At 42.2% G+C, this 243,793-nt stretch overlaps 13 protein-coding genes and 1 long non-coding RNA gene across 35 annotated transcripts in view; 4 read left to right on the top strand and 10 right to left on the bottom strand.

Moving 5' to 3' along the window:
- LOC105014768 (rab GTPase-activating protein 1) overlaps positions 1-3,702 on the bottom strand; it is an 88,278-nt gene extending 84,576 nt beyond the window's left edge. For both annotated transcript variants that reach the window (XM_010877335.4, XM_010877334.4), the window contains exon 1: positions 3,537-3,702. The gene's annotated coding sequence lies outside the window, so the exon portion shown is untranslated. The remainder of the gene's footprint in view (positions 1-3,536) is intronic.
- Positions 3,703-10,811: 7,109 nt separating this feature from the next.
- Positions 10,812-34,780, bottom strand: rc3h2 (ring finger and CCCH-type domains 2). Of its 3 annotated transcripts, none has more exons than XM_013137012.4 (19): positions 34,573-34,780; positions 29,605-29,927; positions 29,209-29,326; positions 27,746-27,979; positions 26,511-26,686; positions 22,210-22,410; positions 21,890-22,022; positions 21,365-21,483; positions 20,960-21,072; positions 20,477-20,767; positions 18,401-18,621; positions 17,848-18,245; positions 17,497-17,634; positions 16,774-16,932; positions 16,196-16,412; positions 15,268-15,352; positions 14,312-14,510; positions 14,008-14,132; positions 10,812-13,707 (listed from the first exon to the last, which is right to left on the bottom strand). In XM_013137012.4, exons 2-19 carry the CDS (start codon positions 29,833-29,835, stop codon positions 13,587-13,589), a joined length of 3,279 nt encoding a protein of 1,092 aa, XP_012992466.3. In that variant the 5' UTR covers positions 29,836-29,927; positions 34,573-34,780; the 3' UTR covers positions 10,812-13,586. The 3 variants fall into 3 exon arrangements, with proteins under 3 accessions (XP_012992466.3, XP_012992464.3, XP_012992465.3); XM_013137010.4 differs by having other exon boundaries at positions 20,477-20,773; XM_013137011.4 differs by lacking the exon at positions 34,573-34,780 and adding an exon at positions 32,212-32,622 and having other exon boundaries at positions 20,477-20,773.
- Positions 34,781-37,083: 2,303 nt separating this feature from the next.
- LOC105014765 (zinc finger and BTB domain-containing protein 26) lies at positions 37,084-40,908 on the bottom strand. Of its 3 annotated transcripts, none has more exons than XM_010877331.3 (3): positions 40,716-40,908; positions 39,055-40,149; positions 37,084-38,864 (listed from the first exon to the last, which is right to left on the bottom strand). In XM_010877331.3, exons 2-3 carry the CDS (start codon positions 40,126-40,128, stop codon positions 38,673-38,675), a joined length of 1,266 nt encoding a protein of 421 aa, XP_010875633.1. In that variant the 5' UTR covers positions 40,129-40,149; positions 40,716-40,908; the 3' UTR covers positions 37,084-38,672. The 3 variants fall into 3 exon arrangements, with proteins under 3 accessions (XP_010875633.1, XP_010875632.1, XP_012992456.1); XM_010877330.3 differs by having other exon boundaries at positions 40,711-40,908; XM_013137002.3 differs by lacking the exon at positions 40,716-40,908 and having other exon boundaries at positions 39,055-40,704.
- An 8,630-nt stretch (positions 40,909-49,538) lies between these two features.
- si:ch211-243g18.2 (uncharacterized protein LOC559906 homolog) lies at positions 49,539-60,516 on the bottom strand. Of its 3 annotated transcripts, none has more exons than XM_020053183.2 (11): positions 60,470-60,516; positions 58,786-59,041; positions 58,491-58,616; positions 57,402-57,484; positions 56,319-56,475; positions 54,661-54,828; positions 54,164-54,313; positions 52,958-53,080; positions 52,345-52,439; positions 50,973-51,001; positions 49,539-50,115 (listed from the first exon to the last, which is right to left on the bottom strand). In XM_020053183.2, the coding sequence occupies exons 2-11, from the start codon at positions 59,038-59,040 to the stop codon at positions 49,991-49,993; spliced, it is 1,311 nt and encodes a 436-aa protein (XP_019908742.1). In that variant the 5' UTR covers position 59,041; positions 60,470-60,516; the 3' UTR covers positions 49,539-49,990. The 3 variants fall into 3 exon arrangements, with proteins under 3 accessions (XP_019908742.1, XP_010875629.1, XP_019908741.1); XM_010877327.3 differs by having other exon boundaries at positions 54,164-54,289; positions 58,786-59,083; positions 60,470-60,514; XM_020053182.2 differs by having other exon boundaries at positions 58,786-59,083; positions 60,470-60,514.
- Positions 60,517-99,496: 38,980 nt separating this feature from the next.
- Positions 99,497-128,792, top strand: morn5 (MORN repeat containing 5). Of its 4 annotated transcripts, XM_020053589.3 has the most exons (6): positions 118,609-118,966; positions 119,229-119,376; positions 119,994-120,105; positions 120,379-120,510; positions 127,337-127,428; positions 128,147-128,790. In XM_020053589.3, the coding sequence occupies exons 1-5, from the start codon at positions 118,920-118,922 to the stop codon at positions 127,414-127,416; spliced, it is 519 nt and encodes a 172-aa protein (XP_019909148.1). In that variant the 5' UTR covers positions 118,609-118,919; the 3' UTR covers positions 127,417-127,428; positions 128,147-128,790. The 4 variants fall into 4 exon arrangements, with proteins under 4 accessions (XP_019909149.1, XP_019909150.1, XP_019909148.1 ...); XM_020053590.3 differs by lacking the exon at positions 118,609-118,966 and adding an exon at positions 99,497-99,547 and having other exon boundaries at positions 127,337-128,792; XM_020053591.3 differs by lacking the exon at positions 118,609-118,966 and adding an exon at positions 117,519-117,977 and having other exon boundaries at positions 127,337-128,788.
- On the bottom strand, positions 111,356-118,560 carry ndufa8 (NADH:ubiquinone oxidoreductase subunit A8). Its single transcript, XM_010877683.4, has 4 exons — positions 118,387-118,560; positions 117,339-117,502; positions 115,879-116,044; positions 111,356-111,933 (listed from the first exon to the last, which is right to left on the bottom strand). Exons 1-4 carry the CDS (start codon positions 118,435-118,437, stop codon positions 111,796-111,798), a joined length of 519 nt encoding a protein of 172 aa, XP_010875985.1. The 5' UTR covers positions 118,438-118,560; the 3' UTR covers positions 111,356-111,795.
- A 49-nt stretch (positions 128,793-128,841) lies between the features above and the next one.
- lhx6 (LIM homeobox 6) lies at positions 128,842-145,748 on the bottom strand. Of its 5 annotated transcripts, none has more exons than XM_020053588.3 (9): positions 145,284-145,748; positions 144,459-144,530; positions 143,987-144,169; positions 142,521-142,642; positions 133,437-133,654; positions 132,194-132,294; positions 131,824-131,919; positions 131,455-131,609; positions 128,842-130,431 (listed from the first exon to the last, which is right to left on the bottom strand). In XM_020053588.3, exons 1-9 carry the CDS (start codon positions 145,413-145,415, stop codon positions 130,305-130,307), a joined length of 1,206 nt encoding a protein of 401 aa, XP_019909147.1. In that variant the 5' UTR covers positions 145,416-145,748; the 3' UTR covers positions 128,842-130,304. The 5 variants fall into 5 exon arrangements, with proteins under 5 accessions (XP_019909147.1, XP_010875981.1, XP_010875983.1 ...); XM_010877679.4 differs by having other exon boundaries at positions 128,843-130,431; positions 133,437-133,657; XM_010877681.4 differs by having other exon boundaries at positions 128,847-130,431; positions 131,455-131,629; positions 133,437-133,657.
- Positions 145,749-147,363: 1,615 nt separating this feature from the next.
- rbm18 (RNA binding motif protein 18) lies at positions 147,364-163,920 on the bottom strand. 2 transcript variants are annotated; one of them, XM_010877678.4, is made up of 6 exons: positions 163,732-163,920; positions 162,903-163,283; positions 156,385-156,511; positions 152,085-152,165; positions 149,178-149,266; positions 147,364-148,601 (listed from the first exon to the last, which is right to left on the bottom strand). In XM_010877678.4, the coding sequence occupies exons 2-6, from the start codon at positions 163,274-163,276 to the stop codon at positions 148,442-148,444; spliced, it is 831 nt and encodes a 276-aa protein (XP_010875980.1). In that variant the 5' UTR covers positions 163,277-163,283; positions 163,732-163,920; the 3' UTR covers positions 147,364-148,441. The 2 variants fall into 2 exon arrangements, with proteins under 2 accessions (XP_010875980.1, XP_010875979.1); XM_010877677.4 differs by having other exon boundaries at positions 152,079-152,165.
- Positions 163,921-163,975: 55 nt separating this feature from the next.
- Positions 163,976-179,245, top strand: mrrf (mitochondrial ribosome recycling factor). 2 transcript variants are annotated; one of them, XM_010877675.5, is made up of 7 exons: positions 163,976-164,051; positions 166,294-166,473; positions 166,865-167,020; positions 173,518-173,636; positions 176,967-177,058; positions 178,103-178,262; positions 178,413-179,245. In XM_010877675.5, the coding sequence occupies exons 2-7, from the start codon at positions 166,296-166,298 to the stop codon at positions 178,488-178,490; spliced, it is 783 nt and encodes a 260-aa protein (XP_010875977.1). In that variant the 5' UTR covers positions 163,976-164,051; positions 166,294-166,295; the 3' UTR covers positions 178,491-179,245. The 2 variants fall into 2 exon arrangements, with proteins under 2 accessions (XP_010875977.1, XP_010875978.1); XM_010877676.5 differs by lacking the exon at positions 163,976-164,051 and adding an exon at positions 165,340-165,424.
- Positions 179,246-189,188: 9,943 nt separating this feature from the next.
- On the top strand, positions 189,189-204,945 carry anxa3b (annexin A3b). Its single transcript, NM_001304041.1, is given in 14 exon segments — positions 189,189-189,280; positions 189,623-189,651; positions 189,828-189,875; positions 189,956-190,043; positions 190,172-190,266; positions 190,410-190,523; positions 195,326-195,416; positions 195,570-195,649; positions 195,788-195,844; positions 196,064-196,157; positions 196,247-196,342; positions 196,766-196,824; positions 197,112-197,234; positions 204,732-204,945. Coding segments are annotated over 13 exon segments (1,020 nt in total). The 5' UTR covers positions 189,189-189,280; positions 189,623-189,636; the 3' UTR covers positions 204,792-204,945.
- A 153-nt stretch (positions 204,946-205,098) lies between these two features.
- Positions 205,099-213,640, bottom strand: LOC105014950 (progestin and adipoQ receptor family member 3). Of its 4 annotated transcripts, none has more exons than XM_034297180.1 (7): positions 213,529-213,640; positions 211,123-211,371; positions 210,751-210,913; positions 210,509-210,664; positions 209,840-210,037; positions 206,975-207,065; positions 205,099-206,800 (listed from the first exon to the last, which is right to left on the bottom strand). In XM_034297180.1, the coding sequence occupies exons 2-7, from the start codon at positions 211,326-211,328 to the stop codon at positions 206,655-206,657; spliced, it is 960 nt and encodes a 319-aa protein (XP_034153071.1). In that variant the 5' UTR covers positions 211,329-211,371; positions 213,529-213,640; the 3' UTR covers positions 205,099-206,654. The 4 variants fall into 4 exon arrangements, with proteins under 4 accessions (XP_034153071.1, XP_019908897.1, XP_034153070.1 ...); XM_020053338.3 differs by lacking the exon at positions 213,529-213,640 and adding an exon at positions 211,899-212,024; XM_034297179.1 differs by lacking the exon at positions 213,529-213,640 and having other exon boundaries at positions 211,123-212,012.
- Positions 208,028-210,833, top strand: LOC109616610. The gene is made up of 3 exons (XR_002197812.3): positions 208,028-208,151; positions 210,511-210,634; positions 210,743-210,833. It is a non-coding gene; the product is annotated as an uncharacterized LOC109616610 (long non-coding RNA).
- Positions 213,641-217,708: 4,068 nt separating the features above from the next.
- On the bottom strand, positions 217,709-224,754 carry LOC105014949 (progestin and adipoQ receptor family member 3-like). 3 transcript variants are annotated; one of them, XM_029124892.2, is made up of 7 exons: positions 224,399-224,754; positions 223,371-223,605; positions 221,943-222,105; positions 221,628-221,783; positions 221,129-221,326; positions 220,886-220,976; positions 217,709-219,107 (listed from the first exon to the last, which is right to left on the bottom strand). In XM_029124892.2, exons 2-7 carry the CDS (start codon positions 223,562-223,564, stop codon positions 218,962-218,964), a joined length of 948 nt encoding a protein of 315 aa, XP_028980725.1. In that variant the 5' UTR covers positions 223,565-223,605; positions 224,399-224,754; the 3' UTR covers positions 217,709-218,961. The 3 variants fall into 3 exon arrangements, with proteins under 3 accessions (XP_028980725.1, XP_028980726.1, XP_034153072.1); XM_029124893.2 differs by lacking the exon at positions 224,399-224,754 and adding an exon at positions 222,281-222,396 and having other exon boundaries at positions 223,371-223,454; XM_034297181.1 differs by lacking the exon at positions 224,399-224,754 and having other exon boundaries at positions 221,943-222,396; positions 223,371-223,454.
- A 518-nt stretch (positions 224,755-225,272) lies between these two features.
- On the bottom strand, positions 225,273-243,456 carry antxr2b (ANTXR cell adhesion molecule 2b). The gene is made up of 18 exons (XM_029124889.2): positions 243,182-243,456; positions 242,789-242,910; positions 242,428-242,499; positions 241,792-241,863; positions 241,532-241,613; positions 241,197-241,301; positions 240,997-241,065; positions 240,415-240,495; positions 237,134-237,194; positions 236,932-237,027; positions 236,364-236,433; positions 234,125-234,203; positions 233,767-233,862; positions 233,350-233,409; positions 233,145-233,240; positions 232,737-232,916; positions 230,957-231,037; positions 225,273-226,505 (listed from the first exon to the last, which is right to left on the bottom strand). Exons 2-18 carry the CDS (start codon positions 242,905-242,907, stop codon positions 226,467-226,469), a joined length of 1,458 nt encoding a protein of 485 aa, XP_028980722.2. The 5' UTR covers positions 242,908-242,910; positions 243,182-243,456; the 3' UTR covers positions 225,273-226,466.
- Positions 243,457-243,793: the final 337 nt, after the last annotated feature.

Here is a 243,793-nt window from a genome sequence, read left to right on the forward strand (position 1 = left end):
TCTCTGTGCAGGAGAGCAGCTCTGATTACTATCTGACTTCCGGGTAAGTGGGGGATTTGAAGGACTGGGATGTGTGTTTGCCCGCTGTTAAACTGCTGTCAGTAAAACTAAGAGGCCCGGGCCTAAATGCCAGGATGGTGGAGGAGGGGGGCGGATTTGGCGGGTGACTGGTGAGAGCTGATTGCAGCGGTTTCTATTTGTCTTTTGAGCCGTTGAGGATCCTTTGGAAATTGAGCAACATTTGATCTGGCATGCCAGGACAAACAGGTACAGTGGCCTAACCGCCACAAACCGACCACCCTGTTACATTAGAAGCAATGAAAACACTGCCTTCCCTGTGAACACAAAGTAGCTCAGTGACAGAGGTGAGTCATTAGGTTGTAGACACACACACACACACGAAACAACAAAGTCACGTGCCTGATGTGGCCTGCGGACGAGAACATACGCAACCTGCTGGCTGGAAAAAGAAAAGTGACAACCACAAAAGGTTGCACTGAAATGGCCAGAGAAGAAGACGCTGTTCCATGCTGCCATATCACACCCAGCTCAGCTTCCACTGCCTTATAATAGCTGCCTTGTCAAGCCCCCTCCCACCCCGTCTCTTGTTCTTTCTTCATCATTTGCACTCTCTATCTGCCCCAGGACATTCCAACCAAATGAAGAACGGGCACCAGGCTGGACAAATAAGAAAGGCTACTGTCTGTCTGTCTCTCCCTGTCTGTCTGTCAGTCTCTCTGTGTCTGTCTGGCTCATTCTGTGTGTCTGTCTCTCTATCTGCCTGTCTCTCCCTCATCCAGGAAGAAAGCATGGTGATGCTGGTTGCTGAGGTAATGCAACCAGAACCAGTTTCTGACTAGCTCTAGTTGGTGGTTGTCATGTCAGCATGGTGTCACCTTGACAACTTATCCATTTGGAGGGACCAGCATGACCATTTGTATATGACAAAAGTGTGCTATGCTTGTTCTAGACGATCGTCTACGGTCATCTCAGTGGTCATCAGTCAGTGTGTGTGTGTGTGTGTGGGGAGTTGGGCTTGGACATCCTCACTATTCCTAGGTTCCTAGGGTTCAACTTGCTAATCAGAAACCTCTAAGCAGTAGTCAGCTGTGTCCTTGGTTCTTTCCGTCTCTCTGTCTCTCCCTCCCTCTGCGGTTTGGCCAGCTGAGCTCTCCTCTCCTCTCAGTGTTTTTCATCACTCAAGGGAGAGGAAGACAGTGACTGTGAGCACTCAGGCTTGCAACACATCCGCTAACTTTAACCACGTGCACAGCAGTGATTGGAAAGACTGATGATGGAGAGAGAGAGAGAGAGAGAGAGAGAGAGAGAGAGAGAGATAGATAGATAGATAGATAGATAGATAGATAGATAGATAGAGAGAGAGAGAGAGAGAGAAAAGAAAGGAGTGAAGGAGACGGAGTGCAACCGGCAAGTCCCAATGCACGAAACAGAGAAGGCCGAAGGAAGGAACGAAGAAGAGAAAGCAACAGTCACTGAGTCACTTGGTGCGGATGGTGATAACCATCTCATTCAGAGCAGAACTCAGCCACAGCCACAAGCTGACAGTGGCTCGGAGAGCTTACACAGTTCCCAATCACAACAAAACTAAATCAGTATGTGGAAGTTAAGGGCTAATGACCATGACATACAGCCTATACAGGCCTGCCCCACAGTGTCACAATGACACCCCGTTACTGCACCCGTGAAAGGCCAGGTGGGGTGCTACACTCGAGATACAGTAACAGGACACACTAGCCGTGCATCTACTCTGCATAGATAACGCAACAGGTGTCTTGCATCTACATAGAAGATGCACTGCAGAACACCTGACTGGTTTGCAGGTTCACAAGGTTATCTACGAAGACCACCTGTGAGGGGGCAGGCGCCAGGCAATGTCCTGTAATAATCTAACTCATATCTATGCCATTGCTGTTAGAGGTGCATCAATTACATTTATTAAATAAATCAGAGGGCCTTTTTATATCAAATTGCATGTACAGGTACCCAGCCTAAAACCCGAAATAGCGAGTAATGACATTTTGACACAGCAACCTTACAGATGTCACTGCCTGCAAAACTGCCTAGACTGTAGCGTCAAAATACAATTACATAAAGTTATTATACACCATTCAAGTTGCGTAGGGAGAGAGTTCTACAATGGAAAATTACAGACATTTTGGCGAAGTCAAAACTCCCCTGCACAAAGTCAACAATCAGTCGAGGAAACATAATAGACCAATAGATAACTGTTGTTCAGAAAACCTCTACAGTCTGAGTAAATCCACATGTATTTATTCAAATAGTTATGTATGAGTTGGACGGTGTGTGTAATATCAAACAGTTTTGTCAACAGCATCGAGTAAATAAACACACCTCACCTGGCCTGCGTTACCATGACTACGTCTTCTAATCACTAAGGGACTGTGCTCCTTTCAAATAACTGGGACCAGCTGAAATGAGGCTCATGCTAAATATTATTTTGAAAAGTACTAGTTGGTAGGCCTAATATACCAATCCGGCTAAATTCCAAGGCGTTATCTAAACATTAATTAGCTAACGTACCCTGGCTGTCACTGTCAACTAGCAGGCTAAATGTCCAAGATGTCCCTGACTGTCAACTACACGTAACGAGGCTATCATCAGAGCGAGCAGTGCCAAGCAAACTACTGTATAGTACGTTAATCTCGATCAGGCAAAGCCCGTGGTCGGTAGTCGAGTACAACAATATAAAATTGGAGTAAATTGGATAGTAAGTCATCTGCCAGTGCGGACTACTTACTGTGCACATTAAATTATGTAATAATATTATGCCCAGCAACAACCACGCTATCAATCCGATGCACTTGCTAATACAACGGTATTTGTATCTCTGACTGCAAACAAATTAATGACCACACCATTGAGTGTATTTCTGCAAACAAATCAACGACCACACCGCTGAGTGCAAGAAACAGTAACGTTAACTGACCCGGTACATGAAGCATATTGATGTACGCCGTTGCCGACAAAACCAACCATCATCATCATCATCACCACCACCACCACACTGGGAGTTCTGAGCAGATGAACACACTCGCTAGCCTGGCTAACGTTAGCTAGCTATAGAAGTACTAGTAGCTGCTTTCTCCAGCCAACTTCATGGCGCGTGAGTTTCTGCAGCATTTTGTTTACTGTCATTACATTAGCTAGTTTGATGAACGTTCTAGTAAAACATTAACGTTATCATATTATCAAATGAGTAACTAGCTTACTTTGCTGAATAACTACTGTTTATACATAAAATATTCCACAAAACTGCTCGGCCTTTTGGAGCAAGACGAGCCATGAAGGTTGACGTTGCTTCTGCTGCCCGTTTCACTGTGCTTGTTAGCTTGCTCGCTAATAACCTAGCAAGTTAGCGAACGACGTTACTGTAGCTAACACAGATCAATTACTGTATAGCTTCAGATCTATAGAGGCTAACATTGGCCTGTTCAGGGTAGACACTCAACGTGTGTATTGAATACAGCTATGGATAGAAGTGTCGAAGATCTTACCTGTTTCCAGAAGTGAGATTTATTCCAAAGACGATTGACATAACATTGCACTGGTCTAGATAGCTAACTAGCTACATCTGCAACAGCATTCGGCTGTAAACACAACCTGAAAAACCCCACTGCAACGGCGTATGCGCAGTACGAGACCCCTCCTTTGCTTGTCAGGAAAAGCACTGCCTTTTCCGTATCTAACCATCGGGCGGTGACAGAGCCTAGCATTTACAGCCTCAACAAATTGAGGTTCGTACCCATTCCTGTCATTGTGACTTACAATATACACTACCGTTCTAAAGGTTTGGGGTCCATGTTTTCTATGAAAACATAGGAAATATTTGAATAGGAAATGTAGTCACTAACAGGGTTATAATGATTTTTTTTTATTGAAAATATAATTGTGTCCTTCAAACTATGTTTTTATCGAAGGATACTCCAGACCTTTGGATTCTGCTTGTAAATTTGTTGAAGTAATCTAAAGAAATCTCACCCCATGCTTCCTGAAGCACCTCCCACCATTGCATTGACTTGATGGGCACAAGCTGCTCCCACACAAGCTGATCAATAGGTTTGAGATCCAGTGACTGTACTGGTCACTTCATTATAGACAGAATACCAGCTGACTGCTTCTTCCCTAAATAGTTCTTGCATAGTTTGGAGCTGTGCTTTGGGTCATTCTCCTGTTGTAGGGGGAAACTTGCTCCTATCAAGCGCCGTCCACAGGGTATGGCATGGAGTTGTAAAATGGAGTGATAGCCTTCCTTCTACAAGATCCCTTTTAACGTTATCTAAGTTTGAAGTTTTTCGGATCATGCTGACCAAATGAAAAGATGCTGAAGAAGTGCTTGATGCCATACCACAACCAAAGCACCCCCAGAGCATGATATTGCCCCCGCCATGCTTGACAGATGGCGTCAAGTACTCCTCCACCATCTTTAAATTATTTCATTCTTTTTTTTTACTGGCCAGTCTGAGATATGTCTTTTTCTTTGCAACTCTGCCTAGAAGGCCAGAATACCGGAGTCGCCTCTTCATTGTTAATGTTGAGACTGGGGTTTTATTTAATGAAGCTGCCAGTTGAGAACATCTGATGCATCTGTTTCTGAAACTAGATGCTCTAATGTATTTTGTCCTTTTACTCTGTTGTGCTCCGGGGCCACTCCTCTTTCTATTCTGGCTAGAGCCAGTTTGTGCTGTTTTGTGAAGGGAGTAGTATACAGCGTTGTACAAGATCTTCAGTTTCTTAGGAGTTTCGCTGCAATTTCTTGCATGGAATAGCCTTCATTTCTTACACAAATAGACTGATGAGTTTCAGAAGAAAGTTCTTTGTTTCTGGCCATTTTTAACTTGTAATCAAACCCACAATTCCTGATGCTACAGATACTAAAATTATAAACTTGTATTAGCAAAAAAAAAGTCTCATTGGGACACAGGACTGATGGTTTGTCTCTGTACGCCTATGTGGATATTACTTGACAAATCAGCCATTTCCAGCTACAATGGTCATTTACAACATTAACAATGTCTAGAGTGTATTTCTGATCAATTTGATGTTATTTTAATGTACAAATAAAAAGCTTTTCTTTCAAAAACAAGGAAATTTCTAAGTGACCCTCAACTTTTGAACAGTAGTGTATGTATATATATATATATGACCTAAAATACACATAATATGTATACATTATCCATCCATCCATCCATCATCTTCCGCTTATCCGGGGCCGGGTCGCGGGGGCAGCAGTCTAAGCAGGGATGCCCAGACTTCCCTCTCCCCAGACACTTCCTCCAGCTCTTCCGGGGGGACACAGAGGCGTTCCCAGGCCAGCCGGGAGACATAGTCCCTCCAGCGTGTCATAGGTCTTCCCCGGGGTCTCCTCCCGGTGAGACGGGACCGGAACACCTTCCCAGGAAGGCGTTCTGGAGGCATCCGAAACAGATGCCCAAGCCACCTCAGCTGACCCCTCTCGATGTGGAGGAGCAGTGGCTCTGCTCTGAGCTCCTCCCGGGTGACCGAGCTTCTCACCCTATCTCTAAGGGATCGCCCAGCCACCCTGCGGAGAAAGCTCATTTCTGCCGCCTGTATCCGGGATATTGTCCTTTCGGTCATGACCCAAAGCTCATGACCATAGGTGAGAGTAGGAACGTAGATTGACCGGTAAATCGAGAGCTTCGCCTTGCGGCTCAGCTCTTTCTTCACCACAACAAACCGATACATCGACCGCATTACTGCAGAAGCTGCACCGATCCGTCTGTCAATCTCCCGTTCCATCCTTCCCTCACTCGTGAACAAGACCCCTAGATACTTAAACTCCTCCACTTGAGGCAGGCACTCTCCACCAACCTGAAGTGGGCAAGCCACCCTTTTCCGACTGAGGACCATGGCCTCGGATTTGGAGGTACTGATTTTCATCCCCACCGCTTCACACTCGGCTGCAAACCGTCCCAGTGCATGCTGAAGGTCCTGGTTTGAAGGGGCCAACATGACAACATCATCCGCAAAGAGCAGAGACGAAATCGTGTGGTCCCCAAACCTGACACCCTCCGGCCCCTGGCTGCGCCTAGAAATTCTGTCCATAAAAATTACGAACAGAACCGGCGACAAAGGGCAGCCCTGCCGGAGTCCAACATGCACTGGGAACAAGTCTGACTTACTGCCAGCAATGCGGACCAAGCTCCTGCTTCGGTCGTACAGGGACCTGACAGCCCTTTAGCTGGACCCAGGACCCCATATTCCCGAAGCACTCTCCACAGGATGCCACGAGGGACACAGTCGAATGCCTTCTCCAAATCCACAAAACACATGTGGATTGGTTGGGCAAACTCCCATGAACCCTCCAACACCCCGTAGAGGGTATAGAGCTGGTCCAGTGTTCCAAGGCCCGGATGAAAACCACACTGTTCCTCCTGAATCCGAGGTTCTACTATCGACCTTATTCTCCTCTCCAGAACCCTGGCATAGACTTTCCCGGGGAGGCTGAGTAGTTTGATCCCCCTATAGTTGGAACACACCCTCCGGTCCCCCTTCTTAAAAGGAGGGACCACCACCCCGGTCTGCCATCCCAGAGGCACTGTCCCCGACCGCCACGCGATGTTGCACAGGCGTGTCAACCAAGACAGCCCCACATCATCCAGAGACTTGAGGTACTCAGGGCGGATCTCATCCACCCCCGGTGCCTTGCCACCGAGGAGTTTCTTGACCACCTCTGTGACTTCAGCCCGGGTGATGGACGAGTCCACCTCTGAGCCCTCATCCTCTGCTTCCTCAATGGACAGCGGGATTGAGGAGATCCTCGAAGTACTCCTTCCACCGCACAACGACATCCCCAGTTGAGGTCAACAGCTGCCCACCTCTACTGTAAACAGCATTGGTAGGGCACTGTTTCCCTCTCCTGAGGCGCCGGACGGTTTGCCAGAATCTCTTCAAGGCCAGCCGATAGTCCTTCTCCATGGCCTCACCGAACTCCTCCCAGGCCCGAGTTTTTGCCTCCACAACCACTCAGGCTGCAGTCCGCTTGGCCTGTCAGTACCCGTCAGCTGCCTCAGGAGTCCCACAAGCCAACCAGGCCTGATAGGACTCCTTCTTCAGCTTGATGGCATCCCTTACTTCCGGTGTCCACCACCGGGTTCGGGGATTGCCGCCTCGACAGGCACCGGAGACCTTACGGCCACAGCTCCGAGCGGCCGCTTCGACAATGCCGGTGGAGAACATGGTCCACTCGGACTCAATATCTCCAGCCTCCCTCGGGATCCAGTCAAAGCTCTGCCGGAGGTGGGAGTTAAAGATCTCTCTGACAGGAGACTCGGCCAGACGTTCCCAGCAGACCCTTACAGTACGCTTGGGCCTGCCGAGTCTGTCCAACTTCCTCCCCCGCCATCGGATCCAACTCACCACCAGGTGGTGATCAGTTGACAGCTCCGCCCCTCTCTTCACCCGAGTGTCCAAGACATGTGGCCGCAGGTCAGATGAGACGACATAAAAGTCGATCATCAACCTGCAGCCTAGGGTGTCCTTGTGCCACGTGCACTGATGGACACACTTATGCTTGAACATGGTGTTCGTTATGGACAAACTGTGACTAGCACAGAAGTCCAATAACTGAACACCACTCGGGTTCAGATCAGGGGGGCCGTTCCTCCCAATCACACCCCTCCAGGTGTCACTGTCGTTGCCCACATGGGTGTTGAAGTCCCCCAGTAGAACGAGCACTTTCCAGCACCCCTCCCAGAGACTCCAAGAAGGTCGGGTACTCTGCACTGCCGTTCGGCCCGTAGGCACAAACAACAGTGAGAGACCTATCCCCGACCCGTAGGCGCAGGGAAACAACCCTCTCGTTCACCGGGTAAACTTCAACACATGGCGGCAGAGCTGGGGAGCTATAAGCAAACCCACACCAGCCCGCCGCCTCTCACCATGGGCAACTCCAGAGTGGTGAAGAGTCCACCCTCTCTCAAGGAGTGTGGTTCCAGATCCCAAGCCGTGCATAGAGGTGATCCCGACTACCTCTAATTGGAACCTCTCAACCTCACGCACGATCTCAGGCTCCTTCCCCGCCAGCGAGGTGACGTTCCACGTTATGTATAAAAAAATAAACCCATTCTGCATAGGATTATGTCATACTTTGTACATTATGTCACCCTGTTCTAAAGATGGAGTGAAGATCAGAAAAGTTGGAGGATAAGGAACTTATGTAAAAGTACTGTGTTTACCAGTTAAGGGAAGTTTCTAATTAAGACCTAAATCAACAGGTAATGGGAGTTCAGAACTAACCAGGTCATTTAGGTCTTGATTAGGAACGTCCCATGACTAGTGAACAGTCGAGTACTTTTACTTCATAGTTTTTACACCTCTGGAACCTCAGAAGGTTTCCTGTGGCCTGGTAACCTTGAGGAAACATTGTCAGAATCAAAATTCAGATTTAGCAACACCATAAAGGACATGAAGTGCACATCAATTCAATCTGTGCCAATTAAGGGGTGTTTCTTTTTTCCTGGACGTATGACGTATACATTTATATTCTAGTGCTAAAAACTCTGGAATCTCTAGAGATTTGTGTTTACTCCAATAGAGTAGTCTTTAAAGAATGCATAAACCAGGCAGTATGCCAAAAAACATTGCTATTATTGACAACTGACCAGACGGGCACTATTGAACTGGACAAATTTGTACGCTCACGTTACTCACCCTGTTTGACCTAAAGTCTTAAAAAATCTATACGAATGTTAATTTCTTCTCAAGGAACATATTTGCCATTGAGATATCATTAACTCTGCCTTGAGTGATTTTCTGCCCTTTTGAATTTGTGAAAATCCAATTGTACCAAATGACCAATCTTCATGTAACTTGATATAAGGTCAGTGTGGTTACATTTGACACACATGCCCTGGGTTATGAATATAGCTAATGAACTATGGTTTATTTGACCACATGGTGGCTCCATTTGAACAACTACCAATGGGGAATATGGCGCATCTATGGACATAAGGTGCATACAGTTGTGGGTCTCTCAAAAAGAGGTGTAGTAAGAACAATAGTTGCTGAATGCTGAACTTGTTCAATGCTGCTTGCAGCTTTATTGTGATTTTTATTTATTTAGCATTATCAAACAGGAACCAGGAAGTAAGAATCTGTTTGTGTAGTTTGTCTTGTGTATCCAATGCAAACAATTATATAAAACCTGTTCTATGTATATGATCTATTCCAAAGGTAACACAGGATTCAACTTATTAACTAAGTGTCAAGCCCTTAGGTGAATGGGGAGCTATTTCAGAGCTCAAATAACATGTTGCAATATCTGGGTCTTCCTGGGAAGAGGTTTGAGAATAAATGGAGACTACATAAAAATAATCACTATAAACTGAATAGTCAACAGCCCACCAACAGATAGAGCCACAGAGCCCTCCTTATTTTCTCAGGTAAATTGACCAATGAATTCTGAACCTTTCAGCTTGGGGATTCAATCTAGCAAACCTTCAGTTTCCGGTAAAATGTTCTAACCACTAAGCTATCAACTGCCCCTTGATCATCTGAAATGTTGTTTAGGCAGCTAAAACAGGACACAGTCACATTATTTCTTTGTTTTTCATTTATTGTAGCATGCAATGTTTTACTGAAAACTTCCTCTGATTACAGCTCTGCCTGATTCATCCAAATCGTACCAAAGTATTCTGCTTGGCCAAGCTGTCAGTGCATGAGCAAACAGGAAAAAAAGATAATCAACAAATCACATACAGTACGTACATAAGACCAAACCCAATCTTAACTTGTTATACCATTATTAAGCAAAAGGGAAACCTTTCACAAAGTTATATTTCAAATGAAATAAATGGAATACATATTATTCATGTGCCATATGTGGACATGTTAATGATGTTTCAAGAGTTCTCTCATTTTGAAACATTTATTTGTCCCTATATCAATATTTATTTAAATATCAGATTACATATTTTTGTATAAATGAGCTGTCAATCCATCTAACGATGGTGCCAACCGTATACAATAATGATGGATATGTATACCATCTTTTATTTCATTTACATTTCAATCGAACAATAGATTTGCAAAGAAAATGTCTAATACAGACATAAATATTCAAACATCAGTTCCGTCATAGTTGTACAATTGACAAACAGGCAAATGTTTTCCCCTTACATTAGACCATTTTTGGCAAACTTTTTTTTACTATTGTGCAAATTGTCAAAATTCAAATGTAAAAGCAGACTTCACTTATCCAGAGAAAATTACTACAACACAACCAATAACGGTAGTAAGTAAAAATAATAACAATAACTATAAATTCATCATCAATAATAAAGCATTTCGGAAGCAGAATACATTAAAATGCTGCAGGCAGACTACAATACTTGGCGTGGCCACACAGTGGGCATGTGCAGAACACTTACAGCGCTGGGTGTGTTGTATCACAACTACAGAATCATTCCTCCTTCGCCAAAACAACAAGAGGGACTAGCATGCATGACATGGGGACGTAGGGTTAACACTAGCTGGATAGTGGGCGGTGAGAACCTCTGGCAGTGATGGGGCGGTAAGTGCAGTGCGAACAGATCATTACGCCAGTGTTTCATTAGACGGGCACCGGAACACACAGGAGATTCTGCCTGTCTGTTTATCTATCTATCTGTCTGTCTGTCTGTCTGTCTGCCTGTCTATCTATCTATCTATCTATCTATCTATCTATCTATCTATCTGTCTATCTATCTATCTGTCTGTCTGTCTGTCTGTCTGTCTGTCTGCCTGCCTATCTGTCTGTCTGTCTGTCTGTCTGTCTGTCTGTCTGTCTGTCTGTCTGTCTGTCTGTCTGTCTGTCCGTCCGTCTGTCTGCCTGTCTATCGATCAATCTGTCTGTCTGTCTGTCTGTCTATCTACATAACTCCAAATACTGTTCTATGGTACCCAACCCCTTCCCCACCAGGATTATAATACAAATTGTAATTGAATCAAAACATAAAGAAGACAAACATTATAGCAAAATTATGAATCCCTCCTTAAACACTTATGTGGTGAAAAGATACGTTAAATAAGACTATTCATGTAAATATTAGCTCTCTTCACTCATAAAATTCAGCGCGAACAATGCAATCAGATCAGTAGCTTAGCAACAGAACTCCTCCCTGAGGGCTGTCGAGACTGGGTTGTCAATAGCTTCTATAGCCACGAAGTCATGAACCCACCCAATTTTCAATGTGTCTACTTCTAATTGTCTTTTAACCTAACCTTTACCATGCTGTTGACCTCATGCCTAGCCCTAACCGTAAGGTTTCCAATTTTATTTGCAGTGGACACGCTTCCTCCTCACATTTTGTTTACAGTTGGAATTACAGGAAGACAGGTGACAAGGAGACATAGTGATGAAGGTTAGAGAATCCGGATGTACAGGTGGGAGGTGCAGGTGTGCATGGATCTGGGGTGTTACCACTGGGCCACCACTCACCACGGGTTTACCGTTTTGACTTGATGGCTATAGACATTTGAGAGAGCAGCCTTGAAACAAAACACTGGCCTTCAACTTGACCAAGTCCTAACCTTTAATGGACTCCCCATCCTCTGCATTGTCTGCTTTAGGATTGTTTGAGCCCCCTCAACCAAAATGATTTACTGTGCACAATATAGCACTAGGAAAACCTCTTTACTCCGAGTCATTAAGCAAGAACAAGGATAGAAAAATAATAAGTTAGGTAAGCAATTAATGCATAAGAGCTGACCATTGATGGTCAGTGTCAGATAGGGAATATACTGTATGATTGTATAGGGCCATCCTTAAGGGTTAAGTTGAACTGGTCAAGTTGTCTCTCTAGGCCCATCCGCCTCCATTCAGTCCATAAAAAAATAAGCCCTATTATAAATAGGAGAGTTTTCCTAAGTGCTAGAAGTTAACACATAGCATCACCCGAATCTCTTCACCCCCACAGGCAGGAGAAGACAGCTAACAGAACGCTCAGTGCACAAAACTGCAGTAAAATAACACTGACCATTGTGGGCCAATGTATGACCATCAATAGCGATCATGAAACTAAGATGGACCATACTGGTTTGACAGTTGACCAGCAGGAAAAACCCTGCTCAAACCACGAACATAGAGACAAAAAAAACTGGAGAATTGGTTTCATTTCTTAAAAAAAAAAATGAAAACCACAACAACAAAAAAGAGATCCTGATACAAAATATTTTGACAAACAACTTCACAGAAGTTAGCAATGCTTCAAAGAAAACTAAAATGAAACACATTTGTAAAAAAGTCAGAAGAGAAACAAAACAAAGAGTGAAGGATCACAAGACTTATCTGGTGTTTTGCTGACCCTCTGTTAAAGTAAACAGTGCTTCTGAATTGTCGATAACAGCTTTATGTTGACAACAGCTTCTTCTAAATGACTAACTGTGCAAAAGCAATATGTTTATTTAAGAAATAAGTCATTAGTTTGATGCACAGATCCGAAAAGAGCTGAAACAACCAGCGAAACATTGTCAGTATATCTGCACAGATAAATGCCAGTAGGACGTACCATTTCATATACCGCAGATCAATACGACTCAATCATCAAATGCAGTTGCAGAGACTATAGCTACAAATGACGGTGCAAAAACCACTGAATATTAAAATAGGATTGTTGATAGACACAACGTCTTGATATTTGTCGCACGTCTTGATATCTGTTCATGGATTTACCCCATTGCTAAGCCTAAATACTAGGGTATATTTTACAAACATCTAAAAAAGAAAGGCCACATTGTGCATGCTTGGGTGTGCGATGACATCGTTATGTAGCTGATCTAACGTCTCATACCTCATCTGTGAAATGCTTGAGACCAGCGATGACACTGCACACTGGACAAGATGGCAAATCGTTGGGAGTAATGTTGAAAGGCTGCTACAGTGTTCACGTTTTAACCTCTTTTACGACCTGCAAGACGGTTCAATTAGCAGTATCCGATTCATCCCACGGGATTTTCAGCATGCAACTATCATTCCTATGACTACAGAATCCAGATACATAGTATTGTACCTTGGTTGTTATCAGCTCAATGTCAACAGATGCTGATAGCCTTCGCCCCCAACAGCACTGAGCACCTTCGTTATCTTGTAAACATTGTAGAACAAACAGGAGACTATTGGCTGCCGTCAGAAGCGTTTTAAACACCGTAATCACCTTCCTGTCGGACAGCGGAGAGCGATCAGCGCACACAGCAGATTTATGATCAAAACCCAGAGCACACAAAAAAACCAGGGGACATTTTATTTCGAAAGGCCCTGCCAAGGTGACGAAAGAGGAAATACGATGGAGGCTATTGGCGTGTGCACGTGTGTGTGTGTGTGTGTGTTTAAACCAAAAGTCTCTCTTTGTCAGAATGGAAACGACACTACATGTGCCCTGTGTCCTGACTGGTGAAATTCGGAGGGTGAGACCTGAACCATGGCTGGTGAGGCCTTGTACAACCCTACGGTTTTAGGGGTGATGGCAGGTTTAGAAGCTGTGCAGCGCTTGGGTCAAGAACCCTAATCAGGACCCCAGGGGGCGTGGCGGCGGGGTGTCCCTGCCCTCTCAGCTTCCGTTGAGCAGCATCTCAGGACCCGTATCCCCCAGTCTGGCAGGCCCGGCCCTCATCATCAATTTCCCCACACTGAGGCCTCCCGAGACAAGACCTCCAGGGGAAAGAGACTTCCTGGAACACCAATATAGAGAATGCACTCCTATCAGTAAACAAGGAATAGAACAGAACTCTTTTTTTTAGTCCTTGTCAGAAACAGAGGAGCTGTAGTTAGGGAACGGTTTATTCTTTAATGCTGAGTTTTTCCCACAATTATGTGACCAAGTAATGATTTTGCTAGCCCTCCCCCCAAAAACATTCTGGGTTAAATACATTTAATTAAACTAATGTTCTTGAAGTAAAGGAGGTATCAAATAGATATAAAGTTGTTGAAAGACATCTTCTAGAGAGAGGTAAGCTGTCGATCCAGCTCACCTAAAGGCCATCTTCTTCATAAGGTGAGCCTCCATCTTATCTGCTGACAGCTTGTCTGTCTGGCTCCTCTGGGGTTCGCTGCAAGGAGGTGTGAGCAGGTGAGGGTCCCTTAGCTCAAGGGACTCCTAAAACATGCAAAGCAGAAGTCAGTAAGCAACGTGACAGCCCAACGAAGATGATATTAGCCGAGCCTGTGCTGCACTCTGATACCACACTGCAATCCCTTAAGAGGACAGAGAAACGATCAGTCGTCATATAAATCACCCAACCACCCAGAAAAAGGACTGGCAGAGCAGAGACACACCTCAGACTGTTGACTGCTGTCCTGCATGTCAGTGTCCTCCATGTCCAGCACAGACAGCTCCAGCTCAATGTCTCTGTCCGGCTCGCTCTCCGTGGCATCCCTGACGTATTCCGCCTGCAGAAGGTCCACAGCGCCGGCCTTCTCTCCTCCGCTGAAGGACCGCCGACGAGCGGCTAGCTCGCACACGCCCAACTGGTCGCTGTGTGACAGAGAAATGGCGGGAATTTGAAACCACCAATTGTACGGGCTGTTTTAGCTAAGACATGCACCATAAAGCAAATGCACTGTAATAGTCATGCATACTGTCAGACAGAAAACAAGTTAATAGCTAGTGTGGTGACAGCAAATAGAGACTTGTTGAGTGCAGAGGACGCAATTCCATGCTCCAATCGAAGATCTGAAGACTCTGAGGGGCTTTATTCTAGAGAACAGAACGTGAGCAGGCAGCAAACTGTGAGCCGCTCTATTTTTAGTCAGAGGAGAGATTAAACAACCCGAGTGCAGCACAATAAGCGGAGGAGAAGATGAGGAGAGAGAAGAGGATGGAAAACAACACCTCCTACACAGTCATGAGGAGCAAGCGAACGCTCAGCTCTGAACATGCAGGAAGCCCTCGAAGTAAAATCAACAGGGAAACAACATGAAAGAAAACAGGACCATGCCTCTGTTCAGAGTGAATAGAGACAGGGAAACATGAGCTTGGTTTTCACGGGTATGACAACATATTTTCGTTTAACTGTTGTAATTGCATTGCTGAGTAGTTCATAACAGCAATAAGGAACTTGTGTTTTTTCTTGTTGGCACATGGCTAATTTACCACAGCTTGTACCAGTATCCAGGAATGCTGTGTTATGCCCGGACACAGCCCTTAGTCGTAGTATATTGGCCATATGCCACATCTGCTCATGCCTTATTGCTTAAGTGCAGTGCAGCATCGTATAGAATTTATTCAGTACCTTTCTAGGAAACTAGAATGGCTGGAAGAGTCGGACCCACGGGAGCTCCACCTGTAGTCACTGTGGCCGATGTGAGGACTGTAATCTGGAATTCAAATGACCACAGAGTTTGAAAACGACCTTACATCTCTCTTTAAACATGAACTGAGCATCTGAGCAAATTATGCAATGCTTTATTTCTGAGTTAAACCAGATATAGCAACCTTTAATTACCAGTGTATTGCCATTCTTTTCAAACCTACGCTGAAGTGAATAGATAGGAGTGTTGTCTGAAGTGAACCAAGCTCCACTGAGCCTGCAGAGAGACTGGAACTAGTCAGGGCCTGAGATGAAAGACAGCTTTCATTCATATTCAAACTTTAATCCTTCCACATTTTAAGAGGATTCTGCTGGGTGCTAGCTTAGAATACATCCACAGCTAACTATCAACATTCATGGAGAAACAAAATAACTAGGTGTTACAAATTATTTGTGGAATATTTCCCTTTTTTTTCCTTTATACCTACTGCTGCCATTGCACCTCTGCTATGGTTCCAGAAAATTTGATTGATAACATTTACATATGTTTCAGGTTTTACCAAAGTTCTCCCACATCCCATATGATTCATTTGCAATTATAGCCTTGCTTCAATGCAACAAATCCACAGCATGAGTGTTTCAAACACCATACTGCACGCTCAACCAGGATGTTTTTTCATGCACATACGTGCTGAAGGACAATTCATTACTCGACCAACAACCACATATATGTGCTTGCATGTGCTCGAGCGCAAAGTGGCTAACCAGCACAACATCCACCCATCAGTCCCAGACGCTGTAGATCCAATTTGCATTCGCTGGCACAGTAGGTATGTTGCGACCAGTACAGGACAAGATAATTAAATAATGGGTAACCTTTGAACTTGTGCCTCCTCTGTCTTCTTCTTACCTCTGAAGTTGATTGCTGTTGTGCTGTTGCTTCCCTGGCAGGCTGTGGCCTGGACCGGGTCGGTGGTATGGTACCCTGTACGGGAAGCACGAGAGATGGCTCCCCATTTAGAGATGATGGGACCCTCTCCAAACGGTATGATGGGGTCCTCATCTTTCAACCGACGGTAGGGCTCAAAAGTGTGTAACCACCGCTTCCTTTCACTGCTGTCTACTTCCTGAAAAAGACCACATTTCACACAGTATAGGTGTTTGGAATGAATCACCAATGTATGGCAGTCACCACTTAGTCATATAAACAATATATTCGGTATATTATAATAATGGCGATAATAATGTTTTTATGTAACTTCATTATGAAGTTAGTCTCAAAGACGCTTTCAAAATAAGATTGTCAGTGTCATGTCTTCTGCAGCTCACAGGGAATCATGCTTTTACATTCACCAAGACAATATCAGCTGCCATTAAGAACCCTCTAGAGGGCACACAATGAATTGTCTTTCCCAATACACACCGGAATCCACTTTGTGGTGGTTCTAGGGGTGTGAGCGTTTTTGGCGTGTGTGGTTCTATACTTACTGAGTGTTCAGAGCAGGAGTGAGTCGCCAGGTCGTGGTGCTCCGGTTCAAAGGGGCTGATGCAGGTACTCATGTTACCACAGGACCAGGGAGAGTAGTGGACCAGACTCTCCTCGCCGCGGTACTTACAGTTCATACACTGCCCTCCACCGCTGTCATGCTGATTGAGAGGGCCGAAACGAGAGAGGGATAGATGGGGGTGGGGGGGGGGGCAATGGAAACGAGAGAGGGATAGATGGGGTGGGGGGGGGGGCAATGGAAACGAGAGAGGGATAGATGGGGTGGGGGGGGGCAATGGAAACGAGAGAGGGATAGATGGGGTGGGGGGGGGGCAATGGAAATGAGAGAGGGTTGGGAAAGAAGGCAGAGAAGGAGAGACAGTCACAAAATGAAGTGAACGACGGATAACGTATTGGACGGAGCGATACGGCGTCCTCGTTTTGCTCCCTCTCGGATGACTAACAAACACACACCGCGACAGACTACCTGCAGTGCTATGGTGGATTTATCTCAGTTGCCCAGCAACAGCAACAATTCCACTCTAAACTAGCTCTGTATTCGATAAAGGTTTTGGACCAAAATCAACACACGTTAAAAAAACATGGACTCGATTAGCATTTGCTTAAGTCCTTGATTTCATGAGGCAAACTTATGGGTGAAGAGTATTTCTATGTCTCTTTCTCTCTCCCTGTTTCTCTTCATCTCTTGTTCTATGCCTACGTACCTCTGCACCAAAGTCTACGGTGAAGACGGGGGAGGACTGTGAAGGCCTGTTCACGTTGCCGTGGTGATGGTGGGCCCACTGCTCCTGCTTCCGCCTGAACAGCTCCTCGTATCCAAGAGGAACACGCCCGTAAGAGTCCTAGAGAAAGACAGAGAAAGGCAGAGAGAGAAATGGGGTCAGGGTTGTGTGAGTGCTCACCCGACAATAATGGGTGCCCTTGAGAATGTGAGGGAACGGAAGATGAACCCGAGGCTTAGTCGTAGGAGGAAGATGGCTGTGAGAAGGAGTTAAGCCGCGCGACAGGCAGGAGAAAGGAAGCGTGTGTGCGGAGGAGGTGGCCGCGCCCCGTACCCTGTGGAGCGCCGCTCTGTGCTCCCCCACGGAGTAGTACGCGCTGTCCAGGGAGGCGTATCTCTCCCTGACGGGAGGCTGGTACACGGAGGAGTGGAGCACCTCTGGAGGAAGGGAGTTGCTCCTGGCGTCCTCGCGGTGGTACAGCTGGGGCCTCCACATGCGGCGGCTGTCGTACAGGGGGGCGTAGCCGCCGTGGCCCGGAGCCAGGGGCCCGTACTGGGGGGCTGGGAGGGGGCCGTAGGGAGAGGGACCACCACGCTCCCGCGGCGGGGGGAACGACGGGTGCTGCTCAGAGTAGGGCTGGGCCATGGAGGGAGGCAGGGAGGACTCCGGGACGTGGCTTGAGCGCAGGAAACGTGCCGCGCAGGGTTTGTGGTGATGCATGTAGTAGTTGCCTGAAGGAACAGGGAGGGAAAACGCTTTGTGTATTTTCGGAAGCCCGGTTCCGGTTCTAATGAACAATACTGGTGGGTGATGCTCGAGGAAAGCGTTAGCAAACACCAGGCCGGACTGAAAAAGTAACCGGAGACAATGGAGTGTTTGTACTCACTGGCTGTCTGGTAGGGCGGTGCGTCGTAGGGAGGACGCTGGTCCTGGTAGAACTGCTCAGTGGACTGAGCCTGGTGGGGAGGGTTCTGGTGGGGGGATCCTCTCGGTAGGAAGTGGCCCTGCTTGGGATTACCACAGCCGGCTTCAAGTCTAGACCCCGGACCATGGGGAGACGAAGCTGAGGAGTGATTGACAGGTGTCTTCGGAGGAGAAATGGTCCTTCTGTTAGACAGAGGAAGGACAACAGGATAGGAGGAAGGACAACAGGATAGGAGGAAGGACAACAGGATAGGAGGAAGGACAACAGGATAGGAGGAAGGACAACAGGATAGGAGGAAGGACAACAGGATAGGAGGAAGGACAACAGGATAGGAGGAAGGACAACAGGATAGGAGGAAGGACAACAGGATAGGAGGAAGGACAACAGGATAGGAGGAAGGACAACAGGATAGGAGGAAGGACAACAGGATAGGAGGAAGGACAACAGGATAGGAGGAAGGACAAGAGAGGCAGAGAGAGGGAGGGAGGGTAGAAGTATATCAGACTACAGATTGACAGCAATCTGGACAACGGATTAAAGGCTGCTTAAAACCCACTCACTTACGGCTTAGAAGCTCAACACTCATTTAGTCATGATTCATTTGAATGAATTAGAACATTGCAGTGCAGCGATGTGAAAGTAGCTGAAACCACAGTCAACAGGAATCTGGCGCTAATTCTACTGTAACACCAGTCAACAGGGGAATCTGGGGCTAATTCTACTGTAACACCAGTCAACAGGGGAATCTGGCTGTAATTCTACTGTAACACCAGTCAACAGGAATCTGGCTCTAATTGTACTGTAACACCAGTCAACAGGAATCTGGCTCTAATTGTACTGTAACACCAGTCAACAGGAATCTGGCTCTAATTGTACTGTAACACCAGTCAACAGGGAATCTGGGCTCTAATTGTACTGTAACACCAGTCAACAGGGGAATCTGGGGCTAATTCTACTGTAACACCAGTCAACAGGGGAATCTGGCTCTAATTCTACTGTAACACCAGTCAACAGGGGAATCTGGCTGTAATTCTACTGTAACACCAGTCAACAGGGGAATCTGGCTCTAATTGTACTGTAACACCAGTCAACAGGGGAATCTGGCTCTAATTCTACTGTAACACCAGTCAACAGGGGAATCTGGCTGTAATTCTACTGTAACACCAGTCAACAGGGGAATCTGGCTCTAATTGTACTGTAACACCAGTAAACAGGGGAATCTGGCGCTAATTCTACTGTAACACCAGTCAACAGGGGAATCTGGCTCTAATTCTACTGTAACACCAGTCAACAGGGGAATCTGGCTGTAATTGTACTGTAACACCAGTCAACAGGGGAATCTGGCTCTAATTCTACTGTAACACCAGTCAACAGGGGAATCTGGGGCTAATTCTACTGTAACACCAGTCAACAGGGGAATCTGGGGCTAATTCTACTGTAACACCAGTCAACAGGGGAATCTGGCTCTAATTGTACTGTAACACCAGTCAACAGGGGAATCTGGCTCTAATTCTACTGTAACACCAGTCAATAGGGGAATCTGGCTGTAATTCTACTGTAACACCAGTCAACAGGGGAATCTGGCTCTAATTCTACTGTAACACCAGTCAACAGGGGAATCTGGCTGTAATTGTACTGTAACACCAGTCAACAGGGGAATCTGGCTGTAATTGTACTGTAACACCAGTCAACAGGGGAATCTGGCTCTAATTGTACTGTAACACCAGTCAACAGGGGAATCTGGCTGTAATTGTACTGTAACACCAGTCAACAGGGGAATCTGGCTGTAATTCTACTGTAACACCAGTCAACAGGGGAATCTGGCTGTAATTGTACTGTAACACCAGTCAACAGGGGAATCTGGCTGTATTTGTACTGTAACACCAGTCAACAGGGGAATCTGGCTCTAATTGTACTGTAACACCAGTCAACAGGGGAATCTGGCTGTAATTGTACTGTAACACCAGTCAACAGGGGAATCTGGCTCTAATTGTACTGTAACACCAGTGGAGCTCGAGTATTTTCGCAGTCTCTTACTGTTCCATGGAACCAGACGAGGAGCGTCCCGAACCCGGGGGTCCGTTGACTCCGTTAGGAGCACACCTCTCCCTCTTCATCTCCTCCATCATGTCCCCGCCCCTGGGGATGAGCTGAGGGTGCGCGGCCCCTTCAGTCAGTGACCCCGACCTGCCCTCGTCTAAGCCCTTCAGCCCGCCAGCGCAAGCCTCCTCTCCCGAGTCGACCCCCGCGGCACTCAGCCCGCCGCCCGAACCTGCCTGGGCCAGGGCGAAGGGCCGGCACAAGCCACCTATCTTCTTGTTTCGCATTCTGTACCTTGAAAAGAGGGGGGTGGAGCAATAGAGAGACAGAATGAAAGAGAGAGTGAAAGAGAACAGGAAAAAAGGGGGAGGAAGAGAGACAGAGAGAGAGAGACAAAAAAAGGCAGTGTTGTTCGTTTGAACGTTTGTTCACAGGAAGAAACAAACCGAGGTATGCAAATGATTAGGGTGGCGATCTCACTTCTCCAGCTCGTCCTGTGTGTGAGCGAAGGTGCAGTTGGATCCCCGGGGACAGCCGCCCTGCTGCCGGAGATCTCGGCACATGCTGGTCTTATATTTACTGTTGGGCTGCGGCTGTACAGACAGAACAGACACTGTGTTACCGACAACAGTAAACCCCAGGGCTAGATCAAAGGGGACGTTTGTGTCATTGTCGGGTGTTTTCATTTCAGATGCTGTTTGGCCTAGTTTCTGATAATCCTGCAGCAAACAGAAACTAAACTATTATTTTGTGTTAGTATCTGTGTTATTACGGTAAAAAGGGGTGTGTCTGTGTGTGTATATGTGTGTGTGCATGCGTGTGTGGGGTGTGTATATACTTGTGTGTGTGTGTGCATGTGTGTGCGCCGGTGATCCACTCCAGTACCTGTGGGGTCTCGTGGCTCTTCTTGCTGAAGTTCTGTATGAACTCCACCAGACCGTGAACCACCACCTTCACAGCCAGCATCACGCTCTCCAGCTCCCCCCACGATGGGGACGCAGCATCTAACGCAGAACGGGACACGCAGTTCAAACACAGTCCCCATCAAAATGTTTCTTAAAGACAGAACGTAGTGTCTGCAGCATAACCCGCAGAACCCCTCCGCCCCCCGAAACGCATAAAACAGATACACTTTACGTACACACCTGTCTCAGCCTTGTCTATCCATCTCTTAACAAGTCTATGGAGTCACAGTGTCGTGTTCGCAGGCAGGTTTTCCACCCACTAAGTGAACATTTATGAATAATTCATTACCATAATTCTTCACGGATCTACACTTGTTTTCAGTCTAAACCTCAAGTGAGCTGCCCAAGGAAGTTTCTAGTACCTCCGGGCCCTGAGTTGAAAAGTGTGGTTTTATTTTTACAGTGTAAATGCCTTCTGGGTGTTGCTGATCTGTGCTCTAGCTACCTGGGTTGTGGTCAATGTTAGCCAGTAGCTCCAAGTGCGGTCTGAGGCTGTTCAGGTTTGCTGGATCTCCCGTTCTCTGTAGGACTATGGTCAGCTCTTGGACGCTTTTAGCAAAGGATTCTGGAGACTGGAGCTGGGCAAGCGACAACCAAGCCACAGGGGAGGGGTTGAATGATAACATTGGAAATCGATTAAATGTCATTTAAAAGGGACGTAATGGCCTTACGATGTCAGGTATGCTAGTAGCAACAGTAATAGGCTGTGATAGAGTGGTTTACAGGATGTTAGAATACATTGATCCTTACAGTAAGTGACTGTACCTTGTCGATGATCGACTGCATGTGCGATTTGTGAATGAGGTCTCCATAGAGTAGGGAGGACCACTGTTCAGGTGAGATACGGAGACCTGCCTCCATGGCGATGTGGACGATCTGGCCATCATGCTCACGGCGCAGCGCCTCATACGTCCGGAACTCCTCCTTCAGCTGCATCAGCGAAGAATCCTCATCGCGCTTTGTCACCTGGAGGTGAGGGAGGGGGAGGGTTGGGGGAGAAGTGAAACACCAGCCCAAAAGTCATTGCATCTCTCCGATGTAACTGGTGTTTCTTTGGGTTTTATTGCCCTGTGTCCTCAGACTCGAAACTCAAAACTCAGATCAGGTGTGAGAAACCGAGTTCCCCTCTCAGAATCTGCCCTATGAGTAATCATCACAGGACACCGGGCAGGTGCATAATGTTTAGTGAAGTGTGTGAGGAGAATGACTTGGTGAGGGTCTACACTGCTTGTGTGCTTGTAAATGTAGTAATGAAACTACTTTTTTAAGGAAATGAACTGCTGTATGTTAATACATTTTCTAGTGTTTGTGTGTATGTATCTCTTAGGACCTTTCAGCTACAACTGTCCACAGTCTATTTTTTTTTACCTCAGTCTCTCATCTCCAATGTCAACTGTTTGACTTTGACTCAGTGACTCAGCAACTGGGGCAAATATAGAAGAGCGTTGCACCCTGGGTATATGATTGTCATTCCTGCCCTTCCAACCAGGCTTACATGATGGATGACCAAAAGTATCTGAAACTGATTGTGAAGCTCAATAAAGGTCCATACATAACCCGTTTCCAAAAATGTTGGGACGCTGCGTAAAATATAAATAAAAACAGAATGCAAATCATTTTAATCCTATATTAAATAAACAATTGTACCAAGACAGCATATTAAATGTTGTAACTGACACATTTTATTGTTTCTTGAAAGATAGATGCCCACTTTGAATTTGTGCCAGCAACAAATTTCAAAAAAGTTGCAGATGCAACAAAAGACAAAAAAACAAAAAACTAAAACTAAACTAATTATGCCAATTGGCAACAGGTCAGTAACATGACTGGGTATTAAAAGATCATTCCAGAGAGGATGGGTCTGTCAGAAATTAGGATGGGCAAGGGTTCACCACTCTGTGAAAGACTGTGCGGGCAAATAGTGCAACAATTTTAGAATAACGTTTCTCATTGTAAAAATGCTAAGAGTTTGGGGATCTCATTATCTACGGTACAAAATATCATTAAAAAATTCATTAAATCTGCAAAAATCTGTATGGAATGGACAAGGCCAAAAACCAACACTGGATGGCTGTGGTCTTTGGGCCCTCAGACACGGTTCTTAAATTCTTTGAAACTGGCATCAAATTGTTGCTGGCATCAAATTGAAAATGGGGATGTATTAAAAAACATTTCTCAGTTTTAACATGGGATATGTTGTCTTTGAACTATTTTCAATGAAATATTGGAATAAAAGATTTGCACATCATTGCATTCTGTTCATTTGCATTTAACACAGCATCTCAACTTTTTTGGAAATGGGGTTGTAGATTATTTAAAGGGATAGTTATTTATCATATTTTTCTCAAAGTTCACTTACAAAGAGATATTCCAGAAGGCAATTTTTTTCAAACAATCCATTATTCAGCTTTGTCCCAGTCTGTAATTAGCTTTATTAGCATCATCCAAATTAATTAATGGAAACAGCAAAGCTGCATTGCACGCGGAAAACTACTCCAAAACACTTTCAGTAATCTGTTGCGGTAGCATCAAATTTTAAAACTGTACACTGACAAAACAGCTGGCGGAATTGTCTGAATTCAAACTGGCACTAGTGAACTATTTCCTATAGCCACCATATACAGCCTCTGTTCTTCGGCAGTGATGTCATCGAGGTGAGCGTGAACTTTAACCTCAACAAGCTATAGACCAATTTGGAGTGGACATCACTAAAGTTTGGTGGTGGCAAAAAACTGTGGGAACAAACGTAAGGAAACGGGCAAGATCCTTGGACTAAAGGAAAACAGTTTCTTGTTGTGCTGGTGGATGTCAGAATGCAAAAAAAGATGGCCTTCATTTTTATAGAATTCTGTTGTCAAAGCTAAATGCAGACGTCTACGGTTGCAAGCCTTTACACCGGCAGACTGGACTGATGAAGTCATCCGGAATGTCTCTGCAGTGTTCATTTCATACCAGGAAAGGTTTTGCCTACTGTTTATCACACACGTTAAAATAATAACGATAAATTAGTAACAGCAGCAACTACAAAGCTGGCATTCTCAGTAGGCTATTTCACAATGTTAAACACCATTGACCAACGTTAGCTAGCATGTAACGAACCAAATTGCAGACAGTTTAGCTTACTTCACTCAGTATTTATGTAAGCATTTAATGAATGAATGGGATATACGGTAATATAATATCTGTGATATAACATTTACTTAACAGAATAACTGAAGAAGGCGTCCAGATGATCCACATTCCTATATGTTGTAAAGAGGTTACTACCATTTTCTGACACCAGTTCGGCTCTGGCCACAAAATACGTCCATCACTGTTTACGAACACAAAAGGGGTCTATGTGATGACAGGTTGCTTCACCTAGCTTTTTAAAGTTGTTGCTAGTTTATACTTATTGCTATTATTGCTATATTTTTGCTTTATATATTTCTTAATACATAGATATCGTGTGCCACTTCACAAGAAATGTTATTGTTCAGGATGACGCAATGTTATTCCATGCATTTGATAAATAAACTTGGAAATTTGAACTTCTGGATTTCCTTTGTTTGTATCGATGTCGACTTCTGCCTGATCGTTTGCCTGCTCATGGATCTTGAGTTAATTCAATTCCATCCGCTCTGCAATTGGGACCATACCTCGGCCTCTTCCGAAGCGTATTGCGGCTGGGCAAGTGTTGCGGATAAACGTATTCACCACCGACCCCCTTTAGCTGCTGTACATGCTTCTATTCGGTCAATTCATCATTTGTGTATTATAGGTAAAACAAGTAAGGCTTTATCCCCCGAATAATTTTCTTCCTGCTCGTATTCAGAGTCAGACATAATATATATATTTTTTTCTAGTCAAAATAGTTTGACTGCCTGAGGTGAATATCAAAGACGAAATAGGTAACTTCCATTTTAGGTAGCGAATACTAACTTTTGTTTACTGTGTATACACTTACTCTTCCCGAACAAAGTACCCGTTTATTTGAAATGAGAATTATATTGCGAAAATTACAACTTTATTTTGAGGAATATAACATCGTCATAGTCTTTGAGTTAAACAACACCACTTGTCTTGGTTTGGAGGGTTTTAGAGTAGTTTTTCGCTTGCAATGCAGCTTTTCGATAGGGGTACAGTATGTACGGTTTCCAGTCATGAATTTGTATGATGCTAATAACGCCAATTACTGACTGGGACAAAGCTGAATAATGGATTGTTTTCAAAAATGACTATATGTGCCTGAAGGACAAACTTGGGGTAAGGGTCTGTTACCGAAATATGATTTTTGGATTGTGAGTAAGAAATGCTAATATTGGTACTGTACTTCATTGCTAGAAACCATTCTACTAATATTATATTTGTTGTACATCATGTTCAATGCATCTATTAGGACCTTTTTTCAGCTTCACAATCAATTTCTGATCATTTTAGACAATTTTGAAATTAGGTGAATTTGGATGTGCAAAAAAACTGTAACATCAGTGTCTGGACTTGAGTGGATTCTCTGCCACCAATGCTAAAACACTAACATTTGGAAACAGTGCCAAGTAAATTAACCAAAGAATAAATTCATAGTCTATAGTCTGCCTGACGGTTAAGTAACAAGTTACCGTTTTCAGAGGATCTAACAGAAGCAGTTTTCAGAGGATCTAAACAATCACTTTCAGTTGTACAATGTGGGAAATGTTTCCAAAATGGGCAATATAAAGCAAAAGATCCAAGTAGAATTTTTTTTTGAGACACTGAGGAACACCATCTGTGTGTAAGGTAAGCGTTATTCAGGCCTTTTTTCACAGCTAGGCCACATTGTGAGAGCCAGCAGCAGAAATGATGGACAGTGTCTCTTACATAAGTCTTACATTAATCATGAAGGGGTTTGGTGTTGCATATTGATAACTATAGCAGATTGGTAAGATAAAGGGATGATTTTATAGCTCTATGGTAAAAACAGATGACTAAGGTTTTTCTCTAACACAGCCTAATTAAAGCAACATTTGCACGCAAGTCAGTGGAGCATGTTATCGATGTCAATGAACAATCTGTGTGTGTGTGTGTGTGTGTAGATCTGTCTTACACACCTTAAAGCAGGAGGCCCTGTAAAGCAGCTGGACCACATGTCCTATGGAGGTCTTAGAGGCTTGTGGAAACCTAGCCTCCAGCTTCTGAACCACAAACAGGACCAGCACCTTCCTGGACAGAGCTGAGCCATCCTCCAGGGCCAGCAACACCAGCTTCAGAGCATCTTCCTGCATGGCTGCATCAGACAATGCAGACTATTGGCATTATTTATATACATATCATATATTATTATATATATACCACAAGTTGCAACATAAAACTGAAAAGTGTTTGAAACATGTCTTCCACTGCGTCTTCATTTGGTAACTTCAGTGAACTCAGTTGCGTCAAACGGACAATTGGAATGGCACTATCGCACCATTCACTCATGTTTGCCTACAGCCTGGGGAGACTGGATATCAAAAGTGAAAGTAATCTTCTGAGTTCCGGCAGTTAGGCTAAAATTAACCTCCACAGTATCAAACTAAATGCTAGGCTAGACACAAGGCTAACCCTAACACTTTCCCTAACCCTTACATTTATTCTAAACCACATCCTAACCTTGAACTTGGAAAGCATATTTTTTTTTATGTGATAGTTTGTTGATAGAATGTACATCCGTAGAGCATCTACAAATTGTAATCTCTATTATCCAAATAAAGTTTAACTAGAACAAGTTTTACAGTAACTGATAAATCGAAATGTCAAAGTCAACAGTCATACATAATATCTAATAAATCAACAGGAAGATCGGGTGAGATTACAACACCAAAGTCTATACTTTTGATCTATAATGCTTTTAATATGTTCAACCGGCAGTTCCACTGGTGTCCTCAGACTCGAAACTCAAAACTCAGATCAGGTGTGAGAAACCGAGTTCCCCTCTCAGAATCTGCCCTATGAGTAATCATCACAGGACACCATGAAGGTCAACAGCCCGCAGCAAATTTTATGGATAAAAGACAGTTCATCATGTGATTTCAGTGAAGCTCACTAGATAAGAGACTGGTTAAATTCCCAGTATGAAAAAGGTTGAAAATGTAACCATTAACTACTACAACAGGAACGAAACAAAGAGTGAAGGCAGAGTGAAGGAACCCAACATCTGTTAAAGTGAACACCGATTATACTGTATGTAGGTCTAACTTTAAGCTGCTCTGGATAACTACGATGGCCAAATGACTTGCAAATGGGATTGACAGGTGTGTATTTTCATGGTCATAAACATGCGTGGTACTGTCTCGTGAGAACTCACCAGGCCCCAGGAACTGGCATCCGCGTGCCCTGACGGCCGCCCAAAGGTTAGCAGAGAGCTGCTGTGGGTTCTGGTGCTGGAGGATGAGCTCGGTGACGGTGCGTTCCCCTAGCGACCTGCCTGCCCGCACCGCCCGTACTCGACCCTCCTCTTCCACCAGCTGACAGTTGACCAGCGTCACCAGCTTCCTCTGCATGGGTCGACTGAGCGCGCTCGGACTGAGGGTCACCACACCTGCATGGCGCGGAGAGACGAGTTCAAAGGTCGACTCCCTCGTGCACTATTTAACTAGCCTGGCTATTGAGCTGTTTTGCTGCCGGGCCAGCTCCTATTTGAAGCCCAAACAGAAGTGGAACGGTGCTAGTAAGTGCTACCACTGCGTGAGATCCCAACCAGACTCTATTATTGGTTACTGGTGGTCTAGAGTGATCTACATGTCTAAGCCACTTCCTCTGCTGCATATGTACTGTTGCAACATGGGTTTGTGTCCAGCCCACTGCTCTTACTGCAAAACAAACTCTCTCCTCCATCTTTCACCCCTTTTCTGTATCATAATCTGAAATACGTTTTTATAATGATGTTGAACTGTATTTCCGTATTCTTGAGAAGAAAATTGCGCTAGTTAGCCGGACAGAACGATAACAACAGTCTCTTAAAACCCTTTATAACAGCGAGCCTATCAAAGAGCAGGGTGGCCACCGTTCAGTGAGCCGAGTGAATTACACCCTATAAACAGACCACTTCAGCACAGCCGTCGGCTTTTAAAAGCACTGATGGGAGAGAAGTGACTAGGCTCAAGGTTTACTAGGCTAAAGGTTTACTGCCTGTCACACACTCAGCACTTTATTGGTCTTGAAAGAAGGATTACCCAGTTCCAAAAAAATCTTTGTTCAGTAATTATCTCCTGTTATCTGTTATAATTAAATATATTCATAATTGAATATGGTTATGAACAAGTAATAAAGTGGTAATATTCTTAGTTTCACAACTTTACATTTTGTCAATTAACCCTTCTTTGTCTCTTTTTTAATCTAATGATGTAGTCTAAGTCAGTGAGTCCTGTAGCAACTGGAACTTGTTTTGACACCTGAGTACAGTACTTCTACTGTGGCTTCAGGCTTTTTCTTTGGAGCCAAGTTTCGTATCAACTTACAGAGGGCACAGGTTTCCTGGTTGAAGCCTGTGTTCCGCTGCTTCTACTTGCCCTGACGCAAACATTCCCGGTGCATTAAACTCACACTCTGTGAATAACAGGAAATGCTGTCTTCCTCAAACCTAACCTAATAAACGTGCACGCTTACAAACACACAGAAACACAAATACACGCATACCCTGCTCTGACAACACAGTATCACCACAGCAAGGGAGACACTGTCACAAACAAGATAGCGCTTCCCTTGACAGCACACACACACACACTCACACAGGGAGGCGTTTTCTAACACAGCTCTGTGCTCCGGTACCTTTTCCTCCACTGATGGGTTTGAGATAGAGAGCCAGCTCCTCCACACACACCTTGCACACTTCATAATGCTCCACCTCCACGGCACAGCTCAGAGACACAGGGTGGGTCTCCACAACCTGACAACACACAGCAAACACATCACCAGACCAAGTAGCACAAGTAGAAGAAGTGAGAAGTAAGAAGAAGAAGTAAGAAGAAGAAGAGCAGCAGATTGTGGCTAGAGTGTCGGCCGGCAATGAAAACGTGTCAAAACATATCCAGATAGAAATGTATTTGCTGTGCTGCTGCAAGTTGCTCTGGATAACAGTCTGCCAAAATGACCAAAATGTACCGTAAATAAGAGAAAGACAATGAGAACAACGACGAGGACAGGAGCAAACAGTGCCGTACCCACCTGAGTTCCCACCAGCTGTAGCAGAGCGCAGTTGACAGGCAGCATGTCGATGTCAGTGTGGATGGGCGTCTGGTCGAAGGGGCAGGCCTTACGGTGCAGCTTGTGCAGGCAGGTCTTACAAACGGTGTGAGAGCAGCCCAGACTGATGGGCTTGTGGCAGTTGCCATCAAACTCATTGTAGCAGATGGGACAGGAGAGGAACTCGGTCCACTGGGCCGCCTGCACTGGCATTTTGCCACCCGTCCTGCCTGCTGTCACCTCTGGAGGGCGTTGTCTCGCTCAGGGGGATCGCATGCCGCTGCGCCCTGGCTTCTCACTGACAACTGGTGGAGAAGAAGGGGAAGCGGGTTAGAATGAATATCAGCAGCGGCACACTGGTCATCGCCATACACACCACTGACTGTCCATTGACTAAGGGAAACTGGACTATTTTAGTTTCTTTCTAAATACTGGACTAAAAGTATTTCCTCGCCTTCCATAAAAATAACAGTGCGAATTGCAGAGACTCAGTGTCTGTAGCTGTCATAGAACAGCATTGCTCTATATACTTGCCTTTTGACGGCTAAAGACAGTGAAGCTGTTTCACTATCAGAAGATAAAGAAAGTGATTTTTTGTCTGTCTTTCACTTTGTCTCACTCTCTATGCCTCTGCCTGCAACCACCCCTCTGCCCACAACCATCTGTCTGTAAGAAAGGTGGTTCACAAACTTGTGGGGCTACAGACAGACTAGTGGTTAGAGGAACCGAAAGATTGCTGATTCAATTCCGTGTTAAACTGTTTTTGTGCCCTTGACCAAGTCACTTGACTACTCCTTTGGGTTGCTCTGAACATCTGCCAAACTACAAAATGTAGTGTTAACTCCCTGGTCAAATAAATCAGCTTTAATTCAATAAGTTAACATAATCTAAGAGAACACCAAAGAACTGGGATATAAACCCCGTTTGTCACATTCCCATAACCCAACCTGGTCTCAGAAGGATTACGCAGACTATTTTACGTACATTTTAGCCAGGGGATTTCGTAAGATATATTATGTTCAGTAAAATAACTTTAGAGTCGGAAAGGAGAAAAAAAAAAGACAAATATTATTTGAACCAGCAACCTTCTGCGTCCTAGACAGGTGCACTTCCCACTGCTCCAGTGAGGAACCTGTAACCAGTAAAGGCGAGTGGCGGTGTCACAACATAAACATATTTGAAGTGATTTTATTTGTAATCCTAACCTAAATCATAACCATAACCCCAGTGCTGTGATACCTAACCGTAACCCAAACCCAAACCTCAACCCCAGTGCTGTGATGCCTAACGTTAACCTAACTTTAACGATAAAATGCTTTTATAACGTATTCTAGCGACCTTGGTGTTGATGTTACTCATCCTAAATCTACATATCCAGTGTGGGGCAATTGGTAGGGTGACTACTTTCATCCAAATGTCGTGGGTTTGAAACACAGGTCAAACATTTTGTAAAAAATGCATCATTATTTATACGTTTTCATAGCGTTCATAAATATCATATGTTTCTCTGGTGTTCGTAAGATATGTTACGTTTTAATAATTTCTTTATGTATGATACGTTCTGTTGGCACACTGTAATGTAAACTAACGTACGTAACGTCACATATCATAGGAAATCGGGTACCATGGATTTTCTTAAAATAGTCTACGTAGTGTCCTGAGACCACGTTACATAACCGCACCCTTTCTGCCTTTCCTTTGGCTTCAGACCCCGAATGTGCCCTCATGGTTAAATCAGTCATATTGTTATGCTAATTAAGGAGTGAAAGATTTGCACAGGCCTTTTCTCCTCCATGTTTCTTTTTATTTCTGTCTTTCATCTTCCTTTCTTACTAATAGCGAAACCCATGATAGTAACGCAACCGGCAAATAGAGAAAAGCATGCTCGTGCAGGTAGGCTATCAGTCAGATGGATCAGGATTCCGCCATTTATAATGTCTACTTCTATATAGTTTCCACCAACTGTATAAATTCCCAAACTCTAAGTCGATACAAAAACTACGTCGCTGCTAAATGACAAAAATGTTGGTTAGGTTTTTAAATGTAAAGAGTAGCCTGGAATATTTTTTATTTGAACACAAATCCTTCCCTACCCGCCCGTTTCATAATTTTGTACCCCGCCCCCCCCCCCCTCAACTAATAAACATCACCCCTCATTGGATGGCGTTGGATACCAGGCAATCCTGTTCGAAGAATGCCCTGCAGTTCGCAATCAATCATCATTCTGTGGGAGTGTGTGTGTGTGTGTGTGTGTGTGTGTGTGTGTGTGTGTGAGGGAGAGACAGAGATAATGGAGCCAAGCGTGCGTGCTTGGCTCCATCATATGCCTAGAAATTCCAGAATGTAAGAAAAACAGTAACTAACTTAACTGAAAAATCTTAAACGTTACATTCATTTCATTTTACGCGTGCCCAAAATCTCCTAAAATAGAATTTATTTGATCAAGACATTCAAATCTCTGAGACGAAAGAACCAGATGGACAGTGTTTCCTGTGTCCTCGCATCGGTCGCTTTAACGTGCACCAATTGAATCAAGTGTACACGTTTTAATTATGGATTTAACTATTTGTTTTAAGTTAGATTACGCACCATCCAAGTGGCCCCGAGCTTTCCATGTCCATATTGCATCTCCCGCGTGGACAGCTCCGTGCTGATCTAGCGTATACCACTTCCGCGAATCCGCTGATTATATTAACGCCTCAAGATTAATGCAACAGTTGAGCAGATTCACTGTCTCGCGGACTAAACCGAAAATGCACGTGACAATACGTGTAAGGGCTATCCGAGGAAAGTTCGATGTGTTGCCTGGGCGGTCAGTGCCAATTGAACTAGTCGTTTCTGCGTCACATTGAAACCACCTGTTCCCGACTGTAAACTGCAGCGACATCCTGTTGTTCGGGATGCCCCCAGATAGGTTTACCCCTCCTACAGTGTCATACAATCCAGATTAATAGTAGACCGGGAAATGGCTTAGTTAGTGCAACATCTTGTGACAACACGATGTGGGTGAAAAAACAGGAAATCTGCCTTCCCTCAAGCCCCACCCACACATACAACACACAGAAAAACATGGTCTGCCAGAAGAAGATACAATGAAACACTTCTGGTTCTATACATTTGGTCCCTCACATTTGTCTCACATAAGCCCTAGCTGGCCCTTTTGCAGTCCCACATGTTCCTCAAAACAGCAAGTGCTGCAGAATCCAGAGGACTGCCTGGCATTCTAAATTTGATGGACAGGCCCTCATGTTAGCCAGCCCGTTGTCCCCCACCCCCCACTGCTCTACCCCCCTCTACCCGGGCATGGACAGAACCTGAACCCTTGGAATGCTAGTAGCAGGCAGTAAAGATGTGTGTGACTTTAAAGTTGCCCCTGACTGACTGGTCCTTAGGATTTCATTAGCCCCAACACTTGGAACAACTTGTTCTAGACTTTAGGTTAGCTTGTTGCCAACTAGTAGGGCTGTTGGTAGGGAGGGACAAGACCTTTTCTGTGTTTGTGATAGAGTGACAATGTTTGAATGTGTGTGTGTGTGTGTGTGTTGCACTTGTATGTAATAACAACAGCTGGGCTTGTCATCTCTGGTGTCTGTCCTTATAGGCCAGACACCAGAGCAATTTGCCCATCACTCTGACACCACCGGGCCCTCAGAGTACAGTGCAGCACAGTTCAACCAGTCACAGATAACAAGGCTGAGATTTCATACTAACATTTCCATGGTGGGTAACGGAATATTGAGGATGGAAAATTGCGGGCAGAGGGGGCTTCAATAAAAATGAGTCAGTCACTTGTAGGTTTGAGTCATGAAATGGCCACAAATATATTCACTGAATTCACTCTCTACCCCTGAATAAGTACAGTGCAGTAGTTTGGTATTCTTCTGAATGATCTTTGGTCTAAACCCAGTCATAACTGAATGAATAAAATCAAGATCCTTTCCAAACTGCACAAGTGGATATTATCAGTGTGGAAAATATGAAGAGGTCATTTTTACAGCTTAGTGTGAGGGAGGGACTTCCAACTGTAAACCATATTTCATGCTTCATATATTACTTAAGGGCCACCCGAGAATACTCAAATGCAATCCGCTATTAACAACAGCAACTTTGTAATAGGAAGCCTAGTAATAACGGCCGTATTCATTCGGAATTCAGAAGCCTCCGTGCATTCATTCCGACCCAGAGGCTACGTTGGCGGTGGGTAGGTGGCACTGGCAGATATCACTAGTTAGAGATCATCTAACTCCGCAGGGAAGTAAGTGCCAGTTCTTTGAGCATTCATATTGTTACGCAACTTCATTGAACAGCCTCTTTGTGTAACGTTGTCTAATATTAACCCTTTATTTTACGTTGATGACTCAGTGAAAATTTGCCTAATTAAAAAATAGACTGAATACATTTGCAGTCTTGTCGACAATTCTAAGACAATTATTATTTGTAGGGATCCATCCATGAATGCATACATGTCAATTTCCACACATATTTAAATAGAACTACACTGAAAATTCGTCCATGACTCTTAAATTTGGCAACAAAATCCAATAACAAATTGTCTTCCTGCAGATAAGAAATGACAACAGTTGCCAACTACACTACAATAACTGCGGATAGACTCAAACACCAGGAGCGCGCCTAATGTCGTGACATTCTGCTGTATTTCCAATAGCTAGATAAAGATGCAATGGTGTATTTAGTATATTCATCATGCCAGTTAAGCATCCGTGATCAGATGCGGATGTTGACTTCATGATAACAAAAATTGACTGCACTTTCAATGCAGAGCTTATGTTAATTCCCTAAAATATAATTTTACAAATTAATAGCATTTCTGACATTATTTTACAACCACACATTCAGACATTGGCCTTTCAAAAGGTTTTAGCAGCATGCAACACTTGTAGAAATCATAATTGGCCAACGAGCTGAAAGTCGCGTATATCTGTCACTTACCTTACACAGTACAGGCGAACTACTATAATCATCTTTTTATCGTCAGAGAGAGCAAACGGAAAAATATATTCATCAGTTGCAATGGAACCGCAGCAATAAAACCAATAGACTCCGTATTGAATTGTGCGTCCGGTCGTTTCAGCACATTAAATAATTGCTATTTGCTCCAATTTCTCTATTCATTCCCTGCCTACGCGACATGTTCGCTCCCTCTCTCCGTTTGACAACTGAGGAGAACAGTCGTGTGTAGCCTATTGTATCACTCCGCTACCAATTTTTGAACTGCGTGCCGCGTGCATCCGCGTATTGATCAAAAGGACAGCGTTTCGACGTAAAACGAGCTGTACAAAATTTTACATGTTACATTTTTTATTCAAATCCTTGTTTCTAATGGTTGTGCGTATGTGGTACTATTTTCATGTTATGGGCAAGGATAAAGACGTAAAGGGGCAAAGCCGGAACAAGCCGCTTTTCGAGGCGTGGGCTGCATCGTTTTAAAGAGACAGGGGATGCGATAGAACCGTCAGACGCAATGCTCTGAGCGTGTTTTGGCCCTATAATCTCCATATAATGGCAACCCCACTATCGAATTGACCGTCTCAGAGTCTCTGCTTGCTTACGTTTTAATCTCATTTGTCTAATAGGACAATCTAATGCAAGGTAAGCCACTTAACAAAAAATGCAGAGTATCAAGAATGTTCTAGCATTAGCCTACGTAGTATACATCTGTTATTACCGAGTCATCGTAGCCTACCTATTACAACCTGATGAGCATCTTTCTCGTATGGGTTCTATGTTTTCGAACAGATTTTAGTAAGCTAATGATGCATAAATAGGAGAAACATGCTTTTGAGGATGGAGGGCGGGAAGTCCAATGCTCTTATCTCCTCCATTCCTCATTCATAATGGAAGGGTCTTAAACAGCCCATTACACACACATACATGCACCCACACAACTCTGTCTACCGTCACTCTGTGCCCCTCTCAGCGCTCCGAGGGGACCCTCAGGAGGAGAGAAGTGTTGGGTTGCACTGAGCTGAGTGTGCCTGACATTTTTGGAGCAAAGGGATAAAAGAGAGAGAGATGAGAGTGACTGGGAGAGAGCAAAAGAAGGGAATGGAGAAAGAAATAGAGAGAGTGAAAGAGAGAGCAAGGAAATCCTCTCAGACGTGCTGGAGAATCCACTCATACAGTATGCTCAGTGAGGCACACAGCTGCAGACAGGCAGTATACTGGGGAGCACAACAACCTCCTCCCTCTTTCTGTCTGTCTACCAACTTATCTATTTAATCTGTCTTTTATTCATGCAGAACACAGGCTACATACCAGCATACAAAAACACCCCCATATTACAGAGCGGTCGTTCACACATATGAATGTTGATTCATCCATTCCTACTCCCATGCCCTATGGCCAAAAGTAAGCTCTTCATTCCAAGTCAAGTGAAACGTCAGAAATAGAAAATGACAATCGTCCAACCGTTGCAAGTGCCCCCTTGTGGTCATGTGTATCAGTCTACCGGCAGAAGGCTGTCAGAAACGTGCAGACACGACTAGCACACTGCTGATTTAAACAGACAGACATTTAATCAATGAGACATGAGGACTTTCATATAAAAAGAGTCTGACAATAGAGAAAGCTACAGCTGAGATTTGTCAACCAGCTTTACAAGGATCTGGTTCATGTCATCATTTTTAGTTGACAGTGTTTACAGTCAGGTAGTACAACCAAACCAATACATAATCTTAACGACATACATCTGGAATCTTACCACGGTCATGTCATATTACTGTCTATACAAAAGCAGCATATGTCGACTGTAAAGAAACACACACAGTTGGGGCAGTTATCCCTTACACAAATACACACTTCAGGGTACACTAATGCACACATACTTCTTGGTACACTAATACGCACACAGTCTCAGGGATGTAGCTACAGTTCTTGAGTGATTCTTTACATTGCAGTCCTTAAGCATTTTGACAGTGACAGGTCTGTGGTTTTAGCTAAACACTTTGGATTTTCAATGAAACAATGAGGATGGGGATAAAGTATAGACTTTCAGCTTCAATCTGAGAGTATTTTCATCCGCATTGGATGAACTACTTAGAAATAACAGCATGTCTTCTACATTGTCCCCCAATTTAAAGTATTTTGAAAATTGCTTCACATTTGTCCCTTATTAGGCAGGTGCGTTTGTTTACTTCATTAATGCATAGACTACAGAGTTGTCAGTGTCTACCCTTGATTCTAGTCTTTGCATTTGGAGCCAGTTGCTGGAAACTGAAAACACCAGGACCCAGAAGTGTCAGTTCAAGTAAAGCTGGCCATCATGATGAAGATAATTCAGAATAAATTGACCAGAGACATAAACAAGACATTGGGCTGGCCAAAAAACAGCTGTACGTTGAGAAGAAAGAAAGCACTGGTTAGGTGAGCAATTGCAAATTACCTAATTTCCCAAGGAAGAACTCTACAGTGGAGGGCCAAAGTATGCTTGATATAATGAGAAAAAAAAAAAACATAGAACTGTCCAACAGATCAGGAACATACTCCAGGTGGTAGACTTGGATGTGTCAGCCACTATTATTGGCAGAACACTTTACCAGGCAGACTAATGTACATAGGCTGGACTACAAGGTGCAAAACACTAGTTAGCCTAAAAAAACAGACTGGCCTCAAAAATACCAAGAGCCTGCAGAGTTATACAAGTTGTGGAGGGTGGACATGACAAAGATTAACATGTACCAAAGTGATGGCAAAAGTGTGAAGAAAAAAATAACTATCATACCAACTTATCTGTGAAATGAGGGGTGGAGGGTGTTATGATTTGCGTATGTATGGCTGTCACTGGAATTTGCTTACTGGTCTTCATTGATGATGTAATGGCTAACAGTTGTAGTAGGATGAATTTTGAAGTGTATAGAAACACCATGATCAGATCCAACCAAATGCTTCAAAACTCATTGGACTGCATCTCACCTTTTAGCAGGAAAATGCCCCCATACATACTGCAAAAGCATTATTTTTCAAGGCCAAAAAGTTAAATATTCTTATTTGGGCCAGTCAATTACCCAAACTGAATCCAATTCAGCATGCGTTTCACTTCCTGAAGACAAGACTTGAAGGCAGAAATGCCCTTAAGCAAACAGTAACTGAAGATAGCTGCAGCCTAGGCTTGGCAGAGCATCAAAAGAGTATATATAGGTCATTGAATGCAAAGGCTTTGCAACCAAGTACTAAATATATCAACTTCATTTAAGATAATGTTAATTTGTCCAATTACTTTTGGTCCCCTAAAATGGGCGTGGGTTTGTAAAAAGGTTTGCAATTCCTACACAGTTCACCCAAAAATTAAAGCTGACAGTCTGCAATTTCATCTTATTATTTTTAATTATTTGTATAATTTCAAATCCAAATCCAATTACAGAGCAAAAACACAGAAATTGTGTCACTGTCCAAATATTTAGGGACTGCACTGTATCTTTGTTATCCTTCAAAACGCATATTAGAATCACTGAGAATCATGAGAAAATCTAGTGCAATATCAGGAAAGAAGAAAAACAACAAATGAACCTTCAGTTGGTAATTTGAGGAGTTTTACACTCAACACCTTTTCTACACCATAAGTAATATATGGGTTCTGTCTGGCCCATTTGTCCATGTAGAATTCATTTAGACATTGTACGTGCTAAATAGTAGCTAAAATTCATAAAAGAGGCAAACAAGTGAATATATTCTCTATATGTTAAAGAAGTCTATGGAATATATTTATACAACTTTACTGCTCCTGTTTTTGTTGTTTTAAATCTTTAGGCACTGGTATGTGCTTAATGATAATAGAGTCTTTGGCACTTTCAAGATAACTCGGAACTCTATTTAGGTCCAAAAGTAAGACCTCTAGGGTGATATCTGCATTGTTCTCCATGGAATTAAGAGTTTGACATCAGAAGCAACCCAACCCCAAAAAATACAAATCAGAGTTTGTTTTTCATCTTAGAGTTCCCAGTTCCCTTGAACACAAAATCTGAGATTCTAATTCCCAGTTGTCGTGGCATGTTCTTTTAGTAGTGCAACAGCTCCCTAATAGCACAACTCCCTCACACTACCTCCTCAAACATGTTCTGCAGGCTGCTCTTGCCATGGATGTCCTTAAGGTGGCGCCGGAGGCCTGGTTTGTGTGCAAAGTGGATTGCACAGTAGTTACACTTGTGTGGCTTGTCCCCTGTGTGGAGATTGAGGTGGTCTTGTAGCGTGGCCTTCTGGGAAAAGGTCTTATGGCAAAGTGGACACTGTATTAAAAAAGAACATATGCAATTAATCAGACAGTTACCAACGCACACTAAATATAAACAATAATACAATAGATATCAAGATAATGTACCCAGTAGTGCACCCACTCTTACTCACAGAGCTAGAAAGGAACTTGTCAGTATGCTCAAAATAGATTTCAAAGTAAAGGTGGAGGGGGGTTCCACTCACCTGAAAGGGCTTGACCCCTGTGTGAACCCTGATATGTCGGGTCAGGTTGCTCTTCTGACTGAAACACTTCCCACAGAGCATGCACAGATAGAGCTTGTGTTCTTTCAGGTGGCCCACGTAGCTGTCCAGGTGGTGGAACACTCGATCGCACTTCCTGCACAGGTAGGGCCTCTGAAGGAGGAGCTCCTGGCCGCATTCCGAAAACTCTGCCCCAGTCCTTCCTCCAACCAGTCCCATATGAAAACGAGACTCTGGTCTCAGCGACCCCCCACCAACCCCCTGCATGTGATGAGCAGCAAGCATATACATGTCCTCTCCGGAGTTCCCGTCCACTTCCTGGTCCTGGGAGCTGTCAGCCAATCCTGAGCTGCTGTGACCAGGACTTGGTGCGGGTGAAAACGTCCGGTCTATGTACTCTCTGCAAGACGTGGGCGGACGCTGCTTGCGTCTATGGGCGCCTGTCGGGTGAGGGTACTGGGTGTAGAGGTATGGGCTGTTGGTATGAACCATCTGGAAACTATCTTCTGAGTCCAAGTCCCTGTCCTTTGGGTCCTCCCCCCTGACGTCTCCCATGTCCAGACAGGCTAAGCTGGGTTGAGGTTTGATATTGCCTGGTGGTGGTGAAGGGGTCCCCTCGGTCTCTGGGCTCCTCTCCAGCTTCAGATGGGCCAGTGTGGGGTCTAGATACTGGGAGACGGCCTGGGCACACCTCTCCACCACGTGGCTCATCTGCAGGGCACTGGCCGCCGTCAGGTAGCCGACCAGCTCCCTCAGAGGGACCTCAAGGTGGCCCGTGTAGCAGGACAGCAGCAGGCGATGGCTCACTTCGGCACTGGGTACCACAGCCACCGGCAGCTCCCGGCTCCCCTCGTGCAGCAGGAACTGGTCTCGGAGGAAGGCAGAGGAGGCGGCCAGGACCACCCGGTGACCCTGGAAGCGGACTGACCCCGTCCCGAGGATGAGGGTGATGTCACAGAAACGCTGATCCTCCCGGAGACGGTTCATCTTTTGCAGGATGGAATCATCATGGGCGGGGCTGAAGAGACGGAAGTGGAGCGTGTCTGAGGAAGACATGGTGCTGGTGCGCTCCTCTCTCTGGAATTATAACGTTATAACAACATAATTGCATGCTTAATACTGTGTAATGACTTCAAAGTTTTGCATATATTTTTGTAATAAAAATTTTAAATGTGGTATTAAATGTATTATTTTATTTTAGGATATGCTAAAAATAGCAACATAAACAAAGTAATTAACAGACAACATCTCATTAGACTTGAAACTAATGGGTTAACCTTTTCAACGGTCTAATTTGCTATGTTGCCTACATTGTAATAGGCCGTGTTCGATAGGACCCAAACTACAATGGTTCATGGGAAAACCGTGGATGACTGATAATAATAATAAATAGCTGTCCTTTATGATGCAACGTAATTTGTAAATCAGTAAATAAATTGCCGGCAGTCATTTGGATCCTCTCGATGCACAGCCACACTTTTGGATGCACCAGAACCTCATTACCATGACCAAATTGGCTGGTAATCTCACAGACAATAACAAAACAATAGATTCGAAATTTATCAGGTAATAAATAACAGAGTGAAAAATAGTGTAGTGGAATGATACACCAGAAGAGATTGAACATTTCAAACTCGCCTGACAATTTGAGTATGAAGTAGCCTCCCTAGTCTAGTCCTCTTCTTTCGTATCCTAGAGGTGGGTGTCGGTCTGTATTGTCTTTAATTGTGTAGGATGACAAATGGCTATAATAATCATGTCCGTGTCTCTGAAGCATCATTAAGGGAACACCTCTGATTCAGATAAAAGAGGGGCGCTCGTGAATCACTTCCTGCTTCCTGGGCGTTCCACGCACGCACTTAATGTGCGCAGGAGCGCATTCTTTAGTGGCTCAACGCCGCTCAAAAGTGATTGTGGCCAGAGAGGAAGAGGCGAAGCGACTGAGATAATTATCTCCACTCAAATTCTGACCAGAACATTAAGCACATGACATGCCTGCAATGAGAGTTTCGACGTTAGTCAATATGACATTTAACGATGTAATAATATAAGGTCTTTAATTGGAGTGTAATTCGTAGGTTGCTACTCGTTTACGTCCATATGGGTTTTATCCCGAAAACATAACGAAGAACAACTTTACAACAACTTGTATAATGTTATCCACTGAATGTATACATATAATGGAATATGATTAAATTCCTAAAGTATCTGAGACGACTGATGGAACGTTATTGCGCTGGTTGCTGCGAAAAATGTATTTCCCGACAGGGGTCGACAGGTGCCGGTCTGCCTCCAGCAGGGACTTTCTTTCCCTAGCTTATTCCGATACAAAAAGATGACTAAGGTACCACTAAAATGACTGAAACAGGACGTTTACATTCGTATAGATAACTATCCCTTGACATGAAGCATTATTTTTTTTGTTTTTAGATACTTTCGAATTAGATACAAGTGTTTACCCTCACATTACCTCAACTGAACTGTGCTTTACCCGGAATTACTTGTCTTTATAAATCGGTTATACATCTGATACACGCCTGCCCTGCAATTTGTTATTACAGCCAGAAAAATAGGGTAGGTGAGTTGTAGACTGGTACAGTTAATTATAGTCCTCAATTAGATGATGAAAACCTTTTATGCACATTTTCATTTAATTTCTCATATAAATAACAGCAGACAATGCATTCAATGTTCAGGAATCTAGGGAATATAACATCTATTCATCATTTATTCAGAAGTTTTATAATTGTGTATTTGTAACCAAGAAAATGCATCAATGTTTATCAATTTCCTCCAAATGAAGAGCAGGGAGAGAGTAGCGAGAAGACATGTCGTCTGTGTGTTGTTTAAACTGGTCAGACTATTACTCACACTATATGTCATTGCTGTTTGCTGAAAGAGAATGTCCATGGCCATTATCCTATTATAACAAGACCCTTCGCTCAAGCCTAAGAGTCAATATCAAGCTGCTGACTTTAGAGGTCAAGTTGGTTCAAAAGAATGAGCAGTGATCAAACGGGGAGATGAAATCAGATGGAAAGCTGTTCGTGTAAATAAGGCCATGGTTGAACATTATTAACCCAACTCCCTTGCCAAAATTCAAGATTCAAGATTCAACAAGGTCTCCTGACAACCAGATAAATAGATGGTTCCTCTCACCATAAAGGGTATATTCTTGTAAATGACTTGAAGGTTATTCAGTTACCAGGTTTTTCCAGATATAAAACACTTTCAAATGTGTTATTGTAAGGCATGAGTTAAAGGATTTGTTTTGTTTTAGTTTGTTTTGGTTTTGTAGTACTTTTCACATACCGATATGGGATTCTTAAGTTGCAAAATCTTAGTGTTTGCTTTGGCAATCTTATAAAATCCTATTTTTATAAGGTAATAGGTTCCTAATTGCCGGAACTCATTATGAGGACAGACAGGCAGAGAGACAGACATGCAGAGACAGATTGACATAGATTGATGGACATAAAAAGAAAAAATCCAAAGATTAAAGAACAAACCTAACATGACTTACCAAGATCATAAGGTGTTGTTGTTGAGGTCATACTTGAGGTATGTTCCCATCATTAGTGGTATAAGAAGACCCAAACTCTAAAGGTTGAGGGAAATGCATGCAGAGACCTGATTCTTTGTGCAGTCTATGACAAGTTGAGTTGTGTAAATGATTTCTCTTTTATACACCGATTGAGCATTAGTATTATCTTGTCTTAGGCACAGGTGCACATAAGGAATACTGAGCATTTTCTATGCATTCACCACCACTTCAAAGGAAAATATAATGATTTTCATAATCAGATTTAATGTAAATGAAACAGTTTTGCATAGTTGTTCTATTATTTCAATCCAAAGTGCTGGAAAATAGAACCAGAAATATCTATCATGTTTCATGGCCTAAATAATTTTGGAGTTCACTGTAGAGCTCTCTGTTTAATATCATATGATTTGGCAGACACTTCTATCCAGAGTAGTGCATGTTGATATTGATGCAATTCTTTATATGTTTAAGATGCCTTTTGTCTCTGCCACTCAATCTTAGCCTCTTTTTTTAGACCCCTTCACTTTCTCTACAACCCTTGTGAGGTGTTGTGGGTTGTGGGTCTGCAGTGGTCAGAACCTAAAAGTGGTCCAAGGAAGGAAAAGCAGTGAACCGGTAACAGGGTCATGGGCGGCCAAGGCTCACTGATGCACATGGGGATCGAAGGTTGGCCTGTGTGGTCCGATCTAACAGACGAGATACTGTAGCTCAAATTGCTGAAAAAGTTAATGCTGGTACTGATAGAAAGGTGTCTGAACACACAGTGCATCGCAGTTTGTTGTGTATGGGGCTGTGTAGCCATTCAGGAATGGTTTGAGGAACACAACAATGAGTTCAAGGTGTTGACTTGGCATCCAAATTCCCCATATTCTGGACAGATACCACAGCACACCTTCAGAGGTCTAGTGGAGTCCATGCCTTGATGGGTCAGGGCTGTTTGGTGGCAAAAGATAAAGAATTAAGAGACCACCTTTTCCTTTCCTTTCCAAAAAAGTTGAAAAGGAAAATTTTGAGTGAGGAACAGAAGGGTTAAAATTAAGAGACCACTGCAAATTGAACGCTTCGGTTCCTCTTCATCTTTCCTTTTCAACTTTTTTGGAAAGGAAAGAAAAATGTGCAGTGGTCTCTAAATTTTTTCTGGAGCTCTATATATATATAGCTGTATATATATATATATATATATATATATATATATATATATATATATATATATATATATATATATATATATATATATATATATACAGTGGATATAAAAAGTCTACACACCCCTGTAAAAATGCCAGGCTCTTGTGAAGGTATCACTCATTACCTGGCTAATACCATCCCTATGAAGAAGCATATTGGTGGAAGCATCATGCTATGGGGAGGCTTCTTAGCAGCAGGTAGAAGGATACTGGTAAATGTCCTTGAGTAACCATGCTAAAGCCTGTACTTGAACCATGTTGAACATCTGTGGGGAGACCTGAATATTGCAGTTCACCAACGCTCCCCCTCCAATTTGAGAGGATCTGCAAGGAAGAATGTGAGAAACTGCCTAAATCCAGGTGTGCAAATCTGGTAAAGGCATGTTTTCACAGTCATTATGGGGTATTGTGTTTAGATTGATGGCAAAAAAATGTTTTCATCAATTATGAATTACAGTCAAAATAATTTTGAGAAAGTGAAGGGGTCCGAAAACTTTCTGAAGCCAATCTACATGTATTTTTTGTCAGTGTACTGTAGGCAGTCATTCCTCATGGTTAGTTCATCTATTTTTCATCCCTTTCTGCTTCTAGAATGAACTTCTTCGATTCTCTCACTTCCTTGGCTGTTCTCTGAAGAACAGCCAATACGCTTGTTTATTTTATGTTTGTTAACAGAAGTAATAAATCAAATACTTTTAAACCCCAAATCAAATGCAAGTATGGATGTACATGTTTTGTTTGCACCCACTCTGTTTAACCTCTCATCTGCAGCAGCATGCTTTGAAGATCTGCAGGTTGTCTAGGTGTCAGAGCATCACCGAAGGTTGATTAAAATACCTGAAGCCAGCAAGGTGAAAAATATGTTGTTTTTCTCTGAGCAAGACCACTAACCGTATTTACTCCCAGGATGTTGCTGTGAATGAACAATGTGTCCTCAGTCATCTTAACTGGTAATATAAGTCCGGTATAAAAAAAATGACCAATCGCAGGACTAAGACATTACATGATATCAATCCATGCGGCAAAACCAAACAATTGGATGTAATATCATATTAGGTACTGCTGGGCGATGCAAAATATGACCATCCGAACCTTCTACTGATTGGGGCTACCGGCCATGTTGTGTACCGCAATGAAAGAGCTTTGGGTTGTACCTTGCAAGCAGAGGTGTAAAAGTACTAAGTAAATATACAATGTGCACCCGTTTAGGGGCGTTCCTAATTAAGAACTAAATGACCAGGTAAAGGGAGTTCCTAACTAACCAGTGACCTTCAATGATCAATAACATTAAAAGGAAGAGTCAAGTAAAATGTATTGTCTTTACACCTCTGATTGTAAGATTTTTTTAAATGTATTATGCCTCTCCAGTATGCATGCGTTGGGTTATTAAAAGCAGAAGTTAAACTTTGGAATCAACAAGCATTTTAAATTTTTAAACAACGGGTGAGTAAAGTTAACTAAACCTTTGGCTGTATCAAAGTTCTCTGTGGCAGTTTTTTTGATGGCTAAACTCCATCGAACTTGGCAGAATCCTGACAGAGACCAGGGACAGCGCTGCTTATCAGCACCATTATAATAACAGTGATTACCAAACATGACTACACAGACATTATCATACTAAGAAACACCCTGGTCTCCTCAAACATGACTAAACAGACATGATCATACCAAGAAACACCCTGGTCTCCTCAGCAATTGGCTGTTTTAGAAAGCTGCGTTATGCATATTAGCAGTGATTGTTTACTGTGACAGTGATTAGTGTTCTTCGAGACAACCACCACCCATGAAGGGCTTAATGCCCAAAACGTAATGAGAGCCTCAGAAGAAACATACATGTGCATTGTACATGATCATACAAGCTTATGCAGTCAGACACAGGCTCACCCCACATAGCCAGACATAAACGCCCGGCACACTCACACAATGGACACTTAGGAAATACGAACTGCAAATGCCTCTGCAAACACATGCGGTATCACATATAGCCGGGGTATTCAACCCTTACCCTACAAGCTCCTGCTGAGCCCACTGGTTTTCTGTTCTACCTCATCAGTAATTGTGCCCACCTGGATTCCCATGTCCAAATAAGTCCCTGATTAGAATGTTGAAATAAAAAAATGGAGTGGAACGTGCCTCAAGTTCCAGGGTTGAGTTGGAGGGAGATATCCAATTACCCTCTCCCACCAAGTGTTTCCACACGTTTCTACTGTTTGCTTTTGTTGGATTAACTGCATGTCAATAACTAGTGCAAAGGTTACAGCATAATGTTTTTAGCAACGATTGAATATAGAATTACCCCTAAAAACAATAATAAGTCATTAGGGCCTCTCTCAACCATCAGAAATTTGTCACATGGTCCCCAGGACGTTTGTTTGTTGGGTATATTATAGATGTGTTGTTGTAACCTTACAAAAACAGGCTTGACATAAAGCCTGTTTATACCACATAAACCCATAATAGAAAACCAGCTAAATAGCGATTGGAAGCTAATTTCCTCCCTCCCAGGTACTTTTTCAACCAGCTGGACTCTATTGTTAATGGTAAAAAATGTGTTAAGAGAAGTAAAACAAAAAAATATATGCTTTTCTAATAATTCCTAGATATAGGAAAGACACTTCAACACCTTCATTCTTTATGCTAAATATTTTGAATATAATTTTTTTTCATGTGCAAATGCTTATAACATTTATTTCTGTGAAAACAATATATATAACAGTTGAATAAACACAAAGAAACATAAATACAACGAAAAGTAACAATAATTTATTGTGCTGTCAAAAAGGTAATATCTTTTGAGGTGGCTAGAAACAATTTCATGAAGACATTTGAAAGAACTGGGCATGTTGAAGACAAAAATACACAGGTGCTTTCCCACCAACTGGCAAGGTCAAGAAGCTTGGAAAAATTAACCACATAACTGTAGTGAGGGTGTAAAATGGGAGAGTGGTTGTAAGGGTTACCAATAGAAGGTTACCGGGGGACGGCTAGGGAAATGAAAGCAAGGGAACGTACCCTCATTGGTAAATAAAATATACATATTTAAATAATCGGACTCCATATTATTTGTAAACACACGCAAACCTCAATGACCATGATATTCTGGATGTTCTTAGTAAAGGTAGCTAATCTTTCTCAATAAACCAAACATTTAAAAGATAGTATGTTTCACAGCTTACGTTATCCTCACTGTTCCTCATCAGTCAAGTCCAGAAGACAAAGGATGGTGCAGCAACCTGGAACTCAGTGACGATCAGTCTGGTCACTTCGATGTATGTATGGCAATGTGCCTACATCAGTCATCATAAGCGCTCATAAGGTGTGGGTCGTTTAACACAAACCATACAGTTAAATAGTGTGTGTTCCCGGGTCTAAAAGAAAGTCAGTTATGCCCAGCGACTCAGGGAGGACTTGAAGGTCATAAGTTCCTGGTCCTAACCAAACTGCTTTGAGAATTCCAGGACTCAGGGACAGTCTGGGCGCTTAGACCTACTAATTACCAGTAGCCCTACGAGCTGGAGTATGGAGATGAACGAGGAATGCCGTAGTAATCTGTATTCCAAAGTAACACCATTTATTCCATTTAAGTAATAAAGTTACAATACAAAACATAGTTATATACCAACACGATTCAACGTCCCCCCAACCTGCCTAACGGTTTACTAATTATACCATAAGTATTCAAGACACTATAGCACGAAGGTATGCTAGGAGCTTCTGTTAAAGATAGACTCCTGAATATGACTACAACACAATTTGTCAGGAGGTCTCTTTAACGAATACAAACTCAAATAACTTTTTGGAGACATGGCTATTTATCCTAAAATCAGACATATCTAAAACACTCACCCAAATAGTCAATATCATTACTTTACTTTGGCAAACACAAACAGCACAAAGGACAGGAACTGTCCAACTCAATCAATGCAAAATAATCAAATGGATGGGGCGTTGCTTCCAGTTGTTGTCTGACATGCAACAAAGACAATCATTTCTACAATGTTCTTGTTAAGTTTGACCCATAACATGTACCGTACAATTACACATATCAGCCTATTCTGCCCTTTATGGAGAACAGGGAAAAACACTACAGATAAATGTCCACAATATCATACATTAAGTTACACTCCAGTTTGCTCAGAGTTTCACACCTCAGGAAGGTGGGGCTGATGGCCCACACCTGGTGTTCCAGATGTTTAGAGAAGCAAATGTTATGCAGGACCCCTGAATAACATCACCAAGGAGACTTGGTGGGGCCAGACGCACCTCTTCGTCAAATACCCTTCCCCTCTTCCTCAACAGACATTTCTTATTACACTTCATAACTACTTGAAAGTATTAAACAAAGGAAATTGCTTCAGTGTTGCTTACATTCTCATATATATAATTCATTTTCGTTGAGAAATGTAATATTAATCCATTGATCTTTTAAAATGTTGATTTGGTCTGTCGCAATCAAGTAGACCATGACTATTTTATGTGTTGCCTTCGCTGTCTAAGATCTAGCAGTCTTGACACAGTAACAGCGTGGGATTAGCTGGTCTGCACATTGTATTCTGGTGATATTTCATTGCAATCAATGTTATTTCAGATCAAAGCTCCGTATAATCTCCCATTAGCAGCATGTTAAGAAATCCAGTGGTAACCTGCCAATAATATGCAGGCCCTGAACCTTCCCTTCTAAATGTCTGTATGTATGTACATGGGTTATTCCTACAAAATCGAAATACAGATTTTAGACATTTAACTCCTTTTATGTATTATCATAACAAGGACATGTTAAGCTTTGCAAAAAAAATGTGTTGTCAAGCTAAGGCACTTAAATTACAATATTTCCATGAAAATGCATAAAATGTTAGTATGTCCGCCCTATAACAAACATTAAAACAACATTATTTGAGATAAACATAAATAAGTATTTAGTTCAAGTTATTTAGGATACATCATTACACCTTTATACTCATTAGATTATAAGACAATCTGTATGTTTGCTAATATTACTTAATTATGATAAAAAAAATCATCATCATAGGAGCATATTCTGTTGGTTGACTAAAACAGGGTGGACACTGAGCTAAAGTCAGTCATTACCTTAAGTGAGATCAAGCTAGCATAGCTGAGTTAACTTACTAAGAATTGAATTCTCTCTAACATAGACATTTAGAAATGATTTGAGCATTTATACTTTATACAAATACAACATGTGGCAATCGGGGCGTTTACAATAAAAGTTTAAAATATATTAAAATAAATTTTTAGGTCTATTGCAATATGCTTCTATTGCCTTATATTTTAATAAAACAAATGTTTTATTAAAATATATTAAGACTAGTATGTTTTGTATTGGGGACATAAAAGTAATCATTAGCCATATGTGTAGATGGCACCTCCCACTCACACCTTTGTGAAAAAGCCCAAAATCAGGACCAACATCCTGTTATTAAATGCATGATGTTTTTTTCTCCCAAAACAAACATTTAGCAATGACAACTTCAGTGTAATCTCAGAGACTACACAGCAATTATCTGTCCTGACAGGTCATTATGCTCATACTGTAAAGTAGACAGCGCAGGTTTATGGTTTTTGAGCAGAATGTGGTAACTCACAGTGTGTTTATGCATGTTTTGACATGTAAGACTCCTGTAAGTCCTACTGTACAGTACCTCTCGAGTGTAGTAAATATTTGTTGAGGGTCTGAGCCTTATTTATCAGGAGAAATACAATACAAAATTGCTGAGTTAATACACCAACTTTGATTTAATGACTAGCCTTTATTTTCCAACTTACAGAAGCGTATACAAAACAAACACAAAAACATGAAGAATGGGAATTCAAGTGAAAGAGATTACTAATCCTTGCTACCTAAATGTAGAAATAAATAGTTTTCTGAAAAAGCAAAAACTTTGTAGCGATCGAGACATAACTGAGGGAGTTTCCTCTGACAGCTGAGGGACTTCTCTAAAATGGAACACCTTAGAGGATATCCAATTCGCTTACACTTTATCTCAAAGTATCTCTAGAAATGTCAATGAGGTTATGCAGGATGCTCTGGAGAGAAACAGGGAAAACTAACTCTAATGGGATTGAAACAGACATTACACAGTCCATGTAAAAGGACTCACCATCAACTAACCATTTACCCAATGTGTTACAGGTAATAATAAAGATGACAATGATGAAGATGCCCCTATCACTTCTTCTTGGACATTTCCTCTTCTATCTGTTCCACCTCGCTGGACTCGTCCACCACCTTGCCATTGATCATGGTCTGTGTCACAACCTTCACTATCTTCCTGGTCCGCACATCCGGCTCTTCTGATAAGGAAATGGAAGATTTTAAAACGGCCTGGGGCAACACGGCCAACATTTTCTCACATACACCTATTGACAAACAATACGTACCCTTTCTAACTGAATTATGTGGATCTTATGAAATCCTCATGCATGAAGTCCTCCCTACATTATAAAATGTAACTGGGTTTATCTGGGTTAAATCGCTGTGATAACATTTTGGCCAGCACAATATTTGTAACTCCTGTAGTTGCTAGGGACTGATCTGTTTTGGGTGTTTTCTTTGTTTGCTAGTTTATGAAACAATCATTAGTCTGAAGCCACTGCCCTTGATTTGATTCCGGGATGGTGGAAACAGAACAGAATGATTCTGACATAATGGGACACAGATGACCTGACTTTGAACCTACAGTGTAAATACCCATTGGCTGGTTTGTTGGGTCAGACAACACTTTACCTCTCTATGAGTCACATATTAGCGACTGTACAAATGCCAGGGCTTGGATCTTACATAGCAAAACTATCCATTTAATTCTTCCTGAATATAAACATCATTCCTGAATTATAAATGGATAAAAGTATCAGCTAAATTATTAAAATTGAAATGTAAGTGTGAATTGAGGTCTCTCTCTCTGTATGAAATAAAACTCTGTATGGATTCATGAATGGTGACTCTTATCACACGTGACGGATGGAATTCCCTGATGTCACACTGATAAAACCACAGAATACTTCCAGGGAAATGGCCACAGCCACAATAAACAGATCAATGCCTTCCTGCGTACTGAGTAAATAGTTTGAATGTTTGCATAGGTTAGCCAGTGTGTATACGGACATGAGAGTGAAGCAAAGTGAGCTAAATAAACTAATATTGTACTCACTTATTGGTGGGGGGACTTCTTTAACCATCCTGCACGAATAACGGAAAAAGAATGTTAGGGTTAAGAAGTGCACAATTGTTTGGACTGAAACATGGAAACTGTCAGGGGCAAAGGATGTGACCATGTATGGTCATGATTTTACTGCTTCACCAGAACTGCTCAACCACTATGCTATGGGCTGCCGCGTTTGTCTTACACTCAGCACAGTTTTTATTATGCTAAATGAATTTCTTGTCCATAGTGTGTTCATGCAGTATTCAATAATTCAGCATCAGCAATTGATTTGGTAAAATAAATTATTCTCTAAGAAGAAGGATATGTTAGACTGAACAAAACAGATGCTGTTGTCCATTGTAAGAAAAACTTGCCTGGATAAAAAAAAAAAAAAAAAAATGCTGTTTACTTATTACTATGGCTTAACATTTATAACATCCAACAAGACCTTAAACATTCAGGTATGTTGTGGGATACAGTGGTTGGGCTGTGATGAAGGATAGAATAAGATGTATGTTGCCACAGTCAAACCACAATCAAAAGATAGTGAAGACAGTTAATGTTCAGGGATACTACCAGGATATGCACATCTTTCAAAGTGCAAGGCACTTGTGAGTTGCTAAATGCATGTAGAGGTGTAATATCGGATTGACATTTTATGTTATTGTGTGAATTAAACTGTCATGTTTACATTTCTTCAATTTCCCATAAAAGACTGACTATTCCAAAAGGCTTTATTGTACTTAACAGTACCTATAATCTGATACCTTCACAATAGAGACAATAGCCTTTTTCTGATCTTAAATTATCCCATTAAATTAATTTAATGCATTCTTTAATATAATTCTTTAAATGCATTCACACACATTGATTATGCTTTGCTACATTTTTACATTTTGGATATTTAGCAGATGCTGTCATCCCGAGCAAATTACAGTTTGTGCATTCATCTTCAGATAGTTAGGTGAAACAATACACAAACCAGGAAGTACATTCTACTCAATGAAGTGGCTATCAGCAAAGTCTGTACTAGAAGGAAGAAAAAATAAAGACAGAAAAGTAATTGCAAGCATTAGTTCACCAAACCCTGCATCCGCAAACTAGGATTTAGGTAATTAAGCATTGTAGCATTTGAACATAACCTTCACCAATTGCATATGGTGTCTTTACAGAAACGCCCTGACAGGACCTGAAATTGATATGGGCATAGCTACCCCACAAGAACTAGCCAGATGTAGTTATGATTCTATGACAGCATGAAATGGAGTATATTGTTATTAAAAGGGTATTCCTCCAACACAAATGTTGTCTTCCTCAGCCAGGTTGAGTGGTTTAAAACCCTGTTCCACACAGAAAACACCTCCTCAGAGTGACTCACATCTCCTCTCCCTCCAGCAGTCTTCTGTAGGTGGCAATCTCCATCTCCAAGTTCTGCTTGATGCGGAGCAGCTGATCGTAGTCTGTCTTGTTGCGCTGCCATACAAAATAATCAATAATATACACAACAGTACAATCAGTGGTCCCTTAAGGCAACATTTGCTCACAGGCAAAACATTCTCCTTTGTATTGGGCTAACGTACATTTCTTGCAATTTAACACTGAGCTCTAGTGAAAATGTTGACGCTTTTAAGCTAATTTCTAGCATAATTTTTTTGAACAGTGCAATGTTCATATGACACCTGAGTGAAAGTGACTAATGTAGGTCAGGGCTCAGTAATATCTCAGACGTGTAGATCACCTTACCTAGCAATCTGAAATGTTTAGCTGACATGGGCTAATTGACTGAATGTCAGCGACTGACAAAAGGTGGAAAACTGCTGACAAACTCGCAAATTTTGGATCTGCACCAAGTGTGTTCTGCCTCTCTGACTCTGATAAGTAACTTGAGGCCCTGACGCAGTAAGCTGAGACTCACATACAACACAACACCCACTTAATTAGTCCATGTGTTATAGTAAACAACGGAAAAATACAAGGGTTCATCTCCGTACCTGCATGTCGAGACGCAGCTGAGACAGGTCCTCCTCCAGCTGAGACAGGGTGGTCTGCAGGTTGTCCATCTCTGCACTGTATTTCTGACCTGTCTGTCCCAGATTACCCTCCAGAGCGGCCACCTGAGGCGGAAAAGGGCCATCAGGATTAAATCCCTGTTGTTAAACTACGGTACCCCTAACCATGCTGCACAGCCTGAGACCTACGGCACACCTTTTCAGGGGCCATGACATATCATTACGCAACACTAATCCTTCTTTGTGCACAACAACAGGAAAGGTGAATGATATTTACAGTCAACACTAATGGCAATGGGTGGGAACATGATATCTGGCTAATGCTGTGTCACTGAGGGTTACTGTATTTTAAAGGTCCCTAGTGAAAACAAAACCCAAGTTCTGTCTTGCTGTGTCACCTGTTCAAGCAGGAGCTCAAACTGTACATTGTGGAAACCAAATTTTTTAGGGGATTAAGTTCTTCAACCTCCCCTAGACAAAATGCCCAACCTGTGTGCAACAGCTTTTGAACTCTATCTTATGAAAACACTACTAATAATACCCCAGTGCAACATTGCCCCAGGTGAAAGGTTCCTACCTGTTTGTGCCAGTTTTCCAGATCTTTCTTAAGGAGACTGTGTATTACAAGAACCCCAGTGCAACAAGGCCACAGGTGAAAGGTTCATGAGCGCAGCTAGTTCTGCCAGGGCACCAGAATGGGCATTGGCTCAGCGATGCATCAGCTGATGTCCGCATCGCTCGTACCACGGTGTCAACATTTCCTAATCTATTATGGCGCTCTGTTTGAGTCGGTCAGGGTTCTCACTCTGTCTGCTACTCTGCCGGTCGTCTTAGCATGTTGTTGCTAAACCCACCCACCACCCCAGCCTCCACCTGCTGGTTCTGTTTCCTTCGGCGGGGGGATTGGTACTGCCTACCTTCATTTCCATTATAATTATTGCTATTATAATATTATAGTGTTAATGTTAGTAGTAATGTATGCACCATCATGTGATGGAGGTGATCTACTCCAAAGGAACAGAACCTAACGCCATGACATTGTATGCGTATTGTTTCTCTAATGGTTAAACAAAGACGTGGCATTTCCTGTCTGAACTACCTGTTTGTGCCAATTTTCCAGGTCTTTCTAGGTTTACTCTCTATTATAAGTTCCCCAGTGCAACACACCCCCAGGTGATTAGTACCAACCTGTTTGTGCAGACTGTCCAGCTCCACTTCCAGCGTCTGAAGGAAGCGCTGTCTCTCCACCAGCTCACCCTGAGCACCCCTCAAAGCCTCGTTCGACTCCTTCACTTCGTTCTGCACCGTCTCAAGCTGTAACACACCACACACAAGTTCCTGAACGGACCGCACCCCCACATTACTGAGAGCGTTAACCCACACACACTCATTCCTGAATGCATCTCCAGGCTATTGAAAATGGTATCGCACACATTTCTTCATGCACCTCTGTTTACTAAGAACACTGAAGGCTATGTTACTTGACATCAAACGTTGGTCAGAAGACCTGGTTCACATTTGTGTTGTGTGATAACTATGACGCGCCTAAATCGTAACTTAAGATACACGTGCAATGTCAGTGGGAGATTTGCCTGAACATTTACATCTCAAGTTGTAAATCAGCCAAAAGGAAATGTTATTTTAGTCCCGCCTGTTCACTGGCAAGGTAATGGTCATCCACTGACCTTCTTGAGGTACCACTGCTCAGCTTGTTCTTTGTTCTTCTGGACGATGCCCTCATACTGGGACCTGAGATCCGACATGACCGTGCCCAGGTCAGGTCCCCCACGGGCCGCTTCCACCTCCACATTGACGGTCTGGGAAGAAATATGGCCCTTCATAGACTCCACCTCCTGCAGAAAGACAGTCAAACAACCAATCAATTCCATAGTTGTCACAAAGTACTTTAAAGTTACCCGGCCTAGAGCGAGAGAGCTTGAAAGGGCAATACAAAGGTATCGGCAATCATCTTTGTGTTTCAGCGTATTTCTAACACACTTCCAACATGTTTCCAAATTGTTAGTGTTGGTTCACTTTTGCTGGCCCACTTTTGTAAATATATTCTCAGTTTGCATGTTAGTCCTTCAAGTGAATGTGTTCCAGTGAATTGTACCCTCAGCAGTTACAGAGAGAAGGCGAGATCCCTCTTTATTATTAATATTCTTAACATCAATATTTCATGGGTAAGGTCATGTTCCTCACTACGCCATCTCTCATCGTGCCAGGTACTGTCTAACATGTAGAACATATGGTATGGCCGCCAAGGCACCACCACTCCGCCCTGCTTTCCAAACACACCCAGGGCTGCGGGAACTAATCATTAAGTTAAAACAAACAAACCAACGAAAAACAGAAAAGGTTGACACACAAACCTTGAACACATGCTGCAGGGCTATCTTACAATCACATTATTATTTTTAAATTGCCCCCTTTTTCTCCCTACCTCAATTTCATCATATCCAGTTTTTTCAACAGCCCTGCCTAGCCGCAACAATGCATTCAGTAGAGTTGAAGATTGTGGCCTGGAAAGCAGTAAGATTAGTAAGAACCGCTGCTGAGTGTGCCTCCCCCTGTAATCCAGCCAATGCTGGTCAATTTGCACCACCAATGGGGCTTCCTAGCCACTAGTCACTAACGACATTGTCCAGGCTCAAACCCAGACTGTGGTGGTCAGACTGATGCCCGTGAACAAGCGACTTAGGCGCTAGTTCACGCCACCTAGGAGGTCCACAATCACATCATTCTACATCTCGCCAGAAACACGTACAACAAACGTTTATTCAAAACAAGACTGTTGAGGCCTATTGAGGGCAGAGCAGCCAGTGAACCAACGCCATCCTCATTGGAGCCACTGTGAAGAATTGAGAAAAAAAAGTGAAGACCTGAGTTACTCTCAGGCTTCAGGTGACTTTAGACAAAGGGACGTCCGGCATTAGGTTTCAGACTCAGATCAGGTTAAAGGCTTCCCAGGGGAGTCAAACATCCCAGGGGATGGAGAGCGATATCACCACGATGGCAGAGTGGAACAGAGGACCCTTCTCTACTACTCCTTCCTTGTTTCACCTTTCAGGCCCATTATTCTATTCAGTGGTCTTCTTGATTATCCAGCTAATGGCCAGCCCGAAGAGGGATGGTGACAGAGGACATCCTTGTCTTTCTCCACCACAAATTCCTCGTCAAGTGAGTTACAGACTAGGGAAAACTCTAGGATCCAGTATGAACCTGGCAACAACTAGTGACCTGTGGTTTTCCTGGTTTTTCTGGGGAAAACTCCTGGTTCTATTGTTTCAGAATTGTCCTTTTTTTGTATTTATTTATGTTTGATCTAGAGAGCCTGTCTCACCTCCTCATGGTTCTTCTTGAGGAAGTAAAGCTCTTCTTTCAGGCTGTCTAGGTCTCCCCTGAGGGTCACAATGATCTGCTCATGGTCCAACTTGGCCTTTTTCAGGGCCATGCAGTCCCTCTCCACAGACTGGGACATACACATCTCTGTCTCCCACCTAGGAGGGAAGGAAGAGAATCAGAACAACAACCAGAATCCAAATCACCTTTATTCTACACATACTTTAACACATATTACTGTGGAATTGTGGAAACAGATATTGAACACATGCGAGATGCGTGCCAGCCGTGCCTACTGACGTGAGTTAACCTCATGCATGGACAGACGACTCATGCCCATCGGCCAAAATGACGCACGTCCTGCCAACCGATAAACAAACTACCAGAATCTTATCGGTGGGTGCAGAGGCTGCTTCAGGGCCCACTGATCCCACAGCATCTCTACTTCCCACGGGGATGGTGAGCAAATCAGGAGATTTGAATGGTCATTACATAATACTTATGGATTAGCAGTATCTAGAGGCAGGGAGTTTCGACCACAATATAGAGAAGCCATTTGGTTAGAAATCTGAAAGCGGCCTGATGTGGTGAGCACAGTTTTATTAGTCTCTGTGGGACAAAGTGCAAAAGTAAACTGAAAACCTGCAAGGTGAGGAGAGGAACAAACACAGACTAAGCCACGGACAGGCATATGATATTATGCACATGGACATGTTCCTTATTAGTGCTGAGCAGTGCCAATCTACATGTCCTGTTGCATCTTAATTAGGGAGAACTGGCTCATAGTAATGACTGAAATTGGACGGTCTGAACAAGTCATACACGGTTTTCATGTATTTGGTACCATTGCATTAATTCCGTTTCAGCCTGTGTGTTAATGAGTTGTCCTTCCCCAAACCGCCCTGCATTGGTATAATACACACACACACACACACACACACACACACACACCCACACACACACCCAACTGGCTCAGCTTAAACATACACCTGCAAACCATCCTTGGAGCGATTACAAATCAAACTGAAATGATCTTCAGAAGCGAAAATGCAAAGATACCATGATCAGAGACAAACCCACTCACTTGATCCGGAAGTCATCAGCTGCCAGTTTAGCATTGTCAATCTCCAGCATGAGGCGAGCATTCTCCAGCGTCTTCTTCCTCACCTGAGAAAAGATCCAGAGGGATCTGTGTTCAATTCCTCTACATAGGTAGCCACTGTCTTTCAAACTAAATCTCACTGTCATCTAAGGTGCATTTCTGATTACATGCAGAAACACTAACTCTAAATGAAGCACATAATGAAAGTCTACAAACCAACACTACATTTATCGTGAATCCAAATATTTCTGGCAGAGCTACACAAACTATGTTACAACTAAAATAATATTTAAAAAACCCCAGGTATTTACATGGTGAACGCATCCTTGACAGCCATTATAGCTCTTAATCATTCAGGCAAATAATAAAATATTATTCATCTTAGGAAAGCGAATGGTATACTGTAAATCCATTGTTTTCAATCAAATCTGAAATGCTGTCTATGATTCTCTAAGCAGATATTAGTCAGGATGGAGACTGGGCCATTCAACACTTCTTCTAAAGCATTCTGGTGTGTCCTTGCGATTGTCCTTGAGAAAAACATAATTGTGCCCCAGGGTTACAATAGCTTTTCATAGGATAAAGGCAGGTTTTTCTCTATCTTTTTATATGGGCTACGCTCCTTTCATATTTTATTTATTTTAATAATGACATACCCATCACTTCCTGCCAGTGACAACTAACCCATTACATGATGCTGCCACCACAATTTCTGAAAACACAAAAGGATCCACCACATCACAAGTACTGTCGTGGTAGCATCATGTTATCGGCCTATTAAACATCAGAAGGGACTGGGGAGTTTGACAGGATCAAAAGGAATATGAAAGGACCAAACCCACTTCAGTCTTACAAAAACCTGACCCTGGGAGTTAAATTATCTTTAACCCACAGATGGATGGCTTTGTAATTGTGGTTAATTGTAAGGGTCAATTTCAAGCAATGGTAACATTTACTATTCAGGCTGTTAATCTGCGTAGCGATTCCTACACAGACACAGTGGGCCCTCGTACGTGTCACTGGTGATTGAAGGGTATCAGACAGTACAGAGGGATCATGTTGAGAACCCACCTCCTGTGCCACCTGGTGTGCCTGGGCCATCATGGTTTCAAAGTCATGACCTTTAGGGATGCGCTCAATCATTATCTGCTTGATCCTCTGCTCCAGATCTGCATTGGACTTCTCTAGTGTGCGCACCTTGGAAGAAGAAAGAGAAGAAAAAGTACATGACAAAGAATGTTTATTGAAAATTTTTTGGTAACCTCTAGTCCCTTGAACAACTGCACAACAGCAGGAAATGGCATTTAAAAACTCTTCAAATCAGGGATACGAACCAACGGCCATGCTTTTCTAAAATTTTACCAACCTTGTTCAGATAGTTGGCCAGGCGGTTGTTAAGGCTCTGCATGGCCTCCTTCTCATTTGTGTGGTTGCCCAGTTGCCCATTGAGGTTCAGGGTGACCGGCTGACCATTCAAGTCGTGGCTGACAGACGCAGAGCGGGCCAGGGGACTGGCGGCAGTGAAGGAGACAGAGGCTCTGGAGCGAGCGCGGCCACTTTCTCTCAGGGAGTGACTGGAAAAAGATGGCTGACGGCCAACAGAGAAGCTCCGCATGGACATACTGGACGACATCAGAGCGGGAGATGACTGAGAGGAAGAAGACCTAGGTGCCACATTATCAGACAGACTAGTTATCGCATTGTCATTTGCTGCAGCAGCCTGGTATTGAACTGAGAATTTGTTTGACAAATAAAGGCCCTGATCAGTGGATTTCCTGTAAAAGAAATTTGTAATTTTTTTGTGTGTGAAGGAATTGTCTGGGATCTTTTATTTCTGCTAATTAAACATGGGACAAAACACCTTGCCTCATTCACATTTGTGTTAATTATAGAAGGCACACTTTGAAAAAAATACAGACATGTCCTCCAGAAACATTTCTGGTTAGGTAGGTATGAAAATCCTCATTACAGTATGAGGACAAATATAGGCCAGATCCCTTGTGATATAAATTGTTTCATTTTACAACAAGAAAAATGTCTGGCACACAAACCTTTGGCTACGATCCCAAACATTAAAGTGGCCAACAGAACACACCCTGTGGATCATTTTTAGTATCCCACCATTTCTGTCTATTCAAAACAAGTGCATTCAAACGAAAACTAAGCCACAGGCTGATAAACGTATATGGTTGACTGCCTGTGAAGACGAGCTTTACTCAAGTACCAATTCATCCACAACATGTAAATGACCCATCTACTTTCAGATAAACTTCAAAAGGATAATGGAGAGAGTGACTTTATTCATTACCATTATATATTCCTGCTGATAATGTATTCCCCAAAAAGCTCTTCAACTTTTTGACCACATATGTTTTACTATATGTAATGAACCCATAGGAAACGTTTCAAAAGTATAACTAATGTGAGGAATGAGTAATGTGGAGACTCTTGTGTAACTCTAGTAGTGTTTATTCTTTGAATGCCTAACAGAGTAATGGGCTGTTAAATCAGGATTAGTAGTCAGTTGAAGCAGTTGAACTATGGCCAATAACCATAACAAATTTAATATTTCCTTGTTTTGTTCTTAAAAATAGAAATGTAAAGATAACATGAAATGTAAAGGAATGTAAATATTTAAAGCAACAAAAGTACCAATATATCTATATTAAAATGTTGCAATATATATATTTTAATTATATATTTGATCATTTCAAATTGTATAACCTATATGGAGAAATCTTCTAATCAAGGTTATTTGACCGAAAGCTCAACTATTAATGAAATGTTAATCAGACTGGAAGTGTGCGAAAAAAGTACTGTTTCTTTCCAGTGTTGCCCTTTTGTTTCCAGCATCTCCATTGCATTGGGTGTGCCATTCTTAAATTGTATAACATACAAATTATAATCTTTGATTATAATGTAATTTAACTATTTGAGTACTTACACATTTAATTTAGAAAGTGAAATTATGGTTATTTACAAGAACATGTATCTTAAAGCAAAATCATAAAAACATGACTAAATATTACCAATTCAATTAAAACACTTACCTGGATTCTGTTATATGCAGCGGGGGAGAGAGACCTTAAGATTGTTGATTTTACCTGAGAATTATGCTTCAGCTGCTTTTATAGAGAAAGTAGAAAGGGGGAGGGGCCACACCAGAAAGAGGCAGGGCTAGAATACCTGCAGACCTGTATAGTTGCAGCCACTCAGAGGTCTTGTCTCCTGTGTATAGGTAGGGGTAACTTAAACTTCATTCAGGAACGCGTCATCAAATATTCAACAACATGTTGAAAGAAGGAAAGCGAATTGGGAACAACTGGTGGCTATGTAAGTCTATATCAATTGTAAAACTAAAAGGTTCTATTTATGGCCACATTGATTCTGAGGAGCTTTATGCAAGGCTATGTCCATTCTATGGAGTGCTGGTTTTATCTGTTGATTTTGCTGAGTTTAAGAGGGGTGTTGTGAACAGACAGCTCATTAATTGGTCAGTTGTCATTACACTCAGAGGGTAGCAGGCATTCCTGCAGTTCTTGTCTATATACTGTAAACATAGAGGTCACACGCCTGAACGTCACACTCCCACTACCATCTAAACATACAGCCTGCAGCAGCCTAACCCACTTGTGGCAGGGATGAAAATGTAACACACAACAATGCTTGAGAGAGGGGCTCAGAGAGAAAAAGGGGAAGACAGATTGTGTGACCAAAAATACCCAAAAGGATTGTGAAGCAGGGACAATTTGGTCACCATTAAAAAGGGCTATATTTGCCTCAGAGATTAGGTTCAGGGTAAAAACTTCAAATTGGAGTTTGGGTTACAATTAGGAATAGAATTAGGAAAACATGATATCTATTTCAAAGAATTGAGGTCTGAACAAAGATAAAATTAAAAAAAAATTGTGTGTATGAGATAGATACTATGCACAGTGTCGTGCAAAAGTATTCAAACATCTGATAATTTCTCTAATTTGACTGCATTAGAAATGGTACATTGACACTCAAAATAAATGATAGCATTGTTTGGGGTGGTGATATATTGGAAAATGTCTGTAAGAAAAATAAAATACTGAAACATGTTGCTTGCATACAGTTGTGCTAAAAAGTTTGCATACCCTTGGAGAATTAATAATATATGTACCATTTGTAAAGAAAATGTGTGTGAGCAGGCAAAACACGTCTTTTATTTCTTATGGGATTCACATTCAACTGTAGGTCATAACAGAATGGCACAATCATAAAACAAAACATGGCAACAAAGAAATACATGAAATGACCCCTGTTCAAAAGTCTGCATACCCTTAGTTCTTAATACTGTGTATTACTGCCTTTAGTATCAATGACAGCGTGCAGTCTTTTGTAATAGTTATCTTTGAGACCCCGAATTCTTGCAGGTGGTGTCTCTGCTCATTCGTCTTGGCAAAATTCCTCCAGGTCATGCAAAGTCTTTGGTCATCTTGCATGAACCACACGTTTGAGATCTCCCCAGAGTGGCCCGATGATATTAAGGTCAGGAGACTGTGATGGCCACTCCAGAACCTTCTCCTTTTTCTGCTGTAACTCCTGGATTGTCAAATTGCCCTTGTGCTTAGGGTCATTGTCGAGCTGGAAAGTCCAAGAGCATCCCATGCGCAGCTTTCCTGCAAATAGTCTGCCAGTATTTTCTGATAACATGCTGCATTCATCTTGCCATACATTTTCATAAGATTCCCATGCCTGTAGATCTCACACACCCTCAAAACATCAGTGAGCCACCACCATGATTCACAGTGGGGATGGTATTCTGTTCACTATTGGCGTTGTTCACACCTTACCAAACATAGTGCTTATGGTTGTGACCATGGAGCTCTATTTTTGTCTCGTCACTCGAAATTAGTGTGCCAGAAGCTGTGGGGAGTGGCAAAAAGTCACCATCATGTTTAATTTCATCTGATATTTTCTAAGCTTTAAGTAAAGCAGTCCTTGGTTTCCAATCAAGCTCATAATCTTGGTCTCATTGGACCACAAAACCTTTTTCCACATCACAGCTGCTTTTCGGATGGTACTTTTTGAGTGACGGCTTCCTTCTTGCCACTCTACAAAACAGGCCAGTTTTACATAGAGCTATTGATATGGTTTCCTGGTGCACCATTACTCCACACCCAGCAACTCAGTGCTACTTCGTACTATTTCAAAGTGTTTGCCTCTCTGTGGCTTCTCTAACAAGTCTCCTTTAATAAATTAGTATTGAGGGACAGCCTTTTCTTTTCGTTCTAAGTGGTGTGATGCAGTTTACACTTGTTGATTATTAATCCAGCTTTGGTCACTGGCATATCAAAACACTTGGATATAATTTTTTCCTTCCTTTTCTTAATCTATGCATTTGTACTACTTTATCTCTTAGGTAGAATTTGGCTGAGGACTTCATTTAGACCCATATCTGTCTTGAGTTATTGCATTGAAGCAGGACCTTCATCACATATTGGATATCACAAAATTGTGGAGAAAAACATTATAGAACATCTAGAAATTATATAGAATAGAAAATGATACAAAATATATCCAGTATGAAAACTCAAATAAGAATTGTATTGGATGGGTCCAATCATAACAGAAAATTCTGAAGGATGTTTTGACCATGATGGTCTTACAGTGGTCTTTGTTGTAAACCATGTTTTTCGTATCCCTCAGAGACTCTGACTGGCTAATCAGGCTGTTAACACCCAACACACCTGCTCTCTAGTAAAGTCCTTCCTAATTGACTTAGTGACTTCCTGGCTGCCGCCACAACCACAACATTTCCCTCCGGCATGGATGGTATTTGTTTAGAACCGTCACTATCTTGCAGTCGTTATGCCAATGGCAAGGTCCCACTGTAAATGACAACCGGTTCATGACTTACCGGGTTGAATTAAGGTCTCAGCAGCTGTCTGACCATACTACACATTTTTATGCTTTATATATGATATACAAATGACAATTATATACAGTACTACTCATAGGATTGGACACCTTCTCATTCAAGGGTATTTCATTCATTTATTCATTTTCCACATCATAGAATACTGAACACATCAAAACTGTGTTTTTATATATACCTGACCCAAAATGTTTGTCTTAGGGCAGTTCTTGGCATTTTATGGACTGCTACAGGACAGACATAATGGACGCATGTATGCCAACTCTACCTTGTCACAGCACAACTGGCTCAAACCCATTAATGAAATAAAGTCCAATAACTAAATGTTAAAAAGGCACACCTTTTATATTTCAGGGCCACTAACTTGAAGCTGGTTGAGAGAATGCTAAGACTGGGCAAAGCTGTCATCAAGGTAAAGAGTGGCTACTTTTAAGAATCCCCAACATGAAATGCATTTTCACCTATTTAACACTTTTTTGGTAGCTATGATTCCATAAGTGTTATTTCATAGTATTGATGCCGTCACTATTATACTAGAATGTCGACGATGACTCAACCCCAGTGCGCTGGAAGCTTCCAGTTGACTCAGAAGAATGACCTTACCCGTTGGCATCGACGTATGAAATATGAAAATTGCTGTCCAAAATTTCTGGATAAAAACCGCTGTTGAAGCATCATGGGCTGTGGCTCTGAAGGAAGATGAAAACCAAAGATAATTTTACAGAAGTTAGAGATTAAGTAATAGAAATGCATGAATTTGAGAACAAAAATAGAAATGTTCTGCACTGTGAGAAGAAACATAGCACCGAAACATACTGACGAGTACATGCATGTCCTGACCAACAGTGACCTGTGACCCTAGGTCAGTGTTTTGCATTCTATCCTAATCAAGTTCAACAAGTTCAAAATGATGAAGCTGATCCAAATATTCAGCCTGTATGAACCTGTACTGAAGCCTCAATTTAACATTTGTAATAGTTATATCAATAGTTAGTGTTTTTCATAACTCTTAGTACAAAACTCCAAACTGACCACACTTGTCTTGATCACAGCTTGTCTAACATTCAAAACAAATAATTTTGCTTTCATTTGTTTTGTAAACTTCTTTCACTACAAGATCATTGATTCATTGTAAAATATAATGAGTACATTGATTAAGTCATTCAAAAACAGGGACCCAAGCAGGGGCCTACAGTACGTCCATCGTTTACGGCTGCACAAATCGATATGTTTCCCTCACACTGTCCACAGACTGGGACAGTTACTAGTTGGCCAAAGATACTGCGCCCGCTTCATCAACAAAGATGTACTTATGTTCACAGCAGATCAATTTGGAGTGTTGACACTGAGCCTGTCCAGGGGCTCTCTAATTTCGTCCTCTGTTTTGCGGTCTATCCTGCTCTGTGTTGACATTGCTAGTCCCCTCTTATGCATTTCCCAATTATGCTTACTACATGTGGAATAAATTACCAATGCAATTGCTATAGTTTGCTATAGATAGTAATCAGGTAGTAAAAAGGTATTTTAACAATAGCGAAGACTAGGGACGTTACTAGACATTAATGGATGGGGAGGCAACAGCATGTTTTGGGGGATCTCCTCATACTCCCCAAAACATATTTTCGCAATGTCTTTTTAGAGTCACAAAGGGTGTAAAATAAATCAAAACTTCTTATTTAGAAAAAAAATAAAAGGTTCATCACACTCGCCTAAATCAAGAATATGTACTTTTTGTAATCATGGCATATCTACTGTTGGAGCTATTGAAATGAAGAAGTTCTGTCAAATTTTCAAACTTCAGATTTGGAAAAATAAAATGTCTCCATTGTTCCTCACTTTACCCCGGTTCAAGAATATGTACCTTTTATTATCATGGCATATCTAATGTTGGAGGTATTGAAATAAATAAGTTTCGTCAAATTTTTTAACTTCTTATTTAGAAAAAATAAAGGGTGTGCATTGTTCCTTACCTTCCCCTGATCACGAATATGTACTTTTTTTTTTTTATAATCATGGCATTTCTACTGTTGGAGCTATTGAAATGAAGAAGTTCTGTCAAATTTCGAAACTTCAGATAGTGAAAAAATGAAAGGTGTGCATTGTTCCTCACCCTCCTATGATCAATAATATATACTTTTCATAGTTATTTTATAGGAGCTGCTGAAACTAGAAGTTTGATGATGGCTGCATTTGTACACACTTTGAACGTTCCCACAACCAGCACGGGACTGAGGTGGCTTCCTTTTCGGTTTCGGATCTGATACACAGCGGTTAGTTCTCCGTAGCTCGCTAACTTTATGATCGGTTAAAATATGGGTAAATAAAGGCTGTGCAACATCGTATACACTTTTGTAATCACAATGAGACCAATATTGGATTACATGAATACTTCGCTAAAGAGCTATTGAGATTTGAAGAGCCGAAGGTCTGTCGAATGTCCAATTTAAAACTAAAATCACCGCAGACTTTAAGTAGCAAGCTAGCTGAGACAGTAATAAGTTGAATAAACAAACAGAATTCTGATACTGTAAAGTTACGTAGCTCCACAGCTAAGTTCTGGCTGGATTAGCATTCTTGTTCATTGATTAAAAACATGGAATGTACATTTAAGTATGTTATCATACATTTCTACACTATTGCTGATGATTGTACACTATTGATGATGCACTGATGCGTTAAACAATGTTTCCCACCTCCTTTGTATCGTTCATACCTTTTCTGGACCAAATGACTGCTGCACGAAGTACCACCATGGTATGACTAGTGTAAAGTGGCTTGACTTTTCCCATCTGGTCCCAGGTAAGATGGCGGAGCAATTGAGATGTCAGATAGAACTATATGTCCCATCTATGGTTTATGTCTATGACTTGAAAGATGTAGCTACTGTAGCTTTCTTGCCTTCAGGTAAAGAAAAAAAAGACTGATAACTTTCACATGACGTATGGTCTGTCGTGCAAGTCGAATTTCATGAAATGCAACTTGTCTAAAACAATTTCCATACATGACATATTGAAGATCTAAAAAAAATGTTTTGACCTCCATACATTTCTAAAAAAAAAATGGTGGTGGGCTAGCTGAGAGGGTATATTGATTAGTAAAACGTATGGCTGCTTTCCAGGGCACTGACATGTTGAACTTGAGAGGACTTCTCCGACCATTAGAAACGTCCGATAATGGGGTGGCCGATAGTAGGGAGACGTTAGCTACTATTTACAGAAGAGAGCTCCCTTCAGATGAGCGAGTTATGTTCAAAGCATCAAACTCAACCGAACATGCTGACAAATGAACACGGTTCTATACAATTTGTAAGAAGTTTAGATGCGATGGGACGGTTGACGAAAAAAAGAAGTCACCGGGAAAATATATTGACTGATATATTGCTTTATTTAGGGAGGGCTAATTCATATTTTAGGGTGGCCAAAGCCCCCCTGGCTAAAGTGCCCCTAAAATAGGCCTAGCAACGTACTCGGTGAAGACAATCCTATCGAAAGTTACGCAATTACTTATATACTGCATTACGTATTTTTACGTAAAACGGATTATATTATATTTTGTGTAGTACTCACTGAACGTAAAATGTGCTTAAAATTTTGAAAACGCACTTTTTTGAAGATCGTTTTTTTGTATCAAGAATTTAGAAGAATTACCACACATAAGAAAGGGATAAAAACGTATAACGTATGATCAACTTTAGTTAAGAAATAGCGCCACCATGTGGCAAAGTATATGAAATCACATCCTAGTTGTACAGCTGTGTGGCATTGTTTTCTTGCGCTTTAGCAACTCATAGGACGTACATGCGAACTCAGTACTATTTGTTTGACAAGGCGCTCGTCCAGTAAGAATGTCCCACCGAATTCTTGGGTAAACAAGCAGTGTGACACGACGCAGAAAAGCTTGATATTTGTGGAGAACATTTGTGTAATAATAGAAAAAAAATGACAGAATTCAGGACAAATGGTTGTTGCAGCAGTGTTCATTTAAAACAAGTTGCATATCGACAATTCAAATGCAACGAAGGGAATTTGAGAGATCTGAAGACATCACACATTTTCTGTCTCATTGTTTATGATCTTACGGTCAGTGAATATTCCTCTGCATATTTTTTTTCTGGTTTTGCAGCCATTCCAGGATAATCCAAAGCAAATCATAACGTCTGTTACATGTAAGGCATTGGCGCCACACTGGGGCAGATCATCGAAAGTACATGCTTTTTTAAATAAAGGTTTTGATATCTAACAAAGAACAAGGGGAAACGCAGAATATACATTTATATGTAATGATATATGCACGTTTGTCTTATGATATAGATGACGACTGCAGGCTAATGCCTCGAGTGCCAAATTAAACGATGAAATGTTCTGATGCAGGATAGCGCATGAGTAAGATCTCCACATAACCAAAAGGGGGCAGTAGCAAGCTTCTTAAGAATGTGCTGCTAGGATTGTTATTGCGGATATTCAGCTGCAGAATCTCACAAATAGTTGAATGTATCAGAATCGCAAAATAACAACTCTCCTTAAAGAAAGCTTTTTTTTTTTGTGCGACCAGTATGTTGCCCCCCACACAAAAACAAACGAACCGGTTTGCACGTGTCTGTACTTACCCACAGAGTGAAAGGAGTCAGTCAACATGGATTGAAGTGACTGTTAAATCAATAAGTAAATGATTTGGCTAATCTAATGTCAGGATGCAGCTCCCCACACCACTTGACCCCTCCTGACCCCTGTCATGTGATTACACCAGCAGAGGGACACATCCCTAAAGGGACCCCTAAAGAAAAAATATACACAGTGGTTTGGGTTACAGACACATGGCTTTGGTACACAAGTTCTACATTTCACTTGGTACAGTTTATTTAATTTATATGAAAGAAAAATGAAAGGAATTACACGTCTTGATAATGAACCAGACATTTATATCATAAAAGAAAGGTGTCTCTTATTTATAACAGTACATAAAAAGGGACCAAAAAGTCAGCTTAACATCATAGCACGTTGATAGGCTGTTTGGCTGTAGTTAATTGATTGTTTCCTGTTTGCCCACACCATCTGTGCTAGGGCTCTACGCGCAGTTGTAAATCAAGGTGTTGCAAAAATGCACAGTGATGACTCAAAACAACAGGAGAAATACAAGAACCCATGAATTATACAATTATTCATTATTCAGGTGATATCCAGGGATGATTTACATCAGGAGTGCTCCAAGATGAATGGCACGGCTGGGTCTGTCAAGGAGCCAGTGTTCCTTAGTTCAGTGCACATGCACGCCCAGCTCTGCCGTGTCCTGGTCTTTGATTGACTTCCAGTCAGGCCGTTGAGGGTTGAGGTGAAGTTACAGATCAGGCTGGGCGGGTTGATTTCTGTACACGAACAAATCAAGGATAAGGATCTCTGCTCGTGAAATTGCAAGCAGATATGGACAGAACAACTCACGAGGTCAGCACCTGCACTCCCTCACGTCACTCATTCATTTCAAGCCGAGTACAGGTTGCTTTGGTGTTTAAGGAACATGTCAGACCACTTACAAATGTGTGTGCAGATTTTTATCAATTGAGTTGGTTACAGTGCCTTGTAAAATTGCACACCACCTGGAATGTTTTTACATTTCTGTGTTTCACAACATTAAATAAAAATTGATTGAATTAGGAATCGTCAACACAAATACGGTCCATAATGTTAAATTGAAAAGAAAATACTACTAATTGTTCTAAATTAATTACAAATACAACACAGGGAACAATTGATTCACCCCCTTTAGTCAATATTTGTTAGAGACAGCTTTTGCAATTACACCCATGAGCCTATTTGGATGAGTCTCAACCAGCTTTGCAAATATGAACACAAACATTTTTGCTAATTCTACTTTGCAGAATTGGATGAAAAATTAACATTCACCCCAGTCTGAGGTCCTATGGATCCTGTTTTCTTCAGGGAACTTTCTTTTTGTTCATCCTTCCCCTGATCTTGACCAGTATCCCTGTCCCTGCCAATGAGAAGCATCCCATGGCATTATGCAGCCACCACAATGGTAGGGAAGGTGTTGTCAGGATGATGTGTGGTGTTAGGCTTGTGCTAAACATAGCGCTTAGAAAAGCTATATTTTGGTCTCATCAGACCATGGAATCTTCTTTTCCTTGATTTCAGAGTCTCTTGCTGGCCTCCCTGTCTAGTAACCTTCTCTCACAGATACGCAGTCTTATAGTGTAGTTATTCTCGCCATTTCTTAATAATGGACTTTTCTCCAGGGGATATTCAATGCCTTGAAAATGTTCTTATATCCTACTCCTGATTAGTGCTTTTGAAGAACCTTATTCTGGATTTGCTTTGAATGTTACTTAGTCTTCATGATGTCGTTTTTTGTTAGGAATTGTACTGAACAACTGTGGGACCTCCCACAGACAGGTCTGTGAAATCAAGAACATGAAATCAACAGAACATGAAATCAAGCGAAATATCTTGAATTCCCCACAGGTGGACTCAATTTAACCAGTTATGTGAATTCTAAAGACAGTTGGTTTCACCACAACTCATTCAGGTGCGTCATAGCAAAGGGGGTGAATATTTAGGCAGATAATGATTTTCTATTTTTCCCACAACACATTTTCCCACAAATCTAGGCACTTCAACATACCTTTTTTCACATTTGGGTTCCATAACAATTTCAATTCAGATCTATTCATGCCATGGAGGTCTTGTGTAGAACAACACATACAGTGCCCTCTATAATTTTTGCACCCTCTGTAAAGATTAGCAAAAAATGCCTTTAAAAAGAATTGTTCATCAGCTTGACCTTACACCTTATTGAGACATTTTTTTGTCACAATTATTGGCACCCCAAGAAATTATTCTGAACCAAATCCAATAGAAGTATATTTTATTTTAATTATATAAATATATTTTATCTGCTGTCATTAGGCACTTAACTGATCATCTATGACTTCCTCTTTGTAGTATAAATATGAGATGATAAACATGCTAATCTCCCTTAGTCATCTGTCAACATGATCAAACGTGGTGAACTCTCTGGTTAAGACTGTCTGCTAAATGACTCAAATGTAATATAATGTAGGGTTAGGGAACACACAAATGAAATGAAAGAAAAAAGGTTGGTGATCTTCAGAGATTAGGCAACAGCTATAACATATAGCTTCACACCTGCAAAAGTTTTTATGAACTGATGCTGTGATGAATCTGCTTCAAGAAGAACTCCTGTCTTCTGCTCAAATGCATAGCATGAAGGATGGTTGGCAGGGTAAAGAAATCTGTAAGTATCACAGTTGGAGAATTGCAAAATGTGGTTGAATCTTGGGGTCACCAAGTATCCAGAACAACAATCGACACCACCTCCATGCCAACCAGTTATTTGGACATCTTGCCAGAATAAAGCCTCTAGTCTTATCAAGACATAAATGTTAACAACTGGAGTTTGCTACAAATTACTGGAACTTTGATTGGAACCAGGTTCTATGGTCAGATGAGAGTAGAGACTTTCTTCTGGCAAGATGTCCTGCAAGTCATAATACAAGTGTCAATTTCCTACAGAAAATCTTACAGATAAAGATAAGTAACGAGCTTGCCAGATGACGTACCATAAATTATGTTTTAAAAGTCAAACTTGACTTTCTTTGGACTGGCTTTAGGTAAACGTAAGCATAAAATGCATTTATGGGGAGCATTTCTTTCTCCATAGAATGCAGGTGGAATGGATGGCATCTGGGCAGTCTAGGACCACAGTGAAGCTTCATAACAAAGATTCAGACTTTTTCAATCATCAATAGGCTTCCTCGTCAAACCTGCCAGAAATAAAGGCATGATATTTATGCGTTAAAGTCGAAAAGTAAAACCCTGCTTCAGTCCCCTGCGAGGTTTAAGGGATCGTCTTAAAAGTGCACAAAATCTGTTTCCTGTCAGTGAAAAACGTCAACAGCTCTGAGCCATTAAAACGTTCATCCATGTAACCATTAAATGTAACTTCAGGGACAACTGCCATACCATCATCATCCTTTGGTTCCACTATACTTCAATTTACAAAAGTAATTATATTTTTTTAAGGATTTGTATTCAAATAATTGTCAATAGCTCAGACCCAATATAACTTTTATCCAAATAACCAACTGATACAGGTTCAGGGACAAAGGACCTACGGTCAATATTCTTAATAAAAAAAAATATTAAAATAAATTACAACCAGTATAACTTTTATCTACATAACCATTAAATATAGCTCAGGGACCACTGATCTACTATAAATATCCAGTAGTTTTACATTATTTTATTTTATACAAGTAAATGTCATTCTTACCAAATATTACTTTATTCCAAACTACTTGATATATGTTGTAGGACAAAGGGCCTACCTCCAGCATCCTTTAGTTAAAAACATTTTCATTTAGGATATTATTACTCATTTTGTAAGCATTTGTATTCAAGTAAATGTCAATAGGTCAGACCCCAAAATAACAATTAAAATAGGTTCTGGGACCTTGGCCCATAATTTTTTTTTTTTGTTTTTGTTTTGTAATTGTTATTAATTTGTAAATTGTTATTAACACTTGTTAACGTTTTATGTAGTTTCGATCAGAATATGTTCTAGTCAGAATTGACCACGGGATAGCTGGAGCGTATGACAACAGGCAGGTGGATCCACACACTTTCCCTGTTCTGATAATGCACTGTAACCCAGGCGGCAAATTTTCAACTGCAGTCCCTGGGCCGGTTATTAAAAATAATTAGAATAACAATACAGACAATCATAGATTAGAAAAAACATGTCAAACTCAATAAGGTTGATATTAGGGCACATCTTCCTGAAGCTATCTCTGTTGGTTATATGGATGAAAGCCTTAAAAAATACTAATAAACCAATAATATTGTTATTGTTGATTGTAAGGCACAGAACCTTGAACTCTTTATAGTTGTTTTAGGATGTCTTTATTTTATGTTAAAACTACGTTCCTTATGCACTTCTAACATGATCCCTTACCCAAATATACACCGGGAATCATAGAATAGACATTATCATGAAGTCATCTTTTGAAAACGGGACGATACACAGGAAACAATGAGTGGTACTTGCTGGCAGATTTAGAAAATGTAATATCTGTCTTTCTGTCAGGTTTTGTTGATAAGGTATTGACACTAGACACTAGCAAACACTTTTGGACAGTTTTTGCCATCATACCAAAATAATATGCTGAGTTGCAGGAATATAGAAATGCATTACACTGTCTGCAAGATCCGAAACACAAGAATTACATGGACGTTAACAAGTGCAGTGTCATATTCTAACAAAATCTCTTAGATGTAGTGTATAGTGAAAGATACAGTCAGTAGCCTACTAGGCAGTTACACTTACAGAAGATGCAGACCAACAATAGCAGAAATTATTCACTGAACATGGCAGTTTGGAAATAAAATGTGGATGTAAATATTAAATATTAAACACTATTAAACCAGTAAAAGTATCTAATTACTAACCAAACTGAAATGAAGGACACATTAATGTATTGTATAAATCATAGTATTGCAAATAAAGATTTGTATGTGTTAGGTCATGTATACATATATTTACTAAGATACAAAAGGAAAAAGTGACCATAATTAGAAGTGGTCTTGATAATCCCTTTCAAATCAAAAACATCTGTTTCCAGGCGATTACTCATTATATTTCTTATGAAAAGTTCACTGCAATGTCCATAGTTCTCAGCTGTATTTTAAATGTTTTCTATTTACATTGTGAAAGTAAAATCAACACTGGATGATCCAGATGGACAATACCACCATGGTTCTTCGGTTTAAGGTATCAGGTTGATAACTAAAACAAAGACAAAGCATATACAAGTTCTGCAAGTACAATGAGCTAATTATAAAAACAACCTGTCAGCGTAAATTCCTCTCATATACTTCTTAAGCTTTATCATAGCAGGTATGAAAAAGTAAACAACAACAAAAGAAAACAAATAATAATAATATTAAATTATAGAAGATTTTCATAACAGGACAAAGAACAAGATAAGCGCACCCACACACACACACACACACACACACACACAAACATATACACACATAGCCTTGCCATAGCCAAAAGGTTCTGGAATTCAGCATTAGTAAATGCATTTTATTTTTTGTTTAGAAATACTGTCAAGAGGATGTTGGGTGAAAAGGAGAACCCTATTTTGAACAGAGAAATACTAGACAATAATCATACACTCATGATCTAGAGATAATGTGATCTTACACTGTTTGTTTTGAGAGGCATGCTTAAATTTAATGTTGCTCAGCTTTCCTTGATTTGGCTGTACAAGTGCATCTAAAAAAAAATTGAATATTTTTTGTAATTCAAAAAGTGACACCATCATACACTCACCTAAAGGATTATTAGGAACACCTGTTCAATTTCTCATTAATGCAATTATCTAATCAACCAATCACATGGCAGTTGCTTCAATGCATTTAGGGGTGTGGTCCTGGTCAAGACAATCTCCTGAACTCCAAACTGAATGTCAGAATGGGAAAGAAAGGTGATTTAAGCAATTTTGAGCGTGGCATGGTTGTTGGTGCCAGACGGGCCGGTCTGAGTATTTCACAATCTGCTCAGTTACTGGGATTTTCACGCACAACCAATCCTAGGGTTTACAAAGAATGGTGTGAAAAGGGAAAAACATCCAATATGCGGCAGTCCTGTGGGCGAAAATGCCTTGTTGATGCTAGAGGTCAGTGGAGAATGGGCCGACTGATTCAAGCTGATAGAAGAGCAACTTTGACTGAAATAACCACTCGTTACAACCGAGGTATGCAGCAAAGCATTTGTGAAGCCACAACACGCACAACCTTGAGGCGGATGGGCTACAACAGCAGAAGACCCCACCGGGTACCACTCATCTCCACTACAAATAGGAAAAAGAGGCTACAATTTGCACGAGCTCACCAAAATTGGACAGTTGAAGACTGGAAGAATGTTGCCTGGTCTGTTGAGTCTCGATTTCTGTTGAGACATTCAGATGGTAGAGTCAGAGTTTGGCGTAAACAGAATGAGAACATGGATCCATCATGCCTTGTTACCACTGTGCAGGCTGGTGGTGGTGGTGTAATGGTGTGGGGGATGTTTTCTTGGCACACTTTAGGCCCCTTAGTGCCAATTGGGCATTGTTTAAATGCCACAGCCTACCTGAGCATTGTTTCTGACCATGTCCATCCCTTAATGAACACCATGTACCCATCCTCTGATGGCTACTTCCAGCAGGATAATGCACCATGTCACAAAGCTCGAATCATTTCAAATTGGTTTCTTGAACATGACAATGAGTTCACTGTACTGAAATGGCCCCCTCAGTCACCAGATCTCAACCAGCCTGCTAGCATAGTGGAGTCTGTCGATAGCACAGCCAGAGTAGTTAGTACAGCTTTACCTATTGCCACTGTGACTCGTTACAGGCTGAGAAAAGTTAAACAAGGTAGTGCTAACAAAAACTACCTTATTAAGATAAAGCCTTCCTCCACCTCGGTCAAAAATAAAAATAATTGTATCACTTCGCATCTCAAAATGGGACTCCTAAATATTAGATCTCCTGCTCCAAAGGCAGTTGCAGTAAATGAATTAATCTCTGATCATAAACTAGATGCTATTGGTTTATGTGAAACATGGCTAAAGCCTAATGAATTCACTGCCTTAAATGAGGCCTCTCCTCCTGGCTATACTAGTGATCATATCCCTCGTGCGTCCCGAAAAGGAGGGGGTGTCGCTAATATTTATGACAGTAAATATAAACTTACTCTCAAACATATCACAGAGTTTCATTCTTTCGAAGTTTTACTCATGAAAGTTAACCAGGCCGATAAATCATTTTACATAGCTACTATTTATAGGCCCCCCGGGCCATACACATTGTTCCTCAATGAGTTTCCAGAATTCTTGTCTAACCTTGTAGTCATGGCAGATATTCTAATTTTTGGCGATTTCAATATTCATATGGAAAACTCCAATGATCCTCTTCAAAAAGCCTTTGAAGCCATAATTGACTCAATGGGTTTCATCCAACATGTCTGAGGTCCAACACATTGCCAAAATCATACCTTAGATTTAGTCCTGTCATGAGAAATAGATATTGTAGATCTAATAATTTACCCCCAAAATTATCGGATCACTGTCTTATTACATTTACCGTTAAAACAAGAAATCCACTTGCCCCCCAAACAATGAGTTTCAAAAGCCGTACTATAAATTCTCGGACTACAAATAAATTCCTTGATATTCTTACTAGTTCGCTCATTAACGACAGAGTAAATAAATCTGTAAACGATCAAATCGAGGATCTAAACTCAATACTGCGAAATACATTAGACATAGTTGCACCACTAAAAACAAAAGAAATACGCAACAAGAAACTTGCTCCCTGGTACACCGACAATACTAGAGCACTTAAGCAAGCCTCCAGAAAATTGGAGCGAAAGTGGCGCTCTACCAAGTTGGAAGTATTTAGACTAGCCTGGATAGACAGTACAGTACAATACCGAAAATCACTCACGTCTGCTCGATCAGCTTATTTCTCCAACCTGATTGAGGCGAACAAAAACAATCCAAAATATCTCTTTGATACAGTTGCAAAGTTAACAAAAAAGCAAAGCTTAGCAAGTGAAGTGGGTCTTCACTTTAGTTGTAATGAATACATGCACTACTTTGATGAAAAGATCGTCACCATTAGAAAACAAATAACTGACTCCTTAAATAGTTATTGTCCTCAAAATCTCAGTTGTCCAAAAAATTTCCTGAACCTCCCTGACCAGGTGTCAATGGGGACACTTGAATTTTTTGATACCGTATCGCTCGACACATTTACAAAATTTGTAATGAGTTCTAAACCCACAAACTCTCAGCTAGACCCGATTCCTACAAAATTATTTAAGGAGTTATTTCCTGTGCTAGGTCAGCCAATGCTGAACATAATAAATTGCTCCCTTTCCTCCAGATGCGTACCAAACTCACTAAAAATTGCGGAAATTAAGCCTCTTCTAAAAAAATCTAATCTAGATCCCGACATATTAAACAATTATCGAACCTCCCGTTCCTCTCAAAAATCTTAGAAAAATTTGTTTCCCAACAACTGAATGCCTTCCTAAAGACAAAAAACATTTATGAAATATTCCAGTCCGGTTTTAGATCCCATCATAGTACTGAGACTGCACTCGTGAAGGTAACAAATGACCTTCTAATGGCCTCAGACAAAGGTCCCGCATCCGTCCTGTTGCTTCTTGATCTTAGTGCTGCTTTTGACACTATTGATCACTCCCTTCTCTTAGAGAGACTGGAAACCAATATTGGGCTACGTGGACATGTTCTAGCCTGGTTTAAATCTTATTTATCTGAAAGATATCAGTTTGTTAGTGTGGATGGCATATCCTCTGACAAGTCAAAGGTATGCTTTGGAGTTCCTCAAGGCTCGGTTCTGGGCCCATTATTGTTCTCACTATACATGCTCCCTCTGGGCGATGTAATCCAAAATCATAATATTAACTTTCACTGTTATGCTGATGACACACAGTTATATATTTCAATGAAGCATGGAGAAGCCCCTAAATTAGCTATTTTGGAAGCATGCGTTTCAGATATTAGGAAGTGGATGACAGAGAATTTCTTGCTCTTAAACTCAAATAAAACAGAAATGCTCCTTTTAGGACCCAAAAAACAAAGAGCGTTGCTAGCAGATCTCACTGTGAACCTCGACGGCTGCATGGTCGTATCCCAAAAAACTGTAAAAAACCTTGGCATTACCCTTGACCCTGACCTCTCCTTTGAAGAACATATAAAATATGTCTCAAGAGTTGCTTATTTTCATCTTCGAAACATCGCAAAAATTAGAAACTTTCTATCAAAAACTGATGCAGAAAAATTAATCCATGCTTTCGTTACTTCTAGATTAGATTACTGCAATGCTCTTCTCTCTGGTTATCCAGACAAATTAATAAATAAACTTCAATTAGTGCTGCACACGGCTGCTAGAATCCTTACTAGAACAACATTTTTTTAACACATTACTCCTGTCCTGGCATCCTTACATTGGCTGCCTGTTAGGGTTAGGGCTGATTTTAAGGTTTTACTCTTAACCTATAAATCAATACATGGACTTGCTCCTACTTACCTGGCTGAAATGATCCAGCCATACATACCTACACGTAACCTTAGATCGCAAGATGCAGGCCTTTTAATTGTACCTAGAATTTCTAAACAAACAGTTGGCGACAGGGCCTTTTCTCATAGAGCTCCACTCCTGTGGAATGATCTGCCAATTAAGGTTAGAAATGCAAACTCAGTGCAAACTTTCAAGTGTCTACTAAAAACTCATCTCTACAGCACGGTTTATAATTAGGTGTAGCCTGGCCCGGGGGCGTGAAGGTGACCAGTAGGCTTGATACTGTCCACCCTTGCTGTCTTGCCAGGTGGGCTCTCGTCGCCACTGGGGTGCCCTCTCTCCAATGCCTTTCGGGGGAAGAGTCACTGGCTTGTTGTTGGCTCTCTGTTGCGCACTTGTGCAATTGGGCTGTAGTACGCTAGCAATACTCTGCCCTCATTCAGGGGGGGTTGCGGTTGGTGGGTGTCCCTTTGGTTGATGCCTGGCAATGTGGTTGGATTGATTTCCTGCCTGTTGGGCCCGGTCCGGGGCCTCCCCCGGGTAGGGCCACAGTGTCACCAGACCCCCCCGTCTCAGTTCCAAGGTGTTACGCTGCTATATTATTGTGCTGGGGGATATGAGGGATGTACTACTAACTTTTCTCAGTTTCCTCCAGTTTTACATTTAAGAAGGAGATGAGGTCCTGGTCCACACCTGCGGATTACCTGGTTTGGGGGGCCCGTTGCTGTCCCTGTCCTTGTCCACCTGGTCATACTTCTGACCTAGTCTAAAATCAAATAGACTCTGGATTTAGCCCAGAGAAATGTATTTATTATTCCAATTGGACTCTTAATATCTCACCCGGCACAGCCAGAAGAGGACTGGTCACCCCTCTGAGCCTGGGTCCTCTCTAGGTTTCTTCCTAAAATTCGACCTTAGGGAGTTTTTCCTAGCCACTGAAATTCAACACTACTGTTGTTTGCTCCTTGGGGTTTAAGGCCGGGTGTCTCTGTAAAGCACTTTGTGACAACTGCTGTTGTAAAAAGGGCTTTATAAATACATTTGATTGATTGATTGATTGATTGAACCCAATAGAGCATCTTTGGAATGTGGTGGAATGGGAGCTTGGTGCCCTGGATGTGCATCCCACACATCTCCATCAACTGCAAGATGCTATCCTATCAATATGGGCCAACATTTCTAAAGAATGCTTTCAGCACCTTGTTGAATCAATGCCACGTAGAATTAAGGCAGTTCTGAAGACGAAAGGGGGCCAAACACAGTATTAGTATGGTGTTCCTAATAATCCTTTAGGTGAGTGTATATTGTAGATTCATTACACATAAAGTGAAACATTTCAAGCCTTTTTTGTTTTAATCTTGATGAGTACAGCTTACAGCTCATCGAAATCAGAAATCCAATATCTCCAAATATTAGAACAAAAAAATGTATGTTTATGCACTCAATACTTGGTCTGGGCTCCTTTTGCACGAATGACTGCATCAATACGGCGTGGCATGGAGGCAATCAGCCTATGGCACTGCTGAGGTGTTATGGAAGCCTAGGTTGCTTTGATAGCGGCCTTCAGCTCATCTCTACTGTTGAGTCTGGTATATCTCATTTTCCTCTTGACAATACCCCATAGATTCTCTATGGAGTTCAGGTCAGGTGAGGCTGGCCAATCAAGCACAGTAATACCATGGCCAGCCAACCAGTTTCCAGTCGTCTTGGAACTGTGGGCAGGTGTCAAGTCCTTTTGGAAAAGGAAATCAGCATCTCCATAAAGCTTGTCAGAAGATGGAAGCATGAAGTGCTATAAAATCTCTTAGTAGATGGCTGCATTGACTCTGGACTTGATAAAACACAGCGGACCAACACCAGCAGATGACATGGCACCCCAAACCATCACTGAGTGTGGAAACTTCACACTGGACCTCAAGCAACTTGGATTCTGTGCCACTCCACTCTTCCTGCAGACTCTGGGACATTGATTTCCAAATGAAATGCAAAATATACTTTCATCTGAAAAGAGGACTTTGGACCACTGAGCAACAGTCCAGTTCTTTTTCTCCTTCGCCCAGGTAAGACGCTTCTGACGTTGTCTCTGGTTCAGGAGTGGCTTGACACTAGCAACATTTAAAGCCCATTTCCTGGACACGTCTGTGCCTGGTGGCTCACCCTCAGTCCACTCCTTGTGAAGCTCCCCCAAGTTCTTGAACCGGATTTGCTTGACAATCCTCGCAGGGCTGCAGTCATCCCTGTTGCTTGTGCACCTTTTCCTACCACACATTTCCCTTCCAGTCAACTTTCCATGAAAATGCTTTGATACAGCGCACTGTGAACAGGCAGCCCTTTTAGCAATGGCCTTCTGTGACTTACCCTCCTCATGAAGGGTGTCAATGAGTGTCTTCTGGACAACTGTCAAGTCAGCAGTCTTCCCCATGTGGACAGGTAAAGATAAACCTGCGCAGAGCACATGCCCCTTTGCTGTATAGTGCTCTTTCCAGTTGACATGTGCCCGTTTGCCTTGGTGACATGCATGCTCAACGGGCATGGACGTCACCGACCGCCATCCGTCGTACATCTTTTTTACGCGCGTCACTCACTCCGATGTGCATGCGTCATGCATCTTTTTTACGTGCGTCACTCACTTTGATGGGCATGCGTCGTATATCTTTTTTACACGCGTCACTCACTTTGATGGGCATGCGTCGTACATTCTTTTTTACGCGCGTCACTCACTTTGATGGGCATGCGTCGTACATTCTTTTTACGTGCGTCACTCACTTTGACGGGCATGCGTCATACATCTTTTTTACGTGCGTCACTCACTTCGATGGGCATGCGTCGTACATCTTTTTTACGCACGTCACTCACTCTGATGGGCATGCGTCATACATCTTTTTTACGCGCGTCACTCACTTTGATGGGCATGCGTCATACATATTTTTTACGTGTGTCACTCACTTTGATGGGCATGTGTCATACATCTTTTTTACGCGCGTCACTCACTTTGATGGGCATGCGTCGTACATTCTTTTTACGTGCGTCACTCACTTTGATGGGCATGCGTCATACATATTTTTTACGCGCGTCACTCACTTTGATGGGCATGCGTCATACATCTTTTTTACGTGCGTCACTCACTCCGATGGGCATGCGTCGTACATCTTTTTTACAGGCGTCACTCACTCCGATGGGCATGCGTCGTACATCTTTTTTACGCGCGTCACTCACTCCGATGGGCATGCGTCATATAATTTTTCCTGTGTGTCACTCACTCCACCCATCGTCCATCCGTGTGAGCTGACAACTCCACCCACTTTTTCAGATTCAGCACATGCCCCTCGGAAGGTCTGTGCCTGGTACTGATGATTGTGGTGGTGTGTACTGAACCAGACTGAGAGCTTGAAGGCTCAGGAAACCTTTGCAGGTGTTTTGATTAAATTAGCTGATTAGAGCTCTTCTCACGTCAACATTTCTGTATTATAATTTTTTTTATTCTAATAATTTGAGGTACTGGATTTTTGATTTCCATGTGCTGTAAGCTGTAATCATCAAGACTGAAACAAAAAAGGCTTGAAATATTTAACTTTTTGTGTAATGAATCTAGAATATATATCACTTTTTGAATTGGATTATGGAAAAAAATGAACTTTTACACAAGTTTCTGAGATGCACTTGCACATGAACTGTTGGCAGCATACACATTTTCCTATATTGCTGTTGAATGCAATATGTTTATTTCATGTTACTTCCTTTTTTCCTGTACTGAAAGTACTTAAAGGACATTAGCTTCAGGGTCAAAAGTCTTAGCAGTAAAGTACATGACCTAAGATCTGCTCAAAAGCTGAAATAATACAATCATCACAGCGATTATGTTGATGGTGGAAATCCATGTGGTGTGTGTATTTTATATGTTAAATGAAAATGACGAAATGTACATACTTGCACCAAACATTGTGTAGGAAATAAAACAGTGAAATAGGATAGTTTCTGGAAATGTAAGTTATTATTATTTTTACTAATATTACTAATACTAGTAATATTATTAATTATTATGATTTATTATGTATGTATGTACAGGCTAGTATGTGAATGACAATTTAAATATGTAATGTTCAAGCTCATAGGGGAAATTCCTGAATAAAAGATTAATATCCATACAAATAACAAAGATATTGTCTTTATTTTAGAGGGAACTGCATGGAAGTAAATTCCTCCTATTGCTTTCAAAACAGTATTTGCCAGTAATATTCTGTAGAACATTAGAATGGCAGTGAGAGGCAGGGGGACGCCTGCAGCTCAGCTCGCATCTTCAACTACTGAGAAAAAAGGTAAGACGCCTTTTTTCCCTCACACGTTCGTTCACCGTAAATGTCAGCGCTTTAAAGTTGTTGATCAATATGCAAAACAGCAACGATGAATATGCACGAGCCGAGGGGTCCGGTAATTGCACGTCAGGGTGGCAGCATGGTAATTTAGCGGCTCGGGGATCCTGCAATCAGTCTTCTATTCATTAAGTCGGGAGCCATTTCATCTGCGGCCACTCGAGTCTGCCAATCACTCCTGCAGACACATGACATTACAAAAGGGAAATGAAAAGGTTTCAATTACCAGCAAGGCTCGCGCGTGGTGTAACAACTCTAAACACTATATTTAGGCCGCATTATGTTGCTGAATGGCTGTTACCGCATTGTGAAAGGAGAAGGGGAGACAAACTTAATGAAACAACATCATCTCATGCATTTATATAGACACCTTGATCTTAATGTTTCGTGTATGGCTGCAACCAAAACTGCTCATGCTTATGACGTGCATTATCCAGCACAACAATCGACTTGTGTTACAAAGGAAATACGAAGAAAAAAAGAAAGAGTAAGGCTATTGTCTCAGGAGTGAGAGGCACCTTCGACCCTTGTTGTTGAGGTTGCCAGAGCACAAGAGGAGTGAGTATAAGACCAGCAACTCTCCTTACAACTAGTATTACCTTCCGTCTATACTTTCAGTCAGCTCTGGCCTGAATACCTCTTTCTGACCATAAGACATTTGAGGGAAGCGTCTGGCTGACATTCAGACAGTCTGGTGAAGGAAAGGAGAGGGCAGTGAGGCCAGTCATTCGGCTAACCCCCCTCCCCTCTCCCTGCCAATAGTAACCTCAGAGTGGGCTGCGGCTGGGCCGGGCTGTGGACCACAACCCCAGACCTGGGCATGGATCCACGGGCAGGAAGCCCTCTCCCTAAATGGTTCCCTATTCACTAGATTGGGTACTACTTTAGACCAGAGCCCTGATGGGGAACAGTGTAGGGCAGGAGTTCCCATCCTTTTCCCAGGGACCCCTTATACACACAAGAAAAATACGTCACTACAACATCAGTTTGATTTTCTTTGAGGGACCTAATCATTTTTTGTTGGTTTTGAATCTTATTTCATACAAATCTATACGATGCATGACATCTTTTAGGCAGGTCATTCAGTAGTAATTATTATTATAAAATCATAATAATTAAAATAATCACAGACCTGATTTCCCTGAATGTTATTCCGCTATTAAATGTTGTTTATTATGATCATTTATATGAACACTAACAGTAACAATTTTACAGAAAGGGAGTAGACCTCCCACACACCAGTTTACTTGTGTATCTAAGAAGGTTGTTTCACACTACGAGAGTTTCAATGAACCAGGCTTCAGGCCAGTTTGCTTCGGAGATACATTTGTGGAGAAAACATTTCTGACAGATACTCCCTTCGACTACTGAGGTCGATGACGATGTCACGCTCAATATCTCGCTCAATATCTCACACAATGTTTGTCTCAATATCTCGCTCTATATCTCACACAATGTTTATCTCAATGTCTCGCTCAATATCTCGCTCAATATCTCACACAATGTTTGTCTCAATATCTCGCTCTATATCTCACACAATGTTTGTCTCAATGTCTCGCTCAATATCTCGCTCAATATCTCACACAATGTTTGTCTCAATGTCTCGCTCAATATCTCGCTCAATATCTCACACAATGTTTGTCTCAATGTCTCGCTCAATATCTCGCTCAATATCTCGCTCAATATCTCACACAATGTTTGTCTCAATGTCTCGCTCAATATCTCGCTCAATATCTCACACAATGTTTGTCTCAATGTCTCGCTCAAAGTCTGTTGTGGAATGAGCGTTGGCATGGGAAGTCTGGTTCCATAGATCCTCCCATGAACAGAATCAGAAAAAAATTACAATTAGGAACAAAAACACTGGCACAGAAATAATTCTACTATTACCAGCAACAGGACTTGTTCATCAGAGAGCGCCATGTTTGTCACCAGGTAAACAACATTGTCAGTGAGTTTCATACATCTTCTGGTTCAGTTTTAGAAAGGCATAGCTCAGCAGCTGAATATCTTAAAGGCAAACCATACATATTTTCATTTGTTTCTGTGCGTTGTCTTCCTGTGGCATTGCACATATTTACCCTTAATAAATTGCAGATTTACAGTACTGTGCAAAAGTCTTAGTCACCTGAAAGTCAAACTCTTTTTTTTGATAGTGTTTATTTTTAAAACCCAATAATAAGAATACTGTACGTGTCTTTATTGCGACCATGTGAAAATGCAGGGAGGTACCCCCCCCCAGAACCCTTGATGTTTGGATACGGATCCTGTCTACGCCCTGGTGGCTACGTGTGGCGGAGGGAGGCAGTGAAGGCCGTGTACCACAGGCCGTGTATGACCTGCAGGCGTGTGCTGGGTAGTCTGGGCCACAGCCCCACGTCAGAGGGGAAACACCTTCTGCTCCATCTGCCTGCTGAACCGGGAGAGATAAAGGGAGTTAGAGAGACAAAAAGAGGATAGAGAGAGCTGGTGTGGAATGGAGGGAAAGAGGGCGATCTCTGGATCGGGGTGTGGGGGGGTTGGGTGTCTGCCTGGATTTTCTGTTTCTGCAAACCCTGCAGCGGGTCAGGAAGGGAGTTCCCTCCCAGGGGCTGGCGGTAGGAGAGGAAGACAGGAGCGTGAGCGCCTGTCCACGGGACATGCTGTGGATCCTCCATTGTTCCCTCTGCTCTGACACCCAGCCCCACGTTTCCTCCGTCATAAATCTGCCCTAGAGAGCGCCCCTGGAAGTGTCCCCCGTCTGCCCCCACCCCTCCCCCATTGTCTCCGAAGAGGAAACCTGCAGCGGAGGATCAAGCCGGGATGGACGCGTCTTCAGACGCATTAAAGGGCAAGGGGTAGCAGGGGGACAGCTGGGGAGAAAAGACAGGACAGAAGTGACTTATGGAAATATGTACTATAGGTTATGGATTTATGTCACCTAGCATCACATGGTTGGACAGTTACTCATCCAGTAGAACTGAGTGCTTTTCAATGGAAACTGCTCTAATCACAGAGATACAATGCTCTGTCCTCCAGCGAAGCTGGCTCTAGTGTTCTTTTGTATTCAGACACGAGAGCTACTTAAATATAACATTCACGTTACTCTTGAAGTCCGAAGTGTCCAAGAGAAAGTACTGCACTGCTCATTCAGTCAATATACAGTACCTAGTTAAATTAATGATATATCTATAACAGTAGTTCGATTTTTCCCCAAAAAATATTTTTAGAATGTTCCTGATTCGTTTTTCCGTTCTGTTTAATTATTTAATTTAATTATTCATAGGCAAACAACAGAATTTGATGTTGATCAATAATCAAATCCAATTAAGATATTTATTTTATGTCTGGAAGAAAACATTTTAACAGTTTTTCTGGCAATTTAATTGTGCTTCTAGCAAAGAGGAATATTCAGGACTTTAAATCCTCTCTGCTATATCATATGAAGATTTGTTTTTTATAGATATAAATGATGTACTTTCTCATGATATACCTTTGCCAGGTAAGCCTACTTTGTATTTCTGAGATGATTTGTGGTTTCAAGTTCAACGTTTTTCTCAACCCCCAAGATGATCATCATTAGTATAGAGAGTATAAAGAGTTTTTAAGCTTGCACAAAACAGGCAGACAGTGGCAACATGCTGAAAAATTAATTGCCAGATATTGTGTTAGATTTTGCTTTTGAAGCCAACAATGTCTAAAGTGGGGAAGGCCATGTCAATGTAATTGGGAGCCTGCAGTGTCTGATAGTTGTGAGGTAAATACAGTACAGTATGTAAGTATGTATATTTACAGGATGTGAAATAAGTGTGTATATATGACTTTAACTGTTACATTACCAGGTATGTGGTAAGAACACAATCTTATTTACAGCAACGACTTGGTTCCATTTAAGGTCAACTGTCTTGCTCTGGATAGAATTATGTTTTTTCACCTTGGTGGCTTTGGGATAAGAACCAGCTGGTAATAAATAGCTGTGAGCTAACAATAGTTTGCAATAGACCTGTCAGGGGAACTTTGATCTCAACTAACCCAAGCTACTTTGCCTCATAAATGCGTACACGTCTGATTTGCATCCAATTTGTTGCTAAACAGCATACCAATTAAATTTCCCCCATAATCCACTCTAACCCAACAAGCTCTTCTCCTGCATTTCTCAACAAGCGATTGGTGGGGCACTATATGAGAGGGAGAATGGATTTTGGATTTGGTCCGTTTTTAGAACACAGTGAATAAGGAGAGTGGTGCCGAGGTGAATTTGATAGGACATTGGAGCATTGTGACATGTTTCCTGCATGTTATCTCCCTTTGCGGTAGTCCTTACCCAGCCCACCAGCTGCACCCCTCCACCTAAACCAGCCAGGGTACAGGGCTATGGTCTAATCATCGCTTCCCTCTGGAAGCCATCAACGTGGGCTGGACCCCTCAATCATCCTCTAAATCATGCCCTTGTTCCCCACTGCTGTGCCTCAACCATTGGCCTCCAAGATAGAGCTCAAAGCAAACAATATAGACATCAACAGAGAAGGCGCATGTTCGCAGTTGGAGGCTAGTAGGAAAGCTGTCTGGCTGGCAGCATGAAAAACTACAAAGACACTAAGTGTCATCGGTTAAGGTCATCAGTTTTTTTTCCGTAAATGGTGAGGACTTACATGTCTGATTAAAGCAGCCACTTCAGATTCTTTCAATTGGTGAAATGCTACCAATGTTTATCGTGTTGAGAATTGAGTTGCTATGCATTATATTTTTTGAACAGCACAATTGTGGGGCCTATAGATTGCAATACAGTGCATGTTTTTCCAATCTGGCTGTAAGTTATAACAGCTCTTTAAATGATTGAATATGCCATTTTTATGCGAGGTAATTTTGGGTGCTAACAGCAAGGACATAGTCATCCATACTGTTAGGGTGAGGTTCCAGTTTCGACCAACAAAATACCATCAAACACTTTGGTTCCAAGATAATCAGGCTTAATTCTGTATTTTACACCCAGAGTTAAAATGTAATAGTCTGTTGTACATGTTGGGCTAGGGTTAGGGTTTGACATGACTAGATTGCTGACCTAGCAGCTTCTCTGTGTAGAAAGTTGTACTACCAATTGTAGACATTTACAAACTTTCTGGTGTCAGAGAAACATGATACAGTGTTGATGATGATAATGTGTTTTTAAGGATTGCCCAATAATCACGATATTGTATGACCGTAAGGCTGAAAATGCTGTCCGGTGCTGACTTGTGAAGTAGGCTCCTTGTGTCTGGTGTGGCGTTCTACAATAGGGGTGAGCCTTGCCTCGGACAACGTTATATGCCCTATCTTCCAGTCTCCCTCTTCTGCACAGTAGGAAGAAGAGACTAAGTCAATAAAAATAATAAAATACCCAAAATATACCAGAAAAAGTGGGTTACTGATTTGACCACTTCAAATGTGTGTTATTCTCTTAATTTAGACCCCGTCCCCATCATATTATTTGCCCCTTCATCAGCGTGACAGACCAGACTTGTAGCTGTCAAAACTCCACAATAAGAGGGTAAACAAATCATTTGAACAGACTAGAGAGGTGAATTCCCAAAATTCCAGAATGCATTCTTTGTCCGTGGTGAAACAACTATAGGGTACTCTTAACACCCTCGCTCTGTCGCGGTACCTGGACCTGAAAGAGAAAGTCTGTCTTGTGGAAACCGAGGAACCTAGGCCACGCCCACTGATGCGCCCTGACACCTACCTGTCATTCTCTCCCAGCACGGTGGGTGGCACTGGAAGAGGATCATTTCCTTTGACAGCCGCTATGTCACTAATCCAAAACAACAGCTGTGAGGTAGGAATGAGCGGGTGAGGCAGGGGAGAGAGGGTTATGAGCAGGGGGGTGAGGTGCGGGGAGGGGTGTGAAAATGAATTCCGCATGTAGTCCCACGGCCTGAGGGGAGTAGAACCTAACGCTTGTTTAAAAAAAAAAGGCAGGGAAAAAACATACAGTGTAGGTGATGTAAGTTCTGGGGGGCTGGTGAGAGAAGGACAGAAATAAGAAAAGAAACCTCTGTTGGATCTTGCCTTGCTGCCAGTGAGAGGTCCTGTTGCTCAGGGTCGAGAACCACACAAAAATATTACGTGTGTGTGTGTGTTTAGGCGTGCATGCTTGCATGTGCTGATAGAGTCTCTGCCGAGCTGAGCGCTGTGCCTGACTGGGTCGACCGACTGCGTCGCTGCTCACATTAGCATCTACCCTCAGACACAGGGGAGCGGATCAGGACAGGTGAAAATAATTACATTATGTGCACCGAGGAGAGGCTCATTACACATCTGGTTAGGTTTTAGGAAGGAAACCTTTGCGGGGTGGTCCTCCAGTACAACACGCCTGCCCTGTTGACACAACAGGCCTGTAGAAGTCCATCAAACTGCAAGGAGCGGTTATTAGCATCCTAAAGGAAGCCGAGGCATTCAGTTCTTTGTGGGCGGATTCTCTCTAAACTGTCCGTGTGAAGCCAGTGTACTGTAGCCTAAAAATCAGTCTCTGAAACAGATGACACCATAAAAATACACAGATTCAAACTTATTTTCGATAAGAGGTGATCTCCATGAGTTTAAAGGTGTTCTATTTGAGGTTATCCAAAAGTTTCATCATAGGCTCTGTGTTCCATCTACAACCCCTGCTCCCAATCATCTGTCTGAACCACCAAGTCTCTGGTTCTTCTACCTTTCACTACACCGCTGTACAGACTCAGATTCTCTGTAAGGACACCTTGGCCAAGAGACGTTAACCTGAGAGCCTGTCTGGTTTTGGTACTTGACTGTGAACAGCAGATCTTTTGGGCTGTAGAAAATATTTCCAGAAAGTATCCAACCACGTCTGTGACTTTAATCTAGAGTACCCAGTGTATTTTCGATTTCCCAAAGTTAATAGAAAAATGTATTTCCTTTTTTAAGGAGGCTGTTTCTTTTCTGTTGCTGCTCTAAAGTTGTGGAATAGCCTACCTTTATATTAGGACTTCCACTAGTAGCAACGTTTTTAAATCCCATCCTTTTTCTTCAGCATTTGAGTCTGCAAATGTGTAGGAAGTTGTTTATGTCTGTCATGTCCTATGAAAATAAGTTTTATGTATGGTTTTCCATTTGCTGTCCTAGACATTTGATTGTACAGCACTTTCGTTGACAATTGTTTTTAAATGTGCTTTATAAATACATTTGTCCTGACTTTTTCATTACGGAAGTTTGCTGACATTGATGAAGGCTGCACACTCCATGTTTGGTAATGAATGCAGTTTGACTTTGCACAGAGAATCTAGTCTGAAAGGTAATGGACAGTGGCCGAGTAAATGGGGTTGTGAGCAATTGGTCATTGAGACCTTGAAGGGCTCGTCAGCCATTACCTGACAACAGTTTGCCTGTATTACTCAGGTAACTCTTTGAAATGTTCCATGATTCTGAGGTGCCGAATTTCTGAGGGCCACTGCCACAGAAAGTCACGTGATGAGGGGAGCTTTGAAGACACTGCCATTCAGATCTGATTGTGGGGCTGAGTTGCCTGGGCAACCCACACAAAGGTAAGCAGCTAGTCTTCGCCTCATTCTTGACCGGGACGTAAGTAGCAACAGATGCCGATGTAGCGCTGACCTCAGTTGCTTCCTGGAAACGCAAATTTGTCAAAATGAGGAAAAAAGGGGGAGCAGTTAGAGTTAGGTTAACGCAGTCAGTTGATGCTCGAGCTCCCTCTCAATGTCAGACTTTATGAGCTGAGCAGGGTCACAGCAGTTCTGTTTGGTGTGGTTTCACTTGACATGTACCTAAATTTCTCCCAAGTGGCACTAAGAGCCAAAAATCCAGTCGCACTACACCAGGGCTATTCAACTATATGCTAACGTGGGCCAGATATGAAAAAGACTATTTACAGGGGCTCAAACTTTTCTACAAGGAATTACTCTTCCTAAAAACAGTATATAAAAGAGACATTTATCAAACGAAATGCTGCTGAAAGTTCATTTTAAGTTCCTTAAAGCGGAAATCGACTGTTGAAACAATAAAGAATTCTCCCCGCCCCCATCTTTTTTGGTTAAAATGTACGGGATGAAACTGGAGAAATGTAACTACTCCGATTCCCAAACAAACCCCTCCTTACTCCTCTCCACCCTCGTCCCTCCAGATTACATGTGCCTACGCCATTTGCACAAGTGTCCCAAAGCTGAGGGAGCAGACATTTTCAAGGGTGTAGAGGGTAATAATACCCTCAAGTCACCCCTTCCAGTGTGTGTGATGATGCAGCCTGCAGATGATGAAATCCCATAAGGCATCGTGTTACTTCTGAGCTTGCCCAATATCACACAAAATAATGGATACGAGTACCTAATTATATAACACATACCTTTGTTTATTTCAGATTTTGAGACTTGACACAACCTACCAAATAAAACCCCATCTTTGATGAAATGTTAAATTGTTCATCAGGTATTAATTCAAATTGGACCATGAATTGCATCATTCAACTAACGAGTGTGTCCCATCTTTATTAAACCCTTGAAATTCTGGAAAATTCTCCTTCTGAGTTGTCAGCAACACGTCACCAAGAATGTCACCTGAACAAGTCTGTAGGGTAGTGTGGCTAGACTGGGATGTACGGTGAACGTAGTGGACTGAAGCAAGGATGCAAGATTAATGTAAAGGTCCAAATGTGTGTAGCAGCTCCTGCCCTTTAGAGAGCAACAAAAAAATAATACAATCTTTTTTTTTAAGACAGCACCAAATGTATGGGCTTAGTTATGGTGAAACATACATTCTATACTTTTTTCTATAACAGACAATTTCTTTGCGGCTAATTGTTCAACTCAACCATTGATCTCTGCCGTTTACCTTGCAAATGTGCTCCTCAGTTGTTCAGTAGACAGCAAGACGGTGGTGCTGTTGCTCCTCCTCCTAGCATGAATGAATGTGAATCCCGGTAGCACATTAAACATTCTACCTGCTGTCAAAATGAATATTTATGAATTAACACCATCCCGATTTGTCACTTTTTTAGTTATATCACATTTGATGAAATTAATGAATTTCGACTTTGCTATCTTTTATATAGCTTAATTAAAAAAAAAATTGTGCACAGCATTTCTGAGTGAAAATCTTTTATGGAATTGGAAAACATATGGGACCTTATATTTTCTGTAAGGAAAAAACTACAGAAAATGTCATTTTCTGAAGTTTTTTCCTGAGTGGTTTGCCTTTTGTTTCAGGATAATGTGTTCCTAACAAACTATAGCACCTTTGTGGAATAACTAAAATTATTAAATGTTGTTTTAAAATAGCTTGCAGTCTAAAAACTCTTAAATCATTGAAATAATTTCTGCTGATTATACTGAAAAATAGATTAGATTCAACGTTATTGTCATTGAACAGTACAAGTACGGTTCAACGAAATGCAGTTAGCATCTAACCAGAAGTGCAAATAGAGGGCAGAAAAAGTATTAAGTATATGCATATTACAACAAAAGAATGCAAGCACAATGGCAATTCTAAATGTGCAAAGAGGCTAATTGAATGTACAAGGTGCATGTGCCACTGAAATGCAGGGATGGCAGCGGTGAGGTTCCTGAGGTAGACACATACCTGCAACAACTGAGAAACTTCCATTATTAGGCTTTGCAAGGCAGTGTCAGAGTAGTACAAGGGAGTAGTGCAAGAGAGTAGGAAGTAGTGCAACAAGGACCTGAGAGGCGGGGGGAGTGGTAAGTGATGGGTCACCGAGTTCACAGAATATGGAAATTATGGATTATAGGAGCATTTAGCATTTTTTTCTGACTCAAATCAGAGAAATAGTTTTTTTTTTTTTCAAGCAGTCTGTTTTTAAGTCATGTGAATAATTATTAAATCCCTTAGTGCCAGATTCATTCAATTCAAGTAACTGAATATGTCGGTCAAAAATCAGCTTTGCTATACATTTTGCATATCCCTATTGTTATTTTATGACCAGCCTAATGGACATATTTCTGTTTTGTGGTACCAGTACAACATGTAAATCTGACTCGTCTTTGAAATTGCCAGCAAACACTAATTTTATTGAGATTTTATTTAGAAAAGATCTCGCCATGTCTGGTAGAACCTAATTTCCTGGTGGTGTAATAAAAATGACACAAGACTGTAGAATGCAGTTGTCCAGGTGGCTTACATCCAGAGGTAGTTTGCGATAGGCTAGCGATAACGGCTTGCTTTGATGTGTAGCGTGTGTGTGTGTTTATGTGGGTGCACATGATTTAATGCTGTAATGCCTGAAGGAATCTACCTCCATTTTCCAATTCCGGAAGCAATCACGGTATCACAAGAACACACCGACCACAGCGTGATATCACGTTCTAAAATGCAGGAGGAGAAGGAAACACGCACCAGCGCACTCATATGAGATCAATTATTTATTTTTTTCTCACAAAACTTACAGGAGAAGGAAATGTGTGGAGCCATTAGCTCCCAGAGCTGAGGATCATACTAGAGGGATAATAGCAACTTCACAGAATAAACACATTTGGCTAATAGGTCACCAGGACTCGGCCTGGTCTCAAATGGCATCCTATTAGAAGAAACCCTGCCCTATAAAACACTCATCTAAATGAGTGCACTACACAGGGAAGGGGAACACATTTGGGAGGCAGCACTGGGTTACAGGGGTAAATGTGTGGGGTGGTTATAAGAAGGTTAAGGGGAGGTGTTACTGGCTTGCTCGCCTACACCCCCCAAGCGTGTGGCAGAACGAGACTGAAATCACCCCTAATTAACAGAGGTCAAAGAGCCTTCCCCCTAATTCCATGACCCTCGACCCTTGACGAAGGGCCTGCTACATACCATATCCCTGTCGTGGTAGGAGCACTTTCACAAACACAAAGCCACAAAACAGAAACACCATTGAGATAACGCAGTCCTGGATTACCTTGCTAACTGCCTCTTTCCTGGAGCACAGACTTGAAGTAAGGGGGGGGGGGGTAAAAAGAGGAAGCAAATGTGACCCTTGTCACATATACACAACTAAGCCAGGCCTAGCTGAACCTTCACAGACGGGCTGGTTAAACTACCACCATACGTCAGTCGTTTGAAGCGCTGAAACGTAAAGCCAGAACAGGGCAGCATAGCATGGTTTGGGTTGGAACACTAGTGTGAAAAGAATAATTCACAGCCTTCCTAGTAAGTGCTGTATAGCTCCCCTCGGTAAAGCAAAAAGGGTAAATGCGTCTTGTGGTGTCCTGATCTCAGGGTCATATGACGTAGCCTGTAGCTACAGGCATGTGGACTAGAGAAGTGGGCCTGTCCCAAAAAATCCAGTCTTCCCATCCTGTTTCTCTGTCTGTTTATTCTTCTAGCTGCTCGGCCAATCCCCGGGCCCAGAGGAGAGCCGTTCTCAGGCACAGGCCAAGTCTCCACAGAGTTAATATCAAAATAGTTTAAAAAGAATCGTTCTGATAGTTCCCAGCAAACTGAGCTGGCGAAATGCTTCCAGATTCTCTTCGAAAGGAAAGTGTAAACAAACTAGTAGCGCTGGGAGACAAAATGACATAGTGACAGAGTCTATTGAACCTGTTGTGTCCCCCTGTCCAGCATCTAGAGGGGTTCCACGCCACTGTATAGAACCACAGGTCGCCAGGTTAAACACACACACACAGGACATCATCACATTAGTCTGGTTGCAGACCTGTTTGTGCTGTCTCGCCAACTCTTAATGACCATAGGATTTGGCGAGACCCCACAAACAGACCTAGTGCCAGACACCCATTACATAGACGGCCTCAAATATTTCTCCCAGTTATATTTTTCTATATTTCAAACTTACAAGTAACAGCTATGACACCATGTAAAGAAAGGAATTCAAATGCATAATGCTTCATAGATAATTTAATTTGCATATTGGCATGTTTTTCTAGACCAATAACTTTTTTTGTTTTCGCTCTGTTCTTCAGCACATTGGTTTTGAAATAAAACAAAGACTAAGGGGTTAAAGTGCAGACTGTCATCTTTAATTTCAGATTATTTGCATTCATAAACCCATTTTATACATAGTTCCCCATTTTAGGGGCCCCAATAGTAATGGACCAAATTAACATCACTTAAAAATCTTCATATTGGTTGCAAATCCTTTGCATTCATTAATTGCCTGAAGTCTGCAACCCATAGTCATTATCAAATGCTGGGTATCTTCCCTGATGATGTTCTGCCAGGCCTGTACTAAAGTAATCTTCAGTTTCTGTTTCCTTTGGGTCATTTTTGCTTTCAGTCTTCAGCAAGTGAAACGCATATTCAATTGGATTCAGGTCGGGTGACTGACTTGGCCAGTAAAGAACATTCCCCTTTTTGGCTCTGAAAGACTCCTTGGTTGCTTTAGCAGAATGTTTGGGGTCATTGTCCTTTTGCAAGGTGAAATGATTTCCAATGAGTTTAGATACATTTAGATTTCTGAGCAGGCAAGATGTTTCTGTACATTTCAGAAATTAATCCAATTGCTGCCATCAGCAGCACTTTTCTGACTCCCTGTGGCTACTGAGATCTAAAGACAATGTCTCGCTCAATCTGTATTGCAGTAGAAAGAGTGATGACGCTGAAAGTCTGGCTCCATGTATAAACAGAATTACAAAGTAAATCCTTTTATCATTTGGAAGCACTGAAAACATCTCACTCTAGGACTTAAGAAATTTTACTATCACCAGCAACAGCACTTGTTCAACAGAGACAACTGTAGTTCCTAGGTAAACAACATCGTCAGTGATGCCTTCTGGGTCAGGGGGCTGGCCAAAGCGGGGCTTTGGCCTACCACTGGTGCAGTGAGTTTAACTTTGCTAGTGTGAACAGAAAATGTACATATTATGTAAATTATATTTCACTTGTCAAAACCATTGGTGAAATTGAAATACGCTCCAAGCCAGTTTCTGTGGCAGCTATATATGCCCAGAATGTATCTGCAGTCTACTACAAGTCATGTTTCGTAGACATTGCGGTGACGTGGCGTTTCTGGTCTAGTTAGCCGTGAGCCTTATTTTACGCTTGAAAAGCTCTGGATAATTGTGCGGCTGTAGGTAACAAATATGATATTTACATATACAAACCCAATTGAATCAGCTTTGTGACTTCATGCAGTTGGCCATCCTGCCCAAACATCTAATATGAATTTGCAGCAAAGTACACAGCAAAAATCCCCATGCAACCTCAGATTTCTATTTTCTGAACTGCAGAAGTCATGCCAGAAGAGTGTGACATAATTAAGAAGACCCAGAGCTTACAATGACAGACATAAATTGTTACTTGCAATATAACCCTTTATTATTTTGTGCTATTTCAGCCACCACCATCAACCAGAGGCGTACTGCCGACCTAACAGTTAACTACTTCGATAATTGTAACTTTGGTATAATAACTAGGCTAACTGAAGCATAATTGTACAATCAGCTGCTAATGCAGTATGTATTGAATCCATGGCTATCTAGTTTTCTTACTGGAACTTGGTTATAATAAATAATGTTACAGGGGGTTTATGTCATAACTTGCTATACATCTTCGCATCACTGCTAATCTTACAGTACATTTTGTAGGTGGCTAGCTTGTGAATTTACATCTGCTTTAAATTTGAATTGAGCCATATGGAAACCAAAGCACAGAAAGAGACTGACTTACTAGACTGCTGTCTGGTATCCATCCAGCTCTTTTGGATAAAACTTTAACCCAATGTTCATGGATTGCACATTGTTTTATTGTTTTAAATATTTGTTTTGGGGCTGATGTCCAACTGAGCATTTTGATCAATGGCAAAACGTTTAACTATCACCAAATTGATTTTAGATGCATTGTGACGTTGACTAACAACTTAATGAGGGAAGTCCACCAAATGTTGCATTGCTAGCTACCTTTGACGTATTTTGCTAGCTAATGACAACATTATTGTTATTTTCAACTAAATATTAGCCTGCTTTAACAATGTTGTGGTATTTCCATGTAATTTAATGAAAAACTGTAACTAGCCATGTTTAAAGTCATTAGCCCCCGTTCAACTTCTGGTCATCAATATGACGCCTGTAGAATGTTAATGAACAAAGCAACCGAGTAGCCTGTTGGCAATTCTAAAGTAGATCCACACCCATAGACCATAGGTGGCAAATACCACAAACAAGGGCAATACAGTAAATTGCTAGTATCTAACATTAGCCAGCTAGGTAGCCAGTCCAAAGTAGGTAAATTCCAATGATTTTTCCAAAGTATATACAGTACATTCAAATAGTTATCAATTATTTTTGTGACTCGTTTGTCCCAGACAGGGCTCTGCTCTAACTCTATGTTGGACAGACATTATGTATGCAATAAAACCCTTTGATGTGGGACAATAACACAGACACTTACAAAAATGCTCCCTTACTCAAAATCTACCAAAATTACTATTTGTTTTGACTGTGAACACACAGGATGACTACCTGGTTTGTAGGCAATTTAGTACAAGCTAGGTAGTTGAAGCAGTACTATAACATAATGTAAATAATAGTATATCATATTATAAAAAATAAATGTATAATATATTGTAAATATTAAAATAATGGCACACATGACATTATGAAGCTGTTACACAGTGATTAAAAATCAATTACACTCCAATATGCCAGTGAAAGGTATACTTAGGCCGTTCAAGAACTAGTCTAATTAAAGGTTAAGATCTTACCCCATTGAGGGGCACTTAGACAGGGATTTGTCAGAAGAGAAGTAACTGCGGTTAAAGGAGAGAAAGGTATGATTACATCAGTCAAGAGATCAAACACAGCTACAGGGTTGTGAAAAACCATAAAGTCATTCACACATCCATTTTGTACACAGGTATTTGTTGCATAAATACATTCACATTCAGAGGTGTATATGTGTGTGTGTTGGGGGATGGGGTAGCCCAGATAGGCACAGAAACTTTCCACCGTTTCTTTCCTTCTTATTTACTTTTTGTCTGTGTTGTTTTCTCAGTATTGTAATGCATCACTTGACATTACCCAAGCAGGTTTGAGCTGCAGTGCATCAGCTGAAAGCAATTTAGTGCAGAGCCCAGCTGCCAGGCGGATAAGACTTTCCTTCTTTCGTTTACTTTGAAATGCTCCGTTTTTTTTTTTTTTACATCCAAAATACACAAGGCAGCCAAATTGCTGACATGTGTGTGAGGGGCAGCAAAACTCTGCATTCTTTCATGCCCCAGTATGCAAAACTACCCATTGTTTATTTAAAGAACACAGAACACTTTAGCACTATTAAGAAACATGTCATATAGTAAACTAAAGGTTTCCTCCCAGGAAAAATCCCCATTACGTTTATTTATCTTTGCAAAAAGTTATTTTAGTTTTGACTCACAAACTGCCTGGCAGTTCACAATTAAGCAATGGTGTTGTAATTGGGTTGTGTACAGGCTGTACGATGGGACACTAACAGGGAAGCCAAACTTGGAAGTGCAGTGATTATTTGTCTGTGTTTGTATCCCAAATGGCACCCTTTCCCCTATCTAGTGCACAACTTTTGAACATGGGTCTCTGGTTAAATGGAGTGCACTACATAGAGAATAGGATGCCATTAATGACACTGACAGCAATTCAGGCAGCCTGGAGCTATAGATGTTTGCCCAGGCCTGGACAGAATCTCTCTTGGTTGGTCTCTCTTGCTCTTTCTCCCGCTCTCTCTTTGCCTCTCTCTCATTCTCTCTGTTTTCTCTCTTAGTCTTACTTTTTGAATACTGGAGCAACAACAACACACGGTAGACTATCCTGACAGAGGAAACACTGTGACAAGGTGACTGTTTTCAACAAGGTCTCTCTTTAATTCTCCACAGACAGCTGGGCAATACAGTGGAGTATTCACAGACACGCTGCGTGGTGTGAAAATGGACATCACAATGAAAAGTATAGCAGTGTATGATACTCAATATTCACAGAGCCAAATGGGAAATGAAATGTATCCTTGTACACAGACACGTGATGGTAAATTGTACAAATCTAAAAGGGATTATACACCCGAATTACTATCCTTTTAAGATGTGACCTGTTCCATGGTAAAGCTGCGTCACTGGGGCAAGGGTTTTAAATAGCCAAAGGCTGGCAGAAATTGCCTCAGTACCGTCCAGGGTGGACATGTAGAATGTGGTGTTTCTTATCTCGCCGCACTCAGCTTGTAGTAGGTCAGGCACCTACGAGCTCAGTTGTGGTTGTAGGCCGGGGAATGCTTTTAGCTCTAGCGCGCGTGTGTTGGTGAAAAGTTCCTGAGCGAACAAGCAATGTGGTTAGAAACGACTTGGCAAGGAGTGCATTGAGAATGTAGTCTCATAGTTGAGATTTAGAAATCGTGAATTTAGGACAGGAGAACAGAATCTGCTACATTTGGGGTAATACAGGGTATTTTTTTCAAATCAAAATTTGACACATGAAACACATGCTTAATCGTGTGGCACAAGTTCCTGATGAGGAAACCACTGTGCAGGTTTCCTCAATGCCAAATTGGAATCCGGAATGACACCTGCGCAAGTCCCTTGAGACCCTGCTGTAAAATCATCTACACACTCCACCCATGAATAACTTGGAACCAGTCCACGCATTCAATTCTACAAACTTCCTGGAAAACAAGTGCTGTCATCGTGTAGAGAATGCTGCAGATAGCACCTGAGGGTGTGCAAAGGCATTTCCACTCCAGACAATAATGTTTCGGAGGGGTGAAATCCTCTCACGTCCCTGCACTTGATACAGTGTGTGGTGTTGTGTGTGTGTGTGTGTGTCTATGACTAAGCATTGCTGGACTTCCTTCTGTATCAGATTGACGATGTGTGTTATTTCCACCTACAGGCGACAGCAGCTGCCACCCCCAAGGGCCCATTGAGTAAACAGGATCCTCAGCACCCCACACTGTCCTGCTGTGGTTACCCGAATAAATATCTCAGACTCAACTTGTTAAACTTGTGGCTTGATAGTTTGGTCGAGCTGAGGGCGAGGAATCTAAAATAGACAGATTCCGTTTACATGAGTCCGGATATTTCAGCTCGGCCCATTGGGGGGGGGGGTAAGGCGGGTGCGGGACGAACAGATTCATGAGGAAATCTATCGCCTACTTGTTTTGATATCGCTCAAACGGAAGAGTATGAAAGGTGGCAGCTGAGGGAAAAAAAACTCTGGCCAACGAAGACCAAGAGAGGCGGGAGATAGAGAAAAAGGGAGGAAAAGTTGAAGTGAACACCCAGCGAGAGCGGGGGAGGCCGGGGGAGGCCGGGGGAGGCCGGGAGGGAAGTGGCCTGGGCCCGGAGTGTGTGACTGATAGCCCACCAAGGCCCCAGCAAGAGGAGACGCAGGGAAAGACTAACCCACCTTGACATGCGTACGAAACCCTAGCAGGCTGAGCCAGAAGTGAGACAGGAACCGTTGGAGGAGCAGAGCTGCGCTGCGCCGAAACGCGTCTCTTCTAACTAAATCTGTTTAGATGAACGCACCGCGGAGGAATGCCTCCATGTCCCTCCTGGAAACCGCACACACAACTGCATTAAAATGGGATGAAAATGCACGGAGACTGGGCATGAGGCAAGCGTGTTACCGAGAACATATAGGAACCATACAGAACTGCCAACTGAAGTTCTGCCACTGATGTGTGTGTGGGAGGGAGTTAATAAGGACAGACAACCGCAAGTGCCTCTAAAAACTACTTAGGAGGGTTTGCCCCGACGCGGACGAAGGAAAGTAAAGGAGGGTGGAAGGGTCCGTCAAAGGTTCCGGAAACTTCTGTTTACATCGATATAGATGAGGTAAGAGGATAGAGATGGAGCGCGGTGGAGGGTGGGGGGGGGGGGGGTGGAAGACGGATAAGCGAGTCACTTGCAGCTCTTGGCCCCTCGACTTGGCTCAGAACTTATTTTGGGGGGGGGCTTCTCCCTCATCTCCATTGAGCGAAAAAACGATGAATCACGGGGCTGAAGTTTCAACAAACAATGCCGTACATGACAGTAGAGCTCTCCCTACAGCATGGAGAAGAGGAGAGAGGGGGAAACGGATTTGGTGCTTGCACGCCACAGTGGAACAGCGCGGTAAAGCTGTAAATAGTCCTGAGGCCAGGGCCTCATCCAAAATGGCACCCTCTCCTCTAAGGCTGTTAGTCAACAGTAGAGCACCATATAGGGAATATGCTGTCATTTGGGATTCAGCCCCCGGGGCTGTATGGGCTGTGTCTCAGTAGGAGTAATGAAGGCCTTGGATGGGGCCAACACAAACACAAGCCAGAAGGACCCGCAGCATCACTCGGTGGAGCTCCCACACAACCCCTTCACATACACACACACACGTTATCAATCCATCCCCCATTTGGTTTTTAAACAGCTGGGTTGTCCCCTCACTGAGACTCAAATCAGTGTTTCAAACGACAGATACAATCAGTTTGAACTCTGTGTTCAAGAGTTCACATCTAATTACTCAAAGCAGAATTGTCATTCTAATGTTAATATTACTACATTTCTCACTGGGACAAATAAAATGCTGTTTCCAAAAATGTTGGGACTCTGTGTAAAATGGAAATAAAAACAAAATGCAAAGATGTATAACAATTAAACCCTATATTTAATAGAAAATAGTACAAAGACAACATACCAAATGTTGAAACTTAAAATGTTTATTGTTCCTTTGAATTTGATGCCAGCATCACATTTAAAAAAAAAACAGGGGCAACAAAAGACTGGAAAAGATGTGTAACACTAAAAAGTATCTGGTGGAACATCTCACAACTAAATAGGTTAAAACCTGTTGGAAATCCTTGGCCCGCCAATGTCGTGTTGTTGAATACAAAACTGTGCAATGTACACAACGGATGAGTGTACACTGGTACACATGTCACATATCTACAACAGATGAGTGTACACTGGTACACATGCCACATATCTACAATGGCTGAGTGTACACTGGTACACATGCCACATATCTACAACGGATGAGTGTACACTGGTACACATGCCACATATCTACAACGGATGAGTGTACACTGGTACACATGCCACATATCTACAACGGATGAGTGTACACTGGTACACATGCCACATATCTACAACGGATGAGTGTACACTGGTACACATGCCACATATCTACAACGGATGAGTGTACACTGGTACACATGTCACATATCTACAACGGCTGAGTGTACACATGTCACATATCTACAACGGATGAGTGTACACTGGTACACATGCCACATATCTACAATGGATGAGTGTACACTGGTACATATGCCACATATCTACAACGGATGAGTGTAAACTGGTACACATGCCACATATCTACAACGGATGAGTGTAAACTGGTACACATGCCACATATCTATAATGGCTGAGTGTACACTGGTACACATGTCACATATCTACAACGGATGAGTGTACACTGGTACATATGCCACATATCTACAACGGCTGAGTGTACACTGGTACAGATGCCACATATCTACAACGGATGGGTGTACACTGGTACACATGTCACATATCTACAACGGATGAGTGTACACTGGTACACATATCTACAACGGATGAGTGTACACTGGTACACATGCCACATATCTACAATGGCTGAGTGTACACTGGTACACATGCCACATATCTACAACGGCTGAGTGTACACTGGTACACATGCCACATATCTACAACGGATGAGTGTACACTGGTACACATGCCACATATCTACAACGGCTGAGTGTACACTGGTACACATGCCACATATCTACAATGGCTGAGTGTACACTGGTACACATGCCACATATCTACAACGGATGAGTGTACACTGGTACACATGCCACATATCTACAACGGATGAGTGTACACTGGTACACATGTCACATATCTACAACGGATGAGTGTACACTGGTACACATGCCACATATCTACAATGGCTGAGTGTACACTGGTACAGATGCCACATATCTACAACGGATGAGTGTACACTGGTACACATGTCACATATCTACAACGGATGAGTGTACACTGGTACACATGTCACATATCTACAACGGATGAGTGTACACTGGTACACATATCTACAACGGATGAGTGTACACTGGTACACATGCCACATATCTACAATGGATGAGTGTACACTGGTACACATGCCACATATCTAAAAAAAAAAAACATCCCAGAGAGGATGAGTCTTTCAGAAGTTGTCAGGTGGTGGCTCCAGCCCTGGAGCAGGACGAGGCGCCGGGACAGGTGTTCACCACTCTGTGAAAGACTGAACTGTGAATGCAGCATGTCACTGCATCCACAAATGTAAGTGAAACTGAACCACGCAAAGAAGAAACCAGATATAAACAAGATCCAGAAACGCTTCCACAATCTCTGGCACTGACCTCATTTAAGATGGAATGAGGCAAAGTGCAACTGTCTTGTGGTCAAATTACTTTTGGGAATCATGGACGCCGCATCCTCCAGGCTAAGGAAGTATACGGCATGATGGTATAGGGGTGCATTAGTGCACATGGCATGGGTGACTTGCACATCTGTAAAGGCACCATTAAGCAAGCAAGCAAGTTTATTTATACAGCACAATTCATACATTGAAAAAAAACGATTGGTAAAACATAGAATAATAGAAATAGAATAACAACTACATAATAAAACATTTAATCAAAGAGAGAAATATAAAAATACATCATAATAATAGAAGAAGAGATGAGATCATAATAATATAACATTGAATAGGAAAATAGAAATACTAATGCTAAGAAATCTAGGTTTGGAGCAAGATATGCTCCAAACCTTTTTCAGACATATTACTCCAGCATGGCTCCTTAGACTGCAGTCCAGACCTGTCACCCATTGAAAACATTTGTCTCATTATGAAACCAAAAATACGACAAAGGAGAACCCAAACTGTTGAGAAGCTGAAATCCTATATCAAGCAAGAATGGAAAAGTATTTCAATTTCCAAACTACAGCAATTGGTCTCCTCAGTTCCCAAACGCTCACAGTGTTGTTAAAAGAAGAGATGTAACAATGGTAAACATGCCACTGTCCCCACTTGTTTGAAACGTGTTGCTGGCATCAATGTCAAAATGGGCGTACATTTTTCCAAAAACAATAACATTTCTCAGGTTCAACATGTTGTCTTTAGTTTATACTATTTAAAATTAAATATAGGGATTCAATTATCTGTTTTTATTTGCGTTTTACTCAGTGTCACAAATGTTTTGGAAACAGGGTTGTAAATACAAACCCTGAAAGTTAATGAACAAGACCCTGTGGCTGTAGAAAAAATACCATATTTCTGTTTTTAATGGTAGTTCATGCCCTACTTTATAGCGTGCACCACTTTTTGAACAGCACCCTATGGGCCCTGGGCTGTAGAAGTGCAACACACAGGGAGAACACCTCAAGAGGAAAGGGATCAATTCATTTAGAGGTCATCATGCACTTCCAATTTCTGCACAGGTTGAGGAAAAATTCTGTTGATCTTGAAGGAAAAAGAAAAGTGCTGAAAAGGGAACTTCCGGTTGGCATGCTGACTTGAAGATAAAAAGAGAAAGTGAATTCTCCACAGGGTGACACATACTGTATGAGAGTCTTGGATATCTCAGTTGAGGGCTCAGAATCTGCAGGAGATTTGATAATGGGAGGTGTTGAAAGATAAAATGATAAAATCTGTTCTTGCTCCTTTCTGAGCTTCTCTTGAGCATCTGGGAAAATTACCGACTCACACTTCCAGCACATAACTCCCTGAAGCCCTGAATTAGATGGAAAATGGCCCTTGCTCTGTCAATTTTCAATTTACTAAAATCCCAGGCGGTAGCAGAGGGCCTGACTGTTTCATGTGCAAGTTTCTCTCTAACGTAGTGAGGATTCAATCAATTTCTCCACTGAATCAACCCATCATTAACTAATTTCAAATGCAAAGACAGTATTTTTTCTATTTCTAAAGGAAAACCTTTAAGATGAAAGCATCAATAACTTTTAAAGGGAAACTTCCTGTGAACAAAAGTCCCTCTTTTGGTGGTGGACAGGTACCAATATGACTCATTTGGCTTATTTCAGGGTGGAGTACATGGGTTACAGTGGGGAGAACAAGTATTTGATACACTGCCAATTTTGCAGGTTTTCCCACTTACAAAGCATGTAGAGGTCTGTAATTATTATCATAGGTACACTTCAACTGTGAGAGAAGGAATCTAAAACAAAATCCAGAAAATCACATTGTATGATTTTTTTATAATTTATTTGCATTTTATTGCATGACATCTCTGAAGAGAGCTGGGACCACAGTTTCAAAGAAAACCATTAGTAACACACTACGCCGTCATGGATTTAAAATCCTGCAGCGCACGCAAGGTCCCCCTGCTGAAGCCAGTGAATGTCCAGGCCCGTCTGAAGTTTGCCAATGAACATCTGGATGATCCAGAGGAGGAATGGAAGAATGTCATGTTGTCTGATGAGACAAAAAAATTGCTTTTTGGTCTAAACTCCACTCGCTGTGTTTGGAGGAAGAAGAAGGATGAGTACAACCCCAAGAACACCATCCCAACCGTGAAGCATGGAGGTGGAAACATCATTCTTTGGGGATGCTTTTCTGCAAAGGGGACAGGACGACTGCACCGTATTGAGGGGAGGATGGATGGAGCCATGTATCGCGAGATCTTAGCCAACAACCTCCTTCCCTCAGTAAGAGCATTGAAGATGGGTCGTGGCTGGGTCTTCCAGCATGACAACGACCCGAAACACACAGCCAGAGCAACTAAGGAGTGGCTCCGTAAGAAGCATCTCAATGTCCTGGAGTGGCCTAGCCAGTCTCCAGACCTCAACCCAATAGAAAATCTTTGGAGGGAGCTGAAAGTCCGTATTCCCCAGCAACAGCCCCGAAACCTGAAGGATCTAGAGAAGGTCTGTATGGAGGAGTGGGCCAAAATCCCTGCTGCAGTTTGTGCAAACCTGGTGAAGAACTACAGGAAACATTCAATCTTTGTTATTGCAAACAAAGGTTTCTGTACTAAATATTAAGTTGCATGACATAAGTATCAAATACTTATGTCATGCAATAAAATGCTAATTAACTACTTCAAAATCATACAATGTGATTTTCAGAATTTTTGTTTTAGATTCCTTCAATCACAGTTGAAGAGTACCTATGATAAAAATTACAGACCTCTACATGCTTTGGAAGTGGGAAAACCTGCAACATCAGCAGTGTATCAAATGCTGGTTCTCCCCACTGTAGGTCTTCATGGGTCAAACCCAAGTAGATACAATGCAACTCTACAGTGTTACATTTGGCGAGGATTCCTCTTCAACATGAGAACAGCTCTTAATGTACTTTGGCTTTTATTAGACAGTTTGGGTTGGAACATGATGACTTGGCTAGGCTGCTGCTTTCTGACATGGTTAACTTCCTGATATGGTGACATTTGGTTATATTTATTTGCTTTGTTCTGTGGTTGTTCTTTGGTCAATGAAAGTGAATCTTAATTTGTGTTTCTCGTCTTGAGCCCCAAAAACCTGGTTCTGGTGGTGCCCCTGCTAACCCTGCGCATATTGAGTTGGCGTGAAAGGGTAGTCAATCTGAGAAAACACTTCTTATTTCTTTCACCAAGATTTAGCTTCTAAGTCCTTGGTTTATAAAATCAGAAAACTGTGTAAGGCACTATATCTATATATTTTGGTCACTGTTTGACGGATGCTTCATAATGTGCCAAACTTCAACTACATACTACAGTATATTTTGTCCAAGATTCACACATCCAGCCAACAAAATCGAGAGAAAAAACTGGGCACGTAAATGTCAGATTGGGAGGATGGCATGGAATATATTCATACCAGCTCAATCATTTCCAGGCAATGTCTCAAACCACTTAACATTATTCAAATAACAACTCCATAAAGTCTTTCCGGATAATTAAAAATCAGTAACATTTCTTGACAGAAAGCATGAAAACAATGTCACAACATTTAATAACAGCTGAAAACTTGTCATAACCTATTATAATGATCATACCACCATAATGACTCATAGATAGACTTTGATAAATATATTGTTCATCGATGACACTACATAAATGTGTCAAAACCCACCAAACTTACAACACAAGGCAAACTATTCCCCCGCCTTGATTGTAAATGTATTGAGCTATAACATGTATAATATAATATATAATACGTAACAATTTCTATGATTTTACTGAGTTACAGTTTATATGAGGAAATCAGCAAAGGTCAATTAATTACTCCATCAGGTATGGAGTTCCCCTATGACTGGGAATAATGTGTATATATGCATGAAATGTTCCTGGAATATTATAACCAGTCATGACAAGTTATGACAACTGTTATTAAATGTTATGACACGATTATGATTGCGCCACAATGCGTTATGACAGTAACCGTCACAAAGTGTTACCTATAAATCTTATGTTTTATTTTTCACATGTTTAGACAAGAGTGTGTAGACCAGCAGAAAAATCATTTATCATCTGCCCCTATTAAAAATGAAATGAAAGAAAAAATATAATGTATGTAATGAGCATTAACTGAGTTTGCGTGGAGTGTAACTATATGTGAGCGTGTGTGGGTATAGTCTAGTGAGTGTGTGTGCAAATAAACAATACCAAAGGGACAGTGCGAATAGGGCGACATGTGGATAGCCATGTGACCATTTTATAATTTGACAGTTTTGTTGAACATTCATAAGGCTCGGGGGGAGAAGCTGTGCAGGATTCTGTACCTAATAGAATTGAGAGACTGGTACCACGTGTCATGCCCGTCGTGCAGGGTTATAGAAAACAGCCTATGGCTTGGGTGGCTGGGGTCATTGACTGTTGTTAGGACCTTCCTCAACCACTTCATAATGACTGGGAGCTTGGACGCAGTGAACTTGGTCGTTGCACCACCCTCTGAAACGCTTTGCGACTGCGACCCACCCCACTTCAGCTTTGTCCATGTGGATTGGGGCGTTCTCAGCCCTCTGTTTACTGTAAGCCGCGATCATATCCGTCTCTGAGTGACTTTCTTACTGAGGTTGAGGGTGACAAATATGTTGCCTATTCTCACCACCGGGGGGCGGTGCTTCAGGAAGTTCAACACCCAGTTGCAGAAGTCAAAGTTAATTGCCAAGGTCCTGAGCTTAGCGATGAACTTGGAGAATATTATGGTGTTGAATGCTGAGCTGTAATGGATGAACAGCGTTCTTCCATACTGTAGGTATTTGTTGTTTATGTGGGAGAGGGCAGTGTGCAGCGCAATGGGAATTGTGTCGCCTGTGGATATTTTGGGGCTGTATGTGTATTGGAGTAGGTCCATGATTGTGAGGCATGATCAGCCTTTCAGGATGCTGACGCTCTTGGTAGACCCTGGGATGACCAAGGCCCAACAAGAACAACTACTATGAAGTAACCTAATTTCAGCAACTTCATTCAGATGTTTTGAAAAAAGTTCCTTCTAATAAATAGTCTCAGTAAATTGGCAAAGCCCCCTAAATTTATATTGTAAGTGACATATTATCCAAATGTGAAATGTAAGCAACACCTATTTTATTTGGACCTTTCCTTTTAGTAGCAGTGTGGTACAAAGATTGAAGTTGACCAATGCGAGTTACACAGAAAGAGCAAAAGTGCCAATACCTTTGGCCACAGCTGCATTTAAAATTACGGGAAAAAGTTTAACCTTTACATTTGCAAAGGACTCGTCTTTGCACATACAGTACATCTTTACAGGCACCATATCCATGGGACAGCTTTTGAGCCAGAGACAGCAAGCTCACCTGTGCAGTCTTGTCTTTCTCCTGCTAATACCTAGTTCGCTGGAACAAACACAGACAGCAGTTGCTAAATGTTAGCTTAACAAAACCATTCATTGGAGCTTTAAAAACACTGGAGGAAAAACAACGAATGCAAAGCGTGAAACCACTGGAATGCAAACAATGATTCTATCACCTCAAAAAAGAGCTCTGTGATCCTCTACAACCCCATATTTACCTGGCATATGAGGGGTGGGATTACAGAATGCTTCTTATCGAAGTAACAGTATTATTTACAAAGTAGCTTTATACACATTCCTAATATGAATCTGTATATCCAGGCCATCTTGGAAACAAACATGAAATGGCAATACTACATGTTGATATGTGACTAAAGAGCATGACTAATTAATTAATTCAAACAACAGGCAATGCGTGAGGGGGACTTGGGGGGAAAAACAGCTTCAAGACCCAGTAAGTGTATTTCTGTGTTGGTCTAAACTGGCGTGGTGCACTGATTTCTATAATTGCCAAGGGGATCAGTGGTTTAGACGGTGGTGTGGGGTTTGTAAAATAGGTCCCTCCTGTCAACCACATGACATTAATCCTGTTAAAATGCATGAATTCTCCCTCTGCTAATCAAGTTCATGTTATGGATCATGTTTTGCATTATCCCAAAGAAATAAGCCCAGGATATTCAGACTTCAGCTGAAAGACATTGGAAGCTAAGGTAACTCTGTGGGTTTAAGACCAGATCTGGGTTGAAGTGCTATCTGAAGTCTTTCAGATACAGTAAGAATTCGCTTTAGTCCTTTTGGAGCACCATATGCTCCAAAAGGAGCTTGGACAGTTCTACTGGTTTCATTAGAATGGACAAGCTCAATTAAGTTAAGCTTAGGTATTTGCAATGATATCAAATAGTATTTGAATCCAGGTCTGGGCTTAAAAAGGGAGCAGGGCTTATTCAGACTTGACTCATAGGGATCTGGGGAGGTACTTGCAGTCTTCCTGAGCTCTTTGTACTCTACAGAATGACAATTCCCATGAATGGCAGTGAGACTGTATTAAATACGACCTGCGTGAGAGTTCAAAGTGGCCATGTAAACATTGAGATGAAGCATGAATGCAGCACTCAGTAGCACGTATGGAGGACCAAGAAATGACGTCTGCTTGACGAGCTTCGTTGTGTAGCTTATACTTTAAAAGTACTGTACGTTTTCCAGACAATGCAGAATTTTAGGTCAGACTAATTTGCATGTTTGAATTAATCAATTAGCTAAATACAAATCACAAAGTGGCTAAGATGTATTGTTTTGATGAAGTGCTGGTGGACTACAACTAACAACAAATGATGATAATCAGTTAATACACCTAACACTGAATACACCAAAGAAACAGGGCTTATTTATTGACTTTACACTAGGTTCTGACAGAAATGACCGGATGACTGAGAGATAAAAAGACTGGCAGCAACTGACAAAGTGGTGGACTGAACAATGGGGTTATTGACAGTTGGGGAACGTGAATAAGCAGGTTTAAGTGTTTTAACACCGTTGTCTCCTGTTTTCTCCAGGAGGTTGCTTTGAGAAAGCCCTTTATTGTAATTCTTTCCTCAGCCAAAATGGGCTTCCTGCATCGGGGCAGAGTCCACTGATGGTGACCCCCTCTTTTCCTGGCAGAGGCTTTGAGCCAGGCCTGCCACGAGAACCGCGGCCCTGCTGCCTTGAGACACTAGTCGCCCCCGTCTACAGTCGGACTCCTTGTCCGACTGCCAACCCCCCCCCCCCCACTATGTGCCAGTCAATCCCCACTGAAACCTTTCCTTCCCCCCTTCGCTTCATCCCTGTGCACATCGCCCAGGTCAGGACCACCGATGCCGGGCGCTTCCTGACCATGAGCCACCGGTGCAAACCAGAGACCGCACCTCAGGGGAATCATCAGGGGATTTCTACACAAGACAGGATTGGCTGTCTGACAATAAAAGGGGAGGAGGGGGGGTGTGATAGTAGAGGATAGCCATCCTAGTTATGTCTCCCAAGTTGGAGATGTCTCTCGAATTAAATTGGACAGTGAGGTTAAAGGAAGGTTGAATAAAATAAGATATTTTGAAATCTGTGGCGGTCTGCCTGTTACTTCGAGTGCGTAATCTCAATGCTAAACTGCTCAGTTGGAAGAACTAGGCTATAGGTCTCATCTGGACGGAGTGGAAACATGGGAGGAAAATTGTCTGGATTATTTATGTCTTCACAACACTGAAGATTAATGATCAAATTAAAAATAAGCAAAGCAAATAAGCCAGCTGAATATTTTCACATGAGCGGGGTGACATTGGAACGTGGGTATCTGCAGACTTTTACACGGACACCATCACGAACGTCGCCTGGCCAAGGGCTTTTTGGAAAGAGGCCACTTAACATGATTTAAAAAACACCCCTGGGCCACATAGCCACGTTTAAATCTGACAACTGTCAAATGTACAGTCCCTATTGGTCCCTGTAGAAATGAACCACATGGCATAGGAAACCGCTCCAGAGCTGTGCCTGAAGCTTTAAAGGGAACGAGAAGTCAAGCCAGAGAACCACTCGCCTCAAACCCTCTCCTCCACGTTCAGAGGGTACACGCTCACAGGTTACGCTCTACAAAGTCATTTTATTCTCATTTACAACGGTGGTCTGACAGGAATCTGACCGTGGCCTAAATTCCACCCTACTCGCCAGCGCACTATATTTGATGACAGCTTCATGGGCCCCGGTCCAAAACAGTGCTCAAGGGTGCCATTTGGGCCTACGCTTCTGATTCAAGGAGTAGTGTTCTGTTTCCCTTGATGTGATACCCTGAGTAGCCCTCAGGCACTGGGGCCAGCTGGGGCCCTCTGATGCCGTTCCAGTCCCAAACGGCTCCCTTTCTGCTGCACTAGGTTTGACCAGAGCCCGCGCTGACCGGAGGCCCGTGAAGGAAACAGAGTTGGATTTGGGACAGACACTCAGTATTCCTTGTGGAGACAGGCCCTCCCCGGTCGGCCAAGGCAGTCCTGCCTCTCTCCGTGCCAAAGAAACGTCAGGCTGAATCCACCAAAAACCTCTCAGACTCCACAACACACTGACATCAGCCCGTACAGCTGTAGAAAGCTAGGCTGGGGAGACGGAATGATATGAAACCACGGCTGACATGAATGCCCACACACACTTGTTTTTTTTATTTTTATTCAAAACGTACAGTCTCTGGGCTTCTATGATGTTGGGTTTTAAATGGGTATTACAGGTGTTGTATGTTAAAAACAATTTGACAGGAGTAAACAGACTCAGCCTCTCAAACTAATACAATGTCACTAAGATATCAAAGGGTCTGAATAATACGGTCCGCCAACAACCCAGTGTAATTTAATAAAAAAACTTAATTCCTGTCCAGGTCCATAAAACTGCCAGGGACGCATTGCTGTTAAAATACTAGTTATACGGTTTTCCTTTGTCAGTGTTAGGATGGATATTGGCATTCCATACCACAGTGAATCGGTTCCAAATGAAACCATATACCCGTACACTACATTTGCCCAGAGCTTGTGGAATATAGGGTCCTAATATGGGATGAACCCACAGCCTTCAAACTGGCCCTGTCTGTCTTACCAGGACCATCCTCCAGGTCTCATGAAGTGACCCAGAAGAACAAGAGGAAACTGGCAATGACCCTGAACCCAATAAGACCCTGAACCGACATAGTTAAAGAGGACAACACAATGAAACTGTTCCCGTTTGCGTACAAACACTACCTACTGTTTTCACCAGTTCACATTATTGGACACTGTAAGCACAACCCCCCCCAGTTACATTGATGATTTGCATGACAGCAGACAACTCAGGAGATTAGCATTTTGAAATTAAATCTTTTGTTTTTATTTCACAACAAAACCACACGTTGCTTTTCATTCAACCAATAACGTTTCAACAATATAGAGAGAAGAGAACGGCTGAACATTCAAAACGCACATTGACTGTGTGTACGCAGGCAGCTAAATACTGATCTCTGTTTTTGCCCTTTTGACCAATCAGTGAAGAGATCTGACGCTACCGGTCAAAAGAACAACGTAAGATCTGGATTTTTCAGCCTGTATAAACACAGCCAAAGACGTCCCCCTCCATCCAAAGAGGTCTGATGATGGTGTCTGTGGTGGAGGAGACAGCAGGCATTGTGGATAAGTTGTCCCTAGATGTTGACCAGGGGTCAGTTTCACATTTTCCCCAGTAATAGTTAAGGTTAGGTTTTGGGGGAGGGGAAGCTGATCCTAGGGAAACTTCATTAGCACACCGCTTTACCAGCTCCAGAAGAAGAGCCGGCTGCCGTGCTTGGCGGGTTGCAACTTGCTCTCAATGACAGGGTTTGGCTCCGGCCGGGGTCTCGAATGGTAAGGATTCTCAGGGATTGGTCTATCAGTGTCCACCTTCGTCACCTGAGGAGAAACATGCAAGGGGGTTAACCATCCAGAGGACACTCTCAGGCTGCATCAGCAGGCACCATACTGCCCTTTGTAGCGTGGCCGAATCTAGCATGGTTAACAGGGCTCCAGATTGGGCTTGAGACTATGACCAAACAGCTGCATTCTGTGACCCTTTGTCTTGGCTTTTTCGAGGTACTATTTCAATTGAGAGCACCAACATGACCTTGGCAAAGTTTGGTCTAACGGTAACGTGACCCATTGTCGCACTGATATCGAACTCTACGTGTCTTTTTTCAGCTCCATGTGTAACGGTCTGTTTGAGCCACCCACTCCCTCTCGCTCAGTTGTCAGGGAGTAACTGTCAAAACAGCATTCTGTTGCTGTGTGAAGGAGATCTTAGGCGGCTACCACCCTGCCCAATGAGAACTCTCCAAAGAAGTCATAATCATACATTTAACGCAGAAGACGAGACCCAGTCAAAGTTCTAATCAGACATCGTTCAACAACAAAATGGCCTCCCTCTCAAGAGACAATATGCGCTTGGTTGATTGGCAACATAGTGACAATACATAGAAATATACTACAGACCAAGCCACCTCATCCCTGACATTTCCTCCAAAACACAGATCTCTCTCCCAAAACTAGTGTGAGACAAAGACCATATGATAAGGGAAACATGTCAACGACTTGTTACAGATGTGCAGTTCATGAAGAATTTGTTATTTTCTGAAATGCTATGCAATGTGCAAAGACGTGGCCATCTTCCTCGCAGCTAGAAAGCAAAACAAGACACAAACTGACCATGTTGAACCTGCAACTAGTCCATGTTTTAAATCTATTAAGATTTTTTTTTTGTAATTCTAGTAGTAATAAATATTCCTTGTTTAAACCACATGTTTACAAGTCAAAAAAAAAATATCAGTCAAATAATTAGCTCTTTTCACTTAACAACTCAAGGATCCAGGTCAGTAGAAAGACAAATGCTGTGAGGCTACGTTGAAATCTAGCAGGCCAATGCACAGTGTAAGACTATGATATCTAAATCTACCCAAGAAAATTCCACTACCCTCCACAATTGCTCTGTTAGGTCTAGCCATGATTGCATTCTTAACAAAAACATCAAGAACTATGTAAGTCCCAATGCAAGTACCCTAAACATACAGTATAAATATACAATCTAATGAAGCTATATAATTAATGTTTATATTCAAATAAACTAATACACCAAATATGATGTACACTAATAAATATCTGGGGGGTTGCTACCAAATCATGTGCTGGTGCCACCAACTGAAAGACTCAGTGGAACCAGTGGAAAAAGGTATTCAGAAGCCCTGGTGACGGTTATGCCACTATGCCAGAGTTGCAGACATTCCTTTCATGTTTTTCCAATCAATAACTGATTACTTGGATGTGCAACGTTATTCACACCTTTCTTTGCTGACAGAGACAGTTCAGGAACATCCCATCCAGCCCATCAGCATGTAAAACTGATCCAGCCCATCAGCATGTAAAACTGATCCAGCCCATCAGCATGGAAAACTGATCCAGCCCATCAGCATGGAAAACTGATCCAGCCCATCAGCATGGAAAACTGATCCAGCCCATCAGCATGGAAAACTGATCCAGCCCATCAGCATGGAAAACTGATCCAGCCCATCAGCATGGAAAACAGATCCAGCCCATCAGCATGGAAAACAGATCCAGCCCATCAGCATGTAAAACTGATCCAGCCCATCAGCATGTAAAACTGATCCAGCCCATCAGCATGTAAAACTGATCCAGCCCATCAGCATGGAAAACTGATCCAGCCCATCAGCATGGAAAACTGATCCAGCCCATCAGCATGGAAAACTGATCCAGCCCATCAGCATGGAAAACTGATCCAGCCCATCAGCATGGAAAACTGATCCAGCCCATCAGCATGGAAAACTGATCCAGCCCATCAGCATGGAAAACTGATCCAGCCCATCAGCATGGAAAACTGATCCAGCCCATCAGCATGGAAAACTGATCCAGCCCATCAGCATGGAAAACTGATCCAGCCCATCAGCATGTTAAACTGATCCAGCCCATCAGCATGTTAAACTGATCCAGCCCATCAGCATGTAAAACTGATCCAGCCCATCAGCATGTAAAACTGATCCAGCCCATCAGCATGTAAAACTGATCCAGCCCATCAGCATGTAAAACTGATCCAGCCCATCAGCATGTAAAACTGATCCAGCCCATCAGCATGTAAAACTGATCCAGCCCATCAGCATGTAAAACTGATCCAGCCCATCAGCATGTTAAACTGACTGTCCAGCCGCCCTGCGCACCATCTTCTGTCCTTGTGGGGACATACAAAGAAATCCATGTCCCCTAAACCAACCGTAACAACTTAGAGACTGAATTTAAAGGGGCACAAATTTAAATAATGACACGACTTGTCTCCTCATCTTCCCTTAAGGAACGGCACTGGAACTGTACTGGCTAGTCCAGGGTGGTTTAGGGTGGGGTAATAGTACGGTGAGTGTCTGACACCAGTTTGTGGAGAGTATATATATATATATCCAAACAATGTTTATTATCTTTTTTTAAAACAATAATTACTGTTCCGGTAATGCTTGTATTTATGCTAGTTGTAGAGTAAAAATCCTACATCATGGCCAACTTACCCCAAATCCTTATCCCCTTAGGCAGAAATAGACTTTTTCCAGCAAAAAGAGCACATTATTCATGTTAATCTGTGTGAGGACTTCTGGTCATAATTTGATTTATCAAAGAAAAACAAAGACACAAACAAAAGAAACTAGAGCCCATTTACTGACACTGGCCATGGATAAAGTCTCTCTCTCACACACATCTACACTAAGATGCACGCACGCACACGCTATTTCCCCAAATACATAATGAACACTGAGGCTAAATACTGGCCACTTTCTATTTCATATCCAGTTACTTGATACTGTGATTTCCCCAGTGCTAATTGAACTGCTATATTAACCCAGCAGACTCCCATGTGGACTACTGATTAGCAGGATTATTTAGAGGTCCATTAGATTTCCTCATGTTGACCTTTCCATTTCTGGCGTATTCACTTTTCTATCCTCATTATTTTACAACATGTGCACTGTTTAGGAGCTGAAACGCAACGATTTCGATAAAACCGTGCAAAAAACCTGTATGAGATGAATAAAATGTTGGAACTTCACAAGGAGATGAGAAAGAGCAAATATTAAACTGTGTGTAAAAGAAATATACAGTGAAAGTTTTGCTTGGTTAAACAGAGAAAGCCTACACCACCGTGTGTAAGCATAATGACAATCTGCACCAACAGGCTTGAAGTGGTTTTGAAGCGAAAAGACTACCGTTGACCCTAGATTTAATACCTCTACTGAAGGACTAAAAAGAAAACTGCAGAAAAGCAGGCATTATCTACTTGGGGGCTTTCAAAAGCTAACATGTACTTCAGCTCAGGCGAATTATTTGGTTTTCATTTAGTTCTTCAAATTTTGTGTTGATATAACAGGATATTATTGCAATATTAGCGTGGTCTTAAACTTTTTAAATAATGAACCATAATTTGTTTTCAGCACTTACTCTATATCCAAGTCCAAGTCAAAAGTAATTTTATAATGGCTCTACTGTAAATGGCAATGAATATCGTATCGACAGCTTAATATCATGATAAGTGTCATTAACTCAAAGACAACATTTTATATCATATTATTAAGCTGCCAACATATTTACCGCAATATCATATGCCCTTGACATTACTTCTGGCCAAAATAGGGCATTGTTTCAGAAAATTACTGTATGTCTTTACAACAGTTATCAATAGGTGACTTCTAAAATGAATAAGGGCGCATCGCCATACTAGTTGTTCTATTAAAGAGTATTCAGAAAACTCCTATATACTTTGAAATCCACAGAAAACTACATGGGCAGGCAGTAAACCTCCAGGGGCCTCACCTTGGAAAGGTCTCCCAGGCCGGGTCTCTCCCAACCAAGCTTGTCCAGCACGCAGCTGTCAAAGGCGTGCTGCTGCTTGCGGCACTGGCGCAGCTCCGCCAGGTTTGAGTAGTCCAGGCAAGTCCAATACTCTGTGAAGGATTCGGCGCAGCTCCCCTTTATCTGCCTGGAGGACGCAAAGTGTGACAAGTTGATTGGCACGTTTGCTGTAGTGGGTTTTTACGGTGCCTATTCAGGCGGAGCCCCTTCCCCAAAACAAATGTCTTGCTACTTACTTACGCCTGTGACTCCTGTAAAGCAGCACAGGCCGCTGACGAATGTCCTCCATCTCGCTCGCGCTACATAAGGGAGTTCTAAATGTATCCCTTCCCAAAACACATCGCGAATGCGTTCACCTTGTTATAGACACATCATTTAAAGACTCTCCAGATTTGTGTACTTCTATCTAACCAGCGTCTTTGTTTATTTACGTTGCTAATGTGGCTAAGCTACCACTTCAAGGTGGGTGTAGGACTTCCAAAAGCCTAAACAAACTAGTGTAATTATAAGTTGGCCGAAAAACCGCGCACCATCACAATAATGACATGCCTCACCATTCTCAATTACCGTCTGTTTACACCTGGGACCCGAGCTGTTTATTTGGTCCTGCTTTGGAAGCGGTTGTGTTATTTGTGGACCTTCCACAGAACACGTTCGCATGTCAAGCCCTGCCCCTTTTTGGTGACAAACACCAGTCAGTGTAGAGGTGTGTGTTTGTTTGCATGTGTGTGTGCACGCACATGCGCGTGCACTTGTCCAGCATCACAAGGTGTTATTAGTGCACAGTGGCCTTCTGTAAACAAAGCCTCTCGCCATGCCCCACAGTGAGACAACCCAGACACACCACTTCCACCAGCGTCTCATATCTGTCAGACAGACAGACAAACAGCAGCCTATAGTTAGGCTTACTCTGGGAGTCTTGCTGGTCCGTTGCAGAACAGGCATGGAAAAATAAGAAATGTGTTTTGAGTTTAACCTAAATATGAACCTGTTCAGTGCAAACAGCCTGGTTGAGGATTTTGGATGAAAACTGCTCTGTTGAAAGGGCAATACCTCAAAATGGTAGAAGGAAAAAATTAGCGAGCCATTGGCGAGATAGGACTGAGGCGCGCAGCTCAAGCAGTAGACCATTACACCATGGACTTTCAGTACAGCGCTCGATTAGTGTTGTAGGCTAAATATGAACGGAGAACGAACACCGCAGACCATGTCACTAGTACCACAATCACCCGCTGGCCTACCTAACTGTTTCATCTATGACATTTAGCCTTTGATTACATAACCGGTGGGACCTAAACGTCAGCCTCAAGCTGGGATACCAGACATTCCCCCGTGGATCACGCAGGAGCCGAAGTGGAAGTTGCATGCAGGACTAATTCAGCATGAGTGGTTTCCGACTCACCTGTGTTACAACTACCCACCTGAAGAAGTTAAGGGCACACTCGTTGATTTTCTTCCCTTCATTCAGACACTTCCTCGGGTCCTTCTCCTCCCAGCGACAGAGCATGAACTCCTTGTTGGCCCTGTCACACTGAGAGCCATAATGGTGGGCAGCTGCCTTCAGCACCGCGGATGACACGCTGACCTACACAGGAGCGGGCATAGTGAGACATTCGTCCAACATGTGGCACAGCCACCTTGGCCAATATATGCTTAACATCAGGGAGCAATAAAAAACCACAATATGGAATAGCGATAATACTAGAAGGCAGTGGGTAACTTGTCAGCAACACTAAGTAGATACAACTTTCTGGGAGATACAACTGTTTATTCAATTAAACAGTTTTGTTTCATTGTAAAAACCAAAGGGGCAATAGGTAATACCAATATCATTTTTACCTTTTTAAATGAATAAGGAGATTTTCCTGATAACTCTACAGAATGTGTATATCTTTTATTTCCGTAACCCAGCTACTGTATTCACTTGCTAGTTGAAGATTTCCTGCAATTTCAGGGACATGACTGAATATCATAACAAAACACAACAATGACGTTTAGCCAGAGATTCACTTGGCTGTGCTTGAGATGAAAGACAACACACAGAGAACAATTTAAGGAAAGTACGTATCTAATTATTAGAGCAAATGAAATCGCTTATGATAATTTATCTTGTATTGCATCTACAACGTTTCTGAAGATAGAAGGCAATGTAAAGTTTGCGATCTTGTAAATTGAAAGTGCTGTGTGTGTGTGTGTGTTTGTGTTGTACCGTTCGTTTAGCTACGTTAGCTAAGTGCAAAGCTTAGTGTGCTCAGTCACCGTGTGCTTCAGATTTTAGATGTTTACTCAAGATCTCAGCAAACATTACAGTCTTGTTGTGAAGGTTAGCCAATTTAACAAGTTCACTATATAGCCTGTTGTTCTAGTTAGCTAAAATGTATTGGCAAGCAGACGCTTTTTATAGCTAGCAAGCTATCTAAGCTATCATTGCTAACTAGATTGTTTATTAATGCAATGACTAACGCTTACCTCCTCAACATTTAATTCATTCAAAGTGGGAATCTCCACCGAACCTGGCATGGTTCGGCCACCAGTAGATTAATCAAAATTAAAGAATGTAGTAATAAACTCCTCAACAAACTCAAGGTCCTCGTCTAGCTACAGGACGAGGCCAGACAAGGAAGGTCAGTGCATTGCGCATGTCTTCATGTTTGCAACGCATTTCAGTGACGCAATTTCAGTGCGACAAAAGATTCCGGCTTTGGACTTAATTATTCGACACTAAAAGTAGCTATTTAGTTATTGTGCTGACAAGCCTAGTTGTTTTCTTAGAAACTGGACAACATGCTAGACATATTGTATCATAATAAATATGAAAATGAATTAACAAAATACAATAGGACATACAAGGCCTACTGTCTTTACCACCCCTAGCCTTAGCGTTTCCATAGCGACGTTGTCAAACACTGCGTGCTGCAGGAATCAGGCAGCTGTTGTGTTAATAGCTAACTAAGCGAGACCTTTTCTTCTTCACTTTCTCAACTTTTAATAAAATAACAAACATGGAGTTCACAGGTAGCAGTTATAAGGGAACTTTCAAAAATGGGAGGTAATATTAACAACTACTAAGTCATCATACATCATTAATAGTCACCTGGCCAAATGTGTACTACAGTACAGTGAAGTTGCTAATTAAGTGCGTAACGTTGTCTAGGCTAGCTACAACAGCAGTACTATACTGTTGCTATTGTACTGTTGAGCGTTAGCTTGCACCAGTTTGGGCACATGATTAAGTTAATTGTTTTCATCTCTCCACTGGTGTATTAGATAGCTCCTCTGTAGTTCTGCACTTACTTTACTCTGTTCCTCAGGATGGAGGGAGACGGACAGTATACGTTTCCCACAGGGACGAGATATGTAGGGGGGATGAAGGATGGCATGTTCCATGGAAAAGGTGTACTTTTTTTCACCAGTGGAAGCAAATATGAAGGAACTTGGGAGAACGGTATATCCAAACAGGTATGTATGTTGGTGTGTATGTGTGTCTGTGCCCGTCATATGTGTGTATGTCTATGTGTTTCACTTTGGTTATGTTCATCACATCTGTTCCACTTTAGCAATCATTCACATTCATTGACGCAGTTATTGCGTTTCTACACCGCTCTTGCTACATGTGCTCTCTGCATGTTCCACACAGGAAAGACATTCCTTTTTGGTCAACTGCTCATTCATGCGTATCTCGGCCCTAATAGTAACCAGTTCGATTATTATCATGATTACTATGGTCCATTAGACAAGATCTAGGTCTAGCAAGCCCATTACCAAACACACCTGACTCCCAGCCGACTCAGACCTCCCTTTGTTCATGGTAAAATCTCCACCGGAACACAGATCTCTCAACAAATGCTACGCGATTAAAAGACTATTGAAGCATATTGACACACTTAGTTTGGCCTATGTTGTGGTTAAATGTAATTCCCCTATCAAAACACAATTGAAGTGGTGACAAGTTGTTCCGTCTTTTAGCCCAAATCCCCTCTTTTGGCATTACAGACAAGTTTCAAATGTATAACTGAACAAAGACAGCTTCTTGCAGGGTGTTTCATGACTGAAACTACACTCTGTTTAATCCACAGGGGAAGTATGCATTCTCTGATGGTCTTGAGTATAGGAATAAGGACTGGGATTACTGTGATGGATATGACAGACGGTTCTACACAGAGAGATGCAGTGGACTCAAACCTGCAGGTAAACCTAATTAAAGCATATTATACAGTGAAAACCTTCTTGAGTGTGAACTAATGTGTAACAGCAATGAATTGTGCTGAAAAGTAGTCATCTCCTCTTCCACACAAATCTTATACCAAGTATTAGATTCATTATCTATTCAGTCTCTATGCTATAGCAAATTACACATACTGTGTATCTCAGTCATCTTTAACACAATCTGAACAATCCTCGTTTTAACTGTTGTCATTGTTTTTGGCTGGACACTGAGGTTTTGTCTATCAATCCTGTCAGGAGTGTCTCAACTGACCAACCTGGACCCGCCACATGTCATTCCCAGTGGCTGCTATGACTGTGGGGATGGCTTCTATGACCCCAACACCAGGGTCATTACTGACTATGAGCAACACTTTCTCAGGAATGCAGGTGAGGCGAGTTTGATAGAGCTCAAGCCAAGGTTTGGAATGTTTGAGAACCGATCTAAGAATCTCGTATCACGTTATTCGTAACTCAAGCCGTAGATAATAGCTCATCGGAACTCAGAGCACATTAACCTCGACATTTCCATTGCAGAGTTTTACTTTGCAATGCTGTGTTTTTTTCTTGTGTTATTTTGCGACCTCTGAATGTGATGTAGATTATTTCCTTTAGTGTAATGTTAAGGGCACATATTAGCCCATCGTAAACCTCTGGCCACGTAGGAAACATTTTGTAAAAAAACTGGTCAAATAAAATGAATGGATTTCAGAGGTTCTCTAATTTCATAGATTATTGCATGTAGCTCAGGGCAGAGAAAGCCTTATTACCAAATTAATCCGTAGTCCTCTCAGACGTGCCTCTCCACTGCAGTCATTTCAGTTTTGTTTTCAAAGAGAAAATCTGAAACACATTTATTTCCACCCACTGAGTGCCTTCTTTGATTTGAAGGCAACAAGGTCTGTCAGGTTTTCAGATAGGAATTCCAAAAGCCGCTCCAGCTTTCAAAGTTTTGCATCACTATACAATGTCTCGGATTAGGAACCGTTATGGATCTAATCTTAGTACCTCTGTGAATGGAATGGATGACGCCGTATCGACTGGAGACGGCCCAGCTGTGATGTCATCGTCTGTCTTGGGAAATAATGGACTGTAGTGTATGCTATCACTTGGCATATGTTGAAGCCAAGGCAGGATTTTTTGGAAACAGTGAATGCATTGGCTACATACATGTACACACCAAGTGAAAGAAAAAGTGGGATATGAAAGTGGATACTCATCCTTGTCTTGGATTAGCACGCCACTAATACAAATGATCACTGACAGGCAGGGAACAGTGTGTGATTTAATAGCGGACACTGCCAGGCCAGCTCCACAGTTTGGGAACCCCCTTGGTTGAAAAACTAGTGTAACTATAGACAGCGTTATAAAGATTAGTATCCGTGTATTATTCAGGGAACCGAAGCGTGCTCATCTTCTATATATGCATATATGCAACAGACAAACAAAACTAGTTGAAGAGATGTACAGCTTAACAGATGTCCTGAACATCTGTAACGAAAAATATATTCAGATTTTCCCTGCTTCGAGTCCTTCAGATCAGTTCTGGAGATAGTAAAACTGAGTGAGAGCAGTGTTGAGGGGAAAAAGAGGAGGAGCTGCAAAAGCCAATAGACTTGTTCCAATAATGTGATTCAGATTAATTTGGTCTGTCTGCTGTTTGTACTGCGATTTGGTACGGTATTTCTTACCCAGGAAATGTGTCATTGATTTAGCAGTTTACTACAGATGGTCTTGGGTGTTACAGATACTATCAGGGATAAAATGTCAGTCTTTCGAATCCGCCGATATGTCACTTCTCATACCCCCTCCGCCCAATCCAATAACCATGTTCCAGAATTGAGAGATACGACGTGCTATGCATTTGTTTAAAATTGACAAATACTCTTCCTGCTTTTGGAGCTACTGTACTGTGAGTTGCTGCTGGTGGGTTCAAGTGTTTGTCTCAGGAACCTGACTGAAGTGACATTGGGGACGTGTGTCTTCTGTCTACCCCTAGCTGCACTTTTAGGCCGAGTCAAAATCTGAGCGTATTTAAATACCCTAAGCCATCAAAGCTGATTCACATTCCAGCGTGCACGCTACTTCGACATATATGATGTGACGCAGGTCACTCCGGATCCTCTGGATTTGTTTCCATCGCAGAGAGGTTGAAGGTACATTTGTCAAAATGGGTGTGAAGATACAATTTATTGTTGATGGCTTCCGTCCAGGAAGGTGGTAAGAAGAGCATCCCGGCACTTACTGGACACTGAGAGGAACTGCTCTCCCTGTGGAGGGGAGGTGTTTCGGGGAGGGGAGGAAGACAGCTGTGGGACGGGACAGCAAAAGGGCTTTGTGACAAATGACACCCTATTCCCTGTATAGTATAGGACTCTTGACCAGGGCCCGTACCCCCTAGTCCCTGAACACAGTAGCTCGCTACTTTTGAACACGGCTCCAATAGGGTATTATTTGGGATGCATTCAAGAACAGCATAGGGGGAGAGGCGAAGGGTGACCGGGCAGGAGCACCGGGGGAGCCCTCAGCCCAGAGAGCTGCTCTTGGGCTGGGCAGGAAGGGTCAGGGAAATGCCCAGGCTTTGGGCCAAGACTTGAGAAGAAGCACAAAAGCAGATGGAAGGAAGAAGACCGGTGGAGGAATCTCAAGCCTTCACAGCGGCAGCCCAGCCGAGGCGAGGCGGGGGTCATCTGGCTATGACCCACCCCACCCCCCCTCAAGCTGGTCCAGTCAGGGGAGTGTAGTGGTGACGCAGTTGGAAGTCAAAGGAGTGTGCCTCCTTCTATCTGCCGGCCAACCGACTGCACACGGAGCCAACTTCTGCCTGACTGAGTCACTGTCTCCACCTACTTAAAATGCTCTGCACTGGAAACAAATATATCATAAAAAAAGCATGCAGCGTTATGGCCCGGGCTTGGGGATACACAAAATAAAGCCCCGCTAGAAATCGTAAGGGACGACTTGAGAGACATTTTATATGGAAGGACCCATTGGAGGTGTCGTACAGTACATGGAATTAGAAAGAGTGGTCCTGATCCTACGAGGCCAGATTTCAACGAGACGTGTAAAGGGCTTCGGCGGCCTTGTAATCTGAAGAGTGCCGTTGCCAAAGACAAACGCCCTGTTATTATCCTGATCATGTGTAACAACGCTAGCCAGGAGAGCTACGCGGGTGAAGAAATTCAGGATCTTCACAGAGCGTCTTGCAAGGGAGGAAGCGGACAGCGCTGAGGTGGCAGTCAGTCCGGCAAGCAGCGAGTAATGGACCTACATGCTTTCAATTTTTATCCAGTTCTACTAGACGTCTCCTGAATAACTTATTTAAACAACCTTTTGATGTCAGAGCTGTCAAAACAGTCAATAGGGGAATAAAGTAAAATATGATGCTGATGTGCATTTACTTTGCACAGTTGTATTAGCACAAAAAACATTTTAGCTTGTGTTTCATGGTTGATATTTTTTTCCCCTTGGAAACGAGCAACAGCCTTAAAAGTGGAAAGGAGACCAATTGGCGTGTTGTTTGTTGTAGCTGACTGGACTAACTGTTCCTTTGAAAAGTCAGAAAGGTTCACATTCAAAAACATCCCACTGCCAAGTAAAACACCCCTGGCTTGAGCTTTTGCCAATCTATTGTGAGTCAAGTTGTGTGTCCCAATTGACACTATTCACAGTGGGATGCGTTACTTTTGACCACTTTGCCTTTTGGGACAGAGAAAAGCTGAAGCTTTTTGAAATGGATACAACCAGCATGTTCATGTTTACTATAATACCGCTGGGTCCTTAAACCATATCCTCCTCAGTTGCAATTCCACTCAGATTATTTACATTTTGTCAAATTAACCCCTGCCCTGGTCTACCCCTGGAGTTTACCAGGGAAAAATAGCTATTTTAATGGTTCATATCACCTTTGGTGAGTTTTGGATGAACATTTACTGGTTAAATGTAGCAGCAGGTTTTGTAGGAACCCTGAAGCAGTGCTGTGGTGTAGTTTAGTAGGTGCGTGGCCTTAAGATTTGTTTTTTGGTGTCACACATATAAGTGAAATAATTCCAGTTAATTTTTTCTGTTCTATGGTCATCACATGCTAAACACTGACAGTTTTGTTGCAGCACTGAGGCTAACAGTGGACTCCATTCTGCTAATGAGCCTATGCAAATGTGGAAGGAATAGTTACCACCTGATTAGTAATATAGGGTTCTAACACAGTTGTGCTCTGTAAGCTGAAAACAAGACCACAGTTGTGCTCTGTAAGAAACAAACACTTTCAAGTATTACTTCAACCTTTTCTTGTCCATGGACCCCACCAAATCAAGAGGCAATCTGGGGACCCCCATTATTTGTTTGCCTGTACAACTCGTTTTTTTTAATTGCCACCTAGGCAGGATGGTTGTATGAAAATGTATACTCATTACTTTTATTTGCTCTTGACAATAGGGTAATGTAAATTACTTTACACTGGTAAATGTATTTAAAGAATAACTCCAATCCCTATATAACTATTAATATAACTATTTCAAGGCAGTAAAATAATATTTTTTACTAATTAGTATAGCAATTGGTCACATTTTACAGTTAATCTTTGCACTGATATTCTTTTCAATATTATGTTGACAGTTTTTTTTTATTCTTCCAAAAACAAACCCCCTTTCTCTCCCTCTTTCCATCCACAAAACCATTATTATCTCAGAAACAAACCTCCCTCCCTGGTTCATTTGGCATTTCACTAGATTTAAATCCCACACACACTATTCAGGAACAAATCTCTATATATGTCTATAATAATTTTTTACTTCAGTTTTCACTCTTTCAAGGTTAAGCCAAAACATAAAATAGATAAATAAAGTTAAAAATAATAATTTATATGGAAAGGACCCACTGCAGTAGCTCCACAGACCCCCAGGAGACCCCAGGTTGAAGACCAGTACATACTAAATGTATGGGTGGCAAATGGCGTTTAGAACATCTGACCAGCAATCAAAAGGTTGCTCGATTCAATCCCAGAGCTGGCAAGGTGGAAAATATTTTATTCTCTCCCTGAGCAAGGCAGTTCACCCTAATTTCCCCTGTAAATTGCTCAGAATAAAGTTGAAAAAAAAAATAGTTTAAATGTAAGTGTTCCTCAAACACCAATTTAACAAGTGTTCCTCAAGGAACTTTTTTGAACTGGAACACAAAATGTTTTTTTCGGACAACTTAACTAGAGTGCAGAATAATGACAACTCCAGTGTAAAAAATGTGTCATTAAGGGGCTGGATGGTTGGCTAATCTATTCAAGGTGATCTGACAACCATTAGGTTCATTTAATGCTGTTAAGTGTTGCAGCTGCATTGTTGGCAGAGAACTTTTCCCTTGGAGTGTCATTTAAGGTTGGAGATCAACATGTTTTAACAAGGAACCATTATTGTTTCCCGTCTTTTATGCTACCTCCAAAAAAATTTATTTTATATTTACAGCTTTTCTATTTATTTTAAGCTGATTGAAAATTAAACCGATTGTCATTTACAAAGTTGACCTGGGCAAAGGTATAGCAAATTGCATGACAAAATTAATAAGTACAATCAAATAAATACAATCAAAAACAATATGTACACTGAAGTATGCAAGGACTTCTGTGGTAGATTTGGGGTAATTAATAAATATTGACCAATAGACCCCAGCAACCATTTTAACATTGAGCAGACTTCTGGCCTATGGGTTGAAATGTTTTATATACATATATCTGTAGTGTTCATGTGCCTGTGATGTCATGTTATATCATGATTTACGTATAATGTATGCTTAATAAAAGTTATTGTAAATTATATATATATATATTATTGATTTTGGAATTAATCCATTGTTGTTTTTATGAACCAACTATTACAAAATACAACAAACATTTTACAACCATGAGCACTAAAAAATATGTACACATATTATTTTGTGTAACAATTTGAGGATAATCTGTTCCTTAAAAATGTGTATCTTAATTATTTTTCGAATAAAGGCTATTTATAATATATTAATATATACTGTATATTATAAATATAGTATATATCCAAATGAATGTCCCCAAAGATATAGAATAGACAGTTATTATAGAATGCTTCATAGTGGGTGTTAAAAAAGATATTCACAGTGACAATTTAAAACCAAATGAAGCACATGTTAAGTGTTCAGAATTTCGATCGCATCCGAACCATGGTGGCCACCTGTGCCCTCAAATAGAATTGTGTTAACGTATCAATTTAGCAGTGACTTAAACGATCACAATCCGAGAAGGGCAAATTACAGCAAATATGAAAATGCGTGAATTCCGTCTCATTAACATGCGCGCTGGGGGAAACAGTAATTGCGGTTCTAAGACCCTGCGACCATGCAGAAACCGGTGCAGCGGTATTAATTGGTTTAAAATAGTGATGAAATGTCCTTCTTCACGGTGACCTCGGTCTGTTGCAAATGGGGAAGGCAACACAACAAAAATAATGGATAGGCAGTGTTTCGCATGCAGCTGCCGCGGTTCATGGTGCGGACCCGGGCAGGGGAGCGCTGTGATTTCAATTGCCGAAAGCGCTAGCCAGGTAGAGTGGTGACTGGCGAGAGGCGACTTGGAGTGGCTGTTAGGGCTATTGCAGGCAATTACACACAATCAGGGTACAGCTTCAGACCTGTTCCCAACAATGGGCCCTGCGCACACTGTTCCCCCGGGTGAGTGCTCAAGTGTGTGCAGCTGCGACGCTCCGATTCAGTCCCAACAGAGAATCTATATACTGTAGCCTAGACTACCTCTTGCTCTGCAATTATCTACTCATTTCATTCTAACTATGAAAAACAGTATATTATACGCTGTTTTGGTGGGCTAGTTATCCTTGTTTAAAATGTCGTCAATTTTTGGGGTGTGATTTATGGGTGGTTGAAGTACCAATGAGAAGTTATTTTCTCCTAATTGTTACCTTGATTGGACATATATGCAGGCGTGAATAGCACTTCAGTTGAATGTGTCCATTTTTAATGCTCAGTTTGATATAGAATGTGTGCTTCCTGTTCACGTTTTCTCTGCCTTCCTTAGTTAAATGTAAAAATTGTATTTATAAACTAGGCCTATTAGTTATTTCATTATTTTATTATTTTTGTTTGGTAGACAAATGGCCTGTTTTAAAGTGTTTAAAAGATAATTTGCGTCATTCGGATCTTTATTTGATTATCAGTAGGCTACATCAATGTGTTTTTCCCGCAGACGACTATGAACACGAGTGGATAATGCGCACTTGTCGCAAGAGCCGGGACGAGATCGCTGGAAATTCAACTGACCGCTAGACCACATATCAGATGAGTACTGAGCCTGAGCGCTCAAACAATGTAAATAAAGGCAGCACATGTATTGGTGTGCTGGCCTACCTTTTGTAAAATACGTCTCTAAAATATCTCACATTTTCGTGTTTATTTTAAATAGATTTACATTTGACCAAATGCATAAAAAATGTGTAGTCTACTGAAGTTCGTATAAGGTACTAAACATATGCGCTGGAAGTCTCGATAGCATTATTTGCTAATTGGTCAAACGTTTTCTTACAGAATGATAATAGAACTGTCTCACTTGCACAGCCATTTATTTTTATGGACATGTTTGTCCTTTTAATTCCTCTGTCCTGCACTCTCAGCCTACTGCTCAAATGACTGTGATGCCAGTGCAGGCCAATGTAATCAGTGTCAGATTGTTCTCTCAAGTGTTCTCAAGTACACACTGCAGGTAGCAGCCTAATGGGGTGCATCATGCAAATCAACATGAACGATTATTTCCTGTTATATAAGCGTTATGTCCACTGTTATGTAAAGTAGGAAATAGTCTTTGCTCCAGTCAAAGCTTTTAAAATATTTCTTAATATCTTTCTCCAGTGGATCCTGTAATATTGATGTAGTGTAGTGCATATTGCTATATTTTTAGGCGTGTTTCATTTTAGAGTTTTGGAATATGTTTTATTTCATTTTGCAAAGACAGACGGACATGTATTTGTAAAGGAGATGAAATGTCTGTCTCTGCGAGAACGTTGAAATGGGAACCAGAGCAGGAGATCAATCTCATGATGCGGCCTGACAGTGACTTCCTGTCCGTGATGACGCTCCCTGGGTCTCGCAGGAGGAATCAGTGGCACAGCGCTGGAGAAGAGGAGTCATTACTGCACACACTGACCCATGAAGCGCCTGCCAGCGCAGCCATCGGCCTCTGATTGTTTCCTGCCCTGCGCTGAGCACACACACACACTTTTACACACAGGCTGGCCAACATACCCTGAGACACACAAGTACACACACACACACTTTTACACACAGGCTGGCCAACATACCCTGAGACACACAAGTACACACACACACGAACAAGCATACTCGTGCATTTTCACACACACACGGGCTTGTGAAGCCTATACAACTCTCAATAGCACAGACCCATGGTAATCTAACCCAGCAGGATCTTTCTATTTACATTTCCAGTTCATCAGGAGAATCTTTTTGATTATTATTGTCTCCTGTGTGTGCGTGTTTGTGTAAACATCATCGCTTTGCAAACTGTTTGCCATGAAGGACATGATAGTGCTTTTTTGCCTCAAATATTTGTGGTCTAATTGAAATTATAAGCAAAATCAAATGTTCCATTTTGAAGTCCATTTTATTGCAGTCAGTACACAAAACATTTATGCAATGCACAGTCAATCAAATAATTTTGTTTCATTTGATTCTTTTATTTTTTAATAAAACGACCATTTTGACAATTTCCAAGAAAAAAAAGTGCTTACAGGCTATTGTCTCAATAAATACAAGAACGCTGAGGTCTTGTCTCCGTTAGTCCATCGTAAACACAGGCTCATGTTCCTCACTGACTCCACTCCACAGCCAAAACACCAAGTTACAGTTTCACACAAGCTTTCCTCTCCCCTGTCTGTCTGTCAGTCTGCCTGGCCAGCCACAGACATCTACATATATACACGTCAAAATCCCCCAGGCCACTGACACTGTACCACATCTTCATTTCACCCCGTAGCAGTGAAGCACAAAGGCTGGACAAAATGTAGAAGACAAAAACAAAACACTGAACTGACATGGATCCTGCACCGACATAAATTATAAATTACTGATGCTACACCCTTTCTGAACATGATATTACATGTAATGTGACATGTACTGTCTTTCGGCTCGTCTTTACAACTGAAGGAAGATGATCGGTTAATGCATTTTAGATCTCCCTCTGTTTCTCATCTAACCAGTTTTACTGTCAAAAATTTCACAGACGTATGTCAGTGTCAAAAGGACGTTACAATTAATCATAGATTTGGTGAAATATTAAGAATAAAAATGTATTTCAGTATTTCCACTGGTACAAATTTAACGTTACATGTGCCACTATTTTAACAATCTTCCTTACACAATTCAGTTGTTGGTTTTGTCTGTGAATATTTGTGTTTGACCATAGCTGCCTGGAGATGGTTTATAATTTGAAACAATCAACCATATTATTATGGTCATTTGGTTTGCGTTGATAAGATAAGGCACACAATTTATCCTTATCGGAGGCTGATAGCCTTTACAGAAGGCTGCACATGAACGGCATGCAGATTACCTCATGATTTCAAACAATACCAAAATGAGCAGCTGTGAATTTAAAATTAATATTGTTTATTATTTCTTTTGTTCATAGCAGATTCTGTGTCCAAACCATCAGTCTTTTATCATTCTTCATGGTATCGTCCGGCATAGAAAAGGAGCGAGGTGTCTTACCTCCATGTCCTCTGCCTGCCCCGCCCACAAGTCCAATCCCTTGCCATTTTTTTCATTTCATATTTTACCCTTCAGACATCTGACAGTGTACATGTTCCTTTTAGCCTGCTCCTATTTTCCCCCATTAGATTTCGGTCCCGTACTGCATAGGGAGCTTGTAGTCTGGATGAATGTGTCTTGACTGTATATAAGTCCCAGTAAGTAAAAGGAAGGGCTCACATCCTCTGTGATGAAAACAGTCAGACTGGCTGTAGGTAGGATATGTAATCATAATCCAGAAGAAGAGTAGAGGAGGCAGTCTCTTTCTCTCTCTCTCTCTCTCTCTCTCTCTCTCCATTCAGAGTGGTCAGGCATCTCAAACCTAAATCCTCTCATTAAGTCATCACGTTTAACCTCTGGGGTCGGGCCGGTAGACGGAGGTCGCTCGTGGGAGGTCAGGGGGCAGAAATTAGGGGGTGGCAGCAGCAGCGTCTGCTGGTTAGCGGCTGAGGGGTAGCTGGGGCAGCGACATGCCTTGATGGGGGTTCAGGCTTTGTGTCGTCAGAACGGAGAAGGGGTGGCCTGAAACAACAGAAGAGCGGGACCTGATTAATATTACAGTGTCATGAAATATTAAAACAATTTAGCAAGCTACCAAGGTGAGGAAGTAGTGGCGAACTAAAACTCCAGGCTCCCCACTGGAAACCACCGTTCAATCCCCATTTCCACCTTTCACCTCTGTGTCTCCACCCCTCAATTCTGTGTCTCCACCCTTCACCTCTGTGTCTCCACCCTTCACCTCTGTCTCTACCTCTGTCTCCACCTTTCACCTCTGTGTCTCCACCCCTCAATTCTGTGTCTTCACCCTTCACCTCTGTGTCTCCACCCCTCACCTCTGCCTTTACTTCTATCTCCACCCTTCACCTATGTGTCTTCACCTCTATCTCCACCCTTCACCTCTGTCTCCACCCTTCACCTCTGTCTCCACCCTTCACATCTGTCTCCACCCTTCACATCTGTCTCCACCCTTCACCTCTGTCTCCACCCTTCACCTCTGTCTCCACTCTTCACATCTATCTCCACCCTTCACATCTGTCTCCACCCTTCACATCTATCTCCACCCTTCACATCTATCTCCACCCTTCACATCTATCTCCACCCTTCACCTCTGTCTCCACCCTTCACATTTATCTCCACCCTTCACATCTGTCTCCACCCTTCACATCTGTCTCCACCCTTCACATCTATCTCCACCCTTCACCTCTATCTCCACCCTTCACATCTGTCTCCACCCTTCACATCTGTCTCCACCCTTCACCTCTATCTCCACCCTTCACATCTGTCTCCACCCTTCACATCTGTCTCCACTTCGCCTGTCTCCTTCAAATTCCTACTGTCAACAAACTGTAATTTTTTAAATAAAAATATGTAAGGAGAGTGAAATTATAAGTTATAAATGATATCGTAGATTTGACTATCACCAAAAAACACAAACTATGTATGGTATGCTGAGGAAGAATCTCTGCCTTTTATCTCTTTATTTTCTTCGTTGTGGTAAAGATGTAGTAAAGATGTAGTAAAAAGACTAACCAATGTAACACTCACTCTCGATGTATCCGTGCAGTGCCACCATGCGTGCTCGCTCGGGACTGCCAAACGGGGAGTAATGCAGGTCGTCCGGCAGCGAGGGGGGCATCCGGGACTGGGGGTGACCCTGCGGGGGTCCGCTGTGCTGGGGGGTATGCTTTTTGTGTCTTGCTCTGCAGTTTTGAAACCAAACCTATGAAAATGCAACGTCACCAGCCGTCATACATATGTAGCTAGATTCTCGTATCGGTGCATGTTTATTTGTTGTAGAACTGTCAGCGGGCGATTAACCCTTTAGCTTCTTTTTTTTCTTCACATAGTGGTTGAATGTATAATTGCCTTCCGGTACAAACGCTAGCAATGCTGAAGGGAAAGACGGCCACTCACCTGTATGACTCTTCGGCTCAGGCCTGTCATGTCCGCCAGTTTCTGCAAGGTCTGTGCGTCAGGGTTGTTGTCCTGCGCAAACTGAGCCTGCATCACCTGGAAAACAGGAATGTTAACAACTGTCTCCATTATCCCTCGTTTTACAGGATCTGTAGTCTATATTGCTTGTTCTGAACTGCAGAGAAAAAGTGATGAATGCAATAATACTGACGAGTTCTCAAACCCAGCCGACGTTGAAAGCAAATAAACATCTCAATTTAATATGAAAGTGAAACACCTTCCCCAGCCAATTCAAATTGGGGCAATTTATTAGAAAAAGAAATGAAGAGAGTTGAAGCACACACACACATTTCTCTCTTCCCAGACTGACCTGTAGCTGCTCTGCAGTAAAGGAGGTACGTGCTCTTTTGGCAGGCTTGGGTTGGCTGTCCTGCTCCGAGGGAACTGCCCCCTCCAGGGTTATGCCACTGCCTGAGACACCAAGACACAGAGAGACCGAAAGGATGGCAGGAAGGAGAAGGGAGGAACAAGAGGGGAAATAGAAAAGAGACAGAAAGAGGCATCAGACAAATTAATGAGCAGTTATAGCAAAGGCCAGGGTTACTACGGCTTTATGAATTAATGAGCAGTTATAGCAAAGGCCAGGGTTACTACGGCTTTATAAATTAATGAGCAGTTATAGCAAAGGCCAGGGTTACTACGGCTTTATAAATTAATGAGCAGTTATAGCAAAGGCCAGGGTTACTACGTCTTTATAAATTAATGAGCAGTTATAGCAAAGGCCAGGGTTACTACGGCTTTATAAATTAATGAGCAGTTATAGCAAAGGCCAAGGTTACTACGTCTTTATAAATTAATGAGCAGTTATAGCAAAGGCCAGGGTTACTACGGCTTTATAAATTAATGAGCAGTTATAGCAAAGGCCAAGGTTACTACGTCTTTATAAATTAATGAGCAGTTATAGCAAAGGCCAGGGTTACTATGGCTTTATAAATTAATGAGCAGTTATGGCAAAGGCCAGGGTTACTACAGCTCTATGTGTTGTGCAGCAAATTCTAACAATATAGCTTTGACTCAATATTTTATTTCTGTTTCAGTTTTCCATCGTCCAATTGGCTAAATGCAAACGCATATTGGATGGGCTTGAACCACAAACTATGGCTCAGGATCCCAGAGTCAATCCAAGGGCTATCCCAAACTGTTACCGTAACTACTCAGATTTAATCCCTAAAGATGAACACTAACCCAAACCAAACGTTTACCCTAACCTTTTGGAATTACTACCTAAACTCAACTCAATGAGCAAAATAGTTTCTTTTTCACAACTGTGTCAAACATTTGGTAAAATATTCTGTAATTCAAAAAGATCAACACAGTCTTGAATCTACTGACAGAATCACAATTCGTTCATTAAAATGTCTGGCCATGTCATGTACTGTATCCCTGCTGCAGTTAATGGAAGACGTGCCTTTGTCTTTGAAGTTTGTGTGAGCATATCTGATCAGAGAATATACACAGTAGCTTTTACAGGAGCTCTTGCTTTTCCATGAGAAGGGAGTGTTCTAGAGACTTTCCAGAGTAGTGAACAGGATCTGTAGAGCCCACTGACTCACCACTCTCAGCAGCCCGTTTGAGGTTCTCCACCATGGTGTCGTAGTGGATCCTGCACAGCACCTTCTCCTCCACCAGCCCGAACTCCTCCCCTGTGGACAGCTGCCGCTTGCAGGAGAAACAGGCGAAGCAGGCCAGGTGATAGGCATTACCCCGGGCCCGACGCACCCAATCGCTGGCGTAGATTTGGCGGCCGCAGCGGGCACACTTTGTACCAAACCTACTGTGAAAGAGTGACAGGGAAAGGGAGAGAGGGAAAGAGAGAGAGAGGGAAAGAGAGAGAAGAGGGCTGTGGCATCAATACTTTGATAGAAACAAAACAGTGCAGAAACAAGCCTGTTATTTCAACTTTATGTGCAAAACACAGCAGTGCTTATAGATTAATTGAACTAGGAAATACAATTCATTTATAATAATGCACTGACAATTTTTATTTAATTTTATTACATACATTTGATAAATAGCCCATCCATCTCCATTGATTTGTAAAATCAATTAATTGAAGTGTTGCATACATAAACTTGTTCCAGATACTTGGTCCACTGAGCCCTCCTGAGGGCACTGTCAAAGCTGAAGCAGAAACCTGGCTGGATGGAAGATAGCCTCAGACTGTCTGCGGCTGCCGGCCCAGTTCCCAGTCCAAACACATTAACACCTGCAGTCTCTCTGCTGACGCATGAAGCCCTGACTTATGTGCCGGGCCATGGAGAAGAGGTGGTTTACATGCAGTGTGTGGGCGTTGTTCCTGTTTGCGTGTGCAGTGTAGACATCACACTATTGCTTCACAAGACTTTAACTGAACAGTGAGGACAGTGACAGCTCAAATTCAAACTACCTGATTTGATACTCATGTCTGATCTTGGAAACTGTTTAAAAAAGATATAACAAGAGAATCATGCATTTCTTTTATCGAAACTTCAGTATCCTTTAAAGGGACAATTTGTTTGATTTATGCTGAACCACAAGGATAAATTACCAGAAGACATCTACAGGGAATGTTTCCGTTCATGTTTCTTTTCTACAAAATAGTGCCTGAGATATTCTCTTTTGAAGTGTTTTGCCTGTCTGTCTAACAGTTGATATTCACTTTACACAATCGCAGTACCCCACCCACCCTAAACCTACTCATTTTCCAAGTGGAATAGCTAATACTCTTCCAGTCTAATACTATTCCAGTGTAATACTATTCCAGTCTCATTCTATTCCAGTCTAATACTATTCCAGTCTCATACTATTCCAGTCTTATTCTATTCCAGTCTCATACTATTCCAGTCTAATACTATTCCAGTCTAATACTATTCCAGTCTCATACTATTCCAGTCTAATACTTTTCCAGTCTAATACTATTCCAGTCTAATACTTTTCCAGTCTAATACTATTCCAGTCTAATACTATTCCAGTCTAATACTATTCCAGTCTCGATCAGTAAAGGTAGGGGAGGAGGAGACAAGTTGTGTCAATGTTTAAAATTCATTCTTGTAAACGTTAGAGACAGGAATCTACACATGCCCCTTTAAATCAGAAAATTGGTCTGTCGTTACTGTTTAACTTGGTTTTTGATCAGTTTAAGTTAAAAGTTGAGTGGAGATTTTTTTCATTTCAAGCTCTTAATAGGTTCACTGAATTTCTTGGCATGGCGTTACAAGCTCCATTTTGCCAAAGTAAATGTTCTCTCCATGTACTGACATGATTTTGACATGAATAATATTTTTTGCCAATTTTATGTTTTACACTAATATTTCATGTTTAACACTAGTAATCTCATTGCCCAGATGTAAAAGTATCCTGTGAAGGTTTGTCACTTCTGCGCAGAATCTCCCCGCAAAAATATCCAACAAGGGGCATGTGACAAACTGAAAGACGACCAATAAAATATTATATATTTAGCCTGCCATTACATAGGTAGCCCAATTCCAATCTTTTCAGAATCTGATGTGATTGGTTACGATACCAATTAGTGGGGGAAAAATGCCCAAATGAAGCAGCCTGTGTAAATGCAGCCGATGTTATGACTGCCTGGCTAACCTGAACGAAACGTGCCATATACACCGTAACACACCAGAGATCAGGTGTTTGTTTATTTGAACTGGTTTCGTCCGGACTGTTATGACCTAGTTGGTGTCTCACGGAGAAGGGCTGCTCTAATGGCAGCCCATGCCCTGACCACATGTCAGAGGAGAGTCAAATCAACCTAAGCTGTCTCAATTAATAATGTTGTAAATATGGTGTTGCCATCTCTCAAACGCCCAGAGGAGGGAGTGGCGAAGGGACGCGCATGTGACAGGCGGAGAGGATCACCAATCACAGTGGACGGGGTAGGAAGCGTCAGACTGATTTTGGCAGCAGACAAGCCCCTCCCCCTCTCTGTGGCAGTGCCCAGAGGGAAACCGATTCCCCTCATAGCAGGTTGGTCCAAAGCTCTGCGCTATATAGGGAGTGTGATGCCGAGTGGAATGTAGCCCTTCCAAGTTCCAGGATGACGCCACAGGTTTGAGTTGCTCGGCTTCCACGTTTCACTGATTCCAGTGCTGAGAAGCACTGGGCTACATCAACGGAGAGGTCACATGACCACATAGAGATGGGCCCCAGTCGACTGGCTGGATGTCTCAGCCTCCCTGGGAAAAGATGGTGGTCGGCTCTGGCGTACTGAAAGAAACAAGCTAGAGTGTATACACACACACACCTGTCCCGCCATTGCCTCAGTTAAAGCTATATGCGTCTTCAGACCTACTGATTGACCAGGGGCCGAGAGAGATGGGACAATACAGAAATAGCCTTGCAGACTGCTCACAGGACACGCATGACCCTTTTCCATGGTTGGTTGTGTGTTTTAAAGCCCCCAAACTGTCTCTGACATCGCCGTTTTAAATCCACACTGATTTCCCTGAGCTACTCTTGAAATGCTCAGTCTGACCGCAATGCACGTTAGGAAACACGTTTTAAGAATTTTCAGTACACGGATCTGATTGGCATGTATTCTACAGGCCATCCCCTTACAAAGCTCAATTGTCATTGGTCTATATAATTATACCATTCTCGTGACATCATGCAGTTGGCAAGAAGTATCATTCCAACTAGACAGGCTGTAAGTCATGGCGTTTTTTTTAAACACCACTTAAACCAAATAGGCATTGTCGTCATTTTAACCTTTTCAGAGTTTTATTTAAACATTATAATGTGGAAATATCAATTTCAATCACATTTTGACAGCACGGGGCCTTTAAAGTGACATCTCTATTGCCATCAATACAGCGTGTTGAGCGACGATGCATTGTGGAGGACAGTTAAGAAATAAATGTTGTGAAACAGAAAACTACCTTGACAACGCAGGGTATAGAGAAAGTTGTTTGCCTTTGTGCATGTCTGTATATATCATTATCTTTTTCTTCTAAATTAGCTTGCTATTTAATTATGCCTTTGTAGCAAAAACCTGAAGTTTATTCTGGGTTTATGTCAACTCTGCAGCCTCTATTACCTTTAGAAGGAAAATCCTTTCCATAAAGCTTTTCTCTCTGCTCTCCACTATTTTTGTCTACAAACAGCTGAAAAATACTTGAAGAGGTGCAGGTTTTGCGGATTAATTTTGATATGCTATGGGAATTCTGTGATCTGTGGTTGATCGGCCCTGAGAGGCCTCTGTTTAATTTGCGGTTTTCATGCTAGCTCGGTAGTTAAGAGGCCTACACAGTTGCGCAGGCTTAAGGAGTACATTCATCTCCAAGAATATTGAGCCTGAACATATTAGGCTATGGAACGTAGGGAGATATGTTCTTAAAATGCCCATGTCGATATCTTTCTGTGGATACTTTTATGGAAGTGTTTATTATCAACATGCTCTGTTTTTCATCAAATTAAAATGATCACATTCTGAAAAACATTGTATTCGCTTACCAAAACTTTATAGTTGCCCTATTTCCTACCAGGTAAGAAAACGTAATTTCATCCTCGCCCAGTGGAGAACAGAGAGACGCTGATTATCTTGTTTGTTTACCTTCCTGACTTCTCCTGTCAGACTTGACATCTCCAGTCTTTCTTTCCTCTACCCTGGTCTGGTTTCACTCAAGCTTGCTCCTCTCCGTTGCTAAGGAGACCTCATCGTTCTGATGACGAGGCCTGTATAGGCTACATACAGCACGTCCTCCTCACCCCCCCCCCTTCCACACACACCCCCTCCACCTAACACACATACACACACACACCAACCCCCCCCCCCCCCCCCCCCCCCCCAAGACCCGCTCGGGGCTGCCCTCCTCCCGCCCCTCGCCCCCAAACGCAGCGGCGAGGACGACCACTCGGGTTACAGTGTCAGCATCCCCGGGTGCCCCTGATTAGCGGCGCTTTGCAACTTCCTGTGTGGCCCGCGGCTCACGGGCTGCTCGCAGCTCGACGGCAGGCTGGACATCCCCCCCGCCCCCCTCTTGGTTTCGGGGGGCCTGGCTGACAGAGAGGGTTAGGGTACAGCGTCTGCTCTGTCCCGGTCCTCCTCCACCTCCCAACCCTTCCCCTGCACCCCCAGGCGCAGCTAACCGACTCTGATTTCCTGCTATTACGCCCCATTACAGCGGCTGTCAGTCCGGCAGCCAGATGAGAGACTGACACAAATGAGAAATAACTCCTTGTTTTTGTCTCTGGAGCCAGAATGAGCGGAGCCCGGTCTGGTCCTCAGAACCACTGCCAGTCTAACCCTTCCTCCAGGCCTGGCAGGTAACCGGGTTAACACCAGTGAGGTTGAGTGTCAAGCTGCAGGAGAGAGAATTCATTCAAACCTCTCACTGCCCGAGCAGTGAAGTCAGTTTGGGAGACTGTGTGACAGTCTCCGACGGTTTAATACACAACACTGCTGTAAACAAAACCAAACCCGCATTCGGCCATGCTCCTGGTCCCGACCACAACCACATACCATGGCAAAACATCACTGATATCCTTCGTCGATGTGCGGCTGTCAACCGTGTCCATTTCACAATACAAATCCCCAACTTTTCCATTATAATTGCTCCCCACCGGAGGGAATAGAAGTATTTGGGGGGAACGGAGAACGTGGAGAACGTGGCCAACGGGTCCTTGTGTTAATACGGGTCACGTCTAACATTGTTATTGTGTAGCAGGATACACACAACATGTTGTAAAACATAACAACACCCTAATGATTGACAGTTGCCTGGACATAACTAGACAAACAAAGGTCTTAGTGGGGAAGTAAGCACAGTCATATTTACATTAGCAGGTTCCCATGGCGTGCACTCGCACACACATTTCTACTTGCACACCCGTAAATACACACCCAGACAGCAATGTGGACAGAGAGATCAGAACCGCAGACGTTTTCCCCAGCACTTGTTAAATCGGCAAGCCTGCTTATCAATGTGTGTGTGTTAGGTGAGCGTCCGTGTCAGTGCATTCATGTGTTTTCCAGCATGTGTTCCTGCATGGGTCTGTGTGTACGGAGTGTGACAAAAATCACGTTCAGAAACAGCCTAACCCGGGCTGCACTGGGCTCAGGGCTTTAATTGCCAGTGATTATAAACCTCAGAGCAGTGGTTCCGTATTAAGTTACAATCACCCAAACGCTTGACAGGCGGACTGACCGACACAGCTCACTCCTCAAAGCTCTGGCCAGAGCCGGTGTCCGTGCTGAAACTTCACAGCAGAAGTGCCAGTCTGAAACCCGCCAAGGTCCTCACGCAACACGAAAGCCCTGAGGCTGGGTCACCCCTCTCACCTGTCTGACATGCTCACGTGTGCACACACACCTCTCTTTCCACGAAGGCTGTCGCCTCCTGAGGGGAAGGGGCACGGAGCTGGGAGATGACACGTTCCTCACTGTTTACGGGCCTTGCCCGTCATGCTAAACTGTTTACACACACACAGGGAAGGGGATGCCACCGTGCCCACTGTATGCGGCTGAAGTGACTGTTCCCTGGTCTCAGGATCAGTGCCAAGGCTCCCTTTCAAGCTTGGAACCATTAAAGCTCTTTTCCTGTGTCCAACATAATACATTAACCAGCCAATCAAAATCTGCCTGTAGTTGTGACCCCAACACACCACCATACTCTCTGTGGCTCAAATGGAACCCTATAACCTGGGCGAGATTTTGGATCAGGAACCATAAGGCTTTGGAGAAAATGAGCATACCCTATATGGAACAGGTATATATCTGACGCACAGTTCTGTGTCCCACTACAGGAAAGATGGATTTCTATGATGTGTAATTGTTACACAGTAAAAGATATACTGGTAAAACAAGCCATATATAATGTTTAGGGATATAGTGAGGTTCTGTGGGTTACTTCAGAACCTCATAATTGGATCTGAAATAAAAATTGTGTTGGATGTCTCCGTTAAAATGGAGATTGTTTTTATTGTCCACAACTGACAAGATTTGTTATTTGTTATTTCTGGGATATTCTTTTTTTCTTAATCCTGTGTGATGCCCAATAATTGTACAAAATAAATAGTGGTCGTTCTGTCAGTTGTTATGGATTATATATCAAATAATACACTTATATAAATATATTTATTTAAATCAACATTCCATAAATTTATATGAATATGCTAATATAAATATTTCAACATATCCTATGGGTTAATGTTTATTGAATTACAGGCCTTATTATTCCGCAATTACTTATTTTTATAAAGGCCACACCCAGCTGCTAAGGAATTCCTTCTGATCATAAGAGATCAGCATACTTAGTTACGAATGACAAACTCAAATGAACACGATATCCATCTATCAAAAATAAGAAGCGATAGTCGGGTTGTGTTCTGCATTATTAGAGACCATTTCATGGGTCGTTTGGGATTTGCAATCATTCATTCAATATTTATCCCGGTCTCATAAGCATATTACCCATATGACATGGCAGTATCCCTGATGAGGATAATCTCAGCTTGATGTTGATCTGATAACTGGGCTCTGCATGCCCTGGCACAACCACATGTTTTCCTCTTCCTGTACGGCTCTGCATAAGGAACGGAACAGTGAGATGTTTTCTTTTTTTGGCTCTACACTCTATTCCAAAAGATTTTATACTTCAGATTACTGGGATTACATGATAGATTTATGGCTTTCATTCAAATGATACTGGTTTCATTGTTTAGACCAGACCAACATTTTTATGTTTAATTTGCCCTATAAAACACACAAATGTCCTACCCCCAAGAAAGATGCTAACCACTCATCCTTACAATAACCAGGGGGAGAGGTTAACATGACAATCTATAAACATGGTTGTATCCACATAAATGTAGAAGTGTTGAGAGATATATTCTATTCTTATGTAGTGTTTCCAAAATGACAAAATGCATGATTTACTATTCATTTCTATTGGGAAAAATAATTTACTTTACTCTCCCAAAATAAACAGCAAATGCATCCAACATTTCTACAGTCATAAACTTGATGTAGTCATTGCGTGATATGGGACCAAATACTAAACATGAATGCTTCATTACATTACTCTAGTTAAATGCTGTTGTTGGCTTGAAATGTAGGGGGGGGGGGAAGTATATGTATGAAATGAAGATGAAATAAAGAATGTTGGAAATCAGTCATTTAAATTGTACACTATTTGATTTCAAATACAAACCTCTGGAGTACAGAGCCACAAGAAATAACATTCCTTACATTCTTTGCAAAATATACACAAGGCACTGTATTTCAATAGTTCCACTGTGCTACTGTACAGGGACTCTGTGAAGGGCTCGGCTTTAGATGAAACATCTTGTGAAGCATCACTTCAGATTATTAGCCTAACACAGAAAATAAACCTTCAGAGGCAGCAGCTTCTAAAACACAGTATCGACTTTAAAGGGCCAGTCACTTCACATTGACTGGGAATAGAGGCGGAGGAGAAAAGTCCTGGCCAATTGAGAGTTTGTATTCCGGCTCTGTGTTGAGTGCTCTGCAATCATGATACACTGGAGACACACGTGCTGCTGCCTGAGACTTCACATCGCAACTTTAGCCGAGGAGTCTTCTCCTAATTCTGCATTGTGTGTAATAGCCTATTTATGTTTAAAAAAAGTAAAATGTATAGAATATTGGAAATAAAACAGCTTTGAAAAAGCAATAATGTGTCGTATATATTTTGTATATGCCAATCAATGTGGTCAATTATATAACTATTTTTAAACATAACAGCATTAAAAGCAATGATGGATGGTGATGTTGTGCAGGAAATGGATGAGAAAACGTAAGGGAATAGTTATAGAATTGGTGAAGATAGCACATATTAAAATGTGTAGTGATAATTTGCTATGAATTATTTCGCATGTCTTTCAGCAGGATAGGCATTCTCACGAAATAATTTCTGAGATTTGCCTTTTTTTATCAAATACGTTTTATTAACGATTATTAATATATTGATAAGCGAAGACACCAACTAGATATTAGATAACAATAAAATAACCAATAGTATCGTATATATAATCACCTTAGTATCAATATATCTCACTTTGCTTTATAAATCTTAAGCTGAGCTGACAATTCATGAAGGACAATCATAGCAATTAGTAGCCTATTAGCGGAAACAATTACACGTCTAAACCTAAACATGTTAGGCTACGTATTCATACATTAATAGTGTTGTAGCCTCGTTAATATGTTGTATTAGTTTGTTGTGATTACATAAAAAATGGCTTTTTGCAATCGTTTTGTTGATGTTAATAAATTATGTTTTTAATAAATGATGTAATAGCTGACATTTGACATGCAAAACTGAAATGCAAAAATGTATGGATATTGCTGTTATCCGTATTAATCGAATAAACATCTTCAGCGTATAGTATCAGGAATTTGAGTCCTGCAAATTACGTAGGCATATCCCTTCACGCGCCATTATAAAAAATACTCTACGGCCTGTTCTGCGAACAGAATCATATTATTGGCCAGCGGTATAGCCTTAACAATGGACTTCATAAAACGTGATTGAAGTCGTAGCCCTACCCCTATTTTGCTTCAGATTTTTAGACAACCAGAATCTCACGTGAGAGTACCTTAACGGGAAAAAGAGGAATGTTTTCTTTTGGCAGGCAGCAGCAAACCTGAATAATATTTTTTAAACAAATTCAAAAACTTACCCTACCTGAAATAATCCATTTTACAGAAGATCTCTTTGTTTTTGATGTAACAGCTGTTGTGTTGACGCAATGACGTCCGGCAAACCGAACACTCCAGACACCTCACGTGCCAAATCAAGTTATTTACCTGCAAAACATAACAGTGAAATCAAAATACTGAAATAATATATTAGGCTATTATTGAAACAATTTCAAAACATTAAAAAAAATGATGCTATTGATAGGCATTATAGTAAATTTATACAATTAATAACCTAAAAACTGCAACAAAACGTAAAAAGGGTGAATTCATGCCGAATTTGGTATCGAAAAAAAATCCATATTTTTGTTGGTATTTTGATGGAACTACAAAAATAGTATGACTTGTCTGAGAGGTCTGAATACCGGTTACATACCGGTTACATGAAATGTGAATTTATGTGGACACATGAATTATAGGCTGCATGTAAAAATGTGTTATAGTTTTTACTTGATTTTTTCCGTTTCAATTAATATTATTCGTAAATAGGTTGAGGGATGAGTCTTATTTATTTAATTAATTTGATGCTTGTCCCTACATAAAGGTTTGTAGGCAAATTAAAAATAATTATAATATTTGTTTACAAATATTCTATCTACTGTATCATTCATTTATTTCCCGTTATTAGAACAATGTGCCAAATAAATAGTTCGGATATCTTTGCGGTGACCTTACAATAGATTATTAAACAGAAAATAAAAGCATAGTATGTTTGTTTTAGTGGACATTCAAAATCAGCTATTATTACGAAAATAAAGTATTAGTTTATGCTATAGATTTTCTAAGTACCTTATTTTATAGATGGAAGCACATATGTTCAGATTTCAACGATCAACAGTCCGGAAAATCATCCAGCTATCAAGATATAAGCTGTAAGTTTAATGAATAATTCCATCGCTTCCTGATAAGATGGTTTCCACATGCCTGTTTTCCATATAAAAACGTAAGACACATTGAGGCAGATCGTGGGCTAATGATCCTCATAGTTTTGTAACACACACTTCCTCCATCTCTTTAAAACACACCCAGCCAGTCGTGTTTTTACTTCAGAGCACGCGAGTGCACAGGACGCGAATCTGGGCGTTGTTCTAGACGTTAAGTTGAGACAGATAAACCATAACATGATTTATGAACCTCGCACATGTCATTTCCTATATGTTTAGAATAGGTGATTGTGTCCAAAACAATCAACTGAGACTAATACATTATTTTAGAGCTTTATATTTTGGAATCTTATTTCCGGCATTACTATATTAATATTTAAACATAAGGGAGATAATGTAACCAGTAATATTCTGATTTTGTCTCAACAGATGAAACATAGGAGATTAACGTTTTTTTTTTGTAAACCAAAACAATGTTTACATTATTATTTTCTACAATGTAATACTTTTTGCACACAAAAACAACATGTGCTCATTTGGGTCTGTCCAATGACACGAGCACTCCCACCTTGAGAAGGTATCTGTCCAGGATCTCCAAACCGCAGCTCGCGCACACATTCTTCCCGGTGGACGGAACCGAGGAGGCAGTAGAGGTAGGCGAGCAGATGGACGGTGTAGAGGGGGGACTTGGGGAGGAGCGCGTATCCTCCCTCTCCATGTTCGATCGGTGGGATTCCCCGTCCGAATGAGACTGCACAAAAAAACATAATAAGACCATGAATACGTTTTAAGCACATTTGGGCCAAAATAATTACAATTTACATTAGCCTATGCTTTAGTCTCGCCATCAGGATCACAATATCACTGACATGGGCACATTATGGTTTATTATGTTACAATTGCAATTTAAAGAAAATATCATCAAATGGCAATAACATTAAAATACATGGCAATACATTATTTGACTTCAGATGCAATCAAAATAAACAGCATTGCGCACATTGCAAATTACGCATTATAACGTTTACGTAACTGCTCACCATAACGAGTGTATGTTTGGCTTCCACACAGCGTGAGGCACCCGGTGTATGCGGCGTTCCTGGAGAAATCACCTACAAGACAAGATTCAACAGCAAGTTGACATCAACTCGCCGCTCCACGTTCCATCAATCTCTAGCCATGAAATCCTTAAGGCATTGCAGCCCTACAGCTATATAACGCGTCCAAACAATAACTCCCAATGTGAACTGTTGTGGGCTATTTAGAGCCCTGCAACAAAAGACTGCGTTTAAATGAAGCTATTTAAATGTGGATTGATTTTTTTTTCTCTGCACTTAATCCATGCCTCTTAAACTAATCGTGTTTTCCTCGCAATCCAGGGAACCGGAGGAGAAAAAAATACCTGCAATTACAAATAGTTTGAAATGCTCACGATAAGAGGGATCCGGAGTGTCAATTTCAACTGTCAATCAGAAAAGGCAACGAGCCACCCAAAGAATTGCAAATTTGATTTTTAATGGCAGTAATTAAAATCTAATTCTTCTCTGGCGAATTGGCATGTTGAAGAGGGTGGACTGCAAATCATACTATTCATACTAGAAGCGCGTGCCTCTTCACAGCGCGAGGCGCAGCTGATCTTTGTACAGTATACAACCAAGGATGCCTACAACTTAATTTTAAGGCTCACAAAAACTGTTAAGAAAATTTGGACTGCGGACAAACTTGGAAAAGATCCGCAGATATGAATGGTGTCAACGAACAACATGCGAGTATTTTAAACATGCATGTTAGAAACAAGAAACCAATCCCCCAAAAGCATTTTAAGCTTTGGCTTTTACTATAGACCATTGCTTTCTTCACATTACCTGCTTTGCGGGAGTTCCTTCGGATAAAAACTTATTTCCCTCTGGTAGAGGAGCCAAAACCTCATTTTTCCAATACATGAAAGCACTTCTGACCTTCCCAAGCTCGACGCTTGAAAGGATTTTACTTCTCATGCAAATAGATGCGCGTCAATTGTATCCTCCGTGCCATAGATCTGTAGGGTTAATAGGCTACACTTCTGGTTTTGAACCGAGAGCGTGTTTTACTTCTACACTTCTTCGATCGACGGAACAGCCTCCCAGCACAAACGCGATTTAAAACTCAAGTTATGTTTCTATATGGCGAAACTCTTGAGTGTTGCAGACGGACGGCCAAGTAGAGGTTGCTCTTCCGAACGCCTTATTAGAACACCAAGTAAAATTCTTCCATCCACTTTTTTCCCTCTCCGTTAGGGATGGAATTGCTGACTACAGGAAGTGGATTGGTTGGCAGGTTTGCTCCAGATATGCAAGAGGGCTAGACACAACTATTGTGAAAGCAGGGTACCGTCTCTCCAAATGCAACTCGTCTGAAGTGAAAGTTTAGTTGCACCCCTGGAGGGGGAGGGTAAACTGGTATCATTGGTGCGAAGGTACATACCGATCATTGACACCAACTTTCTGACAGAGCCACTATGGAGTTTTTTTCTTTCTCACGTGGTATTTTAGTCTATGATATGGGCAATGTTAGTTCAGGTTCACTGCTTTTTTGAGGTTGAAGCTAGAAATAAATATTTTGGTATTATTGTTTGTTTGTTATTAACCCGTTCATGTTTTTTATATTGGGTCTATTATATTTTTTTACTTAAGGTCTATTTCCATTTAATAAATCAAAGGCTGTATAAAACAAATATTTAATTGACTATCTTGCATTTAAAAGTGACCAGTCTTCATATAGAAAATAGTAGCATTGTTTATCAGTTGACATAATTACAGCATATTGATGTACGCTTAATCATGAAGGTTTACCTCTGTTTTAATTATTAATTTGGATTCTTTGAATTTGTGAGACTATGTCAAGAGACAAAATATAAGTAGTTGTTTTACAGTGAAATGTATTGTTAGGCCTAAACCAAATTTATTATTGTCCTGTTAACTAAACACAACAAATGTTTCCTGCAAAAAGGTCTATTCCAAATTTATCATAAATAACTTCAAATTCTTACCCACAATAGTTATTCTAAACCTACACCCTGAAAAATAGTGAGGGAGAATCTGTAGCTAGCAAACATTGATTCTGTGGAGACCTTAAAAACAAAAGTGGGACGAAGCCGGTGGAACGTATGTAAAACCTAGGCTATTTAAAATAATAACAGCAGTGGACTGTTCTTCATTTAGGCCTACTAATAGAAATTACGGATTACCAGGTCACATTTGAGTTCCAGTTTACTTACTAAAGACGGACTAATAATTGAGTTCGCGCGCGCATAATTGAAGTTTGGACAGTTACATTGTCATCATCATCAAAGCAATGAATGCTTGAGTCTCGTTCCAAAAGGAGCACCATGAAGATCAAGAGTTTGGGATTTTTCTGAGGCCACGTCGGTCATATTAGGGTTTTGAAAAAGATACAACTATAAATGTTTAAGACAATTCTCCAGCAGATTGGTTAATAACATAACTGATTCATTCTGATAAATTATGCATTGGCTTATTATACATCTGTTCGAATTAATGAATCTCAATGGATACTTGAAATAGCTAACATGATTGCTAAATTAATAACTGACAAATTAAGGTTTCTGAGGTATTCTCTTTTTACCATTCAGGTTGCAGACAGGCTAATCATGCGCCATTCAAGGGCATCAAACGGACACCCATTCAAGCTGCCTGCAATACATTTCAAAGAGACAAGAAGCTCAACGATCTTATATCAAGTGATTAATTTCTTAAGAAAATTCAATTAGCCTTTTATGATTGGAGAATGAGGACTGGTATTACAAAAACTCTGCGCACAAAAGATGAGTGGTAAACATGCAAAGATAGATTGGCATAACTACGAATTACAGGATTATCAGCCCTGTAAAAAACAACAACATGAAGGCTACAATACAGCATAGTATGTGAATTAGGCAACAAGAAATTAGGGAACAAATGTTTTTTATTAAATGATCAAATAATTGATTATGAAAGTTGCAGTTGGGTTTACTGGGAGCCTAAATAGTTGTGTAATATTGATAAAAATATCCCACTTATCAAATTACATTTCAACAGCCAAATGTGTGATGGATATAATACCTTTTGCATATAATTTGCTCAGAAGACACAGAATGGTTACAACCACGCTGTTTTAAAGACAAGATTTTGTCACGCTTTCTCTTTGTGACTGTAGACCCAACATAATACGGTGATGTTGACCAGGGCAACAGAGCAAGTAGAACATTATTATCCAATACATTAACAAATTGGAATATTGTAATGACAAAATATAACAGGAAAATAAAGGTCTGGCATTTAATTCTACACACATTCATACATAGCCTTTAAAAAGAGTTTTGACTAAAGATGTAGAAAAGTAGATCGATTACCAGAAAAAAAACAATGTGACAATGTCCCACTCCTCTTAGTTATAATAAAATACCACAGGTAAAAAATTAAAACAGGTGCAGTTTTTGATTTCACCTATAAAACTGCAAAGTTGTGCTGCCAGTTTGTCCAAACCTGAAGGTATACAGTCCAGATGTTGAGTTTGGTGGCCTGACCTCCCATTGTTATAGCCTGGTAACAGTTCTGTTTGTGCCATCTTCATTGCAGTTATTGTCACTGTGTGACAAGGAGTTGATAAGATAGCACAAACTGACTGGCAATCAAGCTACTCCCACTAGGGTGTAATAATAACTTAATTATCAATATATACGTTAGCATGGTGGCAACAATGGTAAGCACTTCAAGTGTAACTAAGTCTTTCAACTCATTACAGGAGACCGATTTGAGAATGCCACTGCCTTAAGTTAGGCATTGAAGGGCTGGAAAATTCAGTAAGCTTATTTTTTTAATTCCCAAGTTTTCCAGGAATCCTGGTTGGAGGATTCTGAAGTTTCTGTTTATTTCCATCTGATATCAGCAATCTTTGAACATGTATTTCTGGAAACCCTGGGAATTTGGGGAAATTTGCCGGAATTTTGCGAGGTGTCGAATGGTCTGTGCCCTGCCTATGAGTGTCATCTCCTGAACTTGCGGAAGGGTCTGCTGTAGGGCTGTGGGCGTTTCTTCTCCGGGGGTTTGTTGTACATGTAGGCAGAGGGGCCCTGGTACTCCTCGTCTGGGTTCTCCTCCATCATCTGAAGCTTTGCCTCGATGGCACGGATCTTCGCACTCGTACTTTGTATGGGAGAGAGAGGAAAAGAGAGTGAGAAGTGGTTTGGAGAAAGAGAGAGAGAGTGCGAGGCCGAGAGAGGTAGAGGGCTATAGAAGCTGAGTGAGTGGGGAAACCAACTGGAGAGAGAGCCACAGTATTAGCTAGAAAGAGTGTGGAGCGGAAGGGGTGCAGCCGGAAAAAAAGGAAACTGCCTGTTTATCTTTGATCTTTTCCTCCACACTGACCGGCCTATGGTTTCCAAGTGTGTTTTTCAAGTTTACAGTGAAATTAAATGAAAGCACTTTCCCGATGACCCTCCCCATAAAGTCAATCTTAGGCAAGGTTGTCTCAGTGATAACGCTAATAAAAAGGCCATTTGTTTTTGGAACTGCTCCTTTTAAAGGGACAGCCTTGTCGAGAAATTAAAATAAACACTTACCCAAATGTGAGTAATGTACATTTGACTGAGATGCTGATCGTGAGTTAGTCACGGCTTCATAAAACATCAGCAGTGCGGGGAAAGAAAAAGTGAGAGACGTACAGAACAAAGGGAGGGACCGGGAGGGAGGAGGGGCCGCGATAGACAGATAGGGACAGACCTCAGGTTGGTGGGCAGGTCCAGTTCGGCGCTGCACGACGGCTCCAGGCTGGCAGGGCCGTTCTTGTCCCCCCGGAAACCTTCAAACCTCTGGAGGAGATGGACGGACAAACAAAAAGAGAGAAAGAGAGGAAAAAACAGAAACACAGAAAGATAGAGAGAAAAATAAACAGAGAGACAAAAACAAAAGCAAGGACACCTGTGAGACGTGATTAAAGTGATTAAAGCATGCTGAGATAATGAGAAGAGTTTCTAGCGAATGAACTGCAACTTCCTCCCACATGGCTGGCAAGCCTGGTTACTAGGTAACCGAAGACCGAGCAGGGATCTGGGGCCAGCTAGCTTATGGCAGGTCGCCTACGGTCGCGCCAGTGGCAGAACCTGGTGACCACAGACACAGCCCGTTTAGCTTACTGTCGCGCCATGGACCAGGGAGGGGCTGTATCATTGTGTTTGCCTGCTGCTTTTGGTCAACTCCAAAGGCACTGTGGGGAAGCTGAGCGGCACAGCAATTGAGCTGTGAATTCATTCCTCTGAAAACCGCCCCCTCATATCTTGACTGATGGAATATGAACCTGGGGACAGAAGAATGGGGGAGGGGCAGACCATCACCATACCAGAATTGACTCATATCAGACTTACCAGAACTAATATTCAGTTAGGATTACTAGGGTACATTTTCGATTACGGACAAAAGCCCCATGTCTTGGTGTCAAAACCACACCCATCATGATTCAATATACATTTTTCTATTTTAGAATTTGCGATTTAGGAGGAACTCTAGAGCACCTTACAATCAGGTTTTATTTACACATGGGGCTCAATGAATTTTTTTTGCATTATGCTAATTTTAACCAATACATTTGATGTGTCAAAAGATCAGAATTGGTCTGTCTGTTTAAAAGCAACATAACCACACCAATCTTAAGATAACTGGGTAAGGAAACTACATGATTCAGTCCTGAAAATTACTTAATTACTTAACATAACAGTAACTTAATTCTAGAACTGCTATGGAAGTGAAAACACAGGCTATTGTTTTTCCTGCAGGAATACCTAACCACACACTAGTCATGAGCCAGAGGACTTACATTCATGACAATCCGTTCTAAAACAATGACTCTCAAATCCTCCCTTCCCCCCATTTTCAAAGACATTCTAGAAGAATCTATAAGTTCCAGATTGGAAAGTACCACTGGTCTATTTTCTACATGTATGATCTGTATCATGTTTCACTCTTAAATGCAGTGCCTCTTCCCTCCATTATCTGTAAGTACAAGGGTTCATAGGTCAGGTTTAGCCTGAGAGGCGACCAGCTCCAGAACAGCTGAAAAACCCCCACAAAAAAACAGCAGTCCAGACCAAATTAGAAGCCTTAATAAAAACAAAGCAGATGAGGATCTCCAGTCTACAGTGACTACAATTTGCATCACATGCCTTTGGAAATCATTCAGAACCTTTCAATTTCTCAAACGTTATGAATTTAATTTGTAATAGATACAAAAGTTTTGCCATCAATCAACAAACAAAACTATCAAGCGATCACAGGTTCCATTCTTCTTTGGTGTGCCTCTACCAGCTTTGAACACCTGGATTTTGACATTCTCCCATTCTTCCTAGTAGATCCTTTCAAGCTGTCAGACTGGAAGGGGAGTGTTGGTGAACTGCTATCTTCAGGACGCCTCACAGACAGTGATTGGGGTTCATGTCCGGGCTATGGCTGAGCCTACCAAGGACATACACAGACTTGTCCCACAGCCACTCCAGTGTTGTCTTGGCTGCATGCTTCAGGTTGTTGTCATGCTCAAAGAAGATTTTTCACCCCAGTCTGAGGTCCTGCGCACTCCTTATTAGGTTTTATTAAAAGCCAAAAAATACCCTGAAACCCTGAATAACAACCATTATACAAAACTTTCACTCAAAATTGTGTCTATAGGCCTTCATTTCTTCTATGACTCAGCGTGGTTGGCCATGGCAACCACAGTGATGGAAGTCTCATCTGTGTATCCATGCCATTATAACATCTGTTCCAGTCTGCAGCAGAGGCTATCTCCATGTTGAAGCAGCCACTTTCTGTACAATTCATTGCTCATCCCTTCTGATGACCTGGTTGGATTTGAGATCACATGACTGACCAGGTCTTTTTAGGGGGGGTGGGGGGAAATTAACTTCCAAGTCCCACCCATTTGAACATATTAATAGGGAACACTGAAAAGAACTAAAAACGTATGCACTCACAACTGCAAATTGGGGTGGACACAAATGTTATTGTAACTAAAATGTCAGATGCCTTCACTGGCCGTGCTACAACACATTCTCTCAGTTAAGTTCTCTAACAGTCTCTATGATGGCAACCAACTAAATGTGTTATTTTCCTATTCTCAATCTGTCTTGGGTGTGAGGTGGCATGCCATGAACCCTGAGAGTGGTGGGGGAGCGGGAGGGTCCGGAACCGGACTTGTCCGCTGCTTGTTGTTGTCGAAGGAGGGCTGCGCTGTTAACCTTGACCTACGACTGGTGTCCCTTTTCCCCTCAGAGTGGAGTGGGAGTAGGGGAGATGAACGCGGGAGAAGGGAGGGGGCGTGAATCGGCCCCATACAGGATTTCCTTAGTCCACACGGCAGCTGGCTTATTGTTAGTGACGAACCAGTGTTTCTGGAGACCAAGAGATCTGACCCAGGCCTAGAGGGACTGACCGCTGTCCTGTAATACTGTCAGCTACTGATCTGAACTCACACTGCATTCTGGCACCAGGCAACACTAAGCACCAACGGCATGCTACAGGCAAAACACTGCTCAGGGCTCAGACATTTGGATAACATCGTAGTTCTAACAGAAAGACCATCAGTGAATCACAGGGTGTGTGTGTGTGTTGCGAGACGTTTAACAGGGCGTCCCTTACCTTTACCTGTGCGTGAGCCCAGCGCACAACCAGCTTCTTAGACAAGGCCAACTTCCCATTCAGACAATGGATCGCCCTCTCGGCCTCCTGGAGAATAGAAAAAGAGTAGATGACTGCTTCTCAAAAGATTATGGCCGGTGTCATTTAACGGTCACCCTTATCCAAGACCTCGTATGCTAATCATTGTGTCATTATCAACTACAGCAGAGTGACAATGACCGAGACGATAATGGCTGCTGCTGCCGATAATGCATGTCTGCATGATGCTAAAAGACACTCTCTTTAATAGCTGCCCGGGGACTACCTTCCATCGCACTTGAGAAACAGCTGAACAGAGATTTTTATCATGGCATTAAAGCCCTGAGGAGTTTGGAGGGAACACCGTAATGTGAAGTGATGAGCAATATTCAGTTAGACTAGCCTTAACTATAAAAATGTGTGAGATAATTAACCGTGCACAGATATATATAAATACACACACACACACACACACACACACAATTATATATTTGATTATTGCTTTTCACTGAAGAAATTACACTTTGCAACTATGTAGTAGTGAGTGTACAGCTTGTATAACAGTGTGTAACAGTGTAAATTTGCTGTCCCCTCAAAATAACAGAACACATAGCCATTAATGTCTGAACCGCTGGCAACAAAAGTGAGTACACTCCAAATGAAAATGTCCAAATTGGGCCCCAAGTGTCTTTGTACTCCTCACCTGGTTGCCGCCACACACGCTTGACACCATCTGAACCAAATACATTTACCTTGGTCTCATCAGACCAAATGACATGGTTACAGTAATCCATGTCCTTAGTCTGCTTGTCTTCAGGGGCTGTCTTGTGCATCATCTTTAGAAGAGGCTTCCTTCTGGGACAACAGCCATGCAGACCAATTTGATGCAGTGTGCGGCGTATGGTCTGAGCACTGACAGGCTGACCCCCCACCCCTTCTACCTCTGCAGCAATGCTGGCAGCACTCATGTGTCTACTTCCCAAACACAACCTCTGGATACGACACTGAGCATGTGCACTCAACTTCTTTGGTCGACCATGGCGAGGCCTGTTCTGAGTGGAACCTGTCCTGGTAAACCACTGTATGGTCTTGGCCATCGTGCTGCAGCTCAGTTTCAGGGTCTTGGCAATCTTCTTATAGCCTAGGCCATCTTCATGTAGAGCAACATTTTTTTTTTTTTCAGATTGTCAGAGAGTTCTTTGCCATGAGCTGCCATGTTGAACTACCAGTGACCAGTATGAGGGAGTGTGAGAGTGATTACACCAAATTTAACACACCTGCTCCCCATTCACACCTGAGACCTTGTAATACTAACGAGACACATGACACCGGGGAGGGAAAATGGCTAATTGGGCCCAATTTGGACATTTTCACCTAGGGGTGTACTCACTTTTGTTGCCAGCGGTTTAGACATTAATGGCTGTGTGTTGTGTTATTTTGAGGGGACAGCAAATATACACTTTTATACAAGCTGCACAATCACTACTTTACATTGTAGCAAAGTGTAATTTCTTCAGTGTTGTCACATGAAAATATATAATCCAATATTTGCAAAAAATGTGAGGGGTGTACTCACTTTTGTGAGATACTATACATACAGTGGATATAAAAAGTCTACACACCCCTGTTAAAATGCCAGATTTTTGTGAAGTAAAAGAATGAGACAAAGATAAATCAGTTCAGAACTTTTTCCACTTTTAATGTGACCTATTATGTGAACAATTCAATTGAAAAACAGACTGAAATCTTCAAGGGGGAAAAATGAAAAATAAAAACCTTACAATAACCTGGTTGCATAAGTGTGCACACCCTCTTATAACTGGGGATGTGGCTGTGTTCAGAATTAACTAATCACATTCAAACTCATGTTAAACAGAAGTCATTACACACCTGCCATCATTTAAAGTGACTCTGATTAATCACAAAGTTCAGCTGTTCTAGTAGGATTTTCCTAACATTTTCTTAGTTGCATCTCAGAGCAAAAGCCATGCTCTGCAGAGAGCTTCCAAAGCATCAGAGGGATATCATTGTTGAAAGATATCAGTCAGGAGAAGGGTACGGAAAGAATGTCCAAAGTATTAGATATATCATGGAACACAGTGATGACAGTCATCATCAAGTGGAGAAAATATGACACAACAGAGACATTACCAAGAACTGGATGGCAATCCAAAATGTATGAAAAGAAGAGAAGAAAACTGGTCAGGGAGGCTTCCAAGAGGCCTACAGCAACATTAAAGGAACTGCAGGACTTTCTGGCAAGTACTGGCTGTGTGCTACATGTGACAACAATCTCCTGTATTCTTCATATGAATGGGTTGTTGGGGTAGGGTAGCAAGACTGAAGCCTTTTCTTACAAAGAAAAACATCCAAGCCCGGCTGAAGTTTGCAAAAACAAACATCAAGTCTGATGTGTTATGGTCTGATGAAACCAAGGTTAAACTTTTTGGACATCATTTTAAAAGGTATGTTTGGCACATAAACAACACTGCACATCACCCAAAGAACACCATACCCACAGTGAAGCATGGTGGTGGCAGCATCATGCTTTTGGGCTGTTTTTCTTCAGCTGGAACTGGGGCCTTAGTCAGGGTGGAGGGAATTATGAACAGTTCCAAATACCAGGCAATTATGGCACAAAACCTTCAGGCGTCCATTAGAAAGAGGAAGATGAAGTTCACCTTTCAGCACGACAACAACCCACAGCACACATCCAAATCCACAGAAGCATGGCTTCAACAGAAGGAGATTAAATTTTGGAATGGCCCTGCCAGAGCCTAGACCTGAATACAACTGAACATCTGTGGGGTGATCTGAAGAGCGCTGTGCACAGGAGATCTCCTCTTAATCTGACTATTGCAAAGACTAGTGGGCAAATATTGCCACGTCAAGATGTGCCCTGCTAATAGACTCCTACCCAAAAAGACTGTAATAAAATCAAAAGGTGCTTCAACAAAGTAGTAGTTTAAGGGTATGCACACTTACGCAACCAGGTTATTATGAGTTATTTTGTATTTTTTCCCCTCAAAGATTTCAGTTTGTTTTTCAGTTGAAGTGTTCATGTTATAAGTCACAAAGGTGGAAAAAGTTCTGAAATGATTTATCTTTGTCTCATTCTTTTATATCATCAGAACCTGGCATTTTAACAGGGGTGTGTAGACTTTTTATATCCACTGCACGCACACACACGTTTGGGGTCACTTTGAAATGTCCTTATTTTACATGAAAACATACATGAATTGAGTTGGAATTGGAAATATAGCAAAATGAATAGGAAATATTAATTAAGGTTAGAAATAAGGATTTTAAAAAGAAATAATTGTGTCTTTCAAACATTGCTTTTGTCAAAGAATCCTCCATTTGTCTCCACCATGATTGGCAGATGGAATCAATCCCTCCTCCAGTATCTTTTCATTTGGTCTGCATCGCACAAATGTTCTTTTTTTGTTATTCAGACACCCCTAGATTTGTGTCCATAACACTTTTTCCAATTTTTCTCTGGCCAGTGTCTGAGTTCTTTTGCCCTTTTAATGTTTTCTTTTCATACATTTTCTGAGATAAATGCCATATGAGATACGGCTTTTTACTTTGAAACTCTGCCTAGAAGGCCAGCATTCTGGAATCGGCTCTTTACTGTTGACGTTCTGGTGTTTTGCGGGTACTATTTAATGAAGCTGCCAGTTGAGGACCTGTGAGGCGTTTGTTTCTCTAGACACTAATGTATTTGTCTTCTTGATCAGTTGTGCACCGGGGCCTCCCACTCATCTTACTACACTGGTTAGAGCCAGGTTACACTGTTTTGTGAAGGGAGTACTACACAGCATTGTGCGAGAACTTCAGTTTCTTGGAATATTTTTTGCATGGAATAGCCTTCATTTCTCAGAACAAGAAGAGACGAGATTCAGAAGAAAGTTCTTTGTTACTGGCCATTTTGAGCCTGTAATCAAACCCACAATTGCTGATGCTCCAGATACTCAACAAGTCCAAATGACAGTTTTATTGCATCTTTAATCAGCACAACAGTTTTCAGTTGTGCAAACATAATTTCATATGAAAAAAAATGCTTTTCTTTTAAAAACAAGGACATTTCTAAGTCAAACCCAAACTTACATACATATAGATATAAATTGTATAATAACTACTCTGAGGGAAAATGTACTTGCTATGGTTGTGCTCTGGATATGAATGTCTGTTCTTAGATTGAAATGTAATGTGCGTCTACACTGTGACATAGAGACTATAATTTCTTTGAGTTGAAAGATGTGAAATGACGGGTGTGGGGCCGTACTTCTTTGGTGTGGAAATTAACGAAGCAGTATCCTCGGGGCTGGCCCTCCATTGGTCCTGACTTGTGGAACAGGAAGTCAAACTGCCTCACCTTGCCAAATTTCTCCAGAAGCTTCACCAGGTGATACCTGTGGAGGAGAAACCCACGTTATATTAAGATGAAGATGAAGCTTCACAATGGCAAAGTACATTTTCTTGCATAAACTAATTTGATCCCTTTTCAAAAAAAAAAAAAAAAGGTGAGTAATGGCACAATTTTTTAGTCGTGAGTAATCTTCAAGCATATTCAAGAAAAGTAGCAGAGAATTGTGAAAGAGAAACATTTTACTAGAGTAAATATATATATATATTTTTTTGTATATATATATATATATATATATATAGATAAGGCACACCTGAATTCCATTACGGCAATCAGTCTTCTACGATCAACTTGGGATATTATTCGTAACATAGCGGTTTGACATTCCTTTGTCACAGACAGCGCAGTCTATTCATAACATCTACCCTCATACAGTAGCACTGGATCTGCCTTCCCTGTCAGCTGACCCTGATTAGAATGACAGGTCTCTTTACACCTTTTCAGCCACAGTAAATCTTTCCACAACAATGCAGGGGATGCAGACACAGGACAATGAGAGAATAAAAAAGAGGAAGCTTGAATTCCCAGCAGAGTCTAATTGGAGAAAAACATTCACTACTGTACTGCTCCGTGTGGCTATCTGCCGTGCCGTCGCAACGGCCCCTGGCCTGTCAGTCCACGGGAGCCGTGGGAAGTTGAACAGGTCCGCCTTCCATTCGAGTCATTAGTGGTGGGATTGATTCACTAACATCCAGGACCCATAATGTGAATCGTTTGACTGTCTGCTGTTGGGGAGGTGGTTAGGCCATATCTAGACCATAGTATAAGTGCCCACCCAACAAGTCGAAAGAGCTGTCCCCTGCTACAACTCATTAGAAATGATAGTAAAAATGGTCAATGGCTGTAACAGTCATTCAGCGTCCACCCCCGCGACGGAAGACGTTTAACGTTTCAGGATATGATAGAGGCTGTGATTTTAGCCTAAACACAGTAAACCCAGAATGGAGGCATGTTAAGTCCAAGCTGTGATTAGTAGGAGTGGGGGAAGCCGTCTGAACAAGCAGCAGCCCCTTTAATGTGTCCTTGTCGACGCTTTGTATTGGTGGGCAGCCTTGCATGCGTTCTGTGCGTGGGAGTGCATTCCCATCGTTGCCCGAGCCAAATATCGCTGTCTGCGCTCGCCATAGTCAGTCTATGTGGCACGCCAACCGTTCAGGGCTTCTTACGAACACTGCCACGGTAGACTAAGAATGAATTCAGGGTAGATTAAGGATAAAAAGGCAACCTGGTCATACCAGTGGTACTACAAACTTTATGTCGGTTGTCACAGTCCTCAGGTGTAGGTTGGCATGACATAAGCACACCGCTACAGTGGGTTATAATGAATTAAGCCCATTGCAATAGGTCAGGGGGAGTTAAACATACGACCAATGGGCTGGATCTATTATAACAGCAATATTCTTTAAAATGACTAAAAATTATGTGTCCAGCTCGCTAATACTAACTACAACAAAAGTCAGGGAGCAAACTTTTTTTGGCAAATTTTTCAGGGACACGTAACATTTTCAGTGCAAAATGGCTTCGACACACCAGCAATTGAGCCCCAAGACTGTGAATAGCTATGGTCAAAATGGTATTTAAGATATTTGAAAAGGTATCTTTAAGGTTTGACCCAATGTCCCATACAACGCAACACCTTCCCTGTTGAACAGTAAACACAAAGAAATATCTTAATTTCATAATGTACACTGTTACAATAATCAATGTCCCTTAATAGCCTATGTTATGTAAAAAAGTAATAATAGAACATTTAAAAATGGGTGTGTCTTTATTTTTTTTCCGGAGTGACACCCTGGGAATAGACTTATCCAACCATTGGCCAACCTTGTGTTCTGTACGAATAGCTTAAAGGAGAAGCTTGGACCACAGTCCATTTGATTGTTTTGTTCAGCAGTTATTTTTATATTCCTGGAAAGGTATGTAGCCTAGCACCAGGAGATGGGGGAGTACAGGGGGTCACGGCCATCATCCCAAATTGCACTCTATTCCACTTACCGGGCACTCCTTTAGAACATACCCTCATGGGGCCTGTGTGGAAATAGTGAACTACATAGGGAATAGGGAGCATTTTGAGCCCTGAACTGAATGTATTAATGTCTTCCCTTGGCCTCCCAGAGGCTTTCACTCCAAGGAGAATGTCTCACTTTCCCAGACTCCACCCTCTGCAAGCTGGAATCAAGGGTCTTCCTGCTGCTCGTACAGATTGAGGAATTGATAATGGGCCGATAGACTGGGAACAACCCTGTGAGGAACGGACCACTTCTGGCCAAGAGACCACAATGCACTTCTCCTGAGAGGCAGTAAAATGTGCTGGCCGGTGGGAGGGGAGGTAAGGTCCGACGTGGGTATGAGTGATTTCTTTGCTTCGGGGTATTCTTTGGCAAAAGCATAAACCCGAGCCAGGCAAGACATCTGGTCGTAGAACCACAAAGTGCAGTAACGGCTCAGCACCTGTGGTTCCTCTGTTCTAAGGCCATCTATATGGGAACTGGTGTATGAGAAGGAGGAACTGAATACTCGCTATCACAAACACTCTCAAACTGGGCACAGAGAGAATGAAACAGAGACAGAAAGAAGGAAATCGGGAGGAAGAAATAGACACAGAGAGAGGAAGACCAAGAAAAACAACCATTAGTTCCACTGGTGAGAAGTGCGTTTAACAGAATCAACAAGGCCTCCGTTTCAATGTCATTTCATGTAAAAACGAGGCAAAGGGGGTCTTCCCAGGTCCTTCCTGGGTAAGGGGGAGTTAGAGGCCAATGAGTTCGCCAAGCCAGGTTTAACCTTTTCCCCTGTCCTGTTCCCAACGCTGGGATATGGTGGTTGGGTCCCTAAGCCCTTTGCCACCATATCCCAACCCTCCCCCCATGATGTCCTAGCACCACAAACACCCTGTAGCTCAATCAGCTGGACCCCTCGCCTGCCTTGACTGGGCGCATGGGCCAACAGTTCATTTGCCATATCAAGACAGATGTGGCCCTTCAAACTGCGTGAATCAGGTGGCCATGTCACTGTCTGAAACCTGCCTGGACATGTAGGTCAAAAAGGCAAGTTGGGATGTCACTGAGGGTGAATGGGCTCTTGGTGGCAAGCGTCACGGTCACCTCAGATGGGGCAGGGTAAACATTGTTGACAGAAACTCAAAAAAAAGCTTTCCAGTATACAGTATCTTTACCCATCTTTAACCCCTGAACGCCGGCTGTTGAGACCTCAGGCATTTCTTACACGCCTGCTGCGTTAGGCTAAGGAGAGGTTAGAGCACCTAAAATGAAATGCAGCCATCATTCAAAGGTGGGGACAGAACACAGACTGTAACCTCGGGAATGATGGATGATCCAACGAGTCAAACTCAGGCGATGTTTGTAACTTTGACTGAGCTTTTCCACCACTCTCAGTTTTTCTAGAGGAAGGGGGAAAATGGGACATTGCGCAATGGTTCGGCGTTCTGTCCAAAGACTGGATCATTTCAGCAGAGATTTGGAGGGCTTGAGATCATGACTGATGACGGTGCTGAGGGTCTGACATCATCAAGACCTGCGGATTCATCAGCACGGAAAATAACAAGGAAGAATAACGATTTTTTGGGCTGAGAGAGAAAGAAAACAGAGCGAAAGTGGGAGAGGAACCGGAGAGAGAGAATGCAGATAGAGAAAGCGAGAAAGAGCGACAGAAGAGACAAAACAGAGACTGAGAAAACAAGAGGCAAAGGAAGGCGAAAGAAGGAGGTGAGGGAAAGAGAGGGAACTGATTGTTGAAGCAGTTGTAAAAACCATGTGGTGGTGTTAAAAGAGTTTACATCATTTCACGCCAGGTTTCTGAGTGTAACTATAGTGCCAGATGCCCTGGGGGAATCTTCCAGTTTGGACTTCACCTCGGACAAATGAGTGATCAATGACTCCTATTGCTAGAGCAAGCAGTGAGGCTCCATGCATTGTCCCAATTGGCAACAGTGTTCCCAAACTAGGCTAATGAGTCACTGTTATCCAGGGCCCACAGTAGTGCACATATAGAATAGGATGCCATTTGGAATGCCGAATGGCCTTGCTATTGAGACAGGCCATGTTCAAACTGGCTGGAAAATAAGAGCAGAAAGCAAGTTATACTTCTTAACCACCTGCAAAGTGTAGGGTAAGCCTACCTATTAAGCCCACTTATCCACATTTGGTATTATTTCATTTTCAATATAAACTCTTCATATTGTTAGTTATATTAGTAATGTGTAAAAGAAAAAAATTTAGTTTGTGCTAAGGATGCAACAACTAACTGATAAGGTGGATCATTTAAAAAAATATATATATAATTATCAATTTCTGATAATTAGCCATTTCTGATAAGTTGTGTTTCTGATGTGAGAAATCGTTGATCTAGAATGCATGGTTGAGTTGTGAATTAATGAACGTTAGAATCATCCATCTGGTGGGCTACTTGTGCAGAGTTTGATAACACCTTGTACTGCCTGTTAATAAGCATTCACTAGGATACTGATGGATCCTGCCATTAGTGTCAAAGTTGACAAATCCCATAGTTCTATGAACAATTTGACAGGACTGTTCTGGAAGAAAACCTGATCCAGAGTGCACAAGACCTTAAACTGAGGGACGACAATGCTAAAGTGGCTTTGGGACTAGTCTGTGAATGTCCTTGAGTGGCCAGCCAAAACCTAGACATGACCCTTGTTGAACATCTGAGCAGACACCTGTAGATAGCACTTCACCGAACACTTCCCATCCCATAGTTGAAGAGGATTAACAAGGAAGAATGGGAGAAACTGCTAAAATCCAGTTGTGCAAAACTGTTAGAGGCATACCCAAAAAGACTCAATGCTGAGATTGCTCCCAAAGAAATCTAGAAAGTACTGAATGTAGAACTTGATTTATTTTGTATGAGATATTTCAATAAATTAATCATTGTTGGGGATTATGGTTTTTTGGGTAGATTGATGGCAAAACTTTATCAACCTCAAATGAAATCCAACACAACCTGTAGAAAGTTAAAGGCATCTGAATACTTTCTGAAGTCACGCTGTTACTTTTATCCTGTGCCACTAAACACTATTAGAACACTGTACATGGCTAATAATAAAACATTTAAAAGGTCTTTAACCTTTCCCAACCTTTGTATTTGTAATGTTAATATAAAATTTGAGACTTTATTTCACTTACGTTCATTATAATTCGTAGAAACATTTTCACATTTTCCACTTGTTTTGGTGGACGACAAATGTTTCCCATGACAATGAAGACCCTTTGAATTGAACTAAGTCCAACTCATCTCTTACTCAACCCCACAATCAATCTCTCTCACAGAGAATACACATTAGCGGAAAAACTAAGAAATTACAGCACAGCTTTTTACCTCACATATCAATTACTGCACTCAATTACCCACTTATTTGGGCTCCTGGCTAACTGCAAAAATTAACTAAGTCCCTGTAGGAGAATACTGACCCTTACTCAGAAAATAAGAACTGAACTACTAGCAATGCTGCCTGTCTGTAACTTCACAGAGAAAGGGAGAGCCCTGAAGTGGGTCTTGCTACAACAAACACTCTGAGCATGTGAACTAATTAATCTTACCAATCACCAGCCTGTGGGCATTCTGTTGTTTTCTCTTCTACCAGGGGTTTGTGTCCCAAACGCCACCCTAATCCCTATGTAAAGCCCTTCTCTTGACCAGAGCCCTATGAGCACAGGTTGCCATTTTGGACACACACCAGGTTATTTAAAGGAAAACAGAGGGTAGAGGGGAAGGAAACGCCTGTCTAGACAACGGCCCAGCAAGCCGTACATTTTCCAGGAGTCCACCAGCCATTCCCAACCTGTGCTGCGCGCACCCCCCCCCCCCCATACTCTCCTGAACCAAATAGAGCAGCTAGGGAGCTACAGGTTGACAGAGTAAACACGCCAGGTGAGTGAGAAATGAAGGCAGCCCCTCAGCAGAACAGGTCGCCATGCTCGAGTGCCTCCCTTTCACACGCCCAACGTCGTCTGCTCATTCTCCAGCCCTCACAGACACATGGCTAATCAATCACGCAGGCCAGTCACAGCATTCCCTCTGCCGGGAGGCTGCGGGCTCCCAGGCAAAGAGGAGCGAGCGGCCTGCCTCCCAGTTAGGCGCGAAGTGGCCAGGAGTTGTCCTTAACTACTAGTCTCCTCCAACTAGCCTGGGTTTTTACAAACTTACATAAATTGTGTACCCACATAGCAGGACAGGGCTGTTCTCCAAGGCTACATTTCCAACCTAGGTCAAGGATAACAATTTTTTGTGTCATGTATTTATTTTTTGTATCCAGATAACTGGTGACAGAGGCTAGGATTTGAGTGAGGACACTGTGGTCTGATCCTAGATCTGTGGTTAAGGGACGGTGATTCACTCACTCTGTGATTTTGGGATCGATGTTCCCAATCCACAGGCGATGGCCTTCATGTGAAGAGCTTTCTGAAATGATAGAGGCATTCTCCACAGTCTCGACTGCCAGCTTTGCTATCGTTGGTTTCTTGCTTTCAGAAACAATAGTGACATCATCATCATCTGCTGCTGTCGTTTTCTTGCTTTCTCTAACTATACTGGCTTCCTTGTCCTGCGCTGCTGGCGGGGTTTGTTCCTTGCTTTCTAAAACAGCCGTTACCACTGAAGACTTAATAGGTTTGTCTTTTTCTGATAAGGTGGTGGTAATGTCCATTTCAGATTTTGTGACTTTGTTTTGTGTAACAGTCGGGGAACTATCCACTGTCTCCACGGCATACTCCATGGGCCTCCTGAAAATAAGAGACCGGGTCACACAGTTCAGAAAAACAGCACAAACATAATTTAACAAATACATTGTGGCCTACAACGACTTTCTCTATTAATACTGAAAAATCAAGGGATAGCAAGTTATATTTTTGTTTCGGTAATTCATTGCATCATGTGAGTAGCATGCTGTGTTCAATTCAGTCACAAACATTCGTAAACGCGTTAGCTACGTAACGTCTGTAAGCGTTAGCAATTCTGTTAACCATATATGTCAAGGGACCAATCAACAATGAAATATGTTCATCTGAATTGTTGGTATAATACTGTCTGATGTTCGCATTGCCACAGGTATTTCTCATTGCCATAAGCATAGACACGGACAGGTGTCATTAGTCAAACTTTGGTGCTAACGTCGTTAGCCAACTCTCCTGCTAGCGATAAGTGTTTCTATCAAATGTTTAATCAGTTTACCCCTTTGGTAGACAACTTCGCTTGACGACGGCGAACGGTTCAACTACTCCTCGTCTAGGAAATTCATTTACTTTATGTACGTCAAAATCTATGATTGCATTCAAAATACTTTCATGCAGCAAGCTCCCGTGAGCTGGATGAGATAGTTGCTAGCCGAAATAGCAATAACAGTGGCGCCATCCAATGACGTAGTCCACATCATCCCCCTTGAGTGCACAAATGGATGACTGTACACACACTATTTGCATTATGATGACGAAGAACACGATCATCCGCTTTCCTTGCAGCCATGCGCAAGTAGATATTTTTACAAGACTTGGGTAAGTAATTACATGAAATGAAACAGAATTCAGTATTATGAAATAGTTACCATATAAACCCCCACAACTTCTCTGGTATAGATCTGTTACTGAGGATTTTAGGAAAACCGACTTCATGTAACGACCTTCATAAATACATGTCATTCCACCAGTGTTTACCTACTTAGTTAGCTAACACTTGCTAGCTGTCCTGTAAAAAAAACGGTAACATGCATGATTGGAATTGATATAATCTTGATATTAAAAAAACGTGGTTAAACAGTGCCCTTTGACCAGACAGGTGGTGTACCTTTTATTGTGAAAGGGAAGTAGGTACGTCTATTCGATCAGCTTGTTCCTTTATTGTGTTATAAATCTCTAGCCTTCAGATCAGTGTCTAGTCTTTCTACAGTCCGAATTGAACTGTTAAAACCACACGGCTACAAACTTCAGTAGTGTCTTACCGTACAATGTGAGCATGTCAGCTGCCCCCCGTTATTTAGGAACTCCCACACAGACATACAGTACCCCACTGAACACCTGTGCTAGTTTTTCCGCTCCACTTAACTTGAAAAGACAGGTATCACCCCACCCCTGCGTGTGAGCGAGTAGCCTTCACAGGCACAGGCCAATTGTTACATTTACCTCAGTGGTGACACACGTCAAGTTTTTTACTTTTAGGATCTTTCTCCTATATCGTTTCACCACTATACACCAGCTGTCTGGTGAGCCAGAATGATGCTGGCTTCATGAAGGACTCAGGCGATTAAAATCAGAGTCAGCTATGGTTTGTTTAGAGAATAAAGCCCTTATTTGCCTTCTGATATTATTGATACAGTAGAGAGCTGCTGCCGACTGTGACAACATTGAGGTTTCTGGGTAGGCTCGAACGGATTCCCCCCGCCTGCTTGGGATGTAAGCAGTCACTATACACACAAAGCAAGGTGGTATTATGACTATGAGTCAAACCCGAAGCCTCACATTCAGAGGTGATTTGCGTCCCAATCGGTACCCTAGTCTCTATGTAGTGCGCCTCCATTTTTGGCCAGGGCTCAATTGGGCTTTGGTCAAAGCTAGTGCACTATATAAGGACAAGTGTGCCGTTTGGGACACTAATTTACAGGGAGGCAGTTGCGTCCATCTGCGTGTGGCGTAGGGCCTGTTTCTCTTAACATGGTGTAAGAAGTGTGATTTTATCACACACAATAGAGGATGTCATCCGGGGTATGATGCACAGCTTGGTGTTCACACCTGTTGGCAATGAAAGGCCTGTTCAGCAAGTCCCTCCCTCCCTGTCACGGATAAAGGATTTTCAGGGAGTTCTGTTTGGTGGGTGGCAGCTAGGTTCTTCTGTTTTCACCCTGAAGACCATAATGGGAAATTGAAGTAGGGAGGTGTGTTAAATATTTGTCGGAGCTACAATTTGTATTCCTAACAGTATTTCTTTTTAGATGTATTTCTGTTTAGGTTGATCTTCTTAGCTGTAGTTCTTATTGAAGCAGCACATAGACATATCGCCCCCTGCTGGCCATTTTTTGCCGCCCTAGTTATGTATTATCAGTGCTCTGATGTAAAAGAACAATGAGAGAACCTTAGATACTTTGGTGTTTTAAGAGTTTTTAACTGCCTGTCGCTAGTTTTTTTATCATTAGTGTCTGTTCATTCATGTCTGTTTATTCTTGTTGTTGCCTCTGTCACTTGTAAGCACCAATAAGCACAGAGCTTATATTATTATTAGAAGCACAGAGCTCCTGTACATTTTTACAAATGTAGTTATTTGAGATGCTTTTTTACTTTTAACCAGCTGTTCCTGATAACATTTCATATCTGTAATTATTTATAAAATATTTTCCAACTGACTGAGGTTAACTTGTTTTAGCTTGGGTAGTAATAGTTTGCTAGCCGGTTGATTCTGCTTTTAATCAGTACATCTGGACATTACCAGCTTTTGGTTTGATTTGGTTGCTCTTTCCTTCTGAGAACTTCTTAAGTAGTTTCCTTAAAGAGGAATAGGAGATATAGGGAAACAGCAGTGCTGAGGAAGAGGACAACAGGTTACTATTCTAAAGTATGTGGGAAGCATTCTGGGGTCCTATACTGAGGCATAACATATTATTATTACATTTTAGTTATTTAGCATACACCCTTTTCCAGAGCGATTAACTGTCTTGCGCATCTTAATTCAGTGTCCGCAGTTTAAGTTTTAGAAGCAGTTCTATAAAAAAGTGCCATCGTTGTTAATTGTGATTTGCGTCTGTGACAGAGATGGCTTCGACTCCGCTGGTCAAACTGAGGCCGGCGTTGGGCCGATGTCTGGCCACAGCGGCAAGGTCTTCCACTCAGCTGCCAGCCGGATACAGGGTACCACCGCTGCTCTCAAATACCGGTCATCAAAACATCCCCACCGCCTGCGCTCGCCTGTATGCCACCAAGAAGAGTAAAGGTGAGTGGAGGCCCGGTTGCCTCCCAACTGCTCTGCAGCCGTTTGATATTGTCAAGTGCAGCCCTGGAAAAACCCTCAAAGGCCGAGGAAATGTAGGGGTAGGAACCAAGGCTCGGCCCACCCGGCGGTCCGCTGTGTCTTTGAAAAGGTTTTATGTCTCTGCTTGTGCGCTGAAGTGGCATTTGGACCATTCGATAGCTTTTATTTTTGGTCATTTTGTTTTCGAGGGGGTGGAAGAAAACACGGCGGAGTGGAGGTTTTCTTGTCTCGCTTTTATTTGTAATAACTGGGATTGAGCCGACTACCAGCATGCTGGTTCCCCTCTCCTCCGTCGTTCAGCCCCTTTGAAGTCTCCAGCGGTAAGGAGATTTCCTTTCTTCTCTTTCCACAGCGAAGGCAGCAAAGGGCCAGTCGGCCAAAGTGAACATCAACTCGTCGCTGGTGGAGGACATCATCAGTCTGGAGGAAGTGAAGGGGGAGATGGCCACCGTCCTCGCCGCCCTGAAGGACGAATTCAGCCGCAACCTGAGCATCAGGACCTCTCCCGGTACGTAGGGGCCCTAGACTGTAAGGTGGAGCTCTCACTCTCTGTCCAAGCCCTCTTTTCACTGAGAATATTGTCCCTTATGGCCAACACTGAGTTGCTGGCTAGTTCACTTGCTTCTGGGTATCCCTTTCAGTTCTGTCACTTATAAAATGTTTAGAGCCCTCTGTAAATACAAACAAACAAGGCTGGATAACCTAATGAATGCTGCAGTTCTTTTTTGGAAACAATTGTTCAGAGAAAAAATATAAAAGTCATATTTCTGTTATGTTTTTGTTGGTCGTGTTGCACTGTAGAATGAGTAGGTCCATGTCAGTTAGCTTTTCTCGCCGAGCCCTAGAATGAAGGGTGTTGCATTTGATGCCAGAATGTTGGGTTACTGTCAGGCCTACTTCTTCAGGGGACGTCTGTTCTGCAGGGAGGGGTAAGGAGGCAAGGAATGAATAGGCTGAGAAGGAAGCACAACAATAGACTGCATGTATGAAAAAATTTTAAATGCATCTTTTTGGCCATGTTACTTTTCTTAAAATAGTATATAGTGGTAAACCTACCTAGTAGAGGACAGGTTTCCATCTTGCCCCATCGCACATTGACCAACATTGTTTTGGGAGGCAGAGAATGAATCCAGGGGCTATATTTGGGGAGTTTCAGAAATTGTTTGCATTTTGGGGTCACCAAGTCTATAATTCTACTAATAGATGTCACCTCCATGCCAGTGGTCTATTTCTGAAGGGTTGCTAGCTTTTATTGAATGAAACCCCCCATTGTTTGAAAAATCATATTGGTGCTTGTATTGTAACTGGGTGCTATGTTCAGTTGAGGCGGAGACTAAGCTACTTGTAAAGAGAAAGATGCAAATCCAGCAAAGCACCTCATGCGTTTGCTTGTGGGTCTGTTGTGCTGTCACCTGTCCAGGGGAAGACAGCACAACACGGTGTGCCAACTGTTACATGCCACCGCCCTCCGTGAACAACTTTCTAAATGTTTGAGCTGTACAAAAGGAACAAATTCAGCAACGTCTCGCTGACTGGTGCAGTAAGCCAACCAATTGTCTATGGAGATGTTAGAAAAGGTACACTTTAAATCCTGTGACTGAAATGTATCAGATCAAATGTATTTTGGAAGGTACCGCAATTGATTGGGGTTTGCCCATTTAGTGTTTTCTCTGTGACAGAACTGGGCTGGACGAAATGACCCAAAACGTACACCACGATGTATTCAAGTCTTTACGTCGATACAATATTAATGAGTGTATTTTCATTTGTACATCTGTCATTATGTCTAAAATATACAAAAACGCAACCTTTTTCATTTACTGTTATAATAGTGGTTTGTTTTTGTTTAGGACGAACAGAAGGGCTGGCATTTTCAGCTGCGCTCCAGCTCGTGCTGTCAGTATATTCTACTGGATGAAAATGTTTCAGATGAGATAAAATGTTGGTGTTATTGCCTGTCTGTCTCTACTACATTTCAGCATACCTTGCAGACAGTTTATTTCTGCTGTTTATCAGATACTTTTTTTTTAACCAGTTCCATGTTTCATGTGGTGGGTCCCCTTTTGATGACAATTTCTTAGTCTGTAGAAACCTCTCCAGTATCTGCTATGGCAGACTCCTTCACCTGTAGCCCTTGTGCGAACCACATTACATAGCTATATCTGAAAGCTAGTTTGTGTGACGCTGTTGGATTCAGTATCGGATGAAGCTTGCGAATGCTGTTTGTATCAGATATGCACAATGCAAAATTAGCAATATTACGATTTCGAAGATTGTAATTTAATTATTGAATTATAAAAAAACAAAAATGAAATAATGAACATTAGTTTTTTTTCCTTAGATAAACGTTATGTCACAAAGTTCTATCAACACATGTGAATGGGGGAAGGGCAATGTAGCCAGATAACACTGCTAGCTCACTTCTTCTGTCCCTGAGGGAGAGAGTTGCATGCACAGACAGACCAGCAATTACCTCAAGCGATTTATGAACTTGGATAACTTTTTGATATCCATAGTTATTCCCCTTTAACTCTGTTACGTCACCAGGTGTTAAACAAGGGATGCGTAGGCCTGCAGGCCAGAAGTGTGAGCTGTATTCCTCCCCGTGAGCATGAAAAGTCCACAGTGAGTTTTCACTATCGATTACTGGTCAACAGATGAGGGAAAGTGCACCCCTGTGTGTTTACTTTCTCACTGACAAAGGGCCTGAGGGGTAAGAGCGAACTCTGCCCTTTACCTTGACCCTTGCTGACCTGGTATCCTGAACTACATCCAGGTCAAAGCCTCTCTCCTCTCCCCTGTCTCTCCTCTCGCCTCTGAGGGGGCTGAAGGGTTGGCTGGGTGGGGGGCACCCAACATAGCATCTATGCTCAAATAATATAGCCCTTCTTTCACACCCCCTCACCCTGTGCCCATCTGTCCAGATGCACGGTAATCCGTGGAAGCAGCAGGACTTAAAGCTGACAGGGGAATCTCGACTGGAGAGATGCCGGAATGGGAGGAATCATGACATCATTCTGTTCTCGTGTCTGTGGGATAATGGTCTCATCTGGCTCTTATTATGCAGTTGTTTGTTATAGAGGGGAAGGGGAAAGTCACCTTGGCTGATGGAGGGACCGTGGTAGAGCCCAGATGGATGTAGTGTCTGGGCAGGGCACGCACTGTTGGAGATATTATGTCGCGGTCTGTCCCTCTGGATGACAAACCTCTTTTCCACGGGAACGCTGGGTCAACATCAGGCGATTAAGTCTTTTTAAAAAAAAATCAATAAAAAAAAAATAAAGATTGTGTATGGGGGGCATATCATCTTAGCATTTCTTGGCTTACTTCCGCTGATGTTTTTCCTTGTCGTCTTTTTCCCTTATTTCCCCCCAGGTGAATTAAACCTTTTTGTGGTTATTGTTTATTTATATTGCCCTTATCTCCATCCATCCATTGTTCATGTTTCCTAGCAATTCCTCCGTTCTCCAGTGGTGTCTCACAAGGGCCTCCAGCTGCCCCGTTCGAGAGGAGGCCATCATGAGTAGTCGAGGGACCGGTTTATGACAGGGATGAAATGTTTGACACTGGATGCCTCTTGCCTGATGAGCCGTCCTTTATTTAATTCTGCTCGTCTGTCAGTAGCTTTGTACGTAGTCTGAAAGGGATGTTGTGGAAGTCGTTTGTTCGACAACAAAACGCTGTTCGACAACAAGTGCAATCCGAGCGTTCAGAATGGGTTTTCATTCTAGAACTTGTCAGGGAAGAAAACCAATCCAGAAAGATGGTGGATGGATAGCCTGGCAATGCTACTACCAGAACATGTGCTAGAAAGAAAAAATATACTGAATACTCTACATTTTAGAATTTGTGAGAAGATCTGTATTGTTGACTACTCTCCTTTAGCCATTTTGGGTCAACTAACCATGCCCTGACCAGGAAGAGCCCGTTTGGCTAATGGCTTCCCAGTCGATCATCCCTCCTCATGCCGTTTAGGAAACGCCTGTGTGCCCTTTGGAAGCGTTAGCAGATGTGCAGGCAGCCAGGCACACGTCCATAGGGGCCCAGGTAGTTTCTCCGGTCCATCAGCGGTTTCTAGAAATTAGCCCGGTGACGAGGTCCAGGTATCACAGAGATGCTCATAATATCAGACCCGGAGTCACAGCAAATCACAGCAGTTTATTATTAACTGGTGTCCAACTTTCCTACGCTTAGGTAGCCCCGACAGGCACTCCAATAGGGCCAGGGTGGCTGTCTTTCACTAAGAGCTCACAGACATGGTTGACAGTCAAGTCTTAACCTACCAGCCAACATATCTCAGACCAGACCAGTGCTAACTGTCGTGGCATGCACTCGCTGTTCCTAAAGGCTGGGTCCATGCCAGTCTTCGTTTTCTACTCCAGTTACAATTAAGGTTTGGTCATTGGTGTTGAATGTGCCTAAATGAGGCATCCAAATCTGTTCAGGGCCTGTGAGATCTTGGTCTTCACAGCTGGAAACTCAAATGATGCAATACATATGAACTTACGATCTGAAGCCTGCCAAAAGCACAAGGTTAAGTTTCAGGTTTTGTTGGTTGTATGTGAAAAATACACATGGTGTACATGGTAACAATTAAATGCTCACATGCAGGTTCCATCAAAACAATGCAGCAACAAAAATAATTAATAAAATATTTCAATATAAAGAAAATAGCTCTGTAAAATGTAATGTTTTAGCATCTAGTATATTTCGGGGAAGCACAGTTTACACAGTGTCACGGAAGTGGAGATTAGAGAGCAAGTAAATGTGTGTTTGTGCAAGAGATCCCGGTTCATATGTAGACCAAAGGGAGTGAAACGTAAAAATGTTGTCCCCACCAGGTTTTTTGGCATGTCCCCACTTGGAAAAAGGAACAAAAATACAATTTGGCATAGTTCTAGAATTGGGGTTACTTTTAGCTTTAGGCATTACAAGTTAGGCATTAGGGCAATTATGTAATATATGTTATGTAACTGAGATTATGATTATGGTAATGGTTATGATTAGAAAAAATAGGGATTCTAGACCACCGTTTTATTTATTTTTTACACATAGTTGGACACCTTGATATTGTGCTAAATTCCAACTGCATTTAGTGATAAAAGTAACACAATTAAAAATATTGCATCCAAAAAATGTACTTTGAAATAATTTATGCAGTTAAGGGAATTTTATTTGTTTATTTTATCTGGAAAAAAGTTTGTCACATAAAATGGCTAAAATTAGAATCAAGTTCACCAAAACAGGTGCAAATGATTAGAAAATCATTAGAGAGTGTCCAGCCTTCCATAAAGATTAGGGTTAGGTGTGGTTTGGTCTTAACCATATGGGTGTGTGGTAACACATCATGCCAAGATCAAAAGACCCACCCGAGGTCCTAAGAAATGTTATTGATACCCATGGTCTGGAAGGGCTTACACAGCCATTTCCAAGCAATTTGAAGTACATCATTCAATTGTCTGGTGGATCATCTACAAATGGAGAGGATTCAATACCACTGGCAATCTACAGCTCAGTAGTACAGCTCAATCTATACTTTAATTTTTTTCATTCAAGATTTTGAATGAGGAGACCCCTGCAAATTGAATGCTTGTTCCTCACTCAATACTTCCCTTTTCAACTTTTTTGGAAAGGAAAGAGAAAGGGTGCAGTGGTCTCTTAATGTTTTCCTGAGCTGTATAGGACAGGTTGTTCCACCTAATTCAGTGCAAGAGTTGAATGAAAGAAGTCTCTATGTGCATAATCAACTGGCAGAAAGACTGCACAATCATGGCCTACATATGAGGTCAGGAAAGAAGAAGCCTCTGCTGTCCTTATCAGACATCATCCGGTTAGACCAAAACTACTGGAAAAATATACTCTTAACAGATGAGTCAAGTGGAGTTGTTTGGTTGCAATGCCTTTTAACTGAAGAACAGCGAAGTACAAACCATAAAGCGTGAAGGCAGTGGCATTATGGCTTGGGGCTGCTTTGCTGCCCCAGGGCCTGGCCAACTTTCCGTCATTGAGTCAACCATAAATTAATCTATATTGTACCAGGTAATTCTGGTGGAGAATGTGATGCCACTTGTCTAAAAGCAGAAGCTGAACTGAACTGACGTTTAATGAAAAAACTATTCAACCACCAACTGTTTCCTCAATAGAATCTGATCTTACAGTAGTATCCACAAACCATCCAACATTGTCCAATCAAATCGAAGCTTACAGACAAGATTGTGCTGACCAAGTTTTCAAAAGTGTACAGGCTGTGCTGAGTAACCGAGTGGCTTGTTGTGTGTGTGATAGGAGTTTTCCAAAATGTTTTCTTCTGTGGATTTATTGCAGAGGTCAACAAATTGGAGTGTGTCCAGTGAGCTGGCCTTGAAGTGGGTCTCCAACCGTTTCTCATTGCCCTACTACAGTAATGTCGATAAGCACAAAAAATGGCAGCCTCCATTAAAAATATAAAAGTGTCGGTTACTCCGAGGCCCACCCTCCCTTTGCACTTCTCGGCGAGGGTTCGGTGATGTAAGACAGAAAACGGAGAGGGAGGAAACGGCGGCGTCTGAGGTAAGCCAGACAGGGAGAGGGGAATCGCATCGAAGAGTAGCTCTGGCTCTGCAGTCCACGATGTTGGGGGGGCTGGGAGAGTGGAGGGGGGGGGGGGGGGGTGGGCAGCAGAGAACCCTCGTAGAGCGGGTCTCCGAAAAACCTCCGGCACCTCAGCCAAAACCAAACCTCGGCTTCATACCAACTGTGGCCTCCAGCTCAACTTCAGCCAACGGTCTGAGGCTTCATGTGATGCATACAAAGGTACCATCTCAACCACAAACATAATTATGAGGAAGGTTGGTTTGGGTCGAGTACTCCAGGCTGTTTTGGGCGGATCTAGATAATGGTTTAATTGTTTGGTTATGCCTTTGAGCAGGGTTCTGTGCTGGTGACATCCAGATTCCCTTAAATCAATGCCGTTTATCAACTTTGTTTATTCAGTTCACCTTGTCATATTGTGTTCTGTGGTTTCAGGAGCTCTGGATCATGTTGTGGTGTCCACAGCGGACGGCAAGTTCCCTCTCAACCAGCTGGGTCAGATCTCCATGAAATCCTCTCAGCTCATCGTGGTCAATATGACCAGCTATCCAGAGGTGAGCTCAAACACACTGTGAGACACAAGCGTGCACAAAGCTGGATGGCTGGCTGGGTGGGTGAGCGTGTTTGGGTTCTGCTCTGTATTAAATCCCAATTCAATTTGCAGTGGTTTTGGCAATTCCTATTAGGAACTAAAAAGGTATAAGTTAAAATAATGCACACAATGCAGATGTTTTCTCGGGTGTAGCAGAATGTTACAACCCCTAAACAGCTTTGAAGGTTAAGCGGTGCTGAGTGTCGACACGCAAAAACCACGGCCAACATCCATAGACCTCTCTCGCTCCTGCTTCCGCCCTCTCATTCTACATTGAACATTTTTGGTCATAAACCAGATGCTCTGACCCAGTGTTCAGGGTTAAGGGCCTTGGTCAAGAGCACACTGACTGATTTGTTGCCTTGTTGCTTGGGATTCGAACTAGCGTCCTTACTAGCCTGTCTTTTTCCTCTTTCTATTTCTGCTTCTTCTGAAACCCGAGTCGGGGCCCTGTGTTCAGCGGTAGTGATCGATGACTGTTCAGGGCAGCCCTTTGTTCTATGACAGCGATTGAAACAAAGGCCAAGACTCTGTGGTCAGCTGTCATCAGCAGGAAGTGACCGCACTGTGCCCTCTGGGAAGGAGGAGGACAGACTGCTCAACTAGAGGCTTTTTCTCTCTCTCTCTATCTCACACACACACACACACACACACACAGACCTCACTCACCCCTCTCCTTCCTCTCTTTCCTCTTCTATTTTTCCTGCGGTGTTTCTTTCGCTCTCTCTCCCCTTCTCATTTCTCCATCCAGCATCCCAGGTTGTTATTAATGAGCGTTGTCACCGTCTGAAGCTAGGATCACTTTTAAAGGGAGATTGATTCTGCCTGGTTTTGGCTGGGTATTATGGAGATCTGGAGGCCTTTTCCTCTACAGCTAGAGAAGCTTATAGCTTGTCACCCGGTGTTCTGTCCTCAAGGGCTGGTTTCAACGGCGATCACACCCCTGTCAGATCACACCCCTGTCAGATCACACCCCTGTCAGATCACACCCCTGTCAGATCACACCCCTGTCAGATCACACCCCTGTCAGATCACACCCCTGTCAGATCAGCCTGCATGTTTAGCTTTACTTCTGTACCCCGGTGGATACTGCCCATCCTGTACGTTGCTCTGGGCAACAACGTCAGCTGAATGATGGCATTTTACATTTCTCATTCCCGTTATCGCTAATGATGAGCTCAGCTGAAATGTGAACCGTTCAACACAGGTCAGTCCCTAAACAGAGAGGGTCCCAGTCGTTCTGTGGCCAGAGGCATCACCAGCCCGGGCTACATTTGGCCGTCGCCTTCTCCAGGCGTTTCCAGCGCAGGGTCAGAAACCCAGCGCCCCTCGGGTAGCTTCCCATTACCTAACGATCTAACGGCCCTGCAAAGACAACACTGAGGTGACTGAACAGCACCCAGCGCAAATAGGATTATAATTATTCACATCCATTACCCAGGGTCCTAACGAGAGGACATTGTTTTCCAGCCATTCATTAAAGGTCCAGTACTGTGGGGCCGTGTAACTACAAACCACCTCAGCGGCTGAGGTACTGTGGGGCTGGCAGCATTAATTAAACTGCTTGGATCTTAAGGATGACTGAGGGGAGGCAGCGAAGTGAGAGCGTGTGTGCGCAGGCGTGTGTGCGTGCATTTACTGTGTGCGTGTGGTATCCTCCACATCATTAGCAAGGTGTTTTCTTTAGCTCCGTTCGTTCCTCTTGACCGGGCAGAGTCTTTGAACTGGCTGTGTTTAATCAGAAACCACAGTGTAATTCCAGCATTTTTTACATATTAACCAGAACATGCCTGGTGTTTATAGAGCTACCCAGAACAGAGCACAACCCCACCCCCCACCCCCCACCCCACTCGCCCTTAACTGCTGCTGGATCCATGGAGAAATAATGATGAATTCAATGCTGAGAACAATCAAACATAGGTATGGGTAGGATCTATCATTCTGGACTTAAAGACAGGAACCAGAGAATAGGAAGGCTGCCTTTCTGTAGGGGGGATTTTTCTTTTTAACTCGCAAGGCAAGAGGCCTCTTGAATTAATACATACAAATACGCGCTTTAATCTCTCTGCCAAATCTTTTCCCTAGTGGTTAAGTCCAGAACCCTGCCCCTAACTCCCTCCGCCCCCGAAAAAGAGAAAGGAAAATAAAATATGAGAAATGGATACGCCAGCTCTTCTCTCAAATCACACATTTGCGCCCTCTTAACATTTAGTTTAGCACTAGATTTGTTAAGGTGTGATGCACCTCGCATGCTGGGCCATTTCTGTGTTACTTGGAATTCCTGTTGGACAGTTGTACCACGGCGGTTGTACCTTGAGGTTTAAGTGTCTGTGATGAGTTGCAACACTCCCATAAGTAACCAGGGACTCCGTGCACTCTGTGTTGGCGCGTTGTCCACACGCTGCCAGTAACACACCAAGCTGTACCGGAGGCTTTACTGATCCCAGCTAGCCCCATCTCAGACCCTTTCCCCATCAAGCCACCCCCCCACAATCCACCACCGCAGCCAAATCACATCTCAGGATTACGGAGTATTCCTCCATTGTCTTTCGGAGTCCTACCGCCATTAGGCGTGTGATACGTTATGCAGACCTCCTAGGTAATGATAGTCTGCCAGAAGGCCGACCATTAGGTCCAGGAAAACGTGCCGGATGAAATCTACCCATACGTCTCCTCCTCTAAAGCCGTGTGGGTACCAGGACCCCCCCCATCCCTTCCGTCCCGTAGGGGTCACCAGAGGTCGTTGCCTTGCACTGCAACCCCTCAGCCCATTTCCCAGAGGACTGCGCTCTGACAGCGCCCCGCGGCACTTCCCCTGCCGCACACCCTAACCCCCCCACACGACCTTCCACCCCCACTGCACCCCATCTCCAGTGATTCTCTGGAGGGTGATGCAACACAGTCCACCCAGCTAGCCGTGGATCAAAGCTGGACCGGACCGGGTACACTCCGGGTCAGCCTCACGGTGCTCCTGCTGCCAGAGGGTCGGCCGGCCCAGCCCAGTCCGGTCAAGCTTCAGAAACCCCCCGTTAGATATTGCACGTGCAGCGACAGTTCTCAAGGTCCAAATGGAACACGTGAGGACAGAACCGTTCTGAGATTTTACATTTCCAAACAAAATAAGAGTAATGTCCTGGTGAGGGAGGTTTGTTGGAGGGATACACCTCTGGTCTGCGGGCGGGTCTGGACGGGATGGCGTTCCGACCTGGCTGTACGGGTGGGTGTCTGTCTGCCCCCCCCAGGCCCAGCTGGCAGTCATTAGGGGTCTAATGTGTGTTCGGTGTGTCCTCAGGCCACGCCAGCCGCCGTCCGCGCCCTGCGAGAGAGCAGCATGAAGCTGAACCCCGAGGTGGACGGCACCATCATCCGGGTGCCCATTCCCAAGTGAGTCGCACGCCCTGCCCCGATTGGGCCTCCCGGCTAAGGCGCCCGCCGCTTCTGCTCCGCTATCACTTTCCCCCGGTCCCTTTACTCCCTCCGTCTCTCTCTCTCTGCCTGTCCTCTCTGTGTCGGTGTATCTGCCGGTCTGGTTTTGCTCTGTGTCTGTCCGTCTGTGTCTGTCCCCTACCATTTCCCCCTGTCGATCTGTCTTTATTTCCTCACCTCCCCCTCCTCTCCACTCACAGTAATTAATTATCTCGTCAACCCATGTCCTGACACCTCCGTCCCCTTTTTAATACGCCACATAAAAGAAATGCATCGACGTGTCTGCGTGCTTCTAGGCGTTTCTGACATATTTGACTAGTTCAGCTGTAGCAGGCTGAACAGACCGGTCGCGGTCAGGCGTCTCCAGTCCTCCGACCAGATCCTCTCCCTGCCAAGTCAAACAGCCTCTCCTACGTTCACCCCAGCACTCTGGGCCCCCGCGTGGGGAATAGTGTGCAATTTGGTGGGCAGCTACTCGACATGCTGCCATCCCTCGCTAAACCGCGAAATCCGCGTGGCTGTTAACTGTTCCGGGTGCCAGCAGCAGCAGGTGCCTCTCTGGCACCGGTTTGTGTGGGGGCGGGGGGGCAGGCGGACGCGTTCTTCCTCTGCAATCAGTCCCGGCACGCAACAGCATTTGCATTTCCAAAGAAGGCAACTTGGCTTGATTGGCCCAGAATCAGTAATTACCCATTATTGTTTGCAGTAAATAAGACACCACTCTTGGATTGTTTGCAAATAGTCTCAGGCAAAAATGCCAATTAAGGAGAAGAAACGGGAATGTCAATGCAACAAAACAAAAACATTGTCGCCAACTGCTCGGTGACCTTGATTTTGATTATTTTTCCCCCAAGATCCTCAGACAGACAGGTATTGTTTTTTTTTTTAAGAAGCGAAAGAGCTTCGCATTAAAGTGTTATGAGTCGTGCATGCTTTTCCAATACTTTTATGTTTGTGTGTGTGCGTGCGTGCGTGCGTGCCTGCATGCGTGTGTTGATGCAGGGTGACAAGGGAGCACAGGGAGAACCTGGCTAAGCTGGCCAAGCAGTTCAGCAACAAGGCCAAGGAGTCACTGAGGAGGGTGAGATCCAGTGCTGTGGCACAGGTCAAGAAAGCCAAAGAGACTGTATCCGAGGACACCCTCTGGCTAGTGGAGAAACAGGTACTGAAGCAGCTAAACCCATTCCCTGTTTAAGAGAAGTCTAGTCTCTGGGTACAAACGGAGAACATTTCTACGTTTATAGAACTTTTTATTTTCCTGTCAGAGTTGTCTACTGTTTAAGTTGTCTAAAGTTTCCTCTCTCTCTTTTAGGTCGATCAAATGGCAGAAAGCTTTGCTTCGGATGTTGAGAAGCAACTGGCCACCAAAACCAAGGAGCTGTTGGGGTGACCTTCTTTGAACCCCCATTGCGTGTATCACCGAACACAAATCTGAATCAATGACTGGTCAAAACTATTATGTTCATTTGAGAATTGATGTAGGGCATATGCTGAATCGTACTGTAGGTTTGGTCGGCCCTCTGCGGTTGTTTGTGTGTTTCACTCGTGCGTAAATAGAAGTTGGCGTCACACAACAGCGGCTGCTGGTTCCTCCCTCACTCTCGTCTTCAAACAAACACAGAGGGGGAGAAATAGACTTTTAATGGCATCTGGAAGACTCCTTCTAATCAAACCGATGCGAAAGAGAGCTGTGTTTGTGTAGAAAGCACCACACTGAATGTAAACGGTGAGGCTTTTCTGGACCTAGACAAGGAGACAGTCACCCCAAAGGACAGGGAGTAGTAGAGATATTAATGTGGTGCCAACATTTGTTTCAGATTCAGTGTTAAAGGTGTAGTTCTGAGATTTTGCATATTTGGTAAATTGTTTTCTTACCTTGAAATCAGTCTGGTCTAAGAGTGACTGGAGTCCACTCTTGGTTTAGTTAGATGAGTCACTTCTGGTAAATGCTAATATTCTAAAGTAATAATAGTATCTGGGGGATAATACGCATCAAAATATTTAAAATGGATGGCCTATTCCTTTAGTAGTCTCTCTAAACGCACTGATTCATTCTGTCAGTTTATAAAGGAGTAATCCTTCAACGAACAATGTAAACAAAATAAAGTGAGCAATCTCATTATTTAAGGGAGCCATTAACCAAAACGGCTTTGTGTTTTTCTTCTTTTGCCTTTCATGTGAGTTGCGTGTTAGATCTTTTTCAGTGGGTATTGATAATTATGTACTGTCTCTTTGTACTAAACCTGAATGTATTGTACCACTATTGTCATTTTCATAATTAGTCATGGGTTTAATAATGTGGTTTACTTGGTCCTGCCCCAAGATGCTGCACACGTCAAATATGCATACACACCCAGATATATACACACACACACACACCACACCCTGAGACGTTAGCTTGGTCTTTAATGGGAAAAACAGACAAGGGTCATTGGATAAACAACGGTTTACAGGAGGGGAACACAGACAGGAGGGAAATGGCAGTGTTTCTAGTGATTCTACGTCCATATGTCAGCAATTTGGGGGCATTGTGTACCTTGGCCCAAAACAGAGGCTCATGATCGATGGAGGAGTGAAAATCTCAAGTCCCTGGCCCCGAACACTGCCCTGGAAATTGCTTTCAGCTGATAGCTTCATTGCAGTTAACATTTATCAACTGAATTACTGGTGCTCACTTGCAGTGTTTACTGCTGCTTGGAACAGAGAGAGCGGTCGAGAGAACGGTGAGGAGAGAGGAAATGTTTTTTCTTGTGCCTCTGGTAAAAATATACAAGTCTAAATTAGCTCAGTAAACTTTTCAATTGATAGTGTTGTACTCCCTTTAGACACCGAAGGCTACCAACGGCTGGTTGAGAGGATAAAGGAGCTAACTCCTTTACCTTTATGTACCGGATTTGATTTTAACAGGTCTTTGCTCTAACTGAAAGAATATAAAGTATTTTTGCCTTCCTCTATTTTACATGCAGATTACGCCTGATTGAATTATTCATTTCGGGAGGCTTGTGACAATAGCGTAACATTGATATGCCGGTTAGGTTTGGTGAAAGTAAGAGTACTTCACCGCAGCCAGTCTGAGGGTTTGTGTAGCATGAAGCAGGCTATCATACCGCCTTCCCTGCCCGTGCCGCTCTGATTGCACCCGCAGCCCATGTTCAGAGCAGTGGTTTCCAAGGAGAGAGAAAAGGGGAAGCACTTCAACAGTCTCAGAATTGGCCTCCATGGGCCCGTGGCTTCCTCGCCCTGTGAAGTGTACGAGCCACCCGACGATCTCATCAGAAATCCAATCAGCGAGGATGTGTTAAAAAAGGCACTTCTGGTGTGATGGGTGAGACTTTCAGCCAAGCAGTTTGTGCCATAGGGGCAGATTCACTGCATATGTAAATGAGACAAGAAATTTACACAGATTTGATATTCAGAAAGCTGTTTGGAAGGAGGGACAGAGGGAGCCTTGTCTGGTAAGTTAGAAAGAGTGAAAGGAATATGCAATGCTCAGTTTATGATCCATTATTCATATTTGGTGGTCGTTTTCAATATACAGTGAAGTCAGTTTCTGGATGTGAACAGTTGGCCTTGTAGTTTAGGACTAATGGAATAATATGTGAGGTCTAACCGAACACATGAATTTGTGACTTTAGGGTTATACAGTTAAATTCATATGTGGGATATATTATATGAATTCAAGCAGAGGTTTTGAGACTATTGGATGCTGTACTGTAAGCACAGGTTTAATATAGGCCCTATACGCTTTTCCACCAACTGAAGAATAGGTCTATTATTGTAGAGAAATGGTGGTTCCACCATTACATTAACAGGTGAGGCTTCTTAATCATCAGGTAACGAATACTGTGGAGAAAAAATGCTTCCTTCCTTTCCTCTTTTCTAACATCTCACTGAATTGACCTGGCCTCGTGGCCTGTGAGCGATTTCAGCGTAAAATACAAAACCTGCGCTCGTTTGTGGCAGGAGGGGGGGGGGGGCGGGATTGTACCCCTGGGTGGGTCAGTGCACGCCTCGCCATGGGCCCAGCTGCCCGTGCGCCCGTCTCTGAAAGGAAAGACCAATCCCCTTCGAACAGAGCGTTGCTTTAGTCTGAAGTGGTTAAACTGTCATTCCAAATCGTCTGGACGTTGTGATTACCGGCACGGGAGGAATTATATATTTAGCTTTATGTCCGCCGCGATTTCCTCCCCCCGTCTTGATCTTAAGTGACTGGTACCCTCGACGGTTCCTATCTCTGAGGAGTTGAACTTATCCCCTGGGAATACTGTAATCAAGAGGCTTCGAGCGGAGCCGCGGAGAGAAGAGGAGAAAGAGGAAATAAGACCGTGGTGGCTGAGAGGATGATGTGATGGGTCCTGGGTATCATAAATGACATAGTTCTCTGTATTAATATTCAAATCTGCATGTGACTCATGAACCCCAACGACACTAGAGACTGTAACACATGCTTAAATAGAAGGTTAAGCACATTGAAGAAAAACAATTATGTACATATATCAAGGTTCTTCAGTTTAGGCCTCCAGTTTCCCGCTATCACAATAAACTCAGACAGATTGTATGGCATATGTTCTAAAAAGGCCTGTAGCTTAGGTATGGGTTTATGTAGTTTGAGAATGGAAAAAAAACAAAGGGATGCCTGCATGTCCGGAAAGTAAGGCTTCTGCAAGACCTGTTCATGTTTTCCCTCTTTTTAGAATATGTATAGTCTGTGTCTAACTTTGTGAATGACCTTCGGAAAGACATCTCAATGGTAGCCCTTACTGTGTGTACTTATCATGTTGGCCAGGCCTGTCTTGGCCCTTTTCTACTCTCAAGGTGTCAGAATGATGGATGATCCTGTGTTGTGATTGACATTGTACTTGCTGTTGTACTGGAGTGACTTCACATTTTCAAGCCCGGTTTTCAAAACAGGTGATACCTGTTAATAACAACAATATCGTGAGCTGATAAGGACTCCTAAACTCAGCACAGTTTATTGGGAGCGATGCTAGTGTCTGCTGTTTAACAGGTCTCACCAGGCCCCCCAGTAATTTTGACTTCCATAACAGTTTTTTTTTTTGATAGTGACCAAATACTGTACTACCCCTCAGTCCCAAACCTCTTTTAAATATGCCTCGTCAAACAGTCGATCCATGGTTCAGATTGTAGGTTTGATACCCGGGACCACCTGTATGCCTCGAAATATATGTACAATTGTGATTACTTGCCTGGGATGAATGTCGGGGAAATGGCGTGTATCCCCACGGTCTACAACATGACCCTAATACTTAGGCCCTCAAACTCTAACTGACTGTGCTAAGATATCCTTTAAGATATGTTGGACAAGGCTAATACATGATAACTCCCCTCGTAAAAAGAAGCGATCATTCGCTTTCCAAAAGCCACGGATTGGACAGGAAGTCTGTTAATCTGAAACCCGATCCGGGAGGAAGGAAGGACTCAGGAACCAGCGTTCAGAGCTTTCACCAATCATATTCATCACAGCCACCCGGGCCGGGCCAGGCCCAGACTCATTAGGCTGCAGCACTGCACTTAACTAAACATCTTTTCCATAAAATAAATGCTTCCAGGTTACTCCGCCTAACCCAGGTCGCCTCCTTACCCGGCCGCCCCACTTTGACTCAACGGCCCATCTGATTTCAATTACCTCATCGAGTTGGTTGGTGGTATTGGGGATCAGAGCTGTGGGTTCAAAAAGGGTTTGAAATCGTTCAAATACTTTGAGCGTTTGCTTCAACCTGTCTGGAGGAACAACCATGTTTTTGGGGCGGTCAGTATTGTTTCGTATGTTCAAAGGCAACAGATAGCCTCGTCAAAGCACAGCCAATGTATTTGAAATTATTTCAAATAGTGTCTGAATCCAGTTTTGGCCAGTGACTACATAGGATATCAGTTTGACTGATACCTGCAAGTCCACAGCACAGAGCCATGGCAACGGGTGAGTGCCCCAACCAATGCATACCCCGACACAGGTTTGTCTCCTCACTGTCATCTACTATACAAGAATGGCATCCCAAATTATGCACTATTCCTAAGATACTGCATAGGGCTGTGGCCCAAAGTAGTTCACTATTATACGAAATGGGATGCCATTTTGGACGCATCCAGGGGGTAATAGGAGGGGAAAGCGATATTGAATAATTGGTTCCTGCTGTTTTCCCCCCTTTCTTTTGGAATATTAATTACCAAATAGCCGTCTTTCTAAATGACATAAGGGCCCATACATTTTCTATGGGGAAAAAGGTACCATTTGTGGCAAATGCCGTTTTTTTGGTGTCTGGGTTGATATTGCAAGGAGGTCTGAAAGAATGGGTGGGTTTTACTGTCATTTATATGGAACGGGTGGGTGTTTGGTGGGGGGACATTGGTGTGGACTTTCATTTTTCTTTTTAGAACTAGAGCATCTTGGGAGCCTTGGGACCCAATACAAATGCCCCCCATGCTGTTAACTACTTTTGACCAGATGATAACATGAATAGAATACTGGGCTATTTTGGACACAGCCCGTCACAAGAACTTGGTTCAGGCTATTCTAAAACCCATTTGTGGCCCAGGTTTACAGATTCAATGTTCAGAGTTTATTTTTTTCCACCGGTCACATGCGAAAAGTCAAACAGCAAACAGGAAAGGCTGAAGGCTGCAGAGCATATGTTCTGTTGATGTCGAACAGAAGTGATGTTTTCTGTTGGTTTATTTTAAAATCAAATTAAAGTTCCTTTACATGTGAAGACTGTCTGGCTGTATGTGTCCCTCTCTCTCTTTCTCTCAACTGTACAGGTAGAATATGACCAGGTATTATGAGAAGTTAATCATGTACTAAAATTAAATATAAGCTTTAAACTATTGTACACCCCTGGATTAGAGCATGAATAGATTTAATGCTAATTTAATATAATCTGTTCATCCTTTATTTCTCATTCACTCTTACTGGTATTTTATTAAAGCATGGTTGGTTTCTATAGCAACCTAAAATCCATATCCTCACAACACCAGTGTTCATGTGGCTGGGGAAAGGAGAGAGCACCACCTAAAGGCTGAAGACAAACAAACAACCTGGCTGCTTCTTGTGTGGGAGATGTTGGGAATACAACCACAGGTTACAATTAATCAGTACTTTTAAGACCAGTGTTTAAAATAAAATGTAAAATATTTTTAACAAATTGTTGTATATAAATAGAGTAATTTCTTTTTTCCAGATATGTTTGTTTGAGAAACAATGAATTATAAACACAGCTACTGATCGTTTATTTTACATTAGGTAGCTCACTCAAACAGCAACCATATTCTCAGAAAATGGGAAATATATTATGAGGAAAATGGGAAATGTCTCATGAGGAAAATAGGAATTGTTTCATAAGTTGAAAAATATAAAGGGTGAGTAAATGATAAATGGAAGAGTAAAAAAAAAAAAATGTTAAATGTATTTTGTTGGTTTCTTATAATAGGCAAAGGAAATTATTAAAAATGCATTTATATTTAACTATCCTTTTAAATAATTTATTCATCAAATAACCTACTTACATTTGTCATTCCTGGGATTACATAATTGGATCCCTTTTCCAGCTAATGAAATACAAATAAAACACGAACACTGCACATTTCTGAATACAACGTTATGATTGTTTGCGTGTTTATAAAACACAGTTTGTTTACCAGCTGTTGCCGTTTGAGTCAGTTAAGAGAGTGAGATTCCTGTGTTTATTCTATTGTTACTTAAATTAAAGAATGTATCCTTCCAGTTTGGCTTATACTGATTAAGCCCAATGGACTAGAGTCTTCATTCTTATGAACCCTTAGGAGGCAGACACTAAGGGGGGTTCAGTTCAGTGCTGAGAGCTCTCTCTCTCTTCTCTCCTAAGTCACAATGTTCCGGAACAATCTCTAATGAAAATGTTTGTTCTGTTCTGATTTATAGGCACATATCTTCCCTCAACCTCTGGCAGAACACTTTTTGAGAATATTTTTGTTGTTGTTTTGTGAATCAGTTCTACTAAACAGTCATAGAAGAACTTGGGGAAAACTGGTTTGTCACTATGCTGAATGTCCTCTTCTATGTTCCATCAACTATAACATTTCCTTGTATTTCTTGCCCTTCATACTGTTGTAACCCATTTGATACTTAAATGGCTAAAGTTTATTTAAGATATTTAGTTTGCAAAATCATCCCATGTATATGTGTTAGTCAGCATCAGGGAGAAATACTAAACAACTGTGTTATTCCTACTTTTACCAACAGAGGGAGACAAAGACTGACAGTCACACAAATCACAGGGGCCCTTGATTTGCAGTACTTTATTATTCTGTGATCTGTTGTTGGTGACAAACTGTTCATAATATGGTTCTATATTTCTATATTACAGGGGTCATTATGTAAACAAGAAAATGAGTGGTGCGTGGCAGTACTGGCAGCACAACATAATGTGTTTTCTGTTTGCACTGAGATAATGGTCTTATTTAAACAACTTGTTTCTAGGCAGCCATCCTCAAACAGACTATTTACAGAATACTTTGCTTCCCTCGCAAAGACACACACACACACACACACACACTTACATTCTCCCTTTGGTCACAAAGTGTGTACATGCTTTAGCCCTGGTTGTAAAGTTAAGGGAACATCTCTCTCTGTCCCCTTCTCACTTTTTCCACCTCCCTCTTCACATGTGGTAATTGGTGGGCCATGGATGGTGGTGAATTGTTGTCCTTCGTTCTTTTTGGGGTGGTGGTGTGGATGGTGGTGGCTGTCTATCTGTGTATCTGTATCCTGCTGCTCTGCTCATTGTGCTTTAATAACCAGGTGGATGAATCTGACAAGGAGAGTTCAGAGGTCATGCCAGCTGATGTTGTAGAAATCCTGTGAGCACAACAACTGAGAAGCAGGGAGTTCTTTTTGTCCTTCTTCCACGGAGACGCAACACCAGAAGAGGATACTCCCTCCACCCAAGACATTCTGTCTAGACTTGAGATTTGAATCAATCTAATGATCTGACTCATAAAGCTGTCCAGTACCTGCAACTACGTAATCTGAAGAAATGTGAGTCAGGAGACTGAACTCTACTTGTGATCGTTTTGGTGGGTTTTCTTGTTTGTTTGTGTGTGTGTGTGTGTGTGTGTGTGGCATTTGTATTTACATACTGTGTGTTTCTTTGTCTTTCATAGGGTTTGTTTTGGAGAACAACAGGTTCCCCCAGGAAAGGTCTTTCTCAAACAACAGTATTCCATAGTGATTATTTTTGTCTTCTTTTTCTTACATTCGCTGTATGCTTTGATTTAAAAAGGAAAAAAGGAAATGAGGAAACAGGTGATGTGTGCTGTTTTACAAAGAAATTATAGTAGAATTGTTTCCAGTCTTCATATTGATTTAGTGGACAGACTCAGTCTCCTTTGTAGTACCAGAACAACATGCCTCAAGTAAAAATAAATCTGGATTTACAAAATACAGATTTCACTTATCAGATGAAATTAATAGAAATAGAATAAATGGAAAAGGAGCCCTTTTCAGGACAGTGATTCCTCTATTCTTTTAATTAATCTGATGGCATGGATCAGTATAGGTTACTTTTGAAAAATAGACTGGGTCCTGGGCATTGGAGTAGGAGGCTGTTAATGGGTCCTGGGCATTGGAGTAGGAGGCTATTACTGGGTCCTGGGCATTGGAGTAGGAGGCTATTACTGGGTCCTGGGCATTGGAGTAGGAGGCTATTACTGGGTCCTGGGCATTGGAGTAGGAGGCTGTTACTGGGTCCTGGGCATTGGAGTAGGAGGCTATTACTGGGTCCTGGGCATTGGAGTAGGAGGCTATTACTGGGTCCTGGGCATTGGAGTAGGAGGCTGTTACTGGGTCCTGGGCATTGGAGTAGGAGGCTATTACTGGGTCCTGGGCATTGGAGTAGGAGGCTATTACTGGGTCCTGGGCATTGGAGTAGGAGGCTATTACTGGGTCCTGGGCATCGGAGTAGGAGGCTATTACTGGGTCCTGGGCATTGGAGTAGGAGGCTATTACTGGGTCCTGGGCATCGGAGTAGGAGGCTATTACTGGGTCCTGGGCATCGGAGTAGGAGGCTATTACTGGGTCCTGGGCATTGGAGTAGGAGGCTATTACTGGGTCCTGGGCATTGGAGTAGGAGGTTATTACTGGGTCCTGGGCATCGGAGTAGGAGGTTATTACTGGGTCCTGGGCATTGGAGTAGGAGGCTATTACTGGGTCCTGGGCATCGGAGTAGGAGGCTATTACTGGGTCCTGGGCATTGGAGTAGGAGGCTATTACTGGGTCCTGGGCATTGGAGTAGGAGGCTATTACTGGGTCCTGGGCATTGGAGTAGGAGGTTATTACTGGGTCCTGGGCATTGGAGTAGGAGGTTATTACTGGGTCCTGGGCATTGGAGTAGGAGGCTATTACTGGGTCCTGGGCATCGGAGTAGGAGGCTATTACTGGGTCCTGGGCATTGGAGTAGGAGGCTATTACTGGGTCCTGGGCATTGGAGTAGGAGGCTATTACTGGGTCCTGGGCATTGGAGTAGGAGGTTATTACTGGGTCCTGGGCATCGGAGTAGGAGGTTATTACTGGGTCCTGGGCATTGGAGTAGGAGGCTATTACTGGGTCCTGGGCATCGGAGTAGGAGGCTATTACTGGGTCCTGGGCATTGGAGTAGGAGGTTATTACTGGGTCCTGGGCATTGGAGTAGGAGGCTATTGGCTGTTGATGATATTAAGTACGTTCCTGCTGTCCTCACACCATAGAACCATATAACTGGTTTATGGCTTAAGGGAAATGATACATCTAGTTGCCATCATTTCCTAATATCAGTTTTAAGGGGGTTGTCTTGAAGTTGTTTATTAAATAAAAAATGGATTTACTTGATTTATAACAAGGCCTTGTTGTAAAGCATATCAGGCCCAGGTGAAAGCATATCATTTTCTAGTTTGTGTACCAGTTTGAGATGTTGACCGTGCTCTCCCACTGTTGCTGTTGGTCTTTCAGTGGTTTTACTCATGTCCATTGCATTTAGATATTTTTACTGATTATGCAATTATGTATCCTTGTTTTATTATTTTTATTCTAGTATTTGTTTTTATTCTATTGTATTTGTATATTTTTCTTTGTAAAGCACATTGAATTGCTTCTATGTATGAATTGCTATATAAATAAACTTGCTTGCTTGCTTGCTATCTTAGCACCTCGGTCAGAGTCCAACACGTTCCCCACTTTTTAACAGATATGCTCTCACACAGTAATGAAGCTTTAATTAGCTCTGTTTACGGCAGACTAAAAATGAATACGATTCAGTTAATAACTTCTATGTCTTGGGCACACTAATAGAGAATGATAGGAGTCTTCTTCGTTTTGAAAAGTGCTGAGGCAGTGCCATTGAGGCTATCTCGGTTTTCAATAATCAAAAGGCACATGTACTTAAAGGGTGCATCCTTCCACCAGGGGTGTTTTGTTTAAACAGCTATAAAGCCAAGGTTGGTTATAAACTGCCACTAACATAATTCAGTGGGTAATCTACGAATCCTGATGGGCTGGAATAAATGATTCCCTCCAGTTAACAGATGTTCAGGCAGTTACCCCATAAGTTGTCCCACAGGTCAATAAAAAAACATTTGGTGAGGCCACTTTCAGCCACTATGGGGCTCCTTTGTAAATGCATTTTAAGACTCAATAACCTTGCATGTCTCTATGAAATTTCCTAAGAAGGCATGTCACTATTATTTTGTTTAGATTAGATTTACTTTTGTCAATTCAAATAATCTTACAACAAACGTTGATGCAAATGTCATGATAATACTTTGACACTATCAGTATGAAACATCCATTTAATTTAAATTAATATTTGAATCTCCTTTCTTGTTTTTCTCTAAAATACAGTTCTCTTTTAATAGACTAATCATCAAGTTGTGAAGGTTGCCCTTGTTAATACAATGGATCACAAGGTGATAAACCAGCTAATTGATTGAAAAAATATTCACTAACGCGATAAAACACTGCATGTTGTGAATGAGAATCACACCCTCAAAGCATGATTAACACAGATGCATCCTCTCGAAGAGCAGTTCAGGAATATTCCCAGATTCATGTCCCGGTCAATATGGGCGTTGCCCAGTGGCGTAACTTTGCCTTCGGTATTCTAGTAATAGGTGTGGCCATTTGAAAGCTCTTAACAACTAGCTCTATTAGCTAAGGTAAGTTGGAAAACACGTTTTCGGATATTTAACAAGTTATACATTTTAAAAAGAAGGAACAGTGACTGTACTGTACATCCAGCTAATGTTACTTTTAGTGAAGTACGCCATTCAGGATTCTGTTCTATTCTTTTTTCGACTACCAGCAATAATCAGTTTCACTTCAACGCTCGCCCGAGGCGATACAGATGTTATATCTCCAAAAAAGTTCTCAATAAGATGTTTAAATGCAGTACAGACTTTAACGAATAAAGAAGTCCGGTACCAGTTAAGGAAAACATAACATAAATAAATGTTAGGTTACAGAAACACAGTCATTGATTGTTGTCTTGGTTCTTTTAGAATACTCTGCTGCGATGGCCTCTGTTTGGGTAAGTATTGAGATGAAAGATGTCATGCGGTTCTTTCATGGAAATAATCGTATTAATTCGTTTTAGATGATGAATGTTGATTTTGTATTCACATTTGACACAGACCTACCAGGAAGGGGTTGGCTTAACTACTTGTTTGGTTAGTAATAAATCATGATGGTGCGTTTCCTTTTCAGAATGATTTGGATCTCCTTGTGGATTCACCCTCCTCGTTGACTGTAACGGTAGTGTGTAATATTATTTCAGCCATAAGCTAAATAACACTACATGTAGCTGTTTAGTGACATGCTGTTCTGTTTCTCAGTCAACAGCCCGAGGAACCATTAAAGACAAAGCCGGATTCAAAGCAACAGAAGATGTACTTGCTCTACAGAAGGCAATTGACGGATTAGGTAGAATACAATCATCACAGTACTTAAGCTCTCCATTATGCTCTCCTACACACTATCCTGAAAAGGAACGTTTTGCTGCCATTTGTAAAGGATGTTTAGTATCTATATACATAGTGTATTTTTTTCAGGTACTACTGAGAAAACCCTAGTCGACATTCTGACTGGGAGAAGCAACTTCCAGCGTCAGCTTATCTGTAAAGCCTACTTTGAAACTACTGGCAGGGTAACTTTACCTTGACTACTCTCACATTTAACTGCATGATATCCTTTTTCTATAATCTATAATATATTGTATATGAATAAAATGTAATCTATTGTAATACGGTGCATACTTATTCATTCTGCAAGCAACCTTTAACCTCTCAGAATTTAGTGGATGACCTGAAGGGGGACACCCATGGGGACTTTGAGGATCTGCTAGTGGCTTTGGTCACTCCTCCTGCTCTCTATGACTTCCATGAGGTCAAGAAAGCCACAAAGGTAAGGGCCTTGTCTCTACATCACAACTACAATTGGTCACAACCTGGCTATATAGAAATGTAAAAACACCTTTTTATTGTAGTTCCCAGTTAGCTAGTTAGGTAAGCCCCAATACAACTTTAAAAATAGGGTCTTATATCTCTGCAGTGTTTAAATGTGTTTTTACACTGAATCATTTGAACATATAGCCACATGACCTGATTTGTATTTTATGTATCCAGGAACTCAGAGTAGTGTCTTGAAATGTCTGTGTGGACACTTGTACTATGATGACCACATTTCATACATTTATACACAAGAATTTGTTCAGCGGCACATTTTAATGTTGTATTAAAGATGTACTAGGAGGTTCATGTATTTTCCTCTTACGCAGTCTACTAAACATACAACACCTGTAAGTATTGAATTTCAAGCACAGATTCAAAGATCATGGAGCTTTTTGGAAGCCTCATAAAGAAGGGCAGTCATTTGTCTTTTATCAATTAAATAATAATTAATAGTTAATAATTGGGTGATGTAGACATAGATACAGTTTTCATTCTAATCTGAGTTGCAGGAAAGGAAGGAAACAGCTGAAAGATATCACCATGTGATTTTAAAACTAAGATGATTAAACAACATTGTAGTGACTCTGCAATATTGACCTGAATGGCAGAGCGGAAAAAAGTATACAAAAATACAGAATACAAATATTGCAAAACATGCTAGAACACCTGTAGTAAGAGGCAAAGTAAAACATGTTGTGGCCTTAATGCAAAGCCTTACACAAAATCCTAAATGCATAGACTAAAATGTAATTGGAAAAGTTACAGTTTTGAGTTCCATTTGCTTAAAAATGTATGGCATCTCCAACACCTTGACATCTTGAATTGCATTCCAAGCTGTTAGTCTTATCGGTAATATGTATGGAATACTTATCTGATGAAGTTGTATTTGTTTTCTTATTTCATGATATTCCATGATTATTAAAAAAGTATTACTTACCTTTCACATTGTGGGACTGGTTTTGCAGACACAGATTAAGCCTAGACCTAGGTTTAAAAAGCAAGGTTAACGGAAAATTACCACTGAGCTTATTGAGAATTTTTTTTGTCCAGCACTAGGCTTAATCTTTTGGTGTATCCGGCCAAGAGTATGATTTGTAGATTGAAATGTAATTAAATTTGACACAAACAAATGACTCATTGAGAATTACATCCATCCATCCATCTTCTTCCGCTTATCCGGGGCCGGGTCGCGGGGGCAGCAGTCTAAGCAGGGATGCCCAGACTTCCCTCTCCCCAGACACTTCCTCTAGCTCTTCCGGGGGGACACCGAGGCGTTCCCAGGCCAGCCGGGAGACATAGTCCCTCCAGCGTGTCCTAGGTCTTCCCCGGGGTCTCCTCCCGGTGGGACGGGACCGGAACACCTTCCCAGGAAGGCGTTCCGGAGGCATCCGAAAAAGATGCCCAAGCCACCTCAGCTGACCCCTCTCGATGTGGAGGAGCAGTGGCTCTACTCTGAGCTCCTCCCGGGTGACCGAGCTTCTCACCCTATCTCTAAGGGATCGCCCAGCCACCCTGCGGAGAAAACTCATTTCGGCCGCCTGTATCCGGGATCTTGTCCTTTCGGTCATGACCCAAAGCTCATGACCATAGGTGAGAGTAGGAACGTAGATTGACTGGTAAATCGAGAGCTTCGCCTTGCGGCTCAGCTCTTTCTTCACCACGACAGACCGATACATCGACTGCATTACTGCAGAAGCTGCACCGATCCGTCTGTCAATCTCCCGTTCCATCCTTCCCTCACTCGTGAACAAGACCCCTAGATACTTAAACTCCTCCACTTGAGGCAGGCACTCTCCACCAACCTGAAGTGGGCAAGCCACCCTTTTCCGACTGAGGACCATGGCCTCGGATTTGGAGGTACTGATTTTCATCCCCACCGCTTCACACTCGGCTGCAAACCGTCCCAGCGCATGCTGAAGGTCCTGGTTAGAAGGGGCCAACACGACAACATCATCTGCAAAGAGCAGAGACGAAATCGTGTGGTCCCCAAACCTGACACCCTCCGGCCCCTGGCTGCGCCTAGAAATTCTGTCCATAAAAATTACAAACAGAACCGGTGACAAAGGGCAGCCCTGCCGGAGTCCAACATGCACTGGGAACAAGTCTGACTTACTGCCGGCAATGCGGACCAAGCTCCTGCTTCGGTTGTATAGGGACCTGACAGCCCTTAGCAAAGGACCCAGGACCCCATATTCCCCAAGCACCCTCCACAAGATGCCGCGAGGTACACAGTCGAATGCCTTCTCCAAATCCACAAAACACATGTGGATTGGTTGGGCAAACTCCCATGAACCCTCCAACACCCCGTAGAGGGTATAGAGCTGGTCCAGTGTTCCACGGCCCGGACGAAAACCACACTGTTCCTCCTGAATCTGAGGTTCTACTATCGGCCGTATTCTCCTCTCCAGAACCCTGGCATAGACTTTCCCGGGCAGGCTGAGAAGTGTGATCCCCCTATAGTTGGAACACACCCTCCGGTCCCCCTTCTTAAAAAGAGGGACCACCACCCCGGTCTGCCATCCCAGAGGCACTGTCCCCGACCGCCACGCGATGTTGCACAGGCGTGTCAACCAAGACAGCCCCACAACATCCAGAGACTTGAGGTACTCAGGGCGGATCTCATCCACCCCCGGTGCCTTGCCACCGAGGAGTTTCTTGACCACCTCAGTGACTTCAGCCCGGGTGATGGACGAGTCCACCTCTGAGCCCTCATCCTCTGCTTCCTCAATGGAAGAAGTGACAGCGGGATTGAGGAGATCCTCGAAGTACTCCTTCCACCGCCCAACGACATCCTCAGTTGAGGTCAACAGCTGCCCACCTCTACTGTAAACAGCGTTGGTAGGGCACTGTTTCCCTCTCCTGAGGCGCCGGATGGTTTGCCAGAATCTCTTCGAGGCCAGCCGATAGTCCTTCTCCATGGCCTCACCGAACTCCTCCCAGGCCCGAGTTTTTGCCTCCACAACCACCCGGGCTGCAGCCCGCTTGGCCTGTCGGTACCCGTCAGCTGCCTCAGGAGTCCCACAAGCCAACCAGGCCTGATAGGACTCCTTCTTCAGCTTGACGGCATCCCTTACTTCCGGTGTCCACCACCGGGTTCGGGGATTGCCGCCTCGACAGGCACCGGAGACCTTACGGCCACAGCTCCGAGCGGCCGCTTCGACAATGGCGGTGGAGAACATGGTCCACTCGGACTCAATATCTCCAACCTCCCTCGGGATCCAGTCGAAGCTCTGCCGGAGGTGGGAGTTAAAGATCTCTCTGACAGGAGACTCGGCCAGACGTTCCCAGCAGACCCTTACAGTACGCTTGGGCCTGCCGAGTCTGTCCAGCTTCCTCCCCCGCCATCGGATCCAACTCACCACCAGGTGGTGATCAGTTGACAGCTCCGCCCCTCTCTTCACCCGAGTGTCCAAGACATACGGCCGCAGGTCAGATGAGACGACAACAAAGTCAATCATCGACCTGCGGCCTAGGGTGTCCTGGTGCCACGTGCACTGATGGACACCCTTATGCTTGAACATGGTGTTCGTTATGGACAAACTGTGACTAGCACAGAAGTCCAATAACTGAACACCACTCGGGTTCAGATCAGGGGGGCCGTTCCTCCCAATCACGCCCCTCCAGGTGTCACTGTCGTTGCCCACGTGGGCGTTGAAGTCCCCCAGTAGAACAATAGAGTCCCCAGTCGGAGCACTTTCCAGCACCCCTCCCAGAGACTCCAAGAAGGTCGGGTACTCTGCACTGCCGTTCGGCCCGTAGGCACAAACAACAGTGAGAGACCTATCCCCGACCCGTAGGCGCAGGGAAACGACCCTCTCGTTCACCGGGGTAAACTCCAACACATGGCGGCAGAGCTGGGGAGCTATGAGCAAACCCACACCAGCCCGCCGCCTCTCACCATGGGCAACTCCAGAGTGGTGAAGAGTCCATCCTCTCTCAAGGAGTGTGGTTCCAGAGCCCAAGCCGTGCGTAGAGGTGATCCCGACTACCTCTAATCGGAACCTCTCAACCTCACGCACTAACTCAGGCTCCTTCCCCGCCAGCGAGGTGACATTCCACGTCCCTAGAGCCAGTTTCCGTGTCCAGAGATCGGGTTGTCTAGGCCCCTGCCTTCGACTGCCGCCCGATCCTCTTTGCACCGGCCCCTTATGGTCCCTCCTGTGGGTGGTGAGCCCACGGGAGGGCGGCCCCACGTCACCCGTTCGGGCTGAGCCCGGCCGGGCCCCATGGGGGAAGGCCCGGCCACCAGGCGCTCGCATTCGAGCCCCAACCCCGGGCCTGGCTCCGGGGTGGGGCCCCGGCTGCGCCATACCGGGCGACGTCACGAGAATTACATGCATAACCTATTACATTGTAATATTTTTTTCAAATACATACTTTTTCATGTTTTATTTAAAATGAATGTGGGGAAACATAGATATGACAGTATTTTCCTGAAAGAACCTGCTTCACACCCATGTTCTAGCAGTATTTGTGCATTTAATCACGCACTCTCTCAGACAAGGATGTGGGACGACTGAGGACACTTAAACTGAGATATTTAATAACATGTTCTGTTTCACACAGGAAGCTGGGACAACTGAGGACACTTAAACTGAGATATTTAATAACATGTTCTGTCTCACACAGGGAGCTGGGACGACTGAGGACACTTAAACTGAAATATTTAATAACATGTTCTGTCTCACACAGGGAGCTGGGACAACTGAGGACACTTAAACTGAGATATTTGATAACATCTTCTGTCTCACACAGGGAGCTGGGACAATTGAGGACACTTTAACAGAGATATTTGCCTCAAGATCCAACCAGCAAATGAAGGCTCTGTCTGATGCATATTTAGCAGGTCAGTTTCCTGTAACATCCGTCATTATTAATTTGATGGTGAATTTTAAATCCTTCTCAAACTGACCTTCACACCTGAATAGGAAAATACACAATTTTGTTGTAATAATAATGTATTAGCTGAGAACTGATGAGATGTCTTTTTTGATTACAGAAACTGGAAGATCTATGATCCATGACCTCAAGACTGAAGTATCGGGGGACTATGGGAAAACAATTCTCATCTTAGCTGAGGTAAGCCTGGATCAACTTTCTGGTTCCTGAGGGAAAATTGTCACAAGTCACTGGTATTATTGTTGATATTTTCAGTGAAAGGTTCAATAAATTCAGGATTTTTTCAACCTTTCTGTTCTGTGTCTATTCTTAATAAAGGGAAAGAGGGATGAAAGTAAGACTGTGGACCCAGTCAAAGCAAAAGCGGATGCTAAGGTGCAGTGAGATATAAAGCATTTCATAACCGCACTCAGTATTTATCTGGCTGTTGTTTCAAATTCACCTCTTGCCAAAGATGGGCGTGTTTTAAATATACTGTTGGGTTCTTTTGTTTTCATTTCTGTATTTGCGTGTCTTTACTGCACAGTCTGTTTCTCTTTTTTAATTCTTCCTCCCTGTCTCTACTCCATTCTCTTTCACACCTTCTGTCTTCAGGCCCTGTATGAAGCTGGAGAGAAGAAGTGGGGGACTGATGAAAGCAAGTTCATTGACATCCTCTGTAGCCGGAGTGTCCCTCAGCTGAGGCAGAGTTAGTAACCTATTAGCCTTTGAAATCATTGATGGATTCAGTTGATGATCCGTTTTAAAGGGGCCATGTTTCTCTCTCTACCCTCACAGCACTAGTGGAGTACAAGGCCCTTAGTAAAAAGACCCTTCAGGAGAGCATTGAGAGTGAGATGTCAGGGGATCTAGAAGACCTTCTGGTGGCTATTGGTAAAATTATTCAATTTGTGTAACACCATTTTCTTTTTTTAAGTGTAAAAACTGCAGTAGGTAGGATTTTCAGTAAAAAAAAAAACTGATTACAGCATTTTGCAATGACTAACCGTTCAGAAAGCAGTTCCGCACCAATGCCCATTACAGAATGTTCCGAATAATAATTCAGAATAATAATATGAAAAATAGAATTACCTGTTGCAAAAAAACAAACTCATAGTTCAACGTTATTCTTAGCCTTGCCTACTTTAGCTTAGAGTTCCTGGTTGCTAGCTAGAGAGCTGGTCTTCTTTCGCTTCTTTCCAGTTTTCATAGTGTATGCTTTACAAGGAAGGCAATTTGTCATGATGTCTTTATGTTGTCACAACCAAATTGAGACACCTGGTCCTGTTATTGCTAAACCACCGTTTGTCTTTCCAGTGAAATGTGTGAAGAGTGTTCCTGCCTACATGGCGGAGAGACTTTATAAAAGCATGAAGGTGAGCAGCAGTCTGCCTCAGTGAAAACATAGCTTAACGTAAAACCAAAAGGTGTTTGCATTCTACACTGTACATATTGTGCACTTCTTTTTTGCGGGATTGGATTACAAGGTCATAGTTTCGGACAAACTGAACAGTGATGACCACGAGAGGCCATATAGCACAAACCTGTCTGAGACCAAGTTAATGCACAATGGTTTATTATTATGCTTGGCTCCTGTGGTGGGGAATTTTAATCTACTGGGTATTGGACCCTAATCTAGTGGTTTTATGTGCTTTGTGTTCAGGGTGTCGGGACCACTGAGTCCACTCTGACCAGGATAATGGTCAGCCGCTCTGAGATTGACATGCTGGATGTCAGGGCAGAGTATAAAAAGCTCTTTGGCTGTTCTCTCTACTCAGCTATCAAGGTAAGTGTAAGATAGTGAATTACCTATTAATAACCCTTAAATTTTACCTATTACAATATTGTAATTTTATTTATTTCCCATCCTATACTTTTTCCGCTACTTTATTTATTTTTGCATGTTTCCAGGTAGAATAGTCCAGTGTGTATGGAAATGCTGTACAAGTCACTTTGCAGAGATGACCGTTAACCCCCCCTGAATAGCTAACCCTGCATCCAGAGGGATGAGCTACCTGATCTCTGCTTCGCATTAGTGATGGGAAGTTCAACTCACTTTACTGATCCGGATCTTTTCGAATCGTTCAGCAAAAATAATGAATCTTTTGACTAATTTGGTTAATTTGAGTCAGTCAGCCTCCCCTCTGGGAAGTCTAGTACTCCCTCAAAGGACTTAGTCGGGCTACACCGTAGGACGTCATATCACGTTTTACAGCCAACACCAAAACCATGTTCATTATGTGTATTATTAGAAGGTTTAATAATTAATTATAGTACAAAAAATGCACAAGCGGAACTCATTGGACAGAGTCAAAATCAAGAGGCAAGATCAAGGTTCAATTTAGATCATTACAACTTTTAAAATGTACTAATACTACTATTTTAATCTAATAGATTATCATAGGCCAAATAGCTGTAATCCAAGATTAAAAGACTTATGCTATCTTCTCCGTAGTCATTGTCTTTCCTTCCGGTGATCACGGATGAAAAGGACCATGAGAAAAGGTTTATTAATACATTTGATCAGTTTAATCGAGTCCTGACAGTTACATAGACATGTACATAACATCACTTGACAGCAGAATAACAGCCTACTGTCATAATTTATTGAAGCAAACGTTTCTTACTTTGGAACATTAAGGATGATAATAAATTAGGTACTTGGAGATCAGAAAGACTGAAAGACTTATTTCCTCATTAGTCGTTCGCCTTCCATCGTTCTTAGGTGATCCAAAGTACCTAAAGATCCATGGATCAATTGTAATTTTTTTCGTTCATAGTTTTTTCCGGTGAACAAAATGCTTGGATCGTTGTTCATTTCGTTCATCGTTCCTTCCGGTGAACAAGAGTGGAAAATCAGAAAGAGCCATTGATTACCCTTCATTTCGTTCATAATTAATTGCGGTGAACGAGAGTCGAAGATCCTACTGAGATAAATCATGATTCACCAAAAAGATTCATTCAAAAATAATGAATCATTCGCGAACTACCCATTACTACTTCACATAGCTACTTACCTCCAAGTCCAGTGCTAACTACTTTCTTCTGCTGTAAGCCGTGCCTCCTAAAAGTGTGCTCTAGCCAGAGGTCCGCCACCTATACCTTTCTCTCTTTTCCTTACTCCCCTTTGATTTATTTGACTGAAATGTCTTTCCTTTGCTGCTAATGCTAAGCCATTGTCTATGGAGGTACATTTGTGTCTTTTTGTCGAGAGCAAAACCTTTTTCTTTTCAATCAAAAGTAATAGTTCTAAAAGCAAAAACAAGTCTTCAAAGTAAAAAAGCAATCAAATATGTAGTAATAGAGCGCAAAAAAATCCAAAAATGCATTTAAAAACAAAACTCAACCACACTCTGTTTTGGCAAGACTGCACATTTGCTTGCAGTTCTTTTTTTTCTTTTCTTGTGAGACATTTTTTTTTATTGAAACACTAGTTCTGTTTGCACTTTAACCCCACAGCTGTGGGCGGGCTTTCGTGGGAGCTGTGGATGATGCTTTGCCATTGGTTATCCGTTTTTTGTGTCAGTTTGGCTACAACCAATACTGTTCAGCCTTTCTTTCCGACATAAAGGAAGTCATTGCAGACACCTACGAAGTACAGTATTTGATAAATCTTCGATACTACATACGTATTGCAAGTAGATACATACTTTGTGGGTGATGAAATATGTACTGTTTAGAATAGTAAACTAGTATGCCAGTACTGGGACGGATTGGAACATAAAACCTCGTCATGAAATTGCGTCTCAAAATATAAATTTGTCGTGCATTAACATCATGCCATGTTTGAATATTTAGCTAGAAACCATTAACCATTGTGTTAAACTGACTAACATTTCTTATGAAATGTACTTCCACCACAAATAGCATCTATGAACTGAATAGCTTTTGCCACTGGCTGTTTTAATAGCCAGTAATAATAGTATCTTACTACTTGGAATAGTCATAATAATTGAGCCCATTTTAGCGAGACTGAAGAAACTTCACACTGCCAAAGCTATGTCATGTCATGGCATGATTACGTTTGTTTTTCCTTTATATGTAAATGACATCAATACGATAACTATCAATATAGGTGAAGAGCACTGGGCCGTAGATTAAGGTTACCGGGAGAACCGCTCAGATCGTTGGTTAACGACATCGAGGGCCTGACCCGGCGAGCTTACGGTCACATGTCGCCGACCGTGCAGGATGAACTAGCCCGCGACCGTTTCATCTTGGCTTTGACTCCTCCGGAACTGCGAGCACAGACCCAGCTGGCGGGACCACGTTCGTTGCAGGAGGCGTTCGAGGTAGCGAGGAGGAACGAGGTCATCTGGGGGGAGGCTGCCGGGAGGAGAGCAGGAGATTTCGCGGTGGTGAGAACGGCGGAACCATGAGAGAGGAAAAGCCGACGTGGGCGACTGAAATGACAGAGCTTATCCGTGCCATGTCTTTGCATGCTTCGACCCAGGCCAATGAGTAGCGCCGACGGCGTTCTGGCCCCTTAGCTTGCTGGGGGTGTGGCCAGCCTGGTCATTTGCTCCGTGACTGCCCTTCAGCTACCAAGTCCCAGGGAAACGGGAAGGGGTTCGTACAGAGGGGGCAGTACGGACCATAGACACGCCCCCACATACCAGGCAGCTACAGCCGCACGACGGCTGGCGACTTCTGTCACATACCAGTTGTGGTGGAGGGGACAGCGTGTAAAGCCTTGGTGGACACCGGGTCCTCTGTGACGATTGTGCGGCCGGACATTGTTCCTGAGTGGGTGGCTTGGGAACCAACTGCTGTGCAACTGCGAACTGTTACCGGTGAGACTGCTCCTATGTTAGGGGGGGTTGACGCCTCCCTGGCAGCGGTGGAGGAGGTCTGTTGGAGGAACAACGAGGACCTCAACTCAGAACAAGGGGAGCAGCTGAGACAACTCTTAACCGAGTTCAAGGACAGTTTTGCGTGGAGTGAACAGGATGTGGGCTGTACTCATCTGGTGCAACATGAGATCAACACCGGCGACGCTCAACCGGTGAAGATTCGACCACGTCGCATAGCACTGGCAAGACAGGAAGCAGCGGACAGAGCCGTGGAGGAGATGGAGCAGGCCGACTTCATTAAGCCGTCCAACAGCCCGTGGTCAGCTCCAGTGGTGATGGTACCTAAGAAAGGGGGGAAACTAAGATTCTGTGTCGACTACAGGGGGTTGAATGCAGTGACGCGGAAGGACTCTTACCCAATTCCACGGGTAGACGAGTGCCTCGACCTGGTGAGGGGGTCCTCCTGGTTTTCCTCCCTCGATCTGCGCAGCGGCTACTGGCAGGTACCGCAATGCACCGGCCACATTTGAACGCCTCATGGACCGTGTGCTGTCAGACGTCCCCAGCCAACAGTGTCTGGTGTATCTAGATGACACCCTCGTCCATGGGATCTCCTTTAAAGAGGCACTGGGAGCACTGAGGAGAGTGCTAGAGAGGGTGACGGCGGCAGGTCTGAAACTACACCCGGAGAAATGCCACTTCATGCGTCGAGAGGTCACGTTCCTCGGGCATCGCGTAGGGGAGAAGGGCATCAGCACCATGCCTGACAAAGTGGAGGCTGTCAGAGACTGGCCTGTCCCAACAACAAAGCAGCAGGTCAAGATCTTCCTGGGACTGGCCTCCTACTACCGCAGGTTCGTGAGGGGGTTCTCCAACATTGCTTCCCCCATCACGGGCCTGCTGGGTAAGGACAGAGAATTTAGTTGGACCAAGGAATGCCAACAAGCGTTTGACTCCCTGAAACGTGCCCTGATCGAAGCCCCCGTCCTTGCTGCCCCTGACCCATCACAGCCGTTTGTACTCGACACCGATGCTAGCAACGTAGGCTTGGGAGCGGTGTTGGCACAGCCTGGCCCAGAAGGAGAGAAAGTGGTGTCATACTTCAGCAGGACCTTCAGTAAGGAAGAACGGCGCTACTGTGTGACACAGCGAGAGCTGTTGGCTGTAGTAGCAGCCATGCGCCACTTCAAATACTATCTATGTGGCATACCTTTCGTTGTGCGCACTGACCACGCTGCTCTCCAGTGGCTGCTGTCCTTTAAGGAGCCCGAGGGCCAGATCGCGCGCTGGCTGGAGGAACTGCAATCCTTCAACTTCCGGGTGGAGCACCGAGCCGGTGCTCGCCATGCCAACGCCGACGCACTGTCTTGCCGTCCCTGTGCAGAAGAAGGCTGCGGCTACTGTGAGAAGAGGGTGGCCAGAGAGAAAGAGCTGTGTGAGGAGGAGGGTGCAGTGGCTACGGTGAGCCAGCTGGGGTTTCCGGTGTGCAGAGAGACTCACCTGGTCGACGTCAGTGTGTGGAGGGAGAAACAGGAGGAGGACAGGGAGCTGGCACCGGTGCTACAGTGGGTCCGCGAGGGCCAACGACCGCCGAGAGAGGAGGTGGCACCCCTCTCACCAACAACAAAGAGACTGTGGGCTGGTTTTAACACTTTGAGGCTGGCGGAGGGGGTCCTACAGAGGGGATGGAAGACTCCAGCAACGGGAGAGGTCATCTGGCAGGTAGTGGTTCCAAAAGCTTTGCAGCAGACAGTGTTAGGCCAATTACATGGGGGCCTAGGCTCTGGGCACTTTGGGGTGACCAAGACGCTTAGACGACTTAGAAAAGGGTTTTACTGGGGGGCGACATAGACGTGACGTAGAGGACTATTGCAGACAGTGTGACAGCTGTGCAGCTAGGAAGGGCCCACCAGGGCAGTCACATGCCCAACTGCAACAGTTCCCTGTAGGGTCGCCTTTGGAAAGGGTGGGGGTTGATGTAGTGGGCCCCTTCCCAGTTTCAGACAAGGGAAATAGGTGGGTGTTGACTGCAATGGACTATTTTACAAAATGGCCTGAAGCATATGCCCTTCCTGACCAAGAGGCTGAGGCGGTTGTTGACGCGCTGCTGGGTGGTTTTATCAGCCGGTTTGGGGTGCTTGAGGCGATCCACAGCGACCAGGGGAGGAATTTTGAGTCAAGGGTGTTCACCGAAATGTGCCAGCGACTGGGTGTGGAAAAGACCCGCACCACCCCTCTTCATCCTCAGAGTGACGGTCTGGTGGAGAGATTCAACCGCACCTTAGCTCAGCAGCTGGCTATGGTGACGGCAAAACACCAAAAAGATTGGGGCACTCAGCTTCCCCTGGTCCTCATGGCTTGTCGGTCGGCTGTCCAGGATTCCACCGGCTGCTCACCAGCTCTTCTCATGCTGGGTAGGGAACTCCGCACCCCAGCTGAAATGGTGTTCGGTCACCCGCCAGAGGGAACACCAGTGCTGGCTGGCCTTGACTATGCCCGGAGACAACAGGAACGGCTCGAGTCTGCCCACACCTTCGCCAGAGAGCAGCTACTGAACGCGGGCGCGCGACAGAAGCGACACTATGATCTGCGTGCGAGGGGGCGGCACTTCAAGGCGGGTGAACTGGTGTGGCTGCACAATCCAGCAGGGAAGAAGGGGCGATGCCCTAAATTGGACAGTGCCTGGCTAGGTCCCTACCAGATCTTAGAACGCGTCGGAGAAGTGGTGTACCGGATCCAAACACCACCAAGGGGGCGCAAGGTGGTGGTGCACAGGGGCAGACAGACAATGGGAGGCGAACAAAGGGACAGTGGGGTCAGCCAGGGGGCCTCGGAGAGAGAGGAGACCTCCAGGTCGCCTGAGTGATTTTGTTTGTGCCCTCGGGGTCGAGGGCTTGTAAAGGGGGGAGCTGTGTAGCGACCCTGTGTTCATTTAAAGTTCTAAGTTGGTCAGTTATGCTTCATTAGGGGGCGAGGCCTGACAGTTAGGTGGGGCTGTTTTACCTGGTGGGATGTCCCGCAGTGAGGAGGGCATCTCTGGTGGGCTTGGGGACAGCAGGGGCTGGTCCAGGGGTCTCAGGCCATAGCTTATATAAGGTGGGGTTTTGGGAAGCTCTCGCTCTCTTGTGGCTCCACTCCTGTGTGTGATAGAGAACCGTGACATGTGTACTTGTCTTAGCTAGCTACAGATCTAGGAGAGTTTGTCAAGAGCCTGTGTGTTAACAGGTATTGTTGGGCGTAGACAGTGGCCACACAGCTGTCTTGTTAGGGTTAATAAATTGTACCTGGCATTCTTTACCTCTGACTCCGACTCCTGATTTAGCATCCCGGCCAGGGGTGTTACAGTATGTATGTAATATAGTAGAACGTAATGAACCGACACTGAATCGTAGGAGCTTAACTATACTATACTATATTATTGTGCTGCGGGATATGAGGAATGCACTACTAACTTTTCTCAGTCTCCTCCAGTTTTAAATTTTAGGAGGAGATGAGGTCCTGGTCCACACCTGCGGATTACCTGGTTTGGGGGGCCCGTTGCTGTCCCTGTACTTGTCCACCTGGTCATATTTCTGACCTAGTCTAAAATCAAATAGACTCTGGATTTAGCCCAGAGAAATGTATTTATTATTCCAATTGGACTCTTAATATCTCATCCGGCACAGCCAGAAGAGGACTGGTCACCCCTCTGAGCATGGGTCCTCTCTAGGTTTCTTCCTAAAATTCGACTGTAGGGAGATTTTTCTAGCCACTGAAATTCAACACTATTGTTGTTTGCTCCTTGGGGTTTAAGGCCGGGTGTCTCTGTAAGGCACTTTGTGACAACTGCTGTTGTAAAAAGGGCTTTATAAATACATTTGATTGATTGATTGATTGATTAACTACAAGCTATGTAGAAATTGGACGTAAGAAACCTCAGTGCTGCTCACCTGAGATGCTCGTAGGTAGGTGTCCCAAGACTCCTTTTTTGTTGGAAAGAAAGGCTGATCAGTATTGATTGTAGCCAAACTGATCCTCAAAAAATGGCTGACCAATGAAGAAGCATCATCCACACTTCCCACTAAAGCCTGCCCACAGCTGTAGGGGCAAAAGCTCAAACGAATAACTAGTGTTTCAATCCACAAAAAAAAATCGTAATTTTTTTTGAGAATTAAATGCATTACGTTTTGCAGTCTATTAAAAAATACTTGATTGCAAAAACTTTGTTTTACTTTGAATTTTTGATTGAAATGGAACTAGTTTTGCTCTCGACAAAAAGACACAAATGTACCTTCATATTTGTTGTTCAAAGTGTGCTTTGTACTACACGTAGTTATCACGGTTTACTGCAGTGCTAAAGCAATCATTAAAACTGATCTGCTTTAATAGGCTACTATGCCTTCTCTAGAAGGTTTCTTAGTTTAAAATAGGATGAAAACCTATTGTGCTCAGCCAGCCACCAGTTATGGTTTATGTAAAAGTAATCTCTGTCCCTTTGGGTTGAATTGCAGTCTGACACGGGAGGAGATTATGGCGAAGCACTTCTGAAACTCTGCAGTGAAGACGACTGATTTGAGACTACTTGTCTACTCCACGGAGGCCCCAGTCACTGAAGGATCCTAATAATATGAAGGCTTTAGTATCTGGCTCCGGTTCGTCTGTGCCTACATTAACTGAAAAGATATGTTGGATATTTGTGTTTTCAATAAAGTTTGTATCTGTATGTAACCTGGATCTTGTGATGTTAAGCCAGTCTAGACAACAAAAAAACAATACCTCTATATAAGACAGTTAACAGGACTCATTAACTGGTTTGAGAATAATTGTTTTCTAAAAACACCTAGCTAGTTAAGTAAAATATTGAAAAGTAGACAAATGTAACAGTAATATTTATTCAGACAATTATTGATAGCAATCCAAGAAAGTCATGTCATATTACAGATGCATTCAAATAATCTGCTCCTTTAATAAGTACCAGCATTCAAAAGTAAAGGTCCATCAACCATGCAGACAATACACAAAAATAAATGAACAAACAAAATGTCAGACATTATAGCAACCAGATATAAGAATAATGCATAAGGCATACTTAAAAAAAAAAAAGGTAAATTGGTTCAGAAATAAGGCAAAAACAGCTCATGTAACAAACTATTGTCTTTGTTGTTTTCAGTCATAAGAGGCGTTCAATATCACAGTAATACGCCTTTAAAGACAGGGATATGTTCTCAGCGTCATTATCTGAAAAGGTCTAATGACTTCAATCAAAGTTCCACTAGGAGGAATACAGTACAGCTTATTATGCAGAGACCTGTCAGATTTTGACTTTCGATTATGGGGTAAAACCGAACAGTAAAACATTACAGAAATACAACTGATAATCCTGGCTGTTAGAAGTTATGTGGAACCACAAAAGTATGTTCTTATGCAGTTGTGCAAAAACCTGTTTACTATATTAAGAGACTACAAGGGGGAAAAAATAAATAGTTAAAAGACAAATAAATTAAGGCAAGGGACATTTTTCTCCCAATCTATTTCATTGGGTGTAGTTTGTTACATTCCTCTAAAGTGTTCCTGAATCAGGCTTTGGATTCAAGTAGATGGTAAGTCATTTGACCGCTAATGCATAAAATAATCATCCCATCACAATACCCAATTAAGTTTGTTCCACAGGAAATGAACACAAATAAAAAAATCCCAAGTGACACCACTAATGTATTCATGAATACAGTGAGATAAAAGGTCTGGAACCAGTCTATATTGTTCATTTACATTTTCGTCATTTAGCAGATGCTCATATTCAGAACAGTTAGTGCATTCATCTCAAGATAGCTAGGTGGGACATCCACATGTCACAGTAATAATCAGTACATTTGTTCTCAATTTACAGTATAGATTCATATTGCACATAACCCTTGTAAGGTCAAACGTGCCCAAGGCACCATTTCAAGAAGTACTTTTTTACACAGCAAGTCACATTCATACAGCTTTCATGCAAAAAATACAAATTAAATAAAGTTAAAAAAAACAAATACAGGAATATGAGATTATCACAGAACATGTTCAGTTGTAGCTGCATTTGTCATTTGTACAGTGTGAGAGTTTGAGTGGTTGACCAAGCCTGGTCAGTTTGGACTTCTCAGATATGGGACCCGGCTCTGACTGACCAGTTTTTCCTCTTGTAATAACTAGGTCTTACGGAGGTTTCACCAGAAAGATGTTAGCAGCAATCTTTGAAAACTAGAGAGATGGTTTACTTGTTCAATAGTTCTACGGATATATGGAAGGTCTGCCAGTAAGGTTGTTGTTGTTGTTGTTCTGGTTGTGGTGCTTTGGGTCTTGTAGCATATAACTATGAGGTTCACTTGTAGTCTGATTTGAGGGGCTACAATACAGTCTATTGCTGCTCATTTGTGTCTGGACCAGTCTATGAAGCTCTAGCCACTGCTGGTGTAGAGAGGGGGGCAGGGCTGGCTGTGCCTGAAGTTCATCAAATATACAGAGGTCTGGTGCCACCAGTAAAGCATAAAAACTACCAGGACATGCCACACCTGGTGGCTGGCCCCTACGTAGTTCAGCTGACCTGTGGAGGTCAAAGGGCATCAAACAGTTACTTCAGTTTTTCAACACATTGAAAGCAATCGGTTTGAACAAGACAAGAAGTATAATTACTCATCTTGATCACATGTCTTTTTAATTTGCTATGCAATGTGATTTTTATAAATGTATAATGGATGTTTTAAGCATTAATGCTCACCTGGGAAGTAGCATTCTGGGATCTTAGAGATGTAGAAGAGGAACGCTGCTCCAGCTATCAAATACATCACCATCACACGAGGCAGGAACAACTCAAGACAGAAAAACCACATGGTAGGACATTCGGAACAGATTAATTGACCGGGGCATTACTGAACTGTTTTTAATTTGGTACTATATAAAAATATATATCAATATAATATAGGGCTCCACAATATATCGTTACAGCGTCGACATTGCGATGTACGCATCCGCAAGTCACATCGCAGAACATGCGATTTAGTTAGGTAAACATACAATATATATTTTTCTTCAAACGGAAAACTAGCATTATATCTGTCTGATATAAGGTACAATACTCTGATTTATGGGTTATTCATGGATACACAGTTAATTATAATAATTATGATTATTATTTTGAACACGGAGTCGTTGATGCACGTGGTTGACATGCAGGCTCCGCTTGCGCGTGACGAAATGATGAGCGAAGAACTGGAAAAAAGGCCGAAATAGAGAATTTGGTTGCGTCGTCAATTATTTGAAAATATTTCGGCTACAGACTATTGACCAAAAACAGGTACTTTGTCAAGAGTGCCTTGCAATTGTTACCACAACACGAGGCAAAACGACCAATTTGTTTGATCATTTAAGGCGGCAACACACATCTTCGAATCTCCGTGCCGTCCAAAGCAGAAACACCATACAAGAAAGGTTCCAAACGGCAAAGAAAAATCACAGATTCAATAACATTTCACGTCGCCAAAGACATGGTACAAATTAACACGGTTACCAAATATGATTCGTTTGCTTGACAAGCGGTATGTAATACCATCACGCAACTATTTTTCTCAAGTTGCCAACCAAAAGCTGTACGAGAAATACTAACACAGGATGAACAGACTTGTTGTCCAGCCGGACAAAGGGGAGCCCTACATAAGTCACTTTATTAATGAGGTCTTCCACCTGAAAAGTCGCTGTTTGCTAACTGCATTTTCCCCAGAGGATCATACAAGTGAGAACATCGCAACAGGGAGGAGAGAAGCTTTAGCTGATTGAGGCCTACATGAGAGTCCTCTATTCTGTATAACAACTGACAATGCCGCGAACATGGTGAAGGCTGCCGCCCTGAACAAGTGGACCAGATTGCAGTGCTTTGGCCAGACTGCATCTTGCAGTTGGTAAGTTATGCCCAATTGCGCATTATATTTTAGTTGCTATTGCTATACTATTGCTATAAATATTATTACCTAGCTACCTGTTCTGAAATAGAACCATTTTCACAAGTTTCATAAATGTTAATTGTAGAGGATGGGGCTGGGGGAGAATGAAGTATACAGAATGTTATGAAGTATACAGAATGTTAGGTTGATAGCCAAAGCTCTTTCTGAAGACATCCTCTGTTTTTTCATATTGAAAAATATATCGCAATGTCAGTTATTTCCAATATCGTGCAACCCTAATATAATATATTCATATATATATATATATATATATATACATTTTTTTACTAATAAACACTATCCAAATAAATGACTTGTTTGACTTTCAGGTGCCTAAGACTTGCATAGTACTGTATATACAATAAAAAATATATTTATTACATGCCCAAAAATGTAATGTAAAACACCATGATATATTAAACAATGAAAACTGGATATAAAGTATGTGGAAAAGATAATGGAGAAACAATGCCTTGCAATATTAGTCAAACCCCTGACTAATTCTCTAATGTAAATGATTTACAACTAGTACACAGACATCAGACATATGTCCTTTTTCATGCATAAAAGACATCACCTTTGAGTTGATATTTACAAGAGTGGACCAAGCAAAGGGAAGTGGCGTTAAGATGCTTGGTGGTGGAGTACCTCCAAGGGGAATACAAAGGACTCTAGTTTTAGAAGAAATTAATTCCAGAATTATTAACCCTGTGTTCAATCTAAGCATTTCCATAAGTCAGGGTCCAGCCTTACATAAGAAGATCAACTGTGGCATCAATAAATAGTAAGAATATTAAAGTAGCTAAGTTACAATGCTATACCACACTGTATTTCAGTATAACTATACTGTATACAGTATAGTAAAATACTTTATACCATAATACAGGTATGTGTAAAAAAAATTACTTGCAGTTTTTATGAGACCTTTTGATCCAATGTTCAATATGTGGTGTTATTTCGACCTTCACATTTTGTTTAGTTTATGGGCCTTTAAATAGCACATCTTTTTCAGTACCATGCCTTGTAGATGTGTAGTAAGAGTTATTTTCCCCTATTGGCACTAAACCTTTAGTACTGTCTATATCAACTTAAAGAAATCCAGTACAATTTTATTTATATTTTTTTAAAACAGGTGTAGAAAAATGGTTACACACTTTACATTACACACCCCCCCCCCCACACACACACACTCATTAACATATAGGACTTATACACACATCTTTATATTGCCCACGCTGTGGCCGTTTATTATTGTTATTTTGTACATATTCCTTGTGTTGCTTGTTATATTTATTTTTATGTTCAGCTGTAATCTCGTAATGTTTTACTCTGTATTGTTGGAAAGTAGGCATTTTTGAGTTAGCCTGCACATTATGCAAGAAGTTTTTCCTAAATACAATGTGATTTGATTTAAAACTTCAAAATGTTCTCTCTGACCATGGCCACATTTACAGAATTGCAAAACAATTGGCTTTCAAACTGGAAAAAAAAAAGCACTGGGACTGCACAATTGGCCACACCCACTACCAACCTACAGCTGCAGAAAAACATTCCCAGAGGAAACACCAGAATGTGGAAGTCCTCATGTAGGGACCCTACAAATAAAGTGTTACCTTTTACTGGTAATCAGGGATCTGTAAACTTACCTGGACAACAGCTGAGCTGAAGCTTCCATTCAGCCAGACCCAGTGGATGGCTGGGATGACCCCGTAACAAGCCACAGAGCAGAAGATGGCGGTTCGCTGGTGACGCCACTCCCTAGAGTGGTAGTGGGGGTGGATCTGAGCCAAGAACACGGCCAGTATCAATGCTAGAACAGTCACCAGGTACACCTGTCTCCAGAACTAGAGAGAAGAGACGGGAGAATGAGAGTAAAATAAAATGGGTTACAAGAAATTATATATTGGGCCTGTGTGCATAGGTTTATCTTTTCAACCTTAGTTTTGTGTTTTAACATTTTAGATTTACTTAAACAAAATGTATGATTGAAAAACAAAACACATTGTTAGACTTGATCTGTTTAAAATGATAATAGTCATTATAATAATAGTTGTTATTACCTTGATAGTGGTTAAAATAATAATAGCATACATGGTGAAGTCTGATCATTACTCTAGCGTTAAATACATAATCGGCCTGGCTACCTAAAACAATGCATTCATTCTACAGCACAGAGGCCAATATCATGACACCCCTCAAGCCAGATGGCTAATGTAAACATCACACATTCCTGAGGTATATGTCCAGATGGGCTTAACTGTAACAATACATTCAGAATACTACAACATGATTGAATGCATTTTTGTTCAACTTACAGCTATGCAGTAGAAGGCGTAGAAGACCCCTGGAACGTAACAGCCAAGGATTCCAACAGAGATTCCAGCGTAGTCCAGCGCCAACCAGTGACGACATGTCTTCTCTGAGAGGTGGCAGGAGAACAGGTGATACCCCACCGAGCACAGCATACACACCTAGAAAAACAAAGTAAAATACCAAACCATCATTACTCAGACCAGTACCAGTTCTTTCTGCCATCCTCCCTCCCCCAGACACACACCTGAAAGCAGAAGAGCGCTATGCAGTAGATGACATAGTCTTCTCTGTTGGCACCTGAAGCTGGCAGCACTGCACACATGTCATTCACCCCCAGTAAGAAGAAGAGCAGAAACCCCAGCAGATGACTCCATATGTTGACCGTCTCATTGGACAGGATGAAAATACTAAAAAGGAACAATAAAACAGTCCCTCAACAACTAGACTGGTTTCATATGTTTGTGACGTCTTGAACTCTTAGTCATATTTGACCTGACAACAACCATGAAAGTTGCTGGAACATTACAGATCTGGGACCAGGCTGCACAACAAGTAGCTACGTACTATTAAAACTGCACAACAGTTACTTTTTGCTTATGATATTCTCTTGACGTACCTTTTTAGACAGAGTTTGGATTGTAAGCGGGCCCTGTATCCATCTGTAATGTATGGGTTTTCTTTCATGTATAACGGGATCTGTTCAAATGTGTACAGGCGGATTCCCCTGGGCACATGGACTGGCCAGTGACTGGCCAGCCACTGGTAAACTCCCAGTTCATTGAATTTGGTACTCTTGTGTAACTTGAGGGGTTTATGAGGCATTTTGGAACATCAGCTTTTTCACAGTGCTGGCAGAGTTTTAAGGCTGAAAAGATGAAAGGGGCACATAACACGGTGAAGTTGCATGGCACTATGGGCTGCATTTACACAGGCAGCCCAATTCAGTAATCCGTCTTTCGATTAATCACATCAGATTGGTAAAATGTGGAAACCTTTAAAAAAACCAAAAAAACATCTGAAGTGGACTTCCAATGTAAACGCAGTCGAAGGTTTTACTGCAATATGACATAAGCCTGGCACAGATTAGCTAGCAAGATATATCAACCGTTACAGATGACAAAAGGTAAGAATAACAGTGAATCTAAAACTACGGCTAACTAAATCAGCAAGTCATCATGCTTTGGGTAATAGCTAGCTAGATTACTGGAATAAATCGCAGCTAAACGATTGATCAAAATATAGCAATGCATTCATGTCACTTGAAATTAAACCGGCCGTGCTAGCTAGCTATAGTGTTAGCTTTCATGCTAGCATGCGGAATAGTTTTTTTATTTATTTTTATTGCATGCTATTGAAGGCTACATGGTGTCATCTAATGTAAATTTGCCTTACTTTGCGATCTAGTAACCTATGAATATATGACACCACACTGTAAGTAAAGCCGCCAACCCAGCAGCTCATGCTAGCAAGTCAATAAAAAAAAACAGCAGTATGAAACGGTCCCGCGACAGATATGCCTAAGGACCTCCTATGCACTTTATTAGCTGCCTGAATACAATTATGAACAAGTATAAGGGCGTCTGGGTCCTAAATTCTGATTCGAAATAAATATTCGATTTTTTTAGTGGCACATTTGGTGTAATGGAAATTACACAAATAGCAAAACTATCAATTATGACTAGACAGCTAAAGAAACGTTTATAGTTTAATGTAATGAATTATCAAGGTAGGCGTCTGTGAAGAGATATAATTTATTACAACGTATTCTTTGTAATCTCAATCGAATTTATTCCAAAACACAATGTTTTGGCTTTCCACTACATTTTCTATTCTATTATTTTAGGAAGCCTACGAGATCATTATGGCTGTCCTTTGTTCATACACTGGATTGCATCAACCAATGAACGAATTCATGTTTCACATTGGGTCATAGCCGAAAAAAGTTAGTGGATCCTGGTTTTACAATTATATCAGCTGTCCATAAAAATTGCTGATGGAAATGCCTGTCCACCGATGATATATGGGTATGCCCTGCTCAGTGCTGTAGCAGCATTTTACACAACATCTTTGACTAGAAGTTTGATTAAATCATCATAACTTGTTCATGAAAGTTGGTACCGATGTAGCCATGGTGTATATTATAATTTTAAAATGTTCAGTTGCGTGGCGGATTCCGGTGTGGTTGTCTACAAGCACCCTAGCTTGGCCGAATGGTTTTTGAGAGTTTTACATGTTTCCCCCTCAAAGATTTCAGTTTGTTTTTCAATTTAATTGTTCACGTTATAGATCACATTAAAGGTGGAAAAAGTTCTGACATGATTTATCTTTGTTTCATTATTTTACATCACAAGAACCTGGCATTTTAACAGGGGTGTGTACTTTATATCCACTGTACATACAGTATATATAGGAATATACATATATGCTAGAGAAAAACTACAAACCCCTTGAATAGTCTACACATTCTGCTGACTTAAATTTTAACATTCTTCACAGCTAAGACACCTTGACCAAGAACCCATAGTTAACTGGCACGAGCATCCTATTAGTTGATGCAACCCAATGCTTGAGTAAAAGAACGCAGCCTTAATTATAGGCTTATGGCCGAATATAGGATAAGCTAGGTGTTGCACGCTATTCCGACCCCAGGTTTTTTGTTTCGTGTCTAAAAGAGAAGATTTATTAGAAGTAAAGGCTAAAAACAATATTGAGATTTTTTAAATTTTTATAATATATATTTTTATACACCAATCAGAATTATACAAATTGGCCTAATACAGTTTAATCAACATACATTTGTAGTCTACAATGCCAGACAAAATGTTAACTTCCAGTATACGGTAAGAATTAATCTTCTGAAGCAGACTTACTACACCGGCAAATATTTGAGGCAACACCTTTTGAGACAGATGTATTGCCTCAAATATGTATGTATACAGGTAACTAGCTCTCCGAGATTGTGTTAGTAAAACTACACAAAAAAAGCTAGCAGACCTTCAGAATCCAAAATAATAACTCATACCTTTTATAAGCTTCCTCCAATAGTGCTAAATGCACTTTAAAGCTCTACACTCATTTAACTGTAATCAGTAAATAAGACATCTCAATCTTGGTTTTGCGACGTTGTGTCCTCCGTAGTTAACTCGTCTGCTTTAGAAAAAGGCTTTCCTCTACTCACCTACTTTTAAAAAAAGTCAGAGGTAATCAGGGAGGCGAGGAAGGAAACCTGGAAACGAATCTGCTGTGAATTTATAAATAAAATGTAACCTTGCCTACATGGTCTTTTTTGTTAGAGCACTATTAATTTATCATAAAGCTTGATAGATCATTTTTGTTTTGGCATGTGAAAGGGTTTGTCATGCAAGACAATCCCAGGTTGAATTTGAACAAATTAGGTGGTGATAATTAATGTAATAAATAACAAACGTGTATTCATTTAAATTTGGCATATATTCATAAAATGAAGTAATTATATGAATATATTGTGAAATATTTTATAAATATAAATTTAGAAAGGAATATTTCAAACCCATTGTCTATTTGTTGTCAGCAACAAGTTTAAAAAAAGTTGGGACAGGGGCATGTTTACCACTGTTTCATCACCTCTTCTTTTAACGATACTCTGTAAGCGTTTGGGAACTGAGGAGATCTGTATTGGTTTTCGGCCTTGTCCCTTCTCTGAATCTTTTTAATGATATTATGTACGGTAGATAATGAGATCCCCAAACTCTTTTCAATTTTACATTGAGAAAGGTTATTATTAAATTGTTGCACTATTTGCCCACGCAGACTTTCACAGAGTGGTGAACCCCTCCCCATCCTCTTTGGAATTATCTTCAATTTTAAATCATGTCCCTGACCTGTTGCCAATTTAACTAATACATTTTCTGATATTACACTAGGTTTATGTTTTTAGCATTACACAATTGTTCCAGTCTCTGTCTCAACTTTTAAACGTGCTGCTGGCATCAAAGCCAAAGTGGGCATATATTTTTCAAGAAACAATAAAATGTCTCAGTTTCAACATTTGATATGTTGTCTTTGCACTATTATCCATTGAATATAGGGTTTAAATGATTTGCACATCATTGCATTCTGTTTTTATTTATGTTTTACGCAGCGTCCCAACTTTAAGACAAGGATTGACAGGGGACAGAAGTGAGGGTTTGGTTATAAATGTAGTGATACTTCAAGTGTTGGTGCGAAGTGTGGGGAAGACATGCATATGGGGAGTGTGGAGACAGGGCTCTGTACGTGCTGTAACTGTAGGGGGGCTCGTAGTGTCAAGAGATGTGCGAAGTGTGGGGAGGACATGCATATGGGGAGTGTGGAGACAGGGCTCTGTACGTGCTGTAACTGTAGGGGGGCTCGTCGTGTCATGTTTCTGTGGTTCAGAGATGGAGACAGGTGGCCGTGCAGCAGGTGAGGAGAGAATAACACCTTACATTCAGAAGCTGTGAAGATAGTTTATGCTATGAAGAGTCCATAACCTAGCGGAAGAATTCGGAGCAGAATAGAATTGAGGGGCTGGATAGGTGGAGGGGAATAGGGGAATTAACAAGATAGGTGGAGGGGAATAGGGGAATTAACAAGATAGGTGGAGGGGAGTAGGGGAATTAACAAGATAGGTGGAGGGGAATAGGGGAATTAACAAGATAGGTGGAGGGGAATAGGGGAATTAACAAGATAGGTGGAGGGGAATAGGGGAATTAACAAGATAGGTGGAGGGGAATAGGGGAATTAACAAGATAGGTGGAGGGGAATAGGGGAATTAACAAGATAGGTGGAGGGGAATAGGGGAATTAACAAGATAGGTGGAGGGGAATAGGGGAATTAACAAGATAGGTGGAGGGGAATAGGGGAATTAACAAGTTAGGTGGAGGGGAATAGGGGAATTAACAAGATGGGTGGATTAGAGGAAGGCAGTTAAATTATACAGAACACGAGAAGTCAAAAAGTTAGATCATCAGATCATCGTGAGGAACTTCGGGAAGTAGTAAATGAGGGAAATTAGGAGTCAGGAAACATGGATTGGTTCATCTTCATAATGGTGTTAATTCTCCAATGGGATACTACGAGTTTAGTGCCGAATGGGCAAGAGTTTTAAAATTGTCTTTTGGAGTTACAAGATAAACCTGATAATTGTGCACCTTAAGAAAATTTGTACAAAGAGGCAATACAAAAAAAAGATCACTGTTTATCAGCTTGATCTTACACAAAAAAATCCTATCTAACCTTTCAATGAAAAAAAATCATCAAGAGAAATTAATTTTATTAAAAAACATGCATGACACAATAATTGGCAACATTGCATTTAGTACTTTGTGCATTTAGTACTTTGTGCAACTCTCCCAAACTAACAACTGAGTCATCTCAATGCTTGATGAGGTGAGCAAACACGAGGAGGGATTTGAGCCCATTCCTCCATAGAGAAACTCACTAAGTCATGATTGTGGACGTCTTCAGCTCCCCTCACAGGGTTTCCATCAGATATACAGTCAGGGGAATGTGATGACAATTGCAGATGCCTTATTCTATGGTCAGTGAACCATTTGCTTGTGTACGTGGAGGTATGCTTTGGATCTTTGTTCTGCTGGAAGTTCTACCGACAACCCAGTTTTAGCTTCCTGGCAGAGGCAAACAGATTTTAGCCAAAATTCTCCTGGAACTCCATGTTGCATTTGGAAGTAAAACAGACCCACAACATCACATATCCAACAGCATAGTTCAGTGGGTATTAGGTTATTTTCTGCATGACCATGTCTATTTATTTATTTTTCACTCCAAGCCTTCCTCAGGTTTTTTGTTTTTTTTCTCTTCCCAATACCTCAATTTATAGAACCTGGTGCCACTCCAAGTTCAATAATGTCTAGCAAACTCCAGATGCTTACATTTGTGATTTGATGATAGCAGAGGCTTACTGCTGGTAACCTTTCCAAGTAACTTGGCATGGAGGTGGAATCTAATTATGGTTTTGGAGTTTGACGTGATATCTTGCATTGCACTGCAAAAAAAATATTGCAACCACTGGAGCCAGTGTTAGCTGCAACCCCGTCCACCCGGCATTCACAAGACCCTAGAAAACTGAAACTCTATTTAAATGGAAAAACACTTGCCCCAGTAGCCTTAATAAATGTGATATCATATATCTGACTATATCTTAAACTCAAACCTCTTTTTTACCACATTATCCATTATGGCTGTTTATAACTATAACAGTGGCTGTAGTTTATGGTTCCTAAATTTGGCAATATCAGGTCAGATATGTGATTAAAATACAAAACCAAAAAATCATTATGCCAAAACTTCAGTCAGGTAAACGTTTGTTCAATTAAGAGACTAAAAGGGCTAGTCAATTTTGAGAATGAGGAAATTCAATGTACATGATGGTCATGGCTATTAGTAGAATTCGTCAAAGAAAACCAACAACAATATTCCTTTAGGCATATTATTTTACCATATTACAGATAAAGTCCCCTTTAGTCCGTACCAGCATTCATAATAAAAGTTCATAAATAATGCCCAATTTTTTTTTTTTAATAATGACATAATTACACAGTAAAATAATGCATATGGCATACTTAAAAACTATTTACAAACAAGGCAAACTGCAAGAGGAGCGTGTGTCTTTGCTACGTATCCAGTCATTCAAGTTTATATTATGTTTATAAACATTATTAACCACTCAGCAGAAGACAAGGGGCAAGCTTGTTTCACAACCCATTGCCACAGGTGGGTGGATTTTCCACATTTTATACCATTCTGTGCACATTCAGGGGGACTTAAAATAATTATGATTAATTTTGGGTTGTTTTTTATCTGGTGTAGCAGAGAGAACGTCATCTTGACAAAATGCTAATAGCGCGACAGAGCAACGCATGAAGCCGATAGTGCAAAACTCAAAGTAATCCCGCCATAATAACCCAAAAGGTTTGTTCCAGAAGCAATAACACACAGGAAAAATACCAAGTAACACAATTCAAGTATTCATGAATACAGCGAGATAAAACCACTCGGGGGGAGGGGGGGTCTGGGGTGATCACAAAGGCTCTTTTCTGTTAAGTACCATTGGAGTCTAGACCAGAGGTGTCAAACTGGATCCACAGAGGGCCGAGTGTCTGCAGGTTTTCGTTCTCACCTTGTACTAGTTTGACTAATTAGGTTACTAATTGGTTAGTTTCTTCCCTCACCTGGTTGTTTAGGTCTGAACTGGGAACCAATTTAAAGGAAAAACCGAAAACACTCGGCCCTCCGTGGAACCGGTTTGACACCTCTGGTCTAGATAGATATTGCACATAATCCTTGTAAGGTCAAATGTGCCAAAGGCAGCATTTCAAGAAGTACTTATTCACAAAATGAAACATTCACACAGTAACAGTAACACTTGATGATGAAAGTAGGAAAAAATTATCTGAGAATTACAGATTTTGTTCAGTTGTAGCTGCATTTTGTACAGCATGAGTCCCTGCTTTCCAGGTAGGGACCAGGCTTTGACTGACCCGTCTTCACTCTTGTATAATAACCTGGCCCCCTATTTTTTCACAGGAAGCAGTTCCTTAAAAATGTAGAGATTATTGTTCCATTTGACTTGTTCAATCATTCTACAGACATCTGTAAGGTCTGATAGTATGGTTGTGGTAACTTGGCATGGTCTTGTCTGCTTGACCGAGCCCCTCTGTAGCATGTAGACATGGACATTACTGCAGATCTAAAGTCATTTCTGCTAAAGATCCTGAATCTTCCATGCATGTGTGGATAATTTTCTGCGCATGTATTTATTCTATATACCCTCTTTACAGAGCAGTCAGTTTGCAGCTCCTCACTCCTAACTTTAAAAAAGGTTTTACACTTTAAACCTGAGGTTGAAGTATGTATCTTCCCTAGTACGTCCATTGCCGCTCTGCTTCTTGGCACACTCCTCGCTCAAACAGGAAGTGTACCCTGAATGCCTATGCGCAGGAGGGAAAACACTCTCCAGCCAGCAACCTTAATTGAGCTTGCTAGAGTGAGATGAGGCAAGGCAACCATATTTGGCCCCAACCCCCCAAACATGGACAGTGCTGGCCAATGTGTAGTGTAGACCCCTGGACTTATCCATGATACTCAGAGTTTCACAATGTAGACTTACTGGTTCAGTGAGCAGCGTGACAAAAAACAGTATGGCATGTGCTGCAGAAGACACATCAAAGCAATCTGGGATTGCTGCGACAAAGCAGAGCCTTAAGCCTTAAATTCAATGTCACAAAATTGTGAAGAAAAAAAGTTTGAGAGGAAATAAGCTGCAACTTAATGCACCAAAAGAGCAGGTACATCATGAATACGTACCCAGAAAGTGTTCTGCACATGCACATAGGCTTCTAGATCTTTAGTGGAAGAGGTGCGTTCAGAGGCAGATCTACACAATGTATAAGTATAGGTTTTCACTGAGGGGCTCTATTGCTGCTCGTTTGAAGCTCTAGCCGCTGCTGGTGTAAAGAGGGGGGCAAGGCTGGCTGTGCCTGAAGTTCATTATATACACTGCAGTCTGGTGCCACCAGTAAAGCATAAAAACAACCAGGATATGCCACACCTGGTGGCTGGCACCTACATAGTTCAGTTGACCTGTGGAGGTAAAAGAGGCATCAGGAGGTCATCAAAACATCACTTAGAAGATTATACAGTGTTTTCAGATTTGTTTTTGACTGAGTGTCAGAAGATATAGTCTATAAAATTGGCAAATTAAAAGTTGACTAACGCTCTGTGCTTGAATGATGTGTACAGCGGTGTTGTGTAATTATTATTTAAAGGTCTGGACATGCTTTGTTGTTTTTAGGGAATGTTTCCCAATCACAAGGCAGTGTGAATGGATTATGACAACACTTTTTGTGGTGAATTCAGTAATTTCAGTCTTTAAGTGCTCAGGTTGGTATCTCGTGAACACCTTTACACAATCACACATTAAAAAGTGGTATAAAAATATTTAAAATTCTGAATATAATTTGGTCAGTGTGTTAATGTCTACCCGAGAAGCGATTGCACCTTCTTTAGAAAGTTAACTAGTTGCAAGTTTGAGGTAAAATGCACTTGGGTTGTCGATGTCAAAACACTACAAGCTGTGATTCAAATATTAAATAATGTTATGTCATTTTTACTTTTACACTGAATGTTTGCTGCTTCCATCCAGATGAGTAGGCAGAAGGCTATTGTATACATTTAGAATAAGGTGAGAAAATTGTACAGCTGTGGTATTTGCGGTTCATCATATATGTCTTCTTCAGTCTGTTGGCTATTTAGTTTTTTTTCTTGGCACTCGTCACTTCCACATTTTGCATTGTATTGCGGAGTGTAGACTGTTTACATATTTGTGCCCATATGTACATTTTATGTACTGGTTTTATTGTTGAATAAATATTTTTTTAAATTGTATGATGTTTTTGTTGAGTTATTATTACACAATACTTTTTCTGACCTTTTTGAATCTTGCCCCTGACAAATAGCCCATATTACAAAAAAAGACTAAAACTAATAAAAACTAAACTAAAACTAAGCATTTTCAAAAAAATAAAAATAAACTAGCAAACCCACTTTAAAAACTAATTAAAACTAAACTGAATTTGAAACCAAAAAGTCAAAACAAAATAAAAATACTAATAAAAAATGCAAAACTATAATAACCTTGGTACTGACCACTGCAAACCAGGAATACCCCACAGGGGCTGCAGGTTTGGAGATGCTCAGACCCAGTCGTCTAGCCATCACAACTTGGCCCTTGTCAAAGTCGCTCAGATCCTTACGCTTGCCCATTTTTCCTGCTTCTATCACATCCAACCTTGAGGATAGAATGTTCACTTGTTGCCTAATTTATCCCACCCACTGACAGGTTCCATGATAATAAGATTATCAGTGTTATTCACTTCACCTGTCAGTGGTCATAATGTACTGGCTGATCGGTGTAATAGCACAAGTACCTGTAACATGTATTACAAGTAAGTGTAACCACCACGTAAAACAGAATGTAGACGTTAAAGAGTTACGGGATGATGTTCGTGTTCATGTGCTGTTTGGTCAATAAACGCGGTACGTACTGTTATTTCATTTTGAAACACAAAGACCCAAATGGCGTTTCAAAGCTGATATCTATAATATTTGTTTTTCCTTGTTTGTTTGGCTGCTACTAAATTTCTTCTATGGGATTGGGTTGGCAGATTGTATAGCTGGTCATCACCCTCTACTGTTTCCTGGTAATATTGCAGTTTCCCTCCCTTCTCTACATTTCTCGATTGAACTTGATTTGAGGAAGTGTGAACTCAAACAAATTCGTTTTCACACGTTCTAAATATATGTATATATATGAAGTATATGAAGAATGTAAAATGTGAAGGATGGACATTAAAGCTCACCTGGAAAGTAGCGTTCTGGGATCTTAGAGATGTAGAAGAGGAACGCTGCTCCAGCTATCAAATACATCACCATCACACGAGGCAGGAACAACTGAAGACAGAAATACCACATGGTAGGACATTCGGAACAGAATAACTGACCGGGGCATTACTGAACTGCTTATAATTTGGTTAAGAATGTGTTATGACTTCTTTGTGTAGCTATATAAAGACACGTTGTCATTCAGGAATCGTTTGCCTCACCTGGACGACTGTAGAGCCGAAGCCTCCATTCAGCCAGACCCAGTGGATGGCTGGGATGACCCCATAGCCAGCCACTGAGCAGAAGATGGCAGTTCGCTGGTATTGCCACTCCTGAGAATGGTAGTCAGGGTGGATCTGAGCCAAGAACACGGCCAGTATCAATGCTAGAACAGTCACCAGGTACACCTGTCTCCAGAACTAGAGAGAAGAGAGAGGACGAAGATAAGGTGGTTGGACTAGGGTGGCCCAGCGGTCTAAGGCCGAGATGAACTGATGCAAAACCTCTATCTTTCACCACATCCCGGTTCAAGCATTACATGCCCCATAAATAATATATATTTGGAAAGAAGGTATAAGAACCCATCTACGAACCTTATAAGAGGTATAAGAACTGTATATTCATAGTGATCCACAAATGTTATATTTTCTAATAGCCTCACTGATATGTCAGTATAGGTAAAAAATGGTCAACAACGGATATATATTGTATCATACATACTATATTGCAGTAGAAGGCATAGAAGACCCCTGGAACGTAACAGCCAAGGATTCCAACACAGATTCCAGCGTAGTCCAGCGCCAACCAGCGGCGACATGTCTTCTCTGAGCGGTGGCAGGAGAACAGGTGATACCCCACCGAGCACAGCATACACACCTGAGGAAAAAGGCAGGAAACCGCACACAACCACATAACTTCTTAACATATTATGGCATGTGTCCAAAAAAAAAACGATGTGAAGATTTTTTCAGACATTCCTTCTTTCTCTCTCTTTTTATCTGTGCGTGAGTTTTTCTTGCATACACCACCACATACCTGAAAGCAGAACAGTCCTATGCAGTAGATGACATAGTCTTCTCTGTTGGCACCTGAAGCTGGCAGCACTGCGCACATGTCATTCACCCCCAGTAAGAAGAAGAGCAGAAACCCCAGCAGATGACTCCATATGTTAACCGTCTCATTGGACAGGATGAAAATACTAAAAAGGAACAATAAAAACACTCCTTCAACAACTAGACTGGTTTCATATGTTTGTGACGTCTTCTCAACGTCACAAACATATGAATTCCACTGTTTTTTCCACTGTTTTACCAGAACATTACATATCTGGGACCATGGCTACAGAACAACTGCTGATAACTACCTCAACATACAACAATTTGGAAAAAATACTCAAATGCATGCAGTCAGGACTCTACGTCACTCCGGACTCTACGTCACTCCGGACTCTACGTCACTCCGGACTCTACGTCACTCATGACAAGAACATCTGCAAAATGTATATCATGTAAACATACTACAATACATTCAGTATACACCATTCTCTTGACAACAAAAGCTGTTAAAGGCCATCTGCTGTATATCAAAACACCCCTGACTTCCACCAATGAGCAGCTTTGAATGTACATTCAGACTTTACACCCTCCCACTCTAGCTCTGAGTGTTCATGTCGCTGCAAGAGAAAACAGATTTGGCTGGTGACCAAGTCCACTGTTACCCTAGGAAGACATACTGTACATGAATCCAATGCAGTGAGTGGTGTGGTTTTAGGTATGTTATGCTACGTAATGACTTTTGATTACAGGTAATTTACCTCTATCTAGAATTGTAGTATACAGTGTCGTTTTTATATTTTTTGGAAAACACAATATTGCATTAACTGCACTTTAAATTACCTATGCAAAATATGCTATTGTGCATCCTGTAGTGCATGTTAGCACTGCATGCTTATAGTTAGCTCGATTGTGATGGCTGTTTTAGAGACGGCCCTTGACCACTTACCGGTGCAGTTAGTTACAATTGTCTGGTGGCGGGTTAAGATTAGATAAGATCATCACCAGGTCAGAGGGGGAGATTGATTCATCTTGCCTGTCTAAATTAGTAATTGGTTCTCTATCTCTTCTGCAAGATGTCCATGTTGATGTGTATTTGCTGCTAGGTGAATATCTCTAAATGGATGCAATGCTTTGTCATTAATTCCTGCATGTTTGTGTTGGATGTGCTTCCCTTTGACCCGTCATGTATTCCCTTTCGTTTTAGAACCACATTGCCATTCCTATTTGAAGATACAATAATGAGTGATGACAAAAAATGTATTAATGTCCTGGCCTGGGAAACATCTGTATGAATACGGAGCCTGGATCAGACCAGGGTACAATGAGAGATTTGAGTCCAGAGCGGGTGAGGGCATTTTCAGCCGGCACACTGTTTGAGCTAGCCATTTTATTGTTTACAGAGACCTACCTTTTTAAACAGAGTTTTGATGGTAGATGTGCTCTGTATCCATCTGTAATGTATGGGTTTTCTTTCAAGAATACAGGAATCTGTTCAAATGTGTAAAGGCGGATTCCCCGTGGCACCAGGACAGGCCAGTACTGGTAACTCCCCAGTTCAATGTAGTGGGTACTCTTGTGTAACTTCAGGGGTTTATAAGGCATTTTGGATGATCAGATACCACCGTCCTGGCACAGTTTTAAGGCTGAAAAGATGAAAGGGACACACAAAAGGCTAAGATTGTTGCATGACACTGCCTCTGTACCTTTACTAAGATGAGAGGATATTCTTCTCTGATGCTCAGAATTTTCAATATGTCAAAAACATTTGTTAGCCTACTCACCAAATTCTAGTGTCACAGAGAAACTATTGTCATTACTGCTGTTACAAACAATATGTGTTTCAAATGGTAGTCCCCACAAAAATACCACCAATGATATTTTAAAATACTGTACTGTACAGATGCAGGTGTATGTAGGCTAACAGTAAATTACTGTATTGGAGATGTTGGTGGTGGATTTGGGGGACCTCATTATGCAATTGGTAAAAACAATACTTTTATTTTTGGAAGTACACAATGAAAGTAGCAATGATGGTAATTTTTCTGAGAAACTCTACATTTTGGTGAGTTTAAATACGTTTTCTTTTTTGAGTTTGCTAACAGAAACTACAATTAAAGGGCCCTGAGCGTCACAGAATCCGTGTTAGTATGTTAAGTTTACGATTTCACTGCGCTATACAACGTTGACAGATGTATCTAGTTGTTCTTTACGTCCATAAGCTACACTACTACTGCTGGATAAGATTTACAAGAGAGGATGTGAAACTAGTATGCCTGTTAAAACCAACAAAACAACAGGTTTTGGCTAACAGTAATAGCTATTGTATTAGTATACGTTGTATAACAGAACGACATAAGCGACTGATCAAATATATACGTACTAGTAAATAAATCAGCCTGGCAACAAAGGTTAGCTAGCATACAGAAATAAAATTACCTTTTGGCTGCATGCTGATTTTGATTTCTACGCGGTGTCAGCTAGCTAGTAAATTGGCTTTATTCTGTCATATAGCACGTTTTTTATTCATAGCTAAAACCATTGAAACCAAGGCCACTACACTAGCGGCGAGGCAACTGGCTAGCCCAGCAGCTTACGCTATGGAGTCCATAAACAAAACCCAAAACAGCGTTCAAAGATCATGCGACAGAAGTAATCAAGGACCCCCTCTCTGCACTGAAGAAACTGCCTGTATAAAATCTGTAGTCTGTAATAAATCAGTATCCAAACACCTGTTAAGAAAGGAAAACCTGTTTTGTAGCCCCTGTTTTCCTACCTGTTTAATATTGTCTGTTGTCTTGATATTATTTGTATGATATGCAAATTAAGTGTTTCAAATCAAATCCCCTCTAGAAAATAAAAAAAAGAATGTACACAGAGTGCCTTATGCCATCTAACAGACAGTTTCAGAATTATTTTTATGAAAAGTGTACAGGCCAGATTCATTATTACCCATTGTGGTTTTGGAGGGAAAGTGATGTTTTTATAATAGTACAATATTTTCACAGAATATAGAAAAATCTTTACAACATGTTGAAACAACAAAGCTTGAGTAAAAAAAGTCAAATAAAAACGATTTCACACTTCATACTAAAAATACATAAGGCACTAACAGTTATACTCCTACCACATTGTTTTGTACCTATGGATACAAATGATTTACATTATGACTCAAACAATAAATGACCTGGTGATACAAGCATAGTCCAGCTAGTAGGGTTATCAATATGTGTTAAAAAAAAACAAATAAGAAACATGACCTTAAATGTAGCATTCAAGAAACATTTGTTCAATACATCTAAAAAGCAGTGCATTGAGTTACAGGCATAATATGCTTTAATAATTAGTGACAAAAAAATCTGTGTCAGAATGTTTTCAGTACAATTTTTACAATGAACAACAAAAAATACCCTGTAATACATAGCTATTAATTCTCCCAATGTTTTAGAAGGCCTACTCCCCTTCGTCAATGCTCTTGAATTTGCACTTGCAGATAGCACACACACATATGTAGAACACACATATGGTTTCTAAATGGAAAACCCAAAGTTGCCCTTGGTTTTACTATTATTAACCCTAAGCTTAGCCTCAATAACCTAACATTCATTCTTAAACCCTAATAATTAACCCTGATCCTAAACCTAATTGGTAATGCCTAACCATAAACAAATTTTAACCCCAAATATAATTTTTAACCATAAACCTATAAATATAGTTGATAAAAATTATTCATTTTTCAGAATTGGGCCAGGAAAGATTTCCCCTATAGTCAGCTTTCTCAGATTTAACCACGGTTTGGGATATTTTTTGGTTCAGAAACACACACACACACACACACACACACACACACACACACACACACACACACACACACACACACACACACACAGTTAAAGCTTTGAGCATTCAATGAGTGTTCTCCCAAATTCTGATGAAGGGTCAACTACTGTGTTGGAATAAATAACTTTCTCTATGAATACAAAGAACAAGCACCTTCCACCTTTTCAGTAAAGTTATGAAAACAGATTAATATTGGTTACATACTTTGAAATATTTGGGTTAACGAGAAAAGTTAAATCAACATAAAGGCATTAACAGGTGATGTGCAGCTCAAATGATTCATTCATTTCATATTCACTTGAGGGTCATGATTTATATTTTTGAGTAACTTGTTCATTTAGTTGTTTGACTGGCTGACAGAAGCCATTAACTGTTGCTCTGTGTTACATTTAAAAGGGCAAATTTACTTGAAAATAGTTTGGTACTGTAAAGAAATGTAGATGTGATTTGGATGTTATTAACAGCGTCAGAAATATACTGAGATAAACTTCTTGCTTTACTGCGTTGTTAACTCTTTAACAGTTAACACTGTTGAATAATGCCTGCATACATACAACTGGAATAAAAACAATCAATAAATCCCAAGTTAGCCACCTTGATAACCTTAAGGCACGTTCTTCATTGCATCCAGTTTACGCCATGGTCCAAAGATGATTGTGTGTTTGACCTAATTATGGGGAACTCGGGTGAAATTCATGCAGCGTCCCTGAAACAAAACAAAAAGCAGTTAATTCCATGTCTACTTATCCTTTACCTTTAACTTTACCAGGTGGGTTATTAAGTACACATTCTCTTTTACAATAGCGAATATTTAAGCTTAAATATACATGTACGCATTCTACAGAAAATATATACACAGACAGTTGTTAATACACAGGGCCTTTGGAAAGTATTTAGACCCATTCAATTTCTCCACATTCTGATGTTATAGACAATTTATTACATTTATTTTGTCATCAATCTACAAACAATAATCCTTAACGACAGAGCAAAATAATGTTTTGAGAATGTTTTTTTTTTATATCTCACACAAATTCACCCACTTTATATGTTGTACTTTATAGAAGCACCTTGAACATCAATCACAACCCCAGAGTCTCCTTGGATGTGCCTCTACCAGCAATGCACACCTGGATTTGGGCAGTTTCTCTCATTCTTCGTTGTAGAGCCCTTCAATCCTGACAAGTCTGCTACTCCATGCCACTGAGAAGCATCCCCACTGCATGATATTCCCACCACCATGCTTCACTGCTGGGATGGTATTAGCCAGCTGATGTGATACACTGTTCGCGAGACATTCTAGTAGGTTCCCCCATTTCTACAGAGAAACACTTAAGCTCTTTAAGAGTTGCCATTGGGTTTTTGGTCACCTCCCTCACCAAGGCCCTTAACCGGTTACAGCCTGTTCTAGGATGGTGGTTCAACATTTCTTTTATTTCACAATGATGGTGGAACTTTAAATGCTTCAACAATTTTCTATAATTTCCCCCAGATCTATGCCTTCTATCACAATTCTATCTTAGGTATACCTAGAGTTCTTAGCACTTCATGGCTTAGTTTTTTCTTTGACATGCAATGTCTATGACCTTAAATAGAGAGGTGTGTGTCTATCTAAATCATGTACAGTCAATTTAATTTGCCACAGATGGACTTCCTTTCAAGGATAATGGATGTACACTCAATGCATCTGAGCTCAAATTGGTGTGTCATGGCAAAGGGCCTAAATTATAATGTACATGATAATTCAGTATTTCATTTTCAATAAAATGTTCAATAAAAGTCTAAAAATGTATTTTTCCTTATGTGGCATTGTCGCTTTATACTGTATGTGACATTGTGGGGAAAGTGCAGGGGGCACGTATACTTAATATCCAGCATTAGTAACCCCTCCTCACCTTCTCTATACATCAGCCTAATTCTCATGAACAGTATAGAACATCCATGATATTCCGCTCTTTTCATCCAGACACTGCAGATTGCTCAGACCTGCTTTCCGCTGGTATAAAGATTAGAACAAGCAACCATGTCAAACCAGCTCTCCTCAATGTTATACTGCTGCCCGCTATAGCCATTAGCCAATGCCATATATGGATTTATGGATTTCAGATAAATGATCTGTACATCCGTTGCAAAATGGGCCCCTAATGGAGTCGCTGTGTACGTGACATTGTCATAGGGCAAATTGCGTTGACAGCGCTGTGTGGAGTTGACATTTACAGTAATTTATCATAATTGAACTCAATTGAGGCAGGAGGCTCAGGCTATAATGGGTGAGCAGGAGATGGGGGGGGGCGCGTTGTCGTGACCTAGCTATTTGCCCATCAAGCTAATCAAGCGCAAGAGCGTAACTGGCTGGAAAGACAGACGCACTCATTGTGTTGAGTTTGAGCCTCATCATTAGCCAAGCCAGACCAGCAGAGTCGGTACCAGCTCTCCTTCAACAATTCACCAGGGTCCATTGCTAATATACTGTCAAAGACGATTTAGGTCATTTGGTTTGTGTATAGGCCTTTTCACACTGCACTTTTCTTACCCAGGGCTATCTCTGCACAAGGCTAAGACTGGCCCCAGGCTTGCTTATCCAGTGATCACATAAGCATTTATTAATCCTGGGCTTCAGCCCTGGGCAAACTATTAATATCTATATTCCAAAGTGTTGTGCTTGGCCCTGTGCCCCCTCACCTCTGTTAATGACAGGACAATATACGAAATGCCTAGTCCGGCATCTTAATTAATGAGCCCCACACAAAACATGGCCACAGCAAAGGAGGTAAGAAGGACAGAGGTCAGACAGCGCCCCTCGTCTGCAACCCCCCGCCCCCATTCCATCAGCTCCTTATTCTCATTTACATCCAGCCTTCCTCTGCTTGTTATCTTCTTCGTGCTGGTCAGAGCTGTGACAGGTCAGAAGCCTCCGATAGCATCCTGGGCATTGTTGGGGGGGGGTCACGACAGATCCCTGTGTACATGCTGGGAGGACAGGGAGGCAGTCACGGCTAAACCTGTCACCTCCTTACTCGGGGGACAGACACACAGGACCATCCCTCCATTAATATGGGTACGCTGTGGTGGGGGACAGACACACAGGACCATCCCTCCATTAATATGGGTACGCTGTGGTGGGGGACAGACACACAGGACCATTCCTCCATTAATATGGGTATGCTGTGGTGGGGGACAGACACACAGGACCATCCCTTCATTAATATGGGTATGCTGTGGTGGAGGACAGACACACAGGACCATCCCTCCATTAATATGGGTACACTGTGGTGGGGGACAGACACACAGGACCATCCCTCCATTAATATGGGTATGCTGTGGTGGGGGACAGACACACAGGACCATCCCTTCATTAATATGGGTACGCTGTGGTGGAGGACAGACACACAGGACCATCCCTCCATTAATATGGGTATGCTGTGGTGGAGGACAGACACACAGGACCATCCCTCCATTAATATGGGTATGCTGTGGTGGGGGACAGACACACAGGACCATTCCTCCATTAATATGGGTACGCTGTGGTGGGGGACAGACACACAGGACCATCCCTCCATTAATATGGGTATGCTGTGGTGGGGGACAGACACACAGGACCATTCCTCCATTAATATGGGTACGCTGTGGTGGGGGACAGACACACAGGACCATCCCTCCATTAATATGGGTATGCTGTGGTGGAGGACAGACACACAGGACCATCCCTCCATTAATATGGGTATGCTGTGGTGGAGGACAGACACACAGGACCATCCCTCCATTAATATGGGTATGCTGTGGTGGGGGACAGACACACAGGACCATCCCTTCATTAATATGGGTACGCTGTGGTGGAGGACAGACACACAGGACCATCCCTCCATTAATATGGGTATGCTGTGGTGGAGGACAGACACACAGGACCATCCCTCCATTAATATGGGTATGCTGTGGTGGAGGACAGACACACAGGACCATCCCTTCATTAATATGGGTATGCTGTGGTGGAGGACAAACACACAGGACCATCCCTCCATTAATATGGGTATGCTGTGGTGGAGGACAGACACACAGGACCATCCCTCCATTAATATGGGTATGCTGTGGTGGGGGACAGACACACAGGACCATTCCTCCATTAATATGGGTACGCTGTGGTGGGGGACAGACACACAGGACCATTCCTCCATTAATATGGGTATGCTGTGGTGGGGGACAGACACACAGGACCATCCCTTCATTTCATATGGGTACGCTGTGGTGGAGGACAGACACACAGGACCATTCCTCCATTAATATGGGTACGCTGTGGTGGGGGACAGACACACAGGACCATTCCTCCATTAATATGGGTACGCTGTGGTGGAGGACAGACACACAGGACCATCCCTCCATTAATATGGGTACGCTGTGGTGGAGGACAGACACACAGGACCATCCCTCCATTAATATGGGTATGCTGTGGTGGGGGACAGACACACAGGACCATTCCTCCATTAATATGGGTATGCTGTGGTGGAGGACAGACACACAGGACCATCCCTTCATTTCATATGGGTATGCTGTGGTGGAGGACAGCTAATGGCTGTTGTATCTTAATTTGATCAACCATTTCCTGCAGAACTTGGAACAGGGAACGTTAACTTGTGTGCAGGCAATGTGTGAAAAAGCTCCTGAAAATGTGTATCAGCTCAAACAAAATGTAAATTGATCCCAAGCCATTTCCTTCCTTTTTCCCCTCGCTGCAGGATTATTTTTCTGCAGTTGGATTAAGACACACCATCTGTAATCTATACGATACCTCCATCTAGCCACCCCCATACCACCCAACCCATGATGTGTATGGTGGGACAGTTAATGGCTAAAGCTGTCACCTCCTCTCCCAGTGGACAATGGTAACTGACCTGTCATGTCCTTTCTCTCCCTCAATGCCCCTCACCCCTGATGAGCCTGTCTGTTCCAACACTAATGAGCTAGATACAGTTACTAACTCGTGTGAACTTGGCAATGTTGACCAAGCAGCAAATACTGAAGCTCTGTCTCGCTGACTCTTTCTCCTTTCTTTCTGTATTCATGAGTTTGTTGTATCACACTACCCTGCTCAGCAAATTTAGAAAAAGCATTCAGAAGAAAACTGGAAGTAAACAGAGGACGTTAAACAGGGGGACACCTTACCCGGTCCTGAGCTGTTGGTCTCATAACAGCAACTCGATCATACTGTCGCCTGAGTAACGCCACCAGTGCATCAAAACGTCCCTGAGAGGATGAAAAGATTGGAATTGTGATGATGACACCCGTCTAAATCTAGTTCAGGTAAACCTCTTGTTGTGTAAATACAGTATTTTAAATCCCCCAATCCCCCAAGCAAAACTATTAAGTTGTACAACATTTAATAAAACAAATGTTCTCTGCAGGTTTGTTGTGTTTCGTTTGGTACGGGGAGGGACCCCTCCTGAATTTGTCCAGATGAAACCTTTTGATTTAATGTTTCACAGCTTAAACAACTGAGGCCTATACTACAAAGCAAGTTCAACATGCCCAGGATTCCTTTTCATTAGCTAGCGTCACTAAGCCTAACCACCGCAATCCTGCATAAGAGGTGTCCTGCATAAGAATCCAAAAAGCAACAGTTGCTGCTGCCAAAAGCAGGAAGGAAAGCTGGCAAAAGAAATTGTCACTGTGTAAATGCGTGAGTGATAATGATTATCAATATCACTGCCCCATCATTAAGGCACAACTAGATTTGACTATAATTACAACTGTGCGCTCCGTTAAATGAACGTGTGGCTTAGATACATTCTTATGGTGTGTAAGACAATTTTTGCCATACTCATTCAGTTGCAAACCTGGAAGTGTTAAGCGGTCTTGGGAGCAAATAAAAAATGTATATAAAGTGAAAGATCAATGTGCATTTGAAAGGACTCAATGGTGGGGAGAACGATAGCCTAACTGTGACACCTAGGCTGTGTGAATATTTACGTGTGCTAAAAAGGAATTACCTTTATTTGTCCAGCCTACTGCTTTTTTGAAAACCCTTGGTGTCCATGTAGGCAATGTACCAGTATGACCAAACAATGACTAACCTTATTTTTCCTTTATCTAAATGTTGATGCTATGGAGTGACTTGCGATTAACAAAATCGTCTTCGCTCTCATCCAGCGATGCTGTTATCAGAATATGGGTGCAATTTATGGCACCAATCACTCTGGGAAACCTATGAAAAGACTATGCTGCATATAATATACAACATTAAACGTCAGAGGGTCTACATTATTTATAGATGAAGTAGTCATCTATATAGTAAGTTATTGTCTACCTGCTATTTCTTAAAAAAAAAACTCTTTAATAGACTGCATGGGCAAGTGGCCTGGGAACACAACAAATGTATCAAGTAGATCTGTTAGAGTAAGAACCACCGACAGACAGTGTTTTTGCTTAAGTTCTCCGCATCACCCACAGCCCACATAAAACAGCCTGTAACTTTACGCTATGCATGCAGTCTGTGGAACTGTAAGCACACAACTTCAATGTGTCACACTGGCAACATACGGCTCAAGAAGCTGACAAAGATACATAATTCCCTCTTTCATAAAGATACTCATCAGAGAAAGCCAAGGGGTTTTGTTGTTCTCTGAATATTCTTGCTTTTCTAAAAGACCCTCTCACTATCCGCACACTCAGCTCTGCAGGATCTTCTAAGAATGGTGATGCCATTTTCAACCGATAATTGATTGGTCAGTAGGTAGTGCTTTTATAAGTGTTGATCTGTTATCTTGAATATAACCTGATCCGGAGCAGGTTAAGTTACCATGGTGATGCAACCCTGTAACAAGTGAACCACCGACGTGACACTGACATCCCAGGGTTCAACCTGAAGTTAGCTCACTAACCCCAAACCCTGCTTCGTAGTAGAGGCCTCTGGTTTGGAGTATTTAATAATGCTATGTTGACTTACCTTAATGGGCGTGTACCATTTGGACTGTTCTGGAATGTGATAGGTAGGGGCCGGTCTCTGAGGCACAGCCTTCCTAATGATTGGTTCTTTCACCTCCTCTTCCACTATTGTCACCACCGCATTCTTGGCTTTCTCTAGCCTCGCACCTTCCTCAGTGGAGCCTTTCTCGCCCCAACGAACCTAAAACACAGTTTAACATACAGAAATCCTATTCAATTACTGTTAATCCTACTACTCCCTTTCTTAATCTTATATTATACTGTTCATTTAAACATTGTATACTGGTCAAGCACAAAATATTGACAAGTTTAGACTAACACCATTCAAACTGAAGTAACACAACTCCTTGTCAACACAACGTAGAAAGACGCATGAAGGTTTGATGGGGTTCTGCCTATTCATGTATACCTCCATGCGTTTCATCCCACCGATTCCCCGTCCTCCGTAGTAGGACGCATCCACCATGGGCCACGACCTCTTGGGCAGAAGGTTCTCTTCTGGCGCCTGCAATGAGTCATTGTGTGTGTGTGTGTGTGTGTGTGGGGGGGGGGGGTTACTATTCTCTAATGGAGTGAGTAGAAGGACAACAACACCGAGCATACGGCCAACTCACTGGGACTGGAGGTGGAGGGGGCGGCGGAGGGGGGCGACGGGGTGGGGGGTCTTTGATCACCTGTGACACACACACACACACACAGTTTTGAACAGTTAGCAATGGTACACAAACAATGAGTCCACTACTCAATGTGCTGAATTATATCACAACCGACAGCTATATTACAGTGCCAGTGGAAAGTCTACACCCACTACAGTTTTTCTCCATTTTGTACTTGATTTTCACTTGATTGGCCGATAATTAAATAATCCAAGTAAGAATATGTCGCATTTTGTGTAGATAATTGGGTGGGTCCTAATGTACATGCATACATCTCTAAGGCACAGACACAAAGAAAAGGATTGCATCATATACCCTTGAAATTCCTTGCTAAACAAAAGTAAAGTTGGTCCGAGGGGAGGTAAAACAACTCACTATGGTGCAGCAGAGAGGCCAAAACCACCACAAGAGAGCCAGGCCAAGTAGCAGAAGAAGTAGTAAGATCACCACCAGCGCCACTTTCCCATCAGACTGTGTCGGGAAAGATGGATGTTATCGGCTTAATAATTACTTTGTATGTCAACTTTGAATAGATTTAGTGTATTCTGTCCATATATGTTGTCAAACTAGCAACACCATTACACAAAGTAAACATTCAGAGAATAAGAAAATGTACTTAGTGAACGAAAGTGATTCTGATAAGGAGGTTATATCATAACACTTCATGAGACTAGACTTTAGTGTATGGGTCAAACACCAACAAATAATGTTTCTTGGTGTTTCTGATACTCACACATGTTGTAGCAAAGATAGTGAAGGGGCTGGAGATGTAGGACTGGCCATTGTTCAAACTGATCAACACATCTATGGATCTATACAGATGTAAGATACAGCTCCACTGTTAATTCATGTTTTGTGTGGGAGTGAAATGGAGATACAGAAAGAAGACAACAGAGAGATAGGAGAGAGAGATACTATTACAAAGTAGGTCAAATTTAGTTTGAGTATCGGTCTGTCAGATCGCTGGTACACCAACTGTTGAAATGCCAGGGCACTGTGCCATAACAAACAGGCATGCTAGTGGGCAGGGAAAAAGCTAACACAGGGCGACAAAGTCTCACAGATAACATCCTCCTGTACTCAACTATATGAATGACAGTGATCTACACAAAGTATTACATTACATTTTTTAATGAACTACAGATACAAACCTAAACTGATTCCATACGTATTGTTACTATGACAACTTGAGTTGTGGTGCAGCCAATTGCTTTCAGAATATTAATGAGTTCAACATAGCTTCGCATAATGCGTGGAAGAGTCCACCTAATCTCATGATCTCAGATTAAAACCACCTGTTTGTGGAAGGCCCCAGAGTATGGCACATAAAAAACAACTAGCTCTGGACAACCAAGAAGCTTTCAAAATAAGTCTTGGAGGCAGTTCTGGAAAAGCAAAAGGCAGGGTTGGGCTATAAACACATGTCCTAACTATGAACATTCAAGAGCAAGGTTAAATCCAATTATTTAAAAAATTAAATAATATGGAACAATTATGACTACAGGCTGTCCTCTGAAAATGAGTGACTGGGGATGGAGGTCGGTGATCGGAGAAAACACCAGGAGGCCAATGGTAAATCTGAAGGAGCTACAGAGATCCACGGCCAAGACGGAAAAAACTGTCCATATGTCAACCATTAACCAGATGCTGCACAAGGACCTTCTATATATGGGAGAGTAGAGTGGGGAAAGACATTGGTCCTATGTGAAATGCAAAGCCAATGCTTCTCATTACCTTGAAAACGCCAACCCCACAAAACGAAAACGTGCACACCTTTGGGCCCTGAGGACCAGGATTGGGAAACACTGCCCTAGATGAAAAGGGGGGGGGGGTTCACCTTTCAGGAAGACAATGGTCCTAAACACAAAGCCAAGGCTACACTGAGTGTTCTAGAATGGCCCAGTCACAGCACAGACCTCAACCCAATTAAGAATATGTGGCAAGACTTGAATGTTGCTGTTGACCTAGACGAATGGGCAGGAAATAGTTGAGCAAAGCTAGTAGAAACATCCCCAAAAAAAGACTTGCTGCTGTAATTGCTGCCAAAGGTGGTTCTAACAAGTATATACTTATCCAACCAACACATTTCTTTTGATTTCTTTTCCTCACTTTACAATTTTGTGTCGTATACAATTTGCAATTATGGCCTTTAAAAATACATTCTTATTTTACCCAATAGGTTGACTGAAAAAACTAACATTTACAGTAAAGAGCTGAGACCAACTCTTCGCTCAGGGACAGCATTTGGTAAAATAGCAATCTTATAATCGAAACGTGTCCTCTAATGCTCACCATGCCATTATGTTTTCATCACAGTGCACACTGAACCAGAATGTTTACGCCAGCATACACGCTGGAGGTGAACGCATTTCCCAGCCTACAAATACAACTGAGCTCGCAGGTGCCTGACCAACCACAAGGAGTTCTCAGAGCGAAACGAGAAAAAGCATCCCTGTTTGTTTTGTGTAATTACTTTTTGTTTCACATTAATACAATATTTTCCAACTTCAAAGTGTTCTGTATGTTGTGTTAATCAAAGAGAATCCCAACTTAATACATTTTCGTACCAGACTGTAACATAAACCCTTAAAAAGTTATTATGAAATTTAATATGTATTCAATCCACTGTACATTGGTTCAGGGTACACATTTTATAAGGAAACCTGACAGGCCACTTCAGTGGAACAGAGCTGAAAAGTACCTATTCTATAAAAGCACCCAGACTTCTATTCTTGTACTTTCATTATGTTAATTATTCCGTTTGCTTTTATCAAGCGGTGACCAATCAAACCCACCAAAATCCCAGAATGGAGGTGCATGTGGCCTACGATAGCTGTGTGGTTCAGCTCTCGTCTCAACCAAGAGTCAACATGACGTCCTTTTGATCTGGACAACCAAGCGTGCTGATTAGCTCACAGGCTATTTATGGCTACAGGAAGTGCTGTGGGGAGAGAATGAAGTGCAGCACTTACTGTCCAACTTCATGCAGCACTGGTGCCGGACACAATAGATAGCCATCCTGCACCACACTTGGCCTCTCATCTGGGACAGAGAGTGAGGGAGGGAGAGATTAAGCAAGAGAGAAGTTCCATGCCCTTTCAGTGAAGAGACGTTTTATGTTGTGTTCTATATTAAGCAATGAGGCACACCAGTTACATGCCCTCAGCTACATAATGACATCTCTGTCTACCACATGAGACACTGTTTTGTTGTATAGGATTCAGCTAAGTACAAGTGAGACCCAACATTCACTTCATAAGCTCATTACTCCATTTTTGTGGCTATGAACTAAAATCTTTCCATGAAGAAATTTGATTGAATCCAGAGGAAGTAGTTCTAATTAACCCATTACAAAGTCATGCTTTTCTGACCCACCACCTACTCATATGTTACTGAAACTTGGGCATCCACAAGAAATAATCTAAATATTATATGCTGTCCTTATAACATCCCTGACCCTGGTAATAATGCATGAATAAAGATATGTCAGTATTTTAGTGCAGACTAAACTGAGCATGCCAACATAGTAAGGATGCTAACTGTATGTGTTCTGGTTGACAGTGAGTATGCAGACAACTCCATCCCGACTGCTTCCACGTGCAAAGTTGTATCCTCTTAGGACGATGTTGAAGGATTCTAGAATTAGAGAGGGGTCACGTTTTTTAGACACAAATGAAAATAATTCAAATAAATAAGATTTGACTAATGTCATATTCAAATTGATTTGAACTTTGCAACGTACCATTCACACAAACACTGGAGGGTTCCACCCTAAACACTTGTGTGCAGGATTGCTTCAAAATCTGTCAGAGAATTGAAATCATGACCTTTAATGCACAATAGCTATCGTTGAATGCACCTTGAGAATGGGGAAGATTGGACACCCTGGCCAAATGACATGTTTTGATGATTTCCCAAGTGAAAAGAAGTGAACAAAACCTCTAGAGTGAACAAACTTAAACTTGACATAATTCAGCAAACTGTAATGCACAGCTGAATTTATTTGCTGAATGTACCAGACTGAAAAAAGGTTACTAAATGTGGTATGTGTAAAGGTTTGGGCACCCTTCCAGTTAATCCATTAGTTATCTTTTTGTGAGATCTTATAAATAATATGACTCATTAGGCCTTAATATACACTCACCTAAAGGATTATTACCACTCATCTCCACTATAAATAGGAAAAAGAGGCTACAATTTGCACAAGCTCTCCAAAATTGGACAGTTGAAGACTGGAAGAATGTTGCCTTGTCTGATAAGTCTCGATTTCTGTTGAGACATTCAGATGGTAGAGTCAGAATTTGGCGTAAACAGAATGAGAACATGGATCCATCATGCCTTGTTACCACTGTGCAGGCTGGTGGTGGTGGTGTAATGGTGTGGGGGATGTTTTCTTGGCACACTTTAGGCCCCTTAGTGCCAACTGGGCATTGATTAAATGCCACGGCCAACCTGAGCATTGTTTCTGACCATGTCCATCCCTTTATGACCACCATGTACCCATCCTCTGATGGCAACTTCCAGCAGGATAATGCACCATGTCACAAAGCTCGAATCATTTCAAATTGGTTTCTTGAACATGACAATGAGTTGACTGTACTGAAATGGCCCCCACAGTCACCAGATCTCAACCCAATAGAGCATCTTTGGGATGTGGTGGAACGGGAGCTTCGTGCCCTGGATGTGCATCCCACAAATCTCCATCAACTGCAAGATGCTATCCTATCAATATGGGCCAACATTTCTAAAGAATGCTTTCAGCACCTTATTGAATCAATGCCACGTAGAATTAAGGCAGTTCTGAAGGCGAAAGGGGGTCAGTATTAGTATTAGTATAGTATTAGTATAAACTCAGTATTAGTATGGTGTTCCTAATAATCCTTTAGGTGAGTGTATGTCCAGATTCAAGAAGGTAATACATTCTCTGCTTCTTCAACCCTATCAGGGTGTTGTCCTCACACTCCACCCTCATGGACTCCTCTAAACAGCTGACTGACCATCAGAAAATAAAGATTATTGACTCTTACAAAGCAGGGGAAGGCTATAACAATAAAATAACGAGATATCTAAATTCTTCCTGCTTGCAAGTTCTACTGTCCAAAATGTTAATAAGAAATTAAAATTAAAGGGAACTGTTGAAATCAAGACAAGAACTGGAAGAAAAATCTCAGATGGAACTGCTTGTAAACTACTCAGGAATGAGGAGTAAAACATCAATGTGAAGAACCTGTTGGAAGGTATGGCTGCCACAGGAGTAGAGGTACCCTGATCCACAGTGCAGGGTTGCTAGACCAAACATGATCTATATTGAAGAGTCACCAGAAGGAAACTTTACCCTGCGATATTCTTACAAAAGTCAACATCTGAAGTATGCAACACTACTTATACAAGCCAGAGGCATCTTGAAACCAAATGCTCTGATCTGATAAAATCAAAACATACCTCAGAAACAACCATGAACATGCACAAAAGATAAAGGTTTTTGAATGGCCTTCACTGTCTCCAGACTTGAATATTATTGAAAATCTGTTTTTAGAACTCAAACACGCATTGCATGCAAGATGACCAAAGACTATTTCTTTACTAGAAGTTTTCTGCAAGGAAGAGTTAGAAAAAAATCCTAAAGTAACAATAAAACAATTGTTAGTTGGCAACAAGAAACATTTTGAAGCTGTGATCCCTTACAAACCTTTGCGCAAACCACATTTAATGCTTTATTTTTTCTTCAATCAGCAAATAAATAGTAACTGTGCATTAAAATATGTAGAAATATGTCAAATTGAAATTTGTAGAAATATGTCAAATTAAAATGTGTAGAAATGTCAAATTGAAAGTTTTAGAAATAAGTCAAATTTAAATTTGTTAGCTCTGGGGGTGGGGTTAACTTATTTTCATTTAGGAAAAAATCTAACTATGTACAGTATCTCACAAAAGAGTACACCCCTCACATTTTTGTAAATATTTTATTATATTTGTTATATATTATATGTGTGACAACACTGAAGAAATGACACTTTGCTACAATGTAAAGTAATGAGTGTACAGCTTGTATAACAGTGCTTCTTTAGCAAGGCAGTGGTAATCTTGGAGATGTGTTTGAGATTGTTATCATGTTGGAATACTGCACTTTGGCCCAGTCTCTTCAGTATGTCACAGTACATGTTGGCATTCATGGTTCCCTCAAAGAACCTCTTCTTTAGAAGAGGCTTCCTTCTGGGACAACAGCCATGCAGACCAATTTGATGCAGTGTGCAGCATATGGTCTGAGCACTGTCAGGCTGACCCCCCACCCCTTCAACCTCCGCAGCAATGCTGGCAGCACTCATACGTCTATTTCCCAAATACAACCTCTGGATACGACACTGAGCATGTGCACTCAACTTGTTTGGTCGACCATGGCAAGGCCTGTTCTGAGTGGAACCTGTCCTGTTTAACCGCTGTATGGTCTTGGCCACCGTGCTGCAGCTCAGTTTCAGGGTTTTGGCAATCTTCTTATAGCCTAGGCCATCTTTATGTATAGTAACAATTCTTTTTTTCAGATCCTCAGAGAATTCTTTGCCATGAGGTGCCATGTTGAACTTCCAGTTACCAGTATGAGGGAGTGTGAGAGCAATGACACCAAATTTAACTCACCTGCTTCCCATTCACACCTGAGACCTTGTAACACTAACGAGTCACATGACACCAGGGAGGGAAAATGGCTAATTGGGCTCAATTTGGACATTTTCACTTAGGGGTGTACTCAATTCGTTGCCAGCGATTTAGACATTAATGGCTTTGTGTTGTGTTATTTTGAGGGGACAGCTAAATTACACTGTTATACAAGCTATACACTTACTACTTTACATTGTAGCAAAGTGTAATTTCTTCAGTGTTGTCAAATGAAAAGATATACTCAAATATTGACAAAAATGTGAGGGGTGTACTCACTTTCGTGAGATACTGTATTTTGGAAGGGGTGTCCAAACTTTTGCATACAACTGTATTTATCTATGGGTTACTATGCGTTTATTGAAACCTCACCGAATTCACAATGGTTTTCAGTGCATGAAATCCAGCCAGCACTGGGAACACTTGGTCTTTGTTGTCTGCAATGTCCACAAGCTGTAAGTATAACAAGGAAACATGTGAGAAGAATGCCTGTACATGGATTTAAAACACAGAGCACTATGTTCATCCACAACACCTTCCCTTATCCTCCTGCTAATGTTTTCCTGTATGTTTTCATCTGATCTAAATGTAACAAAATTAGAACAGGAAGTAGGGCAGGCACAGGCCAATTAGATGATTACAGTACAAATATCTTCCTGTCCAGCCTGCCAATACACTCCGAAATGGACTGAAGATCTAATCATAAAACGGCTACTTTAAGGATACCCATGATACATCTCAGTCCAGATTCATCGAATATGAAAGGTTTCCCTCTCAGTCACTGGTCAGGGACTAGAAGTATCGGATGCCATGTTGTCAGTGTGCAGAGATAAACAAAATAAAAACAGCATTTGACATTAATACTGTCGGTGGGTACATGCATGTGTGCTTCTTTAGCCTACAATTGATAAAAAAGATGAGACTACAAAAACTGAACCATAAAATGGCTCATACCTGGCTTTCATCAAAGTCCTTCACACCAACACAATAAACTCTAGCACCAAAGTCCCTGGCAGTGTTAGCCTTCAACACAAAAGAAAGGGGACATATACATTAGCTGCATTCATGGAACATCTCTGTACCATTAAGGCTCTCAAAGCACTTACATTCATTACTATTTTATGGCACATATCTCTTTAACATAATGGTGTTACCTCCTTTACTGTCAGTTCATACGGATAGATGTCCAGTTTCCCATCAGTCAGAGCAATGATGATGCTGGAGGACCGTGTGACCTGGGCCTTCATCTGCTCTGAAGCCTACATGGAGGAAGCCATGTTTTAATGTAAAACGTAGTCATGTGTAGCTCAGTTGGTTAACCATGGTGCTTGCAACGGATGTGTTGTTGGGGGTTTCATTGACACAGGGAACCAGAATGAAAAAGCATTCACTATTGTAAGTTGCTCTGGATACAGGCGTATGCTAAAGGAATGAAATGTCACTTTTATAAAGGAATGGCAAACAAGGGAATAAAATAGACACTGCTTACCGATTTCATGCCTTCGTGCATGTATGTTTCACCTGCTGGTCGGATTTCACGTAGTTTTTTCAAGCCTTCCTCTATTTCATATCTAAGGAATATATGGTCGAATTTGCTGTCTTAGAAATTGAGTAATGAAAACAAACAATAGATTTTGTAATATACTGTCTGACAGTAAGACTTTGGGGGAGCAAGAGGAGGAGAGAGGACGGAGACAGAAAAAGAGTGTGTGTGTGTGTGTGTGTTTGTGTGCGTGGGCATGTCTGTACCTGTCTCCTGTCAGTGGCAGAATCACCTCCGATTTAGATGAGAAAACTATGTAGGAAACTCTCATCCTTGGACTAAATCAAAAACAGAGAAACACCAACAGGCCAATAGGATTGAACAGCACAAAGTAAAAGCCCTTCAAGTTGACAATGACTGCTTAGATTTGGTTTTCAGAAGACTACGTTTAAAGTGGGTCTACTGTATCCCTTCCTACACCCTTTATGGCTAACCTTTTAATTGCACATTACAATTATACAGTTGCCACCACAGTCAGCTATTTCACCCGAATGTCTTGAGTTAAATTTAGTACCCTACCATTACATTTCAAAATAATCCCACATGCTATATCCAAACGTGGACCTGTATTTTGTCCAGTGTCTATTGGCGTCTGCTTAAAAACATTATGTCCCACTTTCAAATGAGTAAGATAGCAACAGTTACTCTGTACTGATTGTCCACTGTGTAAATATTGTGTATCTTTGGTTAATCATTCTTTGATTGTGCATCTGGTGCCAAACTTCCATCTCATTCAGAGAGTAACTTTAACCCTAGTGTAGATGGGCATTGATGTGTTTAATAAAGAAAAAGCCCCCTTTTCACCAGAGTGTTACATGGCAGCAATTCCTTTATTCGCTTACCTCACAAAGCGGTTGGTGAGCTGCTCCACAAACTCATAGATCTCTCCCCAGTTATCATGCACACTGCCAGACCTAGAGGCAGTAAAACACCCTCCCTGAATCAGAACTAAACATACCCGTACAAGGACTACAAACTAAAATAGAACCTGAGTCATTATACTACTATTATACATTACTGTAACGGGCGAACTTTATTTTTTCACAATTACAGACAACTTGATAAGAACATTCTTGATGAGAGTAGTTGAACAACAAGTTGTTGCCATGACATTTTGACCATAAATATAGTTCACCATAAAAAAAAAACTAGTCAATTACATATCAAATACATCCTGCATTTATTGTGTAGGCTATTACTTACCTATCTAAAACAAAATAAATATCAAACGCTCCATGGCAAGATGTTTCTTCACTTTTACAAAATAATATGTTCATACAAAAGGTAAGCAGAAGTGCAATCCACTGTCCGTTGATGATCATTGCCTTGGAAAAAATGAGATTTATATTTTCAATATTTTGCACATAGCCCACTGAACTACCTTACATTCGCTCCTTCGTTTCGTTGAGACAGGGCTCAAGCCTGATTTTCCAAAAAAATACCAAATAACAAAGATTAGATTTACGCAACATGTTACTGTATATGATTGCCAATACCACTTAACCTCATTGCCACATGTTGGTAACACATTTTGTTCTGATTTGAGAGAATAAAATAGCTTGGGGAGTGTCGTTCACAGCCGATACTTTACCGTACCGTCGCATCTGAATTAAATTGAGCATGCGTAACCGATACAGAGATGCACTCGCGCTGCTTTAAACCCTTGAATTATCCATGACTCTCCAACCATCACTTTGACCCTGCGAACCGCTACGAACTTGTTCCTTAGGTCTTGAATTGTCACATGTTGCTGACGAAACTCCAAGGGTGGTGACTTTCCCAGAGCGGCAGGAGAATCATTAAACCCACATACATTGGTAACCCAGAGGTGCAACTATGCTAACGTTCTTGAGTCGCCTGCTAGGCAGACTACGAAGAGCATACTGGGGTTTGGGGCTAAAGGAGTCAATGGGAGTGGTGACGACACGTGTTGTTAGTTTTATATTTTCCCGAGATCCTAATGCAAATCATAGTTAAGATCCTATGACTTGTGTAGCTGAAAATGTCTTTACTTACTTTTATGTGAAAGTGACAAATAAATAACTTAATATCGAATGGGTGCGTTTCATTCAATGACAAGCACATGCGCAGATCGCGGTGATTTATTTAACCAAATTGATCACCCGTGTTGACAGATTGCCCACAACTGGTCAATTTTTTTGACAGTGTTTCGGTTTTCAACCTGATTTTTCTTCAGATGAGTCAATA

The sequence above is a fragment of the Esox lucius genome, chromosome 14 (assembly GCF_011004845.1).
Source record: "Esox lucius isolate fEsoLuc1 chromosome 14, fEsoLuc1.pri, whole genome shotgun sequence".
Taxonomy (NCBI): domain Eukaryota; kingdom Metazoa; phylum Chordata; class Actinopteri; order Esociformes; family Esocidae; genus Esox; species Esox lucius.

Bases quoted from the DNA above. Each gene is read 5' to 3' on its own strand.
- rbm18 (XM_010877677.4), bottom strand. From the start codon at position 163,276: ATGGAGTATGCCGTGGAGACAGTGGATAGTTCCCCGACTGTTACACAA. The intron at 152,166-156,384 runs GTACGGCCCCAC...TCTATTCTCCAG, and splicing joins TTAATTTCCACACCAAAGAA to GAGGCCGAGAGGGCGATCCA. The intron at 148,602-149,177 runs GTCTGTCCCTAT...TCCCATACAAAG, and splicing joins GACCTGCCCACCAACCTGAG to TACGAGTGCGAAGATCCGTG.
- morn5 (XM_010877685.4), top strand. From the start codon at position 118,920: ATGGAGTTCACAGGTAGCAGTTATAAGGGAACTTTCAAAAATGGGAG. The intron at 120,106-120,378 runs GTAAACCTAATT...CAATCCTGTCAG, and splicing joins CAGTGGACTCAAACCTGCAG to GAGTGTCTCAACTGACCAAC. The intron at 120,511-127,336 runs GTGAGGCGAGTT...TTTTTCCCGCAG, and splicing joins ACACTTTCTCAGGAATGCAG to ACGACTATGAACACGAGTGG.
- ndufa8 (XM_010877683.4), bottom strand. From the start codon at position 118,437: ATGCCAGGTTCGGTGGAGATTCCCACTTTGAATGAATTAAATGTTGAG. The intron at 117,503-118,386 runs GTAAGCGTTAGT...GCTCCTGTGTAG, and splicing joins ATGAATTAAATGTTGAGGAG to GTCAGCGTGTCATCCGCGGT. The intron at 111,934-115,878 runs GTGAGGCCCCTG...GTTTCTCCTCAG, and splicing joins GCCTGGGAGACCTTTCCAAG to GTGACGAAGGTGGACACTGA.
- LOC105014765 (XM_010877331.3), bottom strand. From the start codon at position 40,128: ATGTCTTCCTCAGACACGCTCCACTTCCGTCTCTTCAGCCCCGCCCAT. The intron at 38,865-39,054 runs GTGAGTGGAACC...TTTTTAATACAG, and splicing joins CAGGGGTCAAGCCCTTTCAG to TGTCCACTTTGCCATAAGAC.
- si:ch211-243g18.2 (XM_020053182.2), bottom strand. From the start codon at position 59,052: ATGTCGTCCAGTATGTCCATGCGGAGCTTCTCTGTTGGCCGTCAGCCA. The intron at 58,617-58,785 runs GTTGGTAAAATT...TCTTCTTCCAAG, and splicing joins TGGCCAACTATCTGAACAAG to GTGCGCACACTAGAGAAGTC. The intron at 54,314-54,660 runs GTCAGTGGATGA...CGGTCCGTTCAG, and splicing joins AGCAGTGGTACCTCAAGAAG to GAACTTGTGTGTGGTGTGTT.
- LOC105014950 (XM_034297180.1), bottom strand. From the start codon at position 211,328: ATGCCTCATAAACCCCTCAAGTTACACAAGAGTACCAAATTCAATGAA. The intron at 210,038-210,508 runs GTAAGTTGAACA...TCTTCTCTCTAG, and splicing joins ACGCCTTCTACTGCATAGCT to TTCTGGAGACAGGTGTACCT. The intron at 206,801-206,974 runs GTGAGCATTAAT...TGACCTCCACAG, and splicing joins CCCAGAATGCTACTTCCCAG to GTCAGCTGAACTACGTAGGG.
- mrrf (XM_010877675.5), top strand. From the start codon at position 166,296: ATGGCTTCGACTCCGCTGGTCAAACTGAGGCCGGCGTTGGGCCGATGT. The intron at 166,474-166,864 runs GTGAGTGGAGGC...CTCTTTCCACAG, and splicing joins TGCCACCAAGAAGAGTAAAG to CGAAGGCAGCAAAGGGCCAG. The intron at 173,637-176,966 runs GTGAGCTCAAAC...GTGTGTCCTCAG, and splicing joins ATATGACCAGCTATCCAGAG to GCCACGCCAGCCGCCGTCCG.
- lhx6 (XM_010877679.4), bottom strand. From the start codon at position 145,415: ATGAGAAGTAAAATCCTTTCAAGCGTCGAGCTTGGGAAGGTCAGAAGT. The intron at 144,531-145,283 runs GTAATGTGAAGA...CTTGTCTTGTAG, and splicing joins AAGGAACTCCCGCAAAGCAG to GTGATTTCTCCAGGAACGCC. The intron at 142,643-143,986 runs GTGGGAGTGCTC...TATGTTTTGCAG, and splicing joins TGGACAGATACCTTCTCAAG to GTAAATAACTTGATTTGGCA.
- antxr2b (XM_029124889.2), bottom strand. From the start codon at position 242,907: ATGATCATCAACGGACAGTGGATTGCACTTCTGCTTACCTTTTGTATG. The intron at 242,500-242,788 runs GTAAGTAATAGC...TACTGCCTCTAG, and splicing joins ATTTATTTTGTTTTAGATAG to GTCTGGCAGTGTGCATGATA. The intron at 231,038-232,736 runs GTAAGTCAACAT...TCATCCTCTCAG, and splicing joins AATGGTACACGCCCATTAAG to GGACGTTTTGATGCACTGGT.
- LOC105014949 (XM_029124892.2), bottom strand. From the start codon at position 223,564: ATGCCTTATAAACCCCTGAAGTTACACAAGAGTACCCACTACATTGAA. The intron at 221,327-221,627 runs GTATGTATGATA...TCTTCTCTCTAG, and splicing joins ATGCCTTCTACTGCAATATA to TTCTGGAGACAGGTGTACCT. The intron at 220,977-221,128 runs GTGAGGCAAACG...TTCTGTCTTCAG, and splicing joins TCGGCTCTACAGTCGTCCAG to TTGTTCCTGCCTCGTGTGAT.
- rc3h2 (XM_013137010.4), bottom strand. From the start codon at position 29,835: ATGCCAGTGCAGGCGGCCCAGTGGACCGAGTTCCTCTCCTGTCCCATC. The intron at 21,073-21,364 runs GTACTGGAGTGG...CTGTCTGTACAG, and splicing joins AGAGCCACGAGACCCCACAG to CCGCAGCCCAACAGTAAATA. The intron at 18,622-20,476 runs GTAAGAGACTGC...TCTGTCTAACAG, and splicing joins TCGTCTGGTTCCATGGAACA to AAGGACCATTTCTCCTCCGA.